This window comes from Rhinichthys klamathensis, unplaced genomic scaffold, assembly GCF_029890125.1.
Source record: "Rhinichthys klamathensis goyatoka isolate OS25496 unplaced genomic scaffold, OSU_Roscu_1.1 h1tg000227l_1, whole genome shotgun sequence".
Classification (NCBI taxonomy): Eukaryota; Metazoa; Chordata; class Actinopteri; order Cypriniformes; family Leuciscidae; genus Rhinichthys; species Rhinichthys klamathensis.
This window is the reverse complement of record NW_026606751.1, coordinates 12501-222672: the sequence shown is the minus strand read 5'-3', so window position 1 is coordinate 222672 and position 210172 is coordinate 12501. Positions and strand designations below refer to the sequence as shown.

General features: G+C 42.3%; 4 protein-coding genes and 1 pseudogene across 6 annotated transcripts; 3 read left to right on the top strand and 2 right to left on the bottom strand.

Annotated features, from left to right (window-relative positions):
- The first annotated feature begins 4248 nt into the window (after positions 1 to 4248).
- LOC130099275 (uncharacterized) lies at positions 4249 to 5892 on the top strand (annotated as a pseudogene).
- Positions 5893 to 59455: 53563 nt separating this feature from the next.
- On the top strand, positions 59456 to 189046 carry LOC130099277 (zinc finger protein OZF-like). Of its 3 annotated transcripts, none has more exons than XM_056264886.1 (3): positions 59488 to 59681; positions 185026 to 185280; positions 187692 to 189046. In XM_056264886.1, the coding sequence occupies exons 2-3, from the start codon at positions 185223 to 185225 to the stop codon at positions 188927 to 188929; spliced, it is 1296 nt and encodes a 431-aa protein (XP_056120861.1). In that variant the 5' UTR covers positions 59488 to 59681; positions 185026 to 185222; the 3' UTR covers positions 188930 to 189046. The 3 variants fall into 3 exon arrangements, 2 of the variants coding, with proteins under 2 accessions (XP_056120861.1, XP_056120860.1); XM_056264885.1 differs by having other exon boundaries at positions 187422 to 189046; XR_008808374.1 differs by lacking the exons at positions 185026 to 185280; positions 187692 to 189046 and adding an exon at positions 63199 to 63249 and having other exon boundaries at positions 59456 to 59681.
- Positions 104018 to 106845, top strand: LOC130099274 (GTPase IMAP family member 8-like). The gene is given in 8 exon segments (XM_056264883.1): positions 104018 to 104065; positions 104120 to 104223; positions 104286 to 104354; positions 105443 to 106062; positions 106231 to 106291; positions 106293 to 106395; positions 106398 to 106627; positions 106629 to 106845. Coding segments are annotated over 8 exon segments (1452 nt in total).
- On the bottom strand, positions 135348 to 140732 carry LOC130099273 (uncharacterized). Its single transcript, XM_056264882.1, has 3 exons — positions 140706 to 140732; positions 140418 to 140512; positions 135348 to 135828 (listed from the first exon to the last, which is right to left on the bottom strand). Exons 1-3 carry the CDS (start codon positions 140730 to 140732, stop codon positions 135348 to 135350), a joined length of 603 nt encoding a protein of 200 aa, XP_056120857.1.
- A 13010-nt stretch (positions 189047 to 202056) lies between the features above and the next one.
- On the bottom strand, positions 202057 to 207982 carry LOC130099272 (mucin-2-like). The gene is made up of 6 exons (XM_056264881.1): positions 207770 to 207982; positions 207486 to 207654; positions 205707 to 206663; positions 203439 to 203512; positions 203293 to 203336; positions 202057 to 202108 (listed from the first exon to the last, which is right to left on the bottom strand). Exons 1-6 carry the CDS (start codon positions 207980 to 207982, stop codon positions 202057 to 202059), a joined length of 1509 nt encoding a protein of 502 aa, XP_056120856.1.
- Positions 207983 to 210172: the final 2190 nt, after the last annotated feature.

Below are 210172 nucleotides of genomic sequence, written 5' to 3'. Positions count from 1 at the left end.
CACCACGTGCGTGACATCATAAACCAACGTGGTTGAACGACCACTTTGCGACATTATTATGGTTTCGGGAAACAGTCGTGACTAGCTAGATGATTTCTTCAACGGTGCATCATCTATGGTAGTGAAGCACGAGTTACGGCGTTGTACGGGAAACGCAGCCCAGGACGGGTGAACGGCACAGACTACATCTCTGTCTGTGGAGACAGTGAGGCACAAGGGTCTGAGCCGGAGTGAGCTCACTGACGTCCCACTGAGTCTGCGAGCCCGTCGGGACCCGACACGCTGAGCCCAATCAGGCCCGACTCGGGCCTTTTTTTTTCATTTCTTTTTTTTTTTACAGATCGGGCTCTGGTCGGACTCGGGCTTATTTAGCTTCTCTCCTTTCATTGTGCCCATAATATACGTCACATAGTGTGTGAAATATTGTTATATTGATTATATTATAAATATTCTACATCGCCTAAGCAACACGCACACACGTCACTCACGTGCATTAACAGGTGACAGTGACCATGCAGAGCATCAGGGAGAAGATTGAGCGGGGGAGTTAAAGAAAGTTCCGATTAAAATTATTTAACATTAGACAATTGGTGAAGAGTTCTTCATTTTTGAACATTGTTTGGAAAATTGTTCTTCAGTTACTTAAAAGCAAAGAAAGGTAGATCGTTTATTTACTTCTTTTTGCAGTTGGATCCCGTAGCGCTATATTCTCTACTCTACTGAATAGGCCTACTTATGCTTCTCTGTCTGTCCAATATTTGTGTGCATGATGTTTCAGGCCTATAATAAACGTTTACCTCTTAGTAGCGTGTGACTTGTGTGTGTTTGCGTGTAGCAGAGACAGCGCGCGCCAGAGAGAGCGCATCAAAGAGAGCTTAAAGTGATATTGATGGTCTCGGGTCGGGTCGGGTCGAGTTCGGGCTGAAAAATTGCAGCTGTTGTCGGGCTGGGGCCGGGTAGGGCTTGAACACCACGGGCCAGGCCCGGGTTTGGGCTGAAGTTTTTGGTCCGTGCAGGGCTCTAGTGCTGAACCCTCTGACTCCGCTGTTTCCTCCTCGAGGCTCGAGATGGAGAGGAGACGGGAGAGCGAGAGGGACGGGGTCGCGCTCTGAGAAGAACATGATCCGAGAGCGCGGAGAGATGAGAGCGGCATGTTCCAGTGGCGGCGCCAGGGGGGAGCTAGGTGGTGCTGTAGCTCCCCCTATAATAGCCATAGCACCCGGCCAGCACCCCCAAGAAATGTCTGTAATTTTTATAATAATAATTAAAAAATATATATTTGGTCTAAAATAACATGAGGCCCAAACAGGCGATCTTCTTTGGCCAATGGACGCAGCGCCGGTGACCGTTTGCAGACATCCGAAGTCTCCCTTATACTGATAGCGGCTCCCTGATGCCCGCAAATTAGTTCAAATCTCCCGGAATCTAGAGCTCGCGAGCTCCAAACCGTGTAGCGCGCAAGACAGAGAGAGCGAGAGACACCAACCACCCCCCACACACACACACCCACCCACCCGTCAACAAAACCGATCAGAGCACCGTCTATTAAATGTTAGGCATCCCCATAGCACCTGCAACAGAAAATCCCTGGAGCTGCCACTGGCATGTTCTCATAGTGAGAGCAGCGCGTCTCATTGTGCGTTCACATCGCCGCCAGCGAGAGCGTCAGAATTCGCTCTCACCGCCCTGCCAACAACGCCGTAGAAAGATGTGTGGATAAATAGCTTTCAGTAAAGGATTGCCAATAGTATTGCGCGCCTCTCCTCCATTTTGCTTGGCAACTAATGTGGTCGGAACCAAAGTTTACAGGACTGCGTTCTCTGGAATCCTCTTCCGATTTGGTTGCCGCCGTTCATTTCGCTTGCTCTTTGAGGCGCTCGCCGGAGAGCGCAGGGAAACAGCGCGATGATCCGCTGGCCGTGAGCGCGCTGGGTCTGCTGCTGGCTCGGGGAAGAAGACTTTCTGGATATTCTGCAAAGTTCTGCGATGTCCGACTCTGAAGATCGTCGCTTCAGTGGATCAAGCTGAATCATAGCGAAATGAGCTGGTTTTATAGGCAGAAGCCCCGCCCCTTCGGCGGACTGGGCACCGATTGGTTCGCGCTGTTACGCCGCTCCGCCATAGGTTTGCGCAGTTCACACTGACCAGCCAATAGCGTGCGAGTAGTCTCTGCACTGTTATGGCAGATATTATTTTATTATTATTATATTATTTTATCTTCTTGTTCTACACTTCTGTGTCAGTGGATGTGTTGTAATATTTACGCCAGTGTGTTTTATTCACAGAAATCCCCAACGCCGCTGTCTGAACATTTCAGTGAATGTGAGGAAGTTGATCAGCAGGTTTAGATGTGTTGAATTATTAATGAAGGTCAAGGATTACACACGGCTTATACGGTGTTCACATTCATTACCGTAGGCCTACCACTGACACAATTTTCTAATAAAACTTCTTAAACAGGATTTCTAAAAAACAAAATTCACAGGATTACCCTATCGAGTATCAGACAGTGTGTTGTGAAGAACCGCTTATTTACTTCACAGCCGTTTGCAGCATCGAGATAAAAGAGTCAACCGTGATTTTAGTGGAGAGCGAACGGCCTACACACACACACACACGCGCGCGCGGGGCTAGTTGTCCCACACTTGTTTTAAATACTTCCACGCTTGCTAGCATTATGACACTTAGTGTGTTTACTTGTTTTTTTCCCCCCTCCATTCTGTCACTGATGGAGATTTGGTTCCAGTGCCACGGTCGCATTTCTTCGCCTTTCTTCGCCTTCGCCTTTGGCTTGCTTAATTGGGGACATTTTATATTTAACAATAGGCTATTATTACAACATTATTTTCCTGTTATCTCTGTAAAGCTGCTATGAAAAAATCTGTAATGTAAAAAGCGCTATATAAATAAAGGTGACTCGACTAGTTGCCATATCAACACTAGGCAAGTGTTGATATGGCAATACAGTAGTGAAAAAATTGCGCCAAAATTCAGAAATCTTTGGAAGATATCTCTGACCATTTATTTAACCATAGCAGAAGTAAATTTCTTACTTATGTTAATGTTTCATCTATATTTTTTTGTGTTTGTTTTAAATTAGACAAATGTGATTATTATTAATATGTTTTGAACTATGTTGTGTTTTTCGGTGTGTTCATTGTCAAACTCAATTTTTTTTATTATTAAAAAATGGTATTATTTTATATAAAAAAGTTAATAATTGTATTTTGAGAAATATTTTATTTTGTCTTGTATATTTTTTGATTAGATTATATGGTCATGTTATGGGTTCAGGTTTCTAAGTTACCTACTTTTGGAGCTATACCCAATTTAAAATTAAAATTCAGAAGGAAAAAAACACTGATTTCGGACAAGAGTAACCCGTTACACGAATTCACAAATCGAAATGAGATATTATTTGCATGTCTACGACACCGCACTGCGGGACCACAGCTAAAATAAATCAGAATATCAAACTGCAAACTATCTTTACTCCGGTGCCACCCGGGGGACATTTTATATTTAACAATATTATTACAACATAAAACATTTCCCTGTTATCTCTGTAAAAGCTGATTTGAAACAATCTGTAATGTAAAAAGCCCTATATAAATAAAGGTGACTTCACTACACTAGTTGCCATATCAACACTATAGATAAAAAAATGCGCCAAAATTCAGAAATCTATGGAAAATTGTTTCCGCCACTGAATAAAGAAAATAACAATTGAGAGATATGAAGTCAGAATTGAGACTTTTTATCTCACAATTGTGACTTTATGACCTGCAATTGTGACTTTAACACGCAATTGAGACTTTATATCTCGCAATTGTGAGAAATAAAGTCAGAATTGTGAGATAAAAAGTCGCAATTACCTTTTTTATTTTTCATTCTGTGGCGGAAACAAGTTTCCATAGAAATCTGTGGAAGAATCACTGAACATTTATTTAACCATAGCTGAAGTAAATTTCTTATGTTCATTTTTCATCTCTATTTTTGGTGGGTTTTTTTTAATTAGACAAATATGATATTATTTTAAGACCAATGAACGATGGGTATCGCCTGATGACATCAACCCCTCCAGGCCAAGGCTACATTCACTTAAGATGGTGAGAAGCATTTCCGGATGTATTTGTAATTTAGAAACTCTGGGCAACCAGTGACTTCCAGGAAAGTCTGGGTGGCAACCGAGGAAGGTCGGTGACGCTGGAAAGACAGCTGACCTCCAGGAAAGACTGGCATGGGTGTATGAGGTTAGCAACCTCATCCACAGCACTCGCAAGAGGGCACCAACTCAAGCTACAGAAAGCAATACTGAGCAATACCCCCAGAGTCTCCCGAGAGGGGGGGGAGGATGAGAGACTCAACAGGACAGACACAACGGTAACGACCAGGAAAGAAATACGGACACAGAGACGGCTCACCCAAACAACATTAACTGGGGAGGCATTAGAAGTAAAGTGTCATTGCGGAAAGACCTGCAAGAACAAAAGAGGGCTTAAGATACACCAAAGCCGAACCAACTGTGGAAAAGAGGGGTCACAGGAGCAGCGCACAGCGGTAGCACCTGGTGAGACGCAGGAGAGCTCCAGGCAGGAAGCACCCCACAGTACTGGAGATCTCTCAGCACCTGTGTCACCTCAAGACTTCAGGAGGGACCCACCTGATGCCACCCCAGAGAGCCAACCCCACCCTGCGAGGGAACGAATTAAATGGCCCAAGATGAGCGATAACAAAGAGTGATACCAACTAGACCAAGATCTCGACAAAGTGCTAGAAGCCACACTAGCAGGGACGGCTGAGCAGAAAGTCAATACTCTCACAACAATAACTTATAATCTGGCAAGGGAGCGTTTTGGAACTAAGGAGAAGAAAATCAACATCAAGGCCGCATACCAGCCAAATAGAAGAGAGAGGGAAATTCATCATCTGAGGGGAGAAATCAAGACTCTCACCAAGCAGTTCAAAAGAGCCCTTGCTGATGAAAGGGAAGGCATCAAGGACCTGACGAGTCAACTCCGGGAGCGCCTCTGTAGCCTCCGAAAAGCAGAAAGCACTTGGAAGAAGAGGAAGGACAGGGGGAACAAAAGATCCCAGTTCACCAAAGACCCCTTCCGATTCACCAGAACACTGCTGGGTGAAGCAAAATCTGGAAGGCTGACCAGCCCAAGAGGAGATGTGGAGGCGTTTTTGAGGGAGACCCACAATGACACCTCGAGAAACCAGGCCCTTGACGCCAACCCAAGCATCAACAGTATAAAGACCCCGGAAAAAGAGCTCAACATCAGTGAACCATCCTCGAAGGAAGTCTAAGAGGTGGTGAAGAAGGCCAGAACAGGGTCTGCCCCTGGCCCAAGCTGTATACCCTACAAGGTATATAAGAAATGCCCAATGCTCCTCCGGAGGCTGTGGAAGCTGTTCCGGAGGATTTGGAAAAAGGGTACCATTCCGTCAGGCTGGAAGAAGGCGGAAGGCTGTTTCGTGCCAAAGGAAGTGAACTCCTCAAACATTGAGCAATTCAGAACAATCTCACTGCTAAGTGTAGAAGGCAAGATCTTCTTTTCGGTACTGGCCAAGAGGATGACCTCTTACATGACAGAGAATGGATACATCAACACTGCTATTCAGAAAGGTGGAATTCCAGGCTTCTCTGGATGCCTGGAACACACCGGAGTTCTCAGTCAGATGATCCGTGAGGCTAAAGCCAGCAAGGGCAACCTGACTGTTGTCTGGCTGGACTTGGCCAATGCTTATGGATCAATCCCTCACGCCCTCATTCATGCAGCATTAGACCACTACCACATTCCGCAGCACATCAAGAGAATGATCACCAGCTACTTTGGTGGAATCCAGCTACGATTCAACGCGGCCCATTTTACAACTCAGTGGTAAAGCCTAGAAAAGGGTATCGTAACTGGCTGTACAATCTCCCCCATCCTCTTCGTCATGGGAATGAATCTCCTAATAACAGCTGCGGAGAAGGAAGCCCGGGGTCCAAAAATGGAGTCAGGCATCCGACAACCCCCAATAAGAGGTTACATGGACGACCTTACCGTGATGACCACAACCCATGTGGAGGCGAGGTGGGTGCTAACTGTTCTGGACCACATGGCAACATGGGCCAGAATGAAGTTTAAGCCAAAGAAATCCAAGAGTTTGGTGATCAGGAACGGGAAGTTGACCAACAGGTTCAAGCTGCATGTGCAAGGGGAAGTGATTCCATCGATAGAGGAGAATCCAATCAAGTGCCTCGGAAAGTGGTTTGATGACTCACTAACTGACAGGAACAACAAAGCGAGTACGGAAAAGCAGATGGAGGAATGGCTGAGGAGGATTGAAAAATCAGGGCTCCCTGGGAAGTTTAAGGCTTGGCTCTATCAGCACGGACTGTTGCCAAGACTCATGTAGCTGTTGACTGTGTATGAGGTCCCGATGACATGCGTTGAAGGAATGGAGAGGAAGATCAATAACTACCTCCGGAAATGGTTGGGGATCCCTCCAAGCTTCACTGCAGTAGGCCTCTATATAAGATCAGGGCAGCTCCAACTTCCTCTGTCATCTGTGTTTGAGGAATTCAAAGTTGCAAAGTGCAGAGTCGTAATGACATACAGAGACTCACAGGATGAACAAGTCAGACATGCAGGCGTCATTACAAGATCAGGTCGCAAGTGGGCAGCTGATTCATCTGTTGCACAAGCTGAAAGCATGTTGAAGCTACGGGATATCATTGGAGCGCCATGCACAGGAAGACAGGGTCTTGGAACCTCCCATTTCCAACAGTGGAGGAAGGCAGGAACCAGTGAAAGAAGGGCCATGATTCAAGAGGAGGTACGGAACCTGGAAGAGGAAGGACGAAGGTCAAGGGCAGTGGACCTAGCTTGCCAAGGAGCCTGGACCAAATGGGATCTTCCCAAGAGGAAGATTACCTGGGCGGACCTTTGGAGACTGGAGCCGTTCCGCATCTCCTTCCTGCTGAGATCAGTGTATGACACACTGCCAACCCCAACAAACTTGCACAAGTGGGGTATGAGAGAGGACCCATTGTGCAAGCTTTGTGGGGAGAGGGGCACCATGGCACACATCCTGTCCGGGTGTAAAAAAGCACTCACCCAGGGAAGGTACAGGTGACGCCACAACAGGGTGCTCATGACACTCGCCAACACCTTAGAGCAGGAGAGGAAAAAGAAACGCCAACCACTTCGGAAAACAACATCAATCCAGTTTGTAAGGGAGGGGGAAAAGCCATCAACCACAGTAACAACAAGAGCCAGTCTGCTACAAAAGGCCCAATCATGGGAAATGAAGGTCGACCTGGGAGGAAGGCTGCAGTTCCCCCAGTTCGTCCAGACAACTCTGAGGCCGGATGTGGTACTGTGGTCTGAAGAGGGAAAAAAGATCATCCTCATAGAACTTACAGTCCCATGGGAAGAGGGTTGTGAACAGGCCTTTGAACGGAAGAAAGCCAAATACCAAAACCTGCAGCACGACTGCAGGGGGAAAGGCTGGCAGGCTTGGCTGTTCCCGGTCGAGGTTGGCTGTAGAGGATTCCCTGCTCAGTCAGTGTGAAGAATGCTCACAGCCATTGGAATAACATGGAAAGAGAGGAAGGCAGCAGTTCGCAGGATGGGGGAGGCAGCGGAAAGAGCCTCTTGCTGGTTATGGAGCAGGAGGGAGGAGTTGAGCTGGAAGCCTGGAGGGGAAGATGGGCAGTGATCTGGCCACCACTGCCGACCCACCATCGGGAGGGTGTTGCGGATAAGGGTTGAAACACCCAATGAACGATGGGTACCGCCTGATGACATCAACCCCTCCAGGCCAAGGCTACATTAACTTAAGGTGAATAAAGGTGAGAAGCATTTCCGGATGTATTTGTAATTTAAGGGTGAACAAAGACTGCGAGTCAATGTTTAGAAATTATTAATTATTATTATGTTTTTAAAACATAGTTGTGTTTTATTAAACTGCTTGTGTTTAGCAGTTTAATACATGATTATTAGTATTTCTTTCAGTATTTTTTGTTTTCGGTGTGTTTTCGGCTGTGTTTTCGGTGTGTTCATTGTCAAACTCAAAAAATAGTTTGTTTTTAATTATTAAGAAAAATGCTATTATTTTATATGAAAAAGTTAATAATTGTATTTTATTGAGAAAATATTTTAGTTTGTTTTGTATATTTTTTTTGATTAGATCATATGGTCGTGTTATAACGTACTTGTTAAGAAGGTTTCAGCCAATCAGAGAGTCGTTTAATGAATGACGTGAGTCAGTGCCTAGTCAGCAAGAGACGAACGAAATATGAATGCTCCGATGCAGAAGACTAATATCTCATCTTTCCTTCAGTAGTGGTCTTATGTGAGCGAGTGAATGACAAGAATGTAAGTTGTTTATTTCCTTTTATCTTGTGATGTTATTCATCCGTTTAAAGCAGATTTGTGTACTTTATTGAGTTATCACAAGCTCGTTTGCTTATCATCGCGGCAGCTCGCGCTAGCGCCTAAGCGCCAAAGTTCAGCCTTTACGTTTAATATAAGTAATGCATGAGCACTTTCATAGTGTGAGAGATATCTCTGGATGGTGATTTATATGGTTATTTTTCTATATTCGTGTAAATATTGTGCTATGTGCTGTTTTCTATATCGGGTGTATATGTTACTGCCTGTAATGACACTATAATGGCGTCCCACATAACAACTAACTCCATGTGCGTCTCTTGAACGCCACCTTGTGGATTATCTAGGAACTGCAATAACTTTAATAATGTAACCAGTTCTATTGTCTTGGTGAATGTTATTGATTTACTTGTATCTCTAATATTATTGTTATTCTTTATTATTTTCAGACCACTTACTGTTACCACTCACTGTTACTATTCAACTTGAATCAAAGTAAACTACAAGCTCTGCTTCAAACTCTGAGTCGTATGTGTTCTTGCCGACACACCAGTGCGGATACAAATCCACCTTTCCCAGCACAAATACAGTCCTTGCATAAATCTCCAAACAATTTGGTCCTTCGAGCCGGATATTGTGTCTACACTGGACTAATAATGTCAGAGGACCAGAATGCAGAGTATCAAGTTGAAGGAGCACGCCCTAGACGTATAGTTCGTCAACCAGCCTACTTACAAGATTTCGAATTACAGTATGCTGGACTGCCTAGAGCTAATGTCCTTCTGCCTCAGTCAACACCGCGACCACATGGGTCAGATGACTTTCAACAGGATGATGAAGACAGAGATATTCCTATGGCCCATCCACAGGCATCTATTTCTTATCATGATCAAAGAGAAGGGGCTGTTAGATCACCTGATTCGTTAGAAACACCACGCTTGGCTTCAGAGCCCTGGTACCTTACCACGGATCGTTGGAGTGAGAGTGATGAACGCAGCCCTCACCGGTATGGACGTTCTTTACCTCTTGATATCCAAAGCACAGTGCATGATCTGGAACAAGAGAATAGACATCTCCGTGCTACTCAGCTATCCATGAGGGAAGAGATCAGCCAACTTATAGAGATCCAGAAAAGTATGCAGGAGATGCTGATAAACCAGTCGCAAAGCCAGAGGTCAACTCCTAAGCCTGAGTCACTGTTCCAAGTATTAACCCCTCCAGTTCCTTTGCCTAGAGTTGCAAGCAGACAGCCTACACCGGCTCCTAGAGCCTTTCCAGTTCCGGCACCACGCCACCTTTCTACATCTAAGAATACAGATCCTTATGCAGACACAGTTAGCTATGCACAGAATGCTCCTCCAGTGCAGCCTTATACAAATGCCTTTGTTCCAGATAATGTGGGTCCTCAGATTTCCTCAGGCACTGTTGACACTCACAGAGATACGCGGGACACAAGGCAGCCAACAACAGTAAGAAGAGCTTCTATTATCTACACACCTCCTTCTCCTTACTCCAGTCAGCCACATGTAGCACCAGCTAACTTTCCACGGATCCAGACTAACACTGCAAGACAGGAGATCATTTATAGAGGTCCGCAGCCAACCATTCCAGATTTTACCCGTCGAAAGCCTGGTGAATTTGCCCGTCTCAAACTTGCCTTGAATAACCTACTACCTGATGAAGCTACAGAGCTATTCAAGTACCAAATTTTGGTAGATCACCTAAAGTTAACAGATGCTCGCCTCATCGCTGATTCCTTTTTAAATTCATGCACTCCCTACTCAGATACCATGGCAGCCCTCACTGAACGGTTCGGTCGACCTCATCAGCTTGCCCTGAGCAAAATTACTGCCATTATGGATGCATCAGATATTCAGCCTGGCGACACTGTAGGCTTTGAACGCTTCGCTCTTCAGATACAAGCCTTAGTAGGATTCCTTAAGACATTAGGAACAGAAGGAGACATTGAATTGCATTGTGGATCCCATGTGGCTCGACTTTTATCCAAGCTCCCTCCAGAACAAAGAGCATCCTTCCGCAGGCACATGAGTTATGAACCTGGCTCAGTGTACACGCTTCTTGATCTAGCAAAATGGCTTAATTTCGAATCCTGGTGTCAAGATCCAGAGAGCTTTGGTGGATATAAGCCCCAGAAAGATAGAGCCCGTTCCCGAGTGGATCAACAGAAGGAAACTAAAGCCAAGGTCAGACAGACTACAATTCTTCATGGCTCAAACGAATTATCTTCCTCAATACCACCAGTGCCAACCAAGTGTCAAGGCAAAAGCTTTGCCTTCTGTCCATACTGTGACAGTAAAGAACATTACCTGAGTCAATGTGCCGCATTCCAATCCTTAACCAAAGACCAAGTGATCGACTGGATTAAGACTAATAACAGATGCTGGAAGTGTGGACGCAACCATAGAGCTGCACAGTGTACTCTAAAGAAACTCTGCCATCTGTGTAATGGAAAGCACCTCCAAATCCTCCACGAGGTCAACTTTAAGCCAGTGAAAGAAGGGACATGTTTAGTCAGTTCAACTAGCAAAATGCTATACCTTGACCGCCCTCAAGGATTCAGCAGTGTCCTTCTGAAAGTGGTCAGAGTCATTCTGAAGCATAAGGGACAGAGCCTAGATACTTATGCTGTGCTTGATGATGGTTCTGAACGGACTATGCTGTTACCAGCGGCAGCCCGTAGACTGGGACTTACAGGCCAGGCAGAGGACTTAGCCTTGAGAACTATAAGGCAAGACATCACTAAGCTTTGCGGTACCTCAGTGTCCTTTCAGATTTCAACTCCATCACAGCCTGGCAGGAGTTACAAAATAACGGGAGCCTTCACAGCAGAACTACTTAGCTTAGCTGAACATTCCTACCCTGTTGCAGACCTTCAGCGACGATACCGGCATTTGAAAGGCTTACCATTACAGCCTATTCATAAAGCTTGTCCCCTGTTACTGATTGGAGCAGATCATCCTCATCTTATCACTCCGATTGAACCAGTCCGTCTCAGTCCACCTGGAGGTCCGGCAGCTGTCAAGACAAGACTTGGTTGGTCTTTACAAGGCCCAGCAAGAGTATTTGGAGATAATGTGAAATCTCAACAGTGTCTGCACATTGCCATTAATCCCTCAATGACAGAGTTGTTCCAGAATGTTGAGAGACTCTGGCAAGCAGACGTGATTCCCAACCGAAATGAGAAATCTGTCACGCGGTATAAGCAGGACCAAGGAGCTCTTGACTTGCTCCAGTCACAGACTGTCAGAGTACTGATCGATGGCGTAAGTCGCTATGCAACTCCACTCCTGCGTAAGAAGGATATGCCCGTACTTCATGCTCCTATGGAGGCAGTGCTTCCTAACCTTAGGAACACAGAGAAACGCCTGGAGAAAGACCCCAGTAAAGCAGCCGCCTACCAACAAGAGATAAAGAAATTAGAGACCTCGGGCTATGTTGTCAAACTTCCACCTGAAACAGTTCATTCACAAAGTGAGTCATGGTTCATCCCTCACCATCTTGTGCAGCACAACGGTAAGAACCGTGTGGTTTTTAACTGTTCATTTGACTTTGATGGCCATAACCTGAATAACTATCTGCTGCCAGGACCAGCCTTGGGCCCATCATTGCTAGGTGTATTCCTGCGCTTTCGTGAACATCCAGTGGCAATAAGCGGGGATATAAAAGGGATGTGCCACCAAGTTCGTCTCCTCCCAGAAGATAGGCCTCTTCTCTGTTTTTTATGGCGAGACATGGACAGATCTAAACCACCAGACATTTATGAATGGCAAGTGCTACCTTTTGGCACTACTTGTAGTCCGTGTTGTGCCATTTATGCTGTCCAGCGACATGTTACAGATCATAGCACTCCTGATGACAATATCAGAACCACGGTAGAAAGAAATTTCTACGTGGACAATTGCTTGAAGAGCCTACCATCACCTCAAGAGGCGAGGCAGCTTGTAGACAGACTTCGCACCCTCTTTGCCGGTGGTGGGTTTGAACTTCGACAGTGGGCAAGCAATGATCCCAGTGTGGTGGCCCACCTACCAACAGAAGCAAGATCCAGCAGTACCGAATTGTGGCTATCTCAAGATCGTACCGATGCTCAAGAATCTGCATTAGGCTTGAGGTGGCACTGCAAATCAGACCTCCTTGGGTATAAAACCCGTCCTGTCAAGTCTGGACCATGTACCCTTCGACATGTTTACAAGGTACTTGCAACCCAGTATGACCCCCTAGGCTTCATACTCCCATTTACCACGCGGGCCAAAGTTTTAGTTCAGAGATTATGGGACAAGCAACGAGAATGGGATGACCCAAATTTACCTGATGACCTTTTGAGATCCTGGAAGGAATGGGAGGGAGAACTCTCTACGTTAGCAAGTATTTCACTTCCCCGCTGTGTCACATCTTCAGACATTGACCAGACTCACACCACCAGACAGATTCACATCTTTTGTGACGCTTCTGAGCAAGCTTATGGATCTGTCGCCTACCTACGTACTGAGGATGACAGTGGTCATATTCAATTAGCCTTTGTACTAGCAAGGTCCAAGGTTGCCCCAAAACGACGCCTGACAATTCCTCGACTAGAGCTGTGTGCTGCCCTGAGTGGTGCCCAATTAGCCAAACTTTTGAAAACTGAGCTCACCCTCAAGATAAATACAGTGACACTATGGACCGATTCCACCACTGTTCTAGCCTGGCTCAAATCTGAATCATGCCGATTCAAGGTGTTTGTTGGAACCAGGATAGCCGAAATTCAAGAGCTGACAACAGAATGTTCCTGGCGATATGTGGATTCCAGCAGTAATCCAGCAGATGACCTCACCCGAGGTAAAACTCTTTCTCAGCTGTCAGTGCCCAACAGATGGAGCCAAGGACCATCGTTCCTGCTTGAGTCTGAGTCAGTATGGCCTGTCTGTCCTCCTATACAACCACCAGAAATCAAAACAGAGCAGCGCAAAGGAATCTTCTGTGGACTTATGACGGAAGTAGTTGTTCCTGACATTCCCGACCCTACCACACACAACACCTGGAGCGAGTTAGTGGAGGCCACAGTTCAGGGGCTAAAAGATACAGGACCACCATCAGCAGTGGACTACCAAAATGCAGAATGGCATATCCTGCAGAAATCTCAAATTGATAGTTTTCCAGATGAATACAAACTGCTAAAAGCTGGTAAATCTGTACCTTCCACTAGTCGACTACTTGCTCTTGCCCCAGAATTTGACGACTCTTGTCAGCTTATAAGAGTTGGTGGTCGTTTACGTCGAGCCGAAGGACTGGAGCTGTCAGTTGTACACCCTGTAGTCCTTGACCCACATCACTGGGTAACCAAGTTACTGATCCGAGACTACGATAGTAAACTTCGCCATCCAGGACCTGAAAGAGTCTTCGGAGAGATAAGGAGAAGCTTTTGGATACTGAGAGGACGAGAAGCTATACGCAAACAACAACATTTGTGCAAAGACTGTCAAAAATGGAAGAACAAACCAGTTATTCCCCGAATGGCAGATCTACCTCCAGCTCGACTCAGACTGCTCAAACCCCCATTCTACAGTACAGGCATGGACTGTTTTGGACCATTCCAAATTAAGATTGGCAGACGATGTGAGAAAAGGTGGGGAATCATTTTTAAGTGTCTCACGACACGAAGCGTTCATCTAGACCTCCTTACAGCCATTGATACTGATTCCTTTCTGATGGCCTTGAGGAGGTTTATAGCTCGCCGTGGCACACCTCGCGAGTTACATTCAGACAATGGCACTAACTTTCACGGAGGACAGAGAGAGTTGCAAGAAGCCTTTGCATCGCTTACTCCACAGATCCAGCTACATTTAGCTAAACAAAAGATTTCTTTCCACTTTAACCCACCTGGAGCCCCACACTTTGGAAGTGTGTGGGAAAGAGAAATTAGGTCAGTCAAGACTGCTCTTCGCATCACAGTCAGCGCCCAAGTCGTAACTGAGGAAGTTCTCCAAACAGTCCTCATTGAGGTGGAGGGAATGCTTAATAGCAAGCCCCTGGGTTACACTTCCAGCAATGTAGCTGACCTTGACCCTGTTACACCAAATTATTTGCTGATGGGGCGGCCAGATAGCTCACTACCACTCGTAGTTTATCCTGCTACAGAGCTCATGGGTCGAAGAAGGTGGAGGCAGAGTCAGGTTCTGGCTGATCAGTTCTGGTCAAGTTTCATCCAGCACTACCTGCCTACGCTACAGACCCGCAACAAGTGGTACAAAGATGCCGGTGACCTTTCTACCGGAACAGTGGTAATGCTCATCGATCCACAACTACCACGAGCATTGTGGTTGGTAGGCAAAGTTGTGAAGACCTTCCCAGGTTCTGATGGCCATATCAGATCTGCTGAGATTCAAGTTAAGGATAAGACCTACATCCGGCCTGTTTCTCGCTTGATCCCCCTTCCTGCATTCACAGATCAAAGGGAACTTGTCTTAGCCCCTCATACTGATTAATTTATAGAGTTCAAATATGCTTGGCATATTTGGGGGCGGCAATGTTAAGAAGGTTTCAGCCAATCAGAGAGTCGTTTAATGAATGACGTGAGTCAGTGCCTAGTCAGTAAGAGACGAACGAAATATGAATGCTCCGATGCAGAAGACTAATATCTCATCTTTCCTTCAGTAGTGGTCTTATGTGAGCGAGTGAATGACAAGAATGTAAGTTGTTTATTTCCTTTTATCTTGTGATGTTATTCATCCGTTTAAAGCAGATTTGTGTACTTTATTGAGTTATCACAAGCTCGTTTGCTTAGCATCGCGGCAGCTCGCGCTAGCGCCTAAGCGCCAAAGTTCAGCCTTTACGTTTAATATAAGTAATGCATGAGCACTTTCATAGTGTGAGAGATATCTCTGGATGGTGATTTATATGGTTATTTTTCTATATTCGTGTAAATATTGTGCTATGTGCTGTTTTCTATATCGGGTGTATATGTTACTGCCTGTAATGACACTATAATGGCGTCCCACATAACAACTAACTCCATGTGCGTCTCTTGAACGCCACCTTGTGGATTATCTAGGAACTGCAATAACTTTAATAATGTAACCAGTTCTATTGTCTTGGTGAATGTTATTGATTTACTTGTATCTCTAATAATATTGTTATTCTTTATTATTTTCAGACCACTTACTGTTACCACTCACTGTTACTATTCAACTTGAATCAAAGTAAACTACAAGCTCTGCTTCAAACTCTGAGTCGTATGTGTTCTTGCCGACACACCAGTGCGGATACAAATCCACCTTTCCCAGCACAAATACAGTCCTTGCATAAATCTCCCAAACAGTACTCGTCCATTCTTTCAGGGTAAATCAAGAAAAAAGTATACACTGTATTAATAAAATATACCACATAATTGTACTAGACGTGTGTGAGATTAATTTGGGAAATATGAATACTCTGAAGTAGATTTACACACACTGAAAGTCCACAAGCGTTAGGTTGTGTCGCGCTCTCTCCTAAACATTGTACATTTATTTTCTTCCATGAACCTTTAGTTTAGACGGAATAAAAAAAATACTAAAAAAAAATACTGATAATCATTTATTAAACTGCTAAACACAAAATCCTGTACAATCTGTAGCGGATGGATGTGAAGCTCGTAAAGGCGAGACACTACACACACACATTTTTGATTTTTTTACTGTATTAAGTAGCGTTGCAGTCACAGTGTTTTAGGCTGATGAGATCTTCCTGATGGTCGTGGGGCTGCCCCTTCATTGGTATTGAACTTTATTCTTGTTCAAACAGACGCTGCATTTAAGCAGTTCATGTATTGAATGAAAATGTCCCTGAAACATCTGTATATTTGGCAAAAAAATTGAAAATTTTTACCATAAAACCTAAAACCACCGGTAACACAAAACCACCGGTAGACTAGACATGACATTGGCCTTTATTGTCGATGAGTACTGCAATATATTGTTTTGACATTGATACAATATTTAAACTCATGTAACAAAAATCTTAGATTCAATTTGACTCCATTTCTTAAGTGTGCGTTCAACATTAATAATATGGATTTGAATCTAGTAATATTTGTGGTTCTTGAAACAGATCAGTTTAATTCTCCATTCTCAAATATTTTGATATAAATTTCTCAAATATATTAAGTGTATTTTAAATACATAATTGGTTAGTCAAATACTAAATTCTTTTAGTGGAAGAAAAACTTAATGTAGACAAAATTAACTGTTGGATTTTTAGTCAATTATGTTGATATGTTCAACTCAAACCAATTAGTACATGATATTCAGAGTTTTTATTAAGTTAATAAAGTGTATTATTACTGTGATATTTACTAAGCCACTTCATTATTTTTTAAGTATCAGTTTATTTTTAATAAAATGATACACCAATGTATTGGTCAAACCAGGGGAGAAGAACTCAAATTCTAGCCAATGAAAGTGCTGAACAGTGGTCACATGACACAGGCGGCCATCTTGTGTCTTGTTTCAGCACATGTGCTCAGATGACTCCATATTCTCTCCAAAGTGCATTTTTCACTAATTTGCGTCCACTTAATCACCCACAAAAAATATGAGTCCCCTTCACTGCTTAGTTTAAGTATTTTCAAGAACTTCACAATTATATCATTAAATGTTTTAACAAAAAACTGTGTGTGGCTTCAAGGCAACTGGAATCCCATCAGGCAACAGCTGACATGCAGATCTATTATATTTGTAAGGAAAAGAGTTATAATTATCTGAATATATTTGCATGGTTTTGTACTGCACTAATAAGAATAGTAATTCACAATATCGGCACATATTTTGATGAGCACTTAATAAAGGTATAAAACACAACTGCAGTTGATGAAGAACACACTGTCATAGAGACACAGGCTGAGAGCGAGGATGAAGATGGATATAATAACTTGATATGATAATAATTTGATGTGATAGTTTGGTAATACTTGTGTTCCACTGTGAAAGTTGTACATTTAAACTGGATAAATGTGCTATGGCTGATGATACTGGTACGCATTTACTCGACATATTGAAGAGCGCGCGGCGCATTTGCGCGTGATAAAAACATATATATGAATGAATAATCATTTTAAACTGCTAAACACAAAATCCTGTACAATCTGTAGAACAGATCAATGTCAAGCTCGTAAAGGCGAGACACTACAGGCAAAAACGGCGCTTTTTCATCCAAAAGACTGAGCCAGAAATCTCCACTTCAGCATTACACACACTTTACACACACACACAACTTTACAGTTATTCATTCTTATCTATATTCTGAAGGGGTTTACAGAGGGGATTGTTCATTTATCATTTTCCTGATTTTAGCCCTAATTTATTCATTTTTGTTTTGGAGATATCGAAAATCCCCTCTTTAAAGACAGTTCATATTGAGAAAAAAAAAAAATTAAACAAGAATTTAGAACCTGACTTCATCCAATGTTCAGATTTCTGTTATAGAAAGCTATGCAAATTAGCTGTATATTTATATAGGCTATATCCCCATTCTGGGTGTTTCCTGAACGCAGATCAAACTCTGACATTCAGTTATGAACTGACATTACACACATTCTATCGTTTCATATCGAGCATCAGAGAATTAAAGAGTCGCTTATTCACTCCATGTTACTTGTTTTTGCGTATACATATTTTCACGTAGACATTCTTGTATTAAAAATCTTTTCAGTCTACATATGAAACAGCTGATACCTGAAGCGCGTGAGTGATGAAGATGAAGAGCAGAAACTCCTCCTGTTGATCCTGATTGTGGAGAATCAGCTTTAACATATGAAGGAACTGGGCCAGATCAACAGCTTCATGAAGACACACACACACACACACACACACACACGAGACACCAGTGAGGAATGAACTGGACCAGTAAAGATGGAGGCGATGCGGAAACAATGAAGTGCGTGCCTCTACCGCGCGTTTCCTTGGTAATTTCCATGAGACAAACCTCTTGCGTGAGTGTGTGTGTGTGTGTGTGTACAATTACAGAGAACTCATGTTTATAATTTCATTCTTACATCTATATCTGTCCCGGAATTAATACGCATTCTTTTTTTTTATTTTATTTTTTTTATATATAATTTCATTCTTACATATCCGTCCCGGAATTAATACGCACTCTTTTGTTTATATATATAATTTCATTCTTACATCTATATCTGTCCCGGAATTAATACGCATTCTTTTTTTTTTTTCTTTTTTTTTTTTTATATATATTATTTCATTCTTACATCTATATCTGTCCCCGAATTAATACGCACTCTTCTTTTTTTATATATATTATTTCATTCTTACATCTATATCTGTCCCGGAATTAATACGCACTCTTTTTTACCACTGGTAGGCTAGACATGACATTGGCCTTTATTGTCGATGAGTACTGCAATATTTTATACTGTTTTGACATTGATACAATATTTAAACTCATGTAACAAAAATCTTATATTTAATTTGACTCCATTTCTTAAGTGATGAAGAAAAAATTCACAAATCTAGAATGTCAAGATGACACTGGGTTCAGGTTTCTAAGTGACTATACCCAATTTAAAATTAAAATTCAGAAGGAAAAAAACACTGATTTCGGACAGGAGTTACCCGTTACACGAATTCACAAATCGAAATGAGATATTATTTGCATGTCTACGACACCGCACTGCGGGACCACAGCTAAAATAAATCAGAATATCAAACTGCAAACTATCTTTACTCCGGGGACAAACCGGATTTATAAAATTTTATATTTAACAATATTATTACAACATAAAACATTTCCCTGTTATCTCTGTAAAGCTGATTTGAAACAATCTGTAATGTAAAAAGCCCAATATAAATAAAGGTGACGTCACTACTCTAGTTGCCATATCAACACTATAGATAAAAAAATGCGCCAAAATTCAGAAATCTATGGAAAATTGTTTCCGCCACTGAATAAAGAAAATAACGTGTTGTTGTGTTTAGCAGTTTAATAAATGTGTTTAGCAGTTTAATAAATGATTATTGAACTGCTAAACACTGCTAAACACTTGGGTTTAGCAGTTTAATAAATGATTATTAGTATTTCTTTTAGTATTTTTTGTTTTCGGTGTGTTTTCGGTGTTCATTGTCAAACTCAAAAAATAGTTTGTTTTTAATTATTAAGAAAAATGCTATTATTTTATATGAAAAAGTTAATAATGTATTAAATATTGAGAAAATATTTTAGTTTGTTTTGATTTTTTTTTATTAAATCATATGGTCGTGTTATGACGTACTCGTCCATTCTTTCAGGGTAAATCAAGAAAAAAGTATACACTGTATTAATAAAATATAACCACATAATTGTACTAGACATGTGTGAGATTAATTTGGGAAATATGAATACTCTGAAGTAGATTTACACACACTGAAAGTCCACAAGCGTTAGGTTGTGTCGCGCTCTCTCCTAAACATTGTACATTTATTTTCTTCCATGAACCTTTAGTTTAGACGGAATAAAAAATACTAAAAAATACTAATAATCATTTATTAAACTGCTAAACACAAAATCCTGTACAATCTGTAGCGGATGGATGTGAAGCTCGTAAAGGCGAGACACTACACACACACATTTTTTTTTTTTTTTTTATGTATTAAATAGCGTTGCAGACACAATAAAATTCAGTTATTCACGAGTTCACACTTAAAGGCCAAAAAAATAGATGGTTTCGTTTCCATGTACACATTCGAAGTGTGTGACTGAGCTCGAGAAAGCCCATGCCAGTCATTTATACACCAACAGCAGCATCCATTAGGTGTTCTGTATGTAGCGAGGTAAAGTGACACGGCCCCTTTAAGAGCGTTTCATTGTGGGCGCAGGCGTCACGCGTGCACGCGATTAGATTTCCGCGCGCTTTATAAGGGCTTTCTTAGGGCTTTGTTTTAGGCTGATGAGATCTTCCTGATGGTCGTGGGGCTGCCCCTTCATTGGTATTGACCTTTATTCTTGTTCAAACAGACGCTGCATTTAAGCAGTTCATGTAGGCTATTGAATGAAAATGTCCCTGAAACATCTGTGTATTTGGCAAAAAAAATGAAACATTTTTACCATAAAACCTGAAACTACCGGTAACACAAAACCACCGGTAGGCTAGACATAAGTGTGCGTTCAACATTAATAATATGGATTTGAATCTAGTAATATTTGTGGTTCTTGAAACAGATCAGTTTAATTCTCCATTCTCAAATATTTTGATATATATTTCTCAAATATTTTAAGTGTATTTTAAATAAATAATTGGTTAGTCAAATACTAAATTCTTTTAGTGGAAGAAAAACTTAAATATAAATGTAGACAAAATTAACTGTTGGATTTTTAGTCAGTTATGTTGATATGTTCAACTCAAACCAATTAGTACATGATATTCAGAGTTTTTATTAAGTTAATCAAGTCTATTATTACTGTGATATTTACTAAACGACTTCATTATTTTTTTAAGTATATATCAGTTTATTTTTAATAAAATGATACACCCATGTATTGGTCAAACCAGGGGAGAAGAACTCAAATTCTAGCCAATGAAAGTGCTGAACAGTGGTCACATGACACAGGCGGCCATCTTGTGTCTTGTTTCAGCACATGTGCTCAGATGACTCCATATTCTCTCCAAAGTGCATTTTTCACTAATTTGCGTCCACTTAATCACCCACAAAAAAATATGAGTCCCCTTCACTGGTTAGTTTAAGTATTTTCAAGAACTTCACAATCATATCATTAAATGTTTTAACAAAAAACTGTGTGTGGCTTCAAGGCAACATTGTAATGCAATCGCATCAGGCAACAGCTGACATGCAGATTTATTTTATTTCTAAGGAAAACAGTTATACTTATCTGAATATATTTGCATTATTTTGTACTGCACTAATAAGAATAGTAATTCACACTATATCGGCACATATTTTGATGAGCACTTAATAAAGCTATAAAACACAGCTGTAGTTGATGAAGAACACACTGTCATAGAGACACAGGGTGAGAGCGAGGATGAAGATGATATAATAACTTGATATGATAATAACTTGATGTGATAGTTTGGTAATATTTGTGTCCCACTGTGAAAGTTGTACATTAAAACTGGATAAATGTGCTATGGCTGATTCTGGTACGCATTTACTCGACATGTTGAAGAGCGCGCGGCGCATTTGCGCGTGATAAAAAATATATATATGAATGAATAATCATTTTAAACTGCTAAACACAAAATCCTGTACAATCTGAAGAACAGATCAATGTCAAGCTCGTAAAGGCGAGACACTACAGGCAAAAACAGCGCTTTTTCATGCATCTGACAAAAAAAGACTGAGCCAGAAATCTCCACTTCAGCATTACACACACTTTACACACACACACACAACTTTACAGTTATTCATTCTTATCTATATTCTGAAGGGGTTTACAGAGGGGATTGTTCATATATCATTTTCCTGATTTTATCCCTAATTTATTCATTTTTGTTTTGGAAATATCCAAAATCCCCTCTTTAAAGACCGTTCATAAAAAATAAATAAATAAATAATAATAATAATAAAAAAATTAGAACCTGACTTCATCCAATGTTCAGATTTCTGTTATAGAAAGCTATGCAAATTAGCTGTATATTTATATAGGCTATATCCCCATTCTGGGTGTTTCCTGAACGCAGATCAAACTCTGACATTCAGTTATGAACTGACATTACACACATTCTATCGTTTCATATCGAGCATCAGAGAATTAAAGAGTCGCTTATTCACTCCATGTTACTTGTTTTTGCGTATACATATTTTCACGTAGACATTCTTGTATTAAAAATCTTTTCAGTCTACATATGAAACAGCTGATACCTGAAGCGCGTGAGTGATGAAGATGAAGAGCAGAAACTCCTCCTGTTGATGCTGGATGTGGAGAATCAGCTTTAACATATGAAGGAACTGGGCCAGATCAACAGCTTCATGAAGAGACACACACACACACGCGCGAGACACCAGTGAGGAATGAACTGGACCAGTAAAGATGGAGGCGATGCGGAAACAATGAAGTGCGTGCCTCTACCGCGCGTTTCCTTGGTAATTTCCATGAGACAAACCTCTTGCGTGAGTGTGTGTGTGTGTGTGTGTGTGTACAATTACAGAGAACTCATGTTTATAATTTCATTCTTACATCTATATCTGTCCCGGAATTAATACGCATTCTTTTTTTTTTTTTTTTTTTTTTATATATATTATTTCATTCTTACATCTATATCTGTCCCCGAATTAATACGCACTCTTCTTTTTTTATATATATTATTTCATTCTTACATCTATATCTGTCCCGGAATTAATACGCACTCTTTTTTACCACTGGTAGGCTAGACATGACATTGGCCTTTATTGTCGATGAGTAGGCCTACTGCAATATTTTATACTGTTTTGACATTGATACAATATTTAAACTCATGTAACAAAAATCTTATATTTAATTTGACTCCATTTCTTAAGTGATGAAGAAAAAAATCACAAATCTAGAATGTCAAGATGACACTGGGTTCAGGTTTCTAAGTGACTATACCCAATTTAAAATTAAAATTCAGAAGGAAAAAAACACTGATTTCGGACAGGAGTAACCCGTTACACGAATTCACAAATCGAAATGAGATATTATTTGCATGTCTACGACACCGCACTGCGGGACCACAGCTAAAATAAATCAGAATATCAAACTGCAAACTATCTTTACTCCGGGGACAAACCGGATTTATAAAATTTTATATTTAACAATATTATTACAACATAAAACATTTCCCTGTTATCTCTGTAAAGCTGATTTGAAACAATCTGTAATGTAAAAAGCCCTATATAAATAAAGGTGACGTCACTACACTAGTTGCCATATCAACACTATAGATAAAAAAATGCGCCAAAATTCAGAAATCTATGGAAAATTGTTTCCGCCACTGAATAAAGAAAATAACAATTGAGAGATATGAAGTCAGAATTGTGAGATAAAAAGTCGCAATTACCTTTTTTATTTTTCATTCTGTGGCGGAAACAAGTTTCCATAGAAATCTGTGGAAGAATCACTGAACATTTATTTAACCATAGCTGAAGTAAATTTCTTATGTTCATTTTTCATCTCTATTTTTGGTGGGGTTTTTTTTAATTAGACAAATATGATATTATTTTAAGGGTGAACAAAGACTGCGAGTCAACGTTTAGAAATTATTAATTATTATTATGTTTTAAATGTTGTATGGCTGTGTTTTCGGTGTGTTCATTGTCAAATTAAAAAAATAGTTTGTTTTTAATTATTAAGAAAAATGCTATTATTTTATATGAAAAAGTTATTAATTGTATTTTATTGAGAAAATATTTTAGTGTGTTTTGTATATTTATTTTGATTAGATCATATGGTCGTGTTATAACGTACTCGTCCATTCTTTCAGGGTAAATCAAGAAAAAAGTATACACTGTATTAATAAAATATAACCACATAATTGTACTAGACGTGTGTGAGATTAATTTGGGAAATATGAATACTCTGAAGTAGATTTACACACACTGAAAGTCCACAAGCGTTAGGTTGTGTCGCGCTCTCTCCTAAACATTGTACATTTATTTTCTTCCATGAACCTTTAGTTTAGACGGAATAAAAATACTAAAAAATACTAATAATCATTTATTAAACTGCTAAACACAAAATCCTGTACAATCTGTAGCGGATGGATGTGAAGCTCGGACACTACACACACACATTTTTGATTTTTTTTACATTTATTTTTGGATGTTGACAGTATTTTCTGATTTGTGGAGTGATAAATAGAGAAATCCAAAACCCCATCTTTAAAAACCTTTGACTCTAATATTTAAAAACAATTAACAATTAAAAATTGGTGGTTGCACCAGCTGTGCGTAACTAGTTTTGACGTAAATGGACACATAGCCCTATATGATAATGCTGACATTTACACTCGCTTACATTTTAAGAGAGAGAACATTATGTGAAAGATCATCAGCGTCCATGTTGTGCATGTCAAATATCAGGCATAATCATAGCCTCATTTCTTATGTTCAATACAGCCTATTTATTTATCAATTTCATTTCAAATACAGTTTCTGAATGTTATTTAGCTACATATAAAAACACTTATGTTACTCGTATTTTTACCGTTTGTAACGTGAGGCAAAAGAAGTCAGAATGAAATTCACGCATTTCAACACAACTTCTGCTCACGTGTTTGAAGGCTGCCATTCATCATCGAGGATAAACGTCATATTATGCGACTACGCATTACTTTACGGAGAGTTTACGACCTACTATAAGCTTCTGCTCAACGGAATAAAGTACAGAGTTTGTTACAAACTAGCTAGTAGCTACTAAGCCTCTAGTGTGGACACAGATCTAACTGCGCATGCGCCATCGTTTCATATCGAGCATCAGAGAATTAGAGACTCACTTATTCACTCCATTTTACTTGTTTTTGCGTATAAATATTTTTCACGTTCAAATATTCTTTTTTCGTATCCAACATCAGTGTAAATGAGTGTGAAAACAGCTGATACCTGAAGCGCGTGAGTGACGGAAGATGAAGAGCAGACACTCCTCCTCCTCCTGATGCTGGATGTGGAGAATCAGCTTTATGAGCAGAAACACAGGAATCAACAAGATGAACCGCTTCATGAAGACACACACACACACACGAGACAGCAGAGTGAACTGGACTGGACCAGAATATAAGGGCGATGCGGAAATAACGGAGAAGTGCGCGCCTCTCTGATCTAGTGTTTCCTTTGTGGGCTGCTTTTCATATCATACAAACCTGTGTGTGCGTGCGTGTGTTGTTGCTAATGCTATATGTTTATAGTTTCATTCTTACATCTATAGGTTTCCGAAATCTAATCCGCCCACATGTGTGTGTGTGTGTGGGGGGGGGGTTTCCCTGAGTCAAATCTATAATAAACACAACCGCTGAGAAGCTTCTTAGAACTGAAGAATAACGATACAACATACATACATTTAACCCTTAACCTTATGGACATTTTTCACTTTTTCAGTGTTCATCTTATTTTGGCACAAGTGTGTATTTTTCTATTTCACCACCATTTCCTTTAATAAATCTATTTTACACTATAGTCACACAGAATAGTTCCACTCAGACCTTAAGAACAAAACATATCCCCATTGAAACTTTTAATCCCAGGGCCATTTAACTATAAAATGACGCAATCTCTGTTAACAGGCTTTCATTCTGTTGGCAAAGCTTCAACATTTACATTTTTACTGTTTCTTTACCAGATGTGGCCATTTTCTCAGGTTTGGCCTATAAAGCAAATCCTCACTTTATTCCTGTTTCTGCTTCTGCATATTATAGAGACAGCTGGATGAATTATGCAGATATGATTGTGTGTGTGTGTGTGTGTGTGTGTGTGTGTGTGTGTTTATTAATTGATGCGCTGCTGGACAAAAGTGAAGCAATAGCCGCGAGAACGCTCACCAGTGCACGAGAGAGACCGAGTGTGTCCGAGAGCGCTCAACAGTGCCCGAGATAGACCGAGTGTGTCCGAGAGAGACCGAGTGTGTCCGAGAGCGCTCAACAGTGTCCGAGAGAGACCGAGTGTGTCCGAGAGAGACCGAGTGTGTCAGAGAGCGCGCTCAACAGTGCACGAGAGAGACCGAGTGTGTCCGAGAGCGCGCTCAACAGTGCACGAGATAGACCGAGTGTGTCCGAGAGAGTCCGAGTGTGTCCGAGAGCGCTCAACAGTGCCCGAGAGAGACCGAGTGTGTCCGAGAGCGCTCAACAGTGCCCGAGAGAGACCGAGTGTGTCCGAGAGAGACCGAGTGTGTCCGAGAGCGCTCAACAGTGCCCGAGAGAGAGAGACCGAGAGTGTCAGAGAGCGCGCTCAACAGTGCACGAGAGAGACCGAGTGTGTCCGAGAGAGACCGAGTGTGTCCGAGAGCGCTCAACAGTGCCCGAAAGAGACCGAGTGTGTCCGAGAGCGCGCTCAACAGTGCACGAGAGAGACCGAGTGTGTCCGAGAGAGTCCGAGTGTGTCCGAGAGCGCTCAACAGTGCCCGAGAGAGAGAGACCGAGAGTGTCAGAGAGCGCGCTCAACAGTGCACGAGAGAGACCGAGTGTGTCCGAGAGAGACCGAGTGTGTCCGAGAGCGGCCGAGTGTGTCCGAGAGCGCGCTCAACAGTGCCCGAGAGAGAGAGACCGAGAGTGTCAGAGAGCGCGCTCAACAGTGCACGAGAGAGGCCGAGTGTGTCCGAGAGCGCTCAACAGTGTCCGAGAGAGACCGAGAGTGTCAGAGAGCGCTCAACAGTGTCCGAGAGAGACCCGAGTGTGTCCGAGAGCGCTCAACAGTGTCCGAGAGAGACCGAGTGTGTCCGAGAGCGCTCAAAAGTGCACGAGAGAGGCCGAGTGTGTCCGAGAGCGCTCAACAGTGTCCGAGAGAGACCGAGTGTGTCCGAGAGCGCGCTCAACAGTGTCCGAGAGAGACCGAGTGTGTCCGAGAGCGCTCAACAGTGTCCGAGAGAGACCGAGTGTGTCCGAGAGCGCTCAAAAGTGTCCGAGAGAGGCCGAGTGTGTCCGAGAGCACTCAACAGTGCACGAGAGAGGCCGAGTGTGTCCGAGAGCGCTCAACAGTGTCCGAGAGAGACCGAGTGTGTCCGAGAGAGACCCTAGTGTGTCCGAGAGAGACCGAGTGTGTCCGAGAGAGACCGAGTGTGTCCGAGAGCGCTCAACAGTGCCCGAGAGAGAGAGAGTGTGTCCGAGAGAGACCGAGTGTGTCAGAGAGAGACCGAGTGTGTCCGAGAGCGCTCAACAGTGCCCGAGAGAGAGAGAGTGTGTCCGAGAGCACTCAACAGTGTCCGAGAGAGACCCGAGTGTGTCCGAGAGAGACCCGAGTGTGTCCGAGAGTGGATCGTGTAGTTAGATAATGGTCGAGTGTGTAGGAGCACATGTTCCAGGAGTGTTTTAAAGAGCTGTGTTGCGCACAGAGGAATAATCAATCCAATGCTGTTGTGATTAAATGCCGTGTAATAACGTGAAGAAATCGTATAGTGAGTAAAATTTTGCAGATTGACAATTATAATACATTTTCAGTGAATTAATCACAAATCAGCTCAAGGAAATGTTGAACAACTCAAGTAAATGTGAATGGAAACATCCTCACCTAGTGGTGAATATGTACAATTTTATATTAAACACATTATAACAACATATTGTATACACATTATCTGCACAATAGAGATATAAAACGTGGAAATAGGGATTTTAACGTTCACTTTGTGCTTTTATGGTAATCTGAGGTAAAATGAGAACTGCGCATGTGTGTCAGTTATACAGGTCCTTCTCAAAAAATTAGCATATTGTGATAAAGTTCATTGTTTTCCATAATGTAATGATAAAAATGAAACTTTCATATATTTTAGATTCATTGCACACCAACTGAAATATTTCAGGTCTTTTATTGTTTTAATACTGATGATTTTGGCATACAGCTCATGAAAACCCCAAATTCCTGTCTAAAAAAATTAGCATATTTCATCCGACCAATAAAAGAAGGGTTTTTAATACAAAAAAAAGTCAACCTTCAAATAATTATGTTCAGTTATGCACATAATACTTGGTCGGGAATCCTTTTGCAGAAACGACTGCTTCAATGCGGCGTGGCATGGAGGCAATCAGCCTGTGGCACTGCTGAGGTGTTATGGAGGCCCAGGATGCTTCGATAGTGGCCTTAAGCTCATCCAGAGTGTTGGGTCTTGCGTCTCTCAACTTTCTCTTCACAATATCCCACAGATTCTCTATGGGGTTCAGGTCAGGAGAGTTGGCAGGCCAATTGAGCACAGTAATACCATGGTCAGTAAACCATTTACCAGTGGTTTTGGCACTGTGAGCAGGTGCCAGGTCGTGCTGAAAAATGAAATCATCTCCATAAAGCTTTTCAGCAGATGGAAGCATGAAGTGCTCCAAAATCTCCTGATAGCTAGCTGCTTTGACCCTGCCCTTGATAAAACACAGTGCACCAACACCAGCAGCTGACATGGCACCCCAGACCATCACTGACTGTGGGTACTTGACACTGGACTTCAGGCATTTGGGCATTTCCTTCTCCCCAGTCTTCCTCCAGACTCTGGCACCTTGATTTCCGAATGTCAAAATAACTTGATATAAAACACACTCGACGCCAAACACATATCAAAAGTTGCCTAGCAAGTTCCACAATAAAGCAGTTATTTATGAGTTTTTGGACACTTTTAACTGATAATTCTGCTCAAAACGTGCAACTTACCAACAGCATGTCTAGTTATCTCTGCTGTGAGCCGTCCCTATTCTGTACACTAAATGCCATCACACATCAGCCAGATGCCGCCGTCCCCATTTATGCAGTAATTTAACATGTTACACTCCGTTACATATGCACCTGCTCTTAAAGGCACACTATGCAAGATTTGTACCTTAAAATAACAGCTTCGAAGTAATTTCGATGGTGAACAAACTCGTAGTAGCCTAGGGTAAATCATCCCGATAGCAAAGCAGGGGGGGACACCGCTGGCAAAACCAGCAGTGCAGGTTTGAGAGCTGGCGCCCCGCCAAATCTCGCGAGAATCACGATTTGCTTTACGGCACGACGTCACATTATTTAATAAACCTCAGGGTTTATTAGAACTTTCTTATGGTCAACCTGTTTTTTTATTATTCTCAAACACCTGATAAAAGTGCTCGACACGGCTCTGGCGGGTTAATAAAGGCCTTCTGAAGTGAAGCTATGCGTTCGTGCAAGAACAATATACATATTTAAAACTTTATCGACTAAAATAACTAGATGGCTGCACGCAAATAGACTTACGCCAAAAGAGTAACACTTGATGATGTATGGCGTCGGATGTAGGAGTAGCGTAACCTTCAGCAAGCACTTTTATCATGGATGAATGCGCTTTGAAGGACTTCAAAAAATATACAGCCATTCATGGCAGCATTCACTAGAAGAGCCAGGACATTTTTTAATATAACTCCGATTGTATTCGTCTGAAAGAAGAATGTTATATAAACTTATAGGGTTTCAGGGTGAGTAAATAATGGGCTATTTTTTGGGGGGGACTAATCCTTTAATAGCATTATATACGAGTGTATGATATTCTAATGAATTCTATTGAGAAACCATGAGATAAGTTGAAGTAAAACTGAAAAATCAATGTTCAAAAATGAATAACTATTATAATGTCTTGAACAATGCTGTATAGCTGTGTTTTGCTGTCACAGATTGTTCTGAGACTTTAGTAAGATCGGGCTCCTTCGCATCTGGCAGAGGGCCGGGGCGGAGTAAGGGAAGTTAGGCTGTTCGTGGGAATTTTCCCATTCATTTAAGTTGCCACTGTCAGCGCAGGGACTCCAAGGTGGAAATGGACAACACGAGCTGCTTGTTCTAATGGTGACGTGTTGCAAAATCGCATGTTAGGTGGCCAAATTGGCCACAGGCTCCTCGTGGACGCCTCTGGGGGTGCCAGTGCACTGCGGGACGGTCCAGTAAGTGCTTATGGAGCCCCCTAACCACCTATTCTTCACCATAGTCCTCCTTATTGTCCACAAAGTGCCTATTATGACCCCTAACGACCTGTCTTCTTCCTCAGTGCCACGGAGTGCCTATTGTGCCCCCTAACCACCTGAACTTCACCATAGTCTTCCTCACTGTCCACAAAGTGCCTATTAGTACCCCTAACCACCTAAAGTTCACCAATGTGCCACGAAGTGCCTATTGTGCCCCCTAACCACCTAAACTTCACCATAGTCTTCCTCATTGTCCACAAAGTGCCTATTCTGACCCCTAACCACCTGTGCCTTTATCACATACACCGGTCGGAAATACGGGGGTCAAAAGGTCGCAGCGACTACAAATTTGGCATCGTGGTAGTCGAGGGGCCTCCGGTTCTAGATCCTGGATACCATAAGTGTTTTAGCAAAGCGATTTGAAAGAAAGGCCATATTGTCCCGAAACTGACATATGTGTCCCGTCACGGGCCCCTGGGACGGTCCCCAGAGTTCCGCGTCCCTTTGACCGTTTTTTCGTGCTAATTGGCCACCAACAGCTTAGTAGAATAAGTTACAGGTGGGACACCTAAAAAGCAGGGGCCAAAAGGTCGCAGCGACTCCAAATTTGACACGGTGCTAGCCCAGGGGCCCCCGGTTCTAGATCCTGAGTTTCGTGGTTCTAGATCGGTTCTAAGTATGCGCTTCGGCAAAACGGCTTGAAAGAAAGGCCCGATTGTCCCGAAACTGACATATGCGTCTCGTCACGGGCCCCTGGGACGGGCCCCAGAATTCTGCATCCCTTTGACCTTTTTTCACACTAATTAGCCACCAGCAGCCTAGTAGAATAAGTTGCAGGTGGGACATCTAAAAATCAGGGGCCAAAGGTCGCAGCGACTCCAGAGCCTCCGGTTCGATCGCAGGGTTCTAGATTGGAAAATTATCCTCACCTTGGTTTAGTTTTACTTTTCAATAGGGTATTGGTCTCTATGAGTGCAAGAGGCCTGTGCGAGAAACTTCAACAACGGGAGAAAAAAAATGTCCCGAATTTTCTAGAGACTCGTCCTCCTAGTATGTCGTTCGGGGCCTGAGGACTACCGGCTCACCAAGTTTGGGGCCCGTGCGACCCCCTGGGGGCCGAACAGGGGCCCCTGACATGTGCAACTTATACCATTCATTTTCACAAGTGTTTCGTGGACGGTGGACAGAAAGGTCAGATCGCCCCGAAATTGACACATGGGCAACTTTTAGTCGGGTTTGGGGCCCCCGGGGGCCGAACGGGAGCCCCTGACACCTGCAAATTATCCCAGTAATTTTCACAGGTGTTTTGTGGACGGTGGACTGGAAGGTCCGTTCGGGCCGAAATTGACACATGTCCCGTCACGGGCCCCTGGGACGGTCCCCAGAGTTCCGTGTACACGTCTGCTCATTTGGACAAAAAAGGCCCCTTTTACCTGCAAGTGCCTGTGAAGTTTGAATTGAATAAGTTGCACGTGGGCGGTCGGGAATACAGAGGTCAAAAGGTCGCAGCGACTCCAAATTCGTCATTGTGGTAGTCGAGGGGCCCCCGGTTCTAGATCGGTTCCGAGTATGTCTTTTTGTAGGGCAAAATTCTCCTCACTTTGGTTTAGTTTGACTTTTCAATAGGGTATTGGTGTCTATGAGTGCATGAAGAAACTCAGGCTCGGCAGGGCCGGCGTGAAGAAACTCAGGCTCGGTAGGGCTGGTGTGAAGAAACTCAGGCTCGGTAGGGCTGGCGTGAAGCAGCTCAGGCTCGGTAGGGCTGGCGTGAAGCAGCTCAGGCTCGGTAGGGCCGGCGTGAAGAAACTCAGGCTCGGCAGGGCCGGCGTGAAGAAACTCAGGCTCGGTAGGGCCGGCGTGAAGAAACTCAGGCTCGGCAGGGCCGGCGTGAAGAAACTCAGGCTCGGTAGGGCTGGCGTGAAGCAGCTCAGGCTCGGTAGGGCCGGCGTGAAGAAACTCAGGCTCGCCGGCGTGAAGAAACTCAGGCTCGGCAGGGCCGGCGTGAAGAAACTCGGGCTCGGTAGGGCTGGCGTGAAGAAACTCGGGCTCGGTAGGGCCGGCGTGAAGAAACTCAGGCTCGCCGGCGTGAAGAAACTCAGGCTCGGCAGGGCCGGCGTGAAGAAACTCAGGCTCGGTAGGGCTGGCGTGAAGAAACTCAGGCTCGGTAGGGCCGGCGTGAAGAAACTCAGGCTCGGCAGGGCCGGCGTGAAGAAACTCAGGCTCGGTAGGGCCGGCGTGAAGAAACTCAGGCTCGGTAGGGCCGGCGTGAAGAAACTCAGGCTCGGTAGGGCCGGCGTAAAGAAACTCAGGCTTGGCAGGGCCGGCGTGAAGAAACTCAGGCTCGGCAGGACCGGCGTGAAGAAACTCAGGCTCGGCAGGACCGGCGTGAAGAAACTCAGGCTCGGCAGGACCGGCGTGAAGAAACTCAGGCTCGGCAGGGCCGACGTGAAGAAACTCAGGCTCGGTAGGGCCGGCGTGAAGAAACTCAGGCTCGGTAGGGCCGGCGTAAAGAAACTCAGGCTTGGCAGGGCCGGCGTGAAGAAACTCAGGCTCGGCAGGACCGGCGTGAAGAAACTCAGGCTCGGCAGGACCGGCGTGAAGAAACTCAGGCTCGGCAGGACCGGCGTGAAGAAACTCAGGCTCGGCAGGACCGGCGTGAAGAAACTCAGGCTCGGCAGGGCCGGCGTGAAGAAACTCAGGCTTGGCAGGGCCGGCGTGAAGAAACTCAGGCTCGGTAGGGCTGGCGTGAAGAAACTCAGGCTCGGCAGGACCGGCGTGAAGAAACTCAGGCTCGGCAGGACCGGCGTGAAGAAACTCAGGCTCGGCAGGGCCGACGTGAAGAAGCTCAGATAAAGTCTGCATGATCTTCGCTGCTGGATTCATTTTGGTGAGATCTTCTGTAATGATGTGGTTGAATCATAGGAGGAAGCAGGATCCACGTGCAGCACACTTTAATTACATAAACTTAAAACTTATCAAATTCAGACATAGTCTCAAGAACAAGACTCTGGCACAGGAACTGAACAACCAACATTACAACATCAATAACTCACCAAGACTGAACTAGACATAGGGCTCAAATACAAAGGCAAACAACCTTAACAAGATAACAAGGGGACATGGCTAATCAGAAACACTTGGGAAGACTAATAATAAACAAGAAAAAATACAAAGGACTACAAAACATGGCACAGAACAGCAAATAACAAAAGTCCACATAAGACAAGGGGAACACAAGACAGGAATCACAACACTAGGCTTGTGAGATTTTACTTGTTATAGAAGTTACCAGTGTGATTACTGAAATGTTCTTTCAACTTCAACTTCACACTGAATTATTGTACTTTTCTAGAGAAAGAGCTCATCTGGAAGCACTTCAATGGGAGAAGGACAGTTTAAAGTTGAGGAACATGAAGCTGGAGTTTGTGAGGGTGAAACAGAATAGAAGCGTGTGTGTGTGTGTGTGTGTTCAGTAAATGTTCAGCAACTGCAGAAGATTGAAGGAAACAGTGGAAATGTATCGTGGATCATGAGAAGGAATGACAGCAGAGACTCTTGTTGATTGTAAGTTGTTTTGTTGTAAAACTCAGTTTGTCTAAAGCTGTTTTCAGAGAGCGATCGGAAAGTCCCTGAACAGGGAAAGTCCCCTAAAGCCGGGAAACAGTGAGTGATTTCTGCAAGCTTACCACTGAAGGAATCCACTTGATCTAAATATCAAATGAGTTGAATGACTTCTCTAGACTTGTGAGATTTTACTTTGTTATAGAAGTTACCCGTGTGATTACTGAAATGTTCTGTTCATGTATTCTCTAATGTCTGTATTTGATATCTGAATGCAGTAACAGTGCTTGCTCATTTATTCCGGCTTCCAGAAATGAAATATGGAAAGTGTCATCCATATACCTGTTTCTAGCTGACGAGTTAAGGTTACAGGGGTCAAAACTATACTTGACTTCACCTGATTTACAGAATTGTTCCTCTTTCATGTGTATTTCTCTAGAAACTAAAGTGAATAGTATCTGTACTTCTTCCTGAGGAGGGAATATATTATCAGTATGTTTTGGTAGTTTGTCCTGATAGTTAGCTCAGGCCCTCTTCAGCCTTGAGGAAACTGTGATTCCCTAGTGCTTTGGTGTCGTATGTTCTGAGAAGGTCTTAGGAGCTATGGGACACTTCGGCATTCAACAACAGACCCGAAGACGCCTTTCTCCGACCTCCGAGGTCACCGCAGACCTAAATCTAGGAATCGTGTGACGACTATCTTGACTAATGGCAACATACTCTGCCATCTATCCATTAGGGGTGGAACGGTACATGTATTCGTATCGAACCGAAACGGTACGGGCGTCACGGTTCGGTGCACGAATTTACACGGAGAATACACGGTATAAAAATGAATAAAACTCGCGTGCAAATTAATTAATGTAATGCGGAACTACTGTTAGATACGCGGGTTCTTTAGGGACACATAATCTGTAGCATCGGCATAGCTCTGACCCCGAACGCACGTTCACTTCAAACGTCCTATTCGCTTTGGACTAGCGTCGAAGTAGACGCGAATTTGACGCTCTATTCGCGTTTGGTGTGACCGTGACCGCGACCGCATAATGAACAGGCAGCGATGTCAAGATTGCAATGCTGGAGTGTGTGTGTGCGAGAGAGAGAGGGAGAGAGAGAGAGAGAGAGAGAGAGAGAGAGAGAGAGAGAGAGAGAGAGAGAGAGAGAGAGAGAGGCGCGCGATCGAACAGTGGAAACATAAAAAACATACTCCGTCATTTTTTTCAGATCATTAAGCCTGCAAAGTGTTTACTTATATTTGTGTACACTCGCAATAAAACACAACATTGTGCTTTTGTCACACTGTAAACTCTTGTCAAACTGTAACCTACAACTGTCACCCAACCAAAATCACACACACACACACACACACACACTGTTTTAAAAGCAAAACATATTTATCCAACTCCATTTCAAAACAGTCTGTGGATCCCATCTTTTGGACATTCGTCATATCGCATTAGTTTCCATTTCTTGTCCTCGGAGCACTAATCTTACACACTCTACATTGATTAAAAAAAGGAAATCGAATGCGTTTTTAATGGTAGTATTATTTTATATAGAAATCAATTATCTATCATTCAGAAGAGAATAATGTTACATTGTCAATTAATAATGTTAATTAAAATTAAGGAAAAACAAATATTTTGATCTGAGATATAGCAAAATAATTTTAAATTAATTCAGGTACAATTACCAAACATATCGCAAGGTCTTTTTATTAATTTAATTAATAAACTAATTATATAAAACTATTGTCAGTGCACTACAAATAAACTGGTTCTATGCCTTTATTAAAAAAACTTCTTTAAAAAATACAATGCCTTCTGCATTTTTGTTTTGCTTTTCCCTCCATTGTACCGAAATCGTACCGAACCGTGATGTCTGAACCGAACCGTGACTTCTGTGTACCGTTCCACCCCTACTATCCATATACTTTGACTATATGTGATTTGCTTTGACTATATGTGTTCTTAGCCAATCAGAAACTGCAACCTGAAGCAAGGACGTAGCTTAGACCTTGGTGAAGGGTATAACTGCTGTGCTCTCTGTAACTGTAAAGGCGGCCTACAAACTCCTGTGTGAGTCTTGAAGCTGAACTTCTGCTGATGAAACTGCAAACTGTCTTCAGTAAAACTTTTCTTCAATTTAGTATAATTCTGACTCTGGGTCTTCATTCAAACATCTGGTCCTTGGGTAATAATAAATCATGCAAGGACCCATCTTCCCCGGGACAACTTTATATTCATCTTCTCCACTTGTCTGATAACTTGTATTATCTGCTTGCCATGCCAGATAATAAACGTTGTGAAAGGGGGCTAAATGTCAGAAAGCCAATTTGAATGCCGTAATTGTGAAACTACATTTGCAGGAGAGGATTGGATCGCTTGACGCATGATTCAAACCTTCCTTGCAACTGTAGTTATTAATATCTGTAGGCTATGTGATGGTGGTTTTCTCTGACACAGAGACGCGAGCTGAAAGAAGCCGGATGTGGTTTAACAGCTGCAGCTGAAGGAACAGAACATACAAACACAGAGAGGAACTAACTTCAATACAAACTTTACTTTAGCTATGATTAAATACATGTTCAGTGATATCTTCCAAAGATTTTTTAATTTTGGCACAATTTTTTCTCTACTGTATGTAGTGTGGATATGTGGATAAGTTTCATCCTTCTGGCATGTGTGGAAAGTTTTAAACCATGTGTGTTTCAAGTGACAAGTCACACACACACAGTCACACACACACACACGCACACACACACACACACACACACACACACACACACACACACACACACACACACACACACAAAACAAAACAACACATGAAAGAGAATTAAAGTATAAAATAAAAATAAAAATATAAAGCAGTGGATCCCAGGATCCACAGCATTTATTCACAATCTCATCTGAACTGGAAGAGAGTGAAAGCATTTGCCAAGAATGTTTTCATTAATCAAGAACGAGAGTCGGAGGTTCAACATAGATTAATTATTCCTCTGTGGCAATAGCTCTCTAAAACACTCCTGGAACATGTGCTCCGACACACTCGACCATTATCTAACTACACCATCTATCTAGCTATGTGTATGAGCCTCGTTCTTGACTATACAAAGCATTTGATTATTAGAATATGATTGTGTGTTACAGGCAGAAACTGATCCTCGGATTCATGAGCTTCAGATATTTTTACTGAAGACATTTCAGTTCATTTAGAGAAACTTTTCATTCTTCTCTTAAACTTCACTGCATATTATGCCTTATTTTACATGTAGTTTCATATCTATATTTTTAAACCCAAATGCAGCCTGCTGGGTCATTTTATTGGGTTATTTTTATATTTTATAGGTAAATGTGACATTTATTATAACGGGTTCATGTGAAGATTGTTTTAAGTTCACTTGAATGAAAAGTTGTTATATTTTTAAAAGTCTAATAAATGTTAAAATGCATAGCTTTTAATTATACTGTAATGCAGAATAGCTATAACTAATGGCTAACTTCCGCATGTGCACTCGTTCATTTCGTTGCACTCAGCTTATTTGCTGTTCTCACTGCTCATTGGCTGATGTTGAATGATCTCACTGCTCATTGGCTGATGTTGGATGATCTCACTGCTCATTGGCTGATCTCACTGCTCATTGGCATTGGCTTCCTTGCGTTTGAATGAAAAGCACGCATTCACGAGTGACTCAAGATAATATTTTCTTGAATTCTTCACTCAACTTCACACTGAATTAGAGAAAGAGCTCATCTGGAAGCACTTCAATGGGAGAAGGAAAGTTTAAAGTTGAGGAACATGAAGCTGGAGTTTGTGAGGGTGAAACAGAAGAGTGTGTGTGCGTGTGTGTTCAGGAAATGTTCAAGAACTGCAGAAGATTGAAGGAAACAGTGGAAATGTATCGTGGATCATGAGAAGGAATGACAGCAGAGACTCTTGTTGATTGTAAGTTGTTTTGTTGTAAAACTCAGTTTGTCTAAAGCAGTTTTCAGAGAGCGATCGGAAAGTCCCTGAACAGGGAAAGTCCCCTAAAGCCGGGAAACAGTGAGTGATTTCTGCAAGCTTACCAAGGAATCCACTTGATCTAAATATCAAATGAGTTGAATGACTTCTCTAGACTTGTGAGATTTTACTTTGTTATAGAAGTTACCCGTGTGATTACAGAAATGTTCTTTTCGTGTATTCTCTAATGTCTGTATATGATATCTGAATGCAGTAACAGTGCTTGCTCATTTAGCCCGTCTACCAGAAATGAAATAGGGACTTGTTTTGTGCTTGAGAAAGGTCTTCAACGTGTTAAAGGGGTCATATAATGCCATTTTTGTACAAGCTAGTATGATTCTTTAGGGTCTAAATTAAAAGTTTGTAATATATTTTAATTACAAATTCTCATTAGAATTGTAAGAAAACACTTATTTTACTTGGTCAAAAACAGCTCTGTTTTCAGCACGCCGTTTCAGTGCATGACTTTAAATGATAATGAGCTTTGCTGACTCCGCCTCTCTGTTCTGTGCATACACGTTTGTAACACAATAACACAATAACCATAACGCGTTGTTCAGTATAAACGTGGGATTATGAATTATATTGAGAACGTCATACATAGAAAACATGCCGTAATGTACCCTGAGTGTAAACCTTAGACGCATTCATTGTGAAGCGTGCAGCTGGCGATTTGCAAAGATTAGTATAAATATTAATATAAAGTTTAATAAAACGTTACACTCACTTCAGTTCTTCTGGAGGTTCAGCAGGAACACGAATAGCTGGTACCGATCCTTTATTTCATGAGCAGCTTCTTAGCAAAACCAGCTTTATACCTCCTCGTTTATAAAGCAGTCTGGTGTGAGAAATGATTCACTCAAACATGAAAGCATTGACGTTGCTCGTGTGGAATATTCCCTTCGAAAACAAACTCAGCCACTGCGTCTTCAGCGGTTCGGATTTAGGAACATTAAAATGACTGCTGTGTTCGTTATTACACCCAAGAACAGAACACCACAATCGCTTAGACGCCATTCTGCTCATAGACAGTGCTCCAGCATATCAACAATGACCGCGCCGGTCCGCCCGGACTATGATTGACAGCTCACTCACGAGCGAGGGCGGGTCTGTGTTGAACCATGGCTGTCAATCAACACTCGTGGGAGGGGCTTCCGACCGTGTGACGTCACAGGCTCGAACGGCTCGATTTGAGGCAGGGGAAAACATATAAGGAGATTAAAACAAAACCACTGGATGGATTTTTATCATTATATGATGGTTGTGTACAGACACTGCCAACACACATTTCAGTACAATCAACTTGTAAAAGTGCATGTACCATTATATGACCCCTTTAAAACATATAGGGCTCAAAGTTTAAGGACCCATTTCTTTGTTAAAGCCTTACTTTCCAGTTAGAAGTCTAGCTATCCTTGAGAGAAAGAACATTGTGTTGATGTTTTGAGACGACTCTACTGTTTATAGTTAGAGCCTGGCCAAATCCAACCTTGGAAAAGCTGTGTGTCGGTGTGTGTGTGTGTTAGTCTTCTGGGTTGCCGGTTAAGGAACCACTGGCATTATGGGAGATTGACTGAGTTGTTGTTCTGGACATGTTGGCGCTCAGCAACCCAGATCTGCGACCTGGAAGGTCATGACGTGCCTAACTTCAGGGTCCGAGTGTCAGCTGCATAATCTATGGAGATATGCTTCAGTATATCTGTATATGTGGAAAATTAGAGTTTATGTATTTCTCAGCCAATGAGAATCATTCAACCTGAAGCAAGGCCGTAGCTTAGACCTTGGAAATGGTATAACTGCTGTGATCTCTGTAACTGTAACGGGACGGCCTACAAACTCCTGTGTGAGTCTTGAAGCTGAACTTCTGCTGATGAAACTGCAAACTGTCTTCAGTAAAACTTTTCTTTAATTTATTATAATTCTGGCTCTGGGTCTTCATTCTTCATATCTGGTTCTGGGTCTTTAACTGTTTTCCCCTAACTGCACGCACACTGAACTAGTGCAAACAGGGAAGGTCGGCATTTGGGGGGTATCATATTAAAACATTTCAGTTTTAGTTATGCCAGATACAACTTTAGTTTTTAATAATGTAATAATGTAAGCTCACTCATTATTGTGAGTATGCGGTTTCAGACACAGCCATTTTGTTTCTTTCCGTCTGTCAGATTGTTCCTCTTTCTGTCTGCACAAAGACTATGATCACAAAAAGCAGCGATGCGGAAACAACCGAGAAGAAGAAGTTCCTCTTTGATCTTGTTTCTTTTCTCGCCGTATGACAGACACTCAAATAACATGTCTAAACATAAGATTTATGTATTTGAATTGCATATAAAACTTTCTTCTTCTCAGGTTGTTTCCGCATCGCTGCTCTGTCTTTACTGGTCCAGTTCATTCCTCACTGGTTTCTCGTGTGTTTCTGCTCATTAAAGCTGATTCTGCACATCAACCGGAGGAGTTTCAACCATCGCTCTCTCGCTTCAGGCATCAGCTGTGTTAACTTCAGCTTATAAACATGATTGTTTACATTTTTTATATTCTCTTCTTTTTTTTTTCTTTTTTTTTTTGAGAAAGCTAATGAGTTTGAACACTGAACTCATGGGAACTGTTCCTGTTTAAAAAATAAACCATATATTTTCTGAGTATATTGACTATCACGGCCTGGAAGAATAAGGTAACCGAAGTCTGATGAAGAATGTCAGTGGTGTTCGTGATCACTTCATGTGTTTATGATGTCTGAACATAATAAAGCAAAATGTAAAAGTAGCTGGACGGTGGCCTACTCTTCGGTTTCCACTTTCACTGATGTCGATTTTTTTAGTTTTTACCATAATCAGTTCTTATCATAATTGCCAAACATTCATTCATTTTCAAAATTTGTAACTGTAAATCCTGGTTTGATTCCATAAAACCACAGATGTTTTTTTAATAAAAAAATAAAAAAAACGAAAAGAAAAGTATTAATTATTTCCCATACTCTAAATGCTAAGCAGAGTTTTTTCCTTTTGATTTTTACAGTCGTGGATATGTTGATTATTAATAACAACATTATATTTTATGCAGTGTTAGATTAAAAAATAAAAAAAAGCTACTGCTGAGGTCAATAAAGGACAAAAATGTCCTCGTCTAAACATTGTTTTTATTATCTTCTGAACTTCTACATCAGAATCAAGCTCACCTTTTATCTCTGTACAAAAACTATAACAAATGAAAAAGTGCAATCAAGAAACTAGTACTGTATTTGAATAAAAAATAAAATCTTCCGAGGTCAGTGACCTTTGACCTTCACAGCTTACACATGCGGAGTCTATGAATCGGTGAAGAGTAGGACTCATTTACATGATTTACAGTACAATATCATCTCTTTCAGACTGTTCACACACACATAACATTTACAATACACACTTATAATCCACACACTGACATAAATACCAACACACACCCACACAATCATATATGGGTCAATGACATGACATGTATTTTTTGTGTCCAAATGCATTATTTTCCTAAAAAGAATTTGAATAAATACATGTCATATATCAAATGGATCTACAATATCTCCTTTATAAGAAACCCTCTTCATTTTATTGAAATTCAATAGATTTTTTGAGTTTTGGTGTTTGAAAGACCAAAAATGTCAGGTGGTGCGACCGTCCGAACGTACAAGCAGAGAAAAAACTGCAATAAAAATGTTAATGTTAAATTTTAAATTTTCTCAATAAAATTCTTAATCAAATAGTTTGGCATGATTTTATGTTAAATTCCTTATAAATGAGGGGAAATAGTGTATTGGTCCTATTTCAAAACTATTCTATTACTTAAACAACCTTTGTCCGAAAAATTTACTTCTACCAATGTCAGGGAGGGCGACCGTCATAAAAATGTAATTTTTTGCAATGTTCCTTTAATAAAACCATGTGACAGCATATGACATCACACAGAAGACCCCAAAGGACCCCTTTGATGCAGTAACAAGGTTAATCACCCTCCCATAAATATTAGATAATTTGACATTTTGGAGTAATGATGAGGTTGATTCAAATGATCATGTCAGGTGGTATGACCCCTGGAAAACTTTGAAAATGTGTCGTTATTATAAAAATGTGTATTGGATTTAGAAAATGTATGTATAACCTTGAGCACATGGTCAAACATTTGTATAGGTGTCCAAGTTAATGCCTGTTAGATTTGAATTGAGTTTGAAATGTCAGGTGGTGTGACCAATATGTCAGGTGTCGCGACCAGAGTTACAGTTAAACCAACTAAAAAAAGTCATGTTAATTCACGTTTTTGAATATATTAAATGGCAACATCTGGTAAAGAAATAGTAAAAATGTAAATGTTGAAGCTTTGCCAACAGAATGAAAGCCTGTTAACAGAGATTGCATCATTTTATAGTTAAATGCAGTTTTAATGGGTTTCAATGGGACATTTTTGTCCTTAAGCTCCTGATTGTTACTATTTTGTGTTACTAGTGTAAAATAGATTTATTAAAGGAAATTAAAATACACACTTGTGCCAAAATGTATGCAGTTGGCATTAACACAGGTGACATAATCACACACAAAACCTGCAAAAGTGACAAATGTCCATAAGGTTAAGGGTTAAAATATGTATTTGTATCGTTGTTTTTCAGTTCTAAGACACTGACGTAGAAGAAGCTTTTTCTTCTCAATGGTTGCGTATACAGTATATAGTGGATGTAAAAATGAAACTATGACATTAAACATGAATTCAGTATTACACATTCTCAGTGTAATACTGAAATTGATTTCTGGACATGTAATTTTTTTTTCTACAATTGAATTGATAATGCATTGTATTAGCAACCCTGCCTCAGTATTTCTGAGAGCTAAAGGTACAACTGTTCGGTTTCTTTACGCTTTAAGAAAACACTGGTCGCACAACCCCGCAGGAGAGCAGTGGTGTGTGAACTGAACTTGGTCACACTGAAGACACTGAATAGTCTTCTCACGCATGTGTCAGAAAGGGTTATTTTTATCAATATAAAACACAAGTACATTAAACAAACACATCGTATTCACATGTCTTTTGACATTGTAGGTTTAGCATAAGCTAAGTACTTTACAGAGAAAACCTCATACTCTCTCATTAACAGATTATCATTCTTCCAGTAAATGATCATAAACACCATGCACTAATCTTTGAATATGTATACAAACTCATATTCCTTAAAGCCATGTAATGAGTGACAGGCGAGTGAGAGTTAACAGATTAAATAACTCTAAAAATGTAATTTATTAACCATCTATGATACAGTGTTGCCTCCCAGAGTCTATTTAAGTATTTTTATATGATGACCTCCAGCCAGTGCACTTGGACCAGCCAACAAATTTTTTTATTAAACAAAAAATCAAAACCTTCATTAAATTAATAATACAAGACAAGACAATATGTTTAGTTCCTTGAGTTTTATTTCAGTTATTCTTTGTAAAGATAGGCCGGTGATAGTCATCTTTTGCCTGCAATGAGAGATATTGTTATGCAAGGTCAGCAATAGTACTCAGTGTGAAATTGTGTATTAGCACTTACTCTGAAGTTCCTTTTGAAGCAACTCAATCTCTAGTCCCAGTTTTTCTTCTTTAAGGTGTCAAGTTCTATTTCTCCCCTTAATTTTTGTTTTTCAGGTCTAAATACTAAATTTCGACTGGTGTTTTAAGTAACGTAGGAAGAACGGACTCCGGTCTCCATCTTCACTCTATTATCTGAGCACATAAAGCTCATAAAGACGGTTTCTAGAAAAACACTTCAAAACATAAAAAAAAAACATATATAAACATTCTTGAAATCATTAATGATATCAATATATCAACATATGTGCATGAAAGGAATTTAACCTCACAGGAGTCGAGCTGCTGTTCACTTTCACTTTCGGTTCCACGTGATTTTGACGTCACCACCATCATCATCAGCATCATCACGTGATCATGTAGAGGAGGCGCCTGATATTCCTGCGCGTGGCTTTATGACAGAAATAATTCAGTAATATTGAGAGTAAGAACGAGCATATATTGATGAAACACACTAACTGAACACACAGATCACACACACACACACACACACACACACACCAGACAGAAACACACGCGCGCGCTTGTTCAGGAAGCGTTATTAATTCTGCCAACAATAATCTCCCGGATCTGATGCTGTAATGTATAATAACGGTGAGCTGATCAGATTAATAAAGCCTCGTATGAATGAAAGCGGCTAAAGCTGTTTGATTCAGCGGAAGAGCAAACGTCATCAGTCTGAATGGAGATTTGGCGCCATCTACTGGACACTCAACAGACAACATTAAAACTGAGAAACTTAAAGCCCTAAAACAATCATGTACTCTCTGAATTGTACTGAATTCATTAGGATTGATCACAGGCTGGGGAGCTCTGCAGCACAAGAAGATTGTAGATGATCAGTGTCACTTAAGAAATATTTCCAGTATATGCTTGTTCATCAATAAAATGTGTAGGCCTACCTTGTTTTGTTTCAACAGCTGATACTTTCTAGCCTCGTGAGACCATCCTGATCTCGCGAGCTTTCAAGGTTTCACTCGCAGATCAGTCTGGATACTTTCCGTAATTCCGTTAAAGAAAATTTGGGAGCAGTTCACCAAACGAACGTCCAATCAGCGTTGGCTTTGAGGCGGGTTGAGGTGTGACGCAACGAGAAGCGCGTCAGTTCAGTCTAAAGAACATGTCGGCTTCAGCGGATGAAACTAGCATCAGCGTGGCTATCGAGCAAGTTTTATCGGAATTACAGAGTATTTCTTCACTGAAAGAAGAGCAAAACACTGCTCTGGAGGCTTTTCTCAGAGGAAAAGATACGCTCTGTTAGTACGTCATATGCTTCGTTGATCTGATTGGTTGATTTGGCCCGTCTATCACCAACATAGGCCAATCAGCTAACCAGTATTTTCGCCCCTTACCAAAACTACTTCAACGGAAGGTTTCCAGATGGATATGCGGAGCAAATCCATCTGGCGGAGTCAGGTTAGATACTTTCTCCATGACAGAGGAATGAAACTTTTGATCTGGAGAAATAAATGATAAATAAAACACTTGCACAAATCATTGGTGACTTGTAATTTTCCACAGTTCTGCTGTTTACTTACCATTCTTCATCCTTTCAGCGACGTCACTGGAAACCATTAGCTTAAGATTACCTTTGCTGTCTGCCACATTCATTGTTACGTTGTCCATTGTGTTGTGTGTTACACAGGGTAACTAATGTTCCTTATATATCCAGAGGAACCATGACCATAGCCAACACCCGTTCCATTCATTATTACTAATCGTTAAATGCAATTACCCAAAGTCAGCTTTCAGTTTATGTTCAACTTTCATTTAGCAGTGATTGTCATGGTGTTCTTTAATGATTTAGTGATTAACTAGCTTTAAGTATTAAACGTTTAAGATCTGGGTAAAAGTGGTGTTTTTGAAGGGTATTAATAAGAGAGAAATAAGCTATTAAATACACTGGATGGCTAGACTTCAGCAGTCTGATGAATTACATGCGTGTTTCTCATTACTACAAAATGATAAAAGTAATCTTTAAATAAATAAAACAATTCCCTGATGGATACGAGTATGCATGTTTCAAAAACAGGATTTACAGTACTTTCTGCACATCTTTTGTTGCTACCTCAAGCTAAGCTCTTTTGAACATCGATAAGACAAATCGCCATTCATTTTCATATACAGAAAAGCACAATTCTGTGTTTCTATTGTGATTTACACCGACTCCATGAAAGTGAACAGAATGTTGTCCTGTTGTTAAGTTGAAGATGCAGACATGTCTTACTCGGACAGCAAGCACCATTGAAACAAAGTTAAACCAATGTTAATGTGACGTTAACTGTGTCTAAAAACAAATTCCCCCGTAATGTATTTTAAAAATCTAAATTCAGAATGTCTGATCTGTGTCAAGAAAGTATTGTTGGGGAATATAATATACAGGTGAATCTCGAAAAATTAGAATATCGTGCAAAAGTTATCATTTTGATGATTATGGCTTACAGCTTATGAAAACCCCAAATTCAAAATCTCTGAAAATTTGAATATTACATGAAATCAATAATTAAAAAAAGGATTTTAAATACAGAAATGTCGACCCTCTTAAAAGTATAATCATGCATATGTATATAGTTATAATAAATATATTAGTTTCACCTTTTCATTTGAATTAGTGAAATACATGAACTTTTGCACGATATTCAAATTTTTTGAGTTTCATGTATTAATAACAAATAACCACTTTTGGTCATGGATAACATCAGTGAATTATTCTACTTTATGATGATGATGAAATCATCATTTTTGCTTTCTTTGCAACAGTGTGTTTTGATAAACACTCACATAACTGCCCAACTAAAGCAAACGCTTTTCAATCATACATCAATATCTAAACCTCTGTTAATTCTCAAACAGAAGAGTTGGGATCGTGAGAGATGTAGTGTTTTCTTGATTTCAGTGGCTTTAAGTCAGTTGTAGGTGTTGTGCTCTACAAACACTTCTTTGAGTTTCTTTATATATTTTTTTCAATCCACTTTAAGTGTGTTTAGTCCAGAGACAATAATATAATAAACTTGACTATTTCAGCTGCAATCTCCACTTTACTGGATTCATTCTCATAAAGTCCAGGTGTGCGGAGAGACGAGCTGTTCTCTCATCATCATCATCTTCATCATCATCATCTCCAGATTCAGATATGGATCCAGTAGATCTGGAGAATTCACTTCTGCTTCTTGTTTCTTCTTAACTTTAAGCTTCTTTTCTCCCAGTGTTTCCAGATGAGCTTTTCCCAGAGCCGTTCCTGCCCATCAGAAGAACCGGATCACTGGATCATCTGGACTGGAGTCGATCTCCGACATCTCTGAAAGAGACAGCAAATATGGAGTATGAATATGTAAAATAAGGCAGTCTCGACTAGGGTTGGGAATCGGGTAAGAAATTTTCCGGTTCCGGTTCCATAAAAATTATTAAACCAACTAATAAAAATATAGGGGAAAATACACAATCCTTTTTGTGTTTTATTTCTGATACTTGTCAAATGAGTTTAACAGACTGGCAATGTCAACCAATTCAACATACTATTTAGCAATTTTTGCAAAAAATAATATTTTTTTCTGACGGAAAATAAACATTTCTTCATTATCTAGGATAATTTGGGACCTCTCCTAGCTTATTGTATCTCCAGCAGTGGAGAATACCCTCTCAGAAGGGGTAGAATATGTTTGAACACATGTATGTAAGATCCAGACAGGTGAAACATAATATTTTTAAAATCGGTTTGAATGATTGATTTATAAAGACTTCACTTGTTCCATTACTGGATAACTGCAGCAGTTAATAAACAGAAATGCATGCGTCTTGCGGAAGAACATTGTAGCCGGAGCTACTTCTCTATGTTTATGTCTATGACGCGGGCGAGTCACGCAGGCACTGGGCTACTCCGCAGCAGTGCCGAACCGACCGGTGTAAAGTAGTCCGAGTCTAAACGCAGTGATTCAGGATAAGACAAAAAGCACGGTTTGATAAAATGGTGCAGCTCTACTGTCTTTATTCTGTCTATTACTCTCTCTCTCTCAGTGCATTCATTACTATTTTAATTTTCATGTGGTGAGACGTCGCTATTAAAGGATAAGCTCCCAGCACTTCGTTCACACATCGCACCAGAATCGTTTTCGGAACCGAAACTCAGGAAAAAAAGACCACCGGTTCTGGATAAGAACCGATTTTCGGTTCCCGACCCAACCCTAGTCTCGACTGTATTGTAGCCTATTCCCTAGGTTAAGAGAAAAATGACAGCAGAAAACAACTCAAATGCCACCGAGTATCATCAGTACCGTACGCACGCACACACACACACAGCTATATCACATCCCAGCAAACACGTGTATGTGGGGCCCACATGGGTTACACATGGGCTACGTGGGTACAGAGTGGGCATGGGCTCAAAATGGGCATCTTATCTGGGGCCCACTTGGGTCAACTAAGTAGGTCCAACATGGGCAAACCCAGGTGGGCTCCCCATATGGGACCTAGTTGGTTCACTAATGGGAAATTGAGTACATGGGTTGAAAATGGGCTACAAGGGGACTAATTCAGTTTACCAAGACAAGTGCAAAAAGTCAATCCCAAAGATTGATTACACTGCACCTTTGAAAAAGAAAGTATTGTTATTTTGACACTTTAACATGTGACTTTAATCTATTAAAAATCTATAAATGCCAACACAATTGCAATTGTACCCAATTTTTGCAAATTAAAAGGACCAAGAAACTTCGGATACAGAGAAAAAAAGAAAAGAAAAAAAAAAAGACTTGAAAGTTTACAAATCTTTGGCAGGATGGATCTCGCGAGATTTCATTCAGCAATTCCCATCCCCCACTCCACGCCTTGAACCGCGCGGGCGCCATTGCACTCTCACTCATTCTGCTGAAATGTTAATTAAAATACATTGTTTTCAAAACATAATGTTAACCAAAAGCTTATTGTCACGTTAGAATTTCAGTTAGAATTTCGAGTTCCCTCAGATCGCGCCATTTTCCCTTATTTCTGGCGCTCTGCACGCTATTATAGCAAGTAATATTCTTAGTTTCTTATAATTGTTAAAGGTCAACTCTCCCAAAAAATGCAACTTGGGCCTTTTGTGAATCTACCCGAGGCAAACCTTTGTTTAAAAGCATAATTATGATGGAAACGCCAGTATTAAGATTGACCGTATTTTAGCTGTTGTTGTTTCCGGCCGCCGGTTTCTTGTCAGTCAAAAATAGTCGAAAAAATACTAGCAGCTATTTGAACTGTGTATTATAACAAGTTGATTGGAGTTGAGACTCCAGCATAAAAATTGTACCACTGTTTTACAATATAAATCCCACAATGGCAGCAGTTTCTTAATTTTTATAAGATGTGCACATTAAACACCCAAAATGAAAGCAGGACTAATTAATATTTCGAATTGAATTAACGTTACCCGACAAGCCTGTTTAATCTGTCTGCTACCGTCTATATTGTGATCACAGAACAGCGTCATACAGCGACCATTTTAGCTTTTAATCTAAAAGTGTGCACATTCAATAAAATATTTAGGCTACATTCTTGATGTTTAATTTTAAATAAATCTTTAATAAATGTCTATTTTGTCACAGAACAACTAGTTTTCACTGAATTATGATATCTGAGAAGCTTTAACACCATCTCGGCAACCCTTTGGATTCCTGTGCTATTTTTTCCTTTCTTTATTTAGTGCTAATTCAAAAACAACTGCACAAAAGATACCCAATATAGTTACACTTTAGAATACTGTTTCAAATAATTAGTAATTCCTTTTGATGGATTTGGTAACACACATGTACAGTATTTTAAACGTTTACAGGGGTAAGTCGTGATTTTATTGCCTTCTGAATCCATAATGTCAGTGTATTGTATTGTATGTATTGTGTATCTATCTAGTGTATGACTCGATACACAATACACACAATAGATTACTACTTCTGATGTAAAATAGCCATCGATTAACCTATGGCTGCACGATTTGGGAGGAAATGTAATTGTGATTATTCAGGTAAAATTTTTTGTGTTGTCTCCCCCATAATGATAATCTTGTTTTTCCTTAGGTTGGCATGGTGGACTCACTCTCGCTGTTATCCAAGGTAAATTATCAACACTATCACCCCTTAAATGTGTTTTATTTAACTAAATACATCATAATCAGCTAAAAAGCATGCGCAGGTCACTTTACTTCCTGAACAAGTGCGTAGCCGAGTCCGTGTTGCTTTCACATTCACGCGAACCGCAGCACGGATCAAGTGCAACCGAACTCAGAGCGCCTCCTCCAGGCAGTCTCGGGTTCGGTACCCCAGTGCGCACCCGGGTCCGCATGACAGCGTTCACATTAGCGATTTTTCATGCAAACAGTGCTCCGTTCCGAACTAAACTGCCAGTGTGAAAGCACCCTAGACTTTTCAAGTAAGCCAACTGAAGTAGCCTACTGTACACGTTAGCGCCTATTTGTTTACGCTAGGAATTCGCAGGCTAAGTGACTGAGGGTGCTTTCACACTGGCAGTTTAGTTCGGTAACTAACTAACATTAGCCCAGTGCATAACAACAATCGTTGATTGCTGAACAGAAATCGTGTCAGATGTGGAGTGAAAAATGTCAAGGTGGAGATAACTGCTTTGCTGCAAGGGCTCAAATATGGAATTTAATCTCACTCTAATGCTCTTTTATATATTTTTCAGGAGGCTTGAAAAAAAATGCCCTTACAAACCAAATTGCCAGAAGAGACGCAGAAAGGGCAGTGTCAAAGTGGCTAATCGGTGCCAGGGACAGGGGAAGAAAGCGTACTGCGAGGGCACATGGTGGAGAGCAAGATGGGTAAAAGTCTTAAGATATGCTTGTTTTTATATGGAAATACAAACTGTAAAAAGACAAGAATGATTGTAGCCAAAAGATATTGAATCAGGGGTTTTCAAACTTGTCCTGGGAACCCTCAGCACTGCACCCACTTCAGATCTAGCAGTTTCTACAAATGAGCTAATGTGATGAATCAGGTGTATTAGATGTGGGAGACATACAAAGTCTGCATCCGAAAACTTAGGCAGCTGACTCATTGCCTCGCTGCCTTATCAGGCAATGTCTTAGCAGGCAGGGTTTACACACTAAGGTGCCTCACAAAACTGATTTCAGACAGACTTATGAGGCAGCATAATGGTTTAACAACAAAGTAAACATTTAATGACTTGAATATTGAAATGACTTCAAAAGAGGTAAAAATGGGTCAAAATGTACATTTTGTGCATTCAATATGTGCAGATGGTGTTCCAGGACAGGTTTGCAAACCCCCTTATCTTGATAAACTTGATGTGGGGCACCAAAAGGCTAACCTGACACATCTGTTTGAACTGTGAAAAGGAATTAAAAAAAGTGGCATAATGGTTAATTCATTCATTTATTTTCTCTTTTCAAAGGACCGTTGGGAGAGCGACGACAGAGGAGTGAGAAGCTGTTTTGGAAATTGTCAGGAGCTTTAACTTTTTTTTATAGTTAACATTTTGATACTTGTGTTTTATAAAGTTGTAAATGTGCAATGTTCTAATAGTCATGTTAAAAATGTTATTATAACTTGCTTAATAAAGTAAAGCATGAACTACTGCTTCTGTTCATTGAATACCTTTAACATTTTAGTGTAGTTTAGTGGATTACATGTAATGTTTGTATTTAGGGGTTTACTGTAAAATAAGGTAACCCAAACAAACAAATATAGTAGCCCATATATATACCTGTTGTGGCCCATAAGAGCCCTAGATAAGACCTATCTGGGTCCCATCATCAACCCATGTGGGCAGACTCCTGTAGGCCCTAAATGGGAGCTACCTAGGTTACCCATATGGGCCCGATATGGAGCCCATCAAGATCCCATCATCAACCCATCTGGGCTAACCCATCTGGGGCCTCCATGGAAACTGAGGACAAAATTACCTGGGTCCCAGTTGGGTAGCCCAGGTGGGCCCCAGATATCAGCCCAAGTACAACCCCTTTGGGCCCCACATGGGTGTGTTGGCTGGGATATTATATCATCAGCACAGTGTGAAGCTGGATTGGATGGATTAATACAAACTCAAAAACTCAAACTAACAGAATGTATTTGTGTCTTATTCTTTAAAGCGTGTAAACAGAGTTTCATACCAGGAAGTGTTTCAGCTCTGATCATCTTCACTGAATCTGAACACATAAAGCTCAAAAATACGGTTTCTAGAAAAACATTTTAAAACGTTAAAAAAACATCTCAAAATATTCTTGAAATGATTAATGATATCGCTATATCAATGTGGAGTCGAGCTGCTGTTCACTTTCACTTTCGGTTCCACGTGATGTATCCTCTCCGGTGCCGTGACGACATCAGCAGCAGCAGCATCACGTGATCCTGCAGGCGGTATTCCTACATGTGGCTTTATCACAGAAGTAATTCAGGAATCTTGAGATTAAGAACGAGCATATATTGATGAAACACACTAACTGAACACACACACGCGCGCGCATGAAGAGCTTGTTCAGAAAGCGTTATTAATTCTGCCAACAATAATCTCCCAGATCTGATGCTGTAATGTATAATAACGGTGAGCTGATCAGATTAATAAAGTATCGTATGAATGAAAGCGGCTAAAACTGTAAGATTCAGCGGAAGATCAAACGTCATCAGTTTGAATGGAGATTTGACGCCATCTGCTGGACACTCAACAGACAACATTAAAACTGAGAAACTTAAAGCCCTAAAACAATCATGTACTCTCTGAATTGTAATGAATGTATTAATAGGATTGATCACATGCTCTGCAGCACAAACTGTTTAGAGAGAAGATTGTCACTTAAAGGGATAGTTCACCCAAAAATGAAAATTAAGTCATTAATTACTCACCCTCGGAACACAAATTAAGATATTTTTGATTAAATCTGAGAGGTGGATCACTCCCCCCATAGGCTTCCTAAGGGAGTGAAACTTGACGGCCCAGAAAGTCATTGAAGAAAATGTTTAAATATTCCATGTGCCTACAGTGGCTCCACTATAAGTTTATCAAGCGACGAGAATACTTTTTGTGCGGAAAACCCCCAAAAATAACGACTTTATTCGACTATTCCATTGCTTCCTTGTGGGCCTGAGACGAGAGTTCAAGAGATTTCCAGGACGCATGCGCGAGAACTGACGTTCTTCTTCTTCTACTGCTATGTACTGCGCGCGTCTTAAGGACTCCCACTGCCTCGGTTACATGCAGTGATTTTTTTTTTTTTTTTAAATAAATGACTTGATTTGTACCATTTTATTCATTGTAATTATTATTATTATATATATATATTTTTTTTTTTGCAGAACTATATAGATATTTTTTTGTTTGATATTAACCATACACAAGACTGCATTTTGTTTCCAAACCTGTACAATCAAAACAACAACATACACAGTCGTTCCCTCTCTCATAGACTCTCACATGATGTTTCTCACTTATACATGACATGTCCACTTGAAACAACCAAAGGAGGAGTCGGGCCTTTGGAAGGGACCTTCAGTTCTCTCATGTGTTCCTGCTATGGGCCAGGGTTAGGAACCAGTATCTTCAGCAGGGTGTCCACATAGTCTAACAGTGCAAAATTATTTTTCAATCACATCCAGGTATGAGGCTGAAAATGCTGCATTCACCCTTTTTGAACTTTGGTCATCTGACTTTAATCTAGCGTTAGGGTTCTCCATCTGAGTTTTCATTGAAGTGGGAGTAATCTACATGTTACCAAAACGGGAATATATTTTAGAGGCACTTGAGTGATGCAGAGGAGTACTTTATATGTTATGTCAGCTGACATTCAAATGAAAAGATGCAATATCAAGAACGTTATACTGCTAAGCCTGTTAGACATTCTGCAATGAGAATGCTATTTATCAGGTTTATCAGTATATAAAGCATAATATTGCATCCGTTCATTTGAATGCATTCTGTCTCACAGTCTTGCAGCCAAACAATGGGTATCTTTCCCAGTTATCTGCCCTTACACAAATAAATAGCTGAATGAAACAAACAAAGATTTGGTGGAGTTGAAACTGCATGTTAAGAAAGTATAAGCAGAACTTGCAGATTTTTATTTTGTACTCATACATTTTATTTACTCTTAACTTGAAATATTTGAGTGAGCTAATTCATACACAACTTAAAATTATCATGTAATATCAACTTAATTATTTGTATTCATTATTTTTAATCATGAAAACTTGGGTAGCTTAACCAGCTAATTCAATAAACGCTACATTGCTAATTGGTAACACAATGGTTTGATAGCATGGCGCTTGCTGAATGAGTAATATAACACATATAAACACACACTTCTCAAAGCAAGCTCATGCTTCACTCGTAACCCTGATGGAGACCCACAAAAAACAACATAACAGAAACATTCAACATTAAACTAAATCTGCCACTTAACATTAATCTGGCACAAAAAGCATTATATAACACTACATTTTAGCATTCACTCTCCGTTTTGAGTGTCATGGCAAAGCATGCTGGGAAATAGAAACCCTTTCCCAGTTTCAGTTAAAGTTAAGTTTAAACCACAGATCTGCCATAACTCACGCGTCACCGACGCGCATATCTGAAATGCGCGCGTCCCCTTTAAGAAGGAGTTAACGCGAGTTTGCGCGGTTGGTAGATGCGCGTTTTCTGACGCTGAAGTTAACTTTAGTTTCTCTCTCAGACACATTCGGGTCTCTAGGCTTGTTTGAGATGCGCCTTGCCTATGAAGGTATTTTTGGTGCAAAACAACTGAACGTCTGTGACAGTGGAATTTGTAGTTGTAGAGAATAGCCACATATGTGTATCAGTAAATGTGAAGTCACAGAGAGAAATATTTTAAAAGTTGCAAACTTGTAGACACAAACACAACACAACAGTTACACCTTCTCAAATTCTTCATTGCAGGTGCACAAATCTTATTCTACAAATCACAAATGAAGAAACTCGTACGCTCACATTTTTGCTACAGTTGCTGCAGTGAATAGGCCTATGGTGCAAAACGCATTTACACACCCACATCATAAAATGTGAAGTCACAGAGAACTTTTGCTCATCTGCAAATCAGTATGTGAATTCATCCAATGATAGTGGCACACTTGTAGAATTTTTTCTCACAAAGGTCTTGTATATGTTTCTAGCACAAACACAAGTACATAACTACAGCTGCTTGAATCTGCTGCGACGAATCACAAGCTCTGTTTTTCACTTTCAAGTGAAAAGTTTCGCCCGCTCTCCCTTTTGCACCAAGTGCACCGTGAAATGTGGGGCAAAAGCAGTGGCGCAGATAGGATTTTTTAACTGGGGGGGACCAAGCTGTCAGCAAATGATTTAAACTCAATTCGTTATTTTGCGTAATTTGGGCTTTAACTAGTGCTCAAGTAGTTTCTTTATGTAATTTGGGCTAATGATTTGCACTAAAAAGCCATTGGGGGATTCTTGTTTGAAATCACGGATAAACAACAATGAACAAAGGTAAACAAAGGCCTGATAGTATGCCAATCACCCACCAAATCTTCATGTCTTCAGCAAAGTATGTTTTATTTAAACATTTGCTTATCTCAGCATACAAAGTCTATCATTATGAACAAAAAAGCAAAGAACCTATGTGCAAAAAATAAAATAACAACAACATTATTTTCTACTGTGGCTGCCCTCCTGCAGATCCTCACTTGACTGACTAGGGCCTGCCTTACTGTCATCAGAAATCGCCTGAGGCCAGGAGGACAACAGTTTAAATCTTATAATTTCAGTTAACCCTCCATACCTCTATCCACCTTATTCCTGACAAGCTTACTGTGTTTTGAATTATGGGCGGCACTTCCGGTTTGGAGAACTTCCATTCAAAAAGACTGAAATTAATCATTTCAAATCATAAGGTTGCCCTACAAATAAACCTGATCCGTCAGTTTGACTTAATGAGCAATCAGTTTTCTTTCATGTTTTATCTAAGAATAACATGAGAATAACGTAACACTTGGTGTTTTAACGTGACATGTTATAACAAGAATATCCATAGTAAGAGCTCTGCATTCTTTTCCTCATGATTATTTTCTTTTTTCCTTTTGAATTCCGCTGTAATAGTATGACAAAAGGTCAACACATACTGCACATTTGTGGTCTGTTCTCCCGATTTAATTTACGATGTATACCATTAATAATTCACTGGAATCCTCTCCAAATCCTCACGTCTTTCCAGGTTTGGTTTCACAGGTAAATACAATTTATTATCTGTCAAAATGACTGAAATCACTTTAAAATAGTATCACGTAATGCTGAAGTAAAACACTTTTTTATTAAGGAAACGTATGTTACATAATACAGATTACCACAGTGATATTTAACCGACCGATTTAGCTGTGGAAAGATGCTTTTGAGATTATTCATGGTCTGTTGAAAGTTACCTTGTTGATGCTTTTACACTTTTAAATGTCCTTTTAATGTTCAATGGTTGAAGGGTGAGTAGAATAATGTAATGTCATCGTAAAAGGTTTAAAAATCTATTATTGCGTCCATAGAGCTTAGTCTTTCACTGATTGTTTACATCTTAACGGAAGTTACACCCATAATTCGCGCAAAGCGTCATGGGGCGCAGGAATACTGTGGATAGAATTTCACATCAATGTGAAATACAACATATTCCTGAGAATTAATGGCTAAAACTACTATTTCAAAAATGTCTAAGAATAACTAAAATTTTTTAATTTAAGTGTTAATTACAATTTTGTTGCAATTTATAGATTAGAAATATCTTTCAAATGATGTATGACATATTAAGAAATGTTTTTCATAGCCCATAATTTAAGAATCTATATCCTCTGTTGCTCCGTACAATAAAAAAAAAACATGATTTCCTGCTATATAGGATGTCAAAAGTTTATGTAGGCCTTATTTGTTGTTTGCATAAACCTTGCACCACACAAATTTACTTATAGTGGTTTACACGACAGTGAACATACCTCATCAATTTATACAGTACAATGGGCTAAATGATAAGATAAAACATTATTTCCTGACGACGATAAATTGTTTAATTTATCCAACCATTCTTTTTGTGTTCATTCATTATTTGTCTCTGTCCACTCACCTAAATGCATAGTTGGTCTCCACATTTTGCTGTTTACTAAGTGCAAAAGCCTTATTGTCAGACTAGCTATTCCCCTTAACAAATCTAATCTGCCACATCTGGGAAAGTCAACAGGCATAGGATACTTACATTGTTTGTTTTTTGAAAAAAAAAAAAAAAAACAGGGTGATTGTTTTAGATTTTTGTCTCTTCATTGCCTTTATGTGGCATTTATACAGTCGATTTTGTTCAGTTCAGAAAATCACCGACTCAGCTCAGTCATAGATGGTATATGATCACTATGGTTACCGGTCCGCTCCTACAGGCACGATTAAGGCAGCTACTAGCTCCTCATAGGACCCTGGCGACGTCACTCAGGAGTCGTCGTAGCACACACACACAGAGAGAGAGTGTAAACGTCGGTGGCATGAAGGCATCGTGTGTTTATTGACAACAGAACAGCGTGTAGTGAGAACGTGGGTATAAAGTAATGGTAAACGGTGTAGATCAGCCTGCGTCTGCCCCGACCCGATTCTGAAGCAGCGGCGGGCCGGGACACTCTACTTTGGCTAATGTACATATAGCGAAAACATTGGTTAATCCTCTGTTTTACCGATTTTTGTTTCCTTTTGTAGGGATAGTGAGGGGGGGACGGATCGGGTCGCTATAAATCTGGGGGGGTCATGTCTGGGGGGATATTTATCAGGTCAAAATACAATTGTTATAGCTTTAAATATATTTATAGATAGTCAGAAAAAAGGTTTAAATGCTAAAACGGATATGTCTTCGATCATCTACCGTTGGCGGATTATGACGTCACCGCTCGCTCGCGCCGTCTCTTCCGTCATTCCGTTTCAGCGTCGAGTCTTCTGAGGTGAGGAGAGCAGTTCACGGTATTTCTCACATTTATCAAAGAGTATAGAAGAACAAGAGGCGAAACTCTGATGCTTTTTTGCTAACAGCCACTAGGTGGCGCTTCGGTAGCGCGGCCGCCATTTTGGGGTGAAAATTCCAACTGGAGTTACTGAACAACAGTACAGACAACAGTTTTTTCAGGTAGTTTTTTCTTGTATTAGTGAGTATTTCCATTTTATACAACTTTACACCTTTACTACTATTATTAGTGGCCAACTCCACTAGGCCTGAAATATATTTTGTACGTTTTAATCCCCTGGATCATGCTACAAACATGATGATATTATAGAACATGATGCATTGCTGTGTCCTTTATCCTATAACTTTAATTGCCACTTTGGACAGTGGCTGTGTTTTTTTGTTTACATATCTTGCTTTAACAGTCATTGAAATAAGATAGTAGGCCTGCTGCAAAAAAAAAACAGTTTACTGTAAAGCTATTCTATTGCTGTTATTTATTGTCCAACATTTACAATTTAGTACAATTACATTTATTTGCTGAATTCCTTTATTTCATTGATAACTTATTTTTGTATGTAACGTTATGTGTACCTCCTGGAAACGGTCTAACGTTATTATAACTTTCTTATAACTAATATCCTTGAACTTCCCTGTCTCAAGTTATGTGGGGGAAAAAGCCTGGTTAAATAGCAACTTCTTTTTAACTGCTATAACGTTAGCTGTTGTGAGTTAAAATAATCACCTAATTATTTCAACCTAAAAATGACCTCTGCACTGGACTAAATATATGTATAATATATGACTGCCGAGCCGCTTTCACCCCAAAATGGCGGACGCGTAGGGCTGCTGCTGGCACTGGTGTTGCAATGGAGCGTTCTAGTGGCTTTCACTTCTTGTCAATATACGTTATTTGCATTTATACAACCATCACACACACTTTATACAGTTTGATTAAGCGACAGACTCATTTCTGTATTGTTTTCATCGATCACAGCGATACTTGTGCGTCGTCCTCCTGAAATACACATTTAGTTCAGCAGCAGCGAGCATGAGGAGAATATGTGGAGTTCATTCAGACCTGGGATTGTCTCGATGTTTAGAGTGAGAACTGTTACTGAACGTCAAGTCAAAGTTTGAGATCTGTGAGGGGAATTGATGGGAAGCGATGAGATATCTCAAAATAAAGACGTTATGCTTAATGAACCACATGAGACATTAAATCAACTCTTAAATGTTAATATAAATAGCGTTTTACTCTTGGAACAATATTGCTTTGTGATGCTATTTTTATTTTATTTTTTATGATCAATTTTAGTTTCAGCATACAATTTTTATATTTAAGTACTATAGTGATTCATGTCATAAAATCAAACTATATTTAGATTCATGTGGACATTATGCTGCTGTAATTATTTATCTGTAGTGTGGCTGATTAAGATGAGTGTCATTAGTGATTGTTTTTGTGTTATTGACGTTTTATCCATGCCATATTGTGAGAAATTACAGTATTTTCTTTCAGTAGTTTTATTGGTTTTTCTCATCTATCATGACTCAGATAATGTGTTTCTATCAGCAAACACTCAGAATAAAGTGAGATGATCTGCTGATGATCCTGAATGGCTTGTTGAATGAGTGTTAATAGTCTAAAGCTCATCAATATTAACAGATCTGCTGAAAACACTCTTTATTTCATGACAATAGTTCCTGTTTTCTCCTCATTTATTATGCTGATGTCTTCAGATCTCCTGTAAATTGACACTTAAAGCTCATTTCATTGGTGTCAGCAGACTGAGGGGATTTGTTGGTTACTAGTTTATTTCTTTTTATCATTTTAACTGTTTTTCTTACCATTGTTTATATTTGGAAGAATTTAAATTATTTATTTTCTTTTCTATATTTCTACCTGTATTTTAAAAAGGAAGCAGAATAATGTCAGGATTAGCAATAAAAATAATGAATGAATTGGCATCAGTTACTGTACGATGAATAGATAGACATACATAAATGGTTAGAAGTGTCATTTATTATAAAAACAAACTCAGTAATTTATATATTTTTGGTTTAGGCAGATCGGCTCCTCCCAATGGAATACATCATCAGTGAAGCTCCTCCCACAGCAATCACATCATCAGTGAAGCTCCTCCCACTGCAATCACATCATCAGTGAAGCTCCTCCCACTGCAATCACATCATCAGTGAAGCTCCTCCCACAGCAATCACATCATCAGTGAAGCTCCTCCCACTGCAATCACATCATCAGTGAAGCTCCTCCCACAGCAATCACATCATTAGTGAAGCTCCTCCCACAGCAATCACATCATCAGTGAAGCTCCTCCCACTGCACTCACATCATCAGTGAAGCTCCTCCCACAGCAATCACATCATCAGTGAAGCTCCTCCCACTGCACTCACATCATCAGTGAAGCTCCTCCCACTGCAATCACATCATCAGTGAAGCTCCTCCCACTGCAACCCCATCATCAGTGAAGCTCCTCCCACAGTAATTCAGTAATAAATGCTGCAAATTCCCATCAGCTACAAGTGAAGATGAGCATGAAAGCATCAGGAAGAGCTGAAATCTGCCAAGACTGAGTTTATTAAAGAGGACAGTGAGAACATGAGTGATCCAGAACCCTGCAGAATGAAACACACTGAAGATCCTGAAGAACAAAGAGGTTGGTGTTTATTCTTCATTCATTCATGATGCTGGAGAACATTCATGTTAGAAACATTCAAGCACTTCATCACATTTAGATAAACAGTTCAACTATGAAATGGTACAGAATGTTCTGGGTTTGTTTCAACAAATGGTCAGTAAAGGAAGATTTGAGACATTTTTATATTGATTGTCAAGATCAGATCAAACTAAATACTATTTTAAAGGGGTCATATAATGGTACATGCACTTTTACAAGTTGATTGTACTGAAATGTGTGTTGGCAGTGCCTGTACACAACCATCATATAATGATAAAAATCCATCCAGTGGTTTTGTTTTAATCTCCTTATATGTTTTCCCCTGCCTCAAATCGAGCCGTTCGTTTTTGTGACGTCAATAAAACGGACACCCCTCCCACGATTGTTGATTGACAGGACGGTTTCAACACAGACCCGCCCTCGCTCGTGAAGGAGCTGTCAATCATAGTCTGCGCGGACCGGCGGGGTCATTGTTGATATGCTGGAGCACTGTCTATGAGCAGAATGGCGTCTAAGCGATTGTGGTGTTCTGTTCTTGGGTGTAATAACGAACACAGCAGTCATTTTAATGTTCCTGAATCCGAACCGCTGAAGACGCAGTGGCTGAGTTTGTTTTCGAAGGGAATATTCCCCACGAGCAACGTCAATGCTCTCATGTTTGAGTGAATCATTTCTCACCAGACTGCTTTATAAACGAGGGTCAGTATAAAGCTGGATTTGCTAAGAAGCTGCTCATGAAATAAAGGATCGGTACCAGATATTCGTGTTCCTGCTGAACCTCCAGAAGAACTGAAGTGAGTGTAACGTTTTATTAAACTTTATATTAATATTTATATCTTTGCAAATCGCTAGCTGCACACTTCACAATGAATGCGTCTAAGGTTTACACTCAGTACATTACGGCATGTTTTCTATGTATGACGTTCTCAATATAATTAATAATCCCATGTTTATACTGAACAACGCGTTATGGTTATTGTGTTACAAACGGTGTACGCACAGCACAGAGAGGCGGAGTCAGCAAAGCTCATTATCATTTAAAGGCATATGCACTGAAACGGCGTGCTGAAAACAGAGCTGTTTTTGACCAAGTAAAATAAGTGTTTTCTTACAATACTAATGAGAATTTTTAATTAAAGTATATTACAAAGTTTTAATTTAGACCCTAAAGAATCATATTAGCTTGTACAAAAATGGCATTATATGACCCCTTTAACTGTTTTATTTTACGTTTATTTTATATCTGGTTCACAATTTGCTACAACGTTACCAGAACTCTAGTCATTTTCAACATTTCTAGGAATAATCAGTAAACACCAACCCCACTAACACAGAACGTTTAGGGAACGTTCCCGCAACCAAAAACTAACGCTCCCAGAACGTTCTGGGAACCATAAATTGTTAGCTGGAAAGTTACTGATAAAGTCGTATTTGTCAAATATCATATAAGTTATTCATAGTTATAGAGATTCTTCTTACAGTAACTTTGGTAACAGGGTTGATGAATACAGTCAATGCTACAGTTTGTGTAAAAACTGAGAGAATGGATTGAGATTATTTTCTTGTCCTCCCATCATGCAGTATAAAGAGCCCAGATGATGTCACTTCCTGTGTGTCAGAATTTTAAGAAATGCTTTGTTTTTAAAAGAAAGAAAATCATTTCAGGAGTAACACAGGGTTGAGTGAAACATGTAGGACACAGATATTACTAATACTTTTTTTTTTTTTTTAAAGCTAGATAAAGCCACTCTACACTTTGAGCGTGTGAAGTTTCTACAGACACTACAACGGTCGTGAAATGAAGTCACATTCGGTGGCAGCTTTTTTTACAAACATAAATTCAACATATAACATTCAATAATAATTCAAATTTTAAAGACAAACAATCCATTCCACTTGAATGCTAAACGCTTGTGTTATTTCTCACAGGGTTATTCACTTGAGCTTGTGTTTCTGGTGTCCCACTTTCACATGCGTCAGTGCAAGGAAAAGTCTATTAATATTAAATAATAATATTAATCTCAAATTTGGTGTAAAAATATGGCAGTATTGTAAATTTTAAAGGGGTGGTTGATTGCGATTTCACTTTTTTCATTTTAAATAGTGTGTAATGTTGCTGTTGGTGCATGAACAGTATCTGCAAAGTTGCAGCGCTGAAAGTTCAATGTAAGCAGAGATATCGTCTTCTAAAAATCAGGAAGTGTAAATGCCTACAAAAACGACTCGAATGGGACTACAGCTGGGTTTTAGACGTCACTAACCCATACATTTGCATCAACCCTCCCTCCGGAATACGCAAAAAAGGGCATGGCCATATTTCTGCGGCTTTGCCGAAGAGGAAGAGTTACAGGGGAGAGCTAGCCATGCCGTCGAAAGTGTGTTATTTTCATCCAGCTAATGGGTCTTCTGTGTTCGGGGTTCCTACGGACGCTGTAGTTCGTCAACAATGGTTACAATTTATGTTTGATAATGTTTCTGACAATTACAATCGTAATTTAGCTCTTTGTGCGGCACATTTCACTGAAGACAGCTTCCAGAATCTCCAACAATTCAATGCCGGATTCCACAAGAAACTGTTGCTAAAAACTGTATTACTCATGTAATCATTTGTATTAAATGTTTAATCAAGATAAAAACGTATCTCAAAAAGCTAACAAGCAGCAGTAGCATTTTCAAGTATAACAGGGTATCAAACTTCTTATGTAATAATAGAAGAATAGAATAATAATAATTCAAAAACGTACCATTCAGAAACGTTTTGTAACAGCCGTGTTTGGGGAGGTTCTGTTTGACTCTCTTCATCGCCGCTTTCTGGGTCTGATTCGGGCTCAAACTGATACGGCAGTATCGACACCATTATTTACATTAACCGGAGCACATGAAACTCACGCCCGTAAAGGTAATGGGCGTGACGGTTCCGGACAACGTGCGCTACGCAGTTTAGCCAATCACAACACACCGGCCCAAACTAACCAATCTGAGCCCATTGCCTGTTTCTGAGGGAGTGGTTTCATAGAATCAGGAAGTCAACCGGTCGTTCAAATGACAGAGGAGAAAGAGGCTTACAATAAAGGTGACATTTATAAAAAATAAGACTTTTTAAAAAAGAAAAACCACGAATACAAGTTACATTGCACCCCATAAACACACGCATGCAAAGAAAAAAAGCAGTAAACCACCCCTTTAATGTAATATGTTAGATAATTGTGTCATTGATCAAATATATTCAATAGTTCTTGCTAAAGAAACATGGGATTCGTGCCTATAATGTTTTTTAAAATAATTGGAAGATAAATTTACCTCATTCATGGAAAGTTTCAAGGACATATAATCAATTTATAAAAAGGCATCAAATTATCATAATATTTTATAGCAGTTGTCTACTTTCTACCATTACATCAGGGCTCACTTTCATGTCCTTTCACTTTATATTTCTCTCTTTGAATTATTTTGATGTACTGAAAATAAATGTAATATTTTTTTTCTTTCATGCCAGACCTGATGGAAGAGAGCGAGGAGAGAGAAGAACTGAGTGAAGTGAAGGAAGAACTGAGTCAAGTGAAGGAAGAACTGAGTCAAGTGAAGGAAGAACTGAGTGAAGTGAAGGAAGAACTGAGTCAAGTGAAGGAAGAGAGAGAAGAACTGAGTGAAGTGAAGGAGGAGAGAGAAGAACTGAGTGAAGTGAAGGAGGAGAGAGAAGAACTGAGTCAAGTGAAGGAAGAGAGAGAAGAACTGAGTCAAGTGAAGGAAGAACTGAGTGAAGTGAAGGAAGAACTGAGTGAAGTGAAGGAAGAGAGAGAAGAACTGAGTGAAGTGAAGGAGGAGAGAGAAGAACTGAATGAAGTGAAGGAAGAGAGAGAAGAACTGAGTCAAGTGAAGGAAGAACTGAGTGAAGTGAAGGAGGAGAGAGAAGAACTGAGTGAAGTGAAGGAAGAGAGAGAAGAACTGAGTCAAGTGAAGGAAGAACTGAGTGAAGTGAAGGAAGAGAGAGAAGAACTGAGTGAAGTGAAGGAGGAGAGAGAAGAACTGAGTGAAGTGGAGGAGGAGAGAGAAGAACTGAGTGAAGTGAAGGAAGAGAGAGAAGAACTGAGTCAAGTGAAGGAAGAGAGAGAAGAACTGAGTCAAGTGAAGGAAGAACTGAGTGAAGTGAAGGAAGAGAGAGAAGAACTGAGTGAAGTGGAAAACGATTTCAAACTTGATGTTCACATGATGATCCACACCCGAGTGAAGCCGTTCTCATGTGATCAGTGTGGGAAAACATTTCTTAGTGCATCACACCTGAAGAAACACCTGTGTGCAAAAGGCCATGGTCATGTTGAATTTAACTCGTAGTTGTAGTTGTATAGTGCTCTGTTCAAGTGTTGTGTCTGCTGTGTAGGCAGAGTTTATTTGGAAGTCTCGCGAGTTCAGTGAAGTGAGGCGAGATCATATTTGGAAGTCTCGCGAGTTCGGTAGTGAGGTGAGATCAGATATGAGGCAATAGAAAAGAAAGAAGAAATGTAGTACATGTTATATCATGAGTCAATAAGGTGAGGTGGATGAAGATTATAAAGCGATCGATCGACAATATAGCACGTAGGTGGTGACCAGTTTGCATTTCAGATGTGATGGGCGGTCGAAATTGTGTGATCATTTACAGAGGTCGTTGGTATTATCTGGCGAATATCATCGTGTGCGTCATTGCAGATTGTAAGTGTTTATCTGACATTACTTAATCTAATAATCATTGTTTGATATTCTGTTGAATGCATCGCTAAGATATTTCCTCAGTTATAAGAGAATTGCTGACGTGTTATGCTATTATTATATATTTGCGATGTCTCTCGTTCAGTCACGTGAAGTGATATAACACAGTTTTGTTGTACAAATTGTCACAGAAAACTAATTGAGCATGTTTGTTTATTGTAGAACCACACATTTACACAACGACATACAAGTTATCCACGATTATCCAGCTGAACCCTATCACACAAACCCATCGCACACTGAGCCTTGCAGCGCGCGAAGCTACGGGCCGGTTGGAGTTTCATCACGTTAACTCTATCCGGACTAGACCGGGATTCTTGCCGACATGTAACTGCCTGTTCGACTTTCACTGGGATTGTACCGAATCGGATGATCGACGTCTGAGGACATCTGTACCCTTTTTTGCCATCGAGTGAACTTCCTTTGAAATACTTGGGACTTCCTAAGACTGAGTACTTTTATTAACATCATTTTTCATTGCCTTTATATATTATTTTGAATCAAGACACATTGTTTTTATTGTTTGGTTATTTTACGTATGCCTACGTTGTTTTATTGTGACATATTTACATTTTGTTGATATTGTGGAAAATAATTCATTCTTTCATTTAACTAACTAATACACGGAGTGAATTGGATCCATGACTCTGGCTTCTTTACTCCTCTCTTAGTTACTGGACATTAATTGGTAAATAATCCTCTAAAGGTGATTTAGAACCGTAATAGCAATCAGTGCATACTACAGCATTCAATACATTAAATGGTCCTTCGAGCCGGAGTCTATAACCATCTTAGCGATGATGTCCAGAACTAGTGAGGGAGCTATGGAGCCAGAGGTCGAACGCCCACGTAGAGTAACAAGACGGCCAGCACATTTGGGTGATTATGAAGTTAGTTATCCTCAGAAACAGCTTGCATTTGCAGATGAGCAGTCTGATATGCTCAGTTGTATGCGTGAATTGAGGGAGGAAAACAGGCGAATGAGGCAAGACATGCAACGTATATCTGATATGATCATTAACTCTCCTGTGTTAGCTTCCCAGGTTTCATTAGCTGAGCAACCGTTTATGAGTGAAGGAGCTGTGGTGTCATCCACACCAAAGTCTACTAGTATGCAGGAGGCAGTGCAGAGTGATGGAAACTCTGGCCATACAGGACATACTCCTTTGGTGCCACCTAGAGATGAATCCCTCCTTACAGTTCGCAGTTGTGAGCGAGATCTCATTGAGGAGCTTACAGACAGTCTAAAGAGAGCAGGCCGGCTTAGTGATAGCCCGCACAATTCAGGTATGTCGACCCCTTCGTATAATGATCCACATAGTAGTAAGAATGACTTGCAATGGTGTGATCACCATCATGATGCCAATGTTGCCCTGCGCCCACCTCCTTCACCTGATGTTCGTCAGCAATGTCCAGATGATCCACCAATGTTGCGGTCCAGTATGCCGTATCATGACGCCTATAGGCCAGCTACGGACTCTTATCATCGTCGTTTAAGGGACAGAGGGCGTCAGTTTAAGGATGCCTCTATGGATCATTTCGATCATTCTCCAATCGGTTGGAGGCAAGAATACAGTCAAGATAATGTACCGTTACATACCGCTGACCGTTCTCATCATTCGTTTGGACACTCTGAGATTCATCGTCCTGTGCATCCACCACCAACGCAATATCGAGGGCCAACTCCTACAATTCCCCATTTCATTAGAGATGACCCTAGAGAATTTGCTCGTCTTAAGCTTGCTTTAAATAACGTTCTTCCTGAAGACGCTTCTGAATCTTTTAAGTTCCAAATACTTATGGACCACCTTAAGTTGGAAGATGCTTTACTTGTCGCTGACTCGTATAGTCACAGTCGTACTCCGTTCAGTGATACTATGAGAGCGCTCACTGATATGTATGGGCAGCCACATCAATTGGCACTGCAAAGGATCACTGATCTGATGGATGGGCCCAATATTAGGAGCGGGGATGTGAAGTCTTTCAAGGCATTTGCCCTTCGTGTCCGAGCACTGGTTGGAATGTTAAACCAGTTAGGTAGCACAGGTTGGACTGAACTGAAATGTGGCTCTCATGTTTCTCGTCTCTTAGCCAAGTTGCCGTACGACCTAAGAGCTAACTTCAAGAGATTCATTAACCCCCTTCAGACTCCTATTCCAACGCTGATTGATTTCGCAGACTGGCTGGAATATGAGGTCCGTGTGCAGGTAGAAGGAACACAGTATGGGTCCTATCCTGATCATGTGAAACACAATGTTCACAAAGACAAGCGAACTGGTTTTGTTCCCCGGAAGCTGACCACTGTTTTACATGGTAGAGAGCAGAAAGTAGGATCAGTAGAGCTCCCAAAGACTGAATACATGGACTCAGAAAGACCACAGGAGAAGCCGAAGAAGTATTGTCCGTTCTGTGAGACAATTCAGCACTACATGAATCAGTGCTCCAACTTCAAACTCTTAACTAAGGAGCAGATTGAGAGTTGGATCAGAACGGGGCATAGATGTTGGCGTTGCGGACGAGGGCATGCTTCATCTAAATGTACGTTAAAGGCGAAATGCAAGCAGTGTGAACGGAGGCATCTTGATGTTCTTCATGAAGTCAATGCCAACGCTGATGGGATGAGTAAAGGTAATAACCGGATATCGGAGAAAAGTCCAGTTAGCCCTGCTTCTCAGACCCTATATTTGGATCGACCTACGAGTGGCAAGCAAGTGCTACTGAAGTTAAGTCGGGTAATCATTCGGAATGGTGATAAGTCACTAGAAACCTACGCTGTGCTAGACGACGGATCTGAGCGCACTATATTGTTAAACGAAGCTGCTCGACGTCTAGACCTTCAAGGTGAAATTGAAGATTTGGCTCTGCGCACAGTGAGACAGGATGTCCATACCATTCATGGTAGATCTGTATCCTTTTCCATAGCACCTGTTTCACACCCTGACAGATCCTACCCGGTCAAAGGTGCATTCACAGCAAAAGAGCTAGCTTTGGTTCAGCATACTTACCCCATCTCTGACTTGCAAAGAAGATATCGCCATCTCCGTGACTTACCTTTGCATGACATCCACGAAGCGCAGCCTTTGGTACTTATCGGCTCAGATTATCCTCACTTGATAACCCCTGTGGAGCCAGTGAGATTGGGTCCTCCTGGAGGTCCAGCGGCGGTTCATACGATGCTTGGCTGGACATTGCAAGGTCCCTCAAGGCTTATTAAGCCTCACTTGCAGCCTCAAGAATGTTTATTCATTTCTTGTGTTTCTCCTGAAGCTGAGCTCTTCCGTCAAGTCGAAAAACTTTGGCAGCTAGATACTCTTCCTTATCAATCTGAGAAAGTAGTCAGTCGATCACGACAGGATGCACAAGCTATTCGCCTCCTAGAGGAGAAAACCATCAGGATTGATGTGAATGGTATCAGAAGGTACGCCACACCTTTACTCTGGAAAGAGTCACCTCCACCTCTGAACGCACCCAAAGAGGCAGTCATGGCCCTGTTATGCAGCACAGAGCGGAAACTAGCTAGAGAGCCTAGTAAAGCTGCGTCTTACGAATCAGAGATTCAGAAACTGCTCAAGGAGGGTTACGTCACCCCTTTGACATCTGCAGAATGTGATCCGAGTTCCAAGTCGTGGTACATACCACATCATATGGTTCATCACAATGCGAAGAACCGTATTGTCTTCAATTGTTCTTTTGAGTACCAGGGTCAGTCTTTGAATGAACAGCTTTTACCCGGTCCTACCTTAAGTGCCAGCTTGTTGGGAGTTCTCCTACGTTTTCGGGAACATTCTGTGGCCATCAGCAGCGACGTGAAGGGTATGTTCCATCAAATCCGTCTCCTTGATGAAGATAAACCCTTCCTCCGCTTTCTGTGGCGTCATGGAAAGACCTCTGAACCGGCCATCGTGTACCAGTGGGAAGTTCTGCCATTTGGCACGGCATGTAGCCCTTGTTGTGCTACTTATGCACTTCAGTCACATGCAAAGGTGGATATCGAAGCTACTGATGAAGTACGTCAGACAGTGGAGCGTAGCTTCTATGTTGACAATTGTCTCAAGAGTGTCTCTACTGAAGCTCAAGCTGTACAGCTGGTAAACCGATTGCAGTTCCATCTTATGGAGGGTGGATTCGAATTGAGGCAATGGGCCAGTAACATCCCCAAGGTCATTCACCACCTTCCTGCTGAGTTAAAGTCGAAGAGTGGGGAGATTCAGCTCAGTCAAGAGATGGCTAACCCTCAGGAGAATGCTCTTGGATTGATATGGCAATGTAGATCAGACACATTGATATACAAACCTCACCAGAGAGATGATGGTGAAATTACCATGCGGAGCATCTATCGCACTTTAGCCAAGCTTTACGACCCCCTTGGATATCTCGTTCCTTATACCACAAGAGCCAAGATTGTCGTGCAGATGTTGTGGGACAAGAAACGTGAATGGGATGATCCTAATCTACCATTAGGCCTATTAGACATTTGGCATCAGTGGGAGAGTGAGCTTCCACAATTGTCTCAGATCAACCTACCAAGATGCTACAGTGCCAGCCTTCAGCATCCTGTCAAGAGCCGCAGTGTGCATGTGTTTTGTGATGCGTCTGAAAAGGCGTACGGCTCTGTAGCTTACTTGTGTTCTGAAGACGATGAGGGCAATATGCAAGTTGCATTCATGGCCGCAAGGTCGCGAGTCGCTCCAAGGAAACAGATATCCATTGCTCGTTTAGAGCTTTGTGCTGCATTGACAGGAGCACAGCTAGGAGACGTCTTGAAGAAAGAGCTAACTCTAGATATCTCCAAATTCGTCTATTGGTCTGACTCGACTACAGTTCTTGCTTGGCTGCAGTCTGATTCGTGCAGATACCGAGTGTTCGTTGGAGTTAGAGTCACCGAAATTCAAGAGTTGTCTGACCCTGGATCTTGGCGCTATGTCGATTCAGCAGCCAATCCTGCTGATGATATCACACGTGGGTTGTCATTGGCTCAGCTAGCTAAAGAAACACGATGGAAACAAGGACCGGTCTTCTTGATGCAGTCTAGCAGCTGTTGGCCTAAGGCCCCAGAAGGACAGGCCCCTGCAGAAGTTCAGGAACTTAAGAAATCTGTGTTTTGCGGCTCCTTGACTGAACATAAACTGCAAGTTGAACCTGATCCCAGTCAATTTAGTAGCTATACTGAGTTACTAGAAGCTACAGCGCGAGTCCTTCATGGGGCGGCTGGCAACACAGATTCACCGAGTGCAGATGCGTTTCAGAAGGCAGAATTGTCTATCTTTAGACAATGTCAGATGCAAGACTTTCCTGACGAATTTGCTTTACTCAAGGGAGGGAAAGACATTTCTGCACATAGCCGACTCATTAAGCTTGCTCCTGAATATGACAAAGAACTAGACTTGATTAGAGTAGGAGGACGACTTCGTAGGTGCCATGGATTGAGTGATGCAGTTCTGCACCCTATTGTTCTGTCACAGAATCATCCCGTAGTGAAGCTCATAATTAAGCATTACGATGACCAATTGCGCCACCCGGGAGCTGGCAGGGTGTATGCTGAGCTGCGGCGTAAATTTTGGATTTTGCGAGGAAGAGAGGCGATTAGAAGACATCAGCACCACTGTCTTGACTGTAACAAGTGGAGAGGCAAGCCAATGATTCCTAGAATGGCAGACTTACCTATATCAAGTCTGAGGCTATGTAAACCTCCTTTTTACTCCACCGGAGTAGATTGTTTTGGACCACTGATAGTGAAGGTGGGCCGCCGCACTGAGAAAAGGTGGGGTATCGTATACAAGTGCCTCACTACTCGAGCCGTACATCTTGATCTGTTGGATCACATGGATGGAGATTCATTCCTGCTGTCTCTCAGGCGTTTCATTGCCCGAAGAGGGAAACCCTATGAGCTTCTCTCCGATCAGGGAACAAATTTCCGAGGTGGATGCAGAGAGCTGGAGGACACCTTCTCTCAGATTCAGCCCAGCATCAGAGACCAGCTAGCAAAAGAACAAATCAGATTCCGGTTCAATCCACCCAGTGCACCTCATTTCGGCGGCTCGTGGGAAAGAGAAGTGAGGTCTGTAAAGACAGCCTTAAGAACCACCTTAGGTGCTCAGACAGTTACCGAGGAGGTATTAAGAACCATCCTGATCGAGGTTGAGAACATCCTTAATTCTAGACCCTTGGGTTATGTCTCTAGCGACATAGCAGATCCAGACCCAGTAACGCCCAATTCCTTGCTAATGGGGCGGCCTGACTCCTCCTTGCCCCAAGTTGTCTATTCAGACCCAGAATTACTCAGTAGAAAAAGATGGAGACATAGTCAGGTTCTGAGTGATCATTTTTGGAAGCATTTTATTCATGACTTCCTACCCACATTGCAGTCAAGGCAGAAATGGCACAGAGAGAAAGAGAATATTGCAGTTGGTACTGTAGTACTCATCGTTGATGAGCAGATTCCAAGAGCGCTCTGGAGAGTTGGTACTGTCTCTGCTGTCATTCCTAGTTCAGATGGGAGAATCAGAACAGCAGTGGTCAAAGTGAAAGATCAGACATACACAAGACCAGTAGCGAAGTTGATTGAATTGCCATCTTTACCCCCAGATCCAGAGAGTTCCTTATAGGGCAAATTTGCATACCAAATTTGGGGGCGGCTGTGCAAAAGGCCATGGTCATGTTGAATTTAACTCGTAGTTGTAGTTGTATAGTGCTCTGTTCAAGTGTTGTGTCTGCTGTGTAGGCAGAGTTTATTTGGAAGTCTCGCGAGTTCAGTGAAGTGAGGCGAGATCATATTTGGAAGTCTCGCGAGTTCGGTAGTGAGGTGAGATCAGATATGAGGCAATAGAAAAGAAAGAAGAAATGTAGTACATGTTATATCATGAGTCAATAAGGTGAGGTGGATGAAGATTATAAAGCGATCGATCGACAATATAGCACGTAGGTGGTGACCAGTTTGCATTTCAGATGTGATGGGCGGTCGAAATTGTGTGATCATTTACAGAGGTCGTTGGTATTATCTGGCGAATATCATCGTGTGCGTCATTGCAGATTGTAAGTGTTTATCTGACATTACTTAATCTAATAATCATTGTTTGATATTCTGTTGAATGCATCGCTAAGATATTTCCTCAGTTATAAGAGAATTGCTGACGTGTTATGCTATTATTATATATTTGCGATGTCTCTCGTTCAGTCACGTGAAGTGATATAACACAGTTTTGTTGTACAAATTGTCACAGAAAACTAATTGAGCATGTTTGTTTATTGTAGAACCACACATTTACACAACGACATACAAGTTATCCACGATTATCCAGCTGAACCCTATCACACAAACCCATCGCACACTGAGCCTTGCAGCGCGCGAAGCTACGGGCCGGTTGGAGTTTCATCACGTTAACTCTATCCGGACTAGACCGGGATTCTTGCCGACATGTAACTGCCTGTTCGACTTTCACTGGGATTGTACCGAATCGGATGATCGACGTCTAAGGACATCTGTACCCTTTTTTGCCATCGAGTGAACTTCCTTTGAAATACTTGGGACTTCCTAAGACTGAGTACTTTTATTAACATCATTTTTCATTGCCTTTATATATTATTTTGAATCAAGACACATTGTTTTTATTGTTTGGTTATTTTACGTATGCCTACGTTGTTTTATTGTGACATATTTACATTTTGTTGATATTGTGGAAAATAATTCATTCTTTCATTTAACTAACTAATACACGGAGTGAATTGGATCCATGACTCTGGCTTCTTTACTCCTCTCTTAGTTACTGGACATTAATTGGTAAATAATCCTCTAAAGGTGATTTAGAACCGTAATAGCAATCAGTGCATACTACAGCATTCAATACAACCTGAGAGTTCATACGAAGGAGAAGCCGTATTCATGTTCTGTGTGTGGAAAGAGTTTTTCACAGCTGCCTAATTTACATAGACATCAGAAAATACACACTGGTGTGAGAGAGTACATGTGCTTTGAGTGTGAGAAGACTTTTGTTACAGGGAGTGATTTAAAACTACACCAGAGAATTCACACTGGAGAAAAACCTTACATGTGTTCACACTGTGACAAGAGATTCAGTCTGTCAGCAAATCTGAAAACACATGAGATGATCCACACTGGAGAAAAACCTTACAAGTGTTCACACTGTGACAAGAGATTCAGTCACTCATCACATCTGAAAACACATGAGAGGATCCACACTGGAGAGAAACCTTACAAGTGTTCACACTGCGACAAGAGATTCAGTCGGTCAGAAAATCTGAAAGCACATGAGAGGATCCACACTGGAGAGAAGCCGCACACGTGTGATCAGTGCGGGAAGAGTTTCTCTATTAAAAGTCACCTGAACCGACACATGAAGATCCACACAGTGGAGAAACCACGTAAACACAGTCTGAAATCACGGTAAGTAGTTTATTTTATGTGTTGAGCAACAAAGTCTCTTCTGTGTAAGTTAGCCACACATCACCCTATAGCCAAATCTCTCCTCTCCACCTTGTAACCGTCCAACTAAGAACTCTCAGAAGATTGAATCACAAATAAATTTATAAGGGAGGACTTCATTGACTAATTACTTTTAACCAGATTCAGAAACTCTTAAACCAAGTCCAAACACAGAGGTAAATGCAAACATATTTATATCAGATAAGTCACACCACAATATACAACAAGTGAGTCAACAATTGAAGGTATACACGTGTTTTCTGGTTTAGTACCAGGAGTGCAACATGACATCATGACTTTGCGTAAACATACACGCCACTTTCAATTCAAGTGGCGTGTTATCTACACGCATTTTGAGATATCCGCGTGTATGTCCACGCCGAAATCTTTTGCGTGTATGTGTACGCCGTTAAATGTCCGAGTGATTCCGCGTGTATGTGTACGCCGTTAAATGTACGAGCGAAACGAAGCAAAATCTATATCTACATCTGTGGAGCGATATTTCTTTTCCTAGGATGGTAGGGGAACACTCATAAATGGTATTAACCCCAGTGACGGGTAGGTTTAGGGACGGGGTTGGGGTAGGTCATATATTTATATATACATAATACAGTAATATAACGTTAAGTCAAAGGCGTTGATAAACACGCTGAAAAGCGATTATGCGTGTTGATAGCACGCCAAAAATGGAAATACGAATTGGCGTGTCATACATACGCCATTTCATGAGATCAGTCTGAGGAGTGGGATTGGTCAAACAAGAAAAGAGCAAAAAGTCCAGTAGTTCAATTCAAGCTCTACGCTTGATTAAATCCAGGTTTTAGCTTAGGGTGCGTTGCAATAATGGTGTCCTTGCACTCAAACATCCCAGATCTGCATTGATCCAATATATCCAATGATGATATTGGCATAATCAAAGAGTATCCTCATTAGACCCAGTACAGCATGGAAGGGACGATGTCTCAATCCCGTAGCATAAGAAAGATAACTCTGTGGACGTGGTATATCCAAGAAGTCCTTCTAAACAACAACATACAGGCTAACATTAACACCACACATATTAGATGAGATGACGAAAACCAGCAAAACCAATGATTACTACACAAAATGAACAACACTTACTTGGATGAGCTCAAAACCATAGTTTCTCAACCCGGACTCTACACATAAGGTTAGCAGAAAGAGGCCATGCTTCTCTCTAACCAGACATACCCCAACTCTACTTCTCCCTGTTTTTTATCCAGAGGAAGAGAAGTCTGGAGAGCCCCCTAGAGCATAGTAGTAATACTACTGCTCAAAACCAGAGTAACTGCTCTAAAAGCCGTTACAACCTATAGCCAGTGTGTGGTGAGCACAGGACACTTTGTTGATTGATTGGTATCTATTAACTCGTGTTCAACCAACATTAATGTCTAATTTGTCAGTTCAGATCAATACAAAATAAAAAATGTCACTCTTTGACAGTAGGTGGCGCTCATGTAAAGCAGAAATACAGCACTATACAGGGCTCTAGACTGAGAGTAAATGGTCACATCACGCAACAACATTACTACAAAGCGCTGGGAGATCCATTGAAAAAGCATTTTAAAGGGTTAGTTCACCCAAAAAGGAAAATTAGTCCATGATTTACTCACCCTCAACTCATTCCAACTCAATGTATGACATTCTTCTTTCGAGTTATATAAAAAATGTCCTGGCTCTTTATAATGCGCCTATAATGGCAGTAAATTGCTGTTTCTGTTTTGAAGTTGTAATAAATATTGGAAATGATTATGAACTCTTCTGATAAATTCCCAGAAAAATCTTCTTCTGAAGAAATTGTTTATATTAAAGACTATCTGCATGATTTGAATGTAACGGATGGAGATGACCCAGAAATAAGAAATGTTAATGTAATAGACAAGGTTGATATTTTTATGGATTATCTTATAGTTGAACACCTCCGGAGGGACAACGCACAGAGGAGAAGGAGAGAAAGGCGCTGGAGAAGATCTTGCACTAAGGCTCAACTCCCTAAGAACGGACTGATTCATCGTGCACAGCAGTTACAAATTATAAAACAAGTTGAACGATTAAATAGGAAAATAATACACATTGCAAACTGAAATAAACTGCTCAAATGAGGATGTGTTGAATTTGCAGGACAAGATTGTGTTGAAGCCTAATTTGAACTTGGCTTGAGAACTTAAGTGTCATTGTTAGAAGTGTTATGTTTGTGGGTGTATGTCTGTCACGATATGCACACAAGAAAAGGTAGTTCCAAGTGCAGTTTAATGGGGTAATCCATACTCACAATCCAGCCAGGCAAAAGGTCAAAATCCATACTAGATAGTCCAATAAAGTTCAGTTGTATAATACATCTGCGATGCTACCATACACCCATTTCTAATGGATGAAGCCTTGGCCTGGGAGAGAGGTCATCAGGTGGTCCTCGACCTTCACTGGGTGTTTCGACCCTTAACCACAACACCCTCCAGCTGGCGGGTCAGCAGTGACTGGCCAGGTCACTGCCCCTCTCTTCCAGGCTTCCAGCTTATGTCCTGTCTCTTGTGCCAGAGCCAACAGGAGGCTCTCTCTGATGCTTCTCCCAGCCTACGAATGGCTGCTTTCCTTAAGTGGCCCCTCAATCCAACATTTGTTAATAAATTCCATGCAGATTGAGCGGGGAATCCCCGACATCCAACTTCCACCGTCATCAGCCACGCCGTCCACCCTTTGTCCCGGCAGTCTTGAAGAAGTTGCTGGTATTTGGCTTTTTTTTCTCTCTGCAGCTTCCTCACAGCCCTCCTCCCACGGCACCGCCAACTCCACCAGAATGATCTTCTTACCCTCTGGAGACCACATGATGATGTCCGGATGATGTCCGATGATGAAGTGGAGTTTCCTCCCAAGATCAACCTCCATTTCCCATCCCTGGGCTGACTGCAGGAGATTCTGCCTGGCTTGGCTGTGGATGACGGGTCTTTGGCCCTCTTTCACAAAGCCGAGGGTGCTCAGCAGTGGTCTTGGTTTGGCTGGTTGTTTCTTCCTCCATTCTTGCTCCAGAATGTCTGCAAGCACTGCCAACACCTTGTCATGGCGCCACCTGTATCTCCCCTGTGTCAATGCGGTCTTACACCCTGACAGAATGTGCGCCGTTGTTCCTTTCCCGCCACACAACCTGCACAGTGGGTCCTCCCTCATCCTCCACCTATGCAAATTGACTGGGGTTGGTAAGGTGTCGTACACTGCTCGGAGTAGAAAGGATATACGGAAGGGCTCCATCCGCCACAGTTCACTCCATGTGATTGTCCTCTTTGGGAGGTTCCACCTCATCCAGGCGCCTTGGGTTGCGAGCTCGATGGATTTTGCTCTTCTCCCTTCTTCCTCAAGGTTTCGGACTTCATCCTGGATCATGGTTCTCTTCTCCCTAGGGGTGGACTTTAACCACTGCTGGAAATGTGCTGTTCCTAGACCCTATCTTCCAGTGCAAGGGTTTCCGATGATATCTTTGGTCATGAGAGAACATTCTGCCTGGGTAATTGCCGTGCTGGCGGCCCACTTACGGCCAGATCTTGTTCTTACTCCTGCTTCCCTGGTGAGTTGGTCTTGAGAGTCCCTATATGTCAGAGACTGTCTGCATTTGGCGACTTTAAACTCCTCCACCACTGAAGACAGGGGAAGCTGGAGCTGGCCCGACTTTATGTAGAGCCCCAAGGATGTAAAGCTCGGGGGGTATTCCCAACCATTTTCTAAGGTGCTTGTTGAATTTCCGCTCCATATTTTCAACAGTTGATAGAAGCACCTCGTATACCGTGAGAAATCACATGAGTCTCGGGAGCAGGCCATGTTGGTAGATCCAGCACTTGTATTTCCCAGGCAGGCCAGACTTGTCAATCTTTTTCAGCCATTCTTCAACCTGCTTTCCTGTGCTGGAGATGCTGTTCCTGTCTGACAGGGAATCATCATAAACAACATAACAATCATCATGAACTATGTGGCTATGTGTTGTAGCCTAGTCATTAAAGAAAACGCATTTAGTTTCATATTTATGTTTAAATAAAATAATTTTATTTTTAAATCTCATCTATGTTGATTATATGAAAAGTTAACAGCATGAGTAACATCATAAGATGCGCAGTATATCGGGAGACAAATGGACATGATTTTGACCACTTCATCAAGTTTTTTTTGTAGAAAGCCTTTCTTCACTTTCAAAGCAAGTGAATTTCATTTTGTATAAATTGTATCTTAATTGTAATCTATGTTTCATCAACCAATTGCCTGGATTTAATCAATAAGCAGCAAATATAGCAGAAAATATATTCAGGACATGGATGTGCCGGGGCGCGTGAACCGTAGCTCGTCTTATAAATGAACCGAAACTCAGCGTATAGGCCACTTGCCTCACAGACCTGAGAAATTTATAGAAAGCTTGAAATGTCTACTTATAAACAAAACAATTCGAACCGAAAGGAAACGGACTGCTCTCTGCTTATGTAATCCGTATGACATGTGCATTTCTCTCTGGCACGTTCACTGCGAAGATCGCGAGTCAGCATCGTCAACTTCATCTTTGCTGCCGACACTGACAGAAAACACTTATTAATAAACAATTAAAATGTCTCCTTGCTATATTTGAAATATTCATAATCATTAGCTACTTTCGTTTTTTCCAGTTCTTTGTGACAGCTTTTAGGAGCGTTACTGGCATCGCCAAAAACAATAGATCTGAACATCTTTGCAAAGCGCAAACCAGTACAGAAGTAGGCCTAATCAATAAATTATCGGGGAGGGTCATGCCTTTTTTCACAATTATTTTGGAGAGTCATAGAAAAATGTATGTCTGGCGAAGGGAGGGTCAAGTCTATTTTATACTATAGATCTTAAAACTCTTCCGGTAGCCCCTTAAATAAAAAAAACGAACAGTCCCTTAATAAACCTTGTTTTTCTCGCCCCATTTACATTTAAAGAACTAACTCTTAAAAAGTGCATGTCAAAGGAGGAGTGAAGAAACAAGAATCAAAACAGACAGAGAAGAAAATAGATAAGAGCAGCACCCACAACCATGTGAACCTATTTATTCTTTTTAATTCCTTTTAAACTGTTACGAACTACTGTAGCCAGTTTTTTCAAACGAAATCTTTTTTGTTTTGATAGGACATCACATCACCAGTGCCTAGGGTGACCATATTTGATTATCGAAAACCAGGACACTCTGCCGGGCAATGAGATACTCAAATGATACTCGAAGTTTACTCAAAGATGCCTTATTAATTTTAATACATTTAACTCTCAAAAGACTCAAATTACTCTGTTGATTTTGATCTTACATATAAGTGTTATACATCATTCGATCCTGTTAAGTTTGTATTTTTTTTGTGGAACCTCACAATAAAAACAAAGTGTTGTGCTTTTCGCCAAATAAAGAAAAATAAACATGATGCGCGTTCTGCGTTCTCTCTGTCAGTGAAGTCCATTCTGAAACGCGTCCGAAAAATGAACTGTAACTAAGTCAATACTTGCCACAGAGACACGAGAGATGTGTCTTTTTAAAGCGTGTATTCTCTTCTTTTAAATGAAGTAATTTATTAAATAAATAAATATTTCCAGTTTATGTAATCCGTTTTAAAACCAAGGAGAGGTACAGTTTTTTCGTTCTCCCTTCATTATTTTTAATGAGCCGAGGCCGCCACGCCCCTAGCGCTTTTCAGTTGGTAAATAGGTGATCTAACGTTATGCATAGCACACGCCTAGCGATCAATGGCGTAAAAACACGAAGTTTCTTCACTGATAGATTCATTGCGTTTTGAGGATGGCACGGTACTCCGACAAAGAGGCCCTTAAGATGATTCTAGACAGCGAGGAAGAATTCACTTTTCCTCAGAGGAAGATTAGCCTATAACTCGGACGAGGAATGGCTGCATTTTGAAGAACGAATTGATCCCGCGCCGAGGATAGGCCTACAAGTTCGGAGTAAGTTGTTTAGTGTTTTATAATTTCTTTTCTGATCGTATAGAGCTCAAATGAATTTTCAGACTATATTTTGCCTAGCTTTTGACATCTTACAGAAAATATTGCCTCACAATATCCCTAACATTCGCTCGTGTAAACTTTTTTTAAATGTGATATTACTCTCTAAACATATTTGTGTTTTGATTAGCTAATGACACTGATTATCATGCTAAAATACTGCCTTATGCGTTATGTATTTTGTTTGCGAATAACTGCATGTTTATGTAGCCTATAGCCTATTGATTTAGTGAAATATATTTCAGCCTCCGGTAAAATATGTGATACTGTCTAAATACAATATATTTTTTATATAAAAATGTTGAGTTTTGGTTAGCCTATGACACTACTTATGCTAAAATAGTGCCTTATGCGTAATGTAGCCTATTAGGTTTGCGAATAACTGCTTAGGTTATATAACGAGAAATATATTTCAGGCTCCGGTAAAAGAGGTCTAAATACAATATATTTTTTATATAATTAAATGTTCAGTTTTGGTTATGACACTATATCATGCGTAAATAACTGAATACAGGTGTAAATGTTTGAAATGTAGTGATGTGTCGTTCGCGAACGATCCGTTCATTGCGTGTAGTCCTATCACTAAATGCGTGCGGTCTATATGGGGCATCAACAGATATTTCTCCGTCCCATGGCCCATCAACAGATATATACATACATTGTGCATCCATGCCCATTAATTGTCCATCAGTTTACTTTGGATAATGTATGCTAACAGTTTTTTTTTAGGAATGTGTCTGCATCATGCTCTCCTTCGCCAGCACCTCGCAGAGGGACACGCAGGTGTCGTTCAGTTCTCAGTGCGATCGAGAATCATACTGAGTAAGTGCACAGACGTAATATTTTACAGATGAAATTTAGCCTAATTGTGTTTACATCGTCATAATGTAGGCTACCTATTCTTGTGTGAAATTACAAAAAAAAAACAAATATCCATGGCAATTAGTGATTGATAATGAAAATAATACAGTTTATTTGATTGTGTTATCAGCATGCTCATGCTTTTTTATTTTTTATAACAGATGTGACAATGAACACGTCCATCCACCAGTTCCGAAGAGAGCCAAGGCAAACAAGCAGGCAAGCAACAGGCAGTCCACTTTTTTATATATATAAAAAAAAAAACAAGTTTGGTCTTTTTTTTTTTTTTTTTTTTTTGAAAGGATGTGTTAAGTGATAGTAATGACTTTAAGTCTTTACGTTCTTAGGAAAGAATTCTATTTTGAATAAATGCTGTTCTTTTTAACTTTTTATTCATCAGTGAATCATTCTTAGTTCAGGCTGCCTCACAGCACCTTGATGGGCCATTGGGGGAGTGTCTTTAGTCTTCCCACCCAGGTGTAAATCACATTAATATTCATGGCCATTCACACTTCCACGCATACAGCAGTGCTGACCAAAAAATGACGTAAGAAATTTAAATCATTATATTGTTGTTTGTGAAAGAGTGGTCAGAATGATTTTCACTTCATTTTGAAGTAAAAATTCTAGCCTACAAGAATAGTAACTCAAAAGTCTTGTGGACAACTATTCAGTATGTGTTAAATGGCCTTATTGCGGTGACATTTTTTTCCCCAAAACGTACTAACCACGCATAATATTTTTTTTTCTATAAAATGCAAACATGTACATCAATTTTACTCACATATTATTGTAGCAGAGTTTGTGCTGAATACAGCTAATTTATATGTTGGCAAATGGTATGTTTTAAGTAGCTGAAATAAGCACAAATGTCAGGGCATGTCAAAACATCTCAAGGGCCCCAAAAACACCTCAGACCCCACAGGGTTAAAGTAGGATATGCCTCCTCTGTATGGATAGAAAATATAACCAAAGACACAAATTCAGATAGGCTTCTCAGAGGTTACTCAACATGTTTTATTATGACTGGTTTCAAAAAGATTGAATGAAATTATGATAGAAATAATGTATCTTCTGTATTAGAAAAATAAAATAATAAATAATAAATCAATAAAAAGAATACCTCCAAATTGAACAAAAATAGCTCTCACAAACTTACAAAAACTAACTAACAAAAGATATTTATATCTTTAGTTTTCTTCTTCCTCTTTATCCTGTTTTTCTTCCTTATCCTCCTTGTTTTCCCATCTAGTAATTCCCGTCAACCCATCAATTTAATGGCCCAATGAAAAATAATGAAAACCAGGGTATTTTCATCACTTTATAAAAAACAGCCAGGCCAGGACAGGACGTGAAAACAGGACGTTTGGTCATCCTACCAGTGCCTCTCACACCCCATCTCCATTCAAACAAAGCAACATTAGTGTATTTGTAATAGGTTTACTTAATGGTCACTCGAGATTCTATTAAAGACCTAAACATAGCTTCCATATCAACTTCCTTTCCTGCATTTTTACACTGGTGGGATTTCAAAATGGCTAACTTTGCTTGGCCAATTAAAAAATTGGCAAGAACACATTGTTGTTGCCATGACCTTCTATATTTATATCCTAATATAAACAAGGTATTGTTATATGAAAACCCTAATTTTGGGATCAACTTTTCAAGTATTACAAATAAAGGACCAAGTCTTGGTGGTCAGATAGAAAAGTTTATAGTACAGTTAAAATCACCTCCAACTACCACAACATTATCCTGTGGGCACTGCGACAAGGCATCTGATAACTTTTCACAAAATATCTTACGCTCTTGTCCAACATTTGGAGCATATACATTAAAAAAAGAAAACCCTATTTGTCCAACCATAATATCTGCTCTTAAAAGTCGACCAGGAACTATTTCAAACATAACTGGTTGATTACAGACACCTAGAGAGAAAAGTATAGCAACACCAGCACTAAGATTAGTCCCGTGGCTCATTAAAATATTTCCCTTCCAATCACAATCCCACTGTGTCTGATTCTGTAAGTTAGAATGAGTCTATTGAAGCATAATAATTTCGGCCTTTTTCAATTGTAAATAATTAAACAGAGCAAGTCTCTTTGTTGTGTCCCGACATCCGTTGATGTTAAAAGTTCCAATATTTATGGATGGCATGGAAAAGATAATGTTTAGGGTATCCAAAAACCCCCAAAAATAAACTGACAATCATGACCCCTATAGTCTTTGAACCGAGCTTTTTATCTTTGTTTTAACAGTGCTCGGGTCTTTTTTGAGCCTATAGCGTTTAGGCTGATCAAGCTCCTCCAGTGTTGCCTTTCTTATTGCCATTGTATGAATCAACGGAGAGTTGTAAATCTGGGAAATGTAAGCGTCAGCGTAAGTTCGACCAGAAAGACTCTATCGCTACGTCACTAATTGGTAATTTCGTATCACCAATTACAGTTCAACATCAAATATAAAAGATTGACCTTACCTTCCCCTTTCGTTGCTGTAGGTGTCGTAGAAAAGTTTTCGCTTGTTAAGCGCATCTTTCACTCAGCTCAATATGTCCCACTTACAGATTGTGGATTTCGATTCCTCCGGCTCAGACGACAATGTCATACCACCTTCTCCTCAGTCAGTACGTAGAAGCAGCCGCATCCAAACTCGGGATTCCGCATGGGCTCAACTGCCCTCCGAGAGAATCGTCACTCTCCTGGAAGGAAGCGGGTTGCCGGTCAGCAACGACCTCTCACGTAATGATTTAATTCTTTTGGCTTCAAACACTCTGGGCACCTCCGCTACCCCACCCGACGAGGATACTCCAGCCATCTCGGCTCCAGCCCCTCAACCCAAACCAGCAGGTAGAAAGCGCACTGCTAAGTCTTCACCTCCAGCCCAAGCCAAAAAGGCAAAGTCATCTGCAGTAACACCATTTCCTTCACCTAAATCAGGATCAGAAGAATTCAACACGCAGCTCTTAAATTCCATCCAAGGTCTTACAGAAACAGTCAAAGGATTTGAATCAAGGCTAGGAGTATTCGAAGCTGCTTTCGCCTTGAAAAATTCCGGATTAACCATGCCATCAACATCTTCAGGGTTATTCTCTGCTTTCCCCACTCTTCCTGTTATGGCCGATTAGGCTTCGGGTCCTGCCACGTCAGCAGCTTCGGCCTTTTCCTCATCAAATCGACCGCCATTTCTGAACGCTGCCACGTCAGCATCTACACCGGCCTTCAGTCTCTCCACGGCTACTCCAGCGCAAAATTTCGGTAGGCGTTTTGTCCCTCCCGATGCAGTCACCGTGTCTTCAAAAAGGAGATCCGACATCATCTTAGGCAAGGATATTATTTTGGTGCCTTACTGCTACCATCACCTGCAGCTGATCGTCAAATGGTTGACTGCGGTGACGTGGCAGTCTTCCTGAAATCTTCTGATCCCAGATTGCAATGCAACCTATCATTCGGCGAATTCGTCATAGCGTTTGGAATTTTCAGAGACATATTATGCCAAGCTTTTCCCGATTGCAGGGAAGAATTAGATCTCTACCTCGCCATGTTGGCCGATTTTAATCAAAGATACGGAGGCACGCTCTTGTACGAGTATCACAAATCTTTTTCTGCGAAATCGGCCTCTTTTACCACCCTGTTCAACACTAGACTGGACTGGTCCGTTGCCGATTCCGAACTGTTGGTTCGTCACTTCGGTGGTCAGCGAGCTCTGGCTTGCGTTGTGTGCAGCTCGCACGGTCACTCAGCTGCTTTTTGCCCCAAAGGACTCGCTACACGAGAGTCAGCCACTGTCCATGGTGCTGATCCTGCACACGCGACTTTTGACGTAAAAGGCAGACCTATAATCGCTTTCAATGGCACCCCTCTATGCAATAACTTTAATGAATCTGTTTGTAATTATGCCAAGTGTAAATTTTCGCATATTTGCAGCTTCTGCAGAGACCCGCATCCAAAATCTGTCTGCCCACGACGCTTCAGACCAGCGGCCAGAGGAAGAGTGGCGCCTCAGAAAAAATTCTAAATGGTCATCCCTCTACTCCTATCAACATCGCTACACTCTCCAGCTACATTTCTTCCCATCCCGATTACTCTTTCGTTGACTATTTAATTACTGGACTTTCTCAAGGATTTCGGGTCGGTGTTGGTTCTCCCCTCTCCACCTCTTACGTCGCAAAAAATCTTCAGTCTGCTTTAGCAGAACCTGAGACAGTTTCAAGCCTGTTGGACAAGGAGCTAAATAAAGGCTATTTAATCGGCCCTTTTAGTGCATCTCCCTTTTCCCTGTATCGCATTAATTCCATAGGGATAGCTACACGCAAATATTCGGGGAAAAAGCGTCTGATCTTCGACATGTCTTCTCCACATTCTAATAGCGTAGTGAGCGTTAACGAATGCATTCCTTCAGAGCCATTTTCTCTGTACTACGCTTCGGTCGACGACGCTATCCATCTAATCAAACTAGCAGGTTACGGTGCTTGGCTAGCCAAAGCAGACATTACCGATGCTTTCAAGATCATGCCTATCCACCCCTCCGACTGGCATCTTTTCGGTGTCAAATGGGAATCTCTGTTCTGTTTCGCTGTAAGACTCACGTTCGGCTGTAGAAGTAGTCCAAATATTTTTAATTTTTTATCCGAGGCTTTGTGCTGGATCCTGCTGAACGTTTGCAAGCTCCCATTCGTCTTACATTTACTCTACGATTTTTTACTAATAGATTTTCCCTCACCACAGAGCTCCGTACTGGACTCGCTCAAATCATTATTCAGCGACGTAGGTGTGCCCCTTTCAATCGAGAAAACCATGGGTCCCGCTACTTCCCTTGAATTTCTGGGTATCGGTCTCGACTCGGTTCTGATGCAAGCCTCTCTCCCTGACGACAAACTTTCCAGAATAAGAGCGGTTCTGGAATCTTTTCTCGCAGCCCGCATGGCTTCTAAACGCGACATGCTCTCCTTACTCGGGCATCTCAATTTCGCCATGAGAATTATTCCCCAAGGTCGTTCCTTCATTTCTCGCCTCCTTACGCTCGCTCATTCCGTCGACCGCCTGCAAGACGTGATCTTCCTAGATGACGGGTGCCGATCAGACCTTAGGTTTTGGTCACACCTGCTTAACAATTGGAACGGCATCTCTTTTTTTTATAATGATGTTCACGAATCATCCGTCGCGCTCGAGCTATTTACTGACGCAGCCCCTTCTAAAGGTTTTGGGTTTTTTTTCCAAGGGCAATGGTTCTCAGAAAAATGGTCGGACGCTTTTCATTTATTTAGTGCGAATTTGTCCTCAATCGCTCTTTACGAATTATTCCCCATCGTCGTAGCGTGGGTCCTCTGGGGCTCCGCTTGGTCCCGCACACGCATAGAAATGAATTGCGACAACCAAGCTACAGTCGATATAATAAATGAAGGGCGTTCAAAATGCCCGTCAATTATGTCTCTACTTCGTCGCCTGACTTGGCAAGCTGTCACACACAACTTCATCCTTAAAGCCGTACACATTCCAGGACAATCTAACATCATTGCTGATGCTCTCTCTCGCTCTCGTTTGCAGGCTTTCAGACGTCTTTGCCCAGAAGCAAACCAGAATCCAACACCATGTCCGGACCTAGCCGAGCTGATCCTAGACTAAACTCTCAATTCGATAACCTATTAAATTCCGCCAGGTTCTATATCTCTAAAGGAGTATCACCATTAACACTTAAATCATATAATTCTGCTTGGTCCCGGTTTATCATATTTTGTTTTTCGTTCGTTATCCCCTTAATGCCTATCTTAATTTCGACAGTATGCGCGTTCCTAGTTCATTGCTCCGATTCTCAGCATCTGAAGATCGCCACAATTCGTAAATCGCTAGCTGGCATTCAATTCCACGCACGATTTTATAATCCCAATTTCCCGAGCCTTTTTTCCATACCCACCATCCAACACTTACTGAAAGGCATAGATAAATCCTAGAATCTAAAGACTCCAGACAAACGCCTCCCCATTACTCTACCTCTTCTGCACAAGCTTGTCTCTTCATTACGCAATGGTCTGTTTTGTGAATACGTTAACATCCTTTTAGAAGCTGTGCTCCTAACCGCTTTTTATGTTTTTTTACGACTAGGGGAATATGCGTCTGACTCAAATAATTTTAATTCGGCTCGTGGCTTGGCGATTTCAGATTTACGCCTTTATCCTTCATTCTTTAATTTATTTCTTAAGTTTTCGGAAACAGACTCTTACGGATCGGGCGTTAGCATTTCTGTTTCTAAAATCAATAATTCCTATTGCCCCTTTTCTTCTATGGTTAGATATCTCAAAGCACGTCCCCGCCTTCCAATGAACTCACCTTTATTTATTTTACCGAACGGGCTTCCAATGACAAAGCTCTGGTTCAGAACTCATCTAGCTTCTGTCCTAAAGCAATGCGGACTTCCTCTACGGCTATACACCGGGCATTCCTTTCGCATTGGTGCAGCAACAACGGCAGCTGAATGCGGGGTCCCCGACTCCACTATCCAAATGCTGGGCAGATGGTCTTCCTCGGCTTACAAGACTTACATCAGATCCGAGGTGCATGTCCTTCTAAATGCTCAACAAGCCCTCTCAACCTACCTTCAAGGTAACATTTTTCGCTAGCTATTGGTGGTGGTTAATGCATTAGAACGTACTCTAGACCGATCATAACTCTGATTTCGCTGATAACTAATCAAGTCTTTATACGTCGTAAATTAAGGCTTCTTTTATTCGTTCAGTTATTATTAACCAAACGTTTCTATAATAGCTCATATAAATATTTCTTAACGCTTAGTTTATTTTAATCCACAACTGATTGCTTCCACTGTTTTTATTTATTTTTATAGCAACGCAATATTCAATCTAGCCTTCGCGGATTCTATTTCGATATCAATTTATTAAGATATCAAAGCTCCGATATTGTTCTCGACGAGCAAATACTGCCTATCGAGGCCCATCGAACGAATTTAACGAATTGCAAATTCGTCCCGGCAGCAGTCCCAACATGCATAAACATAAGGTTATCTCGAACCTATTCCATCACATCCACATTGGTTCGCGGCTTAACGTAGCCATTGCAGTAATGCTATCGAGCTTCCGTTTTCGTTTATACACGAAAATTCGGCCGTCGAGGCATTAATATTTAGTGAGTTTCCACGTAACTCTATAAAACAATACTTCACGCTGATCACTAGCATCAGTTACAAAGTATTTCCAGCTTTTAAAGAAATAACAATAATTCAATCTCCCATCTTGCTTATCGCAGCACCCGGGAAAGGTGCATTGACAGCATATTAGTCACTTTTAAACAGAAGGTCATCACGGACCTAATTTTAACTTTTCCATTCATGGTTAATATTTTCATAGCCTATCTCAGGCTAAGATATAATTCTTATGCATGATCTCGGCCTATCGAGGCATCGCAATCTATCGAGATTCACGATTTAGCAAGCAAGGTTCTGAGGCCAACCGTGGCCGCCGATGATAACGCATATCCCCTTTCGTTGCTGTAGGTGTCGTAGAAAAGTTTTCCCCCATCTTCCCCACCACCACCAGGTAGGCTCCTGTCCAACTGTCAGGGGGTATAGGCTCCGCCCAGCCCAGACCATCAGGCAGGACCATGCCAATGAACTGAGATGGAGCTTGTCGAGTGTCTACCTTATTCCGACTGTATTCCTTCTCAAAATAAATCTATTTCATTCAATAATTCTCCTGAGTCTCTTTGGTAGAAGTATATTTCTCAAGTTTTGGTTTTCGCTGGTTAAAGGTATTGTCCAAAAAATCATTAATTTGACTAACTGTATAATAAGGATGTTTTAATTTAAAATTGTGACCATTCTCTGCAGAACCTCCCTGAGAATTTGCAATAGTAAGATTTTCTGCTATATCAGAAGTGTCACTATCAGAATCCATTGAATGAGCTTCACTTCCTTCTATCAGCACAGCAGCATCGTCCTGAGACAGGCTAAATCCTTATGCCTGCGAGTCGACTAACTCTCCGCCAGGCATCACGAGCTCAGCGCACTCTACTGGTCGCTCCGGTTCGCTGATCGCGCCGGCGGGGTCTGCGTCAAGATTCAGTTCAAGCTGAACAATGTTCATTTCATGGGACATGTGACAACTCCACGGGTGTGAGAGCAGATGATGGCGAGATACAGGCAATGGTAAGCAGGCCAACACCCACAGACAATCACTACAGCGTCTTTTGGGCATGTCAGATATCTCGCCCTGTTGATCCCAGGTGAGGTATCCTGAACATGACATGACATTGTCTGCACTCAAAACAGCACTGACCAACACACCAGTTCTGAGGTACTATGACCCCAACACAACGCTCACCATACAAACAGACGCATCCAAAGATGGCTTAGGATCATGTCTGCTGCGGAGGGGCAATGTGTCTAGCATATGCGTCTAGGGCTTAAACGGATACAGAAAAGAACTACGCCCAGATCGAGAAGGAGCTACTGGCAATTGTTTTCTCGACCAAAAAGTTCCATCAGTATGTATATGGACGCAGTGTGAATGTCCAGTCGGACCGTAAGCCACTGGAGGCCATCTTCAAGAAGCCACTGAGCAAAGCACCAGCGAGACTACAGCTACAGAGATATGATCTCATTGTACACGGCAGGGAAGCACATGCTAATGCTGATGCATTGTCACGTGCCGTTGCTGAAGGTCAGCACTCAAGTCAGATTACCTCAGTGATGCAAGAGTCGTATATGCACTTGAACTCGATCTCTCAACTCAACAGTACTGGCCTGTTAGACACACTGTGGCTGTGCAAGATGGTATATTAATAGTATCTGACAGGATCCTGATTCCTGAGACAATGAGATCAGAGATGCTTAAGAACCTACATATCACACATCAAGGTATGCAACGCACGAAAGCACATGCCAGAAAGTTCATGTATTGGCCTGGTATGACCAAACATGTTGAACAGATGGTCGAAACATGACCAACGTGTCAACAGTTTCAGCCCAGGAACCAGAAAGAGCCACTCATCTCTCATGAAGTACCAGAGCTCCCCTGGTTAAAGGTTGGTCAGAGGTCAGTCGTTTCTTCTGATTGTTTCCTAAGGTGATGAATACCAAAGACAAAACTGCACCCAGTCATGAAAGCAGTGTATGCCAGGCACGGTAAAGAGCTAGTGTGTGACCAAGTACCATTCACAAGCTACAAAATTAAGAAATCCGCAGCTGAATGAGGCATCAAACTGACACACTCAAGTCCGGCCTACCCTCAGTCAAATGGGTTGGCAGAGAGAACTATCAAAACTGTCAAAAGCGTCCTGAAAAAAGCGGAGCAATCAGGGATGGACCCTCAGCTTGCTTTGCTTTCGATCAGGAATACTCCGGTCACTGGCACGTCTTATTCACCAGCGCAAGTTCTGATGGGAAGAGGACTGAGGAGAACTTTACCAGCATCAAGTGAAGCCCTGCGACCAACTACTCCCAAAGGTGTTCATCAGGCGCTCCAAACCCTACAAAAGAAGCAAGTGTGTGACTACAATGACATTTAACAAGATGTACTATAAATGAGAAAGACAGTTTTCCTGTTATGTTAGCTTTAAGAGCTATATTTAGTGTTCTTATATCCTGTTTATAGCTAGGATTGTTCACTGAGAAAAAGGGGGATGTAGTGCAGTGTTAAATACATGTGTGGTGTAGTTGTATATTGACTCCACTAGAGGGCCACCTTGTGTGTTTTAAGACTGTGGTTCCGGGGAGTGAGTGATGTACATGCACGGCTGGTGAGCAGCACACACTGATAGTGTTCAGTGACACATGTCTAGTTCTGAGATACATCTCTATGAGTGTGTAGTTTAATAAATGCACTGCACGAGCAGGAACACGACAATGGCCTCCTAATCATCACCATATACTGATTGGCTTCATCACTGTCTCCTCTCCACCAGTAAGTGTGTGTGTGTGTGTGTGTGTGTGTAATGGGCTCCTGCACATTGAGTGAAAAAGCGCTGTATAAATGTAACGAATTATTATTATAATATATTCCTTTATAATATTAGATGTTCTTTGCTAAGTACAGAAACTATAAGCTACATTTATGAGTATAAATATCTTTGTATGGTCCTCGAGTGTGTTTGAATATTTCACCAGAATCAGTCCAAGCACATTTATCCAGTTTTATTGTATTACAAATTTCATAGTGGGACACAAGTATTACCAAACCATCATTATCATATCCATCTTCATCCTCACTCTCAGCCTGTGTCTCTATGACAGTGTGTTCTTCATCAACTACAGCTGTGTTTTATACCGTTATTAAGTGCTCATCATAATATGTGCAGATGTGAATTACTATTCTTATTAGTGCATTACAAAATCATGCAAATATATTTAGATAATTATAACTCTTTTCCTTACAAATATAATAGATATGTCAGTTATTGCCTGATGCGATTCCATTACAATGTTGCCTTCTTGAGGCAACACACAGTTTTCTGTTAAAACATTTGATTATAAATGCAAATGGAGTCACCATGTGACCTGAGCACATGTGCTGAAAGAAGGCACAAAATGGCCGCCTGCGGGTCATGTGATCACTGTTCTGCACTGTCATTGACTAGTATTTGAGTTATGAGTTTAAATACATAACTATACAAACTCAATTCCATTTTACAAATATTATTGTTCTAAGTAAAACAAAAAAGACACGTTAGGCAAAAGCAAGAAACAGTTATTTAAACAAGTAGGAACTAGAAATGTGTTTGAATGAAAGAAAATCTTCTGAGCTCAGTGACCTTTGACCTTCATAGTTTAGACGTGTCTATAAATCTGGAAAGTTTAACATGATTTACAGTACAATAGCATCTCTTTCAAACTGTTCATAGACACACACACACACACATTTTATCACTGCATAATTCATCCAACTGCCTCTATAATATGCAGAAGCAGAAAACAGGAACAAAGTGAGGATTTGCTTTATAGTAAAAAAATAGTAAAAATGTAAATGTTGAAGCTTTGCCAAAGAATGAAAGCCTGTTAACAGAGATTGCATCATTTTATAGTTGAATGGCCCTGGGATTAAAAGTTTCAATGGGGAAATGTGTTAATACGGTCCTGAGTGGAACTGTGTGACTATTTATTAAAGGAAATGGTGGTGAAATAGAAAAACTCCAATTAAAATACACACTTGTGCCAAAATTAAAAATAAATAAATAATCCTGAAAAAGTCAAAAATGTTAAAGGTGGGGTATGTGATTTGCAAAACGGCCGGTAGATTTTGAAAATACACAACTCAAAAGATCCCACCTTCTTTCCTCCAACGCTGGCCCTGACTCGCTCGAGGGGGATGGGGGGAGGGGGGTATGGTACGACCGTTTGATTGACGCACTCACTGTCCAATGATTCTAGTGGTCTTGGAAATTATTGGCTGGAGTTTTTCGAGTCCTGCCCGTTCCACAGATTATTAATTTGTTTAATTTTCATTTCAGTGCTTCTAACTCAGTGGCTGTAAGTGGGTTAGGAATAGGATTTCAAGTGATTTTGAAAAAATGGTCAAAAAAGAAAATCGCATACCCCACCTTTAAGTGTTAAATGTATTTTGTACTCCCCTCAGTATGGTGGCGTGGAGACGGGACTACCTGGAGAGTGTAACTCAACCTCAAGAAAAGACGGAAGTCGTCCACTCAATCCATGGGTCTACCCAGTGCTCGTCCTGAACACTGAGGAAGAGGGATCAAAAACCAGGAAGGTCTGCTGATGCCAAAGACCTGAATACCCCCTATGTGGGGAGCTCCAGTACCTGAGAGCTCACATCAGGAAAGGCCGGTGAGACCTGTAACCTGGCGACCACAGTATGTGGGAGCTCATATCAGGAAGGCCGGTGAGGCCTGTAACCTGATACCCAGTATATGGGAACTCAAATCAGGAAGGCCGGAGAGGCCTGACACCTGACGACCACAGCATGTGGGAGCTCATAACCAGGAAGGCGGGGTGAGGCCTGTAACCTGGCGACCACAGTGTGTGGGAGCTCATATCAGGAAGGCCAGTGAGGCCTATAACCTGATACCCAGAATATGGGAGCTCATAACCAGGAAGGCCTGATAAGGCCTGCAATCTGACAACCACACCACGTGGGGGCTACATTAGAAAGTACATGAAACAAAAGTGCATGTACTTAGTTATTCTGAGTCCAGAAAAGGCCTGGATCAGAATGAAGAAGTTAGCCAGAAAGGCGTCTGTCGTAGCATATTTTGACGACAGGACGCATCTAGAGTGGGACCCGAGGTTAAAGACTTGGGTCTGGGCCACATAGAAAGGGACTGAAGCGTACAGCGCATGACCCTTACCATAAATATGGATTTTAGAAGGTACACAAGATGTTCCATCATGTGACTTACCATAAGTATGGTTTTGACATGACCAGGAAGGCCAGATGAGGCCTATAACCTGATAGTCAAAAATGTGTGGGAGATCACATTCAGGAAAGCCTGATGAGGCCTGCAACCTGACATGTGAAAGCTCACAACCACACCCTAGCGACCACAGTGAGTGGGAGTTCACATTCAGGAAGGCCTGGTGAGGCCTGAAACCTGACATGTGACAACTCATAACCAGGAAGGCCAAGGAGGCCTGAAGCCTGGTGACCACTGAATTTGGGAGCTCAAAACCAGGAAGGCCGGCGAGGCCTGTAACCTGACAACCACAGTAGGAGGGAGCTCATATCAGGAAGGCCTGACAAGGCCTGTAACCTGACAACCACACCATGTGGGGGCTACTTTCAGAAAGGCCATAAATATGGATTTTAGAAAGTACATAAAACAAAAGTGCATGTACTTAGTAATTCTGAATCCAGGAAGGCCTGGATCAGCAAAAAAGGCGTCTGTCGTAGCAAACTTTGACGACAGGACACATCTAGAGTGGGACCCGTGATAAAAGACCTGGGTCTGGGCCACATAGGAAGGGACCGAAGCATACAGCGCATGACCCTTACCATGAAAATGGATTTTAGAAAGTACACAAGATGTTCTGTTGTGTGACTTACCATAAGTATGGTTTTGACATAATCAGGAAGGCCAGATGAGGCCTGTAACCTGATAGTCAAAAATGTGTGGGAGCCCACCTTCAGGAAGGCCTAATGAGGCCTACAACCTGGCATGTGAAAGCTCACAACCACACCCTAGCGACCACAGTGAGTGGGAGTTCACATTCAGGAAGGCCTGGTGAGGCCAGAAACCTGACATGTGACAACTCATAACCAGGAAGGCCGAGGAGGCCTGAAGCCTGGTGACCACTGAATGTGGGAGCTCATAACCAGGAAGGCCGGTGAGGCCTGTAACCTGACGACCACAGTAGGTGGGAGCTCATATCAGGACGGCTGGTAAGGCCTGTAACCTGATACCCAGTATTTGGGAGCTCATAACCAGGAAGGCCGGTGAGGCCTGTAACCTGGCTACCACAGTATGTGGGAGCTCTTATCAGGAAGGCCGGTGAGGCCTGTAACCTGGCGAGCACGGTAAGTGGGAGCTCATATCAGGAAGGCCGGTGAGGCCTGTAACCTGGCGACCACAGCATGTGGGAGCTCATAACCAGGAAGGCCGGGTGAGGCCTGTAACCTGGCGAGCACAGAAGGTGAGAGCTCATATCAGGAAGGCCTGTAAGGCCTGTAACCTGGTGAGCACAGTAGGTGGGAGCTCATATCAGGAAGGCCGGGTGAGGCCTGTAACCTAGTGACCACAGTATGTGGGAGCTCTTATCAGGAAGGCTGGTAAGGCCTATAACCTGATACCCAGTATTTGGGAGCTCATAACCAGGAAGGCCGGTGCGACCTGTAACCTGGCTACCACAGTATATGGGAGCTCTTATCAGGAAGGCCGGGTGAGGCCTGTAACCTGACGACCACAGTATGTTGGAGCTCATAACCAGGAAGGCCTGGCGAGGCCTGTAGCCTGGCGAACACCGTGTGTGGGAGCTCATATTCAGGAAGGCCTAGTTAGGCCTGTAACCTGAAACCCAGTATGTGGGAGCTCATATCAGGAAGGCCGGGTGAGGCCTGTAACCTGATAACCACAGTATGTGGGAGCTCATATTCAGGAAGGCTGGATAAGGCCTGGGACCTGACATATGGAAGCTCATAGCCTGGAAGGCCTAGTGAGGCCTGTAACCTGGCGACCACAACATGTGGGAGCTCAGCTCACCTTACAATACGTTACCTTTGCTTACCAAACATGTCCCCGGCTCTGTACAGGAGACGAGTTCTGAAAAAGAAGAGAAAAATGTTATTTACGCAGAAAAAACATTTTCACTCAACATAAAACCTGCAACGTGCGAAATGAAGCACACCAGGACTCAGGAACTCAGAAACCTGAATTCTACTGTTTCACAAGCCAAGGGAAGGCGCTCCTTACAACCAAGCTGAAGCGGGCCATCAGAGAATTCTTGAACTCATCATGGGCCCCGCCCCAGGCCTGATGTAGGAGGAGCCTGGGAGCGATGGTGGTTAGGAGACAAGATCCAGGAAGGTGATGTCTAACGTTCAGTCTGAGAACGCTTACTCTGGATCACCTCCCTGAGATCCTGCCTCCCGCGGGAGTTACGCCTCCTGCGCGCCCTGCTCCCCCTGCTAGGAGTAGGGGGTGCACGGGAAGCGACACTGGCCTTCTGGGTCCGTCTGTGATCCTCAGACCACGACGGACCAGGCCCTCCCGCCTGCCTGGGCTGGGCCGAGGACCTCCGCGGTATGCAGCTCTTAAACGCCGCAGAGCGCGCCCTCACCTCCCTGAACTATTCGATCACTGTCTCGACAGAAGGTCCGAAAAGCTCGGAAGGCGAAACCGGCGAATTGAGGAGAAAAGTTTTTTCTTTCTCCCCGATGTCAGCCTGGTTGAGCCACAGATGCCTCTCCGTGGCCACCATAGCAGCCATCGCACGACCGATGGAAACCGCAGACTGCTTGGTGGCCCGGAGAGTCAAATCCGTGGTGCGGCGCAGCTCCGCGACCGCGTCAGGGGACAGGCCGGCCCCCTGATTGAGGTCCCGCAGCAGATCGGCTTGGTAGGCCTGAAGGACCGCGAGGGTGTGCAGAACCGCACCCGCCTGACCTGCTGCCGTGTATGCTCTGCCATTCAAGTGCGAAGTTGTCCTGAGCGGCTTGGATGGCAGGGTCGGAGCTTCTAGTGAAGACGACCGACCAGAGGCGAGATAGTTAGCCAACGTCTCGTCCACTGGCGGCATCGACACATACCCGTGCTCCGTGGCTCCCTCCACAGCAGCGAAACTAACTCGCTGATGTAGATCGCAGGGCTTCGGCCTGGTATGAGCTCGGGTCACTGTGCTCCGGGGCCGGTTCTGCTCCTGACTCCGCAGGGCTTCGGCCTGGTATGAGCTCGGGTCACTGCGCTCCGGGGCCGGTTCTGCTCCTGACACCGCAGGGCTTCGGCCTGGTATGAGCTCGGGTCACTGCGCTCCGGGGCCGGTTCTCCTCCTGACACCGCAGGGCTTCGGCCTGGTATGAGCTCGGGTCACTGCGCTCCGGGGCCGGTTCTGCTCCTGACACCGCAGGGCTTCGGCCTGGTATGAGCTCGGGTCACTGCGCTCCGGGGCCGGTTCTGCTCCTGACACCGCAGGGCTTCGGCCTGGTATGAGCTCAGGTCACTGCGCTCCGGGGCCGGTTCTGCTCCTGACACCGCAGGGCTTCGGCCTGGTATGAGCTCGGGTCACTGCGCTCCGGGGCCGGTTCTGTTCCTGACACCGCAGGGCTTCGGCCTGGTATGAGCTCGGGTCACTGCGCTCCGGGGCCGGTTCTGCTCCTGACACCGCAGGGCTTCGGCCTGGTATGAGCTCGGGTCACTGCGCTCCGGGGCCGGTTCTGCTCCTGACACCGCAGGGCTTCGGCCTGGTATGAGCTCGGGTCACTGCGCTCCGGGGCCGGTTCTGCTCCTGACACCGCAGGGCTTCGGCCTGGTATGAGCTCGGTCACTGCGCTCCGGGGCCGGTTCTCCTCCTGACACCGCAGGGCTTCGGCCTGGTATGAGCTCGGGTCACTGCGCTCCGGGGCCGGTTCTGCTCCTGACACCGCAGGGCTTCAGCCTGGTATGAGCTCAGGTCACTGCGCTCCGGGGCCGGTTCTCCTCCTGACACCGCAGGGCTTCGGCCTGGTATGAGCTCGGGTCACTGCGCTCCGGGGCCAGTTCTGCTCCTGACACCGCAGGGCTTCGGCCTGGTATGAGCTCAGGTCACTGCGCTCCGGGGCCGGTTCTCCTCCTGACACCGCAGGGCTTCGGCCTGGTATGAGCTCGGGTCACTGCGCTCCGGGGCCGGTTCTCCTCCTGACACCGCAGGGCTTCGGCCTGGTATGAGCTCAGGTCACTGCGCTCCGAGGCCGGTTCTCCTCCTGACACCGCAGGGCTTCGGCCTGGTATGAGCTCGGGTCACTGCGCTCCGGGGCCGGTTCTGCTCCTGACACCGCAGGGCTTCGGCCTGGTATGAGCTCGGGTCACTGCGCTCCGTGGCCGGTTCTGCTCCTGACACCGCAGGGCTTCGGCCTGGTATGAGCTCGGGTCACTGCGCTCCGGGGCCGGTTCTGCTCCTGACACCGCAGGGCTTCGGCCTGGTATGAGCTTGGGTCACTGCGCTCCGGGGCCGGTTCTGCTCCTGACACCGCAGGGCCTCGGCCTGGTATGAGCTCGGGTCACTGCGCTCCGGGGCCGGTTCTGCTCCTGACACCGCAGGGCTTCGGCCTGGTATGAGCTCGGGTCACTGCGCTCCGGGGCCGGTTCTGCTCCTGACACCGCAGGGCTTCGGCCTGGTATGAGCTCGGGTCACTGCGCTCCGGGGCCGGTTCTGCTCCTGACACCGCAGGGCTTCGGCCTGGTATGAGCTCGGGTCACTGCGCTCCGGGGCCGGTTCTGCTCCTGACACCGCAGGGCCTCGGCCTGGTATGAGCTCGGGTCACTGCGCTCCGGGGCCGGTTCTGCTCCTGACACCGCAGGGCTTCGGCCTGGTATGAGCTCGGGTCACTGCGCTCCGGGGCCGGTTCTGCTCCTGACACCGCAGGGCTTCGGCCTGGTATGAGCTCGGGTCACTGCGCTCCGGGGCCGGTTCTGCTCCTGACACCGCAGGGCTTCGGCCTGGTATGAGCTCGGGTCACTGCGCTCCGGGGCCGGTTCTGCTCCTGACACCGCAGGGCTTCGGCCTGGTATGAGCTTGGGTCACTGCACTCCGGGGCCGGTTCTGCTCCTGACACCGCAGGGCTTCGGCCTGGTATGAGCTCGGGTCACTGCGCTTCGGGGCCGGTTCTGCTCCTGACACCGCAGGGCTTCGGCCTGGTATGAGCTCGGGTCACTGCGAGAACTACACCATTATACATACTCACTCACACACACACACACACACACACGATCTGATCAGAGCTGGTATTTAGAGGTGTGTGTTTCTGTCCTCAAACTACACACACACACACACATGATCTGATCAGAGCTGGTATTCAGAGGTGTGTGTTTCTGTCCTCAAACTACACACACACACACACACACACGATCTGATCAGAGCTGGTATTCAGAGGTGTGTGTTTCTGTCCTCGAACTACACACACACACACACACATGATCTGATCAGAGCTGGTATTCAGAGGTGTGTGTTTCTGTCCTCAAACTACACACACACACTCACACACGATCTGATCAGAGCTGGTATTCAGAGGTGTGTGTTTCTGTGCTCAAACTACACACACACACACACACACACACACACACACACACATGATCTGATCAGAGCTGATATTCAGAGGTGTGTGTTTCTGTCCTCAAACTACACACACACACACACACACGATCTGATCAGAGCTGGTATTCAGAGGTGTGTCTTTCTGTGCTCAAACTACACACACACACACACACACACACACACATGATCTGATCAGCGCTGGTATTCAGAGGTGTGTGTTTCTGTCCTCAAACTACACATACACACACACACACATGATCTGATCAGAGCTGGTATTCAGAGGTGTGTGTTTCTGTCCTCAAACTACACACACACACTCACACACACACACTCTCACTCACTCACACACACACACTTGATCCTCTAGTGTTTGGTGTGTTCGGGGCGTCTGAAGTTGTCACATCCTGAAAGAGCCCGTCTAAAGTTGAGCAAAAACGGCAGCCAATGGCTGTGAGGTTCAGGTTGTGACGTGTGTCTTGAGCGATTCAATATGCAGATTGTGTTGGAGTTTCATCAAAGGGGAGGAGTAAAACACAAGTGAAACTAAAAGCTGAACTGTGAATGTGGCTCTCTACACTCGGTGAGGTTGTTTTCAGCATCAACGTGTTTTATGCAAATATGTTCATTAATTGACGTCGTAAACCATTGCAAACTTTAAGCAGTTCATTTGGCTTGTAGTTGAGTTTTGGCTTGTAGGTAATGTTTTTTTGTAGGCCTATTAATGTCGTTTTAGATTTGTGTGTGTGTGTGTGTTAGTGTGTGTGTGTATTCTTACTCGAGACTCCTCGCTGCAGCCTGTAACGCGATGGCGGACTTGATACTCGACGTGCATGCGCGGAATAGGATGTTTGTAACACGCATGTAGTAATCTCTTATTTTATGTAATTTAAACTGTAATGGCGAGTTAAAGATAGAATAAATAGATGAACAAATGGTTGTTTCACTACTCGCTATACTAGCTAGAGAATTTACATTTTATTTTGAATCATTATTTATAATCATTATTATAAGTTGATTACAAACGATTAGCCTATCATGCCGTTATCAAGAGAGCGCTTAACCTCTATCTAGGCAGACTTTCCTTTTAAATATTTTGAAATTGAGTTTATAGCCTACTTATGCTCTCTGATGTTGTTTTAAGTGTTTTAGACAATTATGAAAAAGCAACTATAATGAACAAACTTTTACTTGACGTTATTAGTCATGTGAACCCGTCTTTTCTTTCATTTGAATTGTCATTGATGAAAATGTTTAGCTTAGCTATTTTAAAAATCTCTATATGCCTACACAAAATGGGATGGCATGGCATTACGTATATGGGAAATTACATGACGAGGGATGTCTTACAGATTTGATAAAAAAAATGTAATTTGTGGATACTGTAATGGGTAATCACGCTCGTGTGCGTTAAAACTTTCATGATGTAATCGATACCTACTACAGCCTGTGTTAAAACGTCAACTACGTATTTGATATCAATGACGTCATCGCGCTACAGGCTGCAGCGAGGACTTCTTGGAAGTTTTCATTACTAACTTGAGATTACTAACCCTAAAATGAACATAAACACTCGCCCCCCGGTTTGTGACATCACAAACCCTATAATTTACATAACCCCGCCCCCGGGAACACACAGTCCATGTTGAGAAGAGGAAGAGTTGTTGTAGTCGAGCACATTTGTGAGTTCAAGCTCAAGCTGTCTTTCACATGCAATACAGTACGCAACACAAACGCAATAGAAAGTCACTCTGTGTGCATTTCACAACAGTTCCCACAAGAGCGATTTATAGATTATAATGACAGAATATGCTAATTGAAGATAGTTAACTCCACATCAGCAACATAAATTCATCAACTAACCATTCAGAGACGTCTTGTTGCTTGTTGAGTCTCTATCACACACATGTACGCATGCACACACACACACACACACAAAAACTCTTGAAGCTCCGCCCTCTTAGCCGGGAGCAGCAGCTCATTTGCATTTAAAGGGACACACACGAAACAATGCATTTTTACTAACCCTCAAAAGGGACCATTTTAACATGCTGGAAAATAAATATCTGTGGGTTTAGCGAGGTTTTCCAACTTTCAATTCAGCTTATTTAGTTTCAACTTTAAAACGTACCACCGATTTCAATGTAATGTTTATTCAGGCTTTGGTAAGCCTCTAGCACAGGCCTATTTGAACCACAATGACGGTGTGTTTTAAAGGTCCCATATTGTACACATTTCTGAAGTTTTATTTTAGGTTTTGATGTCCTTAAGGATATATATTTGCGGTATAAGTACTAAAAATCATTCCAATTTATTTTTACAGCTCCTTTCTCAGGAGCTCTGCCAAGAACGTCTCAGGTTACGACTGTAACCTTTGTTCCCTGAGAACAGGGAACGAGACAATACGTCATTCGACGCTATGGGGAATGCCTCAGGCGTGACAGGTGTCTGAAATCACTATCAAATCACGTCAATCACATTGACCGGCGACAGCCCGTGAATCATTAGCGTGAATGATTAACGTGCGACCTGGAAGTATCTAAAGGCGCCTTGCAAACATGACAAATCACCTTATCGTCTGAAGGGACTGTACGGCAGGCGGGCCCCGAGGCATGGCAGGGAGACGTATTGTCTCGTTCCCTGTTCTCAGGGAACAAAGGTTACAGAACAAAGGTTACAGTCGTAACCTGAGACGTTCCCTTTCGAAGGGAACTCATCAATACGTCATCCGACGCTATGGGGAACAAACTACCCACTCCGCCATGCTGAGGGAGTGCATGCCCAAAGGCTGTGACAACTGTCAGAACCAGCAATTTCAAATGAAATGCTAGAACCACTCACCGTCAGGTCACACTGGGCTGTCAGTGACAGCATTCCCTACGGTCATAGCCCAAGCTATAAGCCTAGCAGGAAAGCCTCCATAAACATGGTTAAATGAAAGGCCTACCTGGGCCTGCTCAAATGCCTAGGACCACAACTTCAATTAGAAGGGGTCCCTTCTAGGGAATGTGGCTAGGGAACCCGAAGGAACCCCAGCCAGTCACTATTCAGGGGAACGTACTCACCCCGAAGTGCCACCAGGACGGCCTGACCTGGCGTCAGAGCATAGACACTTAGTCTGGCCACTTCCTGTCTGTCCGAAGACAGAGCCTCTGGACACCTGCCTTAAGTAAGGCATCCAACCCGAGGGACTGCGAAGCTGGCAGTGAACCACTCGGCCCGGATCTCAGAGACGGGATATCCCGGAGAGTATGACTCAGCATAGTGCTTTCCAACCCTTGCTAGCGAGGGGAGTTCCTCTACTCGATCCACGGATCAACCCAGTGTCTGTGTTTCAAAACACTGAGGAGGCCTGTGAAGGCCTCAAGGACTGATCTAACTGGGAGGCCTCACGAGAGGCCTACGACCATCTGACCAGACTCAGGAGTCCGCGTGCTCACAGTGACCCTCAATGAGGGGAGCATATGGTCCCCCTGGTAGGCAAAACCAGGCTGTAGGCAGGAAAGAGGTTCCGGGAGGGAACCAGTAGCAGAGAATGAACACTTTAGTCGAGCCAGGGCGCAAGCTCGCCTTCAGCAGCTGCCTGATAAGGCCAGCTGAAATGATAGCAAGAAGCCACTAGCTTCCTGAACCCAGCACCGCTAGGTAACCACTTACAAGGAGGCCTGGTGAGGCCTACTACCTGATAGCAACACTATGTGGTCACCTACAGGGAGGCCTAGAGAGGCCTACTACCCGATAACGATAGTACGTGGGGAACTCACCCTCAGGGAGGCCTGGTGAGGCCTACTACCTGATAATCACAGCATGTGGGAACTCGTCTTCAGGGAGGCCTGGTGAGGCCTACTACCTGATAACCATCTTAAATGGGAATTCACCTTCAGGGAGGCCTGAGTGGCCTACTATCTGATAGCAACTGGTGGCTGAGTCCGGGTGATAGTTCCAAGCCGGCCTGCTAAGGTCAGCCAGCTGGGGACTCGCCTATCAGGGAGGCCTGGTTGGGCCTACTAGCTGATAGCAAGTCAATTCTGCTACAAATGAACACTGTTGGGAACCACACTACACCAACGTAACTATTGGGCCCACCCACAGGCGGCCTAGTATGGCTAGCTACCTGTAGCGGCTATAAAGTATGTCCCACAATGTTGGGACTCACCTCCGAGGAGGCCTGTTTAAGGCCTACTACCCACCGGTGAGCCAACTGCCCGAACCACCAAGGCCAACCATTTCTCTCGAGAAGTGGCCTACAGCGCCCTACTGGGGGCTGCCCATACAAAGAGGCCTGCTGAGGCCTACTACCTGATGGCGCAGCCTTCGTTGGCAGAAAAGCTGTTTACACAGCGCCTACAGCATCCTGGTGCCTAATCACATTGCCCACGGCAGTGTACTCAGAAAGAGAGCTTAGCACCCTTAAAACAAGGGGAGTACAACATACGCCACTCTGCCTCAACGGAGGCCCCAGTTAGTCAGGGGCCTACCATCTATGCATGGGCGTCAGCTCAGGGCAATGCTCTGGCTACAGGGGAGCGTACTTCGACCAAAGAAGAAGTGAAGGCTTACTTCACACTCGACCCGAGCCATAGTGGTGCGAGGTAGGATAAACAGAACTGGGAGTGAAGTACTCAGACCTACCCTGAATCACAGGGGAATACTCACACCTCACCCTAAGGTTACGAGGGGGCGGGCCTGCCAGCGGCTCTAGGGGTGACAGAAATGTATCTGTGCCCAACCAAGGGGAGTGGGGCTTGAATGAAAGCCAACCACCTACAACCCGCCGCTCGAGTAGTAGCTCAGCGAGGTAAGTGAAGCCCATACTGGCGGCCTAAATCCGTAGCCAGTTCTGCATGGCAGGGTCAGGCAGGAGACTCAGTCTTCTTCGCTTTCTCTTTTGAAGTGAAAGACGGCCTAACCCTGCTCAATAAAGACATAAATACCACGGAGGCCTGTTTGAGGCCTACCATGTCCTATAAACCATCCTCTGCACCACGCTGCATTACTCTAGTCACCCCAGAATGCAGAGAAGGGGGCGGGCCTTGGCCTAACGACTCCCATGGGAGGAGGCTGATATACAGGGATGCCAAAAACCTACATTCACAAAGTGAAGAGTCAGAGGAAGAAATGCTAATTTAGCAAAACACCTCTAATATCCCTGGCACAGCCTAGGCCAGCTACAGAGGCGGCCCTGGTGAGGGCCAACCTGTAAGCATAGATCTATCTGAGGGCTCAGAGGAGCCACAGCCTGCTAAAGAATATAGTCTGTATTATTCCATACAAAGGGCTGCAGAACGCTCAACCTAATGAAAACTCAACAGAGCTCAAGGGGCGAAATACTCAGAAATGTCAAAACGGTCCCATGGGCCGGACATAAGATCTATCTGAAGCTCTAGCGTCAGTCAACACTCTAAGTAAAACATACTATCAGAGAGAGACCAACTACTCTACCCTGAGGTGGCTAATAGCCCAAAGGCTAACATAGTTATCGTTCAGGCCACCTAACGGGGAACTTCAGGGCCCTAATAATCCAATAAAGTTCTCTTACCTTATTACCTTGACATGACCCCATAACTCTTTATACAGGGAACGAGGTCTGTAAAGAGAAATATGTTATTTTTTATCACAAAAAAATATACTCCTTGAAAAGACCAGCAGCTCACCTGCGGCGTGCAAAGTGAAGACTCGCCAGAAGTTTTATGCGAACCTGGGAACCGCCACTTTACACGCCTGAAAGGGGCGTTTCCACCAACCAGGCTCGGGTAGGCCATCAGAACATAGTTCCCATCATAGGCCCATCCCCAGGCCTGATGTAATGAACGCCTGGGGGTCAGAAAAGAGAGGGCAGAAGTCGTGACCCTCTGGGGAGGTTATCCATTACCGACGCCGTGAGCGTTTGTTCTGGATAACCTCCCTCAAATCTCTTCTGTGGCGGGAGTCACGCCTCCTCTGCGACCTGCTCCTTGAGGGAGGGGGCGCACGAGAGGCGACACTGGCTCGCTGGCCCTGCCTACGGTCCTCAGACTGTGAAGGGCCAGGCTCTCCCGCCTGCCTGGGTGCGGACGCGGATCTCAGCGGTATACATGTTTTAAAAGCTGCTGAGCACGCCTTCGCCTCCCTGAACTTCCCCACCACCGCTTCTACAGAGGTGCCAAAGACTTCGGAAGGCGAAACTGGTGAATCGAGGAAAGGTTTTTTCTTTCTCCCCGATTCCAGCTAGATTTAGCCACAGATGCCTCTCCGTGGCCACCATCGCCGCCATCGACCGACCAATCGCGGCAGCGGTTTGCTTGGTAGCCCGGAGAGCCAGATCTGTGGTCTGGCGCAGCTCAGCCACCGCCTCAGGGGACAACCCTGCCCCCTGGTCGAGATCCCTCAGCAGGTCGGCCTGGTACGCCTGTAACACCGCCATGGTATGAAGTGCAGCACCGGCCTGACCTGCTGCCGTGTATGCTCTGCCATTCAAACGAGCCGTTGTTTTCAGCGGTTTGGATGGCAGGGTTGGAGCTTTTAGTGTCGCTGCCCGCCCCGACACAAGATAGTTCGCGAACGTCTAGTCAATGGGCGGCATTGACACATACCCATGCTCTCCGATCCCCTCAACATCAGCGAAACTGGCCCGCTGATGTTGGTGAATACGTGCAGAGTATGGGTTCTTCCATGCCTTCTCGATCTCCATGTGTAGATCAGGAAGGAATGGAAGGCTCACCCGAGCTGGTGGTGTACGGCCGGGGAGAAACCGATCATCGAGCCTTCCGCGAGCGGCCCCTCCTCTAGCGCGCTGCCAAGGCAACTGCAGCCTGTCAGCAGCGTGCTCCATAACATCCACCAGCTGAGCATACATGGGGCAGGGTGGCTGAGGAGGTTCAAGATCTTCCTGATCATAAACCTCCCCAACCATCTCCTGCGCGTCCGGAAGAGCCGCAACTGCAGGTACAGTCGGTGAGTAAACTCCCCGATCATCGACCTGCAGTTCGCTCTCGTCAGCCGTCGAATCATCTGAGAGGTTTACAGCCTTCTCAAGGCGATCGACGAGCTCCATCTGAGAACCCCATGATGAAAGTCGCCGCTCTGCCTCAGCACGAGCGGGACCTGCACCACGAGGAACAGATGCTGAGCCCCCTTCACTCGAGAAGAGGGCCAGACAAGAGCGGAGCATTTTAAGAGAAAAATGCTCGCAGTTCGCACAGAGGGTTCCCTCGAGAACCTCCCGTGCGTGCTCTTCTCCCAAACAAAAAACACACAGCTCGTGTGTGTCAGCCGGTGTCAGAAACTCGGACACGGGTCGGCACACTTACGAAAACAATCTGCTTTTGTTGTGCGTTTCATCTTACCTTTTTGCTCGTAATTTGAGTAGCGTTTCATACAAAACAGTCCCTGAAGACGATGAGGAGATTTGTCATGTTTGCAAGGCGCCCTTATATACTTCCAGGTCGCACGTTAATCATTCACGCTAATGATTCACGGGCTGTCGCCGGTCAATGTGATTGACGTGATTTGATAGTGATTTCAGACACCTGTCACGCCTGAGGCGTTCCCCATAGCGTCGAATGACGTATTGTTGAGTTCCCTTCGAAAGGGAACAGTTCGACAGGTTTGGCATTTCTAATTAATATTCATGAGCCTCTCTTCTGATTGGCCTGTTGTCTTCTGAGTGACGCACGGCCAGGCCAACCACAGGTAAGTAGGGTCATGTATGCTGTAGCCTGCAGATTTGACAATATGAGACGTTTAAGAGCAGTGAGTGATTATGTTCTTTGATTTACTTCAGGTAGTCTAGGGTTCGGTACTTTGGTGCACACCGGGGTCGGCAAGACAGCTTCCACATTAACGGTTTTTCATGCGAGCCGTTCCCCGTTCCGAACTAAGCTGCTAGTGCAAAAATACTCTAAGAATAATTTGTTCCTGTTGTTTTTCTCTTGTGTGTTTGTAGCAGATGCAAATGGGGATAATAAAACATACTATAAATATTTTTGTCTCTTTCAGAGATGTCGGTGACCAGCTCCAGTCCAGTGATCCGGGTTCTTCTGATGGGCAGGAAGGGATCTGGGAAAAGCTCTTCTGGAAACACTATACTGGGAGAAAGAAAGTTTAAAGTTAAAAAGAAACATGAAGCTGAAGTGTGTGAAGAAGTAACTCAGACCGGAGAGAAGCAGGTGTGTGTGATTGATTGTCCAGATCTAATGGATCCAGATCTGAATAAAGAGAAGCTGGAGAAGATGAAGGATCAGCTGGTCTCTCGATGTTCATCAGGTCTCAGTGCAGTTCTGCTCACCGTTCCTCTAGAGGAACCTGTGGGAAACGAGGAGGAGATCCTGGATTATATCAAGCGTTTATTAGGTCCTGAAGTTCAGAAGTACATCATGATTCTGTTCACACATGAAGATGTTCTGGATGAACCGCGGGCCATTGATGAATATCTACAAGATCATGAGGATCTCCAGCGACTGGTGACTGAATGTGGAGGAAAGTTTCACTGTTTCAATAACAGGAGTAAATCAAACATCAAAGAAAGTCAGAAACGAGAACTACTGCAGAAGATCGAAGGAATGACGCAGGGCAATAAGGGGAAATTTGTCACGGCAAAAATGAAGAGGAGTGACAGCAAAGACTTTCCTGGGGTCAACTGTAAGATGATGATCATTATTATTATTATTATTATTTCTAATTACAAATTTTCTTGAATGTAGAATGCAGATCTTTCTACAGATCTTGAATGCAGATCTTTAAGGTTTATTGAGAATATTGAGATTTTATTCAACAACACATTGATGTGGTTTGATGTTTCTGTTGTAGTTTCATCAGAAGATCCAGATGAGATTGATGTGATTCCTGAGAGGAAAGACCAGATCAGACTGAAAAACTGGATCTGGGAAAAGTGGCACTGGAAACACCATAATCGGCAGAAACCTGTTTAAATCTACAGCCGGTTCAAAATCTGTGACGAAACAGTGTCGGTTTCTGCAGAAACTACAGGGAGGATGGGTAAAGAGATCTCAGTGATCGACACTCCTGGACTTTATGATACTAAACTCAGTGATGAAGAGGTTAAAACTGAAATAGGGAAATGCATGCTTCTCCTGGCTGGACCACATGCTTTTATTATCATGATTAAAGTGGATTGATTCACTTAGGAGGAGAACAACACAATACAACAGCTCAAAAAAGTGTTGGGAGAAGTAATACTAAAATATGATCATCTTCACTCACAAAGACCAGTAGGAGAAAGAAAAGCAAAGTAGTCAGCAGTTTTTAGAGCACTGTGAGCCAAATCTTAGAAAACTCATACGCAGTTGTGGAAACAGATTCCTCTGTCTGGACAACAACTCTGCCAGTTTCCCACAGTTCAGAGATCTGCTCAGTAAAATAGAGAAGATGGTGGAACTTGAAAACTTTTTGTCTGTTCAGTAAGTAGAGATGATTCTTTAAGACTGAAATCAGCAGGAAGGCGCTTTCCATATTCTTTCTTTGTCTTCATGTTCATCTCTGTTTATATGCTTATAGAAAGCCCTTCAATTTGTATTTCTGAAGGTAGGTCTATGTAGACTGCTTTTCTTTTATAGTTAGTGGGATGTTTTGGTTGTTATGTTGGCCTTGACCCCTCCTGAAGCTTAATTTAGCTTCCTTTGTGAATAAAATTGTTTTCTTTCACTTACTAAATGCTTGGTCTGGAAATTCCTTATATCATATTTTTCATATTCTCATCCAGAGTATGATCTTTGAGTTATATTAACAGTTAGTTTTGTAATTATATACAGTGTTTCAAGCTGGTTCTTTCAGACTCACACACACATCAATGCGCCCGGGCAGTCAGCGTCCACTAGTGCGCCTGTCAGCATCCACTAGAGCGCCCGGGCAGTCAGCGTCCACTAGAGCGCCCGGGCAGTCAGCGTCCACTAGTGCGCCTGTCAGCATCCACTAGAGCACCCGGGCAGTCAGCGTCCACTAGAGCGCCCGGGCAGTCAGCGTCCACTAGAGCGCCCGGGCAGTCAGCGTCCAGTAGTGCGCCTGTCAGCATCCACTAGAGCGCCCGGACAGTCAGCGTCCAGTAGTGCGCCTGTCAGCATCCACTAGAGCGCCCGGACAGTCAGCGTCCACTAGTGCGCCTGTCAGCATCCACTAGAGCGCCCGGGCAGTCAGCGTCCAGTAGTGCGCCTGTCAGTGTCCACTAGAGCGCCTGGGCAATCAGCGTCCACTAGAACGCCCGGGCAGTCAGTGTCCACTAGAGCGCCCGGGCAGTCAGCGTCCACTAGAGCGCCCTGGCAGTCAGCGTCCACTAGAACGCCCGGGCAGTCAGCGTCCACTAGTGCGCCTGTCAGCATCCACTAGAACGCCGGGCAGTCAGCGTCCACTAGTGCGCCTCTCCGCATCCACTAGAGCGCCCGGGCAGTCAGAGTCCAGTAGTGCGCCTGTCAGCGTCCACCAGAGCGCCCGGACAGTCAGCGTCCAGTAGTGTGCCTGTCAGTGTCCACTAGAGCGCCTGGGCAATCAGCGTCCACTAGAGCGCCCGGGCAGTCAGCTTCCACTAGTGCGCCTGTCAGTGTCCACTAGAGCGCCCGGGCAGTCAGTGTCCACTAGAGCGCCCGGGCAGTCAGTGTCCACTAGTGCGCCTGTCAGTGTCCACTAGAGCGCCCGGGCAGTCAGTGTCCACTAGAGCGCCCGGGCAGTCAGCGTCCACTAGTGCGCCTGTCAGTGTTTACTAGAGCGCCTGGGCAATCAGCGTCCACTAGTGCGCCCGGGCAGTCAGCGTCCACTAGAGCGCTCGGGCAGTCAGCATCCACTAGAGTGCACGGGCAGTCAGCATCCACTAGAGCGCCCGGGCAGTCAGCGTCCACTAGTGCGCCTGTCAGCATCCTCTAGAGCACCCGGGCAGTCAGCGTCCACTAGAGCGCCCGGGCAGTCAGCGTCCACTAGAGCACCTGGGCCTTCAGCGTCCACTAGAACGCCCGGGCAGTCAGCGCCGGCTAGAGCGCCTGGACAGTCAGCGTCCACAAGAGCGCCCAGGCAGTCAGCGTCCACTAGAGCGCACAGGCAGTCAGTGTCCACTAGAGTGCCCGGACAGTCAGCGTCCACTAGTGCGCCTGTCAGCATCCACTAGGGCGCTCGGGCAGTCAGCGTCCACTAGTGCGCCTGTCAGCATCCACTAGAGCACCCGGGCAGTCAGCGTCCAGTAGAGCGCCCGGGCAGTCAGCGTCCACTAGTGCGCCTGTCAGCATCCACTAGAGCGCCCGGACAGTCAGCGTCCACTAGTGCGCCTGTCAGTATCCTCTAGAGCACCTGGGCATTCAGCATCCACTAGAGCGCCCGGGCAGTCAGTGCCACTAGAGCTCCCAGGCATTCACCGTCCACTAGAGTGCCCGGACAGTCAGCGTCCACTAGTGCGCCTGTCAGCATCCACTAGGTCGCTCGGGCAGTCAGCGTCCACTAGTGCGCCCGGCCAATCAGCGTCCACTAGAGCGCCCGGGCAATCAGCGTCCACTAGTGCGCCTGTCAGTGTCCACTAGAGCGCCTGGGCAATCAGCGTCCACTAGAGTGCCTGGGCAGTCAGCGTCCACTAGAGCGCCCGGGCAGTCAGCGTCAACTAGTGCGCCTGTCAGGGTCCACTAGAGCGCCCGGGCAGTCAGCGTCCACTAGAGCACCCGGGCAGTCAGCGTCCACTACTAGTAGTCAGTGTCTACAAGACCTACAGATATCATGCGTCTGTCAGCATCCACTAGAGCGCCCGGGCAGTCAGCGTCAACTAGTGCGCCTGTCAGCGTCCACTAGAGCGCCCGGACAGTCAGCGTCAACTAGTACGACTGTCAGCATCCACTAGAGCGCACGGACAGTCAGCTTCCACTACTAGTAGTCAGTGTCTACAAGACCTACGGATATCATGCGCCTCTCAGCATCCACTAGAGCGCCCGGGCAGTCAGCGTCCACTAGAGCGCCCGGGCAGTCAGCGTCGACTAGTGTGCCTGTCAGCGTCCACTAGAGCGCCCGGGCAGTCAGCGTCCACTAGTGCGCCTGTCAGTGTCCACTAGAGCGCCTGGGAAATCAGCGTCCACTAGGGCGCCTGTCAGTGTCCACTAGAGCGCCTGGGCAATCAGCGTCCACTAGAGCGCCCGGGCAGTCAGCGTCCACTAGAGCGCCCGGGCAGTCAGCGTCCACTAGTGCGCCTGTCAGTGTCCACTAGAGCGCCTGGGAAATCAGCGTCCACTAGAGCGCCTGTCAGTGTCCACTAGTGCGCCTGGGCAATCAGCGTCCACTAGAGCGCCCGGGCAGTCAGCGTCCACTAGAGCGCCCGGGCAGTCAGCGTCAACTAGTGCGCCTGTCAGCGTCCAATAGAGCGCCCGGGCAGTCAGCGTCCACTAGTGCGCCTGTCAGTGTCCACTAGAGCGCCTGGGCAATCAGCGTCCACTAGAGCGCCTGTCAGTGTCCACTAGAGCGCCTGGGCAGTCAGCGTCCACTAGAGCGCCCGGGCAGTCAGCATCCACTAGAGCGCCCAGGCAGTCAGCGTCCACTAGTGCGCCTGTCAGTGTCCACTAGAGCGCCTGGGCAATCAGCGTCCAATAGAGCGCCTGTCAGTGTCCACTAGAGTGCCTGGGCAATCAGTGTCCACTATAGCGCCTGTCAGCGTCCACTAGAGCGCCCGGGCAGTCAGAGTCCACTAGTGCACCTGTCAGCATCCACTAGAGCGCACGGACAGTCTGCTTCGACTACTAGTAGTCAGTGTCTACAAGACCTACGGATATCATGCGCCTGTCAGCATCAGCAAGAGCGCCCGGGCAGTCAGCGTCCACTAGAGCGCCCAGGCAGTCAGCGTCCACTAGTGCGCCTGTCAGTGTCCACTAGAGCGCCTGGGCAATCAGCGTCCACTAGAGCGCCCGGGCAGTCAGCGTCCACTAGTACGCCTGTCAGTGTCCACTAAAGCGCCTGGTTAATCAGCGTCCACTAGAGCGCCCGGGCAGTCAGCGTCCACTAGAACGCCCGGGCAGTCAGCGTCCACTAGAACGCCCGGGCAGTCAGCGTCCACTAGAACGCCCGGGCAGTCAGCGTCCACTAGAACGCCCGGGCAGTCAGCGTCCTCTAGAGCGCCCGGGCAGTCAGCGTCCACTAGAACGCCCGGGCAGTCAGCGTCCACTAGAGCGCCCGGGCAGTCAGCGTCAACTAGTGCGCCTGTCAGGGTCCACTAGAGCGCCCGGGCAGTCAGCGTCCACTAGAGCACCCGGGCAGTCAGCGTCCACTACTAGTAGTCAGTGTCTACAAGACCTACGGATATCATGCGCCTGTCAGCATCCACTAGAGCGCCCGGGCAGTCAGCGTCAACTAGTGCGCCTGTCAGCGTCCACTAGAGCGCCCGGACAGTCAGCGTCAACTAGTACGACTGTCAGCATCCACTAGAGCGCACGGACAGTCAGCTTCCACTACTAGTAGTCAGTGTCTACAAGACCTACGGATATCATGCGCCTCTCAGCATCCACTAGAGTGCCCGGGCAGTCAGCGTCCAATAGAGCGCCTGGGCAGTCAGCGTCGACTAGTGTGCCTGTCAGCGTCCACTAGAGCGCCCGGGCAGTCAGCGTCCACTAGTGCGCCTGTCAGTGTCCACTAGAGCGCCTGGGAAATCAGCGTCCACTAGAGCGCCTGTCAGTGTCCACTAGAGCGCCTGGGCAATCAGCGTCCACTAGAGCGCCCGGGCAGTCAGCGTCCACTAGAGCGCCCGGGCAGTCAGCGTCCACTAGTGCGCCTGTCAGTGTCCACTAGAGCGCCTGGGAAATCAGCGTCCACTAGAGCGCCTGTCAGTGTCCACTAGTGCGCCTGGGCAATCAGCGTCCACTAGAGCGCCCGGGCAGTCAGCGTCCACTAGAGCGCCCGGGCAGTCAGCGTCAACTAGTGCGCCTGTCAGCGTCCAATAGAGCGCCCGGGCAGTCAGCGTCCACTAGTGCGCCTGTCAGTGTCCACTAGAGCGCCTGTCAGTGTCCACTAGAGCGCCTGGGCAGTCAGCGTCCACTAAAGCGCCCGGGCAGTCAGCATCCACTAGAGCGCCCAGGCAGTCAGCGTCCACTAGTGCGCCTGTCAGTGTCCACTAGTGCGCCTGTCAGTGTCCACTAGAGCGCCCGGGCAGTCAGCGTCCACTAGAACGCCCACTAGAACGCCCGGGCAGTCAGCGTCCTCTAGTGCGCCTGTCAGCATCCACTAGAGCGCCCGGGCAGTCAGCATCCACTAGAGCGCCCGGGCAGTCAGCGTCCACTAGAGTGCACGGACAGTCAGCTTCCACTACTAGTAGTCAGTGTCTACTAGACCTACGGATATCATTTTGCTTGTAGTTTTGTGTTAATACAATTTAAATCAATTACATCTCATAATTTAGTTGAATTCATTTTGTATTGTATTGTGTAATTTAATCAAAATTACATTTTTATAGCCTGCAAGTTTTGGTGTACTAATTTTATTGTTTTGAATGTTATTGTATTGTGTGATTTTCTGTTTTAATAAATAATTATGACATAAATCATATGAATTAGTACACAAAATGACATGCATGTTTTTGGGCGTAGGTTTGGTCTCAGCTTTGGTGGGGACATCACATCCCCCCCCCCCCCCCCCCCGAAATTATTTTGTTGTACGATAAGTAACAGTGCTTTAATGGCGATTTCCTTTGTCATTTCAGACTGCTGGCAAAACAGAATATCACAATACAGAAGTGAATCTACTTAATCTCATTATATTGTATCCTGACACCGATACACCATCCTGTATACTGTCAATAAAGAGCTAGTATAACTGTATAATCTCAAAAATGCACTCTCAAAAAATAAAAACCTGAGACTGTGTAATGCTGAACAACCAAACATTTTATTTAACATAAATTATTATGCACATTAGTATTTACACTAACAAAAAATACTGTCACAAGGAAGTACTTTCAGAACTTGTGGAGCAAAACAAATCTAAATAAATAAATATAATAACCTTTTTCTATTATAAACACTTTTTACCCTCCAGTACCTCTAACAAATACTCACACTCACGTTAATACCTGGGAATGTGAAATGCTGAACAACCTAGGTTTACTGCTTATATTGTTCTCAATTGTAAGTCTCTTTGGATAAAAAGTGTCTGCTAAATTAATAAATGTAAATCTGTTGTGGTTTGATGCTGTCTTTCCTGCATACAAAATTGTTCATTAATTTTGTAGTCTATCTATGGCTAGCAAGTTTAACTCTAAGCAAGGAGAGTCTGCTTTTAGCTATTATGCCAGCCGCAGCTGGAACCAGCTTCCAGAGGAGATCAGATGTGCTCCTACAGTCTCACATTCAAATCCAGACTCAAAACACTTCTGTTTAGCTGTGCATTTACTGAATGAGTACTGTGCCAATGTTCGTCCGACTGTTTTTACTGTACTTTATTTAACTTTTTATTCTAAACTGTTTTAATTATTTCCTCTTATGTAAAGCACTTTGAATTACCATTGTGTATGAAATGTGCTATATAAATAAACTTGCCTTGCCTTGCCTCCTACCAGATATTGTTATTTGGATATTATCAATCAAATAATGATTCATTATATTTGAATAACCAACAGTGTTAACTTTTGTCTTTTTAACATTGCCATCATGTTTTCCAGCACATGTGTCTAGCAAGTAGGCTACACTCACAAATACATTACATAAACAGAATGTAGAAACGAAAGATGAATGATCCACTGTTTATGAGTTTAGGTAGGCTAATTAACATTCAGTGACTTGCTAACGTCTATCATGATAGCGCGACTTCTATGAGTCTATCCGTGCTGCACACCCCTAATTAATGCTCCTAACCTTGAAAGATTGCAGAAGCTAGGTTTAACTGTAACAATATCCTGGGTAACCAGGATCACCAGTTTATACTATTTTCCACAGTAGAATCTGCATTTGAAAGCCTGGTCAGTCACTACTACTGCTAGTTATTTTTGCCTACTTACACTCTGCTTTATGAAAAAGCTTCGTATGTCCCCTTTCTTCTTCTTGGGTGACATAGCTGATCCACAAAGTGCAAAAAAACTGAATATTAAAATGTTTTACTCTGGCCTTTGTTATGGCAGGCAGAGAGACGGCCCTGGGGCCCGTTCTTCGTACGTCGCTAACTCAGTTAGCTGGATTTGATTGTTGGCGATTTGGCATGATCTTGGATTGTTTGGTTCTTCGACGCTCATCCTGGACTTGCTGTCATAGCAACAGGTGCGCCAGCTTGAACCTGCTCGCGAGCAGGCTTAACTCATGTTAACAGGATTAGATCGCGGCTTCATAAGCGGAGCTGATACGGGAAGTCTTTTAGCGCAGCGCGATCGTGTACTTTTTGAGAGATATCATTTTTCTCATGACTCGTGAGGATGTCGTTTACATCATTAATTTGTTGGAAAGGCATAAATGTTCGACTCGTCGGAGTCGGGCTTTAATAACAGTGCAGGCAAGTTACTATTGCGATTCTTATCCAGATTAGTATTATATCAAAATTTAAAAAGGCAGTTGCTGACTAAAATCTCTTAGATGGTGTGTGACTGGTTCCATATCACAAATATGGCCAGGATCTGTGCATGACTCAAGAATTTTCAGAGATTTATGCACATTATTTGAACATGGTAAGGAAAAATATAAATATCAAGCTTACTGTATTACACTTATGCTTATCCTAACAGAACTGAATTTTTCCATTAAACAGGTGATTACAACCGGATCCTGCTTGGAGACAGGTGTTTTATGACCCCATTCCCTGACCCAAACCCCAGACCAGTTACAATGCAGCTCTAGCCAGGACAAGGGCACACAATGAAGTGAACTTTAGCCAAATAAAGTGTCTGAAAAGTCTGAGGGTTGCACCTGACAGGGCCTGTGACATTGCATGGGCCATATTACACAACATTGCACCATCAGAAAAAAATATAAAACATTTCATTAATGTTTAATAAAAGACAAGACAAATATGCTTAGTTCCTTGATTTTTATTTTAATTGTTCTTTGTAAAGAAAAGCCAGTGATCAAGTCATCTTTTGCCTGCAAATAATATATATAGTACTCTGTGTGAAATAATATATTAGCACTTACTCTGAAGTTCCTATGAAGCAACTCTATCTCAAGTGCCAGTTTTTTTTCTTTAAAGGAGTCATAATGTAGTATTAACTTTGATACCCACGCTCTATTATAGTCATTTCATGCCCTTCTAAAAAAGAAAAATTGGAAAAAAAATAAACACAGAGCTCGTTTGACCCTTATTTCTGAATGCATTATTGTCTCGCGAGATCTGATGCGATATTTTGGCTGTTGTGGACGGTCATTTTAATAATGCAAATGAGGGGCGCGTTGATTGGTGGCAGGAAGGAGGGGGCTTGACACCGCAGGTAACTTCAGCATATCATTCCAAAATGACATCATGGCGCAAGTTGTGAATGAACGCGACCTGGCCGCGACCTACGGGATTCAACCGTATATGTTTGAGCCAGACTCTGAACCAGAGCTGGAAACGGAAGAGGAACAACAGTCAATTGAAGGACGTCTACATCAACATGTCTCTGAATGGTAAAGACAATTTTTTTGACTGAGACATACATTAACATCAGTAACGAGCTAAAACGTTTTTTTGCTATTTTCTCCCACATAAGTTTAGCTTTAATTTAATGTAGATTACATTAACGGAGATGTAGTCTACTTTATTTTCAGCTTACAGTGGTTATAGAGATCAACGTTTGCTATCATGTGTTGTTTTTGCCTTTTTTGACGTTGTGGTTTTTTAGATATTTAATAATTTTCATCTGCAGACATGTAACGTTATGTTTTTCTTTATGTTTATTAATTTTTGACTGTTTTTTAAATTGATCTATCCTTATCACATACATTAACCGCATTAGTAGTTAGCTGCTGTTTGTTACACAAAATATAGTAATAAAAACACAGTCTTACCGTTTCAAATTCAGGCAATTAAGTCCCTGTTTGTTGGAATGGCACCTTTTTCCAAACGTAGCTTCGATGCCAACTTCGCCTGATATTGCCCCAAATTTGTAAAAGATTCTTTTGTGAAATGTTTAGCGCAGACACCTAACGTTGAGCAAGTTGAGATGGTTGTTGGAACAGCGTCATTAAAAATAAATTTCATCCACTTGTCCCTTGTAGTTTGGTCAGTTTTGGGTAAAGAAAAAAGTGAGTCAAGTGAGTCAAGTCCCGAGTCAAGTGAGTCAAGTCCCGAGTCAAGTGAATCTAGCCCCGAATCAAGTCCCGAGTCAAGTGAATCAAGTGCTGAATCAAGTGAATCAAGTGAGTCCGGTGCCAAGTCAAGTGCCAAGTCAAGTGAATCAAGTGCCGTGTCAAGTGAATCAAGTGAATCGAGTGAGCCTGCCGGTCCCGCCTCTGCGCCTCGCCCTGCCGGCCCCGCCTCTGCGCCTCGCCCTGCCGGCCCCGCCTCTGCGCCTCGCCCTGCCGGTCCCGCCTCTGCGCCTCGCCCTGCCGGCCCCGCCTCTGCGCCTCGCCCTGCCGGCCCCGCCTCTGCGCCTCGTCCTGCCTGCGCCCTTCAAGCTCCGGGAGGCCTGCCCGGAACCCATTTACCACCTGGAGGTTCCTCCCGAGGATTCAAGTGAGTCAAGTCCCGAGTCAAGTGAGTCAAGTCCCGAGTCAAGTGAATCTAGCCCCGAATCAAGTCCCGAGTCAAGTGAATCAAGTGCTGAATCAAGTGAATCAAGTGAGTCCGGTGCCAAGTCAAGTGCCAAGTCAAGTGAATCAAGTGCCGTGTCAAGTGAATCAAGTGAATCGAGTGAGCCTGCCGGTCCCGCCTCTGCGCCTCGCCCTGCCGGCCCCGCCTCTGCGCCTCGTCCTGCCTGCGCCCTTCAAGCTCCGGGAGGCCTGCCCGGAACCCATTTACCACCTGGAGGTTCCTCCCGAGGATTTCCCCAAGTATTTTTTGGGGGGGGGGGCAGAAGGTACTCCGTGAGGGCCATGGAGACGACATCGACATGGTCCTCACCCTCGTCTGAGTCTGCTCCGACCTGGCCACCATCTCATCGTGCTCCGCCCTGGCCTTTGCCACGCCATGCTCCAACCTGGCCTTCGCCACGCCATGCTCCACCCTGGCCTTCGCCACGCCATGCTCCACCCTGGCCTTCACCACGCCATGCTCCACCCTGGCCTTCGCCTCGTCCTGCTCCGCCCTGGCCGCCGTCACGTCCTGCTCCGCCCTGGAGGCTTCCTGTTCCGGGCAAGCCACGCCCTCATCAGCCTCCAGGGCGCCCACCCTCCCGCCCCTATTTGATGTTTATTCGGCGCGGGGACACGCCTTATGGAAGGGGGGGATAATGTTACGGTGTTATTCATTTTGTCATGTTTCTGGTTTGTGGTTTCTCTGTCTTTGGTCTTTTATTCAGTTTGTGCCTTGTTAATTGTAGTCTGTTATCCTAGTCATGTCATTATTAGGTCCCTTGTTTCAGGTGTGTTGTCTTGTTAGGTTGTATGGTCCCGCTCGTTGTTCTGATTTGCCCCAGCTGTGTCTTGTTCCCTGATCCCCTCTGTGTATTTATATCCTGTCTTCTCTTTTGTTCATGGTCAGTTATTGAATGTATGTTTGAATGTGCGTAGTGCATACCACGAGTATCTTGTCTGTTCTGAGTCTGTATATAATTAAAGTCTACTGCTGCATTTAGATCCGCCTACTGCCTTTGCTTCCACGCAACTCGTAACAAATGAAGTACACTGGGGGGAAATGTGATCAATAACTCAAGGCAACATATTTTTTTTACATTAACTATGTAGTTTCACAGTCACTCATGTAGACTTTCACAAGTCAAAGCAATTCATTGCTACTCAAGGTTTAACAGCTGATATGACTGGACAGCCATTTGGATTATAGGCCTACTTAATTTAATGCAGCAACAAATTATTTTACATTGTAGGATCATTTAAAGTTCATTTCCCAGCAGTGAAGGTGTTCTGCTCCTGGCCTCTGGCTGTGGGTCTGAGGAAGAGCTGAACCCAGGGATGCCCTCCACAAGGTTCACACTCAAGCCAAGGGCCAGCTCTTCTGCCTGGGTATAATGTGGGGGTGCAGGACACCACCTGTTTGTTTTTCTTTTCTTTTTTTTCTCAGCCTTTTTCTTGGTTGCTTTTATAAACAGGCAAACATTTATTAACAATGCCTTTATAAAAGAGATTAGTTAGTACAAATTACTATTACGTAGAATATTCTAGTACTTCACTTTTACTTGTTCCCATGTTCTAGTAGTGGGTGGTGACTCTGACATTACAATGAACAAAGTTATGAATTATTTAGAAATTATTCAAATATAAAAATATATACTGTAATAAGTGATAAAAACATCTAACTACAAACTTAATTCTGCTACGTTTTGCCAGCCCTCTCTCCTGGCTTTTGCACACTTTGAGGTGTTCCCTGGCGTTTAATTAAGTTTTCAAATTCTGCATATCCTTCAAGCAATAACTCTTGCTCTTCTGTGGAGAAAAAAACTGAGCGCGCTCTTTGGCCACGGTGAGCAGCCAATAGCAGCGTTGCTGATCAATGTTTCGATACATATCCCCTTTTAACCCAGCGCATGAACGCGCAATTATCTCAGATAACCCAATCCAGCGATACTAATCATAACCGGCAGGAGTGTTCGAAGAACCTAATTAGCCGGATCATGATGAGCACGATGATATTATCTTGGATGTCTCGTTTGATCTCGGATGTTTTAAGCAACGTACGAAGAACGGGCCCCTAGTAACTTACCGTCGGCGTCGTCACGCGCAGACACACACACGCACACACCACCCGCTCGCTACCAGTGAGTGCAAGCACAAAAAGTAGTCCCGGCCCGCGCGTGTAGCCTGCCTGTCAGATACCCCGCCGCCGCCAATCAAATTACGGCATATCTTGTACTGTCGTCGTCCTGGCCGTTGGAATCGATCCAAATAGCAGCGCAAAGATCCAAATGCAGCGCAAATATCAAAATAGCAGTTCAAAGGAGCTTGCTAAATATTGGTGGGGACAAATTTGTCATCTCAAAATATTGATTGGGACTAGTACCTAGCGTCCCCCCCCCCCCCTAAACCTACGCCCTTGCCAACATCCAAATCATTCTCCCACATTCCTATAACCTTTTGAAAAAAACTTTTGCTTAGTAGCCTATAAATATCCAAACTTATAACAAAGTAAAGATATCTATAGGAAAAATCACTCTGAGACTTGCTTTGAAAGTTTTTCGAATCACCGTTTTACTTAAAAATGTTTCAGAATAATACAAAGACAATAAATTCAAAAAGGAAAAAATAACAGAAATGCATATAGTCTTCACTTCGAAATGCGGCCCGTGCAACTGGAAACAAAAAATATGGTTTGATTGGCGCTGTAGGAGTCATAGCTGTATGTAACTATTGGCTGTACTCCCCCCTGTGGTAAGGGGAAAGAAATGCACCCCTTTTGGGGACTTCCTGAAGTTAGCCATCTAAAACAGGAAGTGATGTGGCAAGGGGAGAGGGGAAGGGAGACAGTTTTTTGACCTACATTACACTACACTGCTTGTTTTGTAGTCACAGAGTTTTGTCTTTAAGTTTTCACCTTTTTGTTACAATAAAATTCAAGTCTTGTTAAACAGGAGTAGCATCTTTCCCTCACGGAAGTGGCAAAATAAGGAAAGGAAGCCACTACAGGGGCCGTCTTGAGAGTTTAGGGCTGGCCATATAATTAAGCAATTCCTTACAAGGTAAACTAAATGGCCTGGAACTTTCCACAGTTAAGGCTAATATGCTATAAACACTCATACATCTCATCTGTTGCCACCCATGTCTAAAAAGAGAGAAGCGTTCCGACACCTGCTGAACCTTTGCGCTTCTGCAGAGAGATCAGGAAACCACAAACACTTCAGTTGGCAGAGCAAGCGTGTATCACGCTTCTAGTGGCGCAAGCTTCGTCTGCAAACCTGACATTTCACAATTATCCACCAGACCTTTTCTTAAAATGTGTAACAACTGCTTGTGGAGTTTTTCCATCCTTATCATCCGTTTGCCTTGCCAGATCAGCTTGTTCTGGGGAAGATGGGTCGTTGCCTGTCTTCTTCCTCTTCTCCCTTTTCTTGGCTTTTTGCTGTTCTCTGGCGTGGTCTTTCTGGAGCCGGTTAACTAAAAGATCGTCCATAAATACTTCAGTTTTATCAGTTTTGCTTGGAGACATGCAAGTCATTCAGAAGAGGTTCCAGATTGAGGGATTTAACGGAAGATTTCAAATTCAAAGGCCGCATTACTGTTTGCTTAATAACAAATAACTTAACATCGCAAAACATACCTGCAAATGCAATTTCTTTCATTAATCAGGATAAAAATACAAGATTATTATATGAATTAAGAGGTTTGATTGATTACATTAAGATTTGTGATTCCGTAATTTTATTACACTGTTCTGTAATCAAGGCTAGACAACCAATTCATATTTATACTAAGTACACACAAAACATAGCTAACATTCTGTCATTTATTTAAATGGATAAACTGCTAATAAGAAAATTAGTAATAAACACAACTTAACATTATTACATGGTATGTTTGTACAACATATTGCACTGATTATTACCATACAAATAATGACATGATTATAATTGCGTTTGGAATCGCTGTGAATACGGTAAGGCAGTATAAAGCTCAGGTAAACCACAGCTAGCACGATCATCCGATAGCTGGATGCTATGCTACTATGCAAGCTAACTAAAAAACACTAAGAATGAGAAATGCCGTTTAAAAATGCCGTTATTTTATATGAAAATGGTTATAATTGTATTTTATTGACAACATGTTTTAGTTTGTCTTGTATATATTTTTGATTTGATTTTAATCTGGTCATGTTTCACCTATGGGGCATGTTGTCACTTTATCTGCCATTCTTTCGGGGGAAATCAAGAATAAAATATACACTGTATTAATGAAACAAAACCACATAACTGTATTAGAAATGTATGAAATTAATGTGGGACAAAATAAACACACCAAATGAATTTACACAAACTGAGAAAGTATAAAAGTGTTGGGTTGTGCCTCGCTCTCCCCTACAGAGTAAATGTTTAATTTATTTAAATGTTGTTGTGTTGGGGGATGATGGCCCACCGGAGAGTGGCTCTTCCTTCGCTTCATTTACCCCTCCAACTCGACGTCAGCACAGAAAGGGTCACAATAAGAAGTCTGTGTCTAAAGATGTAGCTGACAAGCTAACTTTGTTAGTGAAACATACGACTATCTAAAAATATTATGCTGAATAAAAACCTTGTTGTCCATCTTGGTCTCAAACCACATGAGAGAGCAATGACCAGGGTCACTGTCCACAAATACAGAGGAACTATTATATCTTCTACACTTGCTGGGATCACCAAGTCATACACGTGATATTGAAATAACAGTCATGACATCACACCGCACTTCCTCTGGCAAACCCCCAACGCAGCCGAAACAGGACGGATGTCTGTGGGTTTAGGTATATATCTCAGCAAGTGTGCTCAAGTGTTCATTTTTTGGTTTGCATCGCTAGAGAGAGCGAGTTCTCTCTAGATCTTTCTTTGTTTGCTCAAAACTGCTGTTATTTTATAACCTGATGATCTCAAGTTATGTTTAACAGACTGCTTACTTGAACTGCTTGGAAGTGAGTTACTCTTTGTCCATCCGTTCTCCAGGACCGCCCTGGGAAGGGATTCGCTGAACAATCATAATCTGTAACCTTTTGATATTTTGCTAAAAGCATATTTCTCTTTTATTTTATAAAGACAAGTATTTTTCCCGTCTTACTTCAGCTGTACAAAGAACGTTCAATAGCGATTAGATTTGTACATCTTCACTGACCGGGACAAAAGGGATCCAGGAAGCTTTCAGCGGAGGGTAAGCATGAAAGTCAATGATTGTTAATGTTGTATACGGTGTTAAGGGACATACTTTAGATTTAACTGGTATAACAAACTAGCTAGTGTAGTAAACCTGACCTGACAGCAAAAGGGGTTATTCATGAGGTAAATACCAGATCTCATCCAGGATTATAATTAATTTAATCATTATTATTATCAATTTAATAAGTGGAATCTGATTAAACAATAACTATCTGACCAAAAAAACCATTTGAACGCTCTAAACAGTGTCTCCAAATTGCAAGGAGGAAGTTGCTAGGGGTGGTTACTTCCGAATTAACCATAAAACCATCTGTTATATTTTATATTTTACTATTGTAATAGGAACAGATACGCAGTCATAGATAAATTAACCAACATCACTCTACTCCCACAAGGTCAACTAAATAGGCGACAAAACGAAGCAGAGAGAGAAGAAGAGGAAGAATTCATAATGGTTGATCGTACTATGTATAAACCCAACTCGGATGGACTAGGACCTCTGGTCAGGGCAGTTTCCCGAGAGGCTGATATAGTGGTGACTAGAAAAGGTATTCCAGACCCGGACGCTCTGGTCACGTCTGTATCACCCACACCTTCAGATCGGACTGGTCGAGGACTAACCCTAACTGATAGGGTTAGAAGTCAGGCCAGTGAACGTCGAGGCAGCTCGCATAAAAGGGAAAATAACACCCTGGGAGGTAGACCATTTCTACCCTACCCCGGTCATGTGTGTGCGCCGCTGAATGCAGAACGAGCCGCCCGAGGGGTGACGGGGCAGAAGATCCTGCAGCTCGCGTGTGGACCCACGGCTGACGAGATCCTGGGTCTGCCGGGAAACAGCACAGAAGAGACCATTAGCGTGTTGGCAGAACAGCTAGAACAGATGCAAAACGCCCTGTGCTATATGTTATTAGATGACAATAAAAAAGATGAGGATGAACCGACGAGGACGGTAGTCTGGAAACTACGGGAGGCCACTCATAGAAAGGCTGCCCACCCTAAGGGTAAAGCTCCCAGAAAACTGCAGAAAGCTGCTCCACCTAAAATAAAAAAGCAAGCATCGGCTTCTCTTTTTAGTGAGGAAGACCTAGCCAGGGAAAATGGAGGAGAAGCTTTTGATCCTCCCTCCAGCTCAGAAAGATCAGACTCTGACAGGGAGGACGAGAGGAGGCGCACTAAGAAGCTCGTGTCGGTTAAACCACAGATAGATTCATCACTCGCATCTGCCGTGTCCAGAGAGGGTAGGAGAAGGACGCTATCAGGGTCTGGCTCAGAAGTTACAGTCTCTAAACCCAGGCGAGGTTTAGCTAGAGACAGTTTCACTGCCGTATATCTCCTGCAGAATATGAGATTCCATGGGGCAAAAGATAACACCATGCTTAAGGCAAAAATGGTAGCCGATTTGGGGGAAACCATAGGGGCATCAACTAGCCTGGTAGAGATAATGATAAAATATCATACAGGAATATCCATAAGACTTGAAATCCTTAATGCATACCACTCTCACGTGATAGGTGTAGATCAGGAAGCGGAGTTCGGGAAGGAGATAGACCTGGTGAAAACCATAGGCCTTTGGCCATACCTTGCAGAGAAAGCCACCCGAGGGTGGACAAATGTAAAAATGATAGCCAAACTAAAAGAGCTAGCCAGAGAACTACCTGGATGTCGTGAGATAGCCTATTGGGGAGCAGAAACAGACTGGTCAGAAATGTTTACATTCGCAGTCCGATATGACAGGAAGACTGTGAGAATAATTGGGACTAGAAATGAGGGAAGGTCAGCTAGGAGTGAAGCTCCTGAAACTTTACATCAAAAGTTCAAATCCCAGGCCAGAACTACATATATAGAGCCTGAAGAATGGGCAAAACTGACTAAAGAGCAGAAACAAGCCCACGTGGATCAACGGAAACAAAACCGCTAGAGAAAACGAGAAATAGTGAATTGTAACCCCAGGAAAAGCGACTATTGCATGTGACATAGTACTGGAAGAGGAAGAGCAAGATTTAAATGTTCAATATTAGGGAATAAAATGTATGTTAGACACCGACGCATAGGTAACTAGTGTAACCACAGTACTATAAAGAGCTATAAAACTGGAAGGCAAATATGTGTTTATGGTTTCAGTAATGAAATGAAACAGTGACCAGAGATGGATATATCTGGCAAGGAATACATTGCATAATAGATATCTCCAATTTTGTGTTTTTAAAAGATGCAACATCCGTTAGAGAAATGGCAAACAAAGATCATAATAATAAAACCAGAAGAAAACAGTCGACCTGGAGGAACAGATAGATAGAAAAGTCAAAGATGGATAAAAAAAAAAATATATATATATATATATATATATATATATACAAACTATATATCATTTGAAAGCTTACAATCTCTAGTTTCCATATTTGATTTACAAAATGAATTCCATAATTTATCAATTTGGAACAAGAATATTTTCATACTCCAAACTTTATTTTGAAATAGCGATGAACTTGAAAAATCATGAAAGAAGGATAGAAACCTCAGTTTGTTTTCATGCCAAGAGTTCAAAAGATAGCATCCATTCAATTATTTTTAAGAAAAAAGGTCTGAAAATGTTTTAATATAAAGAAAAAAATGATAGATTCACCATTTGTGAGGTGGCAGCGAGCTATAACGCTTTCTTTTTATGTGATTATTAGAGGTTGAATTCATATCAAAATCTGCCAAACTTCTCATATTACTTCTGTATAGGAAGTCTACTATATAAATTGTATGATAATTGTGGAAATAATGGTTCATATCACTCAAACCACATATAGAAATGGAGTCGCCTTATATGGGTGGTAATGGAGTCTGGATGTCACCAAGTGAAAAAGTTTGGTACTGCGCCCAAACACAATCTTACAATCTTTAAATATCAACCTAAAATTTTAAACACAAATTGATCAGATTCTTAGCTTTGATTTTTTTTTTTTGTTTTTTTTTTTGCAGTTTTAGAGTCGCCTAGGATTTGAAAATACATATTTTACATAAAATATGAAAAATATTTTTTTTTCATAAACTCAAACTTCTACAACTTTTTTTCTGTTTCACTTTCTTAATTTATTTCACTTCTACAAAAATCTGCCAAATGTCTATTTAAAACAAGACCAATCTTACGTCTATATTCCAAAGCATTCTTGAATTACAACCATTTAAGTTTGGAATGTGCATTTTCATGTCTATATTATTTAAACACTCAAGAAAAAGCTAGAATTGGGAAGAGAAAGGGTGGATTTTCTAGGATTTGAAGTCTCAGATAGAGGAATAGCCAAATCAACACTAGATAAACTACTCGGGTTAAAAGAAAAACCAATTGGGAGCTAAAAACAGTTGCAAAGCTTATTAGAAAAGCTTATTATTTCCAATTGAATAGCAAACTAAATGTGAAATAATTGATAAGGCATTAGGATCAGGAAGAATCGTCTGCAGAGATCCTGAAAGGAACCTAATAGTCAAAATAGATAACATTATAGATGTTTAGATAACACTATCAATAAAGTAATAAAGTAATTGAAGTATGGCACAAATGGATGGTAAGACAAGACAAAGGCAATGAAATGGTGAAACGAGAGAAAGAAAGATCTACATGGTCCATTAGCGCCACCTTGTGGACAAACAGGGTACGGGGAAATAGACTTCATCCTTTGACTTTAAGCTCTGCACCGCAGCCGGGTTCACCTTAGACTTGGCAAATGTCTCTGGGATCCTGGAGTATGTGCTAAAAAATATCTCTGATTAACAATATCGGTCGGCAATAGTTTTATATACTATGGCCTGGAGTCCAGTGACTCGTATAATAAACACAAACCAGGGAATCTGGAACAACCATACAGATGGTAGCAATAAAAATAACCTCAGGTGCAAGGACTTTCTAACTCCCTGTGTAGAGAATGGGATGTGTTTCCAGTCGCGATGGGGCTGGATAAAACAACCAATAGGAGCCTGACATGGAAGTCAGATAATAGAGGTAATAATAAATGAAACCAACATTTTTTAACTCATGGTTATTGGAGTAACAAATATTATTTACAGATGATGAAACCATCACAACAGAGAGGTGGATAAAAAACAGATTATAAAATCATAATGTTTGACGTTTGATCATTAGCACCGGTTTCCAGAATTAGCCTAAGACCTGCACTGGATGCCAAAGACTGCAACAACAGGAGGTCAAATATACATTTAAAGACTTAATGGACATAGAGGGGGCGGATGAGGACATTAGTGCTATAACTCCGGCGGCACCACTAATGATGATAAGCCAACATCAAATAATGAGCTTTTTCCTCACTCATTAAAAACAAAGCAGAATTAGGTGATTTATTGGATCCGGTTGACGATTTCCTGGAAGGAACGTCTATGGGTCCACATTGGTGTTATGTGCAAAACTACGCCTCACAATTGGACTGGCCCAGTAATGGTAATAGGTACTTGATAATGTTAAAGGGATAGTTCACTTTGAAATACATTTTTGATATGTTTTAGCTTACCTCAAGGGCATCCAAGATGTAGGTGTCTTTGTTTCCACAGTATTTTCAATTTTGATATTTTTAGGTCAAACCGTTCTTGTCTGTCAGTCATATAATGCAGGCCTATGGTCACCACCTCAAAGAGCATGCACAGAGAAGTCCAAATTAAACATGATTTAATGACTCGTAAATGTAAGTACACATTGATGGCCTAAGACACGAAACGAGCGGTTTGTGTGAGAAAACGAACAGTATTTATATCGTTTTTACCTCTTGTAACCACAGCCACGTCCAAGTGATCTGAGGGCGCCGGCGCTTCGGTCTGTGCAAGTATAAAGGATAAATACTGTTCGTTTTCTCACACAAACCGCATTATATGACTGACAGACAAGAACGGTTTGACCTAAAAATATCAAAATTGAAACTACTGTGGAAACAAAGACACCTACATCTTGGATGCCCTTGAGGTAAGCTAAAACATACCAAAAATTAATTTCAAAGTGAACTATCCCTTTAAAGCGTTAGCTGTCTCTTTTTGGGAAACAATTGTGGGTTGGTGGTTTTAAATTAAAATAATTCTGATTAGTTTGACTGTTATCATTGTAGTAATTGTATTACTAGTAATGATAATTAAATCATCTCAGTTATGCACCGTCTGCAAAAACCTAGCAGATGTAACTGATTCAGCAAAATATCACACGGTTCCTATTTTTCAGACTGACTGATTGAACCTTTTTGCTCACCATCAATTCGAAAACTATTTTCTAAATATAGAAAATGTCTGATGCTATGGCAAGCAATAACACCTGTATCGTGACGTATCGCAAGCCTGAGCAAATGGTGTTATGGCTTTTGAGCTTCAGTCAGTATAATATTTTGGGAAAATTCAAAAACCTCTATTCATCTCACAGCTACTTCGAAGCATGGGATATACATTTATTTGGGGTAAAGGGAATTATAGCATTGATGTAAAATGCTATATCTAAATCAGTTGGCTGGGATATGTTGAAATTGGCCCGGGAATAATTCCATACATCTTTTTAACGGTAATTAGCTGGAGGAGAAATATCGCCTTAAGACCAATGGTGTAGAGATTGGCTGTGCTATATTTCGTAATTTTGATAACGGCGGGGATTGCAAGGTATACCTGCAAAAACCAAAGTTATTAATAGTTGTCTTATTGATAGATATTAACGACCATTCCCATTCCTGGAGATTGGTTGAAAAATGTTCATTTGTATCGTATGGTTTTTGATGTGAATTTGAATTTCTTTTGTTTTTGACATTGTTGATTGAATTTGAATTGATTTTAGAAAAAAAAAAATATAGCCTATATTTTTTTTCTTGTTTCTTTTATTTCTTTTATTTTTTATTTTACTGTTGATTCTGTGTTATCACATTAGGTCCCAGAGCTGCCACGTGACTGTGAAGTTCACAAATTCTGCAAATCATGTTTTAAATATAAACGTTATCCTGTAAGGATTAAGGGTTTTCAGAGATATGACAACTTTTGCTCAGACTGTATTATTATGAAATGCTTCTCGATGGCTGAAATTAAAAATATAACTACTGTAATTGGCTAGACCCAAGCAATAGTCATTATATGACCTGTGAGGGTCTCAAGTTCATTGAAGAGAAGAAGTGGTGGATAATTGAGTTGCAAGAAGCGACGGCACTGTTAATAAGCCACAGAGAGACTGTGACCAAGACCACTTGTTGTGTGGACATCCAAAGGAGGAACTTAATTGTACCGGGCTTCTGTTCTAGACAAGCCAGGATGATGTTATTATCATCGCTCCTGTAGATCTGTCTGGAGAGGACTTCACCGGCCCGGTGGGAGCCACGGGTGTTGTCTCTAGAGCACTTGGCCAGTGGGATCGGGTCGCTCTAATATTACCAGAATCTGTAGAGGTTGGACCGGGCTCCGCGGAGGCGGGGCTTGTTCCCCTGGCAACCGGTCGTCAGGATGTGGAACAATGAGTTATCTGTCGTTCCACCGTGGAGCTGCACAATTGGGTTCTTCCTTAAGGAGTCACCTGTACAGGTTCTATGAATGTTGCTTGGATCTAGTCGTTGTTACCGTATATGTTTATAATATTAAACTTGATGAAATTGTGCTGATGGGAAATCATGTATTTAGACGTCCAAGAGGGGGTCTAGTGGAATATTTTAATACGGAATTAAGTGTACCTCCAGATACACTCAGACATACGCACACACACACATAAGCCCTCCTGACAGACGGACACACAGAAGCACAAGGGAAGGAAACACCATATCAATGCCAGAGGGACACAAGAACTTCTTATCTGCATCTATTATCTTCCTGCTGTTAGTTTATAACCTGATGATCTCAAGACGAGAACAAGTTATGTTTAACAGATTGCTTACTCAAACTGCTTAGAAGTGAGTTACTCTTTGTCCATCCGTTCTCCAGGACCGCCCTGGGAAGGGATTCTCTGAACAATCATAACCTGTAACCTTTTGTTATTTTGCTAAAAGTTTTTTTGATTATTGTGTAACCAAGTATATTTCTCTTTTGTTTAAATAAACTTTTATTTTACAAAGAAAAGTACTTTTCCGTCTTACTTCAGCTGCACAAAGAAAGTTCAATTGCAATAAGATAGGCATTTGTGCATCTTCACTGACCGGGACAAAAGGGATCCAGGAAGAAAAAAACGCTCACGACTCATGGCGTTTCGTGACGCTCCCATTGAAAAAATACCCCAGCCGCGTGAAAAAAACCAAAGCCCGTCTACGGAGAGCCTGGCCACTCCCTATTAAGTCCTATTGTACCGAATTTTGGTTGTAGTTCCACCAGAGTTCCACTGGGGGCGATCGTCCCAGTGCAGAATGAATGGGAGTCTATGGAGCTAGACGGCTAAATTTGTCTCTTTCACTCGATTGCCGTTGAGAAATCTCAGATTTGATTCTAGGTTTTGCAAGTTCAACATGGGTTATTGGTCGCAAGTTGAATGAACGAGTACTAATGTCCTTTCGATTTCTTACAGGTTGAGTTGTTGTTGCCCATAACACGCTAGCATTCTGCTAATAATACGATGTGTATGACGTCATTGACATTTTAAAAGACTTTTTAAACAGCGCATAAATTTTAAAAGATTACTGTCTGCTTACAAAGCACTAAATGGTTTAGCTCCGCAGTACTTGAGCGAGCTCTTAACGCATTATAGTCCTTCACGTCTACTGCGATCTCAAAACTCCGGCCAGTTGATAATACCTAGAATATCATAATCGACTTAATAAATTATGATTTACATAATAAACTTTGGAACAGTCTCCCTAACATTGTCCGGGAAGCAGACACACTCTGTCAGTTTAAATCTAGACTAAAAACACATCTCTTTGACCTGGCATTAACATAGAACATTATACATTTCTATTATTTCAAATCAGTTAAATGATTTTTAGGCTGCATAGATTAGGTCAGCCGGAACCGGGGACACTTCCCAAAATAACAGATGTACTCGTTACATCCTAAGAAGAATGGCATCTACGCTAATGTCAGTCTTTCCATTTATTCCGAGGTTTACTGACGATTAGGCAATTTTATTCTAGAAACAAACTTCTTGTAATTATTTTCATGTATTCACTGTGAAACTGCTTTGTTACAATCTGTATTGTGAAAAGCGCTATATAAATAAAGATGACTTGACTTGTAACATTTCAAAGTTATGGTCTGACAATACAGTTAGACGAGTTATCACATTGTGGGGTGTTACTATTTGGGGGTGTTTTACTAGTGTTTTGGTAAATGGTAAAAGGGGCCATAATTGTCACAGAAGGACCGATGCCATGTTGTTATAGTCGTCACCTGGGAGTTAGGTTCGACATGACATTTTTGTCAAAATTGAGTTATTCACATATTCTTATTCTGTGACAGCTTATTATGTGATGTTTTCTTTAAAAGTTGTGTACAATTATAATAGAATGAAACACTCACAAAAGAACACTGAAAAACTGACTTTATTTCAGTGTATTTTACAAGTCCATCGTCTCCAGAAAACTCTGCGAACAGCGAACACATTATAACAATTATAGAATGGGAATGAAAGTACTGAAGAGAAAACTATAACCGCATAAACAAAAAAGAAATATTAAAGAAAAACAAGAGTCTCAACAATTACATTATCATAAAATCTAAAATAACACATAATTTTATGTTCCCTTTCAAGGGAACTTCGAGCTGCGTTTGAGACGCGGTGGGAACGCTCTGCGTGATTGCGTCATGAAGCACGTGTAAAATCAGTCCAATGGAAGCCCGATACGTCATAGGTGACGTCATAGACCAGGAAACTATAAAGCACCCTTGAAAACAGACCGCGACAGCTTCTGTAGTCTTCAGCAAGCGCTCTCTGTGATTCTGTCCTTGTCTATTTATTGTTGTTTGTCAAGCCCAATATATATATCACTATCTATCATTATGGCGAGCAAAGCAATATTATAGACGTTGTGTTGTTCCCTGCCCTCGTTACATCACGGGTGGGGACACACATCAGCTTTTTGTTGCTGTTTGGGAGTGGAGCATGCAACAGTCATTTCTCGAGGGATCTGACTGTGCATTGCGAGAAGCTGTCCGTGAGGACGCTCCGCTCTCGCCGGGCGTTCTTCGAGGAGGACGGTTCGGTTCGCGTTCCCCGAGCGGGTCTCTCTGTTGCCGAGGCTCGGAGACGGCTCGTATTTCGGGGTTCGAAAACGGATCTGACAGCGGGGGTTGGGACGGGCTCCGCCCTTTCTCAGCTTTCACATGCCAGATCTAGTGTGCTGCGATTTCCAGTTCCGAGGAATTGGTATCGTTAGTGTTTTGTTTAAAAAGAAAGAAAACAAATACAAATCTTTTTAAAAAGGCAGATGTTTGAGTTTTCAATGAATACATTTTCCAGCTCATAACTCTGTTGAATAAAGAGGAGCTTTTTTAAAGAAAAAAAAGGAGGTTTTATCTAGTGCTGTTGCCAGTTAAATATTTACTGGCCAGCTGAACATTATGAGATTGAAAATAAAGAAGAGTTTGTTAGATGAACTGTATCTTAAAACAGGAAAACTCTGTATCTCAGCCTCCTCGTCGGGGACTGTGGTTTTTCCCTATCTCCACACTGAGGTGTCGAGATCGTGGAATAAACCGGTTTGTATTTTATGTGTTTAATCCCCAGATGTCTGACTATAGTAATGTTTGGGTATTAAGTATCATAGTATGACATTGCCTCGGGTTAAAGAGACGCTTGCGAGCTTTCTCTCTCCCGAGTCGGCGTTATCGTTATTAACCCCGACGTTACCCACCAGCCATCTTAATAATGAGTACATTTTTATTGGGCAGCGCTGGTGGGTAGAGTATATAAGGACATGGATGAATGTGAGGGGCGACTCTCTGAGGAGGGTCGCAGCGCTGCCAGTTCGGTTGTTTCCTGCTGGTGGCCGCAGAGTGATATATATGTATATATATATAAGTTTTTCTGATATAAAGATAAAGGAAAATAAAGATATAATTATGTCTGTTCTTCTGGACGCTCCGCTTTCAAGAAAACTAAGAAATAAACCATTCAGCGGCGTTCCAGAGGTTTCTTCCTCACCAATCTAATGTTCCTGAGAACTATTATGCTCCTCTCAGCACAAAGTGCAAAACAGAGCGTCGCCATTCGGGCTCCTCCGCAATTGAGGGGTACCTGGGTGGCGGTCGCAGTCTAGCCAGTTAGAGACATGCAAGATCTGAAGACTTTTTTATCTCTAAAATAGCTTTGACAAAGGAGAAGCCCTGACGCCGAGGCGATCTGGCTTCTAAGGGTGGTCCCCTCTGGGGTAGGGACGGTTTTGAGAAATCGTTTCTCCTCAGCACCCTTTGGGGTGCGACTCTCTGAGGAGGGTCGCAGTACTGCCAGTTCGGTTTCCCTGCCGGTTCGCCGTTTCAGGGCACCAAGGTGTCAGTGTCCCCAAACGAGCCTTCAAATAAAAGAAGAGCAGTCAGTTCGGTTTCCCTGCCGGTTCGCCGTTTCAGGGCGCCGAAGTGCCTGCTTTTTTCAACGATCCTCCGAGGAGGGTCGTAGGAACTAAGCTAGTTAGAGGTAGGCAAGATCTGAGGACTGTCATCATCTCTAATAAAGCTTAGACAAGAAGTCCTGTCGCAAGAAAACGAGGCTATCAGGCTTCTGAGGGCTCCTCCGGGGCAGGGACGGTTTTGAGAAATCGTTTCTCCTCGGCGACCTCTGGGGTGCGACTCTCTGAGGAGGGTCGCAGCGCTGCCAGTTCGGTTGTTCCCTGCCGGTTCGCCGTTCAGGGCACCGAGGTGTCAGCGTCCCCATACGATCCTCCGAGGAGGATCGTAGAGCGGTCAGTTCGGTTGTTCCCTGCCGGTTCGCCGCTTCAGGGCACCGTAGTGACTGTTCAACCAAGGGACGGTTTTGAGAAATCGTTTTTCCTCTGGGGTGCAACTCTTTGAGGAGGGTTGCAGCGCTGCCAGTTCGGTTGTTCCCTGCCGGTTCGCCGTTCAGGGCACCGAGGTGTCAGCATCCCCATACGATCCTCTGAGGAGGGTCGTAGAATGGTCAGTTCGGTTGTTCCCTGCCGGTTCGCCGCTTCAGGGCGCCGTAGTGACTGTTCAAACAAATCCAGAGGCCAGTCTTGAGAGACTGGTTCCCCTAGTAAATTTCTGGCAGCGTGGAAACTACTGCCACATATTTCTCAGTGGGTCCTGCACACTATAGAAAAGGGTTTCAGAATTCAGTTCGGTTCTCGTTCGCCCAGATTTCTAGGGGTCCTCCTCTCATTGGTGGACCCCGAGCAGGCTTTGGTTATGGAGCAGGAAGTACTGTCACTTCTGCAAAAGGAGCTGTAGAAGGGGTTCCTCCTCCCAGCAGACAGCCATTACTTCATTGTTTCCAAAAGAGGATGAGGGAGGTTCCCGAGGTTTGCTTTCGGGGGCGAAGCATACCATTATCGGGTTCTTCCATTCGGCCTAGGTTTATTACCCCACACCTTTACAGTATGCGTGGATGCAGCTCTGGCTCTTCTGAGACTCCAGGGCATTCGCGTATTATACTACATCAATGATTGGTTGTTCCTAGCTCAATCTGAGTTTATGGCAGTTCGGCATCGAGATGTCGTTCTGTCTCATTAAGGATGTTGGAGTTGCCTCTCAACGCCAAGAAGAGTGTGCTCTGAGGACCACTTTTCTAGGTGTAGCAATTCTTACAGACGTAATGGGGTATATCTAGGCCAGTCACTCACTGTTAAACAGTTTCAGACGGGTGGGTCTCATGGCAGTTGCGTCCAACGTATTACTTTTGGCCTTCTGTTCATGAGACCCCTGCAGTGGTGGCTCAGGACCAAGGGGTTTTTCTCCGAGGGGAAATACGTTTTCGCATGATCAAAGTCACGCGGCTATGCCTTCGTGCTTCGGTCATGTGGAAGAACCTTGGTTCCTCGCCCAGGCCCAGTGTTGGGGGCTTCTTGTCGACGCATATTGCTATCGACGGATGCTTCCCTCACAAGTGGGGGCGATCATGAGTGGTTGCTCGGCGAATGGCGGACAACACACTGATGGTCTCGTATATCAGAGCAGATATCCTGTTGAGGCAGGGGCTGAGGCCCAGGGGATTGGAGACTTCACCCCGAGGTGGTGGAGCTTCTTAGGGAGAACTTTGGTCTAACTAAAGTCAAGTCGACCTTTCACATCGTTTGTACAACGCATTGCTCTATATGGTTCCCCCTCACGCAGCCAGCTCTTCTCAGACTGGATGCGATGGTGCAGGTGTGGCCGAGGCTGCACCTGTACGCATTTCCCCCGATATCTATGCTCCCGGAGGTTCTGGAGAGGGTTCGCCGGGAAGGGGCTCATCTGCTACTAGTAGCCCCGTACTGGCCGACTCAAGTTTGGTTCTCGGACTTTGTCTCTTCTGGACGGCTCTCCCATGGAGATTCCGTTCAGGAGGGACCTGCTGTCCCAGGCAGGGGGCACGATATTTCACCCTCGACCGGAGTTGTGGAAACTGTGGGCCTGGCCTCTGAGGGGGCCAGGCTCATAGAATCCAGTCTCTCGACTGAGGTCGTTGAGACATTCTCCATTCCAGAGCTCCTTCCACGAGAAGACTGTATGCACTGAAATGGAAATTATTCTCCACCTGGTGTGGTGAGCGTCAGTTAGATCCTGTTAACTGCCCTGTTGGTTCAGTTCTCGATTTTCTGCAAGACCGTTTCTCTGCTGGATTATCTCCTTCCACCTTAAAAGTTTATGTGGCGGCTATTTCGGCCTATCATACCCCTCTGGGGGGTACTTCTTTTGGGAGAGATCCTCTGATTACTCGTTTTCTCCGTGGTACATTGAGGTTGAGACCTGCACTGCACTCTAGAGCACCGGCTTGGGATTTAGCCATTGTACTTGAGGGTCTGGCTCTGGCTCCCTTCGAGCCTATTGAAGAGGTTTCAGAAAAATTCCTCACTTTGAAAGCTTTATTTCTCCTTGCTATTTCATCTATCAAGAGAATTGGAGATTTGCATGCCCTGTCGGTTGCTCCGTCATGTCTGGAATTTGCACCTGGTATGGTGAAAGCATTTCTATACCCTAGACCGGGTTATATTCCTAAGGTCCCAGTTAATGTTAGGGGCCCAATAGTGTTGCAGGCCTTTTATCCTCCACCTTTTAATACCCCAGATCAGGAACAACTGAACCTGTTATGTCCAGTTTGGGCATTGGATGCCTACGTTCACAGAGCTGCCCTGTGGCGTAAGTCAGAGCAGTTATTTGTATGTTTTGGGTCACTCAGAAGAGGGTGCCCTGCATCTAAACAGGTTATGAGCAAATGGATAGTTGAGGCTATATCATTGGCTTATGAAGCGGCCGGTCAGCCTTCACCTATGGCTGTACGGGCCCATTCTACAAGGAGTATGGCGGCCTCTACGGCCTTAATTTCGGGTGTTTCCCTTCTTGACATTTGTAATGCGGCAGGTTGGTCCTCTCCACATACATTTGTCAGGTTTTATGACCTTGACCTCTCCACTCCTGGGGCGAGGTTGCTTGCTTCTTAGTGTGCGCAAGGACTTCACACAGAACGGGCATTTGTCACTATGGCGTAGTGGGTATGGGGTTCCCACCGCGTCTCAAACGCAGCTCGAAGTTCCCTTGAAAGGGAACGTCTCAGGTTACGTATGTAACCCTGGTTCCCTGAGAGGGAACGAGACGCTGCGTTTGCCTGCCATACTTCCTGCATACCCTGATCGACTTACTTCAGACTTTTCAGAAGCTGTCGCGGTCTGTTTTCAAGGGTGCTTTATAGTTTCCTGGTCTATGACGTCACCTATGACGTATCGGGCTTCCATTGGACTGATTTTACACGTGCTTCATGACGCAATCACGCAGAGCGTTCCCACCGCGTCTCAAACGCAGCGTCTCGTTCCCTCTCAGGGAACCAGGGTTACATACGTAACCTGAGACGTTTTTATATTGTTAAAGTATAATTATGTGTTTTAGCTAAGCATCAAGACTAATACTACATTAAAACAGTAAGGGGCCAAGTTAATATATATATTCAGGTTACTGTTTTTGTCTTCAGGATTTTATAGCATTACATGACGCAACATGACACTTCTGAACCCAGAAAAGATAAACTGGGTTCTGGACCAAATTTGAATCCAGTTCCCAGGACTTTGACCTCCAACCCATCAGCACCAACAGATGCACCCGTGTCAACTCCTAGTCCCACTTTGACACCAACTGGACCGACTTTGGCTGATGCACTGCCGACTTCAGCTCGAGCCATTGCTCCGGCTCCAACCACATTGGCTTCAGCACCAGCTGAGGCGTTGGGCCCTTTGGCTTCTGCCTGAAATATACTGAATTCAGCATGAGCTCGTCCAACTCCTGCTTCTGCAAAAGCTCCAGCCTTGGGGATTCTCTTCCCTGGTTCGTCTTCAAAAGCTACTGCATATGTTCCAGTTCCAGCATAGGGGCCTTCTGCACTGGCATCTGCTGGTCTGTCAAATGTGTCAATTACGTTTATGACGTCGACTAGATCAACACCAGCTGATGCAAGGCGTGTGCTTGGCCTTTTTGAAGTTTCTTTTTTTAATTTCCCTGGGAAATCTGAAACTAAAACAAATTAGCATTAATGCAGTGCATATGGGCAGACATTTAAAACCAACAAACAAATGAATTAACCTCATAGGTGTCTTTTTGATTATTTTATGTACTTACTGTTTATTGTACTTACCCTGTAACTACATGGAACAAGAGGGTAACAAGCACCACTAATGAAGCAAGAGTATCTTTCCCCAATATTTAAGCAAAACTTGCAATAGGTTTAGGTTTCAGTGCACTTTTGTTTAAAAGATTACTGTATAAATGCATAGATATGTACCCTGTAATTTTTTTAAAGCCTATACAGTATGTATTGGTACACCATTATTACAATTTGTGTAGTAGTTTATAGTTTCTGTTTGATTATTGCGTAATATCATGCAGGCATAAATTATATTATAATAATCATTAAATTGTTTAAAGGGGTCATGAACTGGCTTTTTAAATTGTTTTATATTGTTGTCTGAGGTCAACTTATGACGTTCGCTTGGTTTTTACATTCAAAAACATCAAAATGAATAAGTAATAGGCTATTTTCTACCCTAGTTTTGAGCCTAGCTCAAAAACGCTCGGTTTTTATGGACGTCTCGCATTGAAGACTTGGAAGTAAACGCCCACTGCTGTGAGTGGATAACAGTTTTGCATATTATAATGAGTTTCGTGTAATGCGCGAATCGGTGGGCGGGGCTAAACCGGCCGTGTTGAAGTAGGCGTTGATCTTCTTCTGCGGGGGTGGTGTTTTATCCTCTTTGTCGTCATAGTTCCCCACTTTGAAAAACGAGTCGTTTGCTGAGCCTGGTGTCAATAAAAGCTTTTATTGGACTAACAAGGACGTTTTCAGTTCTGAAACTTACAGGATATTCTTATAATATGATGACCTCTTAGATGTCAAAAGCTCAAGGAAAATTTGATTTCTCAGTTCATCACCCCTTTAATTAGGGTTTATACATGCTAGGTTCCATGACAGAGTTGAGGATAAATCTTTTCATTACTACTACTAAGAAAGAATGAGTAAACTACAAAGAAAATGTCATCTGTAGCCACATTAGACCAGCGGTTTGGAGATTGGATGGATGAATTAGCTGTGGGTGCCATCTTCTCGCCAGACACGATAATTCATTTGAAGCGACCGTCACAGTGCATTATGGGTATTCTCTAGCTGTTGTATTGTGCAGTGCATTGTGTGATTGAATGAGTGCACTCGATAATGTCCACTATGATTTCGGACAAATGGCTGTCCCCTCAAATATTGCCCTGTTTAAGGGCAGATGGGGTGATTTCGGACACGGCCAAGAACTACAACTGACTTCAACTATAGCCTTAGATTAAATAAACTGATAAAAAAAAAAGAAATTATATCTGTGAAGATCTCAGCAGAGGAGGATTAAACAACTCCACAAACAGCATTACCAGCTTCACTTTCTAGTCTACTAACCAGTGGCCGTATTCACAAAACATTTGATCTTTCCACTAGAGTTCTCCTAAATAGCAGTACAAGTTCTTAAGAGTTTTCTCTTAAAACATGTTCACAAGCTGCTGAGTTAAATCTCAATAAGAACTTTAGTAGATGTATGACAGAAATAAAGTAAAACTGTTCATCATAAGTGCATTCATGTGTAATGGCTGGAAAGTCAGTTGTAGTTATTGTGTTTCTCCATTACTAATGAGAAAAAAATCTAATGCTAACTCTAACTAATGGTCAATAATCTCTTAATTATCTCATTAACTTCAACGCTGCTTCAGTTTTCATTTTAACACCCTGTATGTACACTAAGGGGTGTTAATTTAACACGGGGGATTTCGCTGTGTATTGAAAGCATAATAAAGTAAAGTTTAATACTAAGCTGCCGTTTTTTAACCGTACATTCATATAACAACATTCACCAGTCCCACACAACACACTCTCAAAGAGTGCTTGGGAATTTACACACACCTATGTATACAGTACACACAACATTTACCAAAGTTAGATATACAAAATACACTATAACTTTTTTGTGTGTAGTTTGTTTAAATGTAAACTCTACATTTTAGTAGGCCTATTATTTTGTTGACGTTGGTAAAATATTAAACTATTAAAATAGAGTTACCTTCATGTGCACTGCTGCTTAATTCTCGGTTTTCAGACATTTCTGGTTGCCGCAAGTCTTAAAAGCTCAATAGGTCTATGGTGGTGTCGCCGGAGCTGTGCTTCAGTCCTAAAAGTGCAGCTTCTCCCAAAGTACTTTTATACCCCAAAAACCGACAAAAAAAATATCTCAAATCACAGTTGAGAGCTGTGGGACTCCCATAAAAACTCCCCCATTCCTTTTTAAATAGATATGAGTCACAACAATCTTTTTGAGTTTGAGTGAAGATCTGGCGCCTCCTTAAGACTGAGAATCTTCAAGCAGTAAACCATCATGTAAAGTACAGTTTTTTATTAATAGAATTGATCACAGATTTAACTAATCATTTCACAGCCTACTGAGCTGCTTCACTCCCCACATAGACGGCTCAGTTTAGACGAAGAAGATCTGAATGATTCCAATGTTTAAATAATGTTACAAGAATGTTTTCTCCCAAGATATTGAGAACATAAAAAAAAAAAAAAAAAAACTTAATAACAGTGTTACCAGTATTTTACTGTATAAAGCCTCAGTGGCGTCATGCCCATTCAAAGTTTTTCCTCCCTGATAATTTTTTTGTCACAACTTTATTCCTATTATGCTCCATAATTACCAGAGCCTATAACGACTCAAATGTATTCTTCTAGATGTGTAATAAATCGGCCAGCATCAGCCCGGCCCTTTTTCCTATGGTGTCTGTGTATATCAAAGAGCGCTACGCGCGTTGCGCTCTAGAATCTTTGCTGTGTATGTTCAAACAAATCACTCGTCTCGCACGTTGAGCTGGCAATGTTTTACAGATGGTCTTGAAGTGGTAAGTGGGCAAAGCAACAAATCGGCATTGAATTTTTTATAGGATGATATTAAAAGGTAGTGGGATTATTTGTGGTTGACCTGGAAATTTGAACTTGATCAAAAAGTTATGCATTTGATATTAGCTGCGAATTCAGAGCATTAACTTAAGTTGTGTCAGTGTAACGTTATCGATAGCTAGCCTAGTCTAACTGTAAACTAGTTGGCTAACGTTACTTCCTGCCATACAAAGCCAATAAGCCATAGTAACGTTATCTGATTCAAATAAACGGGGTAGTGTTAATCTTATTCAGCACTGAAATGTGTCAAACTTCTTTCAAAGTCCTTCATCACATTAATATTAAAAGAACTTAATTTCAGAGCACCACAAAGTCAGACCTCAGCACCTTTATCATACCTTTAATGTAAGATCGTTCTTAGGTCACATACCAATTTAAAATCATAACATAAAAACTGCAATGGTACTGTTTTTAAAATCATGTGTAGTAGGCCTAAGTGTACAGTAGGCCTAAGTGTGTCTGTAAACATGCTTTAATGAAGTAGACTTTAAAAGCTTTTGAATTTGAGCTTACAGTTCTTTCATCAACCTGTCTTACAAAATAGATACTTTAACTTAGTCCTCAGAATCAGATAGAGGAGTGTTGCTGCTAGCTCCGTTAAGGTATTTCTGTCCCTCCCAAACTGCATTGAAATGGTATGTTTAGCAGCCAGAATTTAAAAAATTTCAGGGGGAGAAACCCCCTGACCCCTCCTAACATGATCCATATTGTGATGTCGTTACATCAATACTCCACTAGATGGCACTCAAGCTCCTTAGGTTAGAGATACATGTGAAGTAGGAGGGAGGAGAGCAAGAGTGAATGCTGAACATGTGCTTGCATGTTGTCCTGCTAGTGCATAAGTTATTAAAGAGTTTCTTAAGAGAATTATACTTGCTTGTGCTTCATGTCATTGAAGACATAACAAATTTGGCGACGAGGACGATTTTTTTTCCCACAAGATTTCCTGAGGATGGCATCAGTCAGTGCTCCGTTTCCCAGTCCATTTTTGCCTTGTCCCGGTGAGCCCGCTATACCACTTGTTACATGGCTGAGAATGTTTGAGAATTACATGCTCGTCATCAATGCTACTGGAGATTCCTGGCCAGAAGCCAGAAAACGGGCTTTACTTCTTCACTGCCTCGGAACTGAAGGTCAGAGACTATTTTATACATTGCCCGATACCGGTGACAATCTTGCAGCTGCTGTTAAAGCTTTGGAGGAGCATTTCATTCCAAAACGAAATGTGGTCGTGGAAAGACATGCCTTCAGGAAACGAGTGCAGAGGACAGATGAAACGGTACTGCAATATATTGCTGCATTGAGAGATTTGGCAACTACTTGCGAATTTAATGACAATCTTGATGATATGCTGCGTGACCAGCTAGTAGAAAATATTGCTAACCCTCGCAGTCGTGAAAGATTATTACTGGAATCTAAATTGACATTAGAGACTGCAATTACAATTTCCACGCAGCTAGAGGCCGCTGATGCACAGGCAAAATCTATGACTACAAGCAGTTCTGCTCCAGTACAAGCCGTACATGCCACTCCTGCGTCTGGACGACAGCATTCAAAGGCCAAATTCAAAACACGTACCTCATCAAAACCTCATACTGCGTCTTCAGCTCGGACATGCTTCCGCTGTGGCTCCACTGGACATCTTGCAAACGCACAGAACTGCCCTGCTGCATCTGCTAAATGTAAAAATTGTAATAAGACTGGACATTTTGCACGAGTCTGCCGTTCTGCTCCTACTCGTTCAGTGCATTCAGTTGAATTACCAGAGGTTTGTATTCTCCATCTACCTGGAACATCTGATCGTTTGATGTGTGATGTAACTATACATGCTACGTCTGCTGTTACACCTGTGTCTCTTCAACTCACAGTCGACTCTGGTTCATCAGTGTCCATTCTGCCAAAACAATTGTATGAGCAGCACTTTCGCACTGTGCCGTTACAAGCTCCATCTGCCCGTTTAGTCACTTATTTGCAAGAGCCAATTTCAGTGCTTGGATGTTTACCTGCAACAGTGTCTAAATATGGCCTTACCTGTCCTGCACATTTCTTCATTGTTGACAATGGCACAGCTTTGTTAGGCATGGACCTGATTAAGGGACTCCAGCTTCGATTCGATGGAAACACTGTGCTGCCGCCGCCACAATCCGCTTCAGTTTGTGCCCTCTCCACTCCTCCATCACAGCGTACTGCATTGGGCTGTGTAAAAAATTTTACACACAAGGTTAACATTTCTGACTCAGTACCTCCTGTCAGATACAAATTGCGTCGTTTACCTTTTTCTGTCAGAGATGCTGTTTCCGCAGAACTGGAACGACTCTTGCATGCAGGTGTAATTGAAAGAATTGACTCCTCTCCATGGGTTTCTCCGATTGTTGTGGTCCAAAAGAAAACAGGGGGGATCCGCATGTGTGTAGATCTGCGAGGGCCCAACAAGGCAGTTATAGTAGACAGCTACCCATTGCCACACATGGAGGAGATGATGACATTACTGCAAGGTGCAACTGTATTTTCAACTATAGACTTAGAAAGTGCATATCATCAGGTACCTCTTCATGACGACAGCCGGGACCTAACTGCGTTCATTACGCACGAGGGCCTCTTCAGGTTCCGCAGGGTACCTTATGGTTTGGCATCTGCTCCATCTGCATTCCAAAAGATGATGGTTGTCATTCTAAAAGGACTCCAGAACGTTGCAAACTATCTAGACGACATCATCGTGTGGGGACGCTCACTACAGGAGCATGATCAAGCGCTAGAGAATGTGCTACAACGTCTCAAAGATGCTGGGTTGGTGTTGAATGAGTCTAAATGTCAATTCAGAAAGCAGAGCTTGAAGTTTTTAGGACACATGGTGACATCTCAGGGTATTCAGCTGGATCAGGAACATCTCTCTGCAATAATCAATGCACCTGCGCCATCGGATGCTGTTCAGTTACGTTCTCTGCTGGGTCTCCTCTCATGGTACAACAAATTTATTCCTAATTTCGCTTCCGTAGTGATGCCTCTGCGTGCGTGCCTGAGAGATGAGAGTGGATTTCACTGGTCCGATGAAGCTCAACAAAGCTTAGCTGAAGTCAAAAAGCTACTTGTAAACAGTCCTGCTCTTGCACTATTTGACCCCGAGCTGCCTGTGGTCATTTCTACTGACGCATCCGCTTACGGACTAGGTGCTGTCTTCGCACAAATAAGCTCTGATGGTCAAGAACGTACTGTCGCTTTCGCATCCAGAACACTCACCTCAGCTGAACAAAAATACTCCACTGTCGAAAAGGAGGCTCTGGCGTGCGTTTGGGCAGTGGAGAAGTGGAGGACATACTTGTGGGGTCGCAGATTTACTCTGCGGACTGACCATCAAGCCTTGACGACGCTGCTGACCACAAAAGGGACTGATAGAGCTGGCATGCGCATAGCTCGGTGGGCTGCTCGGTTGCTCTGTTTTAATTACACGGTTGAGTATCGTGCTGGATCTCAAAATTACACTGCAGACTGTTTGTCCCGCCTGCCCTTGCCTCTGACTTCGGACGCTGAGTCAGATACAGAGCCCGAATTTGTTGCTTTACTGTCCACTGGTCCGACTGCCATATCTCAGGATGAATTTGCTGCTGCCTCTGCTAGTTGTTCTGAACTTTCTGCACTTCGCACACAAATTGTCCGTGGCTGGCCTCCATCTCCTGCTGCTCTGGATCCTGTTCTACGCCCATATTACAAACTGAGACATGAGTTCAGTGTGCAAGCTGATTTTGTGTTTAGAGGGTCTCGACTGGTGGTACCTGGAGAACTTCGAGAGTCACTGATCCGCATTGCACATGAGAGCCATCAGGGGATTGTGAGAACAAAGCAACGCCTGCGTGAAATGTATTGGTGGCCCAGAATGGACACGCTTGTGGAACAAAAGATTACCGCCTGTCAGTTATGTCTTTCTCTGGACAAAACTGCGAAAACCTCTGCTGTGCCCCTCCAGCCTGTTCCTTTACCATCTGCACCTTGGGAAAAACTGGCGATAGACATTGTGGGCCCTTTCGAGACTGCTGTTTGGGACTGTCGATACGCTCTGACACTCACTGACTACTATAGTAAATGGCCCGAGGTAGCCTTTACTGCATCTATTGCAACAAAACAGGTGACTGCTTTTCTTACCTCCGTCTTCAGTAGACATGGCAACCCGACCACTCTGGTGAGTGATAATGGGCCTCAGTTTACTTCACCAGAGTTCGCTGCTTTCCTGAAAAACAGAGACATTAAGCACATTCGCACATCAGTGTATCATCCTGCTGCAAATGGAGCTATTGAACGCTTTCACAGAGTTCTGAAAAGTACAATTCAATCAGCAATCCTACAATCAGCACCATGGAAAGCAACAGTAACTGACTTCCTGCAGATCTATCGTGCTACACCTCATGCTGTGACAGGTGTTTCCCCCTTCGAATTGCTTCACGGGAGGAAAATGCGTACCCGCCTCAATGTCCTGAAACCCTCACCTTCTGGTCATGAAGCTAAACAACTGCAGAAGCGTGTTTCAGCGCATCAGGATGTCATGAAAGCTCGCTTTGATCACAAACATCGAGTGCATCATTCTTCTTTCCGAAAAGGGGATAAAGTGCGCATAAAAAAGTCAGTACATGTACCAAAAGGACACCCAAAATTCACTCCTCCAGTTGAGGTTAGAGAAAAAGTTGGCCCTTACACCTACCTCTTAGAAGATGGAAAGAAGTGGCATGCATCATGTCTCGCACCTGTGCCGACTAATGCAATGGATAATAGACTGACCACAAATGCAGAAAACCTGATTCCCTCTCAAGTTCCACTGTCTGGAAATTCAGTGTCCCCTGATGTTTGTTCACGTGAGACACGTCAAAGACGTGAGCCAGGTTGGCTAAAGGACTATGTTTATTAGTCACAAGGAAAAAAAAAAGAAAAAAACTGACATGGACTTTTGCACACACATTGCACACGCATAAACATTCAAGTACTGAATAGCAGTTGAGTAGTTTTGTTCATATTCTTTTAAATGCACCTTTGCATTCATGTAATGTGTTGCTTAGTGTATTCTTATACATGTGAAATTGTTGACACATTAAGGATTGAATGTTCTTTATTTCTATTTCCTGTCAATTGTTGGCTCCAGAAAGAATTCATTTAACTAAGAGGGGAAAATGTGATGTCGTTACATCAATACTCCACTAGATGGCACTCAAGCTCCTTAGGTTAGAGATACATGTGAAGTAGGAGGGAGGAGAGCAAGAGTGAATGCTGAACATGTGCTTGCATGTTGTCCTGCTAGTGCATAAGTTATTAAAGAGTTTCTTAAGAGAATTATACTTGCTTGTGCTTCATGTCATTGAAGACATAACACATATCACCCGTCAGAAAACAATTGCAACGTCTCAGATTTGGCATGTACACACTTGTATAATTTCCTCTTTTGAAGAACCTGAACTACTACTGTGAATGATTACTCAATGTCTTCAGTACATTTCAAAGTAATGATATGACTGAAAGGTGACAATCTATCAAATACATAAAATAAAGGTTCTGTACAAAACTGTTTGCACTTATTTCTATCATAATTTCACAAAACATCACACTTTTTATTAATGTACAAATACAAACACTTTCTCTTTCTGCTTTGTCGTGTTATTTCAAAGAAATCCTGTGTCATGTGATTTCAATTCATTCATACACCGACGCCGGTGTCAGCCATGCAAGGTGCAATCCAGCTCGTCGGGAGCAGCAAGAAAGAAAACGAAAAGAGGGAGATCTTAATTTCTGTGGCTATCAAACTACTAGTTACAAATTACCAGAGGCGGACAGAGTACAGAGCTTTGTTACTTGAGTAAAAGTACAGATACCCCTTGCTAAATTTTACTCAAGTACAAGTAAAAGTACTACATTCAGATGTCTACTTAAGTAAAAGTACTAAAGTACTTGTTTTTAAAAGTACTTGAGTATCAAGAGTACAAGAGTAGATTTTCTAAATATTGCATTACTAATCTACTGCCACAGTGCTTACATTTTTGCACAGAAACGTCCTACATGGAGTAATGAAAAATGTTAATGTTAATACCTTGGAGAATGTAAAAGGAATTGAAAGTAAAATCAAGTAATTTTCATCTTTTTACCATGTTGCTTTATTTAATTTAATTACATTTTTGGGGGGTCCCATCTTTAAATGCGGGGACAACACACACACACACACACACACACACACACACACACACACACACACACACACACACACACACACACACACACACACACACACACACACACACCACATGTAAGGGTGGCGCTGCCAATAAAGCACCTAAAAGCTGTCACAAAGAACCGGCAAAAGGAATGATTATGAATATGTAAAATATAGCAAGGAGTTAATAAACAAGTGTTTTCTTTGTCAGTGTCGGCTAGATGAAGTTGACAATGCTGACTCGCGATCTTCAGTAGTAAACGCGCCAGAGAGAAATGCACATTTCATACGGATTACATAAGTAGAGGGCAGTCTGTAGTCTGAGTATCTCTCGTACTGCGTAATAGCTTACGCTAGGGGAAAAACTCTTTTCCGCGAGATATTGAAGCCAAAAATTATCCTTAATTTTTTAATAATGTAAAACGCTTTGCAGCAGCAAGCAGACATAGGCGAAACAGCTCGCGCGCCTATTGGCTGCTCTGCAGCAAATGCAGCAGCCTATCGAGAGAGACTCTGCGTGACGTAATGACCAATGGGGGCCATTCGCGCCCATATCGTCACGTACCGCCAGAAGGGGCGTGGTCTCACCCTATAAATATGCTCGTTAGGCTGGTACAAGCTGATTTTTACCTCTTCAGCGAAGCACACGCATTGCTGGATCCGGAGTGAGAAGCCGCGCCGTCGAAGCAAGCCTTTCAGCGGGACGAGCTCTGGAGTCGCTGGCCTCGCCGCCTTCAACTGCCGTACCTGCTGCGCTTTCCGGCGTTATATATCCTTTTCATACTCTGTGTGTATTTACTCTGTTGAGAGTGTTTGTCAGCTTACTTCGCGACTCACACTTCTCTCACAAAAGAGCTGCGTCTTTTTAAAGATGCCTTCCTGTGGCTCGTGCCGCGCCCCGCTCAGCGATGGAGACCGGCACGTCATCTGTGTTTCCTGCCTGGGTGAGGATCACGCGGCTCTCGCGCTCGCTGACGGCGGATGCCCTCATTGCGAGCTTTTGCCCATGGTGACTCTGAGGACTCGCCTGGCATCATTCTCCGAGCCTTCACCGCAGCCCGCCGTGGTGCCGCGCCGCAAGAAGCGCCGCGCCCAGCGCGCTCCCGAGCTCTCTCCAGCCCGCCAAAGCTCGCCGGTTCGCCCGCCAGCTTCGCCGGTTTCGCTCGAGTCGCTCACTGACGGACAACGGCCGCCGCCTGCCGCCGCGTCCATCCACGAGTTTAACGAACCCACCGAGGCGTGTTCTCTTCTGGCATCCGATAGCGAGGATTGGGCGAGCTCCGTGGACCTCCCCTCCGCTAGCGTTTCCCGCCAGACCACTGGTAAGAGAGCCGGCATTGAGACTGAGCTGATGCGTCTGCTCTCTCAGGCCGTGGATAGCATCGGCCTCGATTGGGAAGCGCCCGCGCAACCGCCGCGCAACAGGCGAGCTCTGTGGACCTCCGCCTTCTGTCCGCGAGTCGTCAAGGAAACGGGCCAGCATTCTACCCCGCCCCCCATGGGCGTGCGTCACCGGCAAATGAGAAAAGAGTGTGTTTTAGTCCCCGCCGAGGCCGGATTAATCTACATTTCTCAAACATTTCTCAGCTCCTAGTTTGAGCGGCTGAAAATGTCATTATTGCAGCAATGAGCCTGTTGTATAACACGCACACACAAAACTGTGATGATGCTCTCTTATCTGCTTGCACTAGTGTAGTTCTCCCTGTGGCCCAGTGGCGGAACCTGAAGCTTTCACGCGGGAGACCCGTGTTCGATCCCGGCTCTCGCAGCAGATAAAAATTTAGTCTCGCCGCGGCCAGACTTCCACCGAAACTTTTCGCTCGTTCAGTTCCAGATAATGCGACTGTTCCAGTGTATTTTGCAGTAAACAAGCTGGTACCACGGCCCGCTTGCCTGCACATAAAGGCCGTTTCCATGGCGACCCAGAAAAATCATTGTATTTCTGGTTTTCCGGCCACAGCCGATGGTGTTATAAGTGTAATAAAATGCTCACAGCCCAGTGTTCATTTCTACACACAAACACAGCCAGCCACGGTACAGGGCTCGCACAATTGTGCATTAAATGTAGTGAATGTGCCCACAACCCAGTGCCCACATACACTACCACGGTTTCTGTAAAACGAAACCAACACAAGTCTTCCTAGCTTCCTAGGAAATTGACGGTGTTTCAGTCTCGCCGTGGCCAGACTTCCACTGAAATTTTCGCTCGTTCAGTTCCAGAAAATGTGACTGTTCCAGTGTATTTTGCAGTAAGCAAGCCAGTACCATGCCCGCTTGCCTGCACACTAATGCTGTTCCCACGGCGACCCAGATAAATCACATAAATGGTGTATTTTCTGATATTCCGGCCACAGCCGATGGTGTTATGAGTGTATTGAAAATGCCTACAACCCAGGGCTCATTTCTACACACAAACACAGCCCGCAAAAATGCAGGGCTCGCACAAACAATCCGGCCACGGCCGATGGTGTTATGAGTGTTGTAAGAATGCCCACCCAGTGCCCATTCCCACACCCAGACACAGCCCGCCACGGTGCAGGGCTAGCACAAATAAACTCGACTCAGGTCGATTGTGCAAACAATGTAGTAAACGCGCCCATGTCACCATGCCCGCTCACACTACATGCTGCGTGTCCCTTGGTTTCTGTAAAAACGAAACCAACACACATTCAGTCGGCCATGAACGACGGTGTTTTCAGTGTAATAAATGTGCCCGCAGCCCCGCGCCCACATTTTGTCACAGACACGCCGATTCCTACGGGATCTCCCCCGCTCGCTTTTTCTGCACTATCTGCCATAAAAAAGCTGAGCGCGGTCAGGCCGCCCGATGTGATCAGCGCGCCCCCCGCCTCGAACGCTGTAAACACGGTGTTGTGTTCCCAGTATGCCCGGGCTCTCGAGTTGCCGTTTTGCCGCGACCAGAGCCCGGATTTCATTCTGCCCCTAGCTATTCATGCAGATGCGTGGTCAAAGCTTCCCGGGGTATCAGAATGGGTGCTGAACACTATAAAGAGAGGCTATTCGCTACAATTCGCTCGACGCCCACGCCGCTATACGGCGCGCGTCGAAACTACGGTGAAAAACGAAGTGTCTCATCTACTTCGTGCCGAGATAGCGAAACTCCTGAGCAAAGGGGCTATAGAACCTTTATCTCAGGCTCAGAGCGAAGGGGGCCTATACAGCAGATATTTTCTGGTACCGAAAAAGGATGGGGGTCTCAGACCCATTTTAGATCTGCGACAGCTGAACAGAGCGCTTGTCAAACGCCAGTTCAGAATGCTTACGACCAGGAAAATCCTCGCGCAAGTGCGCCACGGGGACTGGTTTATGTCAATAGATCTGAAAGACGCCTATTTCCAGATACAAATAGCGTCCCATCACAGGCGATTTTTGAGATTCGCCTTCGAGGGCCAGGCATATCAATACACAGTCCTGCCGTTCGGCCTGTCCCTAGCACCTCGTACATTTACGAAGTGCATGGACGCGGCGCTCGCACCCCTGAGACTTCAGGGCATGCGAGTCCTGAACTACTTGGACGATTGGCTGATTCTAGCTCGATCACGATCGGAGCTCATAGAACACAGGGCCGCATTACTCGAGCACCTCGAGGAGCTGGGCCTCACAGTCAATTGGGCGAAGAGCTCACTGTCTCCCAGTCGGAAAATTTCCTTTCTGGGAACCGTGTTGGACTCGCTGTCCATGACAGCACGCCTGTCACCAGAGCGCGTACTGAGTATTCAGCGCGGCGTGAAATCCTTCCGCCACGGCGCGATAGTTCCGCTCAAAAGGTTTCAGAAAGTGCTGGGGCTGATGGCCTCAGCAGCCTCTGTACTCCAGTTGGGCTTGCTCCGCATGCGCCCACTGCAGATGTGGCTGAAAGCGCGGGTTCCACCCAGGGTATGGACAGCGGGTCTGTTTCGCCTCAGGGTCGACCTTCAGTGCGTTTCAGCTCTGGAACCTTGGAAAGTGACCGACTGGTATCAGTCAGGTGTGAGTCTGGGGACCGCTTCGAGTGTGAAGGTGGTGTCTACGGACGCCTCCACCTCGGGGTGGGGAGCGCTGCTCGAGGGCAGACCGCTAGCTGGCCTGTGGTCAGAACGGGAAAAGCTCCTTCACATAAACTGCTTGGAGATGATAGCAGTCGACAAAGCGCTACGGCTTTTTTGTCCCCAGATAACAGGCCACCACGTCTTAGTCCGGTCGGACAACATGTCAGTGGTGGCATACATAAATCGCCAGGGCGGCGTCAGGTCATGAAGCCTTCTCAGGCTGACGGAACGCCTTCTGGTCTGGGCTCAGCACAGCCTGCTCTCACTGAGAGCGGCGCACGTGCCTGGTCACCTGAATGTGGGACCAGACAGACTGTCCAGGAACAAGGTCCCGGCAGGGGAATGGTCGCTGCACCCGCAGACGGTCCAGCTGCTGTGGAAAACGTTCGGCAGAGCACAAGTGGACCTGTTCGCGTCCCACGAAAACGCTCATTGCCCGGAGTTTTTCTCGAAAAGCAAGGACGCGCTGGCTCATGTTTGGCCCCGCTGCCCCCTATATGCTTTTCCTCCCGTCTCGCTCCTGCCTCAGGTGTTGGAACGAATCAGGGAGAACGGATGCCCAGTGCTGCTCGTAGCTCCGCTCTGGACAAACCAGACGTGGTTCCCTGCCCTGATGCAGCTGACCAGCACTGCCCCATGGCCTGTACCATTGAGGAGAGACCTCCTCTCTCAGGCGGAGGGCTCGATTTGGCACCCTCGCCCGGAGTTGTGGTCCCTGCACGCATGGGCCATCAACGGGTACCCGCTAGCCTCCCAGAAGGAGTGTTAAACACGATCGCGCAGGCTAGAGCTCCGTCTACCAGGCGGCTCTACTCCTCGAAATGGTCTGTTTTCTCTGCATGGTGTCAAGCCCAGAGCTTTTCACCTGTGGAGTGCGGGGTTTCGGAAGTGCTTTCCTTCCTTCAAGAGCTACTGGATAAGGGCAGGACCCCATCCACGCTCAAAGTGTATGTGGCGGCCATAGCAACGTTTGCAAAACCGGTGTCTGGCCAGTCGCTGGGGAAAAACGACTTAGTCGTGCGTTTCCTTAGGGGAGCTCGGAGGCTGAACCCTCCCAGGCCCCCTTCAGTCCCGACGTGGGACCTTTCCACGGTCCTGGAGGCCATGAAAGGCGCCCCGTTCGAGCCAATCCAGCTGGTGGACATGAAACACCTGTCGTTCAAAACAGTGTTTCTCATGGCTCTCGCTTCAGTGAAGCGCATAGGGGACTTACAGGCGCTTTCAGTAAGCGCGTCGTGTATGGAGTTTGGGCCTAATGACTCGAAGGTCATTCTCAAACCAAAGCACGGGTATGTCCCGAAATCCCTCAATACACCGTTCAGGGCCCAGGTAATTTCCCTGTCCGCCCTTCCGGTTCTCAGTGAGGAGGATGATGCGAGTCTCCTTTGCCCCGTCAGGGCATTGAGAGCTTATGTGTCACGCTTGTCTGTTTTCAGACAGACGGAGCAGCTTTTTGTTTTGTTTGGCGGGCGTTCCAAGGGACTCGCCGCCTCAAAACAGAGCCTATCCAGATGGATAGTGGATGCCATTGCGCTCGCTTACTCTGCGAAGGGCCTACAGTGCCCTTTGGGTGTCAGGGCGCACTCCACGAGAGGCGTGGCCTCTTCGTGGGCGTGGTCGAGCGGGGTTTCCCTGCAAGATATCTGTACGGCCGCGGGCTGGGCCTCGCCGTCTACATTTATAAAATACTATAACCTGGAGGTACCCGCCTTACAAGCTAAGCTTTTGGCGGTTTAAAATTCAGTGCTATCTGCCCCGCTTTGCGGCCCAGATGCTGAGTTTACTGCAGCCCCATGAGTGTTGACACACGTATGGCTACCCAGATCAGGCTGAAAGCTTTCACCCTGGCTGCGCGTTTTGTTGTCATATAATAGCCCCGCTGGGTGCTTTTTTATAAGGAATGACGCTTCCAGCCTCTCTTTCTCCACTCTATGTGAGTTTATGGTGATTATGCACTACATGAGCCCTGGGCTTCGGCCCCCGGGACTTTGGTGTTGGATCCCTGTACGCACGGCGTGTTGCATTGTGTTCCCCTAGCGTAAGCTATTACGCAGTACGAGAGATACTCTCGTAAGAGAACGTACTCGGTTACTAACGTAACCTCTGTTCTCTCTAGAGAGGGAACGAGTACTGCGTATCTTGCCGTGCTTGGAATACGCTCTGGTTCGCTTCAGCGGTAAAAACCAGTTTGTATCAGCCTAACGAGCATATTTATAGGGTGAGACCACACCCCTTCTGGCGGGACGTGACGATATGGGCGCGAATGGCCCCCATTGGTCATTACGTCACGCAGAGTCTCTCTCGATAGGCTGCTGCATTTGCTGCAGAGCAGCCAATAGGCGCGCGAGCTGTTTCGCCTATGTCTGCTTGCTGCTGCAAAGCGTTTTACATTATTAAAAAATTAAGGATAATTTTTGGCTTCAATATCTCGCGGAAAAGAGTTTTTCCCCTAGCGTAAGCTATTACGCAGTACTCGTTCCATCTCTAGAGAGAACAGAGGTTACGTTAGTAACCGAGTACGTTTTCTTTCGTTTTGAATTTTTCTGTTTGAAAGTAGACATGTGAGGCAAGTAGGCTACCTTATACACTGTGTTTCGGTTCATTTATGAGACGAGATCCAGTTCACGTGCCGGCGCCTCCGTTTCTTATCTATCGTCTGCTATTTACTTCTTATTTATTAAACCCAGGCAATTGGTTGATGAAACATTGATTCAAATTAAGATACAATTAATGCAAAACGAAATTCAGGTTAAAGAAAGGTTTTGTGTTTTCTGTTTAATGTCTCTGTGAAAGTTTTAAAGCATTTTTTATGCCGCTTTCAGAGCGCTCACGTCCGTAACGGAGAACACGTCCATAACATTGATTTTTCCTCATAAATGCAAACCCGAAAAATAAAATAAAACAAAATTAATATTTTATGTACTGTGGAGACTGAGCGCCAACCCTTCTTCATTCGCTGGGTAGTAGCCTACTTTGGTTTGCGCAGTGTAATTCACATAATCAGTAAAAATATATTTTGCCTCCTAAAGTTTTTTTTTTAAGAAATCAGAAATCCCTCGTGGCTACGCCACTGCCACATTTTAACCTGACTGTGTTAAACACACCACATACTCAAGAACATCAAACCAAATGCTTGGCTTACATTAATGTGTAATATAAAATCTGATCATGGAGTTGACTTTGGCGGAAAGCTGAAAGTGATTGCTGATAGGCTGTCCCAATCAGTTCAGTGGCGCCTGCACAATCCAATCACGTTTGAGAGGGAAACAACAAATTGAGGGTTTCCGAGATTTTTCTTTACTTTTTTTTTTTTTTTACTCGGGTACTCACGGTTATGGATAGAAATATATTGGAGTAAAGAGTACAATATTTGCCTCTCAAATGTACTTGAGTAAAGTCATGAGTACTCCCCAAAAATGATACTCGAGTAAAGTACAGATCCCTCAAAATTGTACTTAAGTACTGTACTCAAGTAAATGTACTCCGTTACTGTCCGGCTCTGCAAATTACTATTGCTTACCTCCAGTTTGTGTTGCAAAATGGATAAACCATATATTAGGCTTACCACATCTTCCAAGCCACCTGCGATGTATTTACCATGCCCCTTTAATTTGTTAAACAATGTCCATGTAAAACAAACATCTGTTTTGTCTGTTTTGACTAATTATTGCAGTGTTCGGAAATATATTTTAGACAGTTAATCATTTTAAATATTGACGTATAATTAGCCTAATTGTAATCGACCTAAATTAGTATTATTAGGGAAGGCCTACTTTTATTATTAACTTGATAGGCTATTATAATTAATTTGCCACGCAATAATTTCATAGCGCATCACTGCATTACCAATGCGTTGTGAGGATAATAAAAGATTGATAATACAATAATACTAATAATAATTTAATACATAAATTGGAAATGCTAAATCATCTTAATATTGATATCTGATGCTTGTTTTGACAACACTGTAAAAAATAATCCTGTAAAAAAACGGTAAACTACTGGCAGCTGTGGTTGCCAGCATCATATCGTAACTAAACGGTGTGTTACTGTTTTTGTGTTAGAGCATATAGCTGTTAAATTAAAGTTTTATACTGTAGCTGACAATACGGTATTTAGCTGTTAATTTCAAAAACAGTAACACACCGTATTTTTACGGTATGATGCTGGCAACCACAGCTGCCAGTAGTTTACCGTTTTTTTACAGGATTATTTTTTACAGTGAATATCTGGATATCATTGGCGCAACCCGGCACGAGGGTTTATCGCACATATTTCACACGTGTAGTGTGAGCAGTCACGTCGCAGCTCGACGTTCGGACCGTATAGTGTGACTGTGAGCACATAAATCCTGAGCTTTAGCTTTACATCGCATGCGATCTACTCGTTCAGTGTGAGTACTAGGTAACCTTGCTGAAATCTCAGACATCGCACAGTGTATGCCCGCCGCCGGTGTCTTGCTCACGGACACCTCGACAGCCTTCCGGTTTGTAGAAAACCTACATGGACCACTGAGCCACTGCCATGTGCTAAACAGAACAATTAAAAATGTAAACATACAATCCCATCAGGAAATAGCAAGGAAAGCACAAAAAAATTTTATTTTGTATTATGTATATGTGTTTGTGGTAGAGCCGTAGGTCAGTTGCGGACTGCAAACACCGCATATGTGAAAGCACACTAACGAGTGCTGGTCCTGCGCTGCATCCACACTGCAATATAACGCTTTAGCTTTCGGACTCAAAAACGCTCCAGCTACCTTCCAACGTTTAATGCATAAAGTTTTAGCCAATGTGAACAATTGTGAGGCTTACCTCGATGATGTAGTGTGTTACTCCGATACATGGAGTAGCCATTTACAAACCCTAGAAGAAGTGTTCTAATGGTGCGTTCACACCGGACGCGAATAGCGCGTCAGGCGCGAGTGATTTCAATGTTAAGTCAATGCAAAGACGCGTTACGCGCGTAAAAAATTCCTGCGGCGCGAATGAGGCGTTGAGCGCGGCGCGGTAGACGCGAATACGCCTCATTCGCGCGTCAAATCGCGCGAATTGAGCGTCTGGCACGTTAAGCGCGAATGTTTTATGTAGTGCTTTTTGTGCATTCTCGCGTTTGACGCGAATTCGCGTCTGCCGCCCGAGTTGAAAAATCTGAACTTCTGCGTCAATTCGCGCCGCGTTAACCAATCAGGAGCCTGCTTGCTGCTGTCACGTGGTGAAGTGACAGTTTATAATGTTATTTTATGTTTGGCCTCAATAAATTATTTTGTAATATGACAAAAATGCTTGGTGTCCAAAGCAAATCTTTCACATAAAAACTCGATTTCAATATATGAGAGATACTCATTTTGTATTGAATGCTATTTATTCCATATCTATTCTAGATTATATGAAACATTATTATTCTAATGTAAAGACAACAAACACAATTTAGTGTATAAAAACTTTTTTAAAAATCACAGGACAGGTTTCACTTTTGGAGGCTCCATTTATTATCAAAACAAAAATAAATGACAGATTAGGTGTGTGCGGGCGAGGGTGAACCTCACGCCGGGCTGTAGAGCGTGGGCTCGACAGGCATAGACCACTCGAGGCCGAGGCCTTATACGGCCTACGCTGTCCTCGTCAGCGTCCTCACCGTTAGGTCCACCAAACCTAGCTCCTGGAGCAAATTGTGAAACTCCTGAAACCCTCCGGAGGGTCTGGTGGACCCGAGTACAGCGACGATGTCCCCTACGCAGCTGTTTCTGCTCTCCAGAGCATATACGAGCGGTGACTCTCTCGAATAATGCTAATGCTAATGCTCGATAAACATCTAAAAAGATGGCCGCCTCCAGATTTCGCCTCTGACGCGCGTAAATTTCGCTTCAAACTTTTGTTTTTACGCGGGTCAATTTCGCCATTGACACGCGAATTAACACAAAGTGGTCAAGCGTCAAACTAGGCGCGGTAGACGCGAATTTGACGCGCTATTCGCGTCCGGTGTGAACACACAGTTAAAGTTGCAAGCTGCTAATCTTACACTTAATTTGGCAAAATGTGAATTCTGTCATGCCACTGTCACATACTTGGGTAAAAAGGTTGGTCATGGTTCCGTCCGCCCTTTAGAAGCTAAAGTTCAGTCCATTGTTGAGTTTCCTGTGCCCAAATCTAAGAGAGAACTCAGACGGTTCCTCGGAATGGCTGGCTACTACAGACATTTCTGTAAAAACTTTTCTGACGTTGTAAAACCGCTTACAGACAACCTTCGTAAAGCTGTGTCTTTTAAATTCTAAATGTAAACTCGCCTGGCTGCCCCAGACTTCTCTAGACCTTTTAAACTTGAAGGAGATGCTAGTGTTACGGGTGCCGGTGCTGTCCTACTGCAGGAAGATGACCAAAGAAATGACCATCCAATCTGTTTCTATTCAAAGAAATTTAATCGCCATCAACTCAATTGCACTACCATAGAAAAAGAAGCATTAGCTCTTTTGTTAGCTCTACAACATTTAGAAGTTTATGTTGGTTCCAGTTCGCAACCTGTTGATGTATACACGGATCATAATCCACGTCTTTTTGCAGCGTACACTGCAAAAAGAGATGTGTTAAAAATGACACATCATGTGTAGAATTTTAACACATGTGGTGAGTGTGTTCAGGGACTACACATATTGTGTGAAATTTTACACAATAAATGTGTGAGCTATTTTAACCCTCTGGGGTCCTTCGGCCCAAATGGACCCGAAGCATTTAAATATTTTTTTTTTTTTAAATCATTGCTTTATCGGAATGGTCCGAAATTTGGTGACTTTGTTGGTACTTGGCATATGAACATCCCAAAAAATTGGGGACAGGATTTGAATAGTCTAAGTGGTTGTAAAAAAAATAGTCACACTCAGGACCTTCGGGTCCAAATGGACCCGCATAGGAAATGAATGGGAAATTGGCAAAAATGTGAAAATACAGAGTTCACGAGTTCACACTTACATCAATTAAACAGAGTAAAGATTATGCGTATTTGGCGTGCTGTCCGGGGGGAGGGCTCCGAGCTCGGAATTTTGCCCGAACCCAGAGTACTCCCCCCGTTGTTGTAAGAGTATTAGGACTATAAGTGAGGAGATGGGGTGGTGGAGGGATGCTGTTAAACTGTCAATGAACGGAGGTAAGTTTGCTGTATATATACACAGCGCTTAACTCGTTGATTAAGCACCACTCGTGTCTAATTAGGTTTGATTATCTGAATGTGCTCCACGTGTGTTTAATTAGGTTTAATTATCTGAACGTGCTCCTCCCGAACTTTGTTAATAAAACATCATTTCACGAGTTCACACTTACATCAATTAAACAGAGTAAAGATTATGCGTATTTGGCGTGCTGTCCGGGGGGAGGGCTCCGAGCTCGGAATTTTGCCCGAACCCAGAGTACTCCCCCAAAAGGCAAAAAGAGCAAAGGACAGCCGCCAGACTTAAGACCCCCCAAAACGCAGAGAATTTGGCGGGCTGGCGTTTTGAGAATAAGCCTGGTTGCTTGAGCAGGAGGGCCTGCTGGCTCACGAACGGGGAGCAGTCGTAATTTGGAACAACAGTCGGGAGGGCTCGCACCGTTTCTCGACGGGAGCAGCTCACAGCGTCAGACAGGCGAGCTCTACCGGCCGATGAACAGCGTGATTTATGCCGCCTGACCAGGAGGGCCCGTGTTGCCTCTGGCGGGAGCAGCTCACTGCGCTGGGCGGACGGGCCCTACTGGTTGACAAGATTTGGGAATGCCCAACCCGGAGGGCCCATGTAGCTTCCGACGGGAGCAGCTCACAGCGTCGGGCTGATGGGCCCTACCGGCTGACGGTGGAGTGGCGCGTTTTTTGGAAGCCCGGACTGGAGATTTCTTGCTGTCCGCTGGGAAATCGATACCTGTTGGATGGGAAAGAGAAAACATAGATGCATGCAAAGTCCGCTGGGAGACCAATGCTCGCTGGACAGAAAAAGAGGAAACATAGATGCTTGCAATGTCCGCTGGGAGACCAATGCTCGCTGGACAGAATTATGCAATGTCCGCTGGGAGACCAATGCTCGCTGGACAGAATTATGCAATGTCCGCTGGGAGACCAATGCTCGCTGGACAGAAAAGAGGAAACATAGATGCTTGCAATGTCCGCTGGGAGACCAATGCTCGCTGGACAGAAAAAGGAGAAAACATAGATGCTTTGCAATGTCCGCTGGGAGACCAATGCTCGCTGGACAGAAAAAGGAGAAAACATAGATGCTTGCAATGTCCGCTGGGAGACCAATGCTCGCTGGACAGAGGAAGAGGAAACATAGATGCATGCGACGTCCGCTGGGAGACCAATGCTCGCTGGACAGAGAAAGAGGAAACATAGATGCATGCAACGTCCGCTGGGAGACCAATGCTCGCTGGACAGAGAAAGAGGAAACATAGATGCATGCAACGTCCGCTGGGAGACCAATGCTCGCTGGACAGAGAAAGAGGAAACATAGATGCATGCAACGTCCGCTGGGAGACCAATGCTCGCTGGACAGAGAAAGAGGCATCACGTAGGGGTTTTAACAGGAATATTAATTCTGAATAGTGAGGTACTGGAGAGGAGACATCACTGCTGCGGCAGTGGAAAAATAGCCAGAGAAACAGAGCTCCTGCGGGAGCAGAGGAGACATCACTGCTGCGGCAGTGGAGAAAATAGCCAGAGAAACAGAGCTCCTGCGGGAGCAGAGGAGACGTCACTACTGTGGCAGTGGAGAAACTTACCTGGAGAAAAAAAGAGCTCCTGCGGGAGCAGAGGAGACATCACTGCTGCGGCAGTGGAGAAAATAGCCAGGGAAACAGAGCTCCTGCGGGAGCAGAGACATCACTGCTGCGGCAGTGGAGAAAATAGCCAGGGAAACAGAGCCCCTGCGGGAGCAGAGGAGACATCACTGCTGCGGCAGTGGAGAAAATAGCCAGGGAAACAGAGCCCCTGCGGGAGCAGAGGAGACGTCACTACTGTGGCAGTGGAGAAAATAGCCAGGGAAACAGAGCCCCTGCGGGAGCAGAGGAGACATCACTGCTGCGGCAGTGGAGAAAATAGCCAGGGAAACAGAGCTCCTGCGGGAGCAGAGGAGACGTCACTACTGTGGCAGTGGAGAAAATAGCCAGGGAAACAGAGCTCCTGCGGGAGCAGAGGAGACGTCACTACTGTGGCAGTGGAGAAACTTACCTGGAGAAAAAAGAGCTCCTGCGGGAGCAGAGGAGACATCACTGCAGCGGCAGTGGAGAAAATAGCCAGAGAAACAGATCAGATTATTTTATTTAATGCCATGTCAGCATCCAGAGCTATTTTCATGGCAAAAATTCAATCACAAAAATACAAATATCATATAAATACAATAAAAACAAAGCAAATATAAACAACAAGTCATATTATATAATATATATATTTAAATTAACATGATAAAAAATCTAAAACCTTTTCAGGCATAATCTCATTAAATATGTCTTTCAATGAAGAAACTTCATAAAAGAGCATTCTGCTTGCATGAAGGGCAGAACAATCTAATAAAACATGTTTGACAGATAAGGGAATTTTACAAAACATACACAAAGTTGGGTCTTCAACTTTAAGCAAAAAGCATGGGTCAAACTTGTGTCCAGAGAAACAGAGCTCCTGCGGGAGCAGAAAACTTACCTGGAGAAATGAGCTCCTGCGGGAGCGGAGAAGACATCACTGCTGCGGCAGTGGAGAAATTTACCTGGACAAATTGAGTTCCTCTGGTGTGAGGCTGAGCAAAGGGAGGAGTAGGTTGGGGCCTGGTGGGCCGATGCTCGTCTTCTTGCGCGTTAATCAAAAACGTGAAGAGGTGGTGAGAGATTAAATCCTTGCAGGATTATGCGCATCTGAAGTTTAAGTGGCCGAGCAAAGATAGCAGTTCGCGTTTTAGAACAGTGGGAAGGTGGGCGAGATCAAAATATCCTATCGATTTTTTCTTGTGCAGTGAGGCCTGGAAAACAACTGTATCCAAGTTAATGCCCAGAATTCAAATGGACGAGGCTGAACCCATGGTTTTAACCTGTGCAATTGGAATCCCGAGCTCAGCAGAAACTGTGCGGGGCTGAGAGATCGATTATTAAACGTACGAAAATGTTCTTATTTTCTCTGTTTATTTCGTTTATTTTGATCATTTCTATGGGTCATATTACCTGCCGATTTGTTCGTTCTGAATCAGAAAAACCAATAGTGAAACTGTGGCTTTAAACTAGCCTACCTACTTCAAAAAAATAAAAATAAAAATAAAAATGCATTTATGCTATAACTTTAAGTTTCTAAGCGATTTTTGTAAATGAATTGCAGGACAGTGTTAACGAAAGGTTCTTAATGATTCTGTGTGCAATCTGCACGTAATGTGCGACCTATTGTTTACGTGTGAGTTTACCAAAAGGAAGCATCGCGTTAATGAACGGCAAATCATTTGTACGGAAACTATTTAAAACGCGCGTTCCCCCGATCAAAATTAGTATCCAGATAGCATAACTTGCTCGTGGTTCAACAACTGAAGTGATACGAAGTTCAATTAGGGACAGAAAACGAAAAGGTTTTGAGCCAAGCACTCACAGAGTTGACCCGGCAGATGTTGAGTGTGGACTGACCGGGACTGAATCTGCAGCGCGGCTTACTTAGGGCCTGCTGGGGCGGCCTGACGCTGGAGGAAGACCCGTTCCTTCGAATTAAGAGGGCGGCATTGACTTATGACCATTTCTCTATGGCAGGAATTATTGAATGGGACAGTTTAAAGAAATACGCGGAAGTAGATTGCTGATGTTTCGCCCGCGGTGGCGAGGACCCATTTGTTTGGCCTGACGCCCACGAGATAATACCAGAGGATTGTGGCAAAGATTCCTAATCCTGAAGGACGAAGATTCTTCATCAAACGGGAAGCGCTCGATTCGGGCATGTTAGGAAGGTACTGCGGGGCCAAATGCTGTTAAACTGTCAATGAACGGAGGTAAGTTTGCTGTATATATACACAGCGCTTAACTCGTTGATTAAGCACCACTCGTGTCTAATTAGGTTTGATTATCTGAATGTGCTCCACGTGTGTTTAATTAGGTTTAATTATCTGAACGGGCTCCTCCCGAACTTTGTTAATAAAACATCATTTATTTTGTGCGTACAAACTACAAATCAGCCACGATCCAGAAAAAAAGCACACAACAGTGAAGGGGTGAATATATAAAACATCAAGAGTGCAAAACAGACACATCCACACACACACACACACACACACACACACAAACACACTTTTATACACATACACACTAATAAATTCAGATTACATATGGGTTTTGAATTTTTAAAATGCTCAGTTTGTCCACCAGATGGCATCCATCTCATTTCAAAAATTGCTTTCATGAGGCCTAGGCTTGACTCTAAAATGAAATACAGCTTAAAAAAAAAAAAAAAAAAAAAAAAAAATTTTTTAAATTTCTATTATATTCAATGGGGAAAAAATGGGTCATAATTATTGCATTAATATTAATTATAAATCATTTTTATTTTTGAAATTATCTCAAAACACCAAAAAAGAAAAGAAAAAATATTATAAAAAACAAGTAAAAAAAAAAAGATGATTTTTTTTAAATAAATATTAATCCCACCCTTCCGGCCCATTTGGACCCGAAGGTCCTGAGTGTGACTCTGAAATGAAGGACCCCAGAGGGTTAACACAGAAATTGTGTCAGGTAATTTTACACAGAAAATGTGTTATGTCAACATGTTTTACACAATAGATGTGTGAGCTATTTTAACACAGAAATTGTGTAGATAACTTTACACACAAATGTGTGATATCAATACTTTTTACACATAAAGTGTGAGAGACAATTTTACACTTAAATATGTCATTTCAAAACATCACGTGCTGATTGTAGCTGAAAATGACCAGAAACGACTAATAATGTGTTAACATTACCAAGCATATGTACGGTAATCATAGTCAAATGTCAAAATATATTTGCAATTTAATAATGAGTGCAAAGTACAACAAAAGCTACTGCACTAACTGTAGCAGGATATACAGTGATAAGAGTAATATCAGAAGCATGAACATATTAAAAGATAAAATCACAGTTATGACAAATGGATGACATCATAAGATATAGCCTAACAGTCATATCATAAAACACAGATGCATGAATTCATTTTATAAGAAACATTTGTTTAAAAGTATAGTTAATCTGTATGAAAACCATACTTGCATATAACAATCAATCACATTTATGAATAATGGATGGATCATAAAACACAGATGCATGAATTCATTTTATAAGAAACATGTTTAGATCACTGAGATAATAATAATAGGACTTTTGTCAATGATAATTAGTCTAGAAATCGTTTAGAGTAAAACTCTAACAGTAGGCTATGAGATTACATCACCCATTTTGAATATAGTAGCTGATTGTTATTCATCAAAACTTCAAAGATGACAATGACAGTCTGCAGTCTGACAATTTATATTCTTGAGAAGGATTAGCTAAACAATCTTGTATCTTGGGTTTAAGTATAGCTCATCTGTATCAAAACCCTGCATTATGTCCAAAGGCCTGAAATCTGCAGTATCGGCCAGACTGATCATTTCATACTCTTTAGTTTGATGTACAACATAGGCATAGAAATGATCATCAAAGTACTTCACTGTTACAAACATCAGGATAGACATGTCATCAGTCTGAGGTATGATGTGAATAATTTCTCCAAATAAAGGCTCTCCTTTGTCATGTGCTTTAAGAGGCATTACAGAGCCAGTTCTGTAAGTTTGGCCGAACACACTAACGGCATGGGTGACATAGACAGTGCTGTTCAAAGTATATACAAAGTCTTTGGCTGATTTCAGATTTTCGAGCACAACATCTGCTTTCTTCAAAGAGCCAATAGTAACAGGATATGAGTTTGTAACAATCATTTTCTCAGAAAAAGGGTCACCTAACTTGAAGCTATACATTTGCTGAACCTGATGTTTATAACCAACGCATTCTCATCCCAAGGCGTCACTAAAATGACAATTTTGACCATGCTTCAGTATTCGACGCTTTAGGCACCCTTTAGCGTCAGTTAGATGACGCGGGTAGGTTTAGGTCTGGGGTAGGGTTGGGATTAGATAGCGTCATCTAACTGACGTTAAAGGTAAAGCGTCAGTGAGATGACGCCCTAGGATCGCGTCATGTAACTGACGCTAAAGGGTGCCTAAAGCGTCAAATATTGAAGCATGGTCAAAATGATTCCCAAGGCGTCAGTTTCATGACGCCTAGGGATGAGAATGGGCTGTTATAACTCAGTGTTTTAGAAACATTTTTAAAGTTTCCAACTATATTAGCATGTCTTTTTAATGGTTTATGATTAGCTTCGAATCTCATACACCACAATTGAGATATAGGTCCGAACATAACCATCATTCGCGGATAGTGTGTCATAAAATGATGTTTGGGTATCAAGTTTCGGTCATAGAGCTTCTTGAATTGTGTGTGATGCTCAATAATGAGCTGTTTAAGAAAAACAGCTAGTCCATATGTAACAACAGGTGCAGATACAATGCTACATATTTCTCTTAACAAAATGAATAAGTGCCAATGTTCACTTCCTACACTAACAAGATCACCAACCAAAAAGGGTAATACCTGTAAAAGGCACCACATTTGCGATGCTGTCTGTTTTATTGCATTGTCAGAGGTTCTTAGATTGAGTCTAAAGGCCTGTTCACACCGGGGCCGACGTTTAACGCCTCGTGACTAAACAATGGGCGCCAATGTGAGTGTGCACACCAACGCGTAAAACGCCACGCGTAAAAGCGTCATTTTTAAACGCGCCGCGTCAAAAACGATCTGACCAATGAGATTGGCGCTTTTGCTCACGTGTCTGGAGCTTCTGAAGTTACAGTAAAACACAACTTGGGGGCGCTCAAACACAAAATGGTTTTGCCGAGCACACATACGTAATGGCGAAGAAGATATACAGCGTCTACACTCTGCCGGGAAGAAATAAGATGAGGAAGATGCAAGGCTAGATGAATGTAGAGCTGCTGGTCTTGTTGGTGTCCTTATAAAGAGACACCAACGAGAATAAAGAACTATGACAAACGTGACAAACTTGCTCTCTTCTTCTGAGTGACAAGCGAGTGTCAGAAGCGTAGTTGCGCAGCGCCACTTTGTGGACCAGGGTATTTCTGTTTTACATTAAGCGCCATCTAATGTCAGGGAATGAATTTGCATGTTCACTCGGCTCATCGTCAGCGAAAATCGCTTGGGTGTGAACACAAAAAACGCGTTGAAAAACGCTGACGAATAACGCGAGCCGACATTCGTCCTGGTGTGTACGGGCCTTAACACTGGGCTTATTTTTTTCATTCCCATACCCATAGTCAAAACTGGAAATTCTATGATTCAACAGTTCTAAAGAAAATAGCCTTTCTTCATAAATGAAGTGGCGTAACATTAGTCTGACTTCCCATGTCAACGCATGTGTTCTCAGTGACATGGAAATAGTGCCGCTTGTTTAAACATGAGTCCTCTTTAACTCCAGTTGCAGATGGATCATTACGTAGCACATGCTGCTCATAGTTTTCTCTGGTGCGCTTTTCCACTTTATCTTCGTCGAAAACAGTCTGCGCGGTCGTTTTGTCAATCAGGCAGAAGTGACAAAACTTGTTGGCTGAAAAGCTTTCCAAATAACCACAGAGGGAATGGATAGCTAAATTGTCAGCAGTCAAAACACAGATTGTTCCATAAAGTTGATGTCTTTGTCCTTGCATGTCTACTTCTACACCCGACCTTTCAAGTAGTCGAACTTCCTCTAGCAGTGGTTCCAAAATTTGACCAAATCCATATACCTCTCTGTCCATAGAATTAAACAAAAGACATAAGTGAATATTTGAAAGTGAAGAACTATATTGCGGTGGCAGATTTTTTAAACTAAAATAAACAGCACCCATTTTATGGATTTTAGTTTTGGAGCCTAAAGGGTTATGTAAGTCCGTCTAATTTGATCCAATGGTGGCATTCATATTAGCGGTGAAGGTCTCAACGCGTGTTCCGTCTTTTCCCATGGCAAGGAGATTTTTAATTAAATGCAATACATTTTATCTTATGTATTAACTCGTTTCATCTGACTCCATAAAATGAAAGTGTTTTTCAATGATATCTGTGCATCATTAAGTATACGTTAATGTTTGACTATTCCTTTTAACTCCAATGGAAATGAAGTCAAAGTCTGTTAGAATAATCAAATATAACAATTTATTATGTCAGGTAAAAGTATTATGCCAATTTCATAATCAGTTCAAAGATCATCAATACAAAACATCAAATGCTTTAGGATAAGAGAAATAGATGCAAACCCAACATTTAAGAACTACATGAGCTAATCCCCACGGGCTGATCTGAGATACAGAAAGAGCCCTGAGCTCTCGTTGCATTTTCCTTATATAGCCAGACCTTATTTGATATGTAAAACTAGAGTTTAGTGGAAATTTACTGTATTCCCCCACCATTACTGGGGGTAGAAGTTTGACCATCTGCTAAGAACAGTGGAAATTAGCATTCATGAATTTACACCTTTGGGAGTGCCTAGAGACCACATACCTTTGTGTGCCAGTTATTCCTAAACTCTTAAAAACCTTATTTCCTTTTGTTTTACTTATTTGGAAATGAGACATTTGTACCAGCCACCCTGAGACCTTTAAAATGATACTAAACACAATCCTTAACGATAATCATTCACATTAAAACATATATATTCTTGTGTACGATTTTTAGTGTTACTGACTGAGAGAGAAAATGCAGATAAGGTGAAGGGGGGTGCGGGGTGTGTGTGTGTGTGTGTGTGTGTGTGAGATGTTCAAATGTTAATGTGCAAGAAAGGTCCTTTGCCTTATAGATCTGTGGTGAGGTTGATTCCTTCAACCAGTTTTCTTCAGTCTTACACCCCCTAGGTGGGGTGTAACACACGGAGTATGTATGAAACAGGCGCCAGATGTCTGCTCTCTCTTTCCAGTTAATCGCATGACTTTCAGGGAAAATACCTGTAGACGGTGTGGGCGTGAGAGGGGGGGACAGGATTGTGACTGTTGAAAAGTTCTCCCATTATATTGCACAACAGAAGCTCAGAATGCAAAACTACAGCTCACTGCTTATGACATGTTGTTACCAGAACAACATGCATGCTCTTGGCCGTAATTAATAGCATGTTTCTGCGTTCTCATGTGGAAATATTTCTTTTTGAACCGTGCTTGTGTGGACAAGATTTTTATTTTTATTTTTAAACAGAGGAGGAAAAACTTGTGTACGCGTGACTAGGCCCAAGATGAAATCCACTGAAGATAAAAGGAGGATTACACATGTATGCTAAAGTATATGTACAAACGTGTACAACTTTTTTTTATATTAATTTTAATTTAAAAAAGGTACTTGCAGATTACTAAAATTAAAATATCCTTAAAGATAAAACACTTTAATGACTGTTTAACACACTTAAGTGCACTTTTAAAAAATGCACTTTGTAATGATATCTAATTGAGTTTAAATGTGCATTTTAAATAATTTAGTAATGATCTAAAGAAGAACATTTATTTTGATGTATTGACTTATATTCTAAACCACATGTAAAATAAAGGATTCAGTTTTAACTTAAGAGTGTTGTCCAATATTTGTTCATATATTTTAAATGTGTTTATTGTATAGAGTGCACAAGTTGGCTTGAAACTCAACATTAAGAAAACTAAGATCATGGTATCCGGTCCAATCGATCCCTGGCAAATTAAAGGGTAAGAAATGGAAGTAGTGACAGATGTTGTTTTCTCGGGCTCCACGATCACTGCAGATGGTGACAGTAGCCATGAAATTAAAAGACACTTGCTGCGTAGAAAAAAGCTAGAATCCTCTAGATGGTGCCTCTGTTTTTGGCGTGCCGTCAAATACTTGTTTTGTTTCCAAATCTTTTTATGTTGATGCTTTATTTTTGTTTTAAGTCAAGGAGTTCTATGCTAATGCATGACCGACAAGCACCTTTGAACATTAAAGACAGTTAAAACACAAAACGGAGCCCAGCAAAGATTATCTTACACACCACGATATCATGCTCATTCTGTCGGGCTGCACAAGTCAACGACAAACCTGTGAAGCTGAAAATTGCTTTGATAAACGCCAGATTTTTAAATCTAAATAAACGCCTGACTTTTTGATCACACATGGTCTGGATATATAATGCATGACTGAAACTTGGCTTATGAGCGGGGTCTTGAGTCCACTTTCTGAACTTCTACAGTTTCGAACTACAACAGCTAAAACTGGAAACGGATACTGCTGGGTTGCTGTGCTTTATTGCCCTCCTAAAGCAAAGACTGCGAATTTTCTTGGGGACATCATATCAAACTTTGATAAAGTAATAATTCTTGGTAGTCGAACGACATAAATTCCGACAACGCGGCCAACGGCCGGATGAATCGGTAAAGGATTTTGTTGTTGCTTTACGTAAACTTAGTGTACACTGTGACTTCGGCGATCATACGGAGGAGATTGCCGCTCAGAAAAAAAAGTGCAAGCACTTGACGCCCCTGAAATGGAGGTCCCCGAAATTGTGCAGGTGCTTGAAGTGGAAAGGAAACCGCTGTGTGAGAAAATAAAATGCACTGTGACCATTGGAACTGAGGGACTGAGCCCTGTCCCGGTTGAGCTCACAGTCGACACGGGTTTTGCTGTTTCCATCCTCCCTCATCACCTTTATAAGCGTCGTTTCAGTACATCTTCTTTACGACCCCCCCGTGTGAAACTGGTGACTTATTCTAAGGCGGCACTGCCTGTTCTCGGATGCTTGTGTGCACACGTATATTACGGAGATGCGGTGGCCAGTACTAGCATCTATGTTGTTGAGACAGGCACCCCTATACTGGGCATGGACTTAGTGTCTGGCCTAAACATTCATATTGCTGGAAATGAAGTGGTCTCACCCCCCTCTCCTGCCGTGGTTAGACAAGTGACGGCTGCAACAGAGGCCATCGGATGCGCTAAAGGCTTTGTACATCGGGTGAAGGTAAGAGAGTCAGTACCGCCGGTACAGCAAAAGCTGCGCAGACTTCCTTTAACGGTTAGGAATGCAGTTACCAAAGAACTTTGTCGTTTACAAGCTGAAAACATCATTGAGAGGGTGGATGCTTCCCCATGGGTTTCACCTATTGTGGTGACAACAAAGAAAAACGGAGAAATTGGCTTATGTGTGGATTTTTTGGGAGCCAAACAGGGCAGTAATAATCGATAGCCATCCACTTCCACACATGGAGGACTTATTCACTGAATTAAAGGGGGCCACAATATTTTCAAGCATCGATCTGAACAATGCATATCTCCAAGTAATGCTTCACGAGGACAGCCGAGATCTGACGGCTTTCATCACTCATGAAGGGTTGTTTCGATTTTGTCGGGTACCGTATGGCTTGGCCTCGGCGCCGGCAGCTTTTCAAAAAATGATGGTGACAATATTGAAAGACCTTCATGGAGTCCAGAACTATGTAGACGATGTGATTGTGTATGGACGCACGGCGGCCGAACATGATCGCAACCTGCAGGCTGTTTTAACAACACAACAGCATGCAGGTCTCACACTGAATCGGGAAAAATGCAAGTTCGGCTGCACAAGCCTTCCTTACTTAGGACATACTATCACTGCGCAAGGCCTGCTACCCACTGACTGCCATATTCAGGCTATCTTGCAAGCACCAGCTCCCACTGACGCAGCCAAATTACGTTCATTCTTAGGACTGACATCCTGGTATTCACGGTTTGTGCCAAACTACTCTTCGGAGGTGGAGCCTATGCGGGCATGCTTAAAGAACATGGGGGTTTTCAGTTGGACTGAGAATGCACAGAAAAGCTTTGAGAAAGTGAAGGAGCTCATTGTGAACAGCCCAGCTTTGGCAATCTTCGATCCAGCACTGCATACGCTGGTAACCTGTGATGCTTCGGATTATGGAATTGGGGCGGTGTTAACTCAGATTCATGCAGACGGTTCTGAGCGCACCGTCGCCTTTGCCTCCCGATCACTCTCAGCAGCAGAGCGAAAATATTCCGTTGTGGAGAAAGAGGCTCTAGCCTGCGTGTGGGCTGTGGAACGGTGGCGAACATTTTTGTGGGGCCGACGATTCACGCTTCGTACGGACCATCAGGCCCTAACTACACTGCTGGCTACTAAAGGTATGGAGCGTGCTGGAATGCGCATCGCGAGATGGTCCGCACGTCTGCTTTGCTTTAACTATGAAGTGTCATACAAGCCAGGAGCTGAAAATGTCACAGCAGACTGCCTCTCACGCCTACCTTTGCCTGCCGGTGAGGATGCTGCTTCTACCATGGAACCCGATATGGTGGCATTCCTCTCTGCTGAACTCCGTGCTCTTTCATTGGAGGAGTTTTCCAAAGAATGCACTGCTTGTCCTGAACTGACAGCATTGCGACAGCAAATACTTATAGGCTGGCCTAAAGCCAAGAAAAACCTCCCACCCGAGCTGGCGTCATACTTTCATGTCAGGGACGAACTTGCAGCACAAGACAGCCTGGTCTTCAGAGGCTCATACCGCTTGGTGGTGCCAGTATCTCTGCGGAGTGCCCTAATTAATTTAGCTCATCAGGGTCACCAGGGTATCGTCAGGACCAAACAGCGTCTTCGTGATTTGTATTGGTGGCCTGGCATGGACCACTCAGCCCAGTCCGCAATTTCTTCGTGCCAACTTTGCCAAACCCATGACAAAAGTGCAAAGACGCATACACCTCCACTCCAGCCCGTGCCACTTCCTTCTGCGCCGTGGGAAAAGGTTGGACTGGACATTGTCGGACCATTCGAGCTAGGGACCTGGGATTGCAAGTATGCACTCACTTTAGTTGACTACTATAGTAAGTGGCCAGAAATAGCGTTCACTAGTAATGCCACTACTGATACTGTCACAGATTTTCTTGCCACAACTTTCAGCCGGTTTGGCAACCCGGTGGAAATTGTGACGGACAATGGTGTGCAGTTTACATCTCTTACTTTTGCTGATTTCCTTGCAATCAGGAATATCAAACATGTCCGTACCTCTCTGTACTTTCCTCAAGCGAATGGGGCTGTGGAGCGACTTCTTGCTGCATTATCGCGCTACACCTCATGCCACCACGGGTGTTGCTCCCTGTGAACTCTTGCTTGGACGCAAACTGAGAACAACCTTAAACATTTTACCCACCCGGCCCTCTGCTTGTACTGATGCCACGGTGCAAGCTCGCGTTCAGGCTCGCCAGTCTCAAGTCAAGACCTACACTGATACCAAACGTGCAGCGAAGCCATCTGCGTTAAGACCAGGTGACAGAGTGCGGGTGAGGATACCTACACACGTGAAAAAGGGCAGGCCGAAATTCAGTCCGCCTTGTACAGTGCTGGGACAAAAAGGTCAGGACACATATATCCTTGATGATGGGAAAGTGTGGAATGCAATACACCTGTCACTATGTCCGGGTCAAAACCATTCGGATAATGATCCTACAGAGGTTCCAATGCCGGTTGTCACACCGGTAGCTCAAAGACAGCCCAGAATCAGACGTCCGCCAATCTGGCACAAAGACTTTGTCACATGAACTGTACACACACGCACTCATCACAATAGAACATCTCTACTGTAAAGTTGTTAGTTTTCCAGATGTTACATGTTGATTTTGAATAGCGTATCTGCACAGTTCTGCTGCTTCTGTGATTGTATGTGGAGATATACTGGAGTCCGTAATTGTGATGGATAGGAAGAAATATGCATCTTTTTGAGTTATATAATAAGAGACCTTAAGGTACTTTCCACATGATAACCTTGGCAAATTAGGTATGTTTAAAACAATTGTTCTTTAGTTATTGTCTTGTTCAGGATGGGAGTAAGCTATGTTAATATTCCTTGCTTTGGGTAATATTCTTAAAAGTGGGGAAAATGTTGTGTTGGCTTTAAATGTTATGCTGAGTTAATATGCTTTGCCGCTAGGGGTCGCTATGGTCATGGAGTGTTGAGGTGAAAGAGGGAGAGAATAAAAAGATGGAGTGTTGAGTTGCTGAACGCTTGTTTAGCTGCGTTTTCATTTCATTAGTACTAGTATCAAGATACAACAATTGGATTTTGGATTTTTTGTTTAATAGGAATATACAGGTAAGAGTAGGTGCAGAATTATCTGAGGTATATATAGTTGAGAATGGAACTCCACAAGGTAGTGTATGTAGCCCATTATTATTCAATATTATCATTAATGATATATTCTCAAATATTGACCAGAAAATTGGGAAATCCTTATATGCTGATGATGGAGCATTATGGTTTAGAGGTCGTAATGAATTGAATGTTAAATAAAAAATGCAAGATGCAATTAAGGAAGTGGATAAATGTACAAATAAATGGGGATTTAGATTATCAGTGTCTAAAACACAAGTCATATGTTTTTCAAAAAAGCATAAAATCACACCTGTATCCTTAAAATTGTACACTCAGCCTCTTGAGCAAGTGAAGGTTATTAGATTTCTTGGGATGTGGTTTGATGAAAAGTTGACATGGAAAAAATGGTTAATAAATGTAAAAAGATTGTTAATATCCTACGATGTCTATCAGGACAAGCATGGGGAGCAAGCAGGGCATCATTACAAAATATATATTGGGCACTAATGAGGTCTGTCTTCTTTGATTATGGGTGTATAGCATATATGTCATCAGCAGAGTCTAATGTCAAAGCATTGGATGTCATGCAAGCTCAGGCTCTAAGGATATGTAGTGGATCTTTTAAAACATCCCCAGTGTCTTCTATGCAAGTGGAAATGGGTGAGATGCCTTTGAGGATCAGAAGGATACAACTGATGTTGGCATACTGGGTTAATGTGAGGGGACAAGTTGATAGCCACCCAGCTAAAGTTATCTTAAAAGACTGCTGGGAACAAAGTAAGTCCAATTACAGAAGTTTTGGGTGGATTGGTGATGTGAAAGCTGAGAATATAGGGTTACATAAGTTACAGTACTGTTCAACGGTTTCAGTCCCTCCTATTCCTCCATGGTTTTTCCCTATACCAGATGTAGATTTAGGTATTCATAAGAAAATCAAAAACAAATCAAAGGAAGTAGCAGTGAAGGATATTGTTAATTGTTATCTGGATATGCATTTTTCTGAATATACATTTATATTTACAGATGGTTCCAAGGATCCAAAGACAGGACATGCTGGGTCAGCAGTATATATTCCAAAGAATGGGGTCCCAAAGCGTAATATATTGACTCTTTTGACAAAGCGTCTATATCCAACGCACATGGCACCCTTTAGCGTCATATGAGACGCAGATATATGGCGCCTCCTAGTGGTCTAACCCTAACACTACCCCAGACCTAAACCTACCCAAAACCGAAGCGTGTTATATTGACGCTAAAGGGTGCCATGTGCGTTGGATATAGACGCTTTGTCAAAAGAGTCAATATATTACGCTTTGGGATGAGAATGCGTTGGGAAAGAATAACAGATAATTTATCAGTATACACAACAGAGCTGGTTGCAATTTTGTTGGCCCTGGAATGGGTAGAGGGAAATGATTTAAATAACTCTGTGATTATATCTGATAGTTATTCAGCTTTAGAAAGCATGAAATCTGGGAAATCTATAAGAAATGATATAATTCATAAAATATGTATGGTTTTACATAAGTTAAATGTAAAGGATTTAAAAATCAGGTTTCTTTGGGTACCTGCACATGTTGGAGTGAAAGGGAATGAGGAGGTTGATAAACTTGCAAAACAAACACTAAAACACAATAGAATATTACAAGTTCCATATAGCAAAACTGAAGCTAAAATATTAATTAAAGCATATGCAAGATCAAAATGGCAGGAGTATTGGGTGGATCAGGATAAAGGGAGACATTTATATAATATACAACCAGAAGTGGGTATAGGAAGGATAGAGTGTAGGAGTAGAAGAGAGGAAAGTATAATTACACAGTAAAAAAATAGGACACACAGGGCTCAATTCTTTATTGGAATTAATAGGGAAACATCCAACAGGGAAATGCCAACATTGTACTCATTTAGAAACTGTGGAGCATATTTTATTTTATTTCAGTGCACAAAATACAGTCAAGAAAGAAACCAGCTTTTTCAGTCTCTCAGAATGATCAGTCAGAATAATTTTACAATGCAAGGTTTATTAGGGAAAACATCCAGCAATATTTATCACTTTGTTATTAAGTATCTGAGAGACATAGACGTAGCCAAAAGGATTTTATTTTTTATTTTTTAGCTAAGTTCCAATATCTCTTGATTCATACTCCAGCCCAGTCGGTGGCGGTAATGCACCGTTAAGTTGGTTTGCCAACCGCCATAAAAACAAAAGAAGAAGAAGAAGAAGAAGTGTGACAGACGCGCTGAACACGAGATGAAACTGATGCTGAGGGGATTAAAAAGGTTTATATTGTTGAAAATCATTTAAATTTATTGTAACCAACCTTATAATACTTAATGGTTAATGATGATAAATCGTTTTAGAGTGATGATTGCTGATTTAATCGCGGATGTTAGACGATTGTGAAGCTTCTCGGAATCTGAAGTATTTAACGAACTTTGAAACTCGGGATTTGGTGAGTTTATTGTATTCTCTTTTCTTTGAAAGATGTATTTTATGTTACTATGCATATTATGTATGCTGTAAAGATCGTTTTCATATTTTTCTGAATGTTAATATGATTTATTTTGAAATGTTAAATGATCTGCTTAGCCATGGATGAATATTAATTTTCACATTCTCAAAATGTCAAGGTAACACATGTTGTCATAAAAAAAAGTTGAGATAGATGTTGTTTAACCCTTGTGCTGCATTAGATTTTTTACGCCGTTGAGTGCATTAATGGACAAAAATGGCCACATATTAAACACATGCCTAAAATATTATATATTATTATTATTTTCCACTTTTACTGAGTTAAATCTTTTAACCAGCATCAGTCCTCATCATAACTACCAAATATTTATTTAATTTCAGGATTTTAACCCTTTAAATACCAGTTTTAGTGGCGATACCATCAATTTGTATAAGAGGAAAAAACACAAAAATGTAATTATTTTCCATATACTAAATGCAAAGTGAAAACTTTGGCTTTGGATTATCACAGTCTTGAATATGTCAAAGATTAGCAGCAACATTATTTTTGGTGCATTTTAATTTTTTTGTGATATGTAAGATTTTTAAAAAAAATCACACATAGCGCGTTAAAGGGCATATTGCAGGTTAGAGGACCCAACGAGTCAATGTACAGAAAAATAATGTAGGAACTAGATTTTCTTTAAAATATACTTATAAATACGCTACAGAAGCTTCTTTAAAAAAAAAAGCCGTTTTTACGAGCAGTCCAAGAAACGCTCACTTTATCTACTAAATTAGTGCCCTTATGGCGTTTTAAAACATTTTAAATCCTGCATTAACTTTTCATATGGTGTTTTCATACAAGGTATATAGGGGTGTAACGGTACACAAAAATCACGGTTCGGTACGTACCTCGGTTTTAAAGTCACGGTTCGGTACGTTTTCGATACAGCAAAAAGTAAGAAATGCCAGAGAAATTTCCTATTTGTTAAAAGAAAAAATATTTTTTAAATAAGTGAGTTTTCCTACATCTTGAAACTTTCAGGTTTATAAATGGTCGTCATCTTTGAAGGATGAACAACTAATGTTTTGGTCATCACATTAAAAATAACATTTAAATATATGAAGAGTTTAGATGCAAAAGCCATTTGAAATTTTCTTAGAATGATCATTTTTATCAAGCTTGTATATTTAAGTTCAGTAATTTCACTTAAATGGCAATGAAGATTGCCTATTAATTGTCATTTGAGTGAAATTACTGAACTTAAATGTACAAGCTTCATAAAAATGATCATTCTAATTTCTAGAAGAAAATTTCAAATGGCACTTATAGAGGCTTTTGCATCTGAACTCTTCATATAGGCTATTTATTTATATAATATTTGAGTTTTGAAGTGCTGGAAAAAAGATGTGTGAAGTACTTGAATTTCACTATTCCAGCCAAACTGGTTACAGTTAGTGTTACTAGGCCTATATTAAATCCATGGTGAATGTTGCTGGTCTGTGGACGTAAAGTATTACTAGTTCATTCACAGCACAATGTTTCTCCTGGTGTCCACGTCAGCGCTGTTTGATCTAATAGAGATCTACGGTTAATAACGGAGAAATTTGAATGCTTCTCAATAGATCTCGCAGCGATGTTATTAGGCCTATTTCAGTGGCGAACTCAAATGTTTTCTTTACTGGATCTCTTAGCGCTGTGTTGTAACGGTTGTAACAGTGTCGCTTGATCGAGATCGGCTCGCGCTGCACAGATGATGCTGCTCTGCTCCGAACTGATAAACGATCCGTGAAGCACAATAGCGCAGTTTCGTTCCGCTTTCTTTACGCTTGCCATTTGATGTTGCGCAACGTTGTGGTGATCGCGCCAGCGCGAATTTTGTCGGCAGGAAAAATGGTCCAAGGAATCGTTCGGTTTGTATGCGGACCGAACCGGAAGCCTCGAACCGAAACGGTTCAATACGAATACATGTACCGTTACACCCCTAGTTATATATTAATTTAGATTTTTTTTTTACCTGCAATATGCTCTTTAAGGACAAATTTGGTCCTATTTGAACCCATTAAAATATCCATTTTTGAACCCACTGTCATTATATCATAAAATCATAATTTCTATTCAAATACCCCGCCATTACCAAGGCTTGGGGTAAAATATTTACTTTTTACTGTTTTCCACCAGTTGGTACAATTTTTCATATAATTGACATAACGCAAACATCTGTAATACTGCAGACATTTTCCTGACTTCTACTAGGTGATTATAACCTGCGCCTGTCTCACTACACATCAAAATTTGCTCTAGAAATAAAGCAAAACTACAAGATCACCATGAACATGATTTTTAATTTTTTCTATAAACCATTTCATTCTATAAACATATAAAATTAGTGAGGCCAGCAGGGGGTGCTCTCCCTGTGCTCTGTGTGGGTCCTAACGCCCCAGTATAGTGACGGGGACACAAAGAGCACCGTCCTTCGGATGAGACGTTAAACCGAGGTCCTGACTCTCTGTGGTCACAAAAAATCCCAGGATGTCTTTCGAAAGAGTAGGGGTGTAACCCCGGCATCCTGGCCAAATTTGCAGTATGGCTGCCGTCGCATCATCCAGGTGGAGCTGCACATTGGTGGTGGTTGAGGAGATTCCCCCCTTCTATGTAAAGCGCTTTGAGTGCCGAGAAAAGCTCTATATAAAATGTAATGAATTATTATTATTATTATTAATAAAACATATCAAAACTTCAAAACAAAATCATTCTTCAGCTCATTTGCAGGAGCTGCAGAATTGCAATGCATGCTCCTTACAGATGTAAATGCCACATTTTGAGCAGGTGGTGGAGATTTTTCTTTTTTGTTAGGGCAGAAACTGCACCCCCTCCTCTTGTCATGGGTGTCTGCAGACCCACTTGCCTCTGAATTTTCTGCTCAGTTTGAAATTGCCACACCAAAGATGTGCACAGCTTTATAACTTCTGCATCAACAGCACTTGTATGATTTCTCAACTAGTCTAATCCAAAACAAAGGCAGACTTTGTTTTGGATCCCTCGCAGCTACATCGTTGTGTTGTCGCAAGATGAAAGGTGTTATTATTGTCTAAGGACTGACTGCATGGCTGTGTTTGTGCCTCTACGTATGTGAGAAATTATCAATTAACTTTGAAACATAGACTGCTAAAAAAAATGAAGCGGTGTCAAAGGTTCATGTCTGTGCGTAAAATACGCATGAATGAAACCGAAAGAAAACAATGCAGTGAGAAGTGCTAAATACACACACACACACACCCTACACCACTGACACACACACACACACACACACACACACACACACAGAGAGAGAGAGTAGACAGAAAGGGTAAAATATGACCTTCAGAATATAGTGATTTGTCACTCGCCTAAACACCATGTATTAGTGATGTGTGGGTCGGCTTTTTTTAGATCGGCGTTATGTTAGCCGATCTAGCTACTAGGGCTGGGCGATATGGCTGAAAACTGTATCACGATATCAGTGTTTCATATCGGTCGATATCGATAATTATTGATTTTTTTATGACCCATTTAAAATAAGGACCAGGAGAAAATATATATTACATTTAAACATTTTTATTTTAAACTTAACCTTCCTCTGATTACAATCCCAAGACAGAAATGTCAACACAACCATGGAAAACTCAAATAATTAAAATGTAAACTAAAGTCTAAATTCACAATCAGACCTGCAAACTCCTCAGAGTAAAAAAGGTGACAGTGGCGCGGCGGGACGTGTGTGGTGGGGGTTTGTGATCGTACGTGCCCCCTGCTTTATTTGTTTTTGAGACATCACGGTTCGGTACGATTTCGGTACAATGGAGTGAAAAGCAAAACAGAAATATAGAAGGCATTTTTATAAATGTCTAAAGCCTTGTATTTTTTAAATAAGTTTTATTAATAAAGGCATAGAACCAGTTTATTTATAGTGCACTGATAATAGTTTTATATAATTGGTTTATTAATTAAACTAATAAAAAGATAGATATGAGATATGTTTGGTAATTGTACCTGAATGAATTTAAAATTAATTTGCTATATTTCAGATCATTATATTTGTTTTCCTTAATTTTAATTAACCCTACCTTTATTCTCATCAGAATTATAAATAATTGATTTCCGTATAAAATAATACTACCAACACATTTCATTTTCTTTTTTAATCAATGTGTAACTTAAAAATAAAAAGATTAGTGCTCTGTTTTGAGGACAAGAAATGAAAACCAATGCGATATGATGAATGTCCAAAAGATGGAACACACAGACTGTTTTACAAAGGGGTTGGATAAATATGTTTTGCTTTTAAAACGGTGTGTGAAAGTTGTAGGTTACAGTTTGACAAGAAATACAGTGTGACAAAAGCACAATGTTGTGTTTTATTGCGAGTATAGGCCTACACAAATATAAGTAAACACTTTGCAGACTGACTGATGTCCTGTATTAACAAAATGACGGAGTATGTTTTTATGTCTCCACTGTTCGATCTCATCCACGTTTCTCTCTCTCTCTCTCTCTCGCACACACACACACACACACACACACACACACACACACACCAGCATTGCAATCTTGACATCGCAGCCTGTTCATTATGCTGTGTTCACATCAAACGCGAATAGAGCGAATTATCCAATAATGTTTTGCAATTCTAGCCTGCATGGCATGCAGATGAAGGGCACTCATTTTCTGCTTATCAATCGCCGGTCACTGAAGAGGAACCCAGCAGCATGAGACAACGATATGGCGCAACCAAACTGACACGTTACATGATTGCCTGTTAGCGTGTCACTCCCTACTTTGCTAGGTTACCAGAGAGAGAGAGTGGCTTTGTTAATGCAACCAAACTTGCTTTGCAACCTATGGTTTCTTCCGACGAAGAAAAAAATATCGAACGTTTTATCGAACACATTTTTTATTGATATCGATCACGTGTCTATCGCGATACATATCGTTATCGTTTTATCGCCCAGCCCTACTAGCTACTGTTGTCTCCTGCTGCAACTATTTCTGACAACAACTCCCAAACATTAGATTTAGCAGCCTAACCTTATTTTTCTTTTCAATTTAATCAGGTAAATTCCCGACCTCAATTTCTCCCGCACCTCGTCTTCCATCTTCACTTTTATTTCTCCGTTGTTGTTGTCGTGGCTGGCGGCGGGAGCTGCGGAGCTGCTTGGCGCGCCGCTTTCGTGATGTGTCACGTGACGCCAAAGGTTATAATGGACCTCACGCAAGTTAAGTTGCTACGTCATTCGTATTGTAACCTTATCAAATAACCCTAATAAAATACGAAAATAGATATTCCTAAATATTTAATATAGGCTGGAAATTGCAAGCAACATACATGGATTAAAAAATAATAATAATAATGACCCGCCCCGCAAATAAAGTGACAATTTCTTTACCCGCCCCAACCCGACCCGCGGGTTACGAGTCGGCCCGCGCATCACTACCATGTATTATATTTAGGCCCTACACACACACTTTTGTCAACGCAGACACACATTGCTCTCAGACATCCACACATACTCAGAAACATCGGTAACACTTTATTTCGATAGTCCACTTTAGACATTATACTAACTATAAGTAACTTAGCAGCTACATGTCAACCAACTGTCATTAGAGTATTAGTAGACTGTCTGCTTAATATCTGCTAACACTTTATTTTGTTGGTCCCCCAACAGACACTCTACTAACTATAAGTAACTTAGCAACTACAAGTCAACTTGTTCTTCTAACCCGAACCCTAACACCTAACCATAACCTACCAGTCTACTGACTGTCTACTACAGTCTACTAATACTCTAATGACAGTTTGTTGACATGTTGTTGAAAAGTTACTTATAGTTAGTAGAATGTCTAAAGTGACTATCGAAATAAAGTGTAACCGAAACATCATTTTAGATCATTGAGCCATTAAAATGCTTCATAACACAGTCAATAGTGCCCCTAGTGGAAACCAGGAAAATAACATGCATTTCCACCCATAGGGAATACCTATGTAGTGACGTCATCTGATGGAATACACTATATAATGCAAATATAATGCTTTTGCTTCAAAATGAAAGGATGTTTCAACATAAATCATGAATAATGTATTAATGATGGCCCCGGCTTTAAACGACGTTTTAATGGGTTTCAATGGGCCATTTTTGTCCATTATGGTGCTGAGTGTTACTATTTGATCTACACAGAGTGTGTTTTACATATTTTGCAAAATGGGATCTTTTTTTTTTACATTAATCCAAAAAGTCACAATTTTGCCAAATTACATACCCTTTGCATTAAAACAGCCAAAATGGTCAAAGAAATTAAACTGAAAAAAACAAAAATGTCCTTAATGCAGCACAAGGGTTAAAGATTAAAAAGTTATTTAGAAATAGTATTGAATGTTAATGACACTGTTTTGGTAAGACAGGTCAGGTTTATTGTTTGAGTTGGAAATCTTTTTCTCATGGATTTGAGATGGCGAGCCACCCATACCATTGAATGCTGATATCTGAGCCTGGGAAGAGACCTTTTGGCTGTATACAAGGACCTTTTCGTTGCACTAGAGACATCACCCTTTTTTCAAGTGGGAAGATCTTTTCCACTTTGAACTGGTAGGATTGAACTGATTTCACTCACCCACTGGACTTTATTAAAGAACTTTTCTGGATGATATTCAGAAGACAATTCATACAAAGAGTTCTAATAGTTCATTGAATATTATTGAATGTGAGTCAGATGTGAATTTTGGATTTCTTTTTGTTTGTTTTAATTAATTCATGTGATCTAAGTTTAAATTGAAATTGAATTGTGGTTACATGATATTGTACCTTTTGTTTGAGAAATTATTTGGTTTGTCAAAACAGTATAGGAGGTTTAAAACTAAAACTAAATAGAATGAAACCCTAAACTCTGAATTAAAGATTAGTAAATCTTACGAGCTTTCCAAATTAAGGTGAAATCAAATAAGAATTGTGCTAATATCTATATCTGAACAGAGATAAACTAAATAATATGAATTAAATTGTAAAAGGAAAAAGGGAAATACAACTTAAAGAGAATAAGACACGAAAACCAAAGACAACACTGAGAATTATTATTTCTTTTGTATACATTTTATTGTTTTATTTTTGAAATCTGATTCATGTTGTTTACATGACTGTTCAATCAAAATACATATTTCTTGAGTAATCTTCCTTACCTGTGGTGTGATTTATTTACTGCCAGGAATTTATTCTGTTCTCTACTAACCTAGAAACTGGTCCATTGCTCCAACCTACGTTGAGGGCACTTGTTACATATTTCAACTTACTAAAATTAATAATAAGTAGGTAATAGCCTACTTATAAGTCAAGTATTGGCACCTTATTGCATTCTCTTAATTAATTTTTTTTTTTTTAGCAAATTACTTTTTCCCAAGGAGACCATGCATGCATATACACAAATAAGGTAAATCCAAACCACAGATTATCAAACAAACAGATTATCCAAACAAGTTTGGATTTTAATAGTTCTATTGGAATTTTATCTTATTCTTATTATTGTTACTATTGATCTTGTTTGTGGTGTTTTAGATGTTATTGTTAATTTTGTTTATTTGATAAATTCAAACATTTAAATGTTCTATTTATTATTTTATATAACATTTTATTTAAATGTTATTCTATTTGCTCTATTTAATTTAAATTATAAATATGCTGTAGTTTGTACCTCTTAAACTCTGGTGTAATTGATATAAATTACAGATTCAACAATTGACTTGTTGAACTGCTGATAACGACGGAACTTGCGGCCATAGTTGGCTAACGATGCTTCCGGAAAACGCACCCCAGATGAGTAAATCGAGAGTCAGCGAGAAGCTCTTCTGATTGGCTACATGAAGGTGGACCCGCCCTCCTCTTCACGCTTGCAAAACTCTATAATGAGTGAGAGAATCGCACCAAAACTGTAAGCACAAATAAAAGACGCAACTGTACAAATCGGGTTATTTCGGGAACTTTTTGCCTCATACACAACAAGTCATTTAGACATTTGCAACAGTTTATTTTTTATGCATACTAGGGCTGGGCGATATATCGCACGATATTGTTATGCGCATCTCGTCAGTAAAGCCGGTTCCTTAATTTGTAGTAAATCACCTTCACCTGCTTTCAGATGGAGCGGCATTTACTACACAGCACAAACTCCAGTGTTAAATTAACACTCAAGAGTGTTAAAGTTAATGAGATAATTAAGTAATTAATTTAGTGATGTTTGAGCATTATTGAAGACACCTGATGTTAACAAGCAGAATCACTGAAGGAGAAAATCTCAAATTGTAAGCCACCGTTATGGCGATAAGTGTTTGCTTTAGTTGGGCTCTTAACCCTTATACATTCACTTTAATTGTTGTTTGTCTGCTGTTATTTATTTATAACAGTCAAATGAACAAAAAAAGTGTGATCTGATAGTGTCTGGCAACAACTTTTTGATTCTACTGCATATGAATATAGGTATGTTTCTTATAATCCAAAATATTTAATAAACATTGTTCTGATCAAAACACTTTCAAATAAATGTATTTAGAAACACAGACATCAATAATCAGCCTGTGAATCTCAACAATGGTGACAATAATAATGCATGTTGCAGTGGCTGCCACCAATCACAACTCATTAATGGCTCCCATCGTGCATTGCGATATGAATAAATTATGATCTGAATTTTCTATGTAATTTACTTTTCCTAATTGAATATTCTGCTCGTCACCATTGTTGAGATGCATTGACTGAATCTTGAAGTCTGTGAGTGCCTATAAGAAAGATTTTTTTATATATTTTTTAGAAACAACTTTTAAGAAATCCTTTTTATTATAGCTAAAATTCTGGATATTTATTCAGAATCACAGTTATGCTGTAACCAACAACATAAATTAAAATCATAAAGTTCAAATGATGATTGTCATAATATAACCAACACATCACTTTTTTTCTTTGTTCATCTGGCAGTTATAACTCAGAAACATCAGCCAAACAAAATCTAAAGTTAATAATATAAGGGTCAAGAGCCCAACTAAAGCAACCAATGATTGCCATAACGGTGGCTTACAATTTGAGTTTTTCTCCTTCAGTGATTCTGCTTGTTAACATCAGGTGTCTTCAATAATGCTCAATCATTACTCAATTAATCACTTAATTATCTCATTCAACACTCTTGAGTGTTGACTCATATCCCAGGAGTGTTAATTTAACTGGAGTTTTTGCTGTGTACAAAGAGCCGTAGTTAACTGACAAGCTGAGCCATATCGCATTCATTATCGCTGGCAAAACGTCCGCGATATTGATGCGATATGGCTCAGCTTGTCAGTTAACTACGGCTCTTTGTAGTAAATGCCACTCCATCTGAAAGCAGGTGAAGGCGATTTACTACTAATCAAGGAACCGGCTTTACTGACGAGATGCGCAGAACAATATCGTGCGATATATCGCCCAGCCCTAATGCATACAGATACGCATGTTGTTTTCGGTTGCAAATCACTGTTCACAGGCCTGCAATGACTGTGGCCGCATTTCGGCGAAATAAACGTGCCAAAAGTGTAAGCGTGGAAAAATGGAAGTCAGAAGAGTACAGATCATATTTATTTTATTTTTAGCGTACAGCTGCAGTTTCACAATACATGAATTACACTTACGAAAACCAGTCAAATGTTGCAGTTAAACGAACACTGAAGCAGTGCTAAAGTTAATCAGATGATTAATCACCTGAAGACACCTGATGTTAACAAGCAGAATCACTGAAGGAGAAAATCATAATTGTTACCATCATAGAGATCAGTGTTTGCTTTAGTTGGGCTCTTGAACCTTAAGTCGTTAATTTCAGATTATTGTTTGGCTGCTGTACCTGAGTTATAACAGCCAGATGAACAAAAAGAAAAGGTTATTTGATGGTGTTCGCTGTGTTTTAACATTAACATTGTTTCACAATCATTTGACCTGAATTTGATTTGACCTGAGTTAAATTTACTTTATTGATTATAGCAGCAGTGTTCTTGAAAATCATGATACTTGTAACTTTTACAACGTAATCCAAATAATTTCTTAACTTAATCACATACAGTTTTTTTAAAGACATCAAGAATCAGTCTGTGAATCTCAACAATGGTGACAATTATAAAGCATTTTGCAGTGTATTTTGGATGCCACCAATCAAATCTCATTCATGGCTCCCATCATGCATTGCTGAGTGAATAAATAATGAGCTTATGTTCAGAGGTCATCTTTTTGTCACCATTGTTGAGATTCATACGCCAATTCTTGATGTCTGTGTGCCTACCTGAGATATTTTTAAGTAGGTGTTTTTTTTATAATCGATTTGATCATTTGGATTTAATAGAAAAGGCATACTCTATAACAACAGTGCTGTTATATTCCATAAGATACTAAACTTAACTCTGAAATTATGCTCTCAATGAGTTCAGTGATTCAGGCCAACTACTGATTATGTTAAAACACAATCAATACCAACACATCACCTTTTCTCTTTGTTCATCTGGCTGTTATAACTCGGGTACAGCAGCCAAACAAAATATAAAGTTAACGACTTAAGGTTCAAGAGCCCAACTAAAGCAAACACTGATATCCATAAGGGTAGCATACCAATTACGATTTTCTCCTTCAGTGATTCTGATGTTAACATCAGGTGTCTTCGATAATGTTCAATTATCACTCAATTAATCACTTAATTATCTCATTAACTTTAGCGCTGCTTCAGTGTTCATTTAACAGTCTCTGAGCGTGGACTCATATAAACACTTGAGCAGTGTTAATTTAACGACAATTGTTAGATTCCAAATACCTCAGTGAATCAAGTTATTTCATGATGATTATAAAGCCCTCAACAGGTAACCATTATAACTTGATCTCACTTCATTTTAGCTTTCTTTGCTGCTGCAAATGTGTTTAATTAAACACACTGTCAGAACGGCCAAAAACCAATAGATACTTTAAGAGTTAAGAGCCCAACTAATGGAAACGCTAATCACTGTTATGGTGACTTCAAATGAAACGCATTAGAGTTAAACCTCTTTTAATTCTCAATAAAAACTTTTGTAGAAGTCTGACAGAAATAAAGTCAGTCTGGTTAGTAATAAGTGAAGCTGGTAATGCTGTTTGTGGAGTTGTTTAATCCTCCTCTGCTGAGATCTTCACAGATTTAATGTGTTCTTTTCTCTTCAGGTGATTTCATCTAAGACTGTGTCTGAAGTCAGCTATAGTTCTTGTTCTGCTCATCTCTTTTTCTATTCTCTTCTTTCCTTCAGTGATTCTGCTTGTTAACAGGCTTATTAAGGTTGAGATGACTCGATGTTTAATATACACCGATTTTGTGGCTCAGATAAAGTCCAGTTCTGGTTCATTTCCTTGCTCTTGGCTGACATGTGGCATTGCTATGCCCTGCTTGTGGCCCAGATCCGGCAAACAGGAGTGGGCCACCCAAGGGCCGTCATTCAATGCTGCATGTGGGCCAGATCCGCATGCCACAAGGTCCAGATGTGGGCCAGATCTGGGCCGAAGTAATGTTGCTATGTGGGTTTATGACATCATTTTACCTTCATAGTAGTTATCAAACGATCAAACTAGCTATATTTAGATTAATTTGGTCATATTATGCTGCTGTAATTATTTATCTGTAGTGGTTGATGAAGATGAGTGTCATTGGTGATTGTTTTTGTGTTATTGATTTTTTTTCCATGTCATAGTGTGAGAAATTACAGTATTGTCTTTCAATAGAGCAGTTTTACAGGCTTTTATCATCTATCCTGACTCAGATAATGTGTTTTTAACAGCAAACACTCAGAATAAAGTGAGATGATCTGCTGATGATCCTGAATGACTTGTTGAGTGAGTGTTGATAGTCTGAGGATCATCAATATTAACAGATCTGCTGAAAACACTCTTTATTTCATGACAATAGTTCCTGTTTTCACCTCATTTATTATGCTGATGTCTTCAGATCTCCTGTAAATTGTCACTTAAAGCTCATTTCATTGGTGTCAGCAGACTGAGAGGATTTGTTGGCTACTATATGTATGTTTATATCTGTTTGTGATTTTAACTGTTTTTCTTACCATTATTTATATATAATTATATTAAATATTAAATTATTTCTTTTCTTTTCTATATTTCTAGTTACCTGTATTTTTATGAAGAAGCAGAATAATGTTAGGATTAGCAATAAAAAAAATGAATCAGTTACTGTACAATGAAAAGATAGACAGACATAAATGCTTAGAAGTGTAATTTATTATAAAAACAAATTCAGTAATTTATATTTTTGATTTAGGCAGATCAGCTCCTCCCACTGCAATCACATCATCAGTGAAGCTCCTCCCACTGTAATCACATCATCAGTGAAGCTCCTCCCACAGTCATTCATCAATAAATGCTGTAAATTCCCATCAGCTTCAAGTGAAGACGAGCATCAGAGCATCAGGAAGAGCTGAAATCTGCCAAGACTGAGTTTATTAAAGAGGACAGTGAGAACATGAGTGATCCAGAACCCTGCAGAATGAAACACACTGAAGATCCTGAAGGACAAAGAGGTTGGTGTTTATTCTTCATTCATTCATGATGCTGGAGAACATTCATGTTAGAAACATTCAAGCACTTCATCACTTTTAGATAAACAGTTAAACTATGAAATGGACAGAATGTTCTGGGTTTTTCTTTAACAAATGGTCAGTAAAGGAAGATTTTAGACATTTTTATATTGATTGTCAACATCAGATCAAGCTAAATACTATTTTAACTGTTTTATTTTACATTTATTTTATATCTGGTTCACAATTTGCAACAACATAACCAGAATTCTAGTCATTTTCAACATTTTTAGGAATAATCAGTAAACACCAAGTTACTGATAAAGTTGTATTTGTCAAATATCATATAAGTTATTATAGAGATTCCTCTTACAGTGGTAACAGGGTTGACAGTCAATGCTACAGTTTGTGTAAAACTGAGACAATGGGTTGAGATTATTCTCTTGTCTTCCCATCATGCAGTATAAAGAGCCCAGATGATGTCACTTCCTGAGTGTCACAGTTTTAAGAAATGCTCTGCTTTTAAAAGGAGGAAAATCATGTCAGAAGTAACACAGGGTTGAGTGAAACATGTAGGACACAGTTAAAGCTAATACAAATAGTTAATTTAAAGCTAGTTAAAGCCACTCTACACTTTGAGCGTGTGAAGTTTCTACAGACGCTGCAACGGCTGTGAAATTACGTCACATTCTGCTGATGTTTTTTTAATAACATACATTTAACAAATAATAATAATTCAAAATTTAAAAATGAACAATCCACTCCACTTGAATGCTAAACGCTTGTGTTATTTCTCACAGGGTTATTCACTGGAGCTTGTGTTTCTGGTGTCCCACTTTCACATGCGTCAGTGCAAGGAAAAGTCTAGTGTTAACGGCCATTAATAATTAAAACGTTTTAGTCAAATAAATATCAATCTCAAAGTTGGTGTCGAAACATGGCAGTATTGTATATTGTAATGTTAAATTAACACCAGGTTACTTTTGCTCTCGGGGTGGGGTCCCCCTACAGTTGGGAAACAGTATTGTCCTCTAGACCTCTACTACTGTCGTAAACTACATGCACGTGCAATTGTTGACAACCATGATAGCCCTGAACACTGTAGGAGGAGGTCACATGCAGGTGTTCTGCTTGCGTCGCGTGTGAAATGTCTTCATTCCAGGTACAGTGGCATATATTTCAGCATGTCATATGAATATAATTTCATGGGTTTTATTTTTTTCTAACGACAAATGATCGCGATGATCACGTTTACAAGCCAGCGTCATTATAGTAGCCTAGTCTATTGGTTACCGTTTTACTGAATCTATCTATATGATACTTCAATGCAATGTTTGAGTGGTAGATAATAACCATATATATCGTCAATATTATAATATCAAGCTACCATAAATGAATCTGCAAATTTTACAAATCGATTTGCATTATAGCTTGAGGCAAGACAAATAAACAAATATCACAGACATATTAGGTATCCTAAAATATGATTTTGTACATCTTATATATTTACTTGCAAGAATGTAGCCCCTACCAAACTTGTACACGCGTTTAGACACAGGCTTTCGTTAGATTTTTTTTTTTTTTCAAGTCCGCATCGGTCGGGCACCCCTCCTCCTCCTTCAGCTCATGCCAGCGAGAAAATGCTGGCCCAATGTTGATCCTCGTTCTGCCTTTAACGCGATCACTTTCTCTTTTTGCTTTGCTCCGATAAAACCTTTGCTTTCTTGTTTTTCTGTGCTGCTTCGGCCATGACTATAACATTTGGCTCGCACGTCCGATTTTAAGGAAGTGGGGGTGGTGGTGGAAGTGACGTTTATGCCGTAAAGCAGTCGAATTTTGTAGTTCTCTTTGTTCGCCGGTTACTACCCAAAGTTTAAAAGTACGATTAAAAACGCTACAGACCCCGTCAGGCTATGGCAGACGTGTCATTCAACCTATTGTAAGTCGATGTACCATCACAAGAGACTTGTAAATATATTATGAAGGTTGAAAAGTTACCTGGTGTTACTTTAATACCTTGTTAGATAATTGTGTCATTGATCAAATATATTTAATAGTTCTTGCTAAAGAAACATGGGATTCGTGCCTATAATGTTTTAAAAATAATAATTTGAAGATAAATGAGAGTTTTTCTTTCATGTCAGACCCGATGGAAGACAGCGAGGAGAGTGAAGAACTGAGTGAAGTGGAGGAGGAGAGTGAAGAACTGAGTGAAGTGGAGGAGGAGAGTGAAGAACTGAGTGAAGTGAAGGAGGAGAGAGAAGAACTGAGTGAAGTGAAGGAGGAGAGAGAAGAACTGAGTGAAGTGAAGGAGGAGAGAGAAGAACTGAGTGAAGTGAAGGAGGAGAGAGAAGAACTGAGTGAAGTGAAGGAGGAGAGAGAAGAACTGAGTGAAGTGGAGGAGGAGAGAGAAGAACTGAGTGAAGTGAAGGAGGAGAGTGAAGTGGAGGAGGAGAGTGAAGAACTGAGTGAAGTGAAGGAGGAGAGTGAAGTGGAGGAGGAGAGTGAAGAACTGAGTGAAGTGGAGGAGGAACATCATGTCCAACCTGGAGAAAAACTTTTGAGTCGCTCAAAGACTAAAAATACATTTTTAAAGGAAAGAAGAGCCAAGAAATCTTTCACCTGCACTCAGTGTGGAAACAGTTTCACAAGCAAACAATGTCTTGAGATTCACATGAGGATCCACACTGGAGAGAAGCCGTTCACATGTGATCAATGCGGGAATAGTTACAGGCAATCTTCATCCCTTAAAGAACACATGATGATCCACACCGGAGAGAAGCCGTTCTCATGTGATCAGTGTGGCAGAACATTTGTTAGGTCATCACACCTGAAGACACACCTGAGAGTTCATACGAAGGAGAAGCCGTATTCATGTTCTGTGTGTGGAAAGAGTTTTTCACATCGGCACGCTTTACATACACATCAGAAAACTCACACTGGTGTAAAAGAGTACATGTGCTTTGAGTGTGAGAAGACTTTTACTACAGCAAACTGTTTAAAACTGCACCAGAGAATTCACACTGGAGAAAAACCTTACAAGTGTTCACACTGTGACAAGAGATTCAGTCGATTATCATATCTGAAAACACATAAGATGATCCACACTGGAGAAAAACCTTACAAGTGTTCACACTGTGACAAGAGATTCATTCGATCATTACATCTGAAAACACATGAGAGGATCCACACTGGAGAGAAACCTTACAAGTGTTCACACTGTGACAAGAGATTCAGTCGATCAGAAACTCTGAAAACACATGAGATGATCCACACTGGAGAAAAACCTTACAAGTGTTCACACTGTGACAAGAGATTCAGTCGATCATCATATCTGAAAACACATGAGAGGATCCACACTGGAGAAAAACCTTACAAGTGTTCACACTGTGACAAGAGATTCAGTCTGTCATCATCTCTGATAACACATGAGAGGATCCACACTGGAGAAAAACCTTACAAGTGTTCACACTGTGACAAGAGATTCAGTGATTTATCAACTCTGAAAAAACATGAGAGGATCCACAGCAGAGAGAAGCCGCACACGTGTGATCAGTGCGGGAAGAGTTTCTCTATTAAAACTCACCTGAAGCTACACATGAAGATCCACACAGTGGAGAAACCACTTAAACACAGTCTGAGATCACGGTAAGTAGTTTATTTGCATGTGCTGAGCAACAAAGTCTCTTCTGTGTAAGTTAGCCACACATCACCCTATAGCCACATCTCTCCTCTCCACCTATAGCCGGTGTGTGGTGAGCACAGGACACTTTGTAATACAACATCAGAACGTCCAGAAATGGTGCAGTTGACACTGTGAGAAGGTGTACTCTCCAGCTGATGTGAAATTGGGCTGTGGAAACTAGGATTTTTTTAAAAATGATTTTATGAATGTATAGCCAAAACAGCGTATTTTTGAACTTTGGAGGGCTCTTACTTTGGGATAGATAGATAGATAGATAGATAGATAGATAGATAGATAGATAGATAGATAGATAGATAGATAGATAGATAGATAGATAGATAGAGCAAAAAAGATATAGATAGATAGATAGATAGATAGATAGATAGAGCAAAAAAGATATAGATAGATAGATAGATAGATAGATAGATAGATAGATAGATAGATAGATAGATAGATAGATAGATAGATAGATAGATACAAACTGAATAATTGAATGTGAAATCACCTTCGGAAGTCAAGTCAAGTCATCTTCATTTATATAGCGCTTTTAACAATGGATTGTTTCAAAGCAGCTTTACAGAGATAAACATATCATTTAAGGTAACAGATTGTTTTGGCGTTATAGCGGTTCTTGAATAATGTTCCTTCCAGCTAAAGTTAACTTTGATTGATTCACCTCCGTCGAAATGATCAGACTTTAAACGAAGATCAATTGTTTTCAATTCAGATGACGGTCTGATGGTCTTACCGTAATAGCTAGTGTATGCGCGAATCACAAAATATAGTGGCGGCTAGATTGACAGTGCATTTCGGGGTGGCGGCTGGCTTGACCGCAGTGACTTTACAAAAGTGATGGATTTCAGGTGTCGCGTGATATCTCTGGACCCAAGTAGCAGTGCTTCACCTGTGCTTGACCCTAATATAGTCCCAAAGCAATCTCTGCCTAGTAAATCGCCTAGTCTTAACCCTCTGGGGACCAGCGTGTTTTTGGGGCCTTTGAGATGTTTTGACATGCACTGACATTTGTGCTTTTTTCAGTTATTTATAAACATGTTAATGGCAAAGGTGTAAATTCACTCTATATAGCACAAACGGGGCTACCATGATATGTGAGCAACATGTATGTACATGTTTGTATTTTTAAGAGAATAATGTTTATGCGTGGTTATTGAAAAAAATTAAAATGAAAGTTGCTGAAATAAGACCACAAAGCACATACTAAATATGTGTCCACAAGACTTTTGACTAATGGATGTTGTCGCTTCGGCAAGTGGAAAATAGTCCACTGTTGTCGCTGTTGTCGCTTGTGGATGGCAAGTGGAAAATAGTCCACCCAGTATAATATGTAAACTACATGTTTATATTGAATAGCTTGTCAACTAATGGTTGACAAGCTGAAGAGCTTCTACACCGGTGTATCGTGCCATCTTCCTGACGCGCAGGTGAACTGGATGATGAAACTTGAAGCCTTTAATGCATTTGCTTGGGGGCGTTTACCTGTTTTCCATAGATGGAAGAAAAATAGAAACTGAACAGGATCGATTGATGTATAACACGAACATGAAAGATCAAAATTAACAGAGCAGTTTGAGTTAATTTTGCATTGCTAAAAAAAAAAAAGAGCAAAACTCGCGGGCGCGTTTCTGGTCCCCAGAGGGTTAATCTGCATTGCTATTTGTTCTCGTTGTGAATACGCAAGCCACAAGATGTAGTTAGTTGTTTTTGTTTTTTTTATCACTTTTACTCACGACATGCTAGCTGGCAACAAAGGATTCCATTCATTGTGCTAAGCTAAGCTAGCGGCAGCGCTGCCAAACTAAAACAATGCGTGCATTGAGACAAAAATGGGTTTGCCCACCTATCTAAATGTAGGGGACATGGTGAATAAGCCCCATTTTAAAAAAAACGGTGGAGTGTTCTTTAAAATAGACTCGAAAATTATATTGGCATTAGTCGAATTGCACTAGCATGGTTTAAATCATACTCATCTGACCGTTATCAGTTTGTTGCAGTAAATGAAGAGATGTCTTATAGATCACAAGTTCAGTATGGCGTACCACAAGGCTCAGTACTAGGACCGTTGCTGTTCACTCTGTACATGCTACCATTAGGAGATATCATTAGGAAGAATGGCATTAGTTTTCACTGTTATGCTGATGATACTCAGCTCTATATTTCTTCGACGAAACTTACCAATTCACAAAATTAAAGGAATGCATTGTTGATATAAAAAACTGGATGACTAGTAATTTCCTACTACTTAATTCTGAAAAAACAGAGATTCTAATTATTGGACAAAAAACGTCCTCACCTAATAACCTAGAATACTGTCTAACACTTGATGGCAGCTCTGTCAAGTCCTCGTCGTCGGTTAGGAACCTGGGTGTGCTTTTTGATGCCAACCTTTCTTTTGAAAGTCACGTGTCTAGTATCTGTAAAACTGCATTTTTTCATCTTAAAAATATATCTAAAATACGCCCTATGCTCTCAATGACAAATGCAGAACAATTAGTTTATGCGTTTATGACCTCAAGGCTAGATTATTGTAATGCTCTACTGGGTGGTTGCCCTGCACGCTTAATAAACAAACTACAGCTAGTTCAAAACGCAGCAGCTCGAGTTCTTACCAGAACCAGGAAGTATGACCATATTAGCCCGATTCTGTCAACACTGCATTGGCTGCCTATTAAACATCGTATACATTTTAAAATATTGCTGATTACTTACAAAGCACTAAATGGTTTAGCTCCGCAGTATTTGAGCGAGCTCTTGACGCATTATAGTCCTTCACGTCAATTGCGATCTCAAACTTCTGGCCAGTTGATAATACCTAGATCTGATGAAGGACCTGCGTCTGGACATGACGACAATGCAGTCCTGAAGTGTCAACTAGTCTCTCCCTTGTGAAGGCCTCCTTCCCTCTACCTCTGTACAGATGAAACGTTGTCGGGTTAATTCCGGTTCACGTGGCTACGCGGAAGCGATAACAATTCTCAGAGCCACCAGTTACTGTTTTATGCAAATGAGCGGCCGGATCGCATTAAAGGTTTTCTGTTAAAACAGTGTCGTGTTAGCGGCCCCTAAGTTAATAACTAATGATCGTTGCGACGGAAGTGAATCAATCAAAACTAACTTTAGCTGGACAATAATTGTATTCTAGAGCTGCTGTAAAGCCAAAACAATCTCTGTTACTTTAGTTTCCTATTATCACTGTAAAACTGCTTTGAAACAGTCCATATTGTTAAAAGCACTAAATGAAGGTGACTTGACTTGACTAATATTAATACCCATCGTTTGTTGAACTGTTGTATAAAATCAATGTCACATTTGAAATCGTGTGGATATCATGTGATCAACATTAAACACAGGAACTCACACAGGGCATGTTTTTGTGTTGAAGAGAGTTTGAATTTTAAATCGTGATCCGTCTCTGTCTACACTCACCTAAAGGATTATTAGGAACACCTGTTCAATTTCTCATTAATGCAATTATCTAATCAACCAATCACATGGCAGTTGCTTCAATGCATTTAGAGGTGTGGTCCTGGTCAAGACAATCTCCTGAACTCCAAACTGAATGTCAGAATAGGAAAGAAAGGTGATTTAAGCAATTTTGAGCGTGGCATGGTTGTTGGTGCCAGACGGGCCGGTCTGAGTATTTCACAATCTGCTCAGTTACTGGGATTTTCACGCACAACCATTTCTAGGGTTTACAAAGAATGGTGTGAAAAGGGAAAAACATCCAGTATACGGCAGTCCAGTGGGCGAAAATGCCTTGTTGATGCTAGAGGTCAGAGGAGAATGGGCCGTCTGATTCAAGCTAATAGAAGAGCAACTTTGACTGAAATAACCTCTCGTTACAACCGAGGTATGCAGCAAAGCATTTGTGAAGCCACAACACGCACAACCTTGAGGCGGATGGGCTACAACAGCAGAAGACCCCACCGGGTACCACTCATCTCCACTACAAATAGGAAAAAGAGGCTACAATTTGCAAGAACTCACCAAAATTGGACAGTTGAAGACTGGAAAAATGTTGCCTGGTCTGATGTGTCTTGATTTCTGTTGAGACATTCAGATGGTAGAGTCAGAATTTGGCATAAACGGATTGAGAACATGGATCCATCATGCCTTGTTACCACTGGGCAGGCTGGTGGTGGTGGTGTAATGGTGTGGGGGATGTTTTTTCGGCACACTTTAGGCCCCTTAGTGCCAATTGAGCATCGTTTAAATGCCACGTCCTACCAGAGCATTGTTTCTGACCATGTCCATCCCTTTATGGCCACCATGTACCCATCCTCTGATGGCTACTTCCAGCGGGATAATGCACCATGTCACAAAGCTCGATTCATTTCAAATTGGTTTCTTGAACATGACAATGAGTTCACTGTACTAAAATGGCCCCCACAGTCACCAGATCTCAACCCAATAGAGCATCTTTGGGATGTGGTGGAACGGGAGCTTCGTGCCCTGGATGTGCATCCCACAAATCTCCATCAACTGCAAGATGCTATCCTATCAATATGGGCCAACATTTCTAAAGAATGCTTTCAGCACCTTGTTGAATCAATGCAACGTAGAATTAAGGCAGTTCTGAAGGCAAAAGGGGGTCAAACACAGTATTAGTATGGTGTTCCTAATAATCCTTTAGGTGAGTGTATATTTTCCCTTTCAGTCTCGACTGATTGGAAAAGCTCATCTGGAAACACTATACTGAAGAGAGAAAAGAAAAGAAGCGTAAAGTTAAGAAGAAACACCTGGACTTTATGATAATGAACTCAGTAAAGTGGAGATTGCAGCTGAAATAGTCAAGTTTATTATATTCTTGTCTCCTGGACAACACACTTAAAGTGCATTGAAAAAAAACATGAAGAAACTCAAAAAAAGTGTTTGTCTTTAAAACCTGTCTTCAAACGCGGATACATATGGACCAAATACGTGATGCGCATGTGCACGCCATCTGCGTTTCAGCGGGTTTGCGTTTTTGAGGTTTGCGCAGAGATATCCTTTTTTTTTTTTTTTACCTGTTTCAGGATTTGCGTTCTCAAGCACCAGGCACTGTTGTTGTGCGTATTACTTCATGTAATTATTGATTAAACTCTACTCATTTTATCAACATCTCATTGCTATTGTCCATTTTCTGCTGATTCTGCTTGACTAAGTTATAATTTTAGTTCTGAAAGTCATGAAGTAGCCTGATATGATTGTTTTTGAGCTTTCTATGTTTTCATTTTCTCAGTAGAGCTTTAAAATGCCTAATAAATGATATTTCACCCACATATGACTGACATTGAATGAGATTGCTGTCTGTCTACATTATTAACAGTTTCATATCCAGTATCATATATACATTTCAAAGAGTTTGTTCTAGTCAGTTTGAAGTTCATTCACAGACGAGGCTTCATGAAGTCAGAACAATCACTATGAGCTTTAAACAACACCAGACCCGGCTCCAGCTTTGAGATGTAGGGTGGGCCAAGTGAAATTCCTATTTTTTCCCCGTAACAAAACTTTATTTTATAACAGAAGAGGCAGTTCTACCATAAAGACTCTGAAGAGTTCTCAAATAAATAGAATTTATTTTTGTGAAAGGAGTTTACAGACGAAAATAAAGGTAGATGCTCGTGTAAGACTGGAAAACTGGAAACTGGGTGAAGAGATAGACCACTGGTCTATGAGACAAAGGACCTTGCTTGCAAATTAACATGTGAACAACCCTCTCACACACATACACACAGCTTCCCCCCACTCTTGCAGATCACCTGAAACTCACATAAGAATATATGTATGGTTTTAATGTGAATGATTATCATTAAGGATTGTGTTTAGTATCATTTTAAAGGTCTCAGGGTGGCTGGTACGAGTGTCTCATTCCAAAAGAAGTAAAACAAAAGGTAATAAGGTTATTAAGAATATAGAAATATCCTTCACACAGAAGGGTTTGTCTTGGAGTTAACACCTTCTGGCCTTTTGTTTGAATGCAAATTACAACTAAGCAAATGGTTACCTACCAGTAAATTTCCACTGGAACTTCCATATGAAATGAGGTCATGGTATATAAGGAAATGCAACTGGAAGATCAGGGCTGTTTTTCTGTATCTCAGATCAGCCCGTGAGGTTAGCTCATGTAGTTCTTAAATGTTGGGTTTGCATCTATTTCTCTTATCAGAGCATTTGATGTTTTGTATTGATGATCTTTGAACTGATTATGAAATTGGCATAATACTTTTACCTGACATAATAAATTGTTATATTTGATTATTCTAACAGACTTTGACTTTATTTTCCTTGGAGTTAAAAGGAATAGTCAAACATTAACGTATACTTAATGATGCACAGATATCATTGAAAAAAACACTTTCATTTTATGGAGTCAGATGAAACGAGTTAATACATAAGATAAAAAGTATTACATTTAATTAAATATCCCTTTGCCATTGGAAGAGACGGAACGCGCATGTGACCTTCACCGCTAATTTGAATGCCGCCCTTGGATCGAATTAGACGGACTTACACTCGACAAGCTCCGTCTCTGAGTTCTTTGGCGTAGGCCTCGTCCTCCGTCAGGTTCTGAATGTTAGCTTGTAGGTCCTGCCTGATGTTAGAGGCAGGGGCGGAGCCTACCCCCCGACGAGTGGACGGGAGCCATCCTGGTGGTGGTGGGGAGGATGGGGGAAAACTTTGCTACGACACCTGCGGGCAACAACATGGAACGGTAGGATCAGTCTTTTATATTCAATGTCGAGCTGTGATTGGTTGCGTGGAATTCGATTTTGGTGAAAATTGGACAAACGGTCTAGGAGGAGTTAGGTATTGAATCAAAATCAAAATGGCGGACAGAAAGTTTAGCCAAAATAAGTCAATCTTGGTATCTGTGTTCTCGGAGTGACCCAAGGAATCTATTAAGACCAGTGTCATTACAGTAGGCAAATTTATTTAAAAGCTATTAGCATTTTTGGAAATTTAAATTTAGTTTTTGACCAGAAGGTGGCGCTGTCTGGAAATCAGTACCTTCAGGGCATGGTGATGGCACATTCTGAGTTTCGTAATGTTACAGCAATGCATTCATTAAGTATAGCATTTTACATCACAAAACTGTATAGAAAAACTGTATAGATTCTGTCAGTTCTGTATAATCTCTCTGATGAGGGTTATAGAGATATTAATAGGAAGGCTGCTGCGTGAGGAAAGTTGCTCAGGACGTTGACATGTCAGGTCGGCTAAAAAATGTGATATAGTGGTATAATTTATACCACTATATCATATTTAGTTCGATGTCTGCCTACAATTTAATTGTATTAACTGCCCTAATAACGTTAGCAAATCATGAAAATAAAAAAATTATATGACAACTTAACTTTTAATAAAATAAATAATGATTTTATAACGATAAGAATTCAGGTTTGTTTATCAGTATCATAGCAACGCTAACTTCCGCTGGAATTGTCGGATAGGAACCGTCCGTAGCTTTTCGCAAGAGTTCAATTTTTTGAACGCATCCGGATGACCAACGGACACGATTTTCTTCGCGCCGCACTCGGTCGGACCCGTTTCGGACTCATTCGCATGCGGTCTGCGAATCTCCATAGGAAATGAATGACTTCCGGTCGTTTCGGAGCCGTATCGGAGCTGATTTCAACTGCCAGTGTGAAGGCGGCGTAAACGTTCTGTAGCGGTGGCTTTACCAAACCAGTATGGGTTTTCAATAAGGCTAGGTTTGGTTTAAAATCATTCGGGCGCCAGACAAGTTCAACTTGTCAAGAAAAAAATATATATGCTGGATAGCTCCAACCACTGTTACATACAAAAAAAAAAAATAAACTGATACCCACAATTCAATTTTCACAGAGTTTGTATTATTTTTTTGTTCACATGTCAAAACAAAAGAAACAATTTCAAGTTCACATTCAAATATTCACACAAAGAGAAATCACGAGAGTCATTGGATCACAAGTGTCCATAAGTTCGCTATTTGTTTGAACTCAGTCTTTCATGTTCCACTTCATCAACAAAGAAAATGCAACAAACAAAACAAAGAAAATAAATAATAAACAAATACATATACGTATTTGGTGTATGCGCGTGCGTGTACGGAGCGTGTGTGTGCGGGTGTATAATGACCACATGAAGCAGTGTGCAATGGCCGGGAGAAAAGAGCTTTGAGTTTTTTAGGTGAGGTTAAAAAGTTCGGAGGAGAGTTCGAAGGCTTTGACGAAAAGTGATGGCAACAAGATCAGTACCTGAAGCAGGCGAATCAAACTGGATAGTGTTGCTCCAGGCAGGATTCATAGTCTATTTGATTTTTATATTTAGATACAAAAGCAGGGCAGCAGTTTTCGCTGCATCTTAATGTTAAAGCGTATTTCCATGAAATGTGAGACATTGTCTGTTCCTGAAACTTTTTAATGGGAGATGGACAAAAATGATGTGGAAAATCTCGTGCTTTTACGAATTAGCCGTCAAAGCCCGGTTTGTTAACAATAGCCTCTGCTTATTTAACTTTAATAATACAACGCATACAACTTTCTAAATCAGCCATCTCTATGGGTTTAATATCCTGCCATGATTCAAAACTGAAAATAAAGTTCTGAAAGGTTGAAACCAAGTGTTCGAAAACTCAAAATCTTACAAAAAAAAGTTTTGCAAGATCGAAAAAGATTATTTGCAAGCTTGCATAATGTAAAAAAATTAAAAATATCTCTGCAAACATAATGTTGTTTTTGAGATTTCCTTCTTCAGAAATGCAACAATTTTTTTTACGATGTTGCGCAAACAATTTTTCAGAGTTTCAAATTTGTCAGTGTTCTCCCACTGTATTAGTTTGTTTTCCAGGTTTGAAACCTTGTAAATGGTCTGAAATCTGAAAACTGGTGTGCGAATAGGTGAAAAAAAGTTTTGAAACTCTGAAAACTGAGGTTCGAAAGGGCGAAACTTATTACATTACATGTGCACTCCTATTGCAGACTATTTTTTTCAGAGCTGAGTTTACAACACCCAGTTTGCGGAGATACGCCCACACAGTTGCGAGCTTGCGACTCACGTGATTTGTGGCAGCTTTGTCACGCAGTTCTGCTCTGAAACTCTGAAACTCAGACTGAGCGAAAATGAAGCTTCGCAACTTAAAAAAAAAGCCTGGAGGGAGGGCCTTCTGCTCTTGGCCAATGCTTTGCTGTCTGCTGACCTACAGTCCAATCACAAGTCGTATTTACTGGAAAGGTGGGATTGACCGACTGCTCCGCCAATGACGAAAGAGTATGGGATGAATATAGTCAGTCATATTTATTTATAGAGCACATTTAAAAAAAACAGCTGTTGGCCAAAGTGCTGTATCAAAATATAGTATCAAAATGATTAACACGTGCAAGCACACTTATCAATGAACTTGATTAAAGGTGCATTGTGTAATATTTCTGAGGATCTATTGACAGAAATGCTATATAAAATCCATAACTATGTTTTCAGTGGTGTATAAAGACCTTACTTAATGAACCGTTAAGTTTTTATCACCTTAGAATGAGACATTTATATCTACATAGACGCGGGAATCCCCTTCTATGAAGGTCGACATGTTGTGACGTCATGTTTCTACCGTAGCCGAAAGCGAACAAACAGCGCTAAAGAAACCTCATTGCTTGACTTACTACTCTCTGCTGCTGACTCAGACTCAGACGACGACATATTTTGTCTTACGTCGGCCACCGTAGCTTCTCATTCGAGTTTGAAAACCGAGGGATAGGCCGCGAGTGACTTGCTGTTTGCAATTCGCAAGTCTCACCACTAGATGCCGCTAAAAATCACACACTGCACCTTTAATGTTGCAGAAATGTTTTACTATCCACAACCAAAGGCCTTTCAACAGGCCTTTTCAGGGGCGGCGCCAGATCATTTTTAACGCAGGTGCTGAGGGGGTGCTAGATCATTGACAGGGGGAGCTGCGCAATTATATATATATATATCCAGGCAATTGGTTGATGAAAAATTGATTAAAATTAAGATACAATTTATACAAAACGAAATTCACTTTAAAGAAATGCTTTCTACAAAACAAAACTTAATTTAGTGGTCAAAATCATGTCTGACCCATCATATCTTCCGATATATTGCGCATCCATCTTACACATGCTGTTCAATTTTCATAATCAGCATAGATGTGAAAAAAATAACATTATAATATTTTAACAAAAATGAAACTAAATGCGCTTATTTAATGGCTACAACACATATAGTGGGCCTACAGACTCTCTAAATATTTACATTAATATTAACAATGCTGTAGAAGTGCAGTTTGTTGATAGTAAATGTTAACTAATCTATAAGTGTTACCGATTTTTTATACACCGATTCAGAGGTCTCGTGAGTTCAGTGTTGGACATGTCAGTTGTTTCAACTATTCATTAAAGTGAATAGTTAAAATGAGTCATTCGTTTGCGTATCGGACGTGTCATTAGTGGACGTCTAGCACGCTTGTGTGATTATCTCGGCAGTTTAGGAGTAGGACATCACACAAGATTTGCAATTCGTACAAATAGAGACATTTTTGTGAATACAAATGTTTTCTTTTGTATTAGTGTTTCATAATTTGCGCATCCAACAAAGAAGACGTGCATGTGTGGATCAGGTGACGCGCGTGCATTCATTGACGTCTTTTCTGAGTCAATCTCATTTGATTCATTTGGATTTTGAGACTTTCTTTTCGCGGTTTTTAAGCATTTCACAACCCACACACAAACAACTATGAATAGGTCTGGTGCTAGTTATTAATGTGGGCACAACTACACATCTATTTGACAAATTCATAAATGTGCGTCACTACATTTAAACTAATACAATACAATGTTTGCGCAAAATCCAGAATCACATGAATGTGCAGCATTTTGTACAACTAGAGCCATATAGTTGTTAATACAAAACCTCGATTTTGTATTAATGTAGCTCAGAACTTGTGCATGCAACAAGCAACCCAGTCTCATGTAAAAATGTAGCCTGACTACATTGGTCCAAAGTGCAAAACGTAGAGGGGTTACAATAATGGCCCTTGAATTGTATGACTGTTACATTTTTTTTTTGCCTATTCTTTTGCGTCCGAGTCACGTGACTTTCAAGATTCCGGCCGTGAGAACAAAAAACATGGCGGACATTTATCTCATTTTTAGTGAAAAAATCTATATTTTGAGTTAGTTTCTGCATAAAAATAAGTTTTGATTACATTTCTAGCGAGAAATATATATATTATTTTCATAATATTCACTCAGTGAAAGTACATAAGCACTCGCTTGATCGTTGTAGCGAAGATTTTTTCAGATCTCGCCAGAATAATGTGAAACTGATACGTTTTGGTTGGACTAGGGCTGCAACAACAAATCAATAAAATTCGATTATTAAAAGAGTTGGCAACGCATTTCATTATCGATCCGTTGTGTCGCGCAATTATTAGGCTACGTACGCCAGTCAATAATTCGCAGAGATGTTTGAGTATAAATAAATAAAAAGTTGAGATACCGAGTGTTTCCGAGATCGCGCGCGAGAGAGACCGAGTGTGTCCGAGATCGCGAGAGAGACCGAGTGTTTCCGAGATCGCGCGCGAGAGAGACCGAGTGTGTCCGAGATCGCGAGAGAGACCGAGTGTGTCCGAGATCGCGAGAGAGACCGAGTGTGTCCGAGATCGCGCGCGAGAGAGACCGAGTGTGTCCAAGATCGCGCGAAAGAGACCGAGTGTGTCCAAGATCGCGCGCGAGAGAGACCGAGTGTGTCCAAGATCGCGCGCGAGAGAGACCGAGTGTGTCCGAGATCGCTCGAAAGAGACCGAGTGTGTCTGCGGTAAATTGCTACGTAGCTACTACGTAGTAGGCTATTTATTACTAAATACCTTACACACCATTGGAGGTGGTCAATCCAATTTGTCTTATTTATATATTATTTTATATTGTATTTATATGTTATATACATTGTATTTATAATTAATATTAGGATAGACTAGAGATATTATCTTCTGTTATAATTATTATTATTGCTATTATTATTACCCATTATCCATGTGCGAGACTTGTAATTTTTGGGCATTTGCTTGTCAAATAATGTCAAACATTTTGTTAAAGATTATAACATCTTTGACAAAAAAACAAAACAAAACACAAGTTTGTGAGTGTGTGCATCTGTGAGTGTAGTGTGGAGAACAAGTTCTGACGTTCAAACAAATCCTGTTAAGTTTTCTGATTAGTATTTTTCTTTATTTTTTGTAAATTATTTATAGTTCTGACAGCTCAGGTCCCTTTAAACAAAAACATACATCTTTTTGTGCACTTTATTTTTAAAAAGCCTATATATTTGGCAGATGTAAAACATGCGTGTTGTTTTTTTAATCCGATTCATCAATTAATAAACAGATTAATCGATTATTAAAATAATCGTTAGTTGCAGCCATACAACGCTGCTATCGCCTAGCATAGCTGTGGCCCCAGATTCCAGATAAGACTCTCCCTTGCGATTTCGCTTAGTCTGACGGATCAAACCCCCGCCCACTACATGCGTTGCCTCTGAGGTTGATTTGCTGATCCGTAGCAGCAGGAGAAACTAATGTTGACAAAGTGACGAGTTACAATCGGTCTGCTGCGTTTAATTTTGAAATCTACCGGATCTTCTGTGCATTTAACTTCCTGTGTGGTGCGATCTCATTGATGGGTTTTGAGGCATCATGGTCCCACGCAGAAGAAGAAGAAGATGAAGAAGAAGAAGTCCTTTTAGCTTGCTTGTTGGAATCATTGTTAGTCCAATAAATATGAACTGGCGTGTTATTTGTGGTATTACTCCTTGATCACGATCACAATATCTATCTATCTATCTATCTATCTATCTATCTATCTATCTATCTATCTATCTATCTATCTATCTATCTATCTATCTATCTATCTATCTATCTATCTATCTATCTATCTATCTATGTGTGAAGGAGAGAGATGATCTGTCAAGCTTTTGTAAACACAGCATGTGTTCTCTGGTTTGCAACAAAGTGGGAGTCTTTCAGGCTTTTGAATTTTGTTTAATATACTGTATAACAACATAGCTTATGGAACAAATCAATGGGATTGAACATTTCCTTAATTCGTGGTGTTCTCCTCCGTCACCCACTGTGGCGGCCAAGTTTTCCCACTGTAATAAAAAGAGAATGATATTTATTTAGGTCTTGACATCAGCCATGAATTAAATTCAAAACAAACATGACAAGGTTAAGGGTAAGTGATGAACAGCAAGCCACCCTTTCATTCAGTAGGTTTATAAACTTACAGTAACCTGATAACAGTAAAGTACCTGCTTATGATAATATTTTGGTTGAGGTTTGAATATGCATTAACTACGATGTAGCCATTTATTTGAAATTATATACCTCTGCTCTGAAGGTATCCATTGTAAAAGCAATTTGCTGCACAATAATAGTCTTGAAAATTTGGTCATGAAAGACTTCCCAAGTCTTTGGACTTTTGTAAATGCCTTTAACCGATGTGTGTTACTTTAGCATCACGATGTCAACATCTAATCAAAATGCAATGTAAAGAAAAAGGAAATCCTTGCTCAGAATAAATTGATGATTATGTTTAACATATGTCTCTACATTATGGCAGTAAGGTTTATTTGCCATAAGCACCACATAACTGATAAAATACACAAACACTGTAAAACTTGAACTAAAAGCTCAGTGCCAAAAATTGTACGCCCTCTTACGGGCCTGATGTGATACATTTTGATAAATGTAACTCAGTCTCAGTTATTTGCTTTGTGTAGTAGATCTCCATTCCCTTGTGCTGCTTAACGTGTATGTTTAAACTTTAGGCAGCATGCGACATCATAATTTGGTTTTGATTCTAAACAATTAATCCATCCAGTTAATCTCATGGTACCGACATGCACCAAATTATAATTCATTTAGATTTGAGCAAGATCTTTGCACAAAATAAATTAAAGGCAAGTTACATATAGATGGCTATCCCAAATACAACCCGTTCAGTTAAGTGGCTGACGCAATTAAGGATGTTAAATGGACTTGTACTTATATAGCGCTTTTATACTCTCTGGGACCACTCAAAGCACTTTTACAATGTTTATCACTACCACCCTTTTACATACACATTCATACAGCACTGTGGAGATTGGATTTCCACGTATTCACACACCCAATGACACACTGGGGGGAAAGTGTGGGTTCAGTGTCTTGCCCAAGGACACTTCGACACACTGTGCCACAGCCGCCCAAAAATACAAGCCAAGGCTATTACTTTAAGTTTTGAAGTACTAAGAATTAGGCTATTCCAATCAAAACTATGATAAATTGTACATACCAGAGTGAACAGGGCTCCCATTCCACCAACTTCATTTGGATCCCCTGAAAAAACATAAAAGTTGGGGGGTTAAGGGGTTTCTAGTTGGGGTGCTGCAATTCCACTACACTACTACATCTAAGACTTTTAATTATTATAAAGCTAACCTTCTGCATTTTGCAGCGGATCACCCTCTTCACTGGGTAGTAAGGTTCACCTTCTAGGATCCCATGGTTACATTCTGAAAGAGCAAAAAAAGTACATGAGTTTGACCTCATACATCTTCATCAATGTATTAAAAATTATTTTGATAGGCAACACATGATATATTTATGACTTAAGTATATTTGGCTAAGGCAAAATAATCACTGTATTTGAAGTCTGATTTGAAATGGTGAAATGTAAATCTAGGAAAGCTTAATAACCTTTGGGTGATTCCCCCCCCCCCCCCCCCTCAGTTTCTTCCTTGTACACATGGAGGCTGCAGAATTCTTCTGCTTCTTTTTATTCTTTGCAGACACATCTGTTAAGATTAAAGAAATGTATCTGTGAAGAGCTGTTATTACAATGAATACTGGTCTAAATACCTTTATTCCAATAACAAATATATAATGTCACATTACAATTGGAAAGATATAGATTGTAATCTTTTGCAGGGCACTCATTGAAATACATGGACATTGTTTAACCATTTGCTGTATGGTCACTTCTTCGCTCTACCAAGGGTTATAGACTACAAGATGTACAAACAGGTGACCAATTGAAGGAAAAGCCTGGAAGATGAGGGGAAAAATAATGAATGTACTTCCTCCTACACATATTACCTTTATCCTATAATCTCAATATTGATGGGAGATGTGTCTTCCAGACTGATAATGCTTCAATTCACAGGGCACAGGGTCTTACAGAATGATTTACTAAGTATGAAGATTATGTCAATCTGATTCAATGGGTTTTACAAACCCCAATTCCAATGAAGCTGGGTCAACTGTAAAACTAAAACAAAAACATAATACAACGATTTGCAAATAACTTTCAACCTGTATTAAATTGAATACTCTACAAAGAAAGGACATTTAATCTTCAAACTGAAAAACTTTATTATTTTTTTAGCTAATATTAACTCATTTTGAATTTGAGGCCTGCAACATACTTCTAAAAACCTGGGACAGGATCAAGACTGGGAATGGATCAAGACTGGGAATGTTTGGAACATTCAGGTGAACAGGTTCATTGGAAACACGTGAGTGTCACGATTGGGCATAAAAGGGGCATCCCCAGAATAGAGAATGGAAGAAGGATGACTTGCTTGTGAATGACTGAGCCTTCTGTGGATGCTATATGACGGTGGGAATCACTATGGTAAAGGATATTAACGTGGCCTCAGGAACACCTTGGAAAACAATTGTCAGTTAACACAGTTTGTCGCTAGTACAAGTGCTACGAGTGCTGTCCACATTTAAAATAGTTTTTTGGAAATCACGGACGTCGTGTTCCTCGGGATAAAGAGGAAAAGGACCTCCCAGATTGTTATCAGCGCTAAGTTCAAAAGCCATGTATTAGTGTGTTAGTGTCCATGGCATACCCATGCCCCATGACATTCAAAATGAGTGAATCTTTGCTAACAAACAATAAAGCTTTTCAGTTTGAACATTAAATATCTTGTCTTCGTTGTATATTCATATATGGGAACTTCACTGGAATAGGGGTTTGTATGACCATCAGGGGCCTAATTTATAAATGTATAAACGCATATTAACAAACTGAGAAATAAGAAACTGATTATGATGACAGAAATCCACGCTCCCCACAGAATATGAAAGCTTGCTAAGAGTTGATTATCATTTTTTAACAGAAACCAGCATAGGACGTGAATTGTTACAGCCATGTGTTTTGATGTGTGTGTGTGCACATACTGAGCTTGTCCATATACACAGTAGATTGAAGTGAATTCTATACAGCTAAAAATGAGGCACCAAACACCTACAGCAGACTTTGGATGTGCAACAGTGCTATCTATCATCATCAGTTCCTACATACAGTTGATTGAAGCTGTTCTGGTGGCACATTGTGGCCGATACCACCTCAGTAATTCACTAGCCAAAAGTTAGTTTTTTGCTTCAGAATCTGTCAATCATCCTGTCAGAATTTTGATATTTCCTTTTAGTAATATTTGAAAGGCAAGTTATCCAGACCTAAATATTAGTATTTACTGGTATAAACCCTTCAGAAGTCTCATCACACTTATCAGTCACTTTTATTAGTATTTTTATTTATTTATATACATTTCTTCATTTAGAGTATTATTTCAGTTTAAGAATGAGAGACAGATTAAATGTTTAACATGGTTATCATGTATACCATGATTAAACAACATATGAAAAAGAAACACGACTAGCAATTGAATCATGATTTATATGCTATTTGAAACTTACCGCGTTTCTGCTGAGGTGGTTCAGTGATGGGGAGGATGGGAGGACTGGTGGTGGGCTGGATGGGAGGACGACTGGTGGTGGGCTGGATGGGAGGACGACTGGTGGTGGGCTGGATGGGAGGAGGACTGGTGGTGGACTGGATGGGAGGAGGACTGGTGGTGGGCTGGATGGGAGGAGGACTGGTGGTGGACTGGATGGGAGGACGACTGGTGGTGGGCTGGATGGGAGGAGGACTGGTGGTGGACTGGATGGGAGGAGGACTGGTGGTGGACTGGATGGGAGGAGGACTGGTGGTGGGCTGGATGGGAGGAGGACTGGTGGTGGACTGGATGGGAGGAGGACTGGTGGTGGACTGGATGGGAGGAGGACTGGTGGTGGACTGGATGGGAGGAGGACTGGTGGTGGACTGGATGGGAGGAGGACTGGTGGTGGACTGGATGGGAGGAGGACTGGTGGTGGGCTGGATGGGAGGAGGACTGGTGGTGGACTGGATGGGAGGAGGACTGGTGGTGGACTGGATGGGAGGAGGACTGGTGGTGGACTGGATGGGAGGAGGACTGGTGGTGGGCTGGATGGGAGGAGGACTGGTGGTGGACTGGATGGGAGGACGACTGGTGGTGGACTGGATGGGAGGAGGACTGGTGGTGGGCTGGATGGTGGGCTGGATGGGAGGACGACTGGTGGTGGGCTGGATGGGAGGAGGACTGGTGGTGGGCTGGATGGGAGGAGGACTGGTGGTGGACTGGATGGGAGGAGGACTGGTGGTGGGCTGGATGGTGGGCTGGATGGGAGGACGACTGGTGGTGGGCTGGATGGGAGGACGACTGGTGGTGGGCTGGATGAGAAGAGGACTGGTGGTGGGCTGGATGGTGGACTGGATGGGAGGAGGACTGGTGGTGGGCTGGATGGTGGACTGGATGGGAGGAGGACTGGTGGTGGGCTCCTGGTTAGTACAACCTCAATGGTACAAAAAGAGGAAATTATTCACCTCCTGTAATAAGAACAAATGTCCCCTTTTTTCTAGCAGTGACTGTGCTCCATAAGGAAACGTCCAGTACATTTGTCTTTTGTATTCTTCCGTCTATAAATGTTCCCCTATCGACTCTCTGTAGAACTGAGGCAAGGCTGATTTTGTACTCTGGTGCAAATTGTAGGATCTCATTACCTCATGTGAGGTGGAGATATGTATATAGTTTTTTTGAAGTTGAATTGAGCAATGCCTCTTGCTATGTATTCTCTTGCTTGACTCTTTTGCTATGTATGGCAGACAATAAGTGAGCTTTGTGGCTCACTGACTAGTAAAAGAAACTAAGTCAGCAAACAACGGTTATTTTCATAATCTGTCGACTATTTTTTTTTTTTCAATGAATCAATTAGTTGTTTGGTCCATAAAGCATCAGAAAATGTTACAAAATGCTGACCATTGTTTCCCAAAGTAAAAGATGATCAGTGTTTATATATATATATATTCATATGTAAGACTCTGAAAGATCATTTTTTATTTTATTAAACAATTATCAAAATTGTTGGTGGTTAATTGTATAATTGATTAATAATCTCAAATATAAATGAATTGTCGCAGCTCTAAAAGAAACATTTATTGGATAAAGCAAAGACCAAATTTGATAAAGCAATGGGTGAATTGCTATTTTTGGCCCACTGTGGTTTGCCCTATGACAGTGGTACCAAGAAAATTCCCAACTGTAATTGCTGTGTCTGTGCCACATTTATTGTTATGTTGACTGTGGAGTAAGATTTTAAATAATCACACACACTTACCATTAATTAACAGTTCAAAGAGAGCCTTCATCCTGTCAAGGCATTTTTCAGAATGGTCTGACAGCTGCCATTTTGGCTGGAGGACTTGTGCGGACCAGGTTTTCTGCTTCTTCATTTTCTTTGCAATGAAGACTATGGCCTTGTACCCCAATGTGTTTAACTTTTCCACCTGAAAATAAAGATATATATTATATAATATATACAGAAATGTAAGCAATTATAAATGTCTGAAACATTGTGGGCTGTAATTATGTAAATAACAACTACAGACGTTAAACACATACCAAGACAGATGCCTCGTCAATAACATGAGAGGTGGTTTGGTTTTTGTTTTTGTTTTTCAACCACGTCTCCTTTCTGGCCTCAAATTTCTGAAGTTTTTTTGCCAGTCTTTGCTTTCTTGGCTGTACTGACTGGCAATATTTGCAGGTCTTGGTGGCCACACCAATAGCTGCTTTGCAGCTCACGCAGGTTGTTATTGTTGACCCTCGTGGCATCTTAAAACTAGAATATAAAACAATCAACATTTAATAACCAAAGTGACTGGAACTGCATTATTTAAGTGTTACATTACACATGTTTAAATGACTATACATTTCTGGAGCCTTGTGTCAGCTGTTGCAGTGCATTGTGGGATTTGTAGTATGAGTGAGTGGTGGGAGTGCGATTTACCGCGGGACATTAATAGACGTATGAAATTATCCTGCCACGGAAAAAATATCGATATGACTTTTAGTCCATATCGCACGCACAGCCCTACTACAGATTGTATGCAACATTAACCCATACGTCATAGTTTCATATACCTCCAAGTTGATTTCTGTTTTCATCAAGGTATTGTATTGTATTTTTGTGTGTTGTATGATTTTACTACTTGTCTTATACCTCCTATCTCATTTTGATTTCGCTGCAGTGACATGTGAATGGAAGCAATAAAGTTTTCAACTTATCATATCATTCTGACCTGGGTTAGCAAATTGGCGCCAACTGCAGCTAACGTCAAATGCGGTGGCTGCCGCTAATATAATGCTGGATAAACCCCTATGTCATCGGACACATCCCTATAAAATCATGGTGATAAATAATTACATTAATTTAATTTAATTTCGGGTATTCATTACCTACCTTTGAGGATGTACAGTATGAATTGTGGTGGCGGAGAGACTTGTCACTTGTCAATAGGCTGGCCTCTGTGCCTCTGAGTCTGTAATAGGACAACCCACGTGTCAATCAGCTACCTCTCGCAGCTCGTACGTTGCCCACACGTAAAAACGTGATGCCACTTTAGTGACACTGTTAACGTTTAAATAGTTGCGCGCTCCACTGTAAACTGTCTACCGCGGGCTTCATTCCATTTCAAAGGTCGAATGTCTACCCGAACCCAAAGACCACTGTCTCTCTTTTTATGCATATTATAATCTGCAATTTTTAAAATAATACTTTTATTTCACTGTAGGCTAGGGTGCCTGGCTGCAGCTGAGGTTATGACATCCAAAAATGTCTCAGGCTCCTCAAATACTAGTAATGCCATCATGCCATCCAATAAAGCACTGCACACACTTTTTTGTCAACTAAAATCTAATATAACATTAGATGCATTGTGTAGCCTATTTGCTGTGGCAGATATAAATGATTTGAATGACTGTGTTAGGTCATTCTGGCATAAAAACCCTCCAAAATCATAGAGATAAAAAAATTCTCAAACAATCCTAATTTTGATAATTATTTACACACACACACACACATGTCTGGTTTACTATCTTTGTGAGGACTCTCCATGGACATAATGGTTTTTATACTGTACAAAGTGTATATGCTGTCCCCTTCTACACTAACCCTACCCCTAAACCTACCCATCACAGAAAACTTTCTGCATTTTTACATTTTCAAAAAACACCATGCTGTATGATTTATAAGAATGTTTACCCATGGGGACCTCACTTTAGGTTCCCACAGTGACACGAGTCCCCATGAGTCTGTGTGCATTCAGGTTTAAGTCCCCACCAGGATAGAAAAACATGTACACACACACACACACACACACACTATCTTTGTGAGGACTCTCCATAGGCATAATGGTTTTTATACGGTACAAACTGTATATTCTATCCCCTTACACTAACCCTAACCCTACCCATCAAAGAAACCTTTCTGCATTTTTACATAAAAAAATAAAATAAATAAAAACTCATTCTGTATGATTTATAAGCCTGTGTACCCATGGGGACACCAAATTTTATCCCACCAGGATAGAAAAACCTGTACACACACACACACACACACACACACACACACTTGAAGCCCTCAAAGTGCTCTCTGAACCTGAACCTGTTAGGGCACAAGTCCAAAATGTGAATATTTTTTAAAAACTCGTCATAGAGCTAAACCAAATACATCACTGGAAAGGTCTTGACCTGGAGAGTAACATATATCAATTTGACGGTTCTATATTATTCCTGCTTTGAGATATTGACCTTTGAACCTTAACCTCAGGGCATATTTGAAGGCTTATAATAATGGGACAAAAAGGGTTACAGACATGAGACCAACTGTTATAGAAAGGTGCTGAAATAGGTTATAAGTTCAGCATAGTCACCAAGGGTGGGGGTGGGGGTGAGGTGGTCTATGGTATAAAAAATAAAAAATATACCCCGTTGAACAAGACAATATTTAAAGTCTGTTGCCAT

Coding starts and splice junctions, on each gene's coding strand:
- LOC130099272 (XM_056264881.1), bottom strand. CDS start 207,982: ATGCCACGAGGGTCAACAATAACAACCTGCGTGAGCTGCAAAGCAGCT. Junction 203,513..205,706: donor ACCACCTCAGCAGAAACGCG/GTAAGTTTCAAA, acceptor TTGCTCTTTCAG/AATGTAACCATGGGATCCTA. Junction 202,109..203,292: donor TGGGAGCCCTGTTCACTCTG/GTATGTACAATT, acceptor TTTTTATTACAG/TGGGAAAACTTGGCCGCCAC.
- LOC130099277 (XM_056264885.1), top strand. CDS start 185,223: ATGAGTGATCCAGAACCCTGCAGAATGAAACACACTGAAGATCCTGAA. Junction 185,281..187,421: donor AGATCCTGAAGGACAAAGAG/GTTGGTGTTTAT, acceptor CTTTCATGTCAG/ACCCGATGGAAGACAGCGAG.
- LOC130099273 (XM_056264882.1), bottom strand. CDS start 140,732: ATGGACACTGATGAACCAGAGTCGACT. Junction 140,513..140,705: donor CTGATGAACCAGAGTCGACT/GTGAGTTGAAGA, acceptor TACATTTAGCAG/ATGCAGCAGGGCAGTTCTGT. Junction 135,829..140,417: donor CAGTATGAGGTTTTGATGAG/GTACGTGTTTTG, acceptor AACTTCAAAAAG/GCCAAGCACACGCCTTGCAT.